At 40.4% G+C, this 261,877-nt stretch overlaps 1 protein-coding gene and 2 long non-coding RNA genes across 8 annotated transcripts; all 3 read right to left on the reverse strand.

Annotated features, from left to right (window-relative positions):
* Positions 1–6,978: 6,978 nt before the first annotated feature.
* On the reverse strand, positions 6,979–132,620 carry ANKRD28 (ankyrin repeat domain 28). 3 transcript variants are annotated; one of them, XM_063325133.1, is made up of 28 exons: positions 132,469–132,620; positions 84,903–84,986; positions 63,779–63,857; positions 53,263–53,333; positions 50,217–50,417; positions 49,345–49,432; positions 45,946–46,088; positions 44,420–44,632; positions 36,488–36,566; positions 35,917–36,031; positions 35,406–35,488; positions 32,936–32,999; positions 31,565–31,633; positions 29,846–29,986; positions 25,312–25,423; positions 24,845–24,871; positions 23,853–23,927; positions 22,362–22,563; positions 20,823–20,910; positions 20,330–20,447; positions 19,521–19,740; positions 18,073–18,160; positions 17,893–17,976; positions 17,230–17,375; positions 16,969–17,051; positions 16,745–16,827; positions 14,382–14,473; positions 6,979–9,010 (listed from the first exon to the last, which is right to left on the reverse strand). In XM_063325133.1, exons 1-28 carry the CDS (start codon positions 132,493–132,495, stop codon positions 8,724–8,726), a joined length of 3,162 nt encoding a protein of 1,053 aa, XP_063181203.1. In that variant the 5' UTR covers positions 132,496–132,620; the 3' UTR covers positions 6,979–8,723. The 3 variants fall into 3 exon arrangements, with proteins under 3 accessions (XP_063181203.1, XP_063181202.1, XP_063181204.1); XM_063325132.1 differs by lacking the exon at positions 132,469–132,620 and adding an exon at positions 86,092–87,625; XM_063325134.1 differs by lacking the exons at positions 6,979–9,010; positions 14,382–14,473; positions 16,745–16,827; ... (14 more) ...; positions 35,406–35,488; positions 132,469–132,620 and adding an exon at positions 86,092–87,638 and having other exon boundaries at positions 35,913–36,031.
* A 12,554-nt stretch (positions 132,621–145,174) lies between these two features.
* Positions 145,175–146,402, reverse strand: LOC134511343 (uncharacterized). The gene is made up of 3 exons (XR_010069862.1): positions 146,359–146,402; positions 145,553–145,719; positions 145,175–145,435 (listed from the first exon to the last, which is right to left on the reverse strand). It is a non-coding gene; the product is annotated as an uncharacterized LOC134511343 (long non-coding RNA).
* Positions 146,403–147,770: 1,368 nt separating this feature from the next.
* Positions 147,771–231,220, reverse strand: LOC134511342 (uncharacterized). Of its 4 annotated transcripts, none has more exons than XR_010069861.1 (5): positions 207,495–207,710; positions 207,261–207,390; positions 179,166–179,248; positions 161,452–161,518; positions 147,771–147,808 (listed from the first exon to the last, which is right to left on the reverse strand). It is a non-coding gene; the product is annotated as an uncharacterized LOC134511342 (long non-coding RNA). The 4 variants fall into 4 exon arrangements; XR_010069859.1 differs by lacking the exons at positions 147,771–147,808; positions 207,495–207,710 and adding exons at positions 160,349–161,018; positions 231,097–231,220; XR_010069860.1 differs by lacking the exons at positions 147,771–147,808; positions 207,495–207,710 and adding exons at positions 160,349–161,018; positions 216,259–216,298.
* Positions 231,221–261,877: the final 30,657 nt, after the last annotated feature.

Below are 261,877 nucleotides of genomic sequence, written 5' to 3' on the forward strand. Positions count from 1 at the left end.
TCACTTTCTGCTTTTGGAAAGCAAAACAACTGAGAAATTGCTGAATTTCTACCTCAAGGTTTTATAAATATTTACACAAAATAAGTATGTAAATACTTGTGCTCTGTCAGACCTTCCTTCTCCAAGCTGTATTACTGTGAGCCAGGACCCAGTCACACTCAGCTTTGATACAGCAACACAACAGGTTTGTTTATCCTGCAGCATATATTGGGCAGAAATACGGAGAGGGGAATGTCTGTATCTCGTTAGACATAAACTTGTTGATGTAGAAGTAGGCCATCCCACCGCAGGGTTATTAAAAATCATTAATTCTTTGGCACCCATAGCTGTGTTCTTGCTGAACACTGCCCAAATTCCAGAACATACAGGGTAGAACAGAAAATGTGTGGTGCTTATTTATGCTTCTGGTTCTAGTGCCAAGCGGCCAAGTCTGAAAGAAAGGAACAATGAACAGCTGCAGAATATCAGCTCTCAGGACAAGCCTCCCCACCTCACTTCGTAGGCTGAAAAACATGCATCCTCTTTCATAGAAATGAAATCCTTCAGCTTTAGTTCCAAAGCAGACTGTTATTATCACAATATTTCATAATCACAAATTAGGCTAAACAAGTAAATAGACATATTTGCTATGCTTCAGAAAAAAAATGCATTTATCTGTGAGATACTTGCAAAGTGAGTTCCATGGAGCATCCTAACTTTGGGTACGTCAAAACTATTAAAAAAAACCAAGACCTTCTGGCCTTACAATTTGTGCAGGACATGTTGCTGTGTCTCCTCCCTGAGAAGAGCAGGCAGAAGTATTAGAACGTGTTCTCATACCTTCTTTCTTTCACCCAAAAATGCAGCCTTTAGCAAAGAGACACTGAAAAAAGTAGGACAGTACTAGGCACGATGGAGAATTACCAGTAAGTAACTTCCCCTGACCACCATCCTGATTTTTGAGGGACAGCAGATGTATCTGTTCTGAAACAGGGTGACCAGGCAATAACCTATGACACTCACCACCACCAGTCGTTGGGTTTTGGGCATCTGCATGGAACAGCAATCCCGGCATTGCCCTGTGGAACGCAGCACGGCTCCTGAACGACCCGTGTTCACGTGAGCGCAGCTACCTGCCGTTTACTGATAAGCCTTCAGCAAGGCTGATGTTCACACAGGCAGACTCGTAACATACTGGAACGCAGCCCATCATCTTGTATCTCTTCAGCAGATACAAACAGTTTTACTAAAGCTTCCTGAACTGTTTCCGTCTGCGAGTACAACAAAACCAAACCAGAACACAAGGATCTTTTGACATCCAGGAAGTACAGTTTTAAATCACTCGGTCTGTTGACTTACATGAAATCAGGATTTGGAAATTTGTAGCGAGACCCAACGTCCCTGTCTGAGGCAGACAGCAGGGGATGATGTCTTTGAAGGGCCTTGACGCTGCCCCTGGGAATGGGACGCCAACCACAGAAACTGTCTGTCTGGGTAGGGGTAACAGCACGCGAGCCAGCGCTGTTGGGGGTTTCTTCGTTAAGGTATCTGCTGCTTTGGGATTCAAGTGACCAGGGAGTTTTCCAGGTGGATGTGGGGATAATTCTGATTACAGCAAGAGAAGCCACCAGAAAGCACACCAAAGGAACATCTGGCAAACAGGACATTGGAGTTCAGTTATCGAGAGGCACATGAACAGGCTGAGGAGCCGGTAACAGCCTGCAACAATCTGCACAGAACAAAGACCTCCACAGTGCACAAGTGGGCATAAGCTCATTTAGGCAGATCTTTACAGGTGAAATGAACCCCCCAACTGAAGTGACCGAGCTTCAAGAGCCTCCTGCAGACAACACAGAGGTAAGGAAGCCACCAGGGTGAGGCACAGCAGGTCTTACCCGGGCTGTGACCTGTCTTGCAGCATCAGGTATTTAACGAACTCCCTCAGCGTTCACAGAAAAACCAAGAGGACCAACACAAAAAACTGACGACCCTCTTTGGCTGCTTCAGACAGCATCTAAAGCATCTAAAAGAGCCAACTGAAGAAAATTACATTTTCAGAACTGTTACAGAAAGAGGCCTGAACAATACCTAACCACCACTATGGCGCGCACCCAGATTCAGTGGCTAGAAGGAACTACCCCCTCCTTCATTTATGCGGGGTAAAAAAACCCCAAAGTGGTGATGAATGCCATTCCTGAAAACCCCAGATATTCCCAAATTGAAGTGGGAGTTATCACTCAATCAAGTTTTTAATTGTGAAGGGGAACGGCGGTACTTCAGAGATTCACTGTGCTCTGTGCTCACTGCTTCCTCCCTCCGCTGGGAGAGCAGGCGTAGGCAGCGCAGGTCAGAGGTCGGCGACAGGAGTTAGTGGTACCCACAGCAGAGCAGACAGACTCTCGGTAGAAGACATGAGAAAGGCTAGACTCTAAGAAAGATTTTTAAGAAAACTACGCAGACAGCTTGAGTAACAAAGTTTGGCAAGGGATAGGAAATATATGACAGGATAGGACACGAATCTTCAGATTTTGCTTTAAAGCTGTTTAAGGTATCTAATATATTCTTTTAATGTAAAAGAAAATTCGAGACCTCAGTGTCTTAAGCTTTGTGAACTAAGTCGAAGCCCCAGGTACAATGAGGAGAGAACCCGCACGTCTGTCATTTGACAAGGCTTGGAAGCGGGGGTTTGTTTTACTCTGTTGGGAATCGGAATAGCGTTGCTTCTATTGCAATTTTAATGAAAAAAAAAAAAGATAATGTAAGGTGTTTTTCTCCTCTTTAAATATTAGTGACACGAACAATATTAAGCCAGCTCGAAAGGCTCTTTGGGTTCCATATTATTCAGCTGTGTTTACAGTTACATGCTGAAATACTGCAAGATTCCCTTCCCAACCTCAAATTGAAAATTGCTAAAACATAGCAAGGAAGGGAGGGAGCTCAGTTTATCCTAAGGTAAGATAACACACAGCAGCAGGGAAGCATGGATAATTTAGAGAGAATTTAGATACTGCTTTATTTGAAGACAAATAACAGTGCTAAAGAGACTGGGGTGCCGGGTTGGAAAGAGTTCCGAGAAATCTGCAAGGCCTGCGAGTAGGGACACTCATCTTCCCCCGTCGGGAACACTCAGTTGCGAGATGAGTTGTAGAGAGAGGAAAAAGTCCACAGCTTGAAAATTTTAGTCACACCTGTAACTATTTTTCCCCCAAGCAAAGGAAAACCAAAACACTCTTGCAATTTTCTTGGGCTCCACATGACTGAACAACTGAAAGAAACACTTTTCCCAAGGCTGCCATTTCAGACAGTTTTGGTAGGTATGTGAGGACACAGTGATCAGTGGCTCCTGGGTGACATTTACAATGTCCAGCCAGGCGTTTGCTTCTCCTGTTAAGCAGTAAAATTAAGGGATTTTTTTGATAAGGCTTATAGATCATTATAAATCTAATAATAGGATATTTTCATAAGAATAACCAGTTGTTTTGCCGTTTCAAATTAATGTGCGGTGGTTCCTTTGCCCTTAAACATTCTTCAAAACATACGGCTATTATTCTGGAGAAAAGGACTCCCGAAAAAGGAAAAAGCCAATGCTATCAGCTACGAGGCCTGTATTGTGTCTCTTCACATTTAACATCTCAGGTTTCAGTCTGTAAAGGAGACTTCTGTTTTATAAATTCTTATCTTGTCCAATTTAGAGTCATAGCTACACGTTTATTATAAAAGGGTTGTAATCCTAACCTGAAAGAATTCTTCTCCAGCTGTCCCATCAGCTTCTGCAGCATAGAAAAGGATTACAAGGAAGTCATCACAAATCATTGAGAGATGACTCCAAGAGGCAATAACTACCAATCTTGGATTTAAGGATTTATATTAATTTGATGGATCAACTTCAAGAACTTAAATACTTACTTTTTCCTGATATTAGAATGGATTTTGCCGAGTTTAAATCTAGACCTATGGAAGTGGGTGGTAAAAGTTTAAACTGCTTAGTAAGAGATTATAAAGGCCCTTCTCTCCAAGGTTATTAGTCTGATCCAACCAGGACTGGATTATCAGGAAGTATTGTTAGCAGGAATCAATGCTTTTTAACCAAAAGCACAATGGCATTTCTTCTGGGACATGGGTAGGTACCACCAGCAAAGTGGTCGGAGGTGAGGAGGGTATTCCTGCCAGCTCCCCCCGTTGCTCCCGCAGCTGCAGCCGGGGAAGCCCCCGGAGCTCCCTCACCCGCCCCGTGGTACACTGAGCCAAAGAGCTCCAGTTCTGCAGAACTGCTGTTTCCATAAACACTTATCCTTTTCAGTTAGGTTTCTGTTTTGAAGATGTGAACCTCACTGATCCAAACATGGAATTAAGTAGGATGGGCTCCCTGTTAGAAATGTTCCATGATTATGCACATGAAAAAGCTTCTCACAAGTATATGCTAGACAACGGTCCTTTGTACAGTATTCACACTTGCTTACAACCTTTCTACAGGCTTATCCTCTCACCCAGTTATTGCGTGATTAACAGAAAGGTCACCACAACCTTTTTTTCTTTTTTTCCCCCCAGTAAAGAATCTGAACTACCAGAACAACACTGCCATTATCTCAAACTAACTGGATTTAATGAACATTCTGGGTTTTTTTGTAAACTGGAATATGTTATTCTGCATTACTACAGTAGTTCATAGAATCACAGAATGGTTTGGGTTGGAAGGGGCCTTAAAGATCATCTAGTTCCATCTTCATCTAGTTGTTGCCTTTAAAATAGACGTAATCTCTGGGCAAGACAGGAAGGCTACTTCCTCTCAAAACCAGAATTACTGGGTGGAAGAATCTGTAAATATTGTCTCATGCTCCCTTTTAGTCATCTTCCATATAGCTTAGGTAACAGCTTTAGTGCCCTTTGTGTAGATGTTAAAAGGAGAAAAACTTTTAAGTAATTAATTTTTAAATACTAACTTTTTTTAACCAAACATTTATTAATTCTTTAGCCTGCTAGACAAGTCAGTTTTAAACAACACACAACCAGAAAAAAACCAACCCACAACAACCAACCGCAACCAAGGTCCAAGTTTAAAACGTGCGTATTTCTACATCTGAATGTTCCAAATATATATTTATATGATTACTTTGGAGATAATCTAAGCGTGGGGAAGCAACAGAGAGTAACAGGAGGAAATACAAAGCAGGAGACACAGAGAGGTCAAGATTTTGTAAGAAATTATGAGAAAAATCTTTTTGATCACAGTAGGGTCACTCTTGAGGGGTGGAGACAGACCGATTCTTCATTTTAACAGCATCCAGCATTTATGGTACCACACTACACTCGAAAAGTAACAGCTCCACCTAGAAGGTTAACACTAACTTGGCATTTTCTTCTGTAGAATATTTATCCTGAGGACTTAAAAACCCGTAAGACATCCCAGAAGTCAGAGTACACAGAAAGCTAAGCAGAGCTGGTTATCCTCGTTCCTGAAGTCCATTCGATTTTTTTTTTTTCAGGATAAAAAGGGTTTCTTTTATTCTAACATACTGCTTCAGTGGTCCAGCTGAGGCTCACTGCTCTCAGTGAAAATCCAGGAGATGAAGGTTGTAACAGTAACCTTGCTCTATTCATCTGTACAGAGAGAGGAGGATTTCGTTTAGAAAGATGGAGGTTCCAATATCGTTTTCTGGAAACAAACAGGCCTCCACTGAGGTATGACCGCATTTTGGTTTTGTTTTTTAAATTAAAAAAAGAAAACCACCAGCCACGGACAGCATTATTTGTTTTACAGAAACAAGGAACCTTCTGTTTCTTGACCTCTCATTAAGAAAGTGGTCTCTGACCACAGCAGCATGTTCTTTAAACAAATCATGTTCCGTTTCTGGAGGAAGACCATATTCTAATAATAGTCCCAATTATCACTTAACAGGGCACAATTACTGTCCTACCCATACTGCCAGGTAGTAATGGAGTTTTTTGGTTGTTTTTGTAATAAAAAAAAAAAGACAGATATTTAGCTCCAAAAGGTTTGCAAAACTTAAAAATAATGAATCCAATTTAATGCAGCAAAAAAGCTTTCTTCCTCAAGAGGCGAGCAGTAATGAAATGGAAGAGAGGCACAATTTCTGACTGACAGAAGGAAACAAAGGTGTTCAACAGCTCTGCTTTCTGCATTTGCCTGTATTCCATACCCAAATCTTTAACTTTTAAACCACCACCTTCTGAGCTTCTTCTCCTCCATCATCCAGGCACACAGTGGACACGAGCAGTTCCCGGTCTCTGCTGCCCTGCTGCTTTGTCAAAGACGACAGGAGCGTCCCCTCCTATGAACTGCCCTGTGGCTACAGACACCACACTCTGATCTAACAGGTCACCCTGAAGTCAAATGTAAGTTAGCACAGATAATAAAGGCCTATTAATACCATCTTCTCACAGTTCATCTGAAGCAACAAAAAAAAAAAAAAAAAAAAAAAAAAAAAAAATCAGTTTTATCAACGGAAATATGCAATTGTTACCTTTTAAATAACGGGCATGCTACTTGGTGTTCTGATTCACGTTTTCCACGGGCGTATGATTTAAAATAGGTCTGTGCTGGTTCAACCTTTGTATTTAAATAGCTGCAGTGAATCTCGAGACAGGCCAATATGGATCTTTTGAGCGCCGCCTGCGTGCTCAGCCGAGGCCCGTACATCACTCCCACACAGCCCCGCACTTGAAAGACTCAGATGGAAGAAAATACAGAAATCACGATCTCCCTGAAGTCATCTAACTCCGCTCACAGACAAACACGTTGCATATATAAACAACGAACGCAGGCACAAATGGTTAAGAAAGTAATACTTAAAAGGAAACCTAAAGAAATAACGTAGTAGTTTAACATTTAAAATTAATCTAAATAGCTCCCTTTCACTCTTTACTTTAGAATTAAAATGGTGGCAAAGCCTTTGTGGAGTAGATTTTACAAATTCTAACAGTTCAACAAAAGAGACTTCGTCATTAATGCTTAGTAGATACAAATAAATTATTCATTAGTAGAACTCACATTTGGGTTTTATTATACTCTGTAAAATATACAGGAATCTTGAAGTACTGAAAGAGTGCAGGTAAATACAGTATTCAAGCAGTCACTATTTCTATGTACATGCTCATTAATTCTTCAAAAAACCCACAAAATTATCAAATAGATCAAAATATTGTCCCGTGTTTCCACACTATGTTCAGAAAACCAGCTGATAATTTACAATATCATAAAGATTTCCAGTTTCACAATACAAAAAGGATAAAAAGGAAATTGGAATCAGTTTGTAGTAATTTATTTGTACTTTACCAGGACATGCAAGGATTCCTTGCATGTACATAAACAAATTCACTTGAAAAGTAACAGTTATAGTTAGAGCAGAGCCAAATGAAGTAAATATTCATATTTAACAGACAAAACTTCAGCTTACTTATGTCAGTTTTTCATTCTTCAGGCAATTAGAAAACCACAGTAGTCTGTTATAAATTAAAAAAAAATAATAATAATTCGGGCAAGTTTGCACTACGTTACAGGGACCTGTTTCTGCCGTTTATTTTCTAAATGGAGCACAACAAAGATACACAGCTCTTCCCACAGACCAGACACTGTACTGTTTTCTCTAAGAGGGAAATAGACTTTTAAATTGACCTCCCCCCCGCTTTTAACTCCAGGATTTTTTTAAAAAAAAAAAAAAGTGATGGGGATATACAATTTTAAACTTACATACAAATTTATGATGTGAGGAAGTGGACAAATTATTGAAAAGAACTCTCAGTCACAACAGGGTTATCATGACTCTTCATTTCAATTTTTTATGCAGTTTCATAGTTTCTCCTGCATTTTTAAATTAAAAAAAATCTCAATCCCAAACCCAAAAGTTAAAAAAAAATAATCTAAACCTGTGCAACAATTACTGCTTCCCTCCCACATCTCCCACCCCTTCCCTTGTTTATTACACTGTACATTTTTCACCCTGACTTCACCTTGTTAGCTGGTTTAATCTTAGTATTATAAAAGTATGACAAGTTCATTTGCATTTCACCTAAAAGAAAAAGAAAACAAAACTTAAAAGTACGTCTGCTTTCTTTCACGGTACATTTAATAGTGTCGGAAGGCTTTCAGATGATTAAAAAAAATAAAAATCAACATTTAAAACCAAATCTAAGCTTCTTTTCCAGAAGTAATTAAGGTTTGGTTGAAACAACTTCTCAAATAACCTATTCCAGTTTTCACAAAAACGTATTTAATTAAAAAAAAAAAAAATCTTTAAGTTATTTGGTCCTTTGGCAATTTGCAGCACAAACAATGCCTACTGTACCAAACTCATTTATTGCCTTCAAAATGGTTTTAGTTTTATTGATAATATTTAAACCTAGCATCCTTTGTGTTGTACAATAGTGTTGTTCATTTACATCAAGTAGGGTGCTCAGTCTGCAGAAATTACTCCCGGCACCAGAAACAGAATGGTAGAATAATACAGTTAAATAAAACAGTTTTGACATTCTTTTTTTTATTTCTTTTTTTGCCATGGATTCCAAGTACTTATTCAAGAATTTATGCTTCTTCTGCAAAATATGCTCTTAAAAATCCTCCTAGAGTCTCACAGATTTTTTTTTTTTTTATATGCAACCACAATAAAAAACATCTTCTCAAAGGTCTGTCCTCTTTTTGTATTCAAACACTGATAGCTTTTTTTCAAAAGCACGAGTCTGACCTTCCAGTGCGAGGGTTCTCTCTTCAGACCTACAAAATGTAGCTTCTAATACGTCTCAGAATCTGAGTCGTTGAGTTCGTCTTCTTCTGTGTACGGGTAGCCACCTTCCCTGCCAATGTTGTTGAAAGTACAATAAGAGCTATGGTCACTCCTCATGATTGGCAAGGAATCGAAGGTGACAGTTTTTGAGGTGTTGGTGTAATGATTAATGGCATTGAACGTAAGGGAAGGTAACGTGCTGCTCGATGAAACAGGCATCATCGTGGCCAGAATGAGAGCTAGGCAGTCAGCCACATCCTTATTGGGCGCACAGGCCAAAGCTGGCGTGTAACCTAGAAAGTCAGGAAAACACAAAACTTTAATTTAAAATTAAAGACAATGTAAAAGTTTATCCAAGACCGCGTCATCTTTCAGCTCCAAAAGTATTTTATATTGCTTAGTTTGCACTGTTACAAAAACCCAAACAAACAACATAACATGAAATGCATTACCAATTAGAGTTTTTTTTAACTTTCAGTTACAAAATCAACCCAGAAGTTTTTGGGCTTTGGAATAGAGATGTAATTGTTTTGTTAGGCACAGTCAGACTCTCTGGACCAGTGAGAAAAACTTGGATTTGAAAATGGTGAGGAAGTCACCTGGCCGAGGAGAGACAACTAATGGCAGCCAACAGTGAAGGGTGAAGGCATTCACTAGAGAGCCACTGCAGAACTGCATCCAGAAGCTTCCATAGCGCTGTTCATCACAGACAGTTATTTTAATAAGACTGTCCTATCTCAGTGACAGCCTGGCTAAAACATCAGAGGCAGTTAATTGGAAAGGCAGAGTATACAATTTCAACCAACCTATACTTTATTACAATACACAGTAATATAAACTATCAAGCCAACGTCTAACTTCTATTTGAGGGATATCAATTAAGAAATCCACAGAAGCTTGAGGAAATGCCAGCTGGATTAGTAGGGTAGGACTTGGAGAGAGAAACTACACCTCTTGGTTGCCCAACTGGCCTGGCTAAACTCCTCTTGCCAGGCAATGCTACCCTGACAACCTCCAAAATGCAGGAGGTCTCGGGCTGTGGCATGATTTGCAGTCAGGTCGCGTAGCTGTGAAATCTCTGGGTAACCGTGCCTCTAGTAATCCTCCAACATTTCTCCTTTGGCAGCTTCCCCCTTCCCTACGTACTTGCCTCTACTCATTAAATGTCAAGAAAAACACTTCAAATTCTCCTGAGTGGAGATCCGCATATTGCTCCTGTCTCAGGCTTTCGGCTTAATCATTCAGCGAGGCACCTGAGGACGAGTTTTGGCACAGGTCTCTACATCACCAAGGCACTGCAATCGGTGGTGACAATAGCAGCTCTCCAAGCATGGCAGTCGTATAAGTACAACCACAGAAAACAGCTAATTCTGCTGTCGAGACCAAAGTAAGTTCCCTCGTACTCAGGTCCACAGAGAAGCGGGTGGCCACGTCACCTTGTCCCACCCTTGCGGTATCTCACCGCATGCGACAGATATGCCCACAGTGAGCTGAAGGGGAAGACTCATGTTCAGGTATGTTTGGGAGTCCGAAGTCCTGCACTACCCCCAGTCCACAACTTAAAGGTGTACAACATCCAGGTAAGAAGCACGCAAATGATTTTAAATGACAGATGGCTTTAAAGCAAACCACACGGTGGATTTCTATCCAGACCTTAGGAAGGCATGGAAAATGAGGCAAAGCCAGCAACTGTTTCAACTGCTAAGGAATCACCTTTACTGTAGAAGTAGATCCAGGTCAAATCTTAGGGTAGAGCTCAGGATTAGTTTCTGCGTTGTACAATTGCACAGAGGTTTTAAACAAGTAGGCACGTTATGGAAAATAAGTGTAGCTAGAAATTAAGAAAACAGCAAGCAGGGGACAATCTTGCAGTTGAACTACTATTTGCTCAGGACAGACCTTGTGCTTGATGCTTGGAAGAGAGTAAGACAACAGGCCCTGCCCAAAGGAGCACACAATCCAAGGAAACACACAGAGAATTCAAGCACAAAACGCAGCAGCTGACCATGCGATAGGGCCGGACAGAAGTGCAGCGCAGCAGATGTTTTCACTGTTAGTAAGGAATCACAGCACGTAAAAGAGCTCAGAGTTAACAGTGACAGTCTGCGGAAGAGATGCGTTTTGAGAGGATTCAGAAGCAAAGGCCAGAGCTTGCGGCGCTGGGATGAAGACGGCATTTCAGGCACGTAAGGCAGAACAGAAGGCTCCACATCAATACTCAAATGCACATAACTTAATATCTACAGTTGCTGGGGACTGTACAACGGTAAGATGACACACGAAATAAGTTTATGCAAGCTGGCCACGTTCAACAACATTTCTTTCGTTAACATGACTTGATAAAAGTTCAAAGGAAAACGAGCAGTCACTCGCTATCCTTTTTAGTTTTTTTGGGTTTTGTCCCCCTCCGCCCTCCTTTTTTAAAAGGCTGCTTCTTGCTAAAAATCTTGAATACTCATACTTATGCTCTTTCTGGAACAGAGTATCCCAGTGCATCATAAAAAAATTAAAGGCCAAGGTAAAGATTAAACAGATTACTTTCTTCTGTTAAAAGTTCTCTAAAAATAGTTTTTATATTAACTAATATTCGATTATAGGTCTTAAGCTCCTGGCTTTCACAAGTAGGAATGGAATACCACGGTTTTATTCTTGCCTTAGACACAGCAAGATAAACTAACTGCTTGCACCATGAAAGACTGGCAACTGCATTTGTCTATATTATTTTTGTCCATGTTATTTTAAAACTATAAGAACAAATTATATTTTTATGTCCCTTAACTGCAAAGTGATCATTCATAGACATAAATACTTCAAATTTTCTTTTAAGATGTTGGTAAATGTACTGACTCTACTGAAATACTCTTACTCAGTTCTTTTATAATGTTCCCCATCATCTGTACTCGTATCTGCATATGCCTTAACACAACAACAAAAAAAATTACTATCTTCATTTGTAGATGGGGAAATAGGAGCAACTTCCTCGAACAACAGAAAACAGAGGCTGCATAATGGACACTGACTTAAGACCAGGGCTCCCCCCACCAAAATGCAGAGCTGCTCCCTCCTCTGGGGCTTTAAAGTTTCCATGAAGGCGCCTACAGGAAAATCAGAGGCTTATTAATGTGGTCAGCGCAAAGATGGTTCTCAAGATAAACTGAATGAAGTCTTACACTTGGGAAAGAGAAGAAAGTCATCTGAGGCATGAGTCATCTTGTAAGCATTTACAAGAAAAATTCCATCCAGAATCTCCAATATAAACTAGAATACGAGTAAAGGAAGGCTTGGAAAAGAACTAGACAAAATAAATAAATAAATTTAAAAAAAAACTTGGAAGGTCAACGATCACTGTAACGATGAATCTAGAAAATAACAGAAATCTCCATGCTATGTCAGTCTCCAGAGCTAGAAAATGCCTCCTCTGACTACTGTGGTGCACATTAGTACGACAAATAGAAGACAGACTGTACCAGGAAATTTGTCTTACCCTAGTAAGTTAAATAGTGAGGGGAAAAAAACCCAAAACAAAAAAAAAGTTTGAAAATCTGGTTGAGTGACCAAAAATAAAGCTTCAGATGGTGTCAAATCAAAGAAAAAGCTAGTAATTTCTTTTAAGACAGGTAAACTTGCATAATTAACGTCAAATTCAACATAGTTCTTGTAGATGTGGGTGATGGCAAAGTTTCATCATGACAAGTGTGGAAACATGGGTAAAAAACTGAAAGATCTGAGTGAGAACTGATACAGAACTAAGAAAGAACCCTCAACAAGACTCCTTTTGGAAAGTATACCAGACAGTTAATTTGCTGTTTCAGTTACATTTAATCTTCTAAGAACCAAGTGAATTACATTTTTTCCAAAGACTATCTGAAATGCCAAGCTTGCGTGGCAGATCATATCTGAACGATGATAAAGTAAGAGACTGTCAGTGTTGCGATGCAAAATATTCCACTGTCTGTTTCTTCAGCCTGCTTTGCTAAACAGATAGCTTTCACCCCCTGAAAAGAATCATACTTTTAAGCCTTTCTAATAAAAAAATAAATTAAATTAGTTGAAGTTTCTCCTATATTTTTACTTTATTAGAATTAAATAAATATATGTAATTTTTTTTCCTTTAGAAACACTTCACTCTAGCAGTCGATGCTAAAATCAAAGACAAGCAGACCTAAAGCAGAACCTGGCTATCACTACTGTTAGCTTTTCCATTTAATACAAAAGGTACACTGTGGAAATCAAGATGACTTTTGAACAGGTTTAGCAAGCCTGCTGACATACTAATACTTCCAAGAATTAAGAAAAAATTACAGTGGCAGGTGAAACAAATTGATAAATCCCATGAAAGTCTCCCTTGCTCTCTTCACAGCTCGAGGTATTCATTGCTTTGCACACGCTGTACCTTAAGCCGGCACATTTCATCCAACAGAAAAAGAACTCAAGTATTCTCAAGGCTGCTCAAAATTTTATAAACAAAGCAATTGCTATTAGAAAGAAAAGATCCACAGTGAGGAACAAGGCTAGGTGGCAATTCAGAGTGACTTTAAAATTTAAAATACGCGCAGAATTAAAAAGAAGTTTTAACATGTTGCAGCTGGATCCCCAGGCTGCCAGAGAACTGCGACTTCTATGCAAACAATGTTTTCCTCTGTTAAGCCAAAGATCCACCCTAACAAGGGACTGGCTGGCTGCACATGGAAAGCCCACAAAAATACAAACATCTCCAGTTAGCATACTTGTGATGAGAAACAGAAATCAAAAAGATACGTTTTCCAGTCTTTTCGTTTTAGGGAGTTTCATTTAGTAGTTACCCCTGTCCCCTATTTTAGGCAAGGAATGATCTTCAAATCACCCATGTCACTCTATCCAATGTAATTTGAGAAACACCCAGAGGAAGTCACACAAACATTGAGAGAGGAAGAACTTTCCAAACTGGAAATATAATTAGAACTATTAATTAGGCACATCCCTTCGGGTGGGGCGGAGATGGAACAACACACATCCCCACACCCCCGGGGCTACTGCTTTCATTTAAGACACAGTGGGATACGGCATAAGAGCGGGAGCTCTTACGCTTTTAAAAGCACAGCTTCAGAGGACCACAGATGTCTCACATGAAAATATGCATGTAAGAAGTCAGTAGATCTAATTTTCTTTTGTTCTTACAAGCTATAGGATTTATTCTCTATGATACAGCAGTTACGTTTTCTTATTTCTATGTGCAAAATACTCTGAAGAGCCAAAAGCTTGAGACCAGTAACTGAGATCTGTAATTTATACTTGCTTTTAAAAGCTAACACCAATATACCTACGGTGACAAAATGAACAGCAATTCAATCCAGCTTCTTAACAGCTGAAAGTCATATTTTACTTTCAGCATTATGTTTTTCTGACCCTTTTCAGTACGCCAAAGCTAGTATATTTATAGGGTATACGTTATAAACCTACAAATGCAAACCAAACACTTCTATGGCGTGACCTGCACTGTTCTGAAAGTTTTCACTCTCCTTACACTTCTGCTTTGCTAAAATGACCCATCACCAACACTTTTTTTTTTCCTAGGGGGAACCTACTGCAAGGCTCATATGAAATTTCCGAAGGTTTATTACTTTTCAGTGAGCAGAGTTTAAAACCACAGTTCCTTATGGGGAAACAAAGTTAAATTTTTCTTACCATTTTCATCTACAGCAAGTACACTTGCTCCTTTCCCTAAAAGCTCTTGAACTACAACCGTTAGTCCATTCCGAGCAGCAACATGCAGAGGTCTGTGAAGAGACGCAAACTCATTTATAAACCTTACAACAAGATACTAAGTAAGACAGGTAGCCTGCATCTAGTTAAACGATTATTGAAGTACTTGTATGTTATTTACACACTGTATAAATATTGTAGATATAATAACTAAGATGAGAAAAACAGCGGATTTCTTTTCTTATTGCAAAGAAACTGTACAATAACAATTGTGCACCTTCTTCTTTTACAGCACCACACAGTGAGGCAGTAGCTACCAGAAAAGACCTGCTGCTTATGAACTTTATCATGTTAAAAAGTTAGAAACACCTGGTATCCTACTGTTGGTAACTCCTTCACTGAACTGTTGTAACAGATATCATCGCATCTGAGTTACTATATATCACTGGCAATAATCATTAGGATACTAACAGCAGAATGGTAGTCACATTTTATTGCTTGTAAAGGCTTCTAAGAGATGCAGAAGCATTTAATCAATCTGCCTTTTAGAAATCACTATATTCCATAGTGACTAGAGATTAAAAAAAATTATTTTACACTATAAGGCATGCAGCAAGAAAAGCAGGTTACTTTTCAAAACCTCAAACTATTAACTATCTCCGTTTTGTGATGACTTGATCTATGAAGGAAAGTGTAGCTTTACATCAAATATTCTAATTACATCTCTTTCAAATGCAACAGTTTTTCAAAATTGGTTCCCACTGAGTTAAATAAAACCCTAGCATCACTCAGCGGGAAACAGAATAATCAGCTTACTTCCCTTGTGCTTTATATTGCTCTTCAGTTATTTTGAGATTCTTGAAATTGTTTGAATTAACTGTGAACTGTATTTTGATTTGGGAACAAGTGCCTGCCTTAGAGACCAGAAGTGCAAAACATAACAAACAGAAGCAGCTGTATATATGGTCCTTATATTAAAGTATTAAAGAACTACTGCACACCACAGATACACTGAAAAGTGTACTGTAATTAAAATAATTTTAATACAGAGGCCAACGATTTTATCCAAAGGAGAACATTGTTTAAGCCGTTTAGAAAGTCAGTTTAGTTATTGAAAAACATTTGCTAAACCAGTAATATTTTAAACAACTTTTAAAATCTCGCCATTTATATAAACATTTCATGGAGGTGCGAATATGTACCTATTTTCCCCCATGACATAACTTGATCAGACTATATGAGCCAAGGCATGTGGGTGGAATTACATGAGCCTGTGGTAGCATCCTTTCCTACTTCTGTTCCCATCTCATTTTTGCTTTTCCTTCTCTCAAGACATCCCTACTTCAAGCCAGAAACGAGGCCATCAGTCCCTCTCCTGCTTTCTGGTTACTTCGTGCTGCCCAAGGTGCACCATGGTGAGCAGCAAGAGCAGAGCAAGAAGTTTTATTATCGTAACTCCTGGGTTCAAGCAGATCTCCGGAATGGCTGGAAGAACTGGAGGAGTCTGAACGTGACAGATTCCAGAAGGGATGTAAGGCCAGAGAAATAGGCGAGTTAGTTACAAGTTCCGGTGTTTTTTGCTAAATGGTCTGTTATTAAAGCAGCCTAACAAATCACGTACATAACTCAGCTACATATCAGGTGTCAAATATTGCCCATAACACAAATATATTCTTTAAGAAGCAAAAAAATGCACAAGTCATTTTAGTAGCCCATGCTGATATATGTATGACATACCACTACATTTTTAAGTTTTCCTTAGAACTGGGCCAACAAAATAGGCTTAATTCTACTTGAGAGAAGATCTTCAGGAAGCATTAAGAATACTGTATGCCCCATAATATTTAATAGAAGACAGTCTTTCATCCTGGTAGTAATAGGTATCTTTCACTAACAGAAAGCATGCTGAAGAATGCAAGCATACTTCAGCAAGGGTTGCGGTGGTGGGTTTTTTTTTTTTTTTATTAGCTAGCTTTGAAGAGCAAGTCTTAGTTTGCCTTGAATGAGTTGTTAACTGAAGTGAATTATAATTGAAAAATTAGATAATTTACAAAACAGAAGAATATTGGTTTACAGGTAATCTCAGTGGATTGCAGTAATTCCACACAGGATTCCCTGAACCACAATACCGGAAGATTTATTTATCATGCCTTTCACCCATCTAAAACCAGAACTTTAAGTATGAGCAAAACACCATTTCACTTCAAGTCGGTTCAAGTCTCGGTTCCTATCAAGCAATTAAAATTCAACCAATTTGGTAAAAAAATTCAGAAAAATATTCCTCTTTATGAGCAAGATACACACCAAAAACTCACTCATAAAGCACACTCACTGCTGATACGTACGTTTGCAAGGCTGCATTGGTGGCATTGATGAGGTTTCTATCCGTAATCTTCTCCAGTATTAACAAGGCACTAGTTTCATGACCCTTAATACAGAACAAACATCTGTCATATAACAAACTCTTCAAAAATTGCTTTCAATGCCATTTCAAAATAACAAGTTAATATCTGCAAACAGTGCGTGGTAACACAAAGCTCCACACTGGTAAATCCGACTACGCACACACCTTGCTGCAAGCCAAATGGAGTGCTGTGTTCTTAGAACTGTCTTGCAAAGTCAGATCAGCTTTAGCACTGCTAACCAGCACCTCTGGGGAAATAAAGATTTGTATTAACTAAAAGCATATTCCTTAAAGACTTAATGGCTTACGTTTGTGCAAAATGAAAACATAATTTTGACAAAATATATCCACAGGAATATTAACTACAAGACAACTTTACCCATAATGAGCTCCTAAGAGCAGAAATATATAAAGCTTTCTCTTTACCAACTGTATTTGTCTGTCCATTCTCTGCAGCCATCATTAAAGGTGTTTTCCCAGAAGAATCTACAGCATTTACTTGAGCATTGTGACTGAGCAGAAGCTGTAGACACTCAATGTGATCTGTAAAAGCTGCTGCATGAAGAGGAGTTCTGCAACAGATCAAAAGACAATATGGCCACATTGAGCCATGCTTTCTACTTTATTCAAGAAGGGCATCCCGACCGTCAGCCTGCAGATACAAAAGACTGGGCAATCCCTCCCACTGAATCCTTTGAAATCAGTATGCCTGGAGTTGTGCCACTGCCTTTAGAAAGTCACCTTCAAGTTTCAAAGAATTCCCTCTATGTAGTGTATAATAGAGACACAATTTGATTCAGAAAGAATAAAATATGCATAAAATACTACCCACAAGGTGATACAAATTAAAACATGCTCAAACTTTCCTACAGAATAAAAAGCCAATTCAAGTTTAATGAATCAGACCAGGATTTTTTGAAATCTAAAATTTATTTCTAGAACAGAATAAATTTTTTTTTTCAAAGAATAAAAGCAGGGGAAGGGGGAATTAACATAAGTAGCAAATACAAAAACCCCAAATGATCATAGAATTTAGCAGAGCCACTCTATTACATTAGCAACATTCTTCCACTGTGCATTTACACTTACCTTCCTTTTGAATCTGTTGAATTTACAATACCAGCACCTAGTGTGTCAATTAACATTTCTGCAGCACCTTCATTGTCATTTATCCTATAATGAATTAAACAGGCTGTTATTTACAGAATGATAAATCTTTTGTTAAATACAGCAATGAAATGTATGAAGAATAATTTTGCACTTCCTTACACTGCACAATGCAACGGACTGAAAGAATTTCCTTCCATTTTCTGGAAAACTTCCTGTTCCAGGAGGAGCTCTACACAACTGTCATGACCTAAGGCAAATGTAAGAGTTGGGTATTAAAAAAATGGGAAAAGTCTATTTATGGATTATAACAAAAATATGTATCTAAACTAGATTAAGCAATATTTTATTTGAACGTTTCAAAGACACGCTGGTTATATTTAATAGGGCTCCATTTAGGAACTAAGACAATTTTAGAATCCTGGAAATCAAACTAACATTTCACACTGTAAACTTTGTGAAATCTCGAAGGGATCTCATGCTGTCTGCAGAATATCCAGAACACTTAATTTAGTTCTTTACACCTCCACGTTTCAAACTCTTCTGTACATTCACCATTTAGTCTACACGAAAACGTCTCCACCATTTGAGGGTTATTTTTATTCCACCGTCTTGCTAAACCCAAAGAAAAAACCAAGTTGACTGTCAGAACAAAAGCTTAAAAAGAACAGGCTCAACCTATGGTATCATTCTTTTCAAAGTTCTATAGGCTGCTGCTGTACAGGTAGCTAACGACTGCATCTGTTTCATCTTCGATGCATATATGTAGAGAACCTTAGTTCAACATTTACCAGTCTCTGAAGATTTGTATTTCCACAAGTCCTGTCAAATTTTCATTCTACAAATCAAACATATTTCAGTTCTGTTTTATTCGAACTCTGTGGTCACTCTGAAAATGGACCAAGCTGGAAGAGTTTAATTTTATGAATGTGATAAAGAGATGTTATTCCAGTTCAAATTATCAGTGTATTACTCAGTTGCTTCAGCTTTTTACTTAAAAAAAAATGGGAAAATGAAGCTCTAAACCCTTACTTTTTGATCTCTGTCATGTGACTCAAAGGTGAAATTGAGAACCTCCGCTGTCGGAAATGAACACACAGAACAAAATCTTGAGCAAAGGAGCTGAATGAATTTCCTACCTTTTAAGGTCTCTCTCACCCCCAAACCCAAGAGAAGTATCAGTGAAGAAAAAAAAAAATTCTTATTGAATCACTTTTATATACTTTAGCTTCTTATGCCTATCAAGGTTGATTTGAATCAAGTTTAAAAAAAGATTTAATCTGAAACTATTCCTCCCAAAACTCCCTGTGAGTTTTGTGTGTGGCACATTTCTATTCACAGGTACTATGCTGAATTTCTTGAAAGGCTCCTTGAGGCATAAAACTAAGAAGGCACTTTATAACAAAAATGTAATACCAAAAAATAAACACCTCATATTATGTATTAGATGTTAACACATTTCCCCTCAAGATATCAGCCGTATTGTCACATTGACTAATACGAACTGAAACTGGACAGACTTTATACGTTGCTTTTATAAGTAGTAATAACTTCTACCTCGATATCAACAAATACATTTAGACCTGTATTTTAACTTTAATGTATTTTACCATTATAGCAGGCCCAATGCAGTGATGTATAGCCGTGATTGTCTGCTATTGCAGGTACTGCATCCACAGATGTAGCTGACTGCAGGAGAGCTCCTAGAACACCTATATGTCCACATGCAGCTGACAAGTGTATAGGGGTTCGTCCCCTACAGTCTCGTAACAAGGACTTAGCACCATGTTGAAGCAATGCTTCCACACATTCCTCGTGCCCTGTAACTGCCTGGGAGAGAAAGACAGGAAAGAGTACGTTTGCAAATATTCATGTATGTAAGCCAAGGTGTATAACTAAAGCAAGCAAACTTCAAGCAATTTCGTACATTTTTAAGCGATAACAAAATAAGCACAGTTATTTTTATTCCTGGAAACAACCATTCTGTTGGAAAAATAGCAATATGTTATAATATTGATGACAGAATAATTTCTTGGAACAACACTGAATGAACTGCTGATCTCTAGGGCTCGTTCAATTTCTTTGCTGGCAGAGACTATAAGAAAATATTTGGTATATGGCACGCATCATGCTTTTCTTCCTCCCATTAACACTACCCCCACCCCATAACAAAAAGTTGTACTCTGGGATGTCTCCAGTCAACACTTCACAGCAAGATTAAGCGACTCTGGAAGTCCAAAAGAATTCTGAGAGCATATAGCAAACAGGCAAAAGCTGGCTTATTGAAAGAACTAAAACGACAAAAACTAAGAATGGCAAGATGAGAATACTGAGAAATTCAGTAACGCTACATATTAAGTCTGTATTGGAAATTAATATGTATAAAACTGGAAAGAACAGAAGAGGAATATTCTCTTACCCCTCTATGTAATGCTGTCCTTCCCCACTTATCTTTGGCATCTACATTTGCTCCTTTGTTAAGGAGGGAATAAACGCAGTCGGTGTGCCCATTGAGAACTGACAACATCAAAGGAGTCCTAAGCAGAGAGTGAAATAAAGTGTAATCTACATGGAAATTTAACAGACTGGCACTCAGCTGAAATATAACTTGTATTTGCTTTTTAGATCAATAAAATAAAATAATATCCCCCAATTCATAAGTCCTGATTAAGTTACTAGAATCCATTTTTTTCAGCACCTGGGCAATAAGACACATTTTAGTTTCCTCCCAACTGAACATTTTTCACTGCCAACATTACGTTTATTGCAAAATATACAGTCCTATTTGTCCTAGTTCAAATATCATCTCCCTTTAAAGTAATAAATTAAAAATCACCCATGTAAAAACTTATTTTTCTTTTTATAAAATGCAATAACTTGTGAAGAACAGAATATGTATCGTTTAAACTCACTGTCCATTTCCATCTTGAATGTCCACTGCATTCTGTGGTTCTGCATTTCCTATCAATAGCCGCAAACATTCTGAGTGACCATTCGTAGCTGTAAAACATCATATAAAAATATGAGTTTTACATGAATTGCCTTTGAGTATACATCTCAAACAGAACAGTGACCTGCTCAGACTAAAGCCCGTTAGCTTAAGAACCCACAGTACAGCTTTACCAGTGTTATAACTTAAATGAAAACCCAAAAATATAAACACTAGAAAGTATTTCAGAAATCAGGCATTCTCAACTGTATAGTATTAGAAGTAATTGATTCCAACTGTCAATTGCCAACAGGTATCAATTTTTTACATATAAATGAGGTTGCACACATTAACCATAATTAGAATATATGCTTATACAACATCCACAAGAAGGAATAACTAAATATAGTAATTAGCATAACTTTTGCTTGTTTAAGGCACAGGTAAACTCACACCCAGCCAATCACATACAGATTTTGTTAGCAAGTGTAGCATGTGCATAGCTGTGAAATAATAACCAAAATCACATTTAGAAAGAGAGAAAGGAAATGTAATGCACCAAAGTAATTAACCAAGCAGTTGAAAAAAAAAGGAAAAAGAAAAGAAACGAAAAAAAATTTGAGAAATCGCATTTAAATGCAACTCATGAAAGATAAATGATTGCTTGTTGGAGGGGAAGTTATTTCTGACATACAGCTGCTGCATTGAGTCCACATAAGAACAGTGAAGATTCATGCTTCTCCAGCCGACAGAAGCGCTAACAGAAGTTAGGAGAAGCTAAATCAAACAGAAGAATACAGCTTGTGCTCATGGACAACAAATTAAGTGGTTAGAATGACGATGTTTTGTACATAATGCTCTTTTTACTGCAACATTTCTGTAACACCATTAACTATAAATGTCAATTTAAATAAGCCTATTTTCAAAGAGAGAAAAAAAAGAATATAGTATGAATGCTAGACTTTGAGAAAGGTAGGTTGATAGAAGTTTTCTAGGAAATGCAGTGAAGTTGCTGTTATTTTGAAAACACTTGGGAGTCGTTTAAATCCTTGGAAAAAAACCTAAAGTACAGTTTTTATGTCTCTTCTCCAACTGACAAAATTCTCCAAGACTCCAGCCATTTTTAGAAGTATTTTACTGCCAAGACAGGCAACACAATTCACATATCTAAATTTGGGCCTATAGTTTGGGCTGTGTGAAAGATGAGGAGAGGAAGAGGAACATGTCACTGACAGCTGTCGGCACAGGGAGCCTCACCAGCTGAATGGACAAGGACAACACACCCATCTACAGAGCACCGTGGAACAACACCCCTCCAGCCACAATAATTTAGTATTTGGTTAATATCGATTTCTACCCAGAACCACTTTGTTACACCTTTCTCAGCACAGCACATACCTTAAGAGTCATCGTCTATTCCTAAACACCATTTCATAGAACATTAATGATAGAGGCTTCTAAACACAAAGATGATCCAGGTCAAAAGCCAAAGTTTTAGAGGAGGTTAGTGCTCAACACATACCTGCAGCATGGATTGGGGTCCTCTTTACAACATAATCTTTCACCAAGATTGATGCTCCCTGATTAATGAGCACATCTACACATTCCACATGTCCCTTAAAGGCAGCAAGATCCAGTGGTGTCCTTCCGTTATTATTCCTCACATCAAGGTCCAGCAGCGACTGTACCAGCACTTCCAGAGCTTGATGGTGGCCATGATAGGCCTACAAGAATAAAAAAATTCTTCAGTTTTCCCATCCTTCACATTTCCTTTCTTACCAGGATTACACAAATGAAACTGTGAAGGTAGTATTTTTGTTTTAACGTGTGGAAGACCTACTGATGCAACATGTAAGTAGCTACAATATTTATGACTAATTTAAAACCCCCCTAATTTAAAAAACTAATTTCAGCAAGAAGGCTGGTGGGTTTTTTCCATTTTATCCTTTCAGTCAGCAGTTGAAACTACTTTCGGAAAATCCTCCCTCTCCAGTTTGTATAACTATCAGTATTTTGAATACTGCATGTTTCATTGCTTTATGTTATAGTTACATCACCCTCTGATTATTTCAAGTGAGGAATATACGCAAACTTAACTAATTCCTATTAGTTTTCTTAAATAAAATATTTTAAAAAGAAAAAGCCAGTAAAATTTATAAGTAAAAAGAATACACTGTGAATAGCTACAGTTAACATAACTGGTAAAACAGAAGGGACTTAGGGGATGAAACAGTTAAGAGATCAGAATGGATATAAAAGGACAAAAAAACAGCATGGAGAATACTCTGTAGGTATGTGTCAAGTCAAAGTGTCAAAGTTGGTAAAGAAAAGAAACATCTGTAACTATGGTTTTATAATTTCAATAATAAATTTTAAGTGTATAGTCATGAATACATAACCTCTGCCCCCAGAAAAAACTCATTTACAGGAACAGTCTCTTCTAACTGCTTTTATTTACCAGTATTAAAGATTACTTTTTACTTTGGCCATACATATATACACACACACTGCATGAGACTTAGGCTATTTTCAGAAAGTACATTGTGGTTTTTCAATTGCTCGAAGTCCAGTGAAAAGATGAAGGCTACATATTGAGCTGGTTACTCTGTATTTTGAGTCTATTTGTACAGACAGTTTCATCAGATCCTCTCCTGTGCTACTCTTTGCTACTCTCTTTTGAAGTATTAAGGACAAGCATTTCTCATACTAAACAATGATGATGATAAAAAAAAAAAAAGGTTATCGTTCCTTATAAAACAAGTCTTCTAAAAGCTTCATTAGTATATATCATAACATCAGTCTTAATTAGAAGATTCCAAATGGAAGCTGTTCCATGAAGCAAGTTTCAAGTGAAAAAGTCACCCTGTATACCTCATTCAGAAATATTAGTATGTATTTTTGCGTTTCATTTATTGTTATTGATCTATTTTAAAAAAATCAGGAATGAATAAACCTATGTCAACAACTGTTTGCAATTAGATGAGCTATCATCACTAAAGAATGAAATACTCACAGCTAAATGCAGTGGACTTATAGGTGCTCTGTTGTCTGAATCATTCAGCATGTCAGTACCTGATGTTTCCATTAGCTTAGCAGAGAAAGAAAGTCAGCATGAGTGCAAAACCCCCTCATCACCTTCAAAAAACATTCATCAGTAATTGCTACAGTTTTCGGTATACAGAGTTCAAAAAATAAAGGAAGAAAAACCGGAATAATAATATAGGATTACAGTTTCCTTAGGGATTCTAGATCTCCTTGCAATGACTGCAGCCCCTCCCCCATAATCATCTCCCAGGCAGAGTTGTCTAATTCCGCATGACAATGCAATATTTAAATCAGCAGCTAATTATTATTTTTCCTGAAGCAGCCATATAAAATAATATAGATGAAATGCATACAAAGGGAAGACAAGGGCAGGTGAGAACAGCTGTAGTAGGGAAGAGCCCCCGCCAAACCAGAGAAGCAAGCATAAAATGAGGTGAAAAGTCAGCAAAAAAACAATATGAAAAGCCAGAATACAGGATTGATTTTTCAGAACAGAAAAGCATTTCCCAAAGAGAATAAACAGACCCAAAGAGGCACAAATGTTTTAAAACAGCATTAAAATATCTATGTGTATGCATTTCTATTTGTTACTTTCAGATGTGTTCTAAAGTTTTAATTCTGGGTCTTTTTCAAGACCATATTTAATTAAGTACACTAGTAGAATTAAAACATTCAAGTGTTTGAAGAACACCAAATACATTCAGATCACTAAGTTTTCATAATCACACTTTTTTGACCTGGTCATACCAATGTTTAAGTAAAACAAAAGGCTTAAAAAATTATCTTCTATTTTAAAATTCTGAATTGCAATTAAATCTAAATTGTAATTGAAATTAAATAATACATCTATGCATTGAAGAAATGCTTGAATAAGTCTAAAAATAAGCAGTATATTTTAAATTACATGTTCCCTTTTGCTGTACAGTAGTACTTTAACAGTGAGAAATAATACACACTTACAACATCTAAAGGCGTTTCGCTTGCAATCTGCAATTAAAAACATTCAGAATTCATGTTTGAATACACTTGAATATAAAAGCATAATTTGTATAAAAATACTAAGTTGTATAACACAGAGAAGATAAAATTAGCATATCAAGTAACATACACATTGCTGCAAAGGGATTAATAAAAAACTACCTGAGGCTTTATTGTCTACAATTCTGTTATGTGGCTATTAGTTACTGCAACTACAGAAATTACTTTAAAAGGCACCCTTACTTTACATGTTTTCCCTACATTTTAATTTGCTCCTTCAAATGACATTTGTGAAATTTTTTAAACAGTGGGATAACCTGTGGTTATTTCATTTCAGCCATCAGGAAAAAATTGAGCAGTGTATTCCAAGGTGGAGGATTCCCCTGGCCTCTGCATCATACCCCGTAAGAGCAGCTGTTACAGCTTTCATCTGCGTTATGTTTTCTTACCAATTCAAGACACAAGCGATGACCGTAAGCAGCTGAATAATGAACTGCATTGTATCCTTGTTTGTCTCGGATCCCCGGATTGGCATCGTTTCTTAGCAAGTATTCCAGGCACCTATTCAAATTGACATATGCAACCATGTATCTAAATGTTGAATTTCAACTTTACGCTAAATGATAAATTGTTCCAATTCAATTGGAAAATAGAATACAGCACACATACAATATTGGCTAGGACTAGAGAACACCTAACTCATAATATCAAGTGTTAAGGTCAATCACAAAGCTTCTAAAATTTGAAAGAATCCTTCTCTGCAGACATCCCACATCCTCTGAATTATCTGACTTGGTTTAAACTAGTATTTCACAGCTATTTTCCTCCTCTCTAATACAATTGCAGTTACCTTTGTTAATATAAATGATTACTACTTTTGTATGTTTTTCTATATCAGTACACTCTTCTGTACTTAATCATAGAATGGTTCGGGTTGGAAGGGACCTTAAAGATCATCTAGTTCCAACCCGCCTGCCATGGGCAGGGACATCTCCCACTAGACCAGGCTGCTCAAAGCCCCATCCAGCCTGGCCTTGAACACTTCCAGGGATGGGGCATCCACAGCTTCCCTGGGCAACCTGTTCCAGTGCCTCACCACCCTCACAGGAAAGAATTTCTTCTTAATATCCAATCTAAATCTACCCTACCTAAATCTAAATACAAAAGGAAGAGAACCAACAGCTGAGTTCTTCATGGTATGTATCCAAGAGTCACACACACATACACTTCCACTACCAGACACTAATTTATTGATTTATTTATATAGTAAACACACTTAGTTGTTGGCATACTTATATCCCACCATTCCTAACTTTCATTACGCGAAGTTATAAGGCCTGACATGATCAGCATAGTTTCAACCACAGACATTGAGCCAAGAGGATGAAAAACAGGGTATTAAAGTCAGCTCCCTCTCCTTATTTTTCTGTTTCCAAGATACTCCATGCATGCACACAGAACCATTCCAATAACCCTACTTATTCATAATTTTCTGTTGTCTATCATTTCAGCAACATTTTGCAAAGTCACTAGCATGACCTTGAACTTGCTGGTGAAGCCATTTGGTTTTCTGAAGTGTGCAACAGTTCACCATCCCTTCCTCTCTCTGGGATTACAAAATACTTCTCCTTTACCCGTTAAATAAAACGCACGTGAAGCTGAAAAGTATATTGTTAAATCCAGCCTGGAATCTTTCTTCCTTAGAACACTTTATCTGAAGGTCTCACAGATAATGTAATCTCACAGATACACTGATAATGTGAGGGTTTTAGTTCCCATTTATCTCATGGAAAATTGTTAAAGGAAATTTCAGTGTTTGTAGTTGCATGATATGACTATGCTGTGATAAACTTGCAGCAGGATGTGGCAGGTTTAGATTTGAGAGGCAGGAATGCTAACACGACCTCTGATGAATGCCATTAAGAGTAGAAACTTTACCATTCAAAACCCCGGAGAACATTCAAACCTTGGAGAAATGTGGGCAGAAATCCTACAAAAGCAGCCATCTCCTGAGGGAAGACGGCATGACCCTGCAACATCAGAACTCTTCCTAAGTTGTTTCAAGAAACATGGAACAAGCCAGCAGATGGAACAGAGCAAGTTCATCATCTAAATGATGATCCACTACCAGCTGTGATGGAAACAGGAGCACATCTCAACAGGAGTGAGACAGCTCTACTGGGTCAAGGGCCCAATAACCTCCTGTGCAACAACAGCCCTTTGCTGAAGAGAAGGCCTGACACTTGCTTTTCCAGACAAAGGTTGAAAGTAACAAAACCAGATGAGTGAAGATGAATGGGTCAAAAAGCTGCAGGAAAAACTATTATAAACAAGGAACTGTCTAATTACAAAGTACTTTGTCTCATTACAAAGTCAAGAAGCAGAGTAGCGATACCAAGGTGCACTCTCACTTTCATCTTTTTGTGCCCAGCATAAAGGAGAAAAGAACTCAGGTAAGCAGTGAAAAAGGTAAAATTTCTCCAGTTTTAAAGAATAATTTATGTTACAAGTTCAATATATCTAATAAAAAGCTATCTGTAAAGCATATCTATGTTTCCTAACCCACTAATTTGAATTTTATTTGTCCAGTAAACAAATGCCTGGATTTCATTAGTGGCAACCATGCTTGTATATTTTTATTTGAATTGAAACAGGATGAGATTTCTGAGAATCAAAAGACAAGTCAATTTGTCCCATTGAGTGAGAATTACTGTCCCTACATTTTATTTGTCCAATCATCTAACTTTCTTTGTTCATTTTTATCAATGATGTTGTACTGACATTCATGGCTCATTAATAAATGTTAAACATCACTGGCCTTGGCTATCTTAATTTCTGTACTTGTGTACTTTCTATATTTATGTGCTCGCAAAAACCACAACACACTAAATACTCTGCAGGAAGCAAAGTCTGCTAAAAATCCTTGCATACCCATCCTTTCCAATGCAAACCAGATAATTATTTTTGCTTTTTCTTCTCATCCAGGAAAGAGATTAACTTTGCATCTTTTGCACACTTAACTGTCCTCAGCAGGCCTCTTTAAAAGGAGATTAATCAGACTTTCTGAAAGGCCAGCTAAGTTAAATTTATTTCCAATTTATTTATTGGGGTACTGCCTATTAAATAATTACAACATTGAAAGAGCGTGGTTTATTTCTCCTCTAAGACGCTGCTTAATTTATCTCATTCTGTGATCATGCTTCTTTCTCTAGTGTTGTCCCAATGAAGCTTACTGGTGTTTGTTCCAGATCACAAGCATTTATTAAAGATGCAAAAGAAACGCTTCCAAACATGAACAAACCAGAAAATAATTTTCAACAAAAACATCCTTGTCCCTAAAACCTGTCTTTAAAGATGTCTGAACAAAGACTATAAAAATGCATAAAAATATCTTTGGAATTTCTATATAGATAGTTTCCTGACTTTTTTTCCCCAGGCTTTATATTCCAACTCAGTAATCATTTTTAGCTTCATTCCTATTTTGAATATGAGCTGAGCAGTACTGGGTTTCCAGCTGTTAACCCGAGATGTTAATCATCTTGCTGCATCAATATAAGAAGCTTCTCCTCGGGCCATTCGGCTTTGCAGCCTGTCTGCCCGAGAGCCAACTGTAATCGGAAGGGCAATATCGCGTGGGTTCCAGAGACGATTCTTTGAGTTACCTCCCAAAGCTCTGCAGCATTGCCATCATCATTCTTGCTCGTGCCTTTTATAAGACAGATGGCAAAACGTTGTCATCTGAAGAACCATTATAATTCGGAGGTTTTCAGAGCCACTGTGAAGCTAAAATTAACCCCAGCTCAACTTGTAAGAGGGCAATTAAAGGAAAATTCTCTCAGCAAACTCCAGCAGGAATTGAAAGCGTATCTAAAAAGCAGCAGACAATTTTGGTTCACGATTTGGCTGTACATAAGAAAGGCGTGTACTTTACTAGTTAAATGGCTGTGAAAGTATTCTTTATTTATCCTTCAAAACCCAACCTGTAAGTTCTGTGCCACCTCGTTCCTATTGCTACCTGACCCTTTAAAAGGTGCTATATTAAAACAAGATGATGTGGCACTGAGCAGCACTCTTCTCCAGTGAAAGTGTTACTGTACACATTCGAAACGCGATGCTGCACACCAGCTTCTTTCGACCTGTGTCTGTGAGCGTGCGCACATGCAAGCGGCATGCGTCTCGAGTCTCCTCAATACAGACAATGCCTGGAGCTTAAGTAGCCTCATCAGGTTTGTGCTATCGACATAAGCTTTGCATTTAAGTCATTAATAACTACGTTAAATATAACCATTAGTTACAAAACAAACATGCTCAAGAGACATTGATGGATGTATGAAAGTTTCTGGATGTGTTTCATTAATAAAAGTGGAACTACTTCACAAAAAATTACACTAACGAGATACAGTTCTAATGCCAAACAAAAATAGATTAATCAAACACCAAATGGATAAAGCATCTTATATTGAAATGTCAAGTTAATTTCTAGGCAGTTAATTTCCAGGCCTACTGTACATAACCTGCAGTCTAGTTTTACCGTGTATTTCTGACTAATTACACAGATTTTAGGGCAACGTTAAGAATCCTCCCTAAAACACACCATGCTTCATCAGAATTTGATTTTAAAGCAAAATGACACCACTGCTCACAACTGTCATTATAACCCCCAGAAACGATATTTATGCAACCCCTACACTGCAGGTGGGATTAAAAACTCTATTCCCAATGAATTCCTGAATTAGGACATCTGCACTATAGGACATAACCAAAAAATGACAATATGTTATACTATTGTTCATTCTTCTCAGAAATATTTGTTACATAAAATATTTTATATACCATGAACGATCCACTGTCAGGTTTAATCATTAAAAAACTATATATGTAAAAAAAAAAGCATTTGGCAAGTCTGAAGGCAGAACAGACACACAAATTCACAGTTCAAGTGTTTCTAAGGAGAAAGGCTTTAGTAGAAAGCACGGCACTTACTTTCCGTCTGTGTCTGATGCAGCTGCATAGTGCAGAGGTGTACAACCCCTCTCATCAAGGTCATTCACACTAGCTCCAGATCCCACAAGGGCAAACAGGCACTGATAATTACAATTGGCAGCAGCATAATGGAGTGGAGTTCTTTAGTACACATTTAAATAAAAAGTACAATGGTAAATAACAGCAAAATAATATTCTAGAGACAGAAAAAGCAAAATAAAATGAAACTTAAATCCTCCTTACAATTTTAACAAGTATTTGTGGTGAAGAATACATCATTACAATATTTAAAAATGGGGCCATTTTCTAGGGGCTATTTAATAACGCAGAACAATACCTAGGGGATCTATTTGCCAGCCAGAATATGCACAGACTTTGTATTAAGCAAAGCTTTATACGAATTTTCTTGTGTAAACACATAGAGAAAAATCAAGTTTACCTTAGAAATATTATTTTTAGTTAAGTAATTTCAAGACACATGGAAAAATATGGACAAATCTAAGAACCCCAGAGCAACTAAACAAGGTCAAAATAAAATACAACAATTAACAAGTAGATGTTTTCAACAAACAGATCAGAATTTCCAAGACAGTCAAGCTTTAATTATTTATTTTTAACTACACTAACATAGCAGAGGTATTATTAAAGAAAACTTTAAAAAATATATCTTGTCTTCTTACAACAAAACAGTGAAATATTAGTACTAACATGTAATCTCCAAGGCAACTTATTCCAACTTCAAATACATCAACAATTCTCTAAATAAACCAGTTTGGATAAAATTTCAAAAGCATAGAGATGACTCAGAATTCCATGTTCTATTTTTAAAAAGAGATGGCTACTATAAATATCTCAATTTTGAGGAGACAGTCAGGCACTTTAAAGTCTCCTATCTTTTCTCTCTCCCTTAAAATTTCTTTTTTCCCCATTTCTCCCTATTTTTAACTATTACCTCTCCTGAAATAATCACTCTACATAACATGCATGTTAAACCAAAAACCAAACCAACCCAACAAAAAACCAACTTTCAATAACAAAAGTTGTGACAATTAGTTATGCCTTTCTCAGGAAAGAGTGGAAGTGGAATTTAAAGTAAAATACAACTTTGGATCCGTAACATTGTCCTCAAGCCCTGCTCCTGCCATTCACATCCTGGAAAGCCATATTTTCCATGATGCAATGTGAGATTTTACACAAGTACTGACCAAGCCATCTAAATTTAAATAATTCTATACTAAAAATAGAAATTAATGTCATTCCAAAATAGTTCACAGCACGAACAAGGAAACAGAAGAGGATGGATATAATGAAAGGAAAGAGGTGAAGCAGTTATAAATAAAATAACATTTTTTTTAATAAAAAAGCTTAAAAATAGCAACAGATTGATAGGTTTGACTAATACATTATTTGAAGAGCATCACTAATGTCCTTGGATGAGAGCAATTTAAGCTCATTAGATCCATGTTATAAGCAAAAGAGGCTCATAAAAATTACAGTTGAATATGGAAATCAGTCTTTAAAAACAAGACTCAACACCTACTTAACAAAACACAATAAACAAAATATGTTTGTAACTTTTGATAACATATGCTGAAGCATAGTTTATTAGAGACATTGTAACATTTAAGCTGGAATACACAGATTTGCCCACAGAGCAATATGCTACTTCTGCAATACTTTTAACAGCCCTTTACAATATAAAAATCTAGAATGTCTTACCTCCCAAATCTGTCCTTTTTGTTGAAGTCTGCACCGGTATTTAGCAGAAGATTTAGGCACTCCAAATTCCTATTAAATTAATGCAATATTATTTGTGATTGCAAAATTTACTTCCTTAATATCGGCCTCTGCAAATATCATAACTGCTACACATATACATCTCATACATTATTTTTAATTGAACTGAACTATCATATGAAAATTTTGATAAATATATTTTTATATGTAAAACAGATTTCATAATTGCAGGACCAAGACCAGGAAAGAATACAAATTATTTCAAGTCCATATATAGAAATTTTATTGACATCAAATGGCATGCATAAAAGCACAAAAACTTTAACCTAATTTAATAGAAATTTAAATTTTTTAAAACAAACAAACAATAACACCTGCATGTCACATGCTTTTTGCTACCAGGATTCCAGCACAGAGGCAAGTTTTAATGTATATTTTTAAGGCCAAATACAAGTTGCAACATAAATATTTTACTTTTTAGTGTAATTAATTTTCGAAACGATATGATCATTATAATAGATGTACACTGCCGCTTATAGTTTAAACACTGTCTTAGTAACTTTCCTAAACTGGAGATGAATGAGGGAATGTGTCACAAATTATGTGGTTTTATATGAAAAGATAGCATTTTAAGCATAATCATTTGCAACAAGGATGTATCTATCAAGTATCTTTTGACTTAGAATGATTACTTAACAGTATTACTTAAACAACATTGAAACAGAAAAATGAAAATATCAATATCATGGAGTTCTTGTGTCCCACAAAGTGTATCATGAAATTTATTACCCAATTCTTCCAGGCAATTTTGAGTAGCTGCTATAGAAAACCTACAATACAATAACAATAATCAATACGGATCATGAGCAAGTAGTTCTGACTACTTCATCCACCTAAACTCTGGAATTTAATTATGGCTTATAGTAAATAATTTAGTTAGATTGCTCTTTTGTTTATGGATATGGTAAAAATGTATTTCCCAAAGTTGCTGTTCTCCACCTCATGTCCTACAGTGATCTTAGCTGGGCATGCCATCTTTGAATGCTGTAAATTCTAAAAATTATATCATCATCCATGGGAATTAAAAATAAAATTCAGTTCATCCCCAAGCATATACCTAAAGTAAGGCTGATAATACCTGGACACTGTACTCCAATAATTACTTATTAGGCTGAATATTTTATTTTTATTGTTTGTAGATAGAATCCATCTTGAAATTATTTTTGTGTTTACATAAATTCCAAGGGGAGAGGGCAGGAAAAGCACAGAGAGGAAATAATAAAAAAGAAGAGGAATGATCAGCACTTGAGAAGAGAAGAGTAAATTTGAAAGCATGAATGCTTTTTTACATACCCTCCAGCTGCAGCTGCATGAAGACAAGTCCTGCCAAAGTCATCTGGTGTGTCAATATCAAAACCTACAAATCAAGTATTTTGTAAAGTCATTATGTAACATCATCTCTCACAAAACTGCTCTCATCTACTCTTAAGAGAAATGCTTGCTAAGCAAACTTAACAGCTATTTGCAAAATAGCACTTAAGCACTGAAAATTTACTTCATTTGAAACACGTCCTTGCTATTTGTAACATTTTGAAAAACAGGCGTTCAAGTAAAACTGAACGGGATAAGGTAAAAGACAATTAGCTGCACTGAGGCAAGAGGCTATATTCTTTCCCACCCTATTTGCCTGCTAATATATCTGTGTAGTTTAGTATCAAATATAAAATATAGGAAGGTAACAGGAAAATTTAAGAATATGCTAGAATTTAACAGTGTTATGCAAATATACATATATATATATGGGGTTTTTAACAAAAAGGGGGATGTCAGCATTGCTAAATCCAGAAGCTACTTAAATTTCATCCTTGAGTTTAGCTCCTTAGTCCCAGAAAAAGAACTTTTTTAAGCTGGAGTGAAGGCTTTAAATAGCAGTCACTTAGAGAGGAGCCCTTTAGACAACACTGTAGTTCTCCCAAAATGTGTTAACTATGGAACTTCAAATTTGAGATGACAAACTTGAACTGTGCAATTCCATACCTAACCATATCCTTCGACATGAAAACTACTATTTAAATCAGGTTTCAAAGCTACATGTTTTGGTTTGAGAAAACTATATTCTCTAAAGAGCCATGCTCTCCTGTAATAAAACTTATTCATTAAATTTCCAGTTTTTGGTACTTTTGCCTGGGAATGCAATCCCCTCCTCCCTTTTTAATGAATTGTTCAGGAACGATAAATAGTGAACAACACAGGATGTGTTTGTTATTCAGGAGTACTGCTATTCAGGAGTGCTTTCCTACTCCATATCCCCCAAAAGATAGGTTTTGTAAGCACCACTATGTTCTCCTGTTTCAACAGGCAGTGAAATACAGCAAACAATTTAAGATAGTTTACCAATCTGATTTGAAACGTAGTCGTTAATCCCTTTCCACATCCCTGGGTTGCTTGTCTAGTACCACTGACAACTTATACGTCATTCAGTACTGGGATGAGGCAGATTGATGATTTTTTAAATTTTTTTGAGGTCTACACACGAATATTAATGAATTTAAAAATCAGAGATTCTTAATCTACATAAATTAGACTCTTCCCAAAACCAAAAGGGCACATAGTCTGCAGATAAATCCCCACACCAAGAGCATGTACTAATAAGCTGTTAGCTTATTAGCATCTATAGCCTTTCCAGTCTGAAGGCTGAACGCTCTTCAAGTCCTTATGTGCTCCAGGCTAGATTTACATCCAAGTTTGCTCAACTCATGTACAAGTCTTGCAAGACTTGCAAGTCTTCCACAGGGATTCCTTTGCCATACTAAATCTCCAGTAAGAGCACAGCCAGCACAGCACCATGCGCAGAAAGGAGAAAGAGCCAGAGTATTCCTCATTTCGAACACATCCAATTGAAATATAGTCAACTACAGGGCAGTTCTTTCCTGGAGCGAACCCTTGCAAGCTTGTCCATGACAGGACAGTGAAATAAAAAGCCTTACTAGTGGTAGTTTTAGTTATAATCCTTTAATTGTTCTCCCAGACAGACAATATAAAGCTGGGGAAGCAACTTCTTACCCTCCCTTTCCCCAGCCCTCTGCCCCCTAATTTTCTTTTTTCAAAAAACATGAAGTGCCTTCAGATTAATGTAGAACCATTTAGTTTCTTCTTCTTCTTCTGTTCCTGAAGCTTCCACAATCCTTCAGACAAATCTACTTTCTCAGAATTGCAATGGTTCAAAGAGCTCAGAATTCACACCAGAACAGACTCTGGACAACACGGGAAGTAATAACCTTGTGACCCTCCCCAACTTCAGGAAGGAATCAAACAGTCAAAGCAAAGCATGGTTCGGGTTGCATTTAATTAACACTAAACCACCAACAGTTTCTTAATGTAGCAGTCCACAGAATCTTCAGAGCTATTAGGTGCGCACTACAGGAATAGACTGATCTCTATTAAGCTAAAGACACGGAAGAGAAATGGAGGATGCTTGATGAAATGATTTAAGACAACATTAGTCTTTGTCCTTGAAGTTGCATTATGGTCTGAACCAGTCACTCCACCTCTATGGCCAACTTCAAATGCATAAACACAACATTTAAGAAGTTATAGACCCATTATTTGGATAATTTTTTTTTCTGGAAAAAATTACTTCTGTAAAGGTTTGCATTCACTTTAACTATGGACTGTCCATTAAAAAAAACAAGCACTACCTCCAAGCTACCAGTAAACTATAAAGATTTTTATGTATTGCTAAATTAAGACTTAATTAAAAACTATTCTATGGAATAAAAAACTAAATACAAAGCAGACATAAAATTTTTAAAGAGTATCCTACCTGACGAGAGGAGCTTTCTGCAGCAGTCTGAAAATCCACTTAATGCTGCCAAATGGAGAGGAAACATCCCATGTATACCCCGCCTAAGATACATCATAATCAGGTATCACAGTTTCATTACAATTACAATAAAACAAACATGATTGTGTGCCAAAGCGCACACTCATGGTGGGTTCAGCAAACCACCTAATTAGAATACTGAGCCTTAGAAAACTTCACACATTAAACACTTTCTTACAAGCTAGCAGGATGCATTAAGTCAGCGCAACAGCCTATTAGAACTTTCAGAGCTTTTATTCCAAATACAATAGAGGAAAATCTATTTCTCTTTCTTTTTGTACAAATTGCGATGTACTGAGTAGCTAATAAACAGTACAGGATAATACACAAAGTATTTCCTATTTCAAGTTGAAGATGATATTTAAAAAAAGAAATCATACTAGTCTTGTTAATCTAATAAATACATTTCTAAATTTTCTCAGCTTGCATTCATGTCAGTAAAGTTACCTACTTTGCAGTGTCAGCACCACTCGTAATCAGAGTGTTGATTAAGAGCTCATGGCCGTATCTAGCTGCTATGTGCAAAGGAGTATTTCCATTCTTGTCTTCACAGTCTATTTCAGCTCCTATAATAAAAGGTAATTACACTAAGTAAGACTATATGTAGGCATACAAATACTTCTGTTAGAAAAACAGCACTGATGATAATTTAAGCGACATTAATAATTGCCCATGAATGACTCCCTTTGGATTTAAAATCTATACCGCTCTCAGTGGTATTTAGTATTAATAATAAGCAAAATAGAGAGAAGCATTTTGTTATGTAACCATATGGGACAAACTTTCTGCAACCTGGGTTATGGAAGAAAAATTAATGTATTTTCCTGCATTGTGAAAAAGAAACCGTTTTTCAACATAACTTATCTAACAGTATAAACATATGCCAGACTCCACCATTAAATGAACTATTACTGGACATGGGATATGAAAAAAAGTTCAGTACACTGTTATCAATACAAGAGGAGGAAAATGTTCGTAATACTGGAAATCTGATGACAAAACTACTCCCTCCTGCTTTTTACCATTTTGAATGATGGTTTGAGATCTTGAAAATCTACCATGGATCGCTGTCATGTGCAAAGGTGTTTTCCCATCTTTACTCTGGAAAAGAAAAAAAGAAAACCAGTGTTTATGTATGGACAGTAATAGCAATGCACCAGAACTGACAAAAAAAAAGAAAAAGAAAAAGGACATTCTTTTACTGTCTTCTCTCCTCTCTACTGCCTCCTTTGAATTGTTTCTATGCATCTCTGCAAGATGGATGCTGGCAGTGACAAGTCAGCATGACATGGCAAGCTTTTCAAAAGAACTGCTCTTAATCACTCTTCCAGCTGTGAGTGACAACTCAATGACGCCCACTCACTCACAATTATGCCTTTAGGATAATCACTCAAGAGGATGATGACAGCACACAACTTTAGCAACAACTCTCCCCCTGCCCAAGTCTAAAACAGAACAATGCTTCTTTAAAGTAAGTTGCTTCTTGAAAGAAAATAGCCATATTTACTATAGAGGTTTACACATTATATTAGAAGACAACACATTAAAAAGCTCGTGCGTTTCATGGAAATTTCCATAAAGAAATATTTTAAGCAATTTATCATAAACCACAAGTAATCCTAGGGTAGAACTAATCAACCATAATAGGTACTATATATTTGACACACATATCAAATGTGCACTTAGTCATTCACCCTGCGAAGATGTCCTTCATGTAGGCCAATGGTAATGCATAAGGGAACTTCAGTGTTTAACAGAACAATCTCAATGCACTTACAAAACCAGTTTTTTTCTGTTATTGTTATTTTAGGATGGTCTTTTTCCCCCTGTACTTTTTTATAGGGAATGGCAAAGCACTACTGCAGAAAAACAATCCTACAAAAGCACACAAAAAATTGCAAACATGACACTCAGAAAATAAAAGCACTCTTGGATGCACGTGCCACATCTGTAAATTTTAAACATTGGCTTTGAAGAGTATGAAATGTTTACAAAATATGAAGTTAAAAAAGACAAAGATGGTAGGGGGAATATATGATATGAACATATGTATTGAAATATGAATTGCTGTCACGCGCAAAAGTGTCTTCCCATCTTTACTCTTCCTTTGGAAACAAATGGCAAAGCGAGGATCCAGGAAACTATAGGCCTGTCAGTCTGACCTCGGTAGCAGGGAAGGTCATGGAGCAGATCATCTTGAGTGCCACTACAAGTCATATAATGGACAAGCAGGGGATCAGGCCTAGTCAGCATGGGTTTATGAAAGGCAGGTCCTGCCTGACGAACCTGATCTCCTTCTCTGACAAGATGACCCGATTATTGGATGAGGGAAAGGCTGTGGACATTGTCTACCTAGACTTTTGAAAAGCATTTGACACTGTCTCCCATAGAATTCTCATGGAAAAAGTGGCGGCTCATGGCCTGGATGAGCATACGATCTGCTGATCAAGCACTGGCTGGATGGGCGCTCACAAAGAGTGATGGTCAATGGAGTTAAATCCAGCTGGCGGCTGGTCACAACTGGTGTCCCTCAGGGCTGTGTTGGGACCATTTCTGTTTAACATCTTTATTGATGACCTTGATAAGGACAGAGAGTGTATCATCAGTAAGTTTGCAGATGACACGAAGCTAAGTGGGACTGTTGATCTACATGAGGATAGGGAGGCTCTACAGAGAGACTTGGATAGATTGCACTGATGGGCCAATGCCAATGGAATGAGGTTCAACAAGGCCAAGTGCCGGGTCCTGCACTTGGGCCACAACAACCCCATGCATCGCTACAGGCTTGGGGAAGTGTGGCTGGAGAGCTGCCTGGCAACTGTTCTAATTGACAAGCGGCTGAACATGAGCCAGCAGTGTGCCCAGGTGGCCAAGAAAGCCAATGGCATCCTGGCTTGTATTAGAAATAGTGTGACCAGCAGAAGGAGGGAGGTCATTGTCCCCCTGTACTCAGCACTGGTGAGGCCACACCTTGAGTATTGTGTCCAGTTCTGGGCACCTCAATATGAGAGAGATATCGAGGTGCTGGAGCGAGGGCAGAGGAGGGCAACGAAGCTGGTGAAGGGCCTGGAGAATAAATCTTATGAGAAGCGATTGAAGGAGCTGGGACTGTTTAGTTTGAGGAAGAGGAGGCTGAGGGGAGACCTCAACACTCTCTCCAACTACTTGAAAGGACACTGTAGAGAGGTTGGTGCTGGTCTCTTCTCACAGGTAATTAGTGATAGAACAAGAGGGAATGGCTTCAAGCTGCAACAGGGTAGGTTTACGCTGGACATTAGGAAAAAATTCTTCACAGAAGGAGTGGTTAGACATTGGAATAGGCTGCCCAGGGAGGTGGTGGAGTCACCATCCCTGAATGTGTTTAAGACTCATTTAGATGTGGTGTTAAGTGATATGGTGTAGGGGAGAACTTTGTAGAGTGGAGTTGATGGTTGGACTCAATGATCCCAAGGGTCTTTTCCAACCTAAATGATTCTATGATGCGCTACTGAAAGTCTGCTGGAGAGCCTTGTAGACAGAGTTGGATGTGGAATTTTACATTGTGTCACTGCACAGAACAGCATGCACCACCTAGAACAATGCAACTGTGGGAAACGTTGTCTTCTCAGACCTAGATTGAAAGAGATAAACCACTTGATAATGACAGCCAAGTTATCTCCAGATGTTTCAGCTAGCAGATTTCTTTGATTGTAAATAATCCAAAAGACACATCCACATACCCATAGCAGATGCAAAGAAACACAGAAAATTAGGTTGAAATCCACTTTGGAATTGGACAATCGATTTTACTTCTGTCACTGGAGGCCTTAAGAAAATGCCACACGAACACATCATAAGTGACAACTTCCCCAAGCAATCTCTATGCTCTGATTTTCTTAGAGAATCTTCTCCTAATGTCTACCTTTCACCTTTCTCCACGCAGTTTAAGTCTACTCTCTTTATCCAGCCATTAATATTCTCTGTGTCCAGTTATTTTCCTCCTTTAAAACAATCGGTACACACCTGCTGTCTCTTTCCCTCACTCTTCTCCTTATTTAAGCTAAAGAATCAATTAATTTAAAGAAAAATGATCATATAAAACAAGCTTAGATGGAGTGAGTGACCAAAAACTGCTTTGGTAACTAACATTCTAAACTTTAGAAGGGAAAACTTTGAGAAAATAAGGAAAGAAATTTATGAAGTCAACAGACAGAAGAATTTAAGGGTTCAAATAAAGAAGCCTCCAATATCAGTGGGTCAGGTATGCTGTATCTGTATCTCAAAGGAAGGTTAATGAAGAGTAAGAAGATGGAGCAGGGAAAAAAAAGTAGTTCAAGTCTCACTCAGCACATTAATAAAGTACTTTACCAGGACATAAGAATAACCTAAGGTGACAGTATTAGAAACTAAGGGGCACAATGGTCAAGCAAGAAGCCTCACAAGACAGCTTGAGTAAAATCTTGCAAAGGACAGCAAAATAAGCTACAAAACCATTTTCCAGTTGCAAATGAAAAATGACAATACAATCAATAACGGATTTTTAAATTTACCCTGCTAAAATTTACCTAAAAAGATACATAATGTAGATTTCTAAGACAATGGATTTGATTATCCACAATGCCTCTCTCCAGTCTGAAAGTCTCTCTGGGTTCCTTTGAAACCCAGAAATAACATAACACACAACTATCTATCAACATACAAACACAGAACAGGTATAAAATTAAACAAAGGTGATAATTGCTGTGTTGAAGCTGAACTGCTGGGTATAGGACTGCATTCAGAATTCCTTTCTTAGACATTGCCACGAGGGAAGGATATACACAATCAGAACTAGTAGCCAAAGAGTTCCTTAAGCAATGACACAGTGAGGCTCGATTTATTGAGCAAAGTCTTTGTAACACTGTTCCCTGAGATCCCAGGAGGTTGGACTGCATAAGCAAGGAGGTATCTTCAAAACTTTTGCTTCATTTTCCCTTTTTTTTAAATGCCTTTAAGGTCTTTTATCTAAATATTAACTACAGCTGTCTGATTTTTTGAGATCAGACAGGATCAGAGCACATGATGGCATAGCTACGGGCTAATGATAAATTCTGCTGTCTGCACTGAAATTCAATTAAGTGTGGTAATAGGAAAGGAATCACCCAAACCTCCTCTATCACTAGAGAAAACATACCCACAAAATACTTAAGATCATATGAAATTTGCTACAAGCACTAATTGCTGTTAGGCAGAAAGAATTAACAGACAGCACAAGGTGTTCTATCAAGTGATTACTCAGACATTAACCGTTCTCAGACCACTGAGCTTTACTGAGGGTCAGGGGAAATGTGGGGCTACCATGCCGCCAAGCACTCCTCCAAGTGAAATTTCCCCCTAGCAACAGTTCCTATGTTCTAGTATCACCAACGGAAATAAAATACTTCTATTTAGGTCATTGAATTTTCAAGCAGCAAGGGGGCCCATAAAACAATTAATACTGTTCCATTACATACTCATTTCAACGTGCTCTTTCATGCATGGAAATCCTGAATAGCGAGAGAGTGCTGCAGTAATGAGCAACACTTACCAGGATTCAGTGTCCTACAGTACTATATGGACACTGACAAGACTACAAAAATAGCATGAAATTATGTCCTCCACCTACAGAGGTGATAAAAAGCATATTAGAGGTTTAAAATTTTTACTGTTCCATTATCCTCTGCTACATCTTCCCTTCTTGAGATGAGGCCAGCATCCAGAGATACGCACAAGCACTTACCCACCACCTGCCATCAAGAATAAGAGCGTTTCCCTTTAGCTTTCCCCACTAGGTCACGCACAGCAGAAAGTGCTCTAATACTACTGTCTACTCTGCACCTGGATTACCAACCAGACCGGCTCTGTTCCCTCCACAAACACAGCAGCAGTTGCACATGGGAGGGAACAATCGGATCAGATTACACATGCAATACAATTATGATGAAAAAGAAATCTTATGACAATTTTAACAACTATTTTGAACTTCAGCCTCACTATTTGGAAACTGAACAGGCTTGGTTTCAATAAATACTTAGTAAGAATGCTCTAAAAGCATCCCATTTTAACTCTACAAATTATTCTTAGCTACACAACATACTCTAATTCAATTTACATTTGCTGTATTTTCAGGATTGTTCTTCTGATTAAATTGAAGATTTAACCTTATAGCCTTTCAGGGAAGCAGAAGCTGACCTGGAAACAATTTTCTCTTCTCTCAGTTCTTGCACTTTTCAGCAGTGCAAGTGGTAAGTTTTCAAATACAAAGTCAGCCTGTTCACAGCTTCAGGTGGAAATTCACAGGCCAAATTCAGTTATGCTGGTACAAATCCACAGAAATGCTATTAACAGAATTACAACGGAGACATGTTGGTGCAGAAACAGGGGATAAATGCTGTTCTCAAGCTATAATTGCTTAAAATCCTTACACAACCCTACTTGCTTAATTTTGCACTTAACAGTTTTGGTATGTCCTACATCAACACATTTTAATTACAGCCAACCTATAGCTAAAGCCACTAACCCTTTCCACTGTAAAGGCATTTTCTTCTGAAGCTGGCCAACTTCAGTAGCCAAATCTCTACTAAGCTCTTAGACTTCAGCTGAAATTCTCAGCTCTCTGATATGCTTCAGGCCGCATTTCCCAGCCCCAACACAATCATGGTTCAGAAAAAATGATTCTGTCATCTCAGAGTAAGCTTAAGAGAAAACTTGGGTTTACCCATACTAAATCTTCTGAGGATTTTTTTTTAAAGTTATAGAAACCAACAAATCCATACTTTGGATGCTGTACCTTAAAATTGAATGTGAAAGAAGGCAACAATACATCTCTCATGTTAAAACATCTTCTGTCACCTCCAAACAAAAGTTGACCCACATTATAAACTTCAAAGAACTCAGGAACTTTGCCAGTCACTTTAAGATATTAGCTGTTCTTTGCACAATTTCTAAGATTACTTAGTGTTATAACTGACTAAATGTACTCAGCACCTACAAGTGTATACCATATGTAAAACAAAGATTCTTATTTTAAGTTCAAACATAAAGATTACTATAATCTTTAACAGTGTTTAATTATCACCATAGAATGTTGAAAGTTTTTCATTTTCATTTCCAACTTAAAATTAGGTGGAATAGCCAAACGAATAGCCAAAAAACCCCAACCCCTGTTACTTGCTGCACATCTTTCTGAAATTAAGCCCTTCCCACTTCTTTCTTCTACATCAAAAAGATGTACACAGTCATGAACCCTTGCAAGCCAGCATATCAGCATATAGGGAAACAGTAATTCTTTGCTTGGTAATAATATTTATGTTTCTCTTTTGCTCTTTTGCTCTTATTTGTGTAAGTAACATATTTACGTAATCAGTATATTTAACATTGGGGGATTATTTTCATGACAGAACATGTTACTGAGAAAGGCTGTTTCAAGAATGTGGGACAGAAGTCAGCCCTGTAAGGCTAAACCCTCAGTCCTATCCAGCCCAGGACATTACGCGGAGCAGAAAGCTGGCAACAATATTAAATGGACTGTGACCTGGGTATTTTAGGACAATTTGTCAATAAACCCTGTAGCACAGCTCCTTACTTCTCCAGGGCAGTTTGGTGACGAATTTTTCCAGAACTGAGTTTAAATACATTTCCATTAAAAGAGCTGCATGTTTACATATATGTAAAAGTGAGCAGTAACATACATCTAAGATTCTTCCACATCAAATAGCTTATTTTTAAACTACTCCCAAATTTTCAATGGGCTACGGATTTTGTACCAGCAGTAGATATAAAATTTATTTTAGAATTAGTCATCTGAAAATCAATGTGAATATCTTATATGAAGCAAGCCACAAATCCCATGATTTTTAACAGAAATGTTAGCTATTCTAATATTTACCTTTTACCCAGATTGTGCTGAAATTAAGGCATAACTCGATTAAACAGATTTTTTAATTTTTTTTTTTTTTTTTTTTTTTTAAAGAAACAGAAGGATAATTCTCTTCCCGCCGCATGTGTGTAACCATACAGGCAATTAGATGTTTTGTAAGAGGAATGTTTGGACTCTTCATGCCACATACCAGTTTCCCACTTCCCCCAGCCTGAAACCTGTCAAGGCACCAGACGCTGCCACTGAATATTTCTGAAAACAATTAAGTTTTCATTACTAGAGTAAAAATCAACTTAATACAAAACAGAGGGTTCCACATCTCTCTTTCACAGGTCAAGACCTTACCCTACGCACACGATAAATTAATAAAAGATACAGGTTACAGTTTGCTTTTATGCTTGCGTGGATTAGAAATTCTACATAAGACTGGATTCTAAGGAATATTCTGCAGCCAAAGACTTATGACCAAGTAGAGATGTAAAAAGCATACTGACTCTGCTCGTGAAGTTTTGCTGGAGTAATTAAAAACCCAGCTATTTAAGACTTTCCATTGGCCTAATCTGCTTACTTTTGTATTTTTAATACACCCTTTGCAACTCTCCCTTGTTAATTAGATTTTAGGATCTTAACACTATCAGCTCTTCAACTGCTCCAGCATTAGCCTGTTCATGCACGTTTCTCTGAAATATATTTGATTTTGTTAATGCTGCTTATTTGTAAAAAAAAACCCACCACGTTCTTTTGCATTTTTCCATTATTTGCTCTTACTCATACGGATAGACAAATTACCTGCAATTCTGACATTTAAACATAATTAAGATTGACCAGACAGTGTTGTCATCTTTCTTCTTTGTCCTTTTCAGCTATTTACTACATCCCATTGAGGTCTTCAGATTCAGCTCAAATTCCTTGCAGCAACGCACTGTTTCATTTTTTCTGTGGTACTATTCACAGAAGTACTTCACCAATCAGTGGGAACTTCAGAACATTACTGTAACAATCATTTTGAAAAATTACCTCTGATAAAGATGTACTGCATCTTTAAGAGTGCACAGATGGCATGGTAGGATTCACCTACCTTCATATTTACATCTGCTCCATTACAGACCAAAAGCTCTAAACACAACGCTCCATGTGTTGACGCAGCAGCGAAGTGCAAAGGTGTAAAACCCTTCTCATTCATTTGATTTACATTAGCACCGCAGTCTATGAGTTCGTTCACTACAACATCTTGCCCATTGTAGCAAGCGACATGGAGAGGAGTATTTCCATAGGCATTTGGTTCGTTCATCTGTCAGAGAAAAAAAAAAAAACAAAACCAACAAAATTAGTTAATTGGCAAAAAGCTGTATTACCGCAGCACTTAATTATCACAAAGAAAAGAAATCAAAAAGAAAAATCTCCTGTCATGAGACAACTTCTTCATTATGTTTTGGAACTCTTCAAAAGCAGAAATTAAAAGCAAGTTCTGGATGTAGTACTTTGATCAAGAAGCATGTACCGAGGAAGAGTACGATTGCTTTGCAAGTGAGCCAACCTCCTCCAATTGTCTCCACACCAGTTTCCTGTGTGCGGTACGCGACTTGACAGAACACACATACGGAAAAAATGTCAACAGTGGCAATTTGCACAGGCACTACAGACCAAGAACAGCAACAGACCTCTATCATTTCTCAACAGCATTTGTGGGTTTCTGTTAAAAACGGAGGTCAAAGGGACTGAGCTTCCCCAAAATATGTTTTGGGCTTTTAAATTTAGAACTCCTAGATGTAGTGCGTGTATACACACACAGGCAGATTTTTCAGTGATATTGAGGATCTGTAGGTTCGGAGTGCAACAAGAATTTTAGTTATGAACTACTTCTAAAATACAATCACTTACACTTTGCTAATGAATTGTAAGAGTGCCACTGTTTAGATATTCAAGTTAGAAAACGTCAGATGATCTCTAAACCAAACAAGACTCTAAAGTACATATAAGTGACGGGGAGGCGGGCAAGGAGTAGAACTTTGGCAGCATTCCCCAGCCTTGTAAGACTAAAATGTGATGCAAACCACAGATTTCTTACAGTTTCACAGTTTGTTGTTAACAAACTTTCTACATGCAGGTACTGTACAGCCTTTTAATTTATTTTGCATTTTAATATTAACATAGCCTTCCTTACTGTAGTATTGAAGTTTCTCACAATTTTTAATATTTTCCAGAACTTACGTGCTGTAAGTCAGTAACATCTATATTTTACAAAGAACTGAAGTATAAGAGTTGAATTTCCTGCAGTTCAAAGAGGGTTGTCTAGCAAAGCTAGGAACGGAATTCCTATTTCCTGAGTTCCAGCCCAATGAATTAAGACTAAGAAATACCAAAAGAACAAAAAAACCCTACTAAATACAAATTTATTTCCAAATAATTCTGCAAAATCTGCAAGGCTTTTAAATTACTTGGGGGAACAAGGCTTCATGACACAAAAGGCGTGTGAATGAAGATCTTTGGAAATACTATTTTCACTATATCATAACCCACCTAAATGAACAGTGTGCTACAATACTAACAAGAGCATTTCAAACAACAACAAAAAATGTATCGCTTTGTTTTATTCTTCCTTACATCAACTCCAAGATCTAGAAGATATTTGACTACGCTGATCATCCCACTAGATGCTGCAGCATGTAAGGGTGTATACGATTTCTTATCTTTGCATGTCACTTCAGCTCCATGGGCCACGAGTAATTTCACAACTTCAATATGACCTAAAAGAATAAAGACAAAAAGAATGAAGGTGCATTTTATATTAACCACCCCAAGTTTACAAGCTTAATAACTTTCTAATTGTTATAACATGAACAAGACATTATTCATTTGGACCTCATCTGGAAAATAAAAAATTGTTCTTGTATTCTAATTGTATCATGAACTATAAAAGCAACATTAAATGTTCATATCCAGAAAACAGTATTTCCACATACCCCCTCCAATAATCACAATATTTATACTGCAAAAATAATCTTGTACGTTAAAAAAAAAATTCTTGTCTTCTGCTTATATTGAAGGATTTCTTGGGAAGATTTGAGAACTAGAGAGGTGACATAACTTTGTAATTATTAAACATTTACAGCAAATTTCTGTGAACAACTTGAAAGAGAATGTGACTGTCAGTCTTCCACCTTCATCTCAACTGCCAACGTGCCCGTTAAGGTTTTTTAAGGCCTTCAGCATAAACTTAGGAAAAAATTACACAAACATGAAAAAACAAAAATACTGTATTTTTAAATAAAAATATATCCTTCCCCCAAATTTAACTCCCTTTACTTGCAAAGCCTTTAAAACATTGACCTAAATCATCCAGGATTTAGGAAAGTTCTGTTTTCAAAACTGACTCAGGCCTTTGGGGAAAGGTAGCCTTTTGAAAGCATTAACTATTCTCCTGAGACACGGGGAGGAGAGTCCAAGTCTGAGCGGGATCGTGGGGAAGGGATGAGCTGGGGAAAGCTCCAGGTAAGGGGGAGGGTGGGGAGCCCACCCTGAAGCAGGGGGCAGCCGCTTGCACCACCAGCTTTGTGGCTGGGACAGGGGCCCCAACACCACACCACTGCTCTGAAGGGCAACCAGCTTTCCCTTCTCCGTGCCCTCATGCTCCCCTACGAACTTAACACGCAGTCATGACACTGCCCATTAAGAGAAAAGCGATGAAAATGGGGTAACAAAAAAATTTGTTCTTCTTGCTGCGCTGTTAATTTAATTGCAAAACAAGTCAATCGCTGAAAACACACGGATAATCATGACAAAGTCTGCACAATTAAAGGAGCACATTTGAGTTAAACAGACCACAATGTATGTAGGGCTTTACTTTTGTAACTGACCCGTATACACAGATGTGGGATTCTTCATTTTACCTTTCAAGTGACACCCTTACCTTAGTTTAAAAAGTGGTGAGGGGCACACTGAATACTTACGCTTATCCCAGCAGACGTGTAAGAAAAAGTATCAAAAGTGCTTCATAAAAAGTGAGGGTCTTTGCTTTTTCAATGACTAAAAGATTTGCAGAACTTTGAATAGGAAGCGTCTCACAAAGGAATACAGACAAAGCTATTTCGATAAACATTCAGTCACCATGATATGTATTTTATGCTGCATGCCCAACAACATACAAAATGATCCTTCACCTACCTACACCAACCAGAAACATACAATTTAGCAGTGCAATTTCACTTCTGAATTACTTCAGTATTGTAGGAAAGAAGAGAAAGAGAAATGTAAACATTATATTCATCTTCTGACCCAAATATAATGGGGAAAAGAATGAAAACAGGCCCTATACAAGAGAAAGAAGTACAGAAGATACTGAAAGCAGTGAAAGGAAGACACTGCACAGAACAGTGGCAGAAAAACTTTAAAGAGACAGAAAAAAACAAACAAAAAATCCCTGACCTGCATTGAAAACGCAAGCAGCAATCAGTGGAAGACACTCAAACAGAAGAGCAAGGTACTTGAAGTGGGAAGCGCTGAGGAGACATCCCGATACACTAACAAGGGCGATGCAGACATGCACGAATCAAAGTCCATTTTAGTCGCAGCATTGCAGCTGGACAGCAATGGAGCCGAGTGAAAAGCAGGAAGGAAGGGAAACAATGGATATAACCCTAGAAATTATTTATAGTAGAGTGACGAAACGCATAACTTCTATTCTGTGGCCAGTTTTATACAGTGGAAAAGCTTTAAGGCTTTCTTCAAACAATTGGAGCAACATAAAATGGCTCTAAAATGTGAGAGAGAACATCACAGGTTTTTTCCTTGTTTGAAGACTTTCAAAAGCTTTTTCTATACTCGATTGTCTGCAAGGATATTTAAGTTGATCAGCATCGGATAAATTACATTTTTCCCACCCAAACACTGTTCATTAACAGAGTCTCCTGTTAATAGCCTATGAAATAGCACTGACTACAATTGGAGTACATGTAGCTTATCTGAACAATAGAAGGCTTTTCTCCCATCTAGGTGAGAACAGGCCAGAAAACATCTCTGTCCTCTCACTGATGCTCCTTAGAAGTGCAGTATCATACAGATTCAAATTATAAGTTAGAGCATTAATGCTCTGATGATCATTTCATAATTCACCGGCACATTCAAGCCTTTTCCTCTGAAGAGAAGCTCAACAGGGTCCCATTGCTCTTTTTAGCATTTCACACGTGGATTTCACAGCCTTATTTTACATTGCTATCAGATTATTTCAGACCTCTATTGTCAGGGACAGGAAACTAACGTGAAATTGGCCTGAAACACAGAGTTGTGCAAAGACAACAGTTAATAATTCCACTTTTGTGTGAATCCAGGTGTCTGTGAGAAGATCACTTTTAAAACCTGTTGAGAACTTATAAACAAGCCCAATTTTGTAAATATGTGGGCTTGCCTTTGTAAAGACCAGAATTCTCAGTCCTTGGACCAAAGCACATTCCATACAATAAACAACTCATTATCAACCCGCAAAACTCAGGGTAAAGTGATAGAAGGCAATGAAGTACATGACTCTTGACAGTACTGCCAGTGTGTTGATCAATACTGTAAGAATAATAATTATCCATTCCTGGAATGAGAATGGCAAGGCAAGAATTTGGAGTTTTAGAGATGAAATAGTCATCTTTTAAAATACAATCCCCAAGGTTGGTGTAATGTTTCAGGTGCCCCTTGTATTAATTGCTTGCTTACTATTTAGCATTATTGCAAAAGTTTTCACTTGTAATTAGACTCCTGCCGATTGAGGAACATCGTTTCTTTTTAAAGAACAGAAGTACTTACCTTATTTTTCTTTTTCCAACAAATTGATTTTTCTCAACACAAAAACATAGTTACAAGGCAAATCGAACAACGTTATTAATGGTTTTCTGGCAGACACATAACCTCAATGCTTACAATGTAAATTTTTTCCTAGAAATATATAAAACCACTAAACATAAGGTGATTTTTTTTTTTTTACTACCACAACAGTAATCAACTGAAATATGTACATACCCATATATGCTGCCCAATGTATAGCTCGTCTGTCTTTCTTGTCAAATGCATTAATATTGGCCCCTCTAGACAACAGTAAGCTGACCATCTGAGATAAACAGAAAGAAAAGAAATCCTCTGTTCGTAATGGAAAACTCTGCTTAAAGTTAGGCAAAGAAAATCATAGGGGAAAACAAAAATATATGTGTTTTCAAAGGATGTAAATGTGTTGTTTTTTAAATAGTCCATAAGCTTGAAAAATCTGGCTGCCTGCCTTGGCAGCAATAATGAAGTGACTGTAAGGGACACAAAACTCAATGCCAACAAAAAGATTTCCCAGTTAAATATGGCTGGAATGTGGAAATATGGAAATATGTGGAATCTTTGAAATCCACAGGTTATTACTACAGGATTCACTAAAGGTAATCATTACAAGCAAGCCTATGGCCATTTTGTCTTCAATTACCTATGCAAAATTACAATGCGAATTGCTCAGTGGTCATTTTTCTGGGCTCGAAAACTAGCAAGTTAGAGCTGATTACATGTATTTCCTCCACATTTCAGTGACAACACATTCCATATGTTCACTATCTACTAAACAGAAAAATATCTTCTTTTTTCCATTTTAAATTTGTTACTTAACTCAGGCAAATTTGCTTCTATCTTAAGAAAGGTGAATACTGTAATAACCTTCCAACTAAATGATGTAACGTGTATTTTCCACAACTGTTCTGTACACAGACGCATACAAACGACAAATTCAAATACAAAATAGGGGTTGGTTTTTTTCTGAGGGGACGGGGGAAACAAGATTTTAAACTGAGAAACTAAACATCAGAAACGTGAGGGACAGAAGGACAAGCGGGAAACAAGCTAAGCATAATAACTCTTACCTCAACGTGTCCACTGAAGGCTGCATGATGCAATGCGGTTCTGCCTGCTCGGTCAGACACATTTACGTTGCTTAGGAGAGGCACCAAAGCTTCAGCACATTTCACAGCTTTGTTTGCAGCTGCTATATGTAGGGGTGTCTGCCAGTTTTTATCACGAGCATTGACATCCGCTGAGTGCTTTAACAACACCTGAACAGCATCCTGAAAGCATTTACAAAAAAACCCAAGACACTTAGTAAAGATTTGAAATGCCAGCCCTATATCCAAGGTCAGTAAAATGGAATAGAACTATATACAATTTTTTCTTTTATAAAAAATCATCTTATGCTTTGGTATTTGTACTTTATCATAAATGCAGATCTGGGGATGTTCTCATGAACATGAGCAATATACTCCCTAGAGGATTCAACTGAATCAACCATTTCCAGGTCTTTTATCCAGTTCCTTAAGCTGGCTGGCAAACTGCCAACACAACTAATTTCCACAGCCCAGTAAACCTCCTTAGGAATTCTTCCATTGCTAAGGATTAGTGTGATTACTGTGAACTTATAATGCATTTTCATGCATTTGCCAAGCAAAAGTTTTCAACTGTTAAAGTCAAGAAACGGCAAAGAGAAGAGCAGCTTATCAAAGGTACGTTTAGCGCAGATAAAACAGAGCACGATCACAAAAAGTTTCAACATACACTGTTGCAAAACTCCTGAAAACCGTTTCAAAATGTTGCACTGAATTCCATCTCACAAAAAGATTATTCATTTCCTTTTGTTAAACACACAAGCTGTGCAAATTTGACAAATAAGACTGTAATTCTTACAGCAAGATAAACAAATCCCATTAAAATATGTGCACACAATTGGAATGCATTAAAAAAAATCTCTTGGTGTATGAACATGACAATGAATACCGCATTTTATGTCAACTCCATGACCTTCCCACAATTCACTAATTGCTTTCGGTGACTGCCGACGCAAACACTGAGCACACAAATAAATCGCTGGTACTTTGAACTTAAAGCATGTTACAACTAGTTACTGGAAATTTCAAATTACATCGTGGTACAACAGCTAGGTATTATTCTCGGGCACAAGCAGAATGCTAAGTAACGATTCTATTTATTACAATAAATTATATTTACAATGCTCTAATTTCTTCTACTGTCAATACAAAATAACATAGGAACAAACATAAAAGCGAAAACACTGCATCACAGGCTTCTAATTTTAATGAGAAACGGAACAGCTTCTCTTCTCTAAGAAACAATTAGTGATTTAAAAATCTAATCAATATTTTGAACTTTCGTCTTATTTGAACAAAGTATTAAGAAAAACCATAATCAGAACAAGGAAATTTTAGAACAGTTGTTACTCCTTTTGCAGAATGAAGCACTGTAATTCTAGCATAAAGATAATTTCCTATATATAATTTCTGCACATATGTACACCAGGCACACCAATATAAAGGTCTGGAGCCTGACAGTCTTGACATGAAGTTGCTTGAACTTGTGCAATTAACAGCCGGATCTGTAATTCCAGCTATTTTGCATGTTTCAGTGTCCTTATTTAATTGCAGCTGTCCTTGCTTCAAGAGTAAGTCCAGATGTTCTACTGAAATTATTAGCAAGAGTTTTGTTATTTTTTTTTCATTACAGCTTTTTTTGACCTAAGAAACCATGTAAGTCTGTCAGCTAGAAAACAGTGCCTACACGTACCAACCACCTCTCCACCTAACGTACGTGGGCTCATATGACTTACCGTGTTTATAAATAGAAAATTCGGACAGGCACCTATCATTGCTTTTAGGGTAGACTGATTGGTTTACGTGTTTCATTTGCCTTTGGTTAGCATTTTGTTTAAAATATTTCACATTTGAAAAAAAAAAATTACCATGAATGCATTTCTTGACGTTATCGTTTAGGTCCAGTTTGAGTGCAGCAATTCTCTCTAAAAGTGTTACTGATTAAGGAGCTTTTATTGTCCCTCAGCTCCGAAGAATGCAGTGTTTGGTGCTTCGGTCAGCTCTCAAAGGAGCAGACTAAAAATACCTCAAGAAGAACAAATAGCATTTGGGAAAAAGACGCCCTTGGAGATTAATTTTCAAACGCTGTTTTGAATACCACAACCTCCACATAACTTCAGTATTAATGCTAGTGACAAAATAATGCAACTTATCCAGGGAATACAGAAGCAAAAACTGAAACAAGGCTTGTTTAGATAGTTTGTGGATCAAATACTTGAAGCTCAATGCTTGAATTTAATATTTTGGTTTTGGCAATCTTCTCAAACAAAAATTTACACAGAATCTTTAAAAACCCTTTCTTTTAGAGACATGAAATGAACGTTGATTTGACTCAGTATCCCAAAGGAGATATATGGACGAATTTATGCAAAACTAACAAGCTCGGCATTTCTCTGTTTGTTTTGATCTTCTACAGGCATTTAAAATTTTTATTAGGACATCAACAATAGAGGAACAATAACAAATTCATTTCTTCCATTACTATATTCTCACAATTGTGTCACTGGTAGACTTCAAAAAACTTTCTACATATTTCATTTATGCCTTTTAAAGTGATTTTCAATACTATCATTACTCATTAATTGCTTTTTTAAAAAAATATGTTTGCAGGCCTATAGAACCATTTATTGCTTCAATGCCTGAACGGATGAATGTGTAAGAAATGAAGAAACGCAAAGATTATGCTGTAAATGCTGTACTGAATCTTATTTCATCTCTGCTTCCCTCATGTTGAACCACTCTGGTCACCTTAAGAGAAGCAACCTGGACTTGAAACACTGCATGCAGAATCCTCTCTGCCAAGGTAACGGCATCTGAGCAGAGAGCAAACCTGAGAACTGGAAGTTTATCGTTTTCCCCTTTCTTCCTACTCAGGCATATGATATATATACTCTCCACACGTTGTTGCAAGTGTTCTGCAATTCCAAACATTTGGAGTCGTTTCATTTTATAAAACAGAACCAAGAACAGAAGGTAATTTGAGATGCCTTATTTTAACACAAAGCAATTTAAAAAAAAAAAGAAAGCATACCTCACTACAAGATGCCACAGCTCTGTGTAAAGGAGTCAACCATTTGCTGTCTTTGGCATTAACTCTAGCTCCTGTAACAAAAAATAAGAAAAACAGAAATTTACAATGCATTTACAGGAAGACTTAAATATTTTCCAGTACAGAGACAGAACTATTGGAAGATACTTATTCTAGGCTCACTAACACAGCAAGATGCCAAAAATGGGAGTCTTTTCTCCAGCCGAAGCCTACCCTTGGAGAAAATTCTTTTAACATTGCACGCAAATACTCTTCCGTCAAAGCGTACTGATCTTTTTACACTAGATAGTCCTCTATAACCTTTTGCATTTCCAGAGGTACACAAAAGACGGCTGGATACAAAAGACTGACTCCTTGCCTTCACTCAGCAACAAAAATCTCATACTTCCCCGCTACAGTTGAAATTCTCCATTGAAGTAGAGAAAGAGGCTACCTTTATTCCCCACGCCTCCAGTTTCCTTGTAGTTGGTGAGTCTGATGCCTAGATGTATGGAATAATGCTTCTTCTACTGGGAATTTGGGAATGAGTCTTCTCTACTCCACCAGGTCACCCAGCCCACTTCAGGACCTCCTGGACCTCCCCTTCATGATCTAGACTGTAACAACCACACCTCTCTGCTTCCAAAAGCACACCTGAGAAACAGCTGTCCTCACCCCCAGGAAAAAAGGTGACACAAACATCTGTAAGGGACACAGCCTGGGACTGGAACTTAATTTTTTTCTTAATAATAAAAGGAAAGAAGAATTTGGGGAATTTTTCCTGAAGGAAGCAACTGAACTACTTTGTAACTTCTAGTGAACTTCAACAAACGAGAAAACTTAATGATTAAACTTTATGATTTCATTTCTTACTTATACAGACACGTATACATGTATGCATATATACACACACATATAACCTTATAGGTTCTTTTATACTTTGAGTGGAAATTTAGCCATCTCTATTTGAAAATAAACTGCTGAGCTTTTACAAAGATGTGATAGCTTAGACGAGATGTTATGTTTTTCAAAAAAATAGTTTGGAAACACCTTTGGAAAGAGTTCATAGAACAATATATGATATCACACGGTAACATTAATGCTACACAGTCAGAGCTTATTAACTTCTCAGGTTAGAAATAATATTGTTACCTCAGAACCAACTTCAATTTTTCCCATGCAAAGAACAGAAAAGGATGGAAGGCCAGCAAGACATAAAATGTGAAACAGGCTGCTGGTCAGGATACTCATCTGAGAGACAGGGTATTGTGATTCAAGTCTCCCAGACCTGCACCAGCAAAGCCTCTCCCAGTCCAGCTGAACAATTTGGCCAAGAAGCTTAGCAGTCTGTACAAAAACATGGTTGTCTATACTAAGCAAACCAAAGATCAAAGATTTGAAGCCAGTTCTCGGAAATTAATCAGTTGCTAATTAATCCATCCCTTGCAGGCTTAAGAACACAACATGGAAGCTGATGCTGTATCCAAACTCCCACTTTGACCCTAGGTCTTCCAAGTGCCAGAGAGAGAGCCTGAGGTCTAATTGCTGGCTACAATTTCAGGGATTTCACTCTTTCCTTATCTAAATTTCAGAAGCTGTTTCATCCCATTTTCCAAGTTCAAAAGTTTTTGAAAAATAAGTTTGAAGGAATGGGAAGAAAGTCCAAATCCACTTGAAGAAAACCCCCACAATCCAACAAAAGTTTAAGAGACTTAATCTTATCAAAAATTATCTGCCTTTGTGAACCATCATAAGGACGTAAGTGTATTGCACCATATCATGTACCATAACGATGTATTCTATCAAATTCTGTACAGAAGTTGAGTAAAAAAAGAATTTGAGGATTCTAAACACCACCAGAAGTGTCTTGTATTTCAAATGTATCTGTAAAGCTTGATTATCTTCCAGGTTATTGCTAACCACACCTTGTTTTTAGCAGATGAGACTAAAATAATAGCCAAAACGGTACTTCAAGCTCCACCCGACTTCACATCTACAGCCAACAACTGTGGAATGAGGACTTTCAAAGCCTCACTGATTTCTATTTCTAATTTTAGGATATAAGTACCTTTGAAGTGTTTTAAAGGACTAAAGGGGGTGCCTAGGTCACTAAGCACCATCCTGATTTTCCTCAGGTCATGAAGCCTGAGGTAGGAGAAGCCCCATGCCCAGCAGAAGGGGAGAAATGCACGTTTCCACTCCAAGGAGGCATCAGTTACCTGAGCGCTAGTGAAAACGTGCTTAGAGTCCAAGCCTTGTTTATGGGTTCAGTTGAATCATTCACTGACATTTCTCGTACTTTAACATACAGCCTAAAAATCACACCAGAAGAGTGCAGGAATAAATACAAAAAGATACTGTACAAAAGATTTTCCCAGTGGTTAAGTTCATCAAAACTGCTAGGACTAAAGGAGAAGAATATCTGAAAGTGCTTGTTGGTTCTGGTAAGGCAAAAAATCAGCACTAACCAAAGAAAAGCCTAAGGATATCTGAAGTGATACCTAAAAGCAACATGGTCCTCTCAAAAGAACAAGACCAACACTACAATATCTGCCCCCTGCCCCCATAAGTGATCCTCACCCAAAGAAGCAAGAAAGCCTAGGTCTAGGACATCCCATAGTTAGTGTAATATGTAGGCATTAAAATAAATTAACTTTTCAAATGCACAAAAACTTTGTAGATTCTCTGACAAAGGAAAAAACAAAGCTGACTTTTGTCAAAAGATCTAAATCTCTGATGGACTTACTTAAAAAAAGGACGACCAAGCTTTTATTCCCCACCACAACAAACAACTCTTAAAGGAGTTCCAAAATTGTTAGATTGAAAGACAAAGTTTTTAAAGTGATAATCAGAATAAGCGTACTATCAAAAAACGCATATGCACTATTAATGTGGAAATCGGGAGATTTATCGCTCTAGATACGTTAAACCAAAATAATATTTTAAATTAACCTAGAAATACTTCCCCCTTAAATTGCTCCAAGAAGACACGCTGCCAAGAATAAATTTCATAAAACAGCTTCTCCAAACAGCCTTGTATCTGAGGACATCACCCCCCTCTAGGCTGTTCTTTACTCCCTAGCACATGACTTGGGGAAAATGTTACCGTTTCTCCCACCCCCTTCAGGTGCTCTCCATGAGACATAAAGCTCCCTCAAACCCACCATACCCCTACCATGCAACGGTGAGGAAGGTTACCATCTTCACCCTCTGGGGTAAAGCTCTACTCCAGATCATTGCAAACGAATGTTAGAAAATATATTACACCTTTACTGAACATCTTTTGCTTAAAGATTATTTGCTTCACCGTTTGCTTATTATTGCACATTTTGAACGCGTATAGGTATACAATTTACTGTACAACAGCACTGATGCAACCTTATCTCTGTGAAGCTCAACCTGCTGACGTGTTAACCAGGGCATTTCTCACATTTCAGATGGCAGCTATGCAGCAGTTTGCTCTTTCAAAACACAGTGCGGCGTACCTCAATCCTCAGTTTGTAAAAATAATAATAATTAAAGAAAAAAAAACAACCAAAAAACCCAAACCAAAACCACCCCTACCACACTGGATCTTCCAGACTTCAGGGGCCTGGTCTTAACATGTTTATTAAAACTGCTCAAATACTTCAATTGGTTAATGCAAAATTTCTTTTATTTCAATTCTTTTAATGCCACAGAGCTTGCAGGAAAAGGATTTGGTGGCTCACCAGAGATGTTAAATACAATACTGCACCCAAATACCCACCATCTTTGCTTGAACTTAAGAACTGATTATAGAAATGACACTCCACTAAAACTGCACCTTCCAAACAAACCAACTTATTCTGCCACGTTGGTGCTCAAAACTGAAATATTAAACAAGATCTTCCCTTTCATCATCAACTTTGCTAGTACAGCCTAGTAAGTTTGCACACGTAAGCAAATATGAAAGCAGGACTTTTGCTCTGATAAGGCTGGGGGGGGTGGGGAGAGGCGGGGAGAGAAAAGTATTACAAGTTTTTCTTCCCTCCTCCTTGAATCTTACATTTCATTTTGTGAAGTTGCATTCACATGGCTGACAATTAGAAAGACATGCTTTATTTAATAAATCTATTACAGAAGGTACTGAAAAAACTCAATTATGTTTACTTTTAGCAAATTTATGTTCTAGGAAATATGTTTTCCAATTCCATACATGCACTGATTTACAGAGGGATCCTGGAAGCTTTAATATCAATCCATATCCGGCAACTGCACATTTAAATGTGCTGTTAGCCACCAATACCTGGACATATGCTTCTTCAATCCAGTTGATACTTCATTGGTGTCAATAACCTTACATTGGAATAAGAGTTAACATCTCAACCATCTCTCAGAGACACAGGCAACAAATGACTGGGCAAGAAATGCTGCAAGGAACAGCCACACACCACCTCCTTTACCCGTAAAATGCCATATAACTACATACAGCTGTGCCTCAGCACATGACCTCTGTGTTCCTCTCATAAGAGCTTTTGCCATGACTCTCCTCCCGAGCTACTCCGCACCAGAAATCTTCCCCTTTCTAAGTGTCCTCAGAAGACTAATGAATGCAGTGGCTGCATTACTTATGTGTCACTAGTTGGAAATAAATTCAGAAAAGAAATACAACAGAACTGACACGACGTCTTCATCTCCGCTCACAGTACTAACTTTAGTCCTGAATTGCCCTCCACTGTTCTGTTTGTAGTCTGTATTTTTGGACTGTCAAGGATGGTATTTTCCTTTGTTATTGTACAAGATGTGCTAGTGATTGAACAATATCATAATATAAGCAAATAAAGCAAAAGTGTTTTCACTCACAAATGCAATACAGAGACCTGATGTTCAGTATTTGAAGCTCTAAAATGTTTATTTAAAAGATGTAAATAAGGTCTTTAGATTGCATTTTTAAAGAAGCTAACAAACTCTGTCTTACCAATGAGCATACTGAAATAATTTTAGGAATGATCTTTGCAGAAATTAGGAAGATCCCAGGTATAAATCACTGAGAATAACCAGCAGTCCTACTCTCATTAGATTCTATTTAATTGTTTTCCTAAGGGCTAGTATTAGCTTCAGACGTATTTCCTTTTTAGATGAGCCACTTTTATTTAGAGAAGACAACCGTGGAAGTACTTAAAGTAGCAAGCAGAAATTCTGAGACTATACTGGGGAACGAACAGATGGAGAAGAAAACTTCTCCTAGATAGAAAAATATGAGACCATTTAGGAGGAGATGCAGAAAAAGTCTGTAAAGTAAAAGAAGAATCTGAGATATGAATTGGAGCAATCAGTAATAAAAATCTAGGGTAATTTCCTATAGAAAAATGGGATAGTTGGAAAATTATTGCTACAAAAATAGTACCTTATTAAGAGAAAGCTTCTTCCTATTTATGATCTAAATGCATAGTAGAGGTTCTACAGACTAGTGAAGAAAATCTGAGACGTACAGGACTGGAATATCTTTTCAACCAGCCACAATGATGATTTAATAACAGTTTTTATTTTTATTGTTTAAAAAACAAAACCAAAAGAAAACAACATTAGAAGTCCCACATGGAGATACACCGGCCACAAAAGGGAAGAAAACCACAATCAAGTCAAAGTTATCTTCCAGACCTTCACTGCCTTGTCACATAAGAGGTCCATTTCCGTTCAGAACTTTATAGGTTTTGCCGCACCTCAGCCACCACCTCCTTGAGCTTCGGAGAGCAACATGAGGTTCTCAGACTCTTCGAGCTACTGAACGTTTCTATCTTTTCAGAACTCAGCTTCATTTTCTGTCTCAGAGAGCGTTAGAGCTACTTTCTTCACAGCAACTGACTGTTAACCGCTGCCAGAGGGAAGTTCAGACAGCTCTAAAAAGAAAATGGTGTCCAACATCACTGCCAAAAGAAGAGGAAGGAGCCAAAAGACAGAGCCAGTGTAAAAGGAGCCCCTGTGAAAGGCCTTCGGAGTGAGGGTACATCTGCAACCCAAGCAGAGAGCATCATACGTCTGATATTTTTTGCAGTGATAGCCTTTCAACAGCTGAGCTGTGCGACTGTCATTGCACGGACTTCCAATACTTGCATGACTTCAGAATTAGATGAAAGTAACGCAGCTCGAGTGGAGTAACAGTGGAGGGTCTTTTCTATCCTCCAAAATCTATGTTGTTACTGTAATGATAGTTTTCCAGTGTCAACGCGATTCTTACATTTTCCAGCTGACCCAGAGGAAAGCACAATAAAAACTCACAGGCTGCCAAAACTTAATGAGATTGCGTTTGACCACACACTCATGTACGCTGAGGTCCATGCAGTGAAAATTTTGGGTTAAACAAACAGAAATGTGTTGTGATAGTATTTAAGTATCAATGCAATATAATAACTAAATCTATTCAAAAGAAAACAACAGATAATTCATAAGTTTATTTTCATGAATTACACTGATTTCAGTGAAAAGCATGGTATTTTAAAGAAAACACATGAAAAAAGTTACTAATCAAAAGAACACATTCTGGGATCACACTAATCTGTCCTGCTCCTCCCATGTCACTTGCCTGCAGAATCGACTCTGATGGCATTAAAGAAAGTGTCAGATAAACGGAAAGAATGATTTTTATAAAGCAAGAAGCCTCCCCAGAACAGTTCACATGCAGGACTTAACTGAAAGGGTTTAATTTTTTTAGCCAGGACTTCTTGGAAAGAACACAAAAAGCTGGACATTCCATTAATTAAGACTTAATTATTTTACTTTTCTCAGTAGTTTGACATCAAGTATTTACACAATTAAAGTCAATGCAATTATGCAAAGTAGGCAGATGTATTTGTGTACCAGAAGGAAGAGTTATACATACATAATAAAAATACAACTGTAATGGCTGTTACGACTCTTCACAGAGTAATATAAAAAAGAAAATGCTTCTAAAATTATCAAGTGACAAGTGCCTAAAATATAATCTTTTCTTCCATAATTTTTTTTATACTATAGACAACCATCTTTATGACTCTCTCATTTATCGTTCACCTCCTTACCTAACAAATTTAGCAACGCTATTTGCTTATCAAGCTACCATCTAACAGGGAGAGATGATTTGAATATTTAGACTTCCATAGAACATAGTGGTATGAGAATTTGCTGGCAAGATGTTCACAACCTCAAGGGACAAGTTTATTAGTAAGCTCAGTGAAGCACTGTCTCAAGATAAAAAAAACAAGAGGCAATCTAAATGTCCAGCCCCAAACTGGAGTCACTGAAGCAACTTTCTTTGCTGTTCAGAGTCTGTATCCAAACTATCACCTTCAGGGCCCTTGCGCAAGTGAAAGACTACAACAGGAGAGGTCACAGAGCAACCTTGAGGTTTGGCGGGAAAATATCTCAAGAATTCAAAAACTAAATAAGTATGCTTGTAAGACTGAAAACTTCTTCCACAAAAGTCTGCAAAGAGGCTGAATTGGTTCTATCTTCAGAATGTGCAATACGGGTTGCTTAGGCCTACAGCAAATTAATATAAAGATACTGCAACAGCAACATATGATCCAAAAGACACACCTGAAAGCAACGCATGGATCCCCTGGAGGGGGTTGCAAAAGATGTTCCAATCAAATTAAAAAAAAAAAAACAAACAAAACCATGTCTAGATAACAAATGATACACCCTTTAACTCAGAATAGAGAATAATGAGAAAGAGTTGGGTAAGAATCACTGAGTAGTGGAAAGACTCATACTAACTTCAGTAATTTTGAGGTCCAGTTTGAAGAAAGAATAAAAAAGTCAAAGCAAACAGTCTTTGTAGGATAGTTTGCACAGTGGGAAAACTGTAAAGTGGTTCCTAGTAACATTACAGCAAAACTACATTAGAGGACATTACACGCATGTTGCGAAGTCAAGCTCTTACAAGGTGAGAAATGCTAGGATGAAAGTAGTCTACTTAATTCAATCCCTTGTGCAAATACATTACAACAGGCCAATTAAAGCCACATGCAAAATTTTTTACACGCAAATTTACTGCACAGAGGATATTGCTGAATAAGTACCACTTCTGAACAACGAACTATTTTCTCATTGTTCAAAAAGGGGTCTTGCAACACAGCAAGCGTTCTTCAAACCTTGCTGTGGTAACAGATGTTCTTTATTTGCTCCCTAACGCTCATCTATTATGACAAAAATGTAACATTATACATCTGTCTCAAAGGAGAGATTTAATCTCCAGCTGAAACACAATAGATGAGTTTTCCCTATCTTTATGAAACGGAGAGGATAAATACACTTAACCTCTGCTCCCCATCTTCCAATTCAGAGAGTTAAGAGAAAAATCTTGGCTTTTGCATTTTGAGACACCTAGACCTAATTTCTCGGAGAATTAGCTGGTGCAGCAGTTCAGATAGAACTGTGAGCGCTCACGCTTTCCAAACCATAAAGATTTCAAATCCAGTATTCAGAAATGAGGAAGACTAAACGGGCGACTACTTTTTAAAAAGTCTGGTTTAAGCTGCTTGCCTAAAACCGCAGCTTGCAAGCAGGTAATCCACAGATCAGTGCCCAAGTACAGAACAGCATTAACACGCAGACAGCAGTTTCTCATCCTGCAATTAATGCCCCTCTTCATTCACTTACAAATGCATTAACAACTGTCATCTGTGCCTCCTACACTGTACCAGTCTGATTCATTCCCAGCGCAGCCCTTCCCTGTGAATTGATGAGGCTGAGCTTCCACAGCCAGGCACAAACATGGGATTGAAGTCCAGAGCACATCAGCACAGCCAGGTTAGGCTGACAGCGCCTACACCTTCCACAGCTTACAAAGCTTTTGATTTCACAACTATTTAATAAGTTGTTTCATATAAAGTAAACCCTGATTTTCATTAAATAAATTTCATCTGAGACATATCAATGCCTCCCAGTCTTCCTGAACCATCTGCAGACACAGCAGCATCCCACAACCTCTCTTCCACCCAACAGCTGACGCTTTGGGACTACTCGTACAGCCCTAATTCTTAGTTCTTCACTTCCCTCCTCCGTTCTCCAATTTTTTTTTAATTTTTTATTTTTCTAATTTTTTTTTTTTTTTTTACACTTATCCCCAGGCTATGTGCCCAAACAGCATGGCTAACCTTTCTTCCCCTACTGCCATCCCCCAATCAGGATCTTGTTTCACTAATATCTGAACTAGAATCTCACTCTTTCCCTAAACCCTTAACCGGAGAGAGCGATTTTCTTCAATCACAGTTCTGGTAACCAGAACAGTCAGAAGCTTCACTCCCACAAGCAGCTGACTACAACTTTGCAAAGTTTATTGCATGTTTAATTGCTTTGGGGTTTTTGATTGGTTTTGTTTTAATCACTGTCAAAACCCAAACAGAAAGAAATATCCTTGCCAAACCCAAGACTGCTTTTCAGAAGAAAGGGATGATTCCATTTTTCAAGTCACCACAACTTGTTATTTTTCTTGATAGGGAAAAATAGCACCTTATCAGGTGAACTTCTCTGGACAAATTATCACTATAAAGTATTTCCATGAGGAAAAAAAAAACAACAAACAATGTGAAATTAATTAATTGTAAATGTATATAATTATATAGACAGAGTACATATAATATATATAAAACAAGAAGATTCTATCTTGCTAAATTATAAACAAATTAAGTCATGCCTGGCAATTTCAACTGAAAGTCTGGTAGTGACTCCTACAATCTTAAAAGTGACATTTCCTTAGAGCCAAATTTGTTAATGAGGGTTGGATGGGGGGTGGGAAGGTGGAAATAGCCAGCTTTGCATAGGTAAGGTGTGCCATTAAGCAGACTGAAAATTAAAGTGGTTCTATGGGACTGTTACAAGTTTTACTCTTTCTACTTAACCTTAGCAGTTCCATATCATCAATTCAGCCTCAAGCTGATGGGTAGATTTATCCAAGATCAAAGACAATCAGTTTGGTATCTCAGTCATGAAGTTTTGCTTTTGGGTTTTTGGTTTAGTTTCTTGGCTTTCTACGTAATTTTTTTTTTCTTTTTAAAGACTGAAGTGCACTGTTATATAGAACTTGCACTTTGTCTTAGTACAAATAAATAGAAAAAAAAAGATAAGATTTTAAAATTTTCAGCTGATCCTAATTATATTCTGTACACTTAAGCCAGCAGGAAAGGATATTTAAAAATAATATAACCAACTCTGGATGCTGTCTTCTATGTCAACTATAATTGTTTTTCTGAAGGCCATTTCAGAACCAAAGCAATGCTGCTAACATCTACCTATAACATATACACTATTACTTCTTTACACTAAACTACCCAAAGCTGATCAAGCTACAAGTAAAAATAGCTATAACTGAGCAAGCTTTCTACAAAAAATATTTTGGAGCAGAACTACACAGTATTGTAACACTGATAAGTCTGGAAACCAAAACTTCAGTACAAACATCTTTAATTCCTAGTACATAAAATATCTCAATAAAATTTACACAAACTAAGATGTACATGAATAGTTCTTTGGATGTGCATAGAGTTATTTTTTTTCCATTAACAGGAACAGAACATACCAGATAAAATAAGTAGTTCAATAATTTCTGCATCTCCCAGATAGGCAGCAGCATGTAAAGGGGTCCTTTTCTCATTATCCTGTGGTAAGAGGGGGGAAAAAAGGTTTTATTTAAAATAAAAAAGTATGGTTTAGCATTTTGTATGAGTTATGAAAAAAAAACACTGCATAAAGTGCATCTTCTAAATACTGTACATTTTATATTTAAAAAAAAATATAATTACTCTAAAGACGTTAGCCACATTTACTAAGACAAACATGCTTCTCCCTAAGGAGCTCTTAATACCTCCATAGCCAACTAGTGTATCCCTGACATACACAGACTGACTGATGCTCATCATCTCTGAAGATTAACCCATCAGTTGGAAATCAGCATTCACTTGTCTCCAGCGACAGGAACTCGAGGCTGTCCTACATAGCTAAAAATGGTGTGTCACCTTCACATGCAACCATTAGTGAGAAACATTTTCTTTAGAAAGTTTATTTTCAGCAGTTATTTTTTAAGTAGAAAATAAGCTGGAGTGAGTAGGGGCAAAAAAACTGAAATCCAAATTTCCACTGTTTTGTTTACTGTAGATAAGCAAAGAGAAGGTAGAGCTGCAATTTATTTCGCAGAGAATGTTCTGGAGGATGCAAGTAAGACTCAGCACTTCCAATTAGTTCAGGCCGATCCAGTGTCCTTTTGAAGGTAGAAGAGAACTTAACCATACACAACATATACAGGTGAAGACTCAGTTTTGTAAGACTAGCACAACTTTAGCACTTTCAGGATCAGTACCTACTTCCCAATTTTTAATGGGGAAAAATAAGATGACTTTCACATCATAGTGAGTGACAGAAATGAAAAAGAATCAAACAGTTTGCTCTCTGAGGGAAGGCTGCTGAGAAATAAGAAGAGACAGATCATCAGCCGGCATCATGGTTCTGGCCTGAGCTCTGCTTCGATGTCTAGATCTTTTTAGCAGTTTTAAATACACCAGGGGTGGGGGATCAAGATAATAATCAGCAAGGAATTTTAAGTGGTAAGACATTTCTATTAATTCAACCGTTGTGTCACAACTGCAGTAAAATTAATGCACATTTTAATTGATAATTTATTGTGAAAAGTATTCCTCTCCCTTGCCAAAATGACCTTAGTGAATCCCTACTTGAGCGCTCACAGCACACAAGAAGAAAATTAAAGTTCATGTCAGGAGAGATCTGATAGCAAGACCAGAACCGAGATCCAAGAAGTCCCTTCTAAAATATAAAAGACAATTTCAGAATGTAGGACATTCAACGCCCTCCCCGCAGACACCACCACACACACACAACCTCTGGCCCCAAGCAACCTACTCCCTTGTTTAGTCCCTGCTCAAAAGAAATCAAAATTACACGTGGGCCATCTTGTCAGTGTTTCCTAACATCACTTTTTGAATTACAAACAAGTAATTCAAAATTGAGCAGTGCAAACCTGACATCGACGCACCTTGAACAAGGAATCAATACTACTAACTAATACTATCACTAACACCACAGTACCAATTACTTGCCAATATGTACCAATTGCGGATTACGCATTGATGACAAAAAAGACAGCCCCTGCCACTGAGGGCTTGCCATCTAGGGGGGAAAAAAAAAAATATATATATATAAAAAAAGATAGACAGGAAGCACAGGAGGAAAAGTAACACACATTTTAAACTTGCTTCCCCAGCCCAAATGCAGTGCAGACCAGCCAGCAATGAAAATCAGTTTTCATTCCTCCAGTCCGGAGAGCAGAGGTACTACACCTAGCTAACATTTTGCAACCCCATTTAAGCCTTTTGATAATGCTTAAATAGGTTATAGGCCCTTTAGCAACACAGAAAAATGAGTACGATATTGTACTGTCTGCAATTTCATTGTAGAATTAGAGAAAATAAGATGGGTCATGAGTATGTCCTTCTGTAGAGACAGTATTCACTCAGGAACACGAGTAAAAACTGCATTCACCATTTAAAGGGCAACACATCATTATCAAAAGTTTCATCACATATGGTTTTGGTCGGGGTGGGTTTTTTTGTTTCATTTTTTTCTTTTTAACATCTCAACAACAAAAATCATGCAAGTAACCAATCTGATACAGCCAATCAGAAATCTTCCAATAAAATGGTGGAGAGAAAGAAGCTGTTTGTGTAAAAAAATGCTCATCACTGAACCCCAAACATATTTTCCTGAAAAATCCATGGTAAAAATTTCCAATAAATTCAAGCCATGCTTCTCCAAAAAGGCAACCTCTGCTAATAGAAACTGTTGAGCATCCTGAAACCACCAAGACAGACACATGAAAGCATCTCGACCACAAGCAGCGTTTCCACTCCAGCACTCCTCTGTTTCCAAGCTGTGTGTTTCCAGTCATGCAAATATTTCAGTTTTGCTGCTCTTAAGCTGGCAGCTTGAAAATACTCAAAGCCCAACGCCCAGTTCTGCAGCAGGGAGTACAAACTGGGAGGGTACATGTGCAGGAGGCTGGTGGAGACTTCCCTGCTCTACAGCACCAGGGCACAGCCCCGCTGGGACGCTCATGGCTTCTCATCTGCTGGGTCAACTCCAGAGTTTGGTATTTCAACAATCCCAAGCCCCAGGGTCTCTATCGACCACAAATATTCTGCACGCTGAGGGTGCTTTGGCAGAAGCCCTGCCTTCACCCCTACCCCCCCCCCACCCCCCAGTTTCACAGCTAGCACTTTTTGATGCTTCCAAACATTTTTTTTTTTTATTTAACTTCTCTGTGAGAAAGTTTTTGGCTTCGTATTAAAAAAACCTGTTTTTCAGAACTTCTTACAAAAGCATAAATGCTGCATTCAGTAAGCTCTCATCAGTATGCAGAAGTCTTTGCTTCCATTAAAAGAAAATTCTAATTTTGTTCCATCTGATGTCATACATTTTATTAGTGAATTTTAACAAATGAAATCTGAGTAAGATTAAAGAAAATTCTGTATTTTAAATTCTACTAAAGTATTGCTATACAGATCAATTACTTTTTATTAAAAACAGTAATCATTTGATGAACAAATTTTATCTGCAAATACAAACTACTGCATATAAAGCATTACTGTAAATAACACTAACCAAGCTTTCAGTTTTAACAAGCAACTTTCGAAGCAGACATCTTGCAGCACAGATATATCATACTAATATAAATCCTGGCCCTAGTGTTGCTCCTTTAATTTCATAAACTTAAATGACACTAAAAGAAACATTTCAAGAGAGGAGGGGCTTTGTACATAAAAATCACTGTTACACAGAATGGAAAACCTAACACTGTGGGTACTACTTAATTTCAAACATCAGAGTATTACTGCAGTATTTGACACACAGAAAAGCAAGGTCTTGTGCCATCTTCATTTTCCAATTCAAAAATCTGCCAGGCAAATGGGACTATTACAACTCTAAATCAGCTGTAATGTTAGTAAAGAAACACATCACACTAATTGCATTAGGCAGGTTTTACATAGTTGAAAGAGAATGTTGGTATTCTAGTAGGAACAACAAATTTATATTCCTAATAAGAAACTCCAAAGTTTAATTCCAGATATTGGTCAATGTTGTCCACAAACTAAAAAGCAGTAGAAGGGCTCAGTCCTTAGAGAATAAGTTTTCAGAATGACGGGTCTGTGTCACGAAACCCCAAACATCATATTTATACATGCCTTTGGATTGCATTGCATGAAAAACATACAATCCTTCCATTCACAGTACTTTCATTTCTCAAGTTTCCCAAACATTTTGTCTACACAGGAGTTTCTATAAGGATTATGGCATGAGAAATGCATAGGAGAAAGCCTTATGACCCCATTAAAACCAAATTTGGAATAAAGTGACAGGGACAGTGGTGTTACGGGCTCCTTCATAACCCCTCTAACCTAGAGCAAGGGTAATGCCAACTTTTTTCATTTTACCTGAAATATGGGCTTTAACTGTTTGGCTGGTTATTTCATGGATCAAAACTTCTACAAGGGACAAATCTATGGCCAATTTAAACACGCAGCATTCAAATCTACCTCTTTTTAAAGCAGTAAGTATCCTTGAGATATAACAATTTATTCCTGGATTGGGTTTTATCTCAGCAATTGATTTAGAATAACTACGTACAACTAGAGAGAGTTTCAAGAAGGTAGATGCCTTAAAGGCAGATCTCTGTTATCCCGTACATATCCAGTAAGACTGCCGTAACCTGACTATGGCTTCCCCAAGAGTATATTACAATATAACTTCAATTTGCCCTTCCAATAGTTCAACATCTACTGACCTGAAATCTTTGAATTAAAGTATTTTTTGGAAAAGCATGAATGCAATTTCCCCCTTCATATAAACTCCTCTTTGTCCTATCTGCTCTTCAAAACCAAATTTTGCAATAACACTTTAAAATACTCTCATTATTTTGTGATCACACTTATAAAATCATTTAATAGGTGTTTTCTGCTGTATCACTCGACAGCTGTCTGCTTCAATACCATCTGTTCCTGGCAGAAATCAACCCTAAACACACAATCATAAATCTTGAAAGTGTTTCAATTCCAATGTACCCTGTAATACCTTTAATAAACAGTTCTCGTAAGTGAAACTATTTTTAAATATAACACTTCACTTCTTGTATTTTCCAGTTAGGTTAGAGAGAGTGGACCATTCAACCAGTGTGATTTCTAACTCCTGGGTTCATGGATAATGTATAAGAGCACAGCAACAAAATACTTCGAATTCTTTTATAGTGTCCAATACCACAGAGGTCTCTCCCCAGTACGAAGTCCCAGTGCTACACTTGAGAGTCACTAAAACACTGAGTTTTATTTGCAGACTTTGCTACAGTTTTTAGAATTATCATTTTGTAAGGCAGAATGACTGTCTACTCTAAACAATTTTTTTTTGTTGTTCCTCCACACAAAAAAGAACACATTTAAATACGTGGCATTTACTTTCCAGCTTCAAACTTCACAAAACTTTAGTTTGGGTACATAATTCTTCTTAAAAACATATAACTTAACCAGAACTTTAAAATTAGTTGTATTATTGTCAACTGAAAGTAGAAGAAAAAAAACAACTATTAGGCTTTCAAAACCTCTAAATCTGTGACAAATTATTTTCATATCCCTATCTTAAGTGCAATTATCTGCTATTTCTTTTGATTTTTTCCCCAGTATTCCTCAACTTAATTCTCAGAACTTCATTGTCAAAAAATTAAGATATTCCTAACTAATTTTGGCTAACGTAATTTTTAGAAGCGGGCCTCTATTCTCTCACCATATTTCAAATTTAAAATGCAGCTCCAATATAGTGAGCAAGCCCAACAAGCTACAATAATGGTCTTCTGCATGCTTAAGAACAGGAGGAAAGCATGCCATTAACCACAAAAATAATACATACCTCATAGCTAAACACAAAGTACCCTTTGAAGCCAGATGATAGGTACATCATAGTTGAAATGACTAGATTTGTCATGCTGACTCATTAATTTCTTGAACAAATGCTCATGCTACTATTTGCATAAACACTTGTACTGCATTTGAAAGAAACATTTTTTGAAAGCCCAGTACTAACCCTTCACTAATAAGACTTTATCACTACACACTACATTTCAGGACATATCCTCTTCATGCCATCTATTAGGACTGAGCAAATCTAGACTTCCAAGCAATCACAAAAGGCCGAAGAAGAATGTTTGCCCTCTTGCTCATTATGACAGCAGTAACCAATGACTCCGGAGACCTTGCCTTGGAGGAGACAAGAAGTGGGTTTAGCAACGAGGGTCATTTTAGACGTAATCTGCCAACCCCCCCTGTTGTTTCTAGTTAAGATCTTCAGTACCAATTTAATAGTGCATGCTCTTTGACTTGATTCTAGATAACAATAATAAAAACTGTCACATTGTGAATTAAACCACTAAATCATTTACTTGTGAGTGACACTGTACCTTGCAGAGACCCTAAAAAAATTAGATGGCAGTAGTAGATATGTATACAGAAGAAAATAAAAGGTAAGTCAGAAGAGAACTACAAAGTAACCTGGAAAAAGGTCGCAAGAACACCATTTTAGGAAAGACCAAGAGTTTATATAAACATATAAATGTCACTCTAAGCATGCATGTTCCTCAAAAGTAAAAGCTCACAATTTTCTGAATTACCACCAAAAAAATAAGAAATTAATAAATCCCATAACCAGGCAATTTTTAGTGGATCTACACTGACACACAAAGCAACTGGCAAGCACAGTTACTTTTAGAATATTAGAAGACTATTAGCTATACAATTGCAAAAGAGACATTAACTCTCCTCTCCAAAATTTGATTTTCCAAATCAAACGCTCAGCAACTGCAAACGGACAATGCACAGAGCTGTTCGGGTTTTGCGCATTTCAGAAACTGGACAGAAGTTTACCTTGGGTCTGGGTGAATGGGCAAAAGAGGGAGGAACCCACGGTAACTGAGTGGCATTAAAAACTACAAAAACGGGCAATGCGATCTATTCTGATTTCATCATTAACAGCAGTGATAAAAGGCTAAGAAATCTGGCCACAAAAACTTCTGAGCTATATCCACTTTTCCACCATGAGAAATGAATGAATAGGAAAAACTGAATGAACATTGGTCAGGAAACCTCCTTCCCTGGGACAATAAGGTGTCTGCCATGATGAGAGTTTTGGGGTTGGTTTTTTTTTTTTTTTGGGGGGGGGTGGGGGGCGTGGAGGCATAGGGAAGTATCGCAGACACATTCTAAATTGCAGTTTTAGAGTCTGTAACAACGGTGACCAACTGTAATGCACTTCATAATCGAGCAGCTGTCCCTTCCTTTTCTGGCTGTTGGAACATCCCAGGCAATCGTATTTCTTCCCTAACATGAAACCTGGAATGTAATTTAGGTCTTACAGAAAAATAGCAGGTCAGTCATTTGAGTTTTATCTTTACCTAGAGGAGAGCAGAATGACGCTGCCCGTAGCATACACATTATAGGGACACAAAGATAAACAGGAATCCCCACGAAGGAGGAGGCAGGGAAGAGTTGACATTGCCTGGCTTTGCTGTCCGGACATACTTTGCTATCCCCAAAGCATCCTCATTTGACCTGATGCCTCCAGGCATTTTTAAAATGGAATTTCTGCAATTGAATTTGAAGTTCAAGTTCACAGAACAGTACTAAAATCCATGGAAAATCATTTACTTCCCATTCAGCTAATGATTATTTGATTCTACTCAAATAACAAAACTAAAACTGATAAAAAAATCTATCCTTACTGAACCATCATGCACAATTCATACACAAAATGAAATCGTATAAATAAAAAGCACATTGAAAGTTTGGTTCCTTTCTAAAATGCCTGAAGAGTAGGAGCAATCTGGTGGGAATCATTAAGTTGGCACAGAAAAAACATCAAGCATTCATATATGTTATAGCAACATATTATATTGTAATATTCACTTATATTCAATCACCGCTTACTAAAACCTCATTTTAAAAAACAAATAACATAGCTCAGTTGTATCTTTCCAGTATTTCTCTTTTTAAGTAACAGCTGGAAATATCTTTAACAAAAATTGCACAAGTAACATCAAGAATTCAAGTTACATGAGCAAACATCAGATGCCAAAGTGCCCTTGTCCAAAAGGCTGCCTGGTCTTTGATACTGGCACTCAGTAGAACAACTTGACAGGAAGGGGATGGGAGAAAATCTGCTGGTTTAACTTTTATTGAATCCCAAACTTCAATGTCCATAGGAATTTAGGGCAGTGTAATTTTGAATGCAAGTTAGTACTACGCTACAAAAAAGACTAGCAAAAGAGGAAACTGAAGTTCAGAACAATTCATACTGTTAAATAACACTATTCTGGACATTTTTTCATAAATTTAACTCTTCAAATGCTGGCTGTCTTAGGTCACAAGCACTAGGTACAAAACACTACTCAAGTGTAATGGTGTGAAACCCTGTCCCCTTAAAACAGTGACACCAAAAGACAGACATGCAAAAATAAAAGTGAGTGAGTCACATTTAGTGCAAGGACAGCTATTGAGGTTCGGCCCCATCTATGATTATGATGGCCGGACCCCACAGTCAGCTAAACTCTGAATCAGAGAACAAGAGTAAAAATTTCTTATTTAAAGATGTACACTCAAAAAAACACCCACAACAAAGTAATTTGATGTAGTTACGATGTTTAAACTGAGATTCTGTTCATGAGCATGGCTTGATTTCAAGAAGGCCTTTTTGAAGGACAAAATCTTCAAAAATATGCTGTTTTACTAAGAAAACAGACAAAACTTTGTAGAATACAGAGTATTTCTTTTTTCATTGGTTTCATTTTGTCTGTCAATGACAACAGAGAATGAAGTTAAATTTCCTACTCTTGTTAGAAGTTATGTTACTCCTAAAGGCCAAAAATTATCAGTAACAACAAAAAGACGAAGGCTTGAGGTATTCTGGTAGACGTTGCATCCTTATTTCTCACAACTAAAGAGGCACATAGCAAGAAGACTTTTTGACTTGTAGTCAAGTATTTCAAGAGACTTATTTTGAAACAACCAGACATTTGTGTATTTTTCTACTTCAAAGTAATTAATCTCAAAAACATCTCTCTTCAATTATTGTTTTTTGAAAGTACTAAGCCAGGGTGCTTTTTGGAAATACACAGCTCATACCCTTTAACCTTTATGTTCCATGCAAGTTTTGTAATGTTGCTGTCACTGTAATAATTCTTGCTAGTTGGTTTATCAAACTCATGTACAGAACAAGTACAGCTTGTAAGAAAAGCTGAATCTAGGTCTCTATTCTATAAAAATGTCTACATAACTTCTTTTGCCCAAATTATAAAGGCTAGAATTCCTTGAGTGAACTCAAGCATCCATCTGGGTATCGGATACAGACCTGAATGACTGAGCAGGTTTTCTGAGCTGCTCCCTTTCCCATTCTTGGTGTTCCAACACCAAGAATTTGGTCCCATTTACCACTAATAAAGGCTACTGAATTCTTGCCTAATCCATGAAACAAATAAAGAGCTATTCTTTCCCCTTTGATAAGAGCAACTTGATCTCACAGTACAGCTGAGACATTTTGGATGTATTTTCCTTCCTTTAACTCAGGAATTAAAACTTTTAGGGCCAAGACTATTTGTTAATATACTAGATCATTGAGGGGAGGGGGAAAGACACTAAAAAATCCCATTACTAAAATTAAAAAATACTCCCCCCCGCAAACCTCTGTAGCATTCAAAACTATGCTATATTTAAAAAAACCCATACAATAATATAGCATTAAAAAATACTTTGCATTGGTTTTACCCTTCCCAAATGCCAAGTATATGGTTTGTAAACATTTACCTGGCACGTATGGCAGGAAAACACCCCAGCTTTTAATTGCAATGCAGTTGCTGATATGAAAAGTGATAAATAATTCTAAAACTTTTAAAAAAAATACATCAGGATGCAAAAACGATGGATTTTCCATGATGGGAGTACAGGGATGTGGAGCACATTACATAACCTGGCCTGCGCCTGCAGAGCAGGACGAAGGAGGGACAGTGACTGCCTCATCCTATGCCGTCATCTATCTCTAGTATTTGAGGACACAAATAAGAAAACATGCCAAGAGAGAAAACAGTACAATACAGGCTCTGTTTATGCTCCAGTGAAAGATCACACCACACTAGGTAAGGTATGCACATCTCCATCCCAGTTTAAATCCACCACATTACTTTCGGGCCAATGACACTTTTGTTGAGAAAAGCTGGGGTTTCTGCCTTTTTCATTGCAAAGACTCATGCTAGAATGACAACCCTATACATGTCTGCTGTAGATCAGGTATTTGTCTCACTAACTGCATTGTCTTGGTGACAGGAAAAGATGTGGTTTTCAGGTTGTGTGCTTAATGTTAGCACCTTTTCTTGGAGCAAGTGAAAACATTTTGCTTGTGCGTGTTAAGTTAAATAGTTTCATAAAGTGAGTTCATCTAGCTGCAATACACAAAGTCCGTCTGTTAAGAGACCCTTGTACTATTCTGAACACCTGACTCAAAGCAGCATACAACACAATTCACGTTAATACAGACAAACTGTTAGGCAAGAAAAATCCCGCAGAATATATCTATTCTGAAGAAGGAAGATGAGAGTCAAAAACCCTTCCACCCAACAATATGTGTCTGCAACAGGAAAAAAACCTCCCCAAATCTATCATAAAATAAACCCAACAGAAAGACTCTGCTAGCAGGAATCAAAACTCCTCCTTAGGATCAAAGTATTTTATCTGCACTATTCCTTAGGCTAAGTGGATAGGGGCTAAGCTTAGAAGATAACTGTCATTATAGAAAGAGCTAGCAGTGACTAAAGCAAGACATTTGCACTCCTTTGAGACAGTAAGTCAGCATCATGTAATTTATTTATAAGTTACCATAATTACATATACCCATATGCATATAACCACTATTTCATGCAAATAAAAACGGAAATGAAATTAATGATCAGGAAGGATGATAATAAAGTAGGGCTTTAATAAAGACTGAAGAGAGAACAGAATTCCACTGGTTTTGGAGACAGAAAGGTACAGGTTGATATAACAGGCCTGAGAAAATTCATGTCAAACTTAATATTCCAGACAGACACTGTACCTGAACTGCTGGGACCTACTCTTGAGAAAGGACACAGAGATCACTCACTGCAAAAGGAACTTCCAGTTCATTTGTCCTCAGACGGGACATCAACATGTGCCTTTCCAGACCCCACAGCTACCTACCAAAAGTCCACAAGAGCCCTTCTCCTTGGCTTCTTGGGCATTTATGGGATAGCCTTCCCTACAATATGTAGCAAACAAATGAAAAACACTTTCCCAGTTTTGAATATACATCCATCCTACATTAGAGTAGATTAAAGGAACTTAAAGGTCTATCTACCTTGACTAGAGCCTGTGTACAAGGACCAAATGATATGAAGGAAATGATGGTGTTTACTGATATTGCATTAGATATTCCACAGTAGATATGTAAGACAGCTTTAACCACTTGGAAAGTGGAGAAAATTGTCTTGTTCAAAGGTATGTTGCATATGCACAAAGAGTTTTCACCCAAGAAGTTATTGCAAACACTCAGTAAATTCAAACCCTATCTTGCTATTACCAGCTATGCATTCTTTAAGGACTGTGTCAATGTTGGAGCTTAATGCACATTAAGTCTCCAGAGCTTTTATCTTCTCTCTGCTCTTTCAGAGGGGATCTTCTGTTCTCAAATACCAACCCTTTGCGTGACAGGCACAGCAACTGCCAGGAGTAACCCCAGTAAGCTCTAAGTATTCAAGGCCTTGCCTCTAGCTTGTCCTGTAAAAGCAGCAGGAAATGTAGAACTTCAATTATGCTTTGAAGGTTATAAATCTTAAGTAATAATCACTAAAAGTAAGGTGGCAAAGCAGACATGATCTACAAAATCATTATCACTAAGAATCGCGCTGGAGACTCAAACGCAAAGTTCTTGAAACACATTTCAATTTGATCTAATTATTCACGGTTCTCTACATCAATGCCAATTTTTCAATGTTAAAGAAATAACAATGACTGAAACAAAACCTGTCTGTCAAAACCCCAATTACTGTAAAACAAATTCAGTGTACAGCCCATATGGTAAAAACACAGCCATGCAGACATCCAAGCTTGTTTGCCCAGTTTAGCAAATAGTATAACCGTATTAGCATAGTACTAGGCAAGCTTACTAGACATGATGAGAAGGAGCATATGTTAGCCTGAGTAACACACCACACTAATATTATGTCTCTAAAGAATATTTCTCATTACCTGTACAAGGCAGCACCATGCCATGTAAGCCTATTCTTCTTTTCAGAGAGTCCTACCCTTTGCAATGGTAAGTTTTTGAGAGCTACCATCCACAGAATCCACTGTGCCAAGTAGCAATTTGCTGATGTTTGTCAGATTATCCCGTAACTCTGATGAAGGTTTGCTTGTATCACTCTAATAAGAGCCATAACTCAACACATCTGAAAAATCTCACTTGCACAGGCCAAATACAGTCTTATCAACATGAAGCAAGGAATTATTCCTCTTTGGACTGGCAAGTTTCTCTCATTAAGAGTTTAAATTCTGAAGAGAAATGCCTAATTATACAGATTTGTACTTAAAACATTCTGAATCTGTTTCTACACCAGAAGAGGAACTCAACACCATTTGGATGCACTTTATATTGAGACTGAAAAATATGATTCACTTTCTTAACCACTAAAAAGGAAATAAGATATCTGATTATTCATTACAGATGACATGCTTGGAAAATATTCCACAGTAACGAACAGGAAATCAACAACTTTGTTAAAGTTAAGTAACAGTAAATAACTGCTATATTATGAATTAAAGTCTTTAGTAGCTGGCAGAGACTTTACAGTATACAATTTGCTGCAAGTTTCCACAACACTCTGAAGAATTAGGTCTCCAAAGTTCCCAGTTTCTGGAATCAATCACACTTCAGATCCACGGAGCAAACTATCTCATATCAGATCCTTTAGAAGTGGAAGAAGCTTTCCTATAGGAAAAGCTTCCCTACATTCCCTGCAGCAAAATTTCTTCTTATCCCTTCAGAAACGTAACATTAATATTAATGTTTTTAAGAACTGACTTAATTCTTTACCAAAATAACCTCTGGACATTCCCATATGGTAATGATGAACTGTATCTACTTGCTTAAAAAACCCTCACTAAACTCAAGCATGTTTAGTGAGATGTTTTATAAGCTAACTTTTCATCTTGTTAATAAAAAAAACCCCAAAAACTTAGATGTGCTATTCACACAATGCCCTTCTAAAACCCAGCTCCTGTTATCTTCTCACACATGAGCTACTTTAGGACCACGTTAAGCCCGTTGCATGGCTGTAAATTCTGAGCAGGCAGAACCTGCTCCTGTCTGCACAGGACCACAAACACTCTCCCAATAAATAGGGGTCTTCACAGAATTTCCCTGCTGTTCTTCAGATGTAAGGAAATTTCAATGAAGTGAACATTTTATAAAGCAGGATAGTCTCACGACTCATCATTTCATCAGGCTGGTCACACAGGAAACGGGGGTTCCTGTTTGCAGTGGAAACATTAAGAAAGTTTAGTATCGAGACTATCTAGAAGCAGAAAGCAATCCAGTACATTGACACGCACGTTGGACAAAAGTCCAAGCAAATGCTTAAGTTGAAGCAAACATCTTGCTCTCGTTCTACGGCCGTATTTTATTAGAAGTCCAAGGGCAAACAGCATGGAGAACATGAATTCTACCATTAGTCTCTGAGATAACACATATTATATATAAAATATATGTTTTCTTGTCTCCCATATGTACAAAAAATATATTTACATACTTCATGCAAAATGAAAACTTACCAAATTAAATAACGCCATTAAGTATTTAAAATGCCTCCATCTAATGACAAAAGCTCTCTCAGTTCTTATTAGATGGCAACCTAAATTCCTCAATAAACAGTTAGCAGTGGGAGCATCTGAAGGTGTACTCAACTTGTTTTATGATTTATGCCCATCCTGACCTCACCTGCTCTCTGTGAGGTCCAACTGTCTCCCTTTTGCCCAATACAGGATTTCTCAGACTCTGCTGCAGCACCCAAAAGTTCCAGGCAGAGGCTGCCCAGCAGGTCCTGCTGCGCTGAGTCAAGGTCTGCGTTTCTCAGCATTGGTTATTAACTGGAGGGATCCTCATTGTTAGTATTTGTTTATACAGGAACTTTTTATTTCCTCTCCGACCTCCTACAGTGATTTCAAAGGACTGTTCTTACTGTCTATTCATTATATGCTTACTGTCATTAGCATTAGATAAGCTAACATTTTTAAATATATATATATATATATATATACACACACACACAGACACTCACAGTCGACATATAACTTGCATGTGTATATATATAGGCACACACACGTACATATATGTCTTTTCAATATACAGTTCTTATTTGCAGGAAAATTCACAGCAAGTCACTGTGCTTAATAATCCAAACGATGAAACTGAATTAAAGTAACTAGTACGAAACTCGAAGTTGTAACTCATTCTATGTTCTCATCATACTGAAAAGTCTTTCATACTTTCAAATACTTGTAATTTTATCCCCCCAATTTGCTACACTCTAAATTGGAAATAAAAGCAGTTTACAAATAATGTTCAACCAAGCAGAAACCTGCCTAGTGGGAAAAAAAAAAAACAACAAACCAAGGATTTGAAATAGGTAAATCATATGGAAAATTAGCAAGAAGTTTTAAAACATTTTTTCCTATAGATCTGATGAATAAAACCTGAAGCTATAAAGCTTGAGAATCACACTAGCTATAACTAGCACATTATAAAAGATGGAAAACTACAGTTTGTCCTCATTCTAAATCACGCTGAGAATAAAAGTGTTCTTCATAAAAGATAACATGCAAATATTTCTATGTATTTTACTAATACACCAGAAGTCACACTTTTTCACTAAATACTTCTTTGCTATGATTAGCAATTCAAGATAGTACATTTTTTGAGAGAAAATCTTAAATTTAAGATTGTTTTTAATACATCTAAATTGTGTGCGCTTCCAAGAGATTATCACAGCTACTCATTCACATTGTCAGTCTAGATAGTGCAAGTTACAATAATTACAGCGTCTCTTTATTAAATGCTAGTCTGCAATTGGAAATTAGCAAAAGACCCTATTTAAAAAAAAAAAAAGTGACTGACACTTTTTAAAAAAAAAAAAAAAAAAAGGAAAACATATGCCAGATGACCGCAACTAAGAAAGGAAAAGTTCATACCCTGACCTATTAAGATAGGAACTAAAACACAAATAAATTTTGCTCTTCAGAATATTTTACCATTTTCTGGATTTTTTTTTTTTTTAAATTCCTCCCTCGCGTTCAAATCAGCAAACCAAAAGTTAAGAGCCCTGCACAGTCTGTCCTGCCAGGGAATACAATAAGATGTTGCTCCACAGCACCAAATAAGTTAGTGCAAGTTTTTGTTGCCAACTCCAGCTGCCAACAAAACAAGTCCTTCATGCAAATAGTCTACGTTGCCTGCACGAACCTGACAAAACAGTTACCGACCCTGGTTCTGATGCATGCCTGGGACACACAGAAAACAGAAACACAGCTTGAAGACTTAAAAACTGTGCACAACTCCTGCCTAAGCCTTTGCTGCATGATGCTAGCTTTTAAACACTATTTATTCTCACCAGTTTAGATGCAAAAGCCACACGGTAGCTTTGCTCTCATTGCCTGCAGCTTCATCTAGTAACAGCAACTTCATCTAGTAACAAGAGGGGCTGTAAATGAATTGGCCTGAAAAATTATTCCCCTGCAAGAATGCTTCGGGTGGAGCAAATCACAAACCATTATAAAACATCGCAAACCTTTTCTCTGACCAATGGTCCCAGTACTCCTGAAGTGGAAAGGAGCATAGTTTGGACACGCCTGCCTTCCCATTGCTTTTATCAGGCCCATGCAAATTTCCGCGTAAAGCTGTCAAAGTTTTCCCCACTGTTTTCAAAACCATTTCCTGGGACAGGGAAGGAGCCTCCCCAAACCCCAACAAAAGCATAAAAACATGGTATTGCAGATCAGCTACCTCTATTTGAAAAGCACCATGGATTAACCTGCTCTGGGCAACTTCTTCCAGCTGTCCCAACCAGCAAATTCTTACACTAATGTGACTCAAGTTAGAAAAGGTACTCATAACCAAAGCTATAACTCAAACACTTGATGAGTGGCAATTAATGTAGAAAGAGGCTTTTAGAGGCATAGATACGTCAAGCTAAAGTGAATTTACTGTAGTCGCATGCATGCACACTTTTTAATCAAAAACAAACAAAAAGTTTATCCACATTAGTCACTGGTAAAATATCCAGAAAGATAATGAACGTAAAGGTAAAAAAAATTCCTAAAGACTATTTTTACCTCATTACACATTATGGCTTTTTGTTTATTTGTTTTTAAGCAAGGCCACGATATTCACTTATGTAAATTTCTTTACACTGAGAGATATTTCAATGTAACAGCTGAATTAGAGCAATTACAGTTTTCCACATAACAACATATATAAAAATTCTTGTATGAAATAGGCACAGAATTTATTTGTAGTATCAGAACACTGAACTCTACTAAATTTTGTAGAGTGTTCCATATTTCAGGCAAGTAATTCAGGCTTTTCTGTTCTACGCTGCACTCTCAAGTCTGCAGGAAAAAAGTTACCCCACAGTTCAACCCACAGGGTTAAGTATAAAGATGAAAGGCAGGAAACCATACAACCATTATCTATTTCTTCTATTTAACCTCTTTAAGGACACTGCTGACCAAGACCAGCATTACAAAGAATCTTTCCTGGTTTTTGAACTGTGTTTTAATTTCCATTATTAATTCCTAAATTACTAGGGTATTTGAGACCCTTGATAATCTAATTCTCCTGGTACACAGATGCCATGATCTATGAGAAGTCCTAGACTTGTCACTAGACTAACAAACCAATTTTGCTTCTCTTTCAATATATGCAATGACCTGCAAAGTAAGATAAATAAAAAGATTAGCAGGAAATCAAATAAGATGTCATATATTACCCTATAACGACATCCAGCAACATTCTCCTAATATGCAAATAACACAAAAAAGAAGTTATGCAAACCCACACTTGGCAGGACTGGGAAGGAAGCCCACATCTTTACTGCAGTAGTCATCCACGCAGCAACCCAACTGCTCGAAATAACGAAGTTCAATACATACACTCAGCTCTCCTATTTGTATCTAGAACTTTGGTGCTACCAGATCATACCCCTCGTCAGTCCCAGGAAAAAAACTTGGGATTTATGGGCAACACTTCATTGCTATCTAATACAGGTGGGGACTAGAGAGGGCAGACAAGATTGTTTGGTCCTATGGTTTTGTTTTGGTTTGTTTTCCCTTTTGCCCAAAACAGTAGCACAGGTGAGCTTTTATTTTATTTTGGTTACTTACTACAGAAAAGTTCACTTAATTAAGAGCTGTGCTGGATGGCCAACAGTCCAGAATAGAAATCATACAGACAACCGTAACTGCTCCAGTCCTCAGTACAGTATGTGCAATTTTCCCATCTTACGTTTTTATATATTGGAAAAAACCCCACCAACTCACACAGAACAGAGCTTTAAAATATGCTTCATAGTTTAAACCTATTTTAATCTCACAAAGCACAATGAGCAGCAAGATACAGGCGTTTCATGTATAAGTCACTTATCACATATGTGAATACCACTATTTTAAATAGGAGCAGTAAGCATTTTGTAACATTGGGAAAGATCTGTATGATTTTGGGATTCCTCCAAAAAGAGCGCTTGTTTGGCTTTAGGGTGAGAAGAGCAAGGGGCACACTGACACCAGTTCCAGAGAGGATCAGATGTTTATCCCCTTGGCTAAGATCAAGTGCAATCGGGTTATAAAAACTGCATATTGGGTTACCTGAAGTATCACTTTTCATGCAAGAAATGTTATCTCAATAAGTCTAGGAGGAGGAAAAATTGTTCTGATTTTGAACAATTGTTTCAATAGTCAGATCTGCAACTTTTCAATCATTTTTGACAGTGAGCTGGTATTCCCTTCACAAAATTATATTCTTAACAAATAGCTAAAATTAAATATTCCACTTTCATGATCTTTTAAACTGAACGTACATCATACAAGTTTTGGTTACAAACAACAGCATAGTTTGCAACAGTAACAGGCCTCCAAATCTTAAAAAAACCAAACAAATCCTGATTTAGAAAAGGCAACGCTGAATGTTGGCTAAAACTAAGGGCTGAAAAGTATATAAAATTCAATCCAGCCATACCAATCTAATCGGCAAGAGCAAGAAATGTTGAGGATCCCCATTAACTAATAAAGAGATATTAAATGTGTCACTTATAACAGAAGATTTTCCTTGCTGCCAAGTCTCAAACGCTCAAGATGGTACCAAGAAAGAATATTTTTTTTAAACATATATATACACACACACAGAGAACACAGCAAGAGCAATCATATAATAGAAACTACATCAGGCTTGATGTATGTGACATGTGTGATTTAAGCCTGATTGATGAAACAAGCTGCTACAGCTTCTCCAGGAAAGCTTGAGAAGGGGAGGGAGATGCAACCCCTTCCCCTTCATTTTTTCCATTAGTCAGAGCCTCAAGAGAGTGCACCTTCCACAGTTTAAGCAGCTAGGGACACACTCAATTTGCTCTTTCTTCACAAAAGATTACAACTGCAGAATAGAATACAATACATACTTTCTAAATCTAGACTGAGCCTGTGACTCAAGGAGGCTGGCATGGCATGAACAGAGAACAATCTTCTTCTTGAAAAAGCCCTTTTGCTATTAGTACATCATCTTACAGTCACACACAGCAACTCACGTTATGAAAGGCCAGCCATCTCAGAATCTTTCTTAATATAACACTATGGTAGAAGACATCATCTGTTTTAGCAATAATGCTCTAATACAGCCCAAACTGGGTGCAATCTTTAGATGTTACCATAACATCAAACAGTTATCACAGCCTAGCTTTGGGAAGCCAAATACGCAGACTCAACTCGTTCAGCTTTAAAAGAGTATTAAGCCAATTGTGATTAATGTTAAAGATAACATACCCTGAAAGTAAAAAGGTAAATAAAGCTGGATGATAACAGAAGGAAAAAAAAAAAACACAACCCACAAACCACATTTCATCAAGACGCTAACAGCTTTCCTAGATGAATGTCACTGTCACAACAAAGACTTACAATAGCTCTATCTTCAGTTCACTTCTGGGCAAAACTAATTGCAGAACCCTGCGAGGTCTCCAATTACAGAGTCCAACCCATGCTCTGGGGAAGGGAGGAAGGAAGGAATCTCAACTATTAGAACACAAACTGCAAAATAATTAGTTGCTCTTGAGAGGGGAAAGGACTCTGCAGAGGCATTGGAGGGAATGACTCCGGAATTCAAACAACTGTACTGAAGCACTTGGATAGCGAAGTGGAAAAAAAATCCAACGCATACACTGGTCTAAAACAATCCACAACGGTCAAAACAGTTTATCACAAGCCTTCTCTTTATTAGGAAATATACATAACCATTTCATTTTCTTTACTTTTTCCCCTCCTGTCCACACCAATTTATAACACATAACTAAGAGGACAACTTTGGATCTAGACTATGTAGGAATATATTATCTCCAGCCAAGTACATAGAGCAAATGAAAAACCCAAAAACAACACACACACACACAAAGAAAAATCAACTAGGCAGTTTAATTCATTTCTGCCAAAAAATGGGAGAATTTACATCCTTGCTTAGTCTCAACAAACAGTGTTTTAAGGGATATATGCCAATGTAATAATAAATGCTGTAGTAAGACTAGGACTGCCATGGGAGGAAGGAGTGGCCATGTGGGATAAGCATCTGCCTATGCTGAAGAAGGTGGCTGTGAAAAAACATTATATTTGTTCTGGATGGATTCTAAATACACCTTGGGTGTTACCAGCCTATAATGCACAAACGTTCAGTTAAAGGGAAATGTCTACAGAATGGAGTAAAAATTTAAGATGTAAAATGTAAAAAACCCCGGATTTTGAATATTCTGCCTACAATGTTTTTCTTCACTGTAACTACCGGCCAGTTTGAAGTAACCCTCTTCGAAGACATCAAACAGTTAGATGTTTTCCTCTTTAAGCACATCTGATGACTTCATATTTACGGGCAACTCTTTGACAAATTTGAGATAGAACAAAAAACAAAACCAAACCACTACCACATACTGAAACCTATCAGAGGCTTTTGTAATAGATAACCAAAAAAGCAGGAAGATACTAACCTAACTTCGTTTACAGGCACCATAGCTAGGAATGCTAAACCTGACTTACACATGGAGGAATATAAATGAAACAAAACAGACTAATCAGCTTTTAAAAATAAAAATGGCAACGCGACCAGAGCGTACACATGCAAAGACTGGAAGGATACACAGCTAATGGTCTCGTAACTAAACAGAAGATTAAGCCTTTTGATACTATATAATCCATCATACCATCTTGTTTAAGAACATGTAAAACTACTGAAAAAGAAGAGGAAAAGAAGTCCAACCTTACCAAACAAAACTTTAGATTTGACAGCAAGTTTACTTATACAAGGTCCTACTCAAGCTCTTCAAGACAACAGGAGGGCTCCCTTATACTTCAGCTGTTATTGGTCAGATATAAATTCTGCAGAATTCTTTTAAATGTCAAATTACACATACCAAACTAAATACTTGCTTTTGGTTTACATCTTTCGAGAAGAAAGTGTAAACAATTATCATGGTCATACACTAGGCACTATGCAGCATCCAGACATTAGCCTTTGCTTTTTAGCATCACTCTTGTTCTGGTGCATTTGTAGGAGAAACAGCTACATACATTCCCACAGCCTTAAGCCTAAATAGTTTGTCTGTCTGCTTTAATAATCAAAACAATTTCTAATCAATGTAAAGAGTGTATGATATATTACCTTGATTAGTGCCAAACGTGCGTATTAGAATTTTAACAGAAAGTAAATACAGTAACTGCTTGCTGTCCACAACCTGAATTTCACCCAATAGAACAAACTCAGTTTAATTTCAGTACATTTTTTAAGTCTGCAGTGTCTGGGTTCACAGCACCGCAAACAGGACATATAAACATAATTTCTCATTTTTACTTATTAATATAATCATTAGGTTTCCCTTTTAAAAATCCACTATTTTACCTACCTTCTGAAACCTCAGACTATTTTCTTATAATTGTCCTATGTATACTATATGCTGTATTTAAAGAGAATGAAAGTCTACGTAGCACCACACTTAACCAGTCTAACTTCCTAAAAACTCTGATGCAATTGTACAAACAAACTTTTGTTACCCAAGCACTGCAGAACGTTAAAAAGGAATACTGAAGTAGGTCTTTACTATCAACACAAATCTACAAATCTACCCTCCTTCTTCCCAGTATTAAGTGTATGTATAGGCTTTACTTTTCCTGTTACATAAAAGCAGTAAGATGTATAGCTCACGAATCAGTTACGTTTTATAGTGATTAGTACAGCAGAAAGCTATATCAAAACAAAATTAAGATGTAGTCAAAGCTAATAATGTTTGTTTTTACCTGAAAATTAACATCTTCTTTCTTAAATATCAGTGCTCGAACTTCATCAGGATCTCCATTAAATATAGCTTGAACCAATGGTGGCTGAAATGAAGAAAAGACACATCTTAGCATATAACCCCACTTTAGCTTTTAGTGATTCACATACGTTTTTTTGATAAATAACACAAAACAAGATGATGACACACAATAAACCACCCCAGGCAGTGAAATAAAGAAATCCGCAACGGTATTTAGAATTGCAGAAACTCCAAGACTTTTAGACCTCAAACACAGGAACATACTCTAAGTCAATGATATATTGAAAAAAAAAAAAAAAAAAAGGCCCAGAAGACTAGCTTATAACAGCTGAAAAGAGAACTCCTCATAATAAAATTAGGGCTGTTGTTACATACTGCAAATTCTACACAGTGTAAGCAAATAAATCCCTTTTACATTAGCAAGTGACTGAAGTTACTAGACGCTTTTTCACCTGTTTAGACAGAGTGGGAAGGCAAAGTGCATTAGATAAGTATGGTAACAAATCCACACTCACACACATCTATTACTAAATATAGCAGGATTTCTTAGTAAGTAAGAAAAGCTGCTGAGGTATGCTAGCAAGATTTTAGTTAGTCACTTGACAAAATAAAATACTTTAAACCAGTAAAAGCACAGTCCCCAGTGTTGATCATTTCCAGAAAGTGGTAACTTGAATCTAACAGTTACATCAAGATTATGAATTATGCTATTTTTTTATTTTAGCTTAGAACTGCTCTTGCTTGATGTACACTATATACTCTGTCTGTTCTCAAAATAAACACAGCATATTATTGCAATAGGACGATTACATCAGTCTCTAAAGTGGTACTGCATAAATGTACCATTGAGGAATGAGAAGCAGAGCAGGGAAAACCCATTTACTTCAAATAGAGTTTACTGAGCCCTCTAAAGATCCTCTGCTATCATGCAAGAGTTGAGATCTGTTATTGCTGCACTATAAATAAAGTTACATGAAAAAGAATGAGCCCTTGCAAATACTAATAGTACAACAAAGTTTCAGCTTTTTCCCCTTCTCAAGTATAAGCACCGTTTGCCACCTTGTCTTGTTTCAACACCACGCATATTCATGTTAATCTCAGGAAAATTACTATTGGTATTTGTGAAAGTATTATAAGCAGGAAATACGCCAACAATCAACATGCCTTACCAGCACAGTTCCAGAGGGCGACGGACATAAAGATACATTTTCCTGAGGTAATTTGGAAATAAATGTGGGAGAATCATCTTCCACCTCCTCCAAAACAACAATACAGACTCGACTCATTCGATCCGTTTGCGAAAGCAAAAGCAAACAAAAAAATGCCAGCAACGGTATTTTTGGAACTAGACCACAGGTATTGCAACGGGAACCGTAGAGGAAGTACTTTCACCTGTTTCACACACCCTCACAAACTTGTGAGTACTGCCGCTGGTGTATTAGCATTTGAAAAAGGACTTTTTAGTCCCCCCTTACACTTCATTTTTCAGATTTAAATACCCTGAGATGTTCAGGACAATGCTGAAGAACAAAAAAAAAAAAAAAGTTGTTCTTTTTTAAAATAAAATCCCCCTATAGGCATCGAAACAACAATAGTGAAACTGTGGAACAGCTGATAAAAATATCCCAAGATCCAATTCCATCCGAAGAGCACTCACTGTCCCACACAGCTGTCCTTTCAGAAGCAAATTTGTCTTTGTTAATGTCACAACTTCCACCAGTGTCCTCCTACCCCCACAGCGAAATCATTGTTGCAGAAGACACGGCACCGTCCTGCCGAGGACGGAACAAGGAACAATCGCCCCGAGAGCGACGGCCGCAGCTATACCCAAACTCCTGCAAGGTCAGTTTTAAATCAGCCGGCGCAGCCTTTCTGCTGCCTGAAAATAAACGCGCCTTCCGATCATCCCGTCATCCTACAGCTTCCTTTCCCAATGTCAAAAAACAGTCCGGCCTGAAAAAAGCATCTCGTTTCCAGCAGTTATTCAGGACCTGCTTAGAGGAGAATAATTCTTTCCCATGCAAGGAAAATATCTGCAACGTACAGCGCGGCTGCAGTACATTTACATGCGATGAGTCAGACCACAGGGACAATGAACTCCTTGAATAATATTGCCGGTTGAATCCAGCCTCCCCCCCAAAACGGCAGCAAGGCAGACGGCGTTACTCCGTCAGGGACACAAGCAATGCGGAGCCATTCATTTTTCCTTCGCCGGGCAGTAGCTCCGGCTTCTTCATCAGGGAACGCGTCAGGCAGAAATACGGTTGAAAAAAGAATGCTTCAGCAAAACAAGCTAGCTACTGCACACAAAAGCTCAAATTACTGCCCTAGACTTCTTCTGCAAAAGCAGTTCATCACTCAAGTGTTTCTTTTGATCACCGTGTGAATGCAGTTCCCATGATAGTCTTCATTCAGATTGAGGGGGAGGGAAAAAAAAAAAAAAAAAAAAAATCAGACTCCGTACATCTTCTCTGAGCCAACTTCTTTATCCGAACATCTGTCACTGTGCCAACCTGATTCTCCTCTTCAGTTAGAGCTTCTGCTTATCGGGTTTGTCTTTTTTTTTTTCCCCTTTGGCGAGTTAAATTATACAATCAGCAGCTAGCCTTGCGAAGCATGAAAAAGCCTAGCTGTCCGAGCGGGTCATTAGAAGCCGGTAGGAGCCGAGCAGAAGCCTCCAGCGCCACGGCAGCGTTCCCACTGAGCAGCAGCCTGGCGAGCAGCAACTGCAGCCTGGCAGGATGAAATGCCTAGTAATGCTCACATGTCACACTTACCAGAGAACCCAGCCGCTGCTCCCAATGCAACTTCCTCTGGCACCAAAAAAAAAAAAAAAAAAAGCGCCTTTTTCTTTTTTTTTCCCCCTTCCTTTTTTTTGGGGCAGTCTTTGCAGTTACCTCTGTGCCAGTTCTGTGACTAACGTGGCTGAAAAAACGTAAAAATCCTATAACTGAAGAAAAGAGCGACTGTTTTAATATTTTCCACTAAAAGCCGCAAAGAAATCTGGTGTACTGGCTCTGCTGACTAACAACAATTTAGGCAGTAAACAATTCCAGCATTTTAACTGCTTTCATATGGCACCAGTCGGAGCAGCAAAACAGTCCTTCCTTAACTCGTCGAAGACAAGAAAGTCCCCACATGAATGCTCTGAAAATTAAATGGAAATAAAGTCTCTCTTGAAGTCATCAGTTGACTGTGAAAAAGCCAGCTATTAATGGCCAAACGTATGGGGTTTTTTGCAGCTAGTATAGACAGAGATATCCTCAGCTTGAAAAAAAATTGCACTATCATTTAAATATAATATTAATATTATAACAACATTCATGTAATAATAAAAATATAATATAAAGCCCTACAACTTGCTGAATAAATATTTCAGCTTGAATCTGCCTAAATGGTGCTGGTTTGTGGGTGTATTATGTAAATGGCTTCTGTCAAAGTTGCTGGATAAGCTTCAGTGTTACAGGAACAGAGGGAGGGTTTTTGCTCCTGCTGTGCAGTATGAAGGCACTTCTAACGTCCTCCCGTGGCTGGTTAAGATCACAATTTGTCAATGGCAAACGAGTTTCTAGCTCTTTGATAAAACATTTGCACTCAGGTTTCACACATGAATCCAGGCAGAAAGACAGGCAGGTTTAAGTGGTATAATTAAATGGTCTGGATATTAATAGACATATTGAATTCCCACCTTTGGGGGCTACAGGCAGGAAAAGCTCACATCAGCGCTCTTGAAATAATGTCTATGATAGCTTCACTGCAACGTAATAAACTGCTTACCACACATCCAATGACACTTCCTGCAAGTGAAGGTTTTTATAAGCGCGACAGAATACCTTATGGTAGGGCTCCCTGAGCGCGGGACTGCTGGCTTGGCAGAATATTGCACCACTTTCTGATTCACCGTGAAATTTCAGCTACGATTCAGATTTCCCAAGTGTTCTCATTTACAGCATGTGACTAACAAACATCTTTATAAAAATATTCTGTTCATTATATGGAGTCCAGTTGTATTGGAATGTCATGCTTTTGGTCTTAATTATGAAAAAGCAATGGTTTGTACACTACACTGCTTTGTTCTAGCATTTCAACCATTTATTAAAAAGAAATAACACAGATTCATATGAATATATATGAAAACTCATGTTCTTCTTGGCCACAGCAAAACCAGATTAAATAAAATCAAGGATGTCCTCAAGCCTCATCTACTGCAACACCCTACTGTCTGCCAAGAAACACAGCAACCACAACCTAGAAAATACTTTGGGTGTTATTTGTGAAAAATACCCTAAGGTATAGGCACCGTAGTTCACTTGCATAACTAAACATTCATTTGGAAAAAAAATCATTAAAAATCACATTTTCAGTCTACAAGCAAAGTACACTGAAAAAACGTATACTTGGGTTTCATACTACACACACACCTGATATTCTAGCTAATACCGTATGTTCAGTGTAAATGAACATTTTTTGAGAGCCACTAAGTTTATATAGGAAGCAAATGCTAACAGTTCCATACATTTTCTTTGGAATTGCTAGATACAGATAATGTCCAGCTTAATTCAAATTATCTGGAAGTGGTCCGTTTTTTGATCTTTGCAGTTAATGCTCCAAAGTACACTTAAAAAATTCAGCTAGAAATTCAACAGTTACAATAAAAATATAGGACTTCACACTTTGTGGTTAAAATTCAGAAAATTAAAAATATTTGAATCTACTCTGATAGATTCTAGAAATCTTCGCTATAATTAAAATAAAATTAATAAAAACTATTTCCAAAAGTGAGTTAACATATTACATCTTGCATAACATTACATATATTTGAAGGGTGACATTACTATGGTCAAAGAGTTAAAAGGTAATACATCACAGTCTGCATTAGAAAGAGAACCAACACAACTGAGTCAATATTATATTGATCTTGTTAGCAATCTAAACCGTGTAAGTAAGCAGATAAAAAAACCCAACCCTACTACTTACTCATGCTAGGAATGTGTGTGTGCAAAATTACTTCCATAACCAAAGAACAACCCAATTCTAGCAACATTTAACTTTTGGTCACAGTGAACTAGGGCTCGGAAGTTACCGAACAGAAAAATCTTCCCCCCTGCCTTCTCTCTTCCCCTTCAACTGAAAGTACTGCCTTCAGCTCTATGCAACCACCTCTAACCATCTCTTTTTTCAACTTAAAAAAAAATAAATAATCATTCAAGGCATCCTCAGGTTTGCAAAATACAAGTTTCCAATGCTGCCTAACAGCTATTCTGAAAGCTAAAAGCTGAAGTTCACAATTCTACTGAAAGAAACCAAACTGAGGTTTGTTTTTCAGCAGATTATCTAGACTAATAAATTTCAGTGAGGGAGAAGAGATAATAGTAACAGAGAATGAAGTCAGAGTAAATTCAAGGAGATTAATTTAAGCCTCCTCTCCCCAAACTAATTTAGGAATTATAATGGATCTTTGCAAAGGTATGAAGAAAGACTACTGCGTCTCTCAAAAAAAATCCTTTTCAATTTATCTTAATAAAACACAAAATAACTGAAGACAGCAGGTCATCAGCATCCATCTTCTCCACATGTCACATATTTCCTATAAGAAACCTAATAAAACACAAAATAACTGAAGACAGCAGGTCATCAGCATCCATCTTCTCCACATGTCACACATTTCCTATAAGAAACCTTATTAAACGAGTAGTAGCAAAGAAGAGTCAAAAATGGCCTAACTTTAAAAAAGAATGCTGCGTCTACTAGGGCTTGAGGGGTGATCTATCCAATAGCCTCCACGATATCTAATTGTTAGCAAAGTAAGATCTCCATACTGTTGACACAATGCTTTTTACAAATTAAAAAAAAAACAAACCAAAAACCAACAAAATGTTGTCATTTTCAAACTACACTTGCCCTTAAGTAAATCAAATTCCAAGAGCCTTTCATGGGTGCATATAAAGAGAATATATTACAAGAATGCAACCTGCAAGGCTAAAACATGGATGACAGCAGCCATGTCCACACCAGACAGAAAAAACCTGAACTCTGAATCAACTAAAAATAGCAGCCTTTTCTACAGATCTACCCTTTTCTCTGGGAATGGATGAGCAGCACTGCTGACGACACCAGAAACCTCACTGAAGCACATTCAGTATCAATTCAATTAATCAATATCAATGAAATATCAGTTCTCTCTTACCAAGAGAGAAATAAAGATTTCTCTCTTGCCAATCAGCATCTACCAAGTCTTTTTTTTTGGGCTGAGATTAATTCAACTAGTTTCATTTAATATTATGTATAATTAAGAATCTAGGAAAGGAAGGAAATTTTTCTGTCAGGTTCCAGAAAAAATGTAAAAAATTAAAATCAAGTAAGGCTTATGAATTATTTTTTAAACAATCTGTCTCAGTTCTGCAAAACAAAGACCTAAACTATGCATTTCTGCAGAAGACAAAGATTGCTCATAATAGCTACAGCTGTTAAGTACACAGGCATGTCCCAGTATAAGCAGATCTTTATATAATTTAGCTAGAATATTTACTAAAGTTTTGCCCACATACAGACAGAGATGAGTGTTCAGCATCACCATGAATATAAGCTGCAATACTTCTAGAAGCCTTGTGAGTCACTCAGCTGAACTCCTCTGCTGTTTCCTCCCCACTCCTGAGGGAATGAGGTGGAGTCAGGAAAAAGAACAGTCTAAGGCAATAAGAAATTAATACCTTTCTTCCCAGTTTTGCTCTGTTTATTCCAGAGTATATGCACAGCTGGGATGCAGAAAAAGGAGACTAGGTTAAACCTCAGGACTCCACATTTCTGCTTCCAAGGACAAGCAAAATAGCTTCACTTGCACCTGACAGATATCACAGGCAGTTCTTAAATTCTTTCTCTCAAGCAAGTATATAGCCTCTATTAATCTACAGAACTATTTTATGTAGTCATGCATTTTCTTTGAATTAAGACTTTGCAATTAATAAAAACCAGTAACAGAAAAGTCATCTCAATAAAAATTGACACACAAATATGACAAAGAAGGAAAACAATCCAGCATTCACTCTAACTGTTCTCTATTGGACCAGCATAAGAAAACTTAATGATGCAAAATGCCTGTTTGAGATTGAGATGTAAACTTAAATTATATACTTAATCAAACTGTAACCTTTTAAAAATACTTCAGAAATATTATCTGATCAAAGAACAACAAAATATCTTAAAAGTGTTAAAAGTCTTATTAGGCAATTTTCTTTTTAAGACTTCTTGCGTATTTTGTACAACTGAACAACACACTGGTAGAGAAACTCTCAGCTGAAGCATCTTACAATCACCATACTACAGATAAATCAAACCTTAAAGGTTATCTCTGACATCCAAAATATGGAGTCTAGCAATCAGAAAAAAACAAAAAAAAAACAAAACAAAAAAAAAAAAAAAGAGAAGCGAGCACAGACATTCCTAAAAACCAGAAAAGCAAATACAAGTCCTACTTCTCTTTAAAGAAAGTGGAAATCTGAGGAAACAGCATCTTCCCTCATGATTTGCTAGCTAGGATATCACCCACAACACTTCCCTTTTTATTTAGGCCAGATTTAACTTCACTGGCAGGAGCTCTCTTTTTGTGCTCTTTTAGTGTAAAACGCTGTAATCGAAATCAATACTCCATTCTTACATTAACAAACAGTACGTAAAAGAAGTCCTCCTGTCTGTCTGACTTCAGATTCTCAAGGTACTTTATAAAAGACTGCATGTGCTCTGGCTGGGGGCTCCTATTGATTCATCAGCTGTATTTAACAGCACCCACCTCTCCATCTTTTGACAGAAATGGGAGGCAGCTATTACACCCAACAGCTTTCCAAAATAACAACCATACAAGTCAGACAAGTCAGAGTTGTCAGCCTTATGAAATTAACTAGAAGTTAAAACAACTCCTGTTTCAGGGAAAAGAGTCCACAAAAAGGTGCATCTATCCACACATGTTCTTATGGATAGTTAAGATAAGTCTGCATCCATGAAGACAGAAAAACAGATGTAGACAAACTACTTCAGATCGTGTGGTGTGGGTTTTTGACAGGAGACGAGTTGGTTTTAAAGCAACTTTTCTTTTGTGGAGAAGATAAGTGACAGAAGACAACTTCTATTGGAAAATGGAGAAGATATTATCTCAAAATATCAGTTCAGTCAAAGAGAGAAGCAGGCAAAACACTTCAGCATTTGTTAAACCCACACAAACCCACAACTATTAGCTGTACACTTACATTCGTATTGCAAGTACGACAGTTTTAAAAAAACATTTTCATAACGTGAAAAGCGAGGCCCACAGATCAGTTACAGCTATTTACACCTGTTGCCAGAGCAAAGGCAGAAGAGCCACTGATAGCAAGAATACTTCTGGCCTCCTTAGTTCCTTCCAGCTCAGACCATGCCCACAGCCAAATCTGTTTTCTGGCACTGAAAAAGGCATCAATTACAATAATAACCACAGTATCCTTCCAGGAATAATTACCAAAGGCAGCAATTTCAGCTGTGCACACCAGTTCAAAAAGGAGAGTTGAAGGAGACAAACAAAACAAAACCCAAAAGCTCAGTCTCAGCAGCCCCTGTTTGCTCTTTCACACATCAACTGCCCTCTCCCACCACTACCCAGCCAGTTGCTGGGAGGTGAGACTGGACAGGAACGCAACAACAGCCGAGCAAAAAAAAAACCCAAAAAAAAACCCCAAACAACCCAGAGACATTAGAAGACATCAACCCAGTGTCACAGCTGGCATTGACAGCCTGATGCTTCAGAGCAATGCTCTTACATCTTCCCAAGGAGAAGGAATAGATAAAGATAGCTTGGCTGGAGCAAATGAATGACTGACTGCAGAATTCCTAATCTTAAGTTTCGTATCATCTATCACATTGCCTTGAAAGTGTTTATACCAATACTGCACACAATCTTATAAATTAACTAAAACATGATCCTACTAAATTGTATTCGGGCACCTGGTAAAACAAAGAGAATTCCCTTTGGGCACACAGGCGCACGCATACACCAAGAAGAATTAGTACATCTCCTTTGATCTACTTTCCTACTGATCTATAGTCATGCTCTAAAGATGAGCACAGGAAGTGCTGATTTTATCTATTTCCCCTTAAAAAATTTCTTCCTGCAATACTGCTTTTGCAGAGAAATCAGAATCAAGCTCATCATTTATTACAAAAAAAGACTAACCCACATCACAAAAGGTCAACATAACATTGTCTCATTTTCACCATACAACAGGCTTGCTTTCCCCTCTTCAGTAGGTGTTCTGGGGCTTGCAAATACAGTGCATGGTCTGGGCTTCAGAGACAGATACTATAATGCACAATCACCACAGGCCTCTCAGAGGCTGCATCCTTGAATACCAGTAGATCTCCTTGGGGTTTTCTAAAGCATGGCACAGTGGGCTTGACAGCCTCTTCTGACCAATTCCTTATGCCTGTATCACAAGGAAAAAAAAAAAAAAAAAAAAAAAGGCAGCACAATTCTCACCTACCAGCTGCTTAATCAAAAAAAACCCTGAGTGTGATCTTTCATTGTTACATGGGAAAAGAACAAGTTCCACCTTCCCTGGATTTGGATGCTTTTTTGGTTTGTTTTTTAATCCTGCACGTTTCTCTCCAGCAGATGATTAGGAATGCATTACATTTGGTCTGTAGGGCCAGTCAGCTTTCCCACTGAGGCCCAGTTAGATGCATGCGCTACAAGACAATAACCTGTATCTTCACTTTGCTTTTTTCTTAACTTTGGTTATTTTGCTGAAGGCTGGAAACCCCCCTAAAGGAAAAGCAGCACAAGGCAACGTGCCCAGATTCAGCACTGGACAGTGCTGGTGTTGAGATTGAAAATTAGGACATTCTAGCTGGAGCCAAGAAACCTGGAATAAAATTTATCATTTCCTCATTAAAACTCTGCTGAATTACCATAACGCTGAGCTTCTGAAGAAGCAAATGCTAGTCAGGCAAATTTCTAGAAATGAGAGTTGCTCTGCCGCCTATGACAAGTGACCAATCTGATTCTATCACTAACTCCGCCCTAAGTGGTAACGTATAAAAGCTGTCATTACAGCATGTTGGATGATCTTGGGATGACAGACAAATCAGCTGCTCCTTTCCAAGTCACATCAAGGTTATTCCTCCCAATATCACTCTTGAATACAGATGTGCCATTCTCCTCCTTTTCCCCTTCTCTTCTCCCTATAAAATTCATTAACTGATTTTTTTCAGCACCGCTTCGATTACACTGGAGTTTGTATTGGTCTTGAGTTGTGCTCCAAGTTATGTAGAAAGAACAGAGAGACACGGATTTGACTAAGAGCATATGAAACTATGGAAGACATTAGAGTTCATAAAAGACGCTTTCATTTCAGCAGATAAGAACAGTGGCATATAGAGATATAACACAAATCCTAGTGTTCTACAAGACCTTCTACAAACTTGAAAAGTGATTCTCATGACTGAATTTTTATCCCGTACTATTTACAGAATCTAGGCAGAAAAGTCAAGTCAGTTACGCTGGTCAGTAGAGGGATTTCACAGTTTTATGTCACCAACCACATGAATCCTTGTGGGTATGTTGCCATAGTGACAAAATGTTTGTTTTCATACGTTTGTCTGAAATTCCTATGGAATTCCCACACAGCCAAAACCAGCAGTGGCAGGGAGTCCTCCACCAACATTTAAGAACTTGAGTCAGAAATGCACACTGTTTCCACTCAGACTATTATCTGGGAAACACTAAAAAAGTGATTCATACCATTTTGAGCCATGGAAGGGAGGAAACAAACATCACATTCAACTATTTAAAACCTTCAGTGATGACTCACATCAGCTTTGGACATTTCCAGAATCGGCTGCTTTTCTGAAGTAAAAAATTGCTTTTGATTATTGAAGAAAATAAGCTGTTGACTATTCAAGAAATTAAAAATGAGATCGACCCACTTTTAACAGAACTATTCAACTATCAAAGAAAACAAAAAATAAAAGGGGAAGGGTGGGGGTTTCTTGCCCTCCCCAAACAGGACACAAAACCCAAGAAGCTCAGTGGATCATATCTCTGTAGGCCAAGGTCACAAAGCCCACCGACTCCCAACTGATGATTATGCCTATCTAAGTTTCATTTTAGCTGTATTTGCAAAAATCAGTTTGGAAATTTTGCTACAGCAAGTCTGTTATCTGTCTTGTTTCAGCCACATTAGTGGGGTTTTAGCTTAGCTTATGTTTTGCTTGGACTCACACAGTTGTGTGATTTCAGCAGCCAGTACTAACAAAACATTAATCCAGTCCCAGGGGCAACAAGACATAACCAATTAAGAGTGAGGAATAACGAATAGCCTGTGAAAAGCTAAGAACAGAGCACAGCAATGCATCCAAAGAAGTGTTATATGGCCCTCAGCAGCCTCCGTTAATTCAATGGCCATGAGGGGAACTAACAAGGGTTGGACTGAGGAAGGGGAAAAAAAAAAAAAAACAAAACTGAGTAGGAGCAACTTCGTAAGACAGGCTGCTTTTCCTCTACCAGAAGGGCAGTGGGAAGAGGACATTTTGCATGGAAGTAATTCCTGTCTAACACTTCTCAAGTCTGGCCATCTTGGGGAAGGAAAGAGAAATTAGCTTTGAATGTCTGTCTGCTATTCACGCATAAGCATGACATTCTGATAAATAAAAGCAGCGAGAAGCATTATCAAGAGGAAATGCTATATTTAGAATGACAGAGCGATAGCAGCAAACATTTTCTCAGAAGACCACTCAATTTCTACCATTCAAAGCATAGCGCTCTGATTTTCTTCATCAACAACAAAAAGACAACAACATCTACTCCTTCAAAAGACCTGTTCTCCATTTTTGTCATTACTGAAATTCTCCTAGTAGAAAGTTTTGGAAGTCAGTAATACCGGGGGTAGAAAGAAGAGGATGAAATACTAAATGACTCAAAATTTCTCAACCTTAAGAAAGAAAAAATAAAAATTATTGCCTTTAAAAGTTTCTGTTCCGATTTTCCTACTCATTAGCCTTGTGACAGTCAATCTGCCAACAGTCCAGGCTCCCCCTCCCTGTCCCACCCAGGGAAGAGTGCTGTTGGGCGGGAAGGGCTTTTTTTTTCCCCAGGATGGGGCTTGGGAGGGAAGGGTACTGCTTACATTGATTGGTTTTATTTAAAAGAATTCCTCTAATTCAGTTGAAATCAGATTCTCTTGCAGAAGAGTTATAAAGTTGAAACAAATTGATATTTAACTAGTGTAATACTAAAATACATATAACATTCCTACCAGCGCAATACTTATAATACAGTTTTGGGTAGATATGAATAGACTGCGACCACAGAAGCCACAGTTCAGCTGACTTGCTCACATGTGGTTGTTTTTTTTTTTTTCCATACATACCAGGGTCTCAAAATACTATATATACGCAAGCAAGCAAAACAAATTCTAGTTGCTATGGATACCACTGCTTTTATGTCTTTTATCTCTTTTCAGTATGTAAACACTCAGCATCACTGTACATTAATTCTTCAGATTCCCTTTAAATAGTGCAGGTCAATAGTGGCCTCATGTACCAGCATTTGCTGTTTGTGGGAGGTTAAGTTTCCTGGAAGTATTTAGGAATCCCTTACACCTCCTTCATGTCCAAGAAAGAGCTCCTTTCTGGCAACTGGAAACACTCTGGAAAACATAGCTGGATAAAATCCACATATTCACACACACATACGCACACTACTACAAGATGAGAGCGCTCATCTGAGTCTTCGGCAGCTGCCAACATGGGTGGCTTTTCCCAAAACTGAGCAGGCAGAAATACAGCAACAGCCAAGAATCTTACCCAGCTGCTTCAAACCTTGCCAAGGGTCCTCCCCCCAGTGCCCAGCAGGAAAATTGCTCCCAGGAGGGCTTTTCCCCATCACTTTAGGATAGGAGCATGTAAACAACTTTTATTCTTAGAAGTTACTTTTGCTATCAATTTTTCAATTCTGTCATTTAGAAGATTAATAAGCGCTTTCCTTAAAAAGCTGAACAGTCCATTACTGAATTAAATTTCACAAAACATAACAAAGTATTAATTTAGAACATTAATTAAGGTTTTACCAGCCTAGAAATTTGTTTGTTTGGGCTTTGTTTGTTTGGGGTTTTGGGTGGTTGGTTGTTTTTTTTTGTAAAGTGACATCAGAGGAAGCAGATGAGTCCGATTTTAACTGCTGGCCATGGGAGAGACTCTTCACTCCTCCCTTCCCCACACGATCCTTGCACATTCACATCCCCTTCCTGTGCCAGCCCAGTGATCCAACTGCCCCTGTTTTTTTGCTGCTGAATTATTTGAGCCAACTCATCAGGGGCTGACAGCTGACACAGAAGCAGTGAGACCATTCAAACTGCTCACTGTGACAGAAAGCAATTCAATTGCTTTGCAAAATCGCACCCATAAGCTGAGCTCCCTTCATCAGCAATATCTCAGAACTACTTCATTCCTTATATTTTCCTTAAAATATCCCAAAAGAGCCTTCTTGACGCCTGAACTTTTCCAAACTTGGACACTACTACAATCAAGTGTATTACTCATGAAATTCTTTCCAACTACACAAAAACTTACTTATGCAAAGAACTCAAGTTTTTCCCCCATGATTCAGTACATGAATCGCTCCTAGTAAATTTCTTTAAAAAAAAGGAAAATATTTCACAACACAGAAATTTCACAGATTATGTTACTCAAACTGTCTCTACAGTACTAACAGTATTTATAAAGCATATGGCAATAAGAACAGGCTAGAGAATTTTAGGGCCCAGTTTTCAAAAATGTACACAAAACTAATTATGAATGCAGAATCCACATGTGAGCAACTTATGTATTATCAGAAAAGCACAACAACATAGTTAAAACTTTATACAGTCATCCATACACGATTTAAAAGTTAGTTAAACTCATCACATATTTGTTTTCCAACCATCAGGATTATTTTGGGATTCATTTCTTCCAAAATCTTCCTAACACATGCTTTAATCAGTGATTTATTTAATTAAGATGACACCTTGAGGAAAACTTGCAAAGTAAATTTTGGCATTCCCAAAAGCTAACAAAATGCTTTATAAAAGAGTATGTATGATACAGAATCAGCAAGATTATATAAAAACAGAATACACAATACATGTGAGCAGTACATCATTTATTTAAAACATTAAGAAAATTAACTTCTGTATACCTTGCCTCTAAAAATCCATAGGCTTAGGTATCTTAGAATCTATAAACAACCAAATTCCATTCCGCAAACATGCAGGTATGAAAAGGGGAAGTATCTGCTCAAGCTTTTGCAGAAATGAGGCCACAAAATATCTAGTATGCAGATTTTCTACCTCTTTTTGGCAGGGTAACTTTTCTCTTATGAAATCATTATGAAAAACAGAAAGCAGGTTTCTATAAAATATAAACATACTGACATATAAATACATTAGGAATACTTTATCATTTAGTAATAAAAAGCCAAGAATATTGTTTAGAATATTCCTATTTGTTTATATCTTACATACCAAGCTGTGCAAAGTCTTCCCCAGAAAACTCTACTAATGCAATCAGCCCACTCAAAATGTGTGACAAGCAAGACAGAACACCACTGAACGCATAAATTGTTTTGTAAACTAAACCAAAATCAAGGAACCCATCAATAAACTTACACATCTTGTTTAAAAAACGCCACACGCATTATTATGAAAATGCAACCTTTAAGTCATGCAGATATAAATTTTTGGAGTCTTGACTCAGCTGTTGTCTTTCTCTCCTGCAAATGCTTTCAGGTCCTAGGAAATAAAGGCAACTGACTATTTTTTCCAGAAGGAAGTGTTCGTCTCCCTGGTTTCTTCTTGGATGTACACTGACACCTCATGGACATTTCAGAAATTTTTAAGGTCTATTCTTTCTCAGTTCTGTTTTTCTCTTTGTTTTTAAAACTCCAATCACTTTTTTTTTTTTCTTTTTTTTGGTAAATGTCACGTTGTCCTCTTTAGAAACGTACAGGACATTACTTGGTCTATTGCTCATTTTCTTTTAATAAAAAATTACTTATCACTCGTTTTGAATGAGCAGTGGGGGGTCCCCCCTCAAACACTGAACCATGGAACAGAGAAAGGCAAGGTACCTCTCTCCAGCTTCAGCCCCTCCAAACTGCAGAGAAGCAACCACAGAGCCTGTAACTCCTTGCAGAACAGAGAGACCAGGAAGAAAAATATAACAATAATTTGTTATATTGGAGGAGAATGAGACTGGAAGTGTTCTTCCCCATACAACAAACTGAACAATTTTCTGGGACTACGTAGAAGCCCTTCACTCTTTGAAGCCTATGAAAGCCTTCATAGTTACACACATGATTACTTAAGAGTATTACCAAAATTCACAATTTCCACTTCAATTTATGGCAAAGTAGCAATAAGCTTTATTTAGCACTGTTGTACCACAGAAAACAAAGGTAAAAGACAAGGTTCCTTCCAGATTCCCATTCTGGAGTAGAAGTGTGTTACCTTTCACTTTTTCCAGCGGACTGTCTAACATGTATGAAAAAAACCCTCTGACATTTCTTCTTTCTTGACTAAGGCAGGAGAACAAAAAATCACCCCAAAAAACCAAAACCCATACACCAAGGAAAGTCTGTAGCACTCTGTAAATAGCCAAGTCACACATCATACATCTGAAGACTGATAAACTGACAAATTAATCCCTGCAAAATAAAATTATAAAGTCCTCAACAGTGAAAAATATGGGAGTAATATAAATGTAATAGGCCTATAATGCTTATTTGCTAGAGGTATTAGCAGAGTCTTCTAAAATACTGCAGATCTAATTTAATTAACAATATAAATACTAATATGCGGGGGGGGAGGGAAGACTAATTCTTTTGAAATACTTATCTTTACCTAAATATGGAAGACAAAGCCACTTAAAGGATATTGTTAGCTCTTACAAATGAAAAGAAGCTCCATTATGTCATTTCTTTAGAGGTGCTACTGCAAATTTCTTAATCTTATAAAAAATAACACTTGAATTTTGTTTTTGAAAGTATTTATAGCATTCCTGAACACAATATTTAAATATTTGGGCAAAATCTGTGAGGCTTTGTGGGTTTTTTAAATAAAAATATTAAAACCAAATCCCTTTCCCATGCCTAAGGGAAGAGGAAAACATAATCAAGTATCTACACCTTACTTAATATAAGCTTTGTTTTACATTTCTTTTGAAGGGGAATTCCTGTAGCATTTAAAGCAAACCAAGAAGGACAAAAAGATTCACTTTCCATCCCAGAGAAACATCCCATCAAATCCTTGTCCCACAAGGCTCCTGGCTTTAACAGAGATGGAACAAGTAAACTGCCAGTCAGCATATTTTCCCAACACATTCCTTCCCACCCGGGCCAAAAAGCAGCAGCTGGTAAATTCCATTCATCCTTGAAGAGAGTATAGTTTTCAGTCATTACTATCACCATCTGGTCAACAAGAAAGGAAATGTCACACCTATTCTCGTTTATAAAAGATTAAAGTTAGGTCACCTTCAAGTACGCACTTGAGAAAGAATCCCATTTAATGCACTTAAATAAGTTTACTTTGCTCCACACATAAATATTAAAAGAGGGGCTAGCAACATCTGCAGAAATGGTAGACCATACTAACTGCCACAAGCATCTGGCTTTGTAACTCAGCCAACTGCAGACTCAGGTTTTCTGCATCAGGTGCCAGAATCAGTTAAAGACCACAGACACATTCTTAGCTTAAAAAAATTTAAAAATTTAAAAATAAATAAATAAAAAAAAAGCTATTACCAGGACTGGGAGAAAAATAAGTTTTATCTTCATCAGTTCAATCCATGCTTGCTTATAGCAATTCAAGTTACAGCACCACACTGTTTTTTATCCAGTACATGAAATTTTGGAAGGTCAAAGAAACATGCATCATTCTATTACCCATTACATACAAATAATGGATTTATGGATTTTTTTTTTTATCATTATTGGGCTGTCAAAATCAGCCCGAATTTCTTGAGCTAAAGTCTCTTATCAGTATCCTACAAATGTTTTCTGCTAGCTTGTAGCTGTCTGGCCACCCAGTTTTCAGAATAATTCACCCAAAAAGAACAATTTCCAATCATAAACCATTCCCATAATCTGTAAAAAGCAGACTAGCAAACTGTGTCCAGAAACTAATTACTTATCCTTCAGCAAGTGCAGTTTCTGGACATATTTTAGCTGGCATTGTATCTTTAAATAAGGATGTCCATCACATTTGTATTTGCACAAAAGCAAGACAAGGTATTTCAACAACCATGACTTTCGGTTTCCTAACTAAACCAGTATTAAACCATTACGTTTACAGCCACTCCCATTCCATCACCAAGAAAGACACAAGGAATAGTTCAGGGAAACCAACACTGTTTAAATATCAACAAAATGGTTCCAATTCAAGAAAAAAACAAACCCAAATCACTCAGGCTAGCTTTCACCTGGAAACTGACTCAACTGCATTTTAGGAATCCCACCTATATTCAAGTATATATCAATACAGATCTTATCCATACTTGGTAAGCAGTTCACCTTGAGCTTCAGCAGTAAAAAGCAGTTGCACAGCTTCTCAGTGAAAATTAAGGTTTGCTGAGGAGGGGAGAAACAACACCACAAAAAAAACCCCACCAACAAACCCTGACACTTAATCCTTAGGTTACTAGGCCTAACTGTGTCTAAAATTAGCACGTTTTTGGGGCAAGTAAATGCAAGAAGTTTTAACAGCAAGGTACATCTCCTCATTCGTAGCAGACAAAGATATAACAAAGAATACCTTGTAGAGGAGGTTTTTGAATATATCAGCCACAGCCAATAATAAATACATACACAAACTGAACAGTTTGGGGAGGTTGTTCTAATAGAGATCTGAAAGAGTCCTGTGTGCCATTTCTCTCCTGACGCTGAGCATGAGTTCAGCTATCTATTTAGTTGAAATCCTGAATATAATTTACCTTGAAACCCTGAAAAAGATATAATCATACTAACCATATGACAATTACTATAAACCAAACACCTCTGTGCAAATCATAGCAGCTACAGAAACATTTGGAAAAAACAAAAGGATTGTAGTGGAACCATTTTACGCCCCTACTAGTCTTGACGGGAATGCCTGTCTTGCAAAAGAGGTCTTCAGTCAAATAGTACCATTTTTTACAATTTTGCTGCAAATGCTGCAAGTATATAGTCAGGAACGCCCACAGGCAACACTTAGCAACCAAAGACACTGTCAGGCTCTGCGATCAAAGGGTCTCTGGAGATCCCAGCTGGAGACGCCCCCAGCAGCCTGACCCAGGCCCTGTCCATGGTACTTCACCAGGAGCATCCCAGCTGCGGGGGGCACGGGCTGCGGGGCTGCACGAAGCCCAAACAGGGCTAGATCAGCTCTGGGTGGGCTATGAAAAACAAATTACTTCCATTTTATTAACAGACCTGCCCATATGGAGCTCTGAGGTCGCTTTTTTAATTGTTTATTTTGAAAGCCACATGGTTAGGAGGTGGAAATGCATAGAGAAAGGAGGATTAGATTACAAGCAAGAAATGTCTTGGTGAACCAAAGTTCATACTCCACACCTTTAAAGCAAAAACTTCCAGCAGCTGTAACTATTGTTCATGACAATCTTTCCCCCCTTCCTCATCCAGTAAGAGAAAACTGTTGACTGGGCAGAAAGTACTAAAACTACAGCAACAGTTCCTCTGCTTAGAAAAAAACCAAACAAACAAACAAACAAAAAAAAACTATCAGACTACCATGAACTTCTAGAATGAAAGTTCTACCCAAATTGTCCTATACCATTGTTACTGCTCCCCAAACCAAGTGCTTTCAACCAGAAGTAGTATAAGCAATGCATCTTTTTGTTATTGGTAATACATATTACTGCTGTTTGTTTATTTGTAATAGTCTGCACTATGGAGGTATGAGGAACAGGGTAAGACTATGCTGAGCGAGAACAGACTCCAATTTTCTAACCTGGTGGTAGCAACACAGAAATAACCATGCAGGTGCTGCTTCTTTCAGGGTAGAGGTCTCCTTCAGTACAGAAGCAGTACAATTTAAAAAAAAATAAAATGAGAACTGATGAACATGCAGCTTGGTCTTTAAAACTGGCTTCTTCAGCTTTCATTCAGTGAAAATTAAGAGTCTGAAGTGATGTACACTAGCTTCTCAGGTCAATCTACTAGTGAAGTCAAGTATCAAAACAATTATCACTTTTCCGAAAATCAAGAATAGTCTACATCTAACCTGTTCTTCCTCAATAAATAGATATGAAAAAAGATGACATTTACATCTCCTTTAAGCTCTTATGATTTTTTTTTCCCCACTATGCCAGTTCTATATATCCTTCCCTCCATAAGGGCTTCAGCCTACTAAGAGGAATCAACAAAACCCAGTGTAACACCTTAGAAGTGTTCTGCACTCCTCAACAGCAAGAAGCTGGTTCTTCAGCCAAGATCTATACTAAAAAGCTTTCTAGCAGACCTATGCAAGTTGGACTGTGAATTTATACGACTGAAATAGTTATGCAGGCAAACTCTAATGTAGACTTTTGTCAACACGGTCTACTTTGTTCAGAGGATCACTAGATACCATAGTAGCAATGGATAATCTCCCCTAGGGGAGGGCTTGCCACTAATGCTCTGTTCGTAATTTCAGAACTACTTTTAAGTGCAAACAAATAAACAGTCTTGATCTATTTTCCCATGATAGAATGAAAAAGGAACTAGCTGAACCAGAGCCTAAACTGGAAGGCAACGGCCCACTCAGGAGTCACTGCCACGATTAAACAAGAAAACAAATCCCAAATAAAGAAAAAAAAATTTAAAAAAAAAAACAAACAAACCCTGTCATTTCAATGAAACAACGATGTTCAGTCTTGAAACTAGAACATATAAAACAGAGTTAGGAATTTGAAGGAAAAAAAAAAAGAAATCACAGTATATGCAACTTTAGGTAGAAAGCTAAACCACACACAGGGTACTAAAGCAGTAATGAAAGTCTACCTATGTACTCTAAGGACTTCCAACACTAATCACATGCTATATCAACTTAGGGCCTAAACCAATTTTTCTCATGGCCTTATACAATTCAGAAACTATCAAAATAAATACAGCTGACAAAAAAGCGCCACCACAAACTAGATGATCTCATATAGTTTGCTTGTTTTCATGCTATAAAACTTAAATTACAGACATGGCTTCCTGGTAAGTTTTCTGTGTTTTGTTTATCCATTTTATTTACATGCCAAAATACTTAGTTATTGTAGTTATCTTTTTTCAAACACGCACAAGGCAGAAATACTGCATACAGAACACTAGTTCAAGTTACTGAGTGTACTGGTTTTGGCCAGGATAAAGTTAATTTTCTTCACAGTAGCTTGGATAGGGCTATGTTTTGGATTTGTGATGAAAACAGTGTTGATAACACAGAGATATTTTAGTTATTGCTGAACAGCACTTGCACGGCATCAAGGCCTTTTCTGCTTCTCACACTGCCCCACCAGCAAGTAGGCTGGTGGTACAAAAGAAGTTGGAGCAGACAGAGCTGGGACAGCTGAACCCACTGGGCAAAGGGATACCCCAGAGCACATGACATCACACTTAGCGATAAAAGCTAAGGGGGAAGAAGGAGGAAGGGGGAATATTCGGAGTGATGGCATTTATCTTCCCAAGGAATCGTTACGCATGATGACGCCCTGCTGTCCTGGAGATGGCTGAACACCTGCCAGCCAACGGGAAGTGGTGAATGAATTCCTTATTTTGCTTTGCTTGTGCGCACAGCCTTTGGTTTACCTATTAAACTGTCTTTATCTCAACCCACAAGTTTTCTCATTTTTACCCATGCAATTCTCTCCCCCATCCCGCTGTGGGGGGCTGAGCGAGCGGTTGCGTGAGCTTGAGCTGCGTGCCTGGGTTAAAGCTAGAAAATGGCAGAATTTAGGTAACGTGCAACCTTGATGCATTTACATTAATCACAATAAAGACGCTGCTAAATTATATGTCCCTACTACTTTGTGAGTCAGGGACATAAAATAAGTATTTTTCAATTAAGAAGTCTATCTATGATTCCAGTTCCCAAAGATCTCTCAACAATTCGGATATTTCCTTTATAGATCAGTTCTGTAAGGGGGACCAGCGAAACTTATGTCATACAACCCACACTGGATTTCATTAAATTTAGTTATCGTATTATTTCAATAAATAACACAAGCGCTTGAAGAACATCAGGAGAACAAGGAAAAACAAAACAGAAATGCCACGCAGCACTTAGTGAAATTATACACAAAGTTCTTACCATGAAAAATGCTGTGTGACTATGTGCATTAGCATTTATGCGGCGTGAGAGAGAAAGATTAACAACAGAGCTGAAACGGCTATAGACAAAATTAACTCCCAGTTTACATGAAAAAAATTCAGAACTTAAATTCTCTTTCACTAGGATTAAATATATCCCAATAGATCACAAACTGGATATATTTTACAGGAACGACTACTGTGACCTCAGAAGTAAAGATTTTAAGTATGTTAAAACTGTTGCTATTGATTACCGAGGCAAACAAAACCATACCTTGGGTTATTATTAATTTTTTTCTTTGCAAAATAAGCAGCACAACTGGCATATTGATATGCCAGTACTTCTTGAGACAGAACTGGCAGTGTGGTCAACAACATGGGAGATTCCCTGTGACAGAGAGGAGCTCTCTGCAAATTTTGATGTATTCATATAAACAGTTGTAATCTTCACTGCTAGTGGGTTTTACTGATGGATTTCTTTTTTGTGGACCAGAACAGAGGAATCGGTAATTTTCCCTCTTCCTCTTACCTGCTATGTTTACAAAGAAAGCCTAGCCTTCATGGATACCTCATTTCCACCAGGAGCGCGGGTGGGGGACAGGGACAAACCTCAAAAATTCAGCTTTCATAGTTAAGAGGGCAAACAGAATTAAGGCAAATGGAAAGGTAACGGTTGTGGTAAGTAAATACAGAATCTTTCATAATAACTGTATCATCACAACATTGTTTAGACAAATCTTAATGATAAATTAATTACTCAGGTCAAAAACAATCCTGGGGCACCCTTCCAAACTGGGCAGAGTAGCATACGATCATAGAACACCAGGTTGGAAGGGACCTCAAGGATCCAACCTTTCTTGCCAAAAGCACAGTCTAGACAAAGTGGCCCAGCACCCTGTCCAGCTGAATCTTAGAAGTGTCCAATGTTGGTGAAGCCGCCGCTTCCCTGGGGAGATTATTCCAATGGCTGATTGTTCTCATTGTGAAAGTTTTTCCTCTTGTGTCCAATTGGAATCTCTACTGGAGTAACTTGTACCCATTACTCTTTGTCTTTTCCATGTGACTCCTTGTAAAATGGATTCTCCATCTTCTTTGTAGTCAACCTTTAAATACCGATGTATTCAGCGATGTATTCAGTCTCAAAATAGCCAAGGACAAAGAGGGACCACCACTGTAGTTACATATCCCCAGAGTTTTCTTTATGCTGACACCGCAGTTATCTTGCTGTCCCATAAGCTGACCTAGAGAGACCAAGTGGCAGAAAGCTAAAACTTTTTTTTGCTAATTCCGCCTCCAAACTGGCCTACTGTAAGATCAGCAGTGCAAGAATACAGCTAGGAAACTCCCAAGGGAGGGATATGAGTGGGAGATTACCTTTTCTAACAGGGACTTGAAGTTACTATGTTTTTAAACAGCATTTAAAGTAACTTTGCTAATCCGTACAGATGCATCTTGGCTGCTAATCTCGTCTACAATTCAGAACTTTAGTTACAGCATTATTTGTGAATATGATTAAAGTCTTACTTTATGTTCTTAGAAATAAAGTATCATTTCACTGCTCAGCAACTTTTATAGAGCTCAAGTCTGTAAGGACCAGACGATAAATGCTGTACCGTAATCAATGGTACTTAACCAGGGGAAATGCATCATCTTTTCTGCAATTTCTGCACATACACACCCCCATCACTACTGTCCACACACAGTGCTCAGCAGAAGGTGCAGTAGATGGCACATGTTGGATATGGAGCTGCACAGACGTGACGTCACCCTCAGCATCCCATGACCACCCCCACTCCACCTGCAACACTCTCCCTTTACCCACATCGATATCCTTCATCTTACCAAGCAATTTTTGCCTAGATTCACACAAAGTATTTCGAGCACTTTGAGTACTGGTCAGAGTATTAAATATACTGATTATTTTTATAAGATTGTTCATCACAAGATACCCTGAAATATCTAACAGGATTCAAACTTGGTTTCTATAATACATTGCACATCTTCTGATCTGACAAATACTGTTTTCTAACCCAGCATTTTTATACTTGATCTTTATGTTCGGATTTGTTTATACTATATTGTTTTGAAATTCTCCACTTCACCCTACAACTTTCTCAAACGATTATTTCCAGTAACTGACAGAAATCTAGAATCTCTAAACTGAACAGCAGAATGATGAAAAAAAGCTTTGTTTTGATGATTCTTCTATCCTAGAAATTGCAGATTGTCAAAGCAGCCATGTTACTCCGAATAATAATTTGGAATACTATATGCAAATGTACAAAGAGTGGAAAGTAACATTCTAGCTTTTTCAGTTTGAAAGAATGAAAAGAAAGAGCATGATTGGTGGAAATCACTCTGAAGAGCAGCGGCAATATCAAGTTTGGACACTCGGTGGCAGCACACCAAAGAAAACCAAAATGCTTGAGCAAGACCACAAAAATTCTTAGCGCATATTCCTTTATATCTCTCATACAAGTGCCAGAATTCCTGGAAGGCTCTAGTAACTTCACAAATTTAAGACAGGCACCTAAATTTTTAAGGCTACTGACTTCACATTCAAGTAGACATTAAAAGCTCAAAACTAGAAGTGCTCTACACTTCATCCTCTCTGACTGATGTTTACAGGTTCACCTACCTCCACTAAAATTGCCAAATGCGTGCTAAATAGGATTCCCAAGCAGTTGCAAGCATGGGCAAGCAAACAGAATCAACACTTGAGAGTCTGACATCCCAACGGTGCTAACTTTTCATTCAAAGAGAACTAAATAGGGGACTCTGATTCGGATTCATCAATTCGGATTTTACCTTCTCCCCATGCTCTCAGAAAAGGCCTATTGACACACCAGAAAACTCATTACAGTAATTTAAACTTCTCCTACCAGCATCTTTTCCACCACCCGAAACTGATGCCAGTGTTACACGTGAAAGGCAGCACGACATGCAGCAAATACCTACCAGTGCTACTATAATCAGTGACAAAGAACCAGAACCGAGTCTTCACTCATTTAAATAACTGACATTAAGCAAAGGTTAGGTATCAGATTAAATAATTTAACAAACACATCCAAGAAATGTTTGAAACTACTGAAACGAGACGGAGATGTAACAAGAACACAAAGATCTGCTGGTTTCCTTCTCCTCTTATTAATGTTGTAGCAAAGGCTCATTTGCTCATGGGTAACACAGAATAGCTATCTTTTCTCTCAAACGGATCTTGTACGCAGGCGTGTACAAAGACATACAAACTATCATGCTTTATTTCTCTAACCCCATGATAAACAGCTCTATTTTGCACTACCTGTACTCTACATGCCAAACTTACCTACGGGTAATAAAAAGTTACCATATGCTATCACATCAGTAACACACAAGTTGCAATGAGAGTTCTTCTAGATTTATTTTCTACATATTAAATCTTGATTAGTATAATTTCAAGATTTTAATCAGTCATTTCTTAATGATCCCATGCAAAAGCAACTAAAAGTCTTTACAGTGCTTTTTTTTGTACCGTACATAAGTTGATATTATTCAAATGCTTGACCTCTGGAACAAAGAATTTAAGAGAACAAACTATTCTTATTCAAGCTTTATGGAGACTGAGTCATTGCTTTAAGCCAAACATTAGGAAATACACTCCACATGAATCACAGAAGAGCGACTGTGGGACTTAAAAATACAAAATAAATTCAAGCAGAGAAAATAAGCTTTCCCTCCTTTCCCACTACCTGACCAAATAGCTTATTGTTGTCTAGTATATAAGCAGTATGGTATGGCCCTTCAGTTTGATCAGCTTTTTAAAAATACGTTTTCATTGGGACACACACACACACAAAAAACGACTTAGCCTAATCCAGCATAACAGCAAAAAGATAAAATGGAGACCAAGAGGGAGAGATGAAAGCAAACACAGAAAGCAAGTGAAATGCAGCAGTTCGCCATCAGAGGGAGTACAAGCCTTAAGCAAAAGTGTTCAGCTTCCAGGTGAGAGCAGACCTGCAGCTCTGGGGCGATTATAAACACCTACACAGGTTTAAGGGAGGGCTGGTCCCCCAAATTTTTGTTGATAAACACCGTATAAGGGAGAGAGCTGAAAGAAAACAAAGAAAGTTGTTGAAAAAACACAGCTACTATACATTTTTTATTTATAGACAGACATGGCCATGGGACAATGAACAAAAACTTCCAAGTTTTGCCCACAGAAATTAGAAATAAAGGTTAGAAAAAAGGTGCTCCTTATCCTTTTTTTCAGTAAACTTACTGCTTTTAAAAGGAAAAAAAGGGTACTGTATCACAACATGGAGCTTGATTTTGGGCCTGACTGAAGTGAAAAGGGAGAAGCTGAACAAATAAGGCACTTGACGATACACCAACCTGTACTTTATCCCATGCTCTCACTTCCCCCCTTTACTGCTGTTCAGTGCCAAGTGTGACTTCAACCTACTGGACGCTCCTCAGCATTACCTGTAACAGCAGATCCTCAGCTGAGGCGTGGATAAAAGAGGGCAGAATGATCCTGTTGAAAAGAAAATAACACCTACCCACCCCAAACCAAACACACAAGTTCTTAAGTCTCCTTTTCTATTCCTGCTAATAAAGAGGGAAGAGAAGCCATTTTTCAGCATATTTAAGACCTACTGGATAAGGTCTAGTCAACACTGATGCTCTATTAGGCTCAGCCTGTTTGAGAAGGGAAAATGCTGATTTACTTGTGTCCCAAGTTGCAGAATACAATAGCTTCCTAATACACTAGGAAAAAAATAGTTACCTATATTTCAGAGGCACTGAAGAAGTAGCAGAGTAGGGTTACAGTACCTCAGGGTATTTTCTAGATCCAACTGGTACAGCAATTTTCTTAGGTCATCTTCATTTTTCGTATTTAAAAGTGGCCTCAGCAAAATCAGCAGAAGTCTGGCATCTTTCAAAAATTAAGTCAATCGCATTTTAGTCAGGGAGAAAAAAAAACCAAAAAAACCCAACAAACAAAAAACCCCAACAAACCGAACAAAAAACCCCAACCCAAACAACTGCATGCCCAATTTTAAAAGGAAGGTCAACTAAAATCTGTTTGAATTGTAGCAAAATAATTCTTTTTTTTTTTTTGGGGGGGGTGGGGGGTGGGGGCAGGGGAGACGACTATCTTTTTCACAGGAATCAAAAGCTGGAGGCACATACTTGGTGTTAAGTACTTCGCCTGCTTAGGACAAGTGTAAATGAGTCATACCATCTGTACTGGCATTCAAAGGATAGTCTGGCAAGATAGCAGGGAGAACACAAAGCAATATGACGCTCTGCTCTTAATGTTATGGAAGCAGTTAAGTTGGGGAGTAGAGGAAGACTCATCAGTTAAATGAAAAACTACCTACAGTAACAGACACTGAATGACTTACTTTCTGAATTTATAATTATCTGTAGGATTCTACCCAGTAATCTATAGTACTACAGAGATACCTATAGACTCACGTACAAAGCCATTGCAGAGGCTGATTAATGCTGTATTTCATATGAATATATTTATCTCACAGAATAATGCAAGAGATGATCAAAGTAGAAAGTAAATACATCGGAGCGAGAAGTCATTCCAGAACATCAATAATTCAGAGAGAAGCTATTTAAGATAAGCATTTGTTACAAAGACAAGACAAAATGCATTGACAAAGGAAAAAAAACCCAAGCAACAGAACGCACGCTGGCGAGCAGCCTTCCAAACCAAGTTGTGCTGAGCAGAGCAAATGCAATAACCACATCTGAAGAAACAATAAGGACCTCGCAAAGATGCAGTGAGAGAGACTAATCCCAGCAAAGGGGGTGGAAGTCTCATCCAAAACAATGACTCGTGGCAGCGTCTGGAGCAACGTACCACAGAAGGCTGCTATTCCCAACACAGCTGTGTGGGTAGGGGGACACAAATTCAGGGAAGTCATAACTAAGGGGTAAACGCTTCCCATGAAACAAATTACAAATACTGGAAAAACATGCAAAGTTCAGGGTTCTTTGTTTTTCTTTTAAAAAAGTCCTGGAAACTTAAAGTACATGGAAGGCTGAAGTTACCATCCTTATTTTTGTTGTAATAAAACAAATGTATTTTAAAATAAAAAAAACTAAGCTTTACTTTGGATCTCAGGATGTGCAAGTCAACATATTTGGCACCTAATGCTCCATCTTTTACATCAGATGAGAGTTTGTAGTACTAAGTGATGCTAAAGATTATTTTAACGTAGCACAAGACATAGCTTATTTACGATGGTTACATTTTGAGTACTCACAGGAAGGACACCAAGTTCTCCCAAAGATATTCCTGGATATCTCGGGGGCTGGTAGGGGGAGAAGAGATATCCATCTGCTGTTCCAAAATCTTTGTGATAAATTGTTTATATTTATACCAAGCTTTGAGGAACGTTAAACGTACAATTCATTTAAAATCATATCTCACTTTCTCCTTCTAGTTTTCATGCCTTCATATAACTAAGAGATGAGAAAATCATTCACTATCTTAAAAAAAAAAAAAAGTATCTGATCCACTTATGCTGGTTTATTTACTTGATCCTCTGACTCCTTCGTTGGTTAAAATCAGGCATGTTATTTCAGAGCATTCTGTAGGTTACATTAATAGCATTGACAATTCCCAGCAGGTTTAACAGCAGCAGATATTCACAAGGATGTCTGCCCCCACTAATCACAGTTCACAAGTAGGTACATTAACATAAAACTAATATAATTAATATATACGTCCAGCTGTGAGCCGAGCTGATCTGGGGGGAGGAGAGGACATGAGAGGGTAGGAGGATGCTATGCCATACCATTTCCTCAGCGACTACCTATTTACCAAGGAGCACAGCTCGGAGGAGCTTCACAGGCAAATGAAGCAGTAACTCAAGCTGTTTCATTACAAACCAGCAGAACCGTCAGAGATCACGGCAAAAGTATTACACCATTTTAAAATAAAAGTAGATTCAAGAAATAGATTTAAGAGCATTCCTGCTGCTGAATCCTACTTAATGATTTCCTATTCAGAAAAAAAAGCTTTGAGCTTGAACAGCCTGGAGAATCGTGAATCTATGAAGCTGAAACCTGTACCTACATGTTATTTAAGTGTGTGTCCATGTATCTCTTCAAACAATAACTGCATATACAAAAAACCGTATCAACGATAAAATATCTTATAATATACCTGGGATTAACACAGCTTTTTTTTTTTTTTTTTAAAAAAACCAACAAACTACTGCAGCTCAGATACCATTTTTCTGGTCCTCAATTTCACTTTTACAATTCTTTTTGTTAAGTACTTCAGAATGAATTTCAATTCAAAAAATTTGGAAAGAAAACAAAACAAGCAGAAGATAAATTCTGATCCTACATTAACATTAAGAGGACAGATAAGAAGGAATACAATAGCATTGCTCCTTAAATTGAGGGAACAAATCTTTGAATACTATTTCGCACATCTTTTAGCAAGGTAATTATCTGGATAAAAATAAGGTAGAGTGCTATGAGTCACAGCAGTTCCTACATAAATCAACCCATCAAGAAAGTTCACAACCAGGACATATTTTTTAGAACCTACAGCTACTTTTCAAAACCACTCTACTTTAATAAGACTAGAAGAGAGTAATGCTTTCCAATTTGAACAGATGCTTGTCACATTCAAAGAAGAGATTACAGTTCAAGAAGTGATGTTCATACATATTAAAATCAAAGAATACAAGTTCAGAGCTATTTAAGTCCACTTTTGTCCACAGAATCATAGAATGGTTAAAGTTGGAAGGGACCTTAAAGATCACCTAGTTCCAACCCCCCTGTCCAGCAACCCACTAGACCAGGCTGCTCAAAGCCCCATCCAGCCTGGCCTTGAACACTTCCAGGGATGGGGCATCCACAGCTTCCCTCGGCAGCCTGTTCCAGTGCCTCACCACCCTCAGAGTGAAGAATTTCTTCCTGGTATCTAATCTAAATCTCCCCTCTTTCAGTTTAAATGCCCAGGCAACGAAAGCAGAGACAGGTATCCTGGGAAGAGTACAGGGACACTGCTTGGTTGTGTAGGGACGGGGCCAGGAAGGCCAAGGTGCAGCTAGAACTGAACTTTGCAAGGATACAAAGAATAATAAGAAGGGCTTCTATAGCTATGTCGACCAGAAAAGAACGGACAAAGGAAGTGTATCCTCCTCTGATGAACAAGACCGGCAAACTGTTAACAATGGATGAGAAGGCTGAGGTACTCAACAAGTTTTTTGCTTCAGTCTTCACTGGCAACCTCTCTTCCCACACCTCTTGAGTGGATGGATTGCGAGAACGGGACTGAGGGAGCAAAGTCCCTCCCACTGAGAGTATCAGGTTTGTAACCACCTGAGGAACCTGAATACCCATAAGTCTATGGGACCTCATGAGATTCATACGAGAGTCCTGAGGGAATTGGCTGATGTAGTTGCCAAGCCACTCTCCATGATATTTGAAAAATCATGGCAGTCAGCTGAAGTCCCTGGTGACTGGAAAATAGGAAACATTGCACCCATTTTTTAAAAAGGGTAGAAAGGAGGACCACGGCAACTACCAACCTGTCAGCCTCACCTCTGTGCCTGGTAAGATCGTGGAACAGATCCTCCTCGAAGCAATGCTAAGGCACATGGAGGACAGAGATGTAATTCAAGACAGCCAGCATGGCTTCACCCAAGGCAACTCCTGCCTGAGCAAACTAGTGGCCTTCTATGACAGAGTGACTACAACAGTGAACAAGGGAAGAGCAGTGAACAAGAGAAAGGATGTCATCTATCTGGACTTCTGTAAGGCCTTTGACACAGTTACCCACAACATCCTTCACTCTAAATTGGAAATATGGATTTGATGGGTAGACTATTCGGTGGATGAGGAATTGACTGGATGATCATATCCAGAGGGTAGTGGTCAATGGCTCAATGTCCAGATAGAGATCAGTGACAAGTGGTGTCCCTCGGGTGTCTGTACTGGGACCACTACTGTTCAATATCTTCCTCAATGACATAGACAGGGGGATCAATCATAGAATGGTTCGTGTTGGAAGGAACTTTAAAGACCATCTAATTACAACACCCCTGCCACGGGCTGGGACACCCACTAGACCAGGCTGCTCAAAGCCTCATCCAGCCTAGTCCTGAACACTTCCAGGGATGGGGCATCCACAACTTCCCTAGGCAACCTGTTCCAGTGCCTCACCACCCTCACAGTAAAGAATTTCTTCTTAATATCCAACCTAAATCTACCCTCTTTCAGTTTGAAACCATTACCCCTTGTCCTATCACTACACTCCCTGATAAAGAGTCCCTCCCCATCCTTCCTCTAGGCCCCCTTTAGGTACTGGAAAGCTGCTGTAAGGTCTCCTCAGAGTCTTCTCTTCTCCAGGCTGAACAACCCCAACTCTCTCAGCATGTCCTCATAGCAGAGGTGCTCCAGCCCTCTGATCATCTTCATGGCCCTCTGCTGGACCCATTCCAACTGGTCCATGTCCTTCTTGTGGTAAGGACTCCAGAGCTGGACGTAGTGCACCCTCAGCAAGTTTGCAGATGACACCAAGCTGAGTGGTGTGGTTGACACACCTGAGGGATGGGATGCCATCCAGAGGGACCTGGCCAGGCTCGAGAAGTGGGTCCATGTGAACCTCATGAGGTTCAACAAGGCCAAGGGCAGGGTCCTGCACTTGGGTCAGGGCAACCCTCAGTATCAATACAGGCTGGGGGATGAAGGGAGTGAGAGCAGCTCCGCGGAGAAGGACTTGGGGGTACTGATGGATGAAAAGCTGGACATGAGCCAACAATGTGTGCTTGCAGCCCAGAAAGCCAACTGTATCCTGGGTTGCACCAAAAGAAGCGTGACCGGCAGGTCAAGGAAGGTGATTCTGCCCTTCTACTCCACTCTGGTGAGACTTCACCTGGAGTACTGTATCCAGTTCTGGAGTCCTCAGCACAGGAAAGACGTGGATGGACTTGCTGGAGCAGGTCCAGAGGAGGGCCACAAAAACAATCAGAGGGATCAAACACCTCTCCTATGAGGAAAGGCTGAGAGAGTTGGTGTTGTTCATCCTGAAGAAGAGAAGGCTCCGGGGTGTCCTTCTTGAAGCCTCTCAAAACTTAAAGGGAGCTTATAAGAGAGATGGGGACAAACTCTTTAGTAGGGCCCACTGCAATAGGTAAGAGGTAATGGTTTTAAACTAAAAAAGGGTAGATGTAGACTAGATACAAGGAAGAATTTTTTTTTTTTTTTTTTTTTTTACAATGAGGGTGGTGAGACACTGGAACGGGTTGCCCAGAGAGGTGGTAGATGCCCCATCCCTGGAAACATTCAAGGTCAGGTTGGACAGGGCTCTGAGAAATCTGATCTAGTTGAAAACATCCCTGATTATTGCACAGGGGTTGGACTAGATAACCTTTGAAGGTCCCTTCCAACCTAAACTATTCTATGATTCTATTCTATGTTTCTTAATCATATTGACTATGTCTTCAAAAGGCCATTTTAAAAAAGAGGCAGAAAAACAGAGCAAAATACATGGAATATGCCGCTCTTTGAGTAGACTTAAGAGTCTGCAATTTCATATTCCAGCACTACTAATGCACATGCGTTTTTGTGTCTTAAGAGCCTTGAGACTATTGTTAAGGTGGGGCACCAGAAGAGTCAGAATCAACTATTTCACTTGGAACAGAGGTGTTAACTGTATCCACACTAGCTTTTGACACAGCTCAATTATCTATAGCTTTTATTTTCCCAAAATGCACGCTGTAGAAGAGGAATAGCCAGCAGACTCAGAGGCACATTTTCAGCATATGGATGTAGCAGGACCTCACCTTAGAGGAGGCCCACATCAGTCAATGACAGGTCAGGTATCTGAGTAAAAAGCAACATTTGCATTTTCCATTTCAGTGTGGTTCCATGGGAAATGCAGAGGATACTTCCACACACTTCAGGACTTTCTTCCTCCAGGGTAGAACCCACTTGCTTGGACAGGATGCACAGTCCGACTGCTTTACCTGCACCCTGCCAATTGCTTGAAGATTAGGTCATGACTGTCACTTCCATGTGAACACAAGAGGAAAACTGGTGTTGTTACCGGCCACACACAAGTGCCCGAGCTGATTCCACTACGTCAATACAGCCTGCAAAGGGAGTAAAGTCAGATTCCTCTGACTGCCAGAAGCTGCTCATCTTCTCTATCTGGTCAGAGGACTGCTGTGCATAAGACAATTTTTTAAGTTCAGCATGATGTGGTCATTACGGGGCCGGGGGGAAGGATTTTTGCAAGGCAAATTAAGGAGTAAAAAACTATTTAAAAAAATATTATTACATTTCACAGACAATGGAATACTGAAAGGGATGTGAAAAAGATGGGCTAACTGTTACAACTAAACCCGCCTGCATAGTTGACACAAGACATTCACAGGAAAACTAATCCAAACTAAGTAATGCCATCATTCTAAAGCAGATCACTCGAAACAAACGAAGACCTTACTCATTTATAATTAAAGCAGCCTTACACTGACTAAACAGAATTCACATCCAAATTACATTGTTACCTCCAAATACCTAGCTGCAGTGCTCTAAAAGAGAAAAAACAAAAAAAAAAAAAAAAAGAAAGAGTCAGACCTTCCCTTGACAAAGAGGAACCCAAGGAGAATTGTGCCACATGAAAATTTAATGTTTTTCATTTCTTCAGGGGCGAGAAGGACAGGGGTCAGATGGGAAAAGGTTGGGAGAAGATGAAGCTCTGAACATGGAACCTAGAAGTGATGTGCACTAAACAAGGTGTGATTCCAAACCAAAATCAGAGGAGGCAGAAGAACCACCCTATAAAATGAATACTCCAGCAAACACACCACCTCTCTCTACAGCACCAAATCAGTGCTGCAGCAATTTCTCTGACCTCAGTCCTAAACTGCTTAAAACCCCCCACAGAGCGAAGACAAGCAAGCTACCACCAAATCCCCATGAAGAATACACCGCCTCACCAGGCCTACTGCTCTTCAGAATAGACATTCAGTTGCTTTACTGACACTTTTTCAACTAATTTCTACCGGTGTTTAGATGAAGGGCAGATGCAGACAAATCAATTATCTTGGTTTGTATTTTTGCTTTTTAGATGCATTTAAATAGCATGCGATAACCTTTACGATGCGCTGATTACTTCACTTTTATTACTTTTGCTATACTTTGTAATCTATGATTTTATCAGGACATTTAATAAAAACAGAAAATAAAAAAAATATTTTAAGTTGTTTTAATTGCATGTGTCACTAATTAAAAAGCTTCCAAAAATGTCTCAAGTTAAGCAGGCGTTGTATGAAGGAAATACTGTGGACAGTTATTGAGCTGAATCAACCACTTGGAGTTGGTCAAAGTCTGTCAAAATTTTAGGATTAGTACAAATCTGTCAGACTTCACTTCATAAGAGAAGCTTTCCTTTTCCTCAGCTTCTTCTGGTTTTCAACACTGAACAAACCAAGTTAAGAGGAGTAATTGTAAAGAAAATAGCATTTGTTCCAGAAGAGACTACTGTTGTCTAATGCCTCTTTCACACAGAGAACTTTCACAAACTCGTTCCAAGTGCTTAGCTCATGACTTCCGCCCGTGAAGCAGTTTGAATTCAATCCTTTGGCAACCAATATATACTACTTAAGCATTTATTTTATTTTAATTCTTTGAATGCAAGTAGATGTTATACTTAGATCTTAACAAGTTACATTCATATATTTTCCCTAATGTAATTTTTAAATTAAAAATTTCCCTGTCCTGTTCTCTGCATCCTCAAGCTGAACATTCCTTCAAAGTTCCCACACTCCACGCCAATAAACCACACTGAAAATAGATTAACCTTTTGTCTAGTCTTATCACAGAGAACCTTTGTACAACATAATACCAAAAAGCACAACAGAAAGTACTCCGTATCTCTTGTAAGATAGGGAACATTAAGTACAGAATAGCAAAAAAATTACCATAAGTGTCATTTAATTCACAACCTTGAACCTGATTTTTAAACACTAATAGCCACGTAATACAGGTGTTCTCAAAACTTGGCATACTTTTAATAACTTTCATTTATTTCAGCATAGCAAATAGGATTCTGCTGTCCTCTCACGTTCCCTCCTCTTCCAAAGAAAACACAGAATCAGATACTTAGGTAAGCTTTCTTAAATATCAAACTACTCTTCTTATTAACACTTTGTAGAGTAGTTATTTATTAAGTGTTTATCAGTCTGGGTTCCCCCCCCCTGCATCCCAGTGCTCATATGTTTATATTTTACACTTTTATATGTCACCCATGTGGGTTTTGACACCTAATAACTGCAGCGCTGATACTATTCCTCCAGTCTCCTCCAGTCACCTGCTCTAGAGCCCACAGCAGACAGCTGACCTACTCATGAAGCAGCCCCTGAATGACTGCGTAAGATTTTTAGGCAAATGTTAAAAAAAAAAACAAACAACCCAAAAAACCAAAAAAAATAATGGTACTGATGAGCAGTTTCAAGAACAAGCATGAAAAAAAAGCTGTAACCTGACCTTCGCTGAGTCTTCCCTATTGCTTCTAAAAAAAAAAAACAAAACAAAAGCAAAGATGAGGGACAAAATCTTCCATATTCTTTGCTTTTTAGCTCAAAATACTTATAACAAAGATATCGTGTAACACACATACAGGTGATATGTAAACAACTATTTGTTTGGAGACTGTTAAGTGCAATTTTATTATACTCTTATTTTCCCAGGCAATTATTCCTAGGGCATTCTTACAGTCCAAAGACATGCCCCCTTTTTTTTTTTTTTTTAAAAAAACCCAAGGTTTGTAGTTTTATCATTGTTTATTCCAGAAAATTAAACCAGAGTCAAACACATGAATAGCCTCATCCATAACCCACTGAATTAAACAGCTTTGCAGCAGGATCAAACTGGGAAACAGAATGAAGTGAGGAATAGTCCATCTTGATAAGGTTTTCTGTGCTGACAATTCAAAATGGTATCTTTTCTAGCGCCTGATAAAAACATTTGCACAACCGATGCGCTTATGTTGTGGTATCCATACAACTATACTAGGTGATATATGGAATATAAACCAACAAGTTTAACTATTATTTTGTATTGCAGTTTCCTACAGAGCTGAGATGAAAAATTTTCTTCCATTACTGAAGATTTAAGTTTTATATTTGTAGAGAAGTGACTGGTTACTATTTTAGTTTATTTTAACTTGGTCATTTTTCTATGAACGTATTTTCTTATTAGATATTTCCCTAGCCAAAGCGTATCTCTCTGCGCAGGGAGATAGAGGGATCAGTAGTCACAACAGGCACAACTCCAAGCAGTCACTGGATGGTGTCCAAGAATTAGAGCTGCACACACAGAAGCATACGAGGGAGTCGAGAAGTTGAAGGGCTTTCTGTCCATACACGTTTCCATCAGGTAAAAGGCTGCAGCAAGTTCAGACTGCTTTTGGCATCACAGTTCTCAGGTAACAGGACTACCTGAACATGATCTTACACTTTCACTGTAACCTCCTGGGAAGAGATGGAAGGCAAGAGAAAATCTTTTTGATGTCATTTTCAGAGCTCCAGTTGGAGAACCATGAGTAACAGTGCACGTGATTGGCACGAAAGGAGGCGGAACCCCGAGAAATGCTGCAAGAAAATTGGCACGCAGTTGTCATATGGTAGATGGGAAAAAGCTGAGGGTCCTGAAAGGCAGTGCATGCGGTAAACAAGTATGTTACAGAAGTACTTTTCTTGTTTCAGTGTTTTCATAGTCAGTGTAAGTCAACACAGCATGTTACAAATAGAAGCATACATCCTTAAGACCCTAGGTTCTCTCACAACTAAAGAGGAATTCACAACCACACTCAAACCCCAAAACAATCACGAACCAGACAAGAAAATTAAGCATGTTTCTGAGTTTCAAAACACACTCTAAGAAGTTTCAGGCCAACAACTTTAGTTTCCCAGAGAGAGAGAGGTCCAAGGCAGACCACACTCAAGTTCCTCCACTGATTCCCCAGCCCTCAAACCAAAGGACACCCACAGAGGACACCTCTTCTGTGAGTACAGGAGTTTTGTCACCAAGGAGGACATTAGAGTAAGTTTATCTGAGCCAAAAAACTCCTTTCTAGTTCCTATTTAGGAAAACTTTCAAGGAACAACTTCACAGTCATATGCTAACCAAAATAATTTGTCTCTCCCTACCCTTTTCACCACTTTGCAGAAAAAAAAGGAATAAGTGACTGCTTAAGCTCAGCTGCAACCAAATATCAAACCATGGCCTTAGGCAGGAGATTAGAAGCCAGTGAGCTTCAATCATTATTGTTAGAAACTTTGCAAATGAAAAAAACAACCCAAGGAGAAGCATGTCATTAAACTCCATCTTAAAATTATCAAACTCCTACCCTTTCATGAAAATGTACCTATCCACATGACTTTAAAGATGGGGTTCATTCAGGCAATGTACTCCCATCTCTCACATGGGGACACACACACACAGTCCAACCCCACACCAGAAATATATTATCGGTAGTTCTTGTATCTGTTTTTCCTTCTCGTATCTGCCAGATGAAAACATTGGCCTTCACTGTGGTAGATAACTTCCAAGTCACATAATTAGCACAGTTTGGGCTGTTAATTAACCTGTTAAAAGAAGAACAGAGTAACAAGAAAAGCATGTAATGTTTCTGCCTGTTCTGAACCTTGCTTGTTACGGGTCGTTTTCATTGTTTCTTATCTAGTGGAAAAAAACCCAACAAGACAGTGCAAATACACACCAACCAAAGTAGCTGCCACCTCACTTCTGCAGCCACACCACGCACTATACAAAGTAAAAACACAGTATTCCAAACAGAAATCCTGTGATGATGCCTTGCTTCACAGCCACACCACGTGTCACTGCACTCACTCCACGCAAGAGCAGGTCATGAAATCTTGAGGTCAAATTACATCATTCCAACAATTCCTCCTCTTTTCTTCCATTAACCATCTTACTTTCACAAGATACTTTTCCCAAAAATAAGTGGTGTCAGGCAACATAAGGGAAGCACTAGTAGGCACTGTAGTCATGATACATTTAAAAAAAAAAAAAGTGGGGGAGAGGCCTTTTGTGCACATCTAACACACATGTATTTCAGAAGAGGCAATAAAAGCTCCTACAGCACAGATGGCTGAACTCCAGCAGGTTATTTCTGAGATCTTTTCTGCAGACATATTCGTTCTGTCCTTGGGTTCAGTTACCTGCGGCTGACTGCTGCCACAAGACTGAGCTTCAGGCCTAGAAGATTCATTTCTGCCTGTGGTCATTCAGGAGGCAGAGACAATTTTCTGAAGAACTTACTCCGTAACGACAGTTCCAAACTGACTTTGCAACATCTCCAACCAGCATGCAGGAGAGCGCTGCTAATACTGGTATGGCAAGCTTCCAGGGAAGGGGAGCTGAACTTCTCCTCTGACAGCCTCCACAGACACCGCTGGCATTGCTATTCCTCCTGTCATTCAAACAGATACTATTTCTTTGGCTTATGTAAGTTCCAGTGAACAACTTTATAGAAGGAAACGTATCTCGCTGCTCCCCCACGTAAGGGGTTGGATGTCGAGACAGGAAACCAGTGCGACACCCTAAACGTTTACGGTATTTTTCTACAGCCATTGCAACAGCAAAAGAGAGCCCTCCAGATAAAGCTTAGGTTGAAAAGCAAAACCTTAATCAACAGCTTTTTAACAAATCACGCTAATTTTTCAGCAAAATTCTTCTACTACTTGTGGGCACAGAGTCACAAACCATGGTACTTCTGCTTGGATGCTAGTAGTTGTCCTTTAATTATGTATGCAATAAGCTTAATACTTTAATGATTACTAAAGCAGTTTTAACACATACGCAGCAGGAATTTTACCAACCTTCAGGTGAGGAAACCTCACAACTAATGTGTTCAAATGCTAACTATGAAAAATATCGCACTTTTTATTTAAGCACTTATGGCTTGTTAAATGTTTTGAGTCTTAAAAAAAAAACAATAAAGGAGCCAATTCACAACATGCAAAGTCAAAGCCCTTTCAAAAATAAAAGATGTGGCTGCATGCAGCTATATTTGCCCTTCCAAGATGACAAATTTGATATACTTGACCCAAAGTCATTTGGGTCGTAGACCTCTGGGTCTAGGAAAACAGTAGAAAGCTCTCTTCCCTATATTATTCACAGTGTTAGTTCAAGACTGTAGATGCTGGGAGAGTCTCCTTCCCGTGCTGTAGAAAGGTGCAGCAAGGTAGGAAAGTCATTGCAAACAGAGCTCCACAGAGTAGCTGGATACCTGTTGGGTTTTGGATGACCCTTAACTATGAAGCTCTGCAGTTCATCAGAAGAAGAGCTTTGCTGATCACTGATACTGACAATCTGTGGCATCCTAACCATTTTTGTCCTTCCTGTTCTCACTCCTTACAAATCCCTTCTTCACCTTTCTTTTACTCTCGTTATGAAGACCTTTTCCTCTCTTGAGCTCCATTTCTTTGGGAGTAGATTAAATTGACTATTTACATCCCTGACTGCAGTAATTATAACTTGTTAAACTTACAGTAAAAGAATAGATTAATTTCTACGGACAAGTCATAAAATCTTACTTATTTTTTACTTGAAAAGTTCTATTTTAATAGACTTCTCAGTCTGAGATCTAAGTGTTAGATAATAATCTTTAAATGGCTCTGTGCTTATGAATGGAAAGAAACAGAAAACGTAACTTCATGGGGCACGAGTGGAAGAAATCAATTATGAGCTGGGTTGTTACTATAGGATCAGGAATGATGCAGGACAGTAATGGCATTTGCGACCTTGCAGGTGGCAGAGAAGTAAGAAGAGAAAGTACTCTTCCACAAATCCTCCTTAATACTGAAAATTATCCCTCAGAATGAAAGAATGCTATTTAAAAAAGCAACAGATGCAGCTCCGCTGTAAAACAAAATACCGTTCCTGGAACTGAGGCAGAAGCAAAGGAAATGAAAGCTATCAGGCAGTACCAATACAGGGTTCTAATTTGGCAAAGAGACTGCACAACAACACAATATTAAGCATAAGATCTCTCTCTATTGATCCTCATGTTTTAGCAAACACAGCAAGAACTGAACAGAACTCTGCAGTTACAAAGGATCAGAGGCAAGAGGTAGGGAATTCCATTAACGCATTTTTTCTGAAGTGTCCTTGTACCACGACTTGGGACATTTCTGTAATTCAAAACAAGAAGTAATAATGTAACTAGAAAAAACAATGTTAGCATTCCGTTTTTCTTCATCTCTTATTTTATGTGTGCTTTTCCTTCATTTTAACCCATGAAAAATACTTTGTGGGGTGAAGCATGGTGAGAGAATGAAGTGTAGCAGAGGTAGAGAAAAAGCAGCAGACACCACACAAGAGATCTGAGGCAGGAAAGAGACGTCAAGTGCTCAGGATGAAAAGAAAGACTTTGCACAGACTGCGTGCCCACCACCATGAGCAACGGAGAGAAGAAACAGATGACCTAAAGATGGGACAAGGAAGGAGAGAATACCGATTATCCCATACATTATACAAAACTGAGTCTGCAGTGATGGATTTAAATGATTACATTATGCATTAGTTACGGATTATGTTAGTACATAAATAACTACAGAACTTCCTGAAAGCATTGCCCTGCTGCAGTTCAGCAGTCTTACAATTCAAGTAGGTCCCTCAGCTATGAGGTAGGTAGACCCTTGGTCTCCTGTGCTGCCTGCTGCGAGATGACCGGGTTCCTGAATGGAAGGCTCAACTTCCTCCCTGTTAGAGGTACCAGTATAGATGGAGCTATCAAAGCGTAGATGACAAACAGCAAAATCTTTAAACAAAACACAGAGTTCTTCACAGCTGCTAGAAATTCAGTAAGGTCTAAAAAGGCTCATTTTTAGCCTCAATGCTTTAACTACTGCAATTTCATTCTCATTCTGTCATGCTGACTAGAATCTTTGTGTCCCCTTCTCTTCCTTCATTAAGGTACTATTCTATCTTCACTTTGCCAAAAAAAAAATAATAAAAATTCAGATGTACCCATGCTTTCTTCTCAGCACCGGATGGGAGTGAAGCTGGGAGTGAAGTACAGGATTTCAGCACAAAGTGAGAGTAAACCTCAAGTATGACCGCATGATTGCGGAACCACCAAGAATAACTTACAAGCAACTGCTCATCAGCTGGAATTAGGAAGGCCATTAAGTGACAGTTCATTGGTTGAAAGTATGGAAACATTAAACATTTAGGATAGCTTTAGGACAGTTCAGGACACGGCCAGAAACAGACTAACCCACGCAAACAGGCAAAGTTATGTACAAAACCTGAACATTCACTAAGTTCTCCTATTATAAGTCAGTTTACTATTAAGAGCCATTCATTCCTACTCTGAGGCAGGAAAGTTTTCCCCACCTCACCCCTGTAAACATAGTTATGAAGTTTAACAACATAAGCTCAAGCAAAGTGGTTTGTTTTTTTGTTTTACCCAAAAACCCCCGTTTAGAATACGCAGATCTTTGCTTTACACATCTCAAATTCAAATATATTTTCAATAATTTAGTGAGGAAAAATAAATTTAAGTGTTCAGGCTGCCCTAAATAGGTAGGCTTTAATCATGTAAATAATCCACTTACATGGTATTCTTCAGTCAATTCACATACACACATTAGCGTAGAAACAGGCAATGAAAATCTAAGATTATATTCAATTCACAGCAAAGAGCATCTCATTATAACAGGAGAGAAGTCACTAGGTGCTTCAGCTAACTAGTAGTTCCTCAATCTACAAGGATGCTACAGACCAACTCTTTTGCCCCCTTTCATTTGCATATCACTGCTGGTTCTTCCTCTTTAACTCTTTGCACCCACCCAGCTGGCTACAAGTCTCATCTTCCTTCCAACTACTCAGTCCCACCATTCTTGCATTAGCTGTCGCTTTTGTGCTGAAATGGGTCAGTGCTGTATAATTCATCAACACCTGAGCAATCACAACTGAATTAACATGGTTAAACTGGTATATTTCCACCCCTTGGCAAGAGTGCTAGTGTAATTATGAAGGAGAGGAAGAATAACATTCCCTCATAGTTCAGAGCTTAAATATTACGATTCTATCCTCATTTGCACAAAAGATAACACCAAGACACCTTATTTCAGATTCATCTTCAAATGCCAGATTAGGAATTGTCCTCCACCCCCAACAATGAAGGAAAACAAACCCCCCAAGAATCAGCAATATAAGGATGCTCCCAGCACTTAGTGATGGACTGCTTTGTTTATTTTTTTTATTGATGTGAAATGTTTTATGATTCGTATTGTGATACAGGTTATTTAAACACAAACATTATAAATAACTTTGAAACGGTTAGTCACTGTAACTAAGGCAACGAGTCTCCCACTCAATTTCCAGAAATAGGAATAGAGGAATAGAGGTAAGAACAAAATAAAAAGTTGGCAGGAGCAAGAAAGCAAATGATCAAATATTAGTTTGACCTCAGGAAGGTCCAGCTGACTAGAGAAAAATAAAAGGTACAGCAACTGAGAAACAAACTAGCTGCTAAAAGATAAAGCGGAGGATATGAAGTGTATAATACCAGAGAGATTTAATTTCAGTGAATGGAAACAAGGACAGAAATTTGGGACTGTAACAACCCACATCAGACAGCAGATTGCTAATTCAGAGTCTCAACAGTTACTAACTAGCTTTCTACAGGAATCATTGACTTTTTTGTGGGTGCTATGGAAGTCCCTTCTTCAGAGGCAAGCACACATTTGCCTCAATTTTTTTCCGCCTGATATTTGCCTTCAAGTAATGGTCACAAACCTTCGATGCTATCTACATGAATAGACCTTTATACCCTCACAGAAGGCCACTGAGTTAACAGGATCTGCCATGAGTATCTGACTGCAGAATCAAGGCCTGCTTTGTTTCTCCCCCACCTTTTTTTTTTTTTTTTAAAAAAGAAGTTTATTTTCTTCACTGAGAAGAACTACTTGCTCACAAGTTAGAAGTTCCTGAGTTACCATCAGGGAATCTGATCCCCCAAACCGAACACGTGGTAGAACCAGGTTCTCTCAACATGTTCTAATGGAAGGGCTGGTAATTACTTCGTATAACAAGATAAATGGAGTTCAAGTTACTCAAAGTTTTCCATCAATTAAAGAAACTTATCTTTTCAGTACATGTGAGTTCTTAGCCTGGGAACACGAGAATTAACAGTAAGACTTAAGGTACAATAAATATTACAGCTTCCTAATTTAGTTATCTTTTATACAGTTAAAACAGATTAGATGCAAATTCTAGGAAGAATGTGCGATAGAGAATAGAGTGCAAAGAGTAGTTCTCAAGTTCAACAAGACTCCCCAAAGTTTTGGGTTTGTTTTGGTTTGTTGGTTTTTTGGGCGGTTTTCTGTGTGTGTGTCTTTTGCGTTGTTTTTAAGAGAACAGTAACTTTAAGGTAGCTTCTATACAACAAAAAAAATATTAAAACACATATCTCATTAGTCTATGTCTGAACAGAATTTGTAGAGCAATACCACGTAATTCCATTCCCACCATATCCCTCCCTCATCAAACAGCAGCAGCTCCTTTTCATCACCACAGGAGACCATTCCTCCTCTTAGTGTAACAAGGAACTAGTTGGGACGTTTATTCTTGGCATGAATTCTAAAAGAATGAAGCCTAACGCTGGCAGTAATGAAAATAGCAACCATAGAGGCATTCAGAGCGTTCACTATGACACTGCAAACATTTGTTTAACTGCCAGTTGAACAAGATCCATCTTAGCTAAGAGAAAGATATAAATGGGCAATAAAGAAGTCAGTGCTCTCGCTGTTCAAGGACTTTCAAGATAAGTGGTCACTCTAATATCCTCATGCAGTTCATACTCCGATCCTTTCCACTCACATCTGACTCCTGGGAATAAATGCATTGCCTCAAGCACAGTCTAGTAGTCATACAGAAAGATCCCATACAAATTCCCTTCAAATGCCCATTATTATGAGCCATTACATATTTAAGATTCAGGGAAAACAGGAAATGTGTCATTAAAACTATCACGTACTGAAAGGAAAAAAATAAAGCTTTACCAGCTACAACGATGCTGCATCCAATGAGCTTTGCCACAAATAGTTATATAGCTGCAAAATTAAAGAAAAAACTCAGCCAGTTTTGATCAGAGCTTCATGTATTTCAACAGAACTCTACTTAAAAGCAGGCTTATGCTAGCCTAAAAGACAACCTGTAGGCGCATACACAGGTAAGGCTTGTAACAGAAAAGCAACTCAGTTGTTAGGCAATCCAAATTTCAGCTACCCACTAAGAAAAACTGGGCTGTCAATCACTCCATATGTGCAAGAGAGGCTAACTCGCAACCCCTTAAAGCAAGAATTTACCTGTTCTGGGCAACAGTTAATATACCTAGAAACTATCACTGAATAGCAAAAAACCAGAAGACGCTTCGCCTTTCACAGTTAGCTATGCAGAGCTGAGAGGGCTTTTATACAGGAGACCAAGGCATACCATTATGGAGACTCACAAGAACATTACTCCCCCCCAAAAAAGGTCTGATAAAACACCAGCGAACATTGACCTGAACTTTGCTTTCAATGCGGTTTCTTACAGGAGAGTACCACAGTGTTTCAGGAAGAAACAAACTTCTACAGCCTCCCTTTCACTTGGCATTTTAGTAGTTAAAGCAGCTTCTCACCCAGAAGAGCCTGGTATACGAAGACAGCGTGAAGGCAAACAATATGAAGAGCAAATACCTTAATCATAAGGTACACTTACTATATTTTTCATCTCTACCTTGAATGGCTTAACTTTCAGTGACAGAATTTGCAGATTCACTTCCTCTGTTTTTAAACACGTGTGTCTAATGCTGCACAACAAACCAAGAGCAACGAGAACAACCTGCAGCTTCTAACTTGACACTTGACTGATTGCTCTTTCTGTCCCGGAGTTAAAGTTTGCTGTTGAGCATTACAGGTATCAACTTTGCTCAATACAGTTCAATGCAGCTTCAAACGCAATTTTTACAAACATGGCTCATTGGGTTTTTCTGATACCTAATATACTTTGAAAGCAAAAGTGAATCACTTCTGAAAGTGGAACATACACCCTGAATTATATCAAAACTTTGAAAGATATTCCTACCTCTTAGGATTGCAAAGCAATACAGCTCAAGCAGCGTTAACACAAATTTGTAGAGTATGTACCTGCTGGCTGCTCTCTGAACCCAAGGAAAGGCCCGCTCTTCTCAGTGCATGGAAAACCTTTATTCTGAAAGTTAAATGTATCAAACTAGCCTCCAAAGACAACCAAATATTTGAGCTTCACAAACACATTAAGCATCTGTAGGATCAAAGTTTTGTTTATCAGCGTACTAAGTAAATTAAATCATCTGCAAGCACAACTGGGATTTCACCCTCTGAGCTCAACTCAGAGCCTCAGAGCAGAATTCCTCACCTCACCGTAAGTTCTCGAGCGCTGCTTTTATGCTAGCGTGCAGTAACTTCAAGAACTAAACTAAACCAAGTGTAAGAAAATAGCAAGCTGCCTTTATGCCCCAATTCTGCCTCTCCCCAGCCTAATTCTGACACTGAAATTAGTAACACAGAGCCCTTCTACGTTATCAAAGAACAAAATCAACAGGTTTCTGTTGATTTGGGAGGGAAAATAATCTTAAGAAATACACGAAAGTAATACTTTATTTAGTAGAATTGTTGTTCCAGAAAGTTATTAATCTGTCTGACTGTTGTAGGAGGACGTTAGCAAATCACTTCCCTCCTTCATACAGTACAAACAACAGAGCAGCCTTTGCGCTCCCCCATGAAACGCAGCCACCACTGAAGACAGACAGACTCACCACAGACACACATGACAATTTACTTTATCCTAAATGAACGCATCACTATGAAGGAGAGTATATGGTTTAAGCAAACTAGAAGCATGTTTCATGAAATACTGCAGATAAACACCTCTAATTTCCTACAGTACCACAGGCTGTTTTTTATAACGAGCAGGTGGTGTGATAATCTTAGCATAGCGTCAAGTCCTAAAGTCAAGACCTCTTGCAGCACACTGCACGAGAACGCTGACCTGGAGGAATTCTCTGTCAGTAGCAAAACCAAGATATTTCATGTTAATATGATTCCTCATGATTCTTGGCATTCCTCAAGAAAGCAATTTTAACAGAATTTAGTTTGGAATAACGGATTTATCAAGCAACTGACACTTATCCAGCAGAAATACAGCTGCTGCAAAAATCACTCGCCCTATAAAAGCCTCTTCAAAACCAGCGCTCCCCTCCCTCCCTCCTTTCCCTGCCCCTACCACCCCTCTTTCAAGTGAAAGAATACGGCAATTCCCAGTGCATCAGGGCACCTTTACAGATCCACGAAGCCTCTAAAAAAATCCACCTCATGCTTCCGGATTAAAACCTCCACCACAATAGAAGCCAAAAGCCTCACATGCCTTACTCTGTCAGACCAGTGGTCCCACACAGTCCAGTATTTCACCTCAGCACCAGTCAATAGCAGGATCCTTCCCAGAAGGAAAAGTTCTGAAATACAGTACTTTCATGTTAACATATTGATGATGGGGTTTTGCTAGTTATTTCACAATGACTGTGAAACAGAAGAAGAGTTGTATTTCTTGGTTTTAACAGAAGGGCCTATTCCCTTCTGTTCCCAACAGAAGAGATGAACAAGTGTTCATTTCTGTGGAGAGCCTCCCATAGAAGAACTGTAATGAAGCCTAAAAAGAAACCAAACTCAAAGATGCTACGTGAATTTCCGGTCCACAATCATTCCTCACTCACAGACGGGACTATGGAAAAAAAATAAATACAACACTAAGTTTACATAAAATACAGCAAGACATAAAGATCCCAGCCCCATATTGCTAAACGGTTTTTTAACTACAAAATCCCAAGGGACTTTCCAACCTAAGCGTAAAGAGACAGAGGTACAGGCAGACTGCTGAAATGTCGAGCAGGTAAAGACGAGCTGATACCGATCAGCATAATAAAGAGACACAGGATACCAGTTGCCCAGTCACTGCGAAGTTTCTAAGTGTTTGGGGTTTTTTTTCCTTTGTTGGTTTTTTTTTTTTTTGGGGGGGGGGGGGGGGGGGGGCGTAGGGGGGGGTGTGTCTCCATGCATTACAGTCAGTTATCTTAAGGAAGAGCGTCAAGGAGACCAACAGCAGGCTGTATGGGAATTACAGGGAATTTGGTCTAACACACATGAAAAAGCACATTTTCTAGGAGGCATCTTTTTTCACACGCGGCAAACTGGCAGCGCAGACCCTCCCACCTTTGTATCTTGCCACCGCACGGGAGACAATAGGTAGGACAGGGGAAGACACCAGGAAAAAAAGGGACAGAGCAGGGAAGACAAGTATTTTTTCAGGAGCCGGGCTGGCAGCCGGAGAGCCGGGCGAACAAAGAAGGGTGTGATGTGCTGAAAAGCAACAAGCCACCGAAGGCACGAAAAAAAACCAAACCCAGCTCCTGCTTCCCAGCAGGGGAGCGGGGACCGGGGGAAGGTACGCCAGGACCACGGAGGAGAAAGATGCAGCAGCCGAACAAAAGGGTGATGGTTTGTCTTTTTTTAAAGGCCCGAAAGGGCGAGCGGGCAGCGCCAGGGCACGTGAAACGGCGACCGGCGGCGGCACTGCCCGGGTCGGGCTCCGGGAGGGGAGGGGAGGGAGGAGCGGGGCCACCTCCAGCTCCCGCTGCCGGACACGCCGCCTGCCGCCGCGCCTCCCCAGCACGACCGGTCCCATCCCCTCACAGCGGGCGGGCGGACCCCCGGCGCCCACAGACCTCTCCCTTCCACAGACGCGGGCCCGGGGGAGCCCGCAGACCCCCTCGTCGCCCCGCTCCGCCGCTGCCGGGGCGGGGGGCACGGCCGGGGCAGCCCCGCGTTGGCCGGGCGCGCTCCGTCCGTCCCTCCCACCGCCACCTGTTAGGCCCGATACCTGCGCGGGGCGGCGGCCCCCGCCCCAGCGGGGCCACCGGCGCGCCCGCACCGGGAGCACATGGCGCCTCCCGCCGCCGGGCGGGCGCCACCCAGCCCCGGCCCCGGCAGCGGCCATGCTGCCTCCCCCTGCCCGCCGCCTGTCACACACCACAGCGGGGAGGGGGCAGGGAAGGGCGCGCAGCCGCCGCGCCCAGCGGCACCGGGAGGGGAAAGGAAGGGGGGGGAGAAGCAGGCGACGGCCGCCGCCGCGCACCCACCTGCTCGCGGAGTTTGAGGAACACCATGGCGAGGCCGCCGCACCGACCCACCGACCGGCCGCCGCCTCCGGCCACCAGCGACTCGGCTCGGCTCGGCTCCGCTCCGCTCCCCGCCCCGCTCGCGCGCCGGCCACGCCCCCACTCCTCGCCCGCCGGCGCCACCCCGCGCCGGGGCCTCGCGCCGAATTCGCGTGCGGCGGCGCGCGGCGGGCCCGCCAGGGGCGGGGCTTCCTCCCGGTCCCGCCCCCCACCAGCCCCGGCCCCGCCCCGCCGCTCTCCTCGCGCTCCCGAGGAGCTTCCTGAATTAACCGCCCGCCAGCATCAAAGACGCCCGCCCGCGCCGCCGGCCGCGGCCCCGGCCCGCACCACCAAGGGCGGCGCTGATTGGCCGGCGGGAGGCGGGGCGGAGTAAGGGCGGCGCTGATTGGCAGGGCGGGCGAGGCGGGCTGGCAGGGGGAGATAACGTGAGGTGGGTCCGGCTCGGGGGGGTGTAGCGGATCTGTGAGGAGCGGGTGTGGTTTACTCAGGCCTGGTCTCGGCGACCCGGCGAGACAAGCCCCGGGACGAGGTTTACGGCATAGCCGGGGTCGGGGCTCGGCCTGAGGCGAGTTACTCCGGCAGCCCTCGGCCCCAGGCAGCACTCGGTCCCGGTTCCGCCGGGGGAAGGGTCTGGCACCTGCCCGCGGCCCTGCGGGGTGCAGTCACCCGCCACCCCAGAGCTGCTTTGAGCACCTTCGCCGCCGAGGGGAGAAGATGTTTCCCCTCTCCTGCCTTTCTACGTCAGAAATGTGTCACAGAATTGCAGCCTCCTCTGCTAACGGGGAGGGGGACGCTTTACACCCTGGGGGTCGTCCAGGCCCAAGGCGGGTACGGCTGTGGGGCCACACTGTGCTCCCCTGGTGGCTCCTGGCAGGGGTGTCTGTGGCCAGAGCCTGGCTTCCAGTGCTCATGGGGGCATGAGGAAGGAGGAGCCGTGGTGGAACTGGCATCGTAGTGGGTGGTGTGAACAGGCCGAAGACAGGCACAAAGACACACTTTGATGCATTATCAAATGGTGTGAGGGAGCAGCCATATACAAATAGAGTACAGAAGAATTCTGAAAAGAGAAGGACTATTTAACTATGTATTAAATGTTCGGGTTTTTTTTGGCAGAAGATTGGTAGAGATGTCATCTGAGTTATTCTTATATATTTACAGGCTTGGTGGTGGGTCTCTCCATCAAACACAAAGAACATCTTCATAGATAGGACTTTAAAAACCTCTTGTGAAAGGAACAAAAAGCAGCGTACGGAACAGTGAAATTGGATGAAGTGTTGCTCTCCCATAAAATAATACTGCAGCCAGACAGCCCAGCATGATAACTATGATTTGGAAGGGTTATTTTCTCCTGAAATCTGATTCCCCCCACCCCCAAAAAAATAACAGACTGAAGAGAATGCATTTTTTGGAATTGCGTACTGCTACAGACAACGCTGATAGGAATGTTTCAAGTTTCTTGACTTTCCTGTAGCTTGAAAAATTGGCTGTGACTTCTCCTTAACACTCCACATATAGCTAAATCTACTTAGACTTTAGTAAGAAGAAAGAAAGTTTAATAAAGCAACTAAGTGTATTCTGTATGAACACAGTTGTGTGGTTTTGCCCCGCACATGTGCTTGTTGATTCCAGTAGGAGCCTGGCACATGATGACTAGCAACATGAGAAGAACAGAAGGATTTTCTATAGGTGCTAGCTGAGGCAGATCTTTTGTTGACTTTGAATACTAGTGGCCTGATGGGGTGCACTTGTTTATGTTATTTTATTTTAACCAGTTAAGATTGCAATCTTATTTTACCAGGCAAAGGAAGAAAACATTGTCACAATTTTAAAATCAATTTTCGTAGAATCATAGAATTGTTAGGGTTGGAAGGGACCTTAAAGATAATTTAGTTCCAACCTCCCTGCCATGGGCAGGGACACCTCCCACTAGATCAGGTAGCTCAGGGCCCCGTCCAGCCTGGCCTTGAACACTTCCAGGGATGGGGCTTCCACCACCTCTCTGGGCAACCTGTTCCAGTGTCTCACCACCCTCATGGTGAAGAACTTCTTCCTAACGTCCAGTCTGAATCGTCCCATGTCTAGTTTTAATCCATTCCCTCTAGTCCTACCATTACCCGACACCCTAAAAAGTCCCTCACCAACTTTCTTGTAGGCCCCCTTAAGATACTGGTAGGCCACTGTAAGGTCTCCTTGGAGCCTGCTTTTCTCCAGACTGAACAACCCCAACTCTCTCAGTCTGTCCTCATAGGAGAAGTGCTCCAGCCCTCTGATCATCCTCATGGCCCTTCTCTGGACACCTTCCAGCACATCCATATCTCTCTTGTAGTAGGGGCTCCAGAATTGGACACAGTACTCCAGATGGGGTCTCACGAGAGTGGAGTAGAGGGGGAGAATCACCTCCCTCGACCTGCTGTCCATGCTTCTCCTGATGCAGCCCAGGATATGATTGGCTTTCTGGGCTGCTAGTGCACACCAGCGGCTCATGTTGAGCCTCTCGTCTACCAGTACCCCCAAGTCCTTTTCTTCAGGGCTGCTCTCAAGCCAGCCACTGCCCAGCCTATATCGGTGCTTGGGATTGCCCCGACCCAGATGGAGGACCTTGCACTTGGTCTCGTTGAACTTAATGAGGTTGGCATGGGCCCACCTCTCCAGCCTGTCCAGGTCTCTGTGGATGGCATCCCTTCCCTCCAGCGTGTCAGCCGCCCCACACAGCTTGGTGTCGTCGGCAAACTTGCTGAGGGTGCACTCAATGCCACTGTCCATGTCACTGACAAAGATGTTACGCAAGACCAGTCCCAGTACTGATCCTCGAGGGACTCCACTCGTCACTGGCCTCCACTTGGACATGGACCCATTGACAGCTACTCTTTGGGTGCAGCTGTCAAGCCAGTTCTTTATCCACTGAATTGTCAGTCCATCAAACCCATATTTTATCAGCTTGGAGACCAGGATGCCATGCGGGACAGCGTCAAAGGCTTTGCTCAGGTCCAGGTAAATGACGTCAGTTGCTCTCCCCTTGTCTATTGATGTTGTGACCTTCTCATAGAAGGCCACCAGGTTTGTCAGGCACGATTTGCCCTTGGTGAAGCCGTGTTGATTGTACCAAATCACCTCTTTGTTATTCTTCTGCCTCAGCAGTGCCTCCAGGAGGATCTGCTCCATAATCTTACCAGGCACAGAGGTGAGACTGACTGGCCTATAGTTCCCAGGTTCATCCTTCTTTCCCTTTTTGAAAATGGGGATTATGTTTCCCCTTTTCCAGTCAGCGGAGACTTCACCAGACTGCCATGACTTTTGGAATATAATAGAGCGCGGTTTAGCAACCTCATCCACCAGTTCTCTCAGTACCCGTGGGTATATCCCATCGGGTCCCATGGACTTGTTCACTTTCAGGTTCATCAGATGGTCACGAACCTGGTCTTCACTTACGAGGGGCAGTTCTGTCCAACCGCTGCCATTGTCTTCTGTGACTCCAGGAGTGTGGCTGGAGCCCTTGCCAGTGAAGACTGAGGAAAAGGCGTCATTGAGAACCTCAGCCTTCTCCATATCACTTGTCACCAGCTCCCCTGTTTCCTTTCTGAGGGGGCCCACACCCTCCCTAGTCTTGTTCTTACCATTAATGACCTATAGAAATTTTTGCTGTTTCCCTTAATCTCCTTGGCTAGATGTAATTCTAACTGAGCTTTAGCATTTCTCACCAGGTCTCTTGCTGTTCAGACAGCTTCCTTATATGCCCTCCATCCTAGCTGTCCTTTCTTCCACTCCTTGTAAAGTTTCTGTTTGTGTGACAGTGTGTCCAGGAGCTCGCTGTTCATCCAGGCAGTTCTCCTAACATTCTTCCCTGCCTTCCTCTTTGTCCATATAGTTTGCTCCTGGACACAGAGAAGGTGATCCTTGAATACTGACCAGCTGTCCTGGGCCCTCCTTCCCTCTAGAGCTTTGTCCCACGGCACTTTGGCCAGCAGATCCCTGAAGCGATCAAAGTCTGTGTGCCTAAAGTCCAGGGACGTAAGCTTGGAATACATCCTCCTAGTTGCCCTGAGGATCTTAAATTCTATCGCTTCGTGGTCACTGCAGCCAAGGTTATCCCTGAGCCTCACGTTCGTCACCAGCCCTTCCCTGTTGGTGAGAACGAGGTCCACCATAGCACCTTTTCTTGTTGGTGCTGATTATAGTAAATGCTGATTATAGTAAGTGTTTTACTTAATTTCGTATAGCCCCATACTTCAGTACTTGTGTATTCTACCTACTTTTTTTGTTTGTGAATAAAAGCGCATTGTATGCAAATATGAAACAGGTAGATTTTGACACTATGCAAAATGGTTGAGGACTGGGATAACAACGTGGTAAAGAGACTGATGGTTGTGGAAATGAGAGATAATTTTATCAATGCAGTCAGTGAAGGAGAAAATGACATCAGGAAACGTTGCCTTTGTCTGTCCCCAAATTAGACTGCTCCTTTTCAAAGTGAAAAGAATGTCTGGGAGCTGATAAAGTTCTGCTTCCTCCTGTGAAGCTTATCAGTTTATGGAGTTATTCAGAAAAACATCAACTTTCAGCTCAGCCGCTATTTAGAGTAATTTCTGTATGTAGACAAGTCATCATACATAAAATTGCAGCACCTGGAATCACTAGCACCTCTTGCAGCTTGGAGCCAGGCACTATTTCAGCAGGGGCAGGTGCATCTTTATTTTATTGCTTCCCTGGCTCCTTTCTCAAATACTCAGGCTACAGCCAGGGACCAGGCCTGCTGGTTTTATCATATGTACTTAAGTATGTCATCAACTAACTGAAGTCTGACCCCAGATTATTGCTTTTTTTCCCCCTGTGAGTTATAAGATAATACAGTATGAAAAAGTTTAAGTGGTAAAACATGGAAGTTACAAAACTGATCCTGGAGATACCCGACTGTTTCAGTTTAAGCACAAGTGGTTGTTGAGATGACTTACATGAAGGTGGATAACGCAGAAGTGGGGGATTTTCAAAGTGTTATTTCCCTGATACCAATCAGCTGCATATGGATACTTTGTCTCAAGTCACAATATAAGCTAGTGTCCTATTCTTATTCTGTGTAAAACAGTCCAAATGGTTATTACAACTGGAACAAAAGTATGATAATATCACCAACAGTATTATCTGATCTGCCAGTGTCCCACAAAATACAGTATTTGACTGCAGAGCAATAGAAACAATTGAAATGAAGCCTCAAAAGTTAAATGTAACAGTGCAGTAAGGAAATGAGCACTTCTTGTTCATTTATTACCGTATATTTCAGGGTAGTTTCACCTATGTTATTTTTAAATGCCATGTTACAAAGTAGGTAACTGCACGGCCGTCCCTTAGGAACATTAACAGAATGTTTCACAGAAGTCTGTGAGTATTGACATACAAACATACTGGAAGCCACGACATTCTGATAATGTTTAGAATATACATCCGCAGAAGTTAGAAATTTCCACAACACCTTTTAAATCAGGTGGTTTGTCAATTATTAGCAGCATAGCTCTCCTGAGGGCACACTTTCGTCAGAGTGCAATAGGCTTTAACTGCACGGCTCCCATTAATGTTAATGTTAAATCTTCACGCTGTAACTTATCCCACAGTGTGTAACACTACCCAGTGTTTTAAAGATAGGACCATATGTGCTGCGCTGAAATACATAATGGGATCGAATTGAAGAGACCGTAGAAACCTCACACTGGAGATGTTTTGTGAACTCATCTGAAACACGCTTATGATTTATTTAGTTTGCTAGGAAGGCCTGTATATTTAGCTCTTTCTAACCGAGGATTTCAACCCCAGGGAAGTAGGTATTTATTCTTTTTTAATTCTTCTAATGTGGGTAAACAGGCACAGAGGTCGACAGACTTACACAAGGTCATGGCATGAGTCACTGCCGTGGCTAGGAATAGAATCCAGGAGACCTGATTGCCACTGCCCTCCTCCAAACACTGCCCCATACTCCTAAATGGAAGCAGGGCTAATTTTATTTTTACAGAATACAAGGTGTCTGAAATCAATATAATGTTGTAACTTCCTACGGAGGGATGCATTTATCTTTATGACGCTGAATCAGCATTACTCGGGAGCTAGTCTTCCGATGGAAACCACACTCATTTTATAATGGTATGCTGGGAACATCATCATAAAGGTTTTTACACATGCTGTGACACATTTTATCCATCAAATTCTAAAACAGTCAAGGTTTTGTAATTCTGTCCCAGAGATTACGTTTTGGATCATTGGCCGTTCATAGTTACTGATTGTAATGGAAACATATTGAATATCATAATGGCATCATCAATCAAATATCATCGATTGGCATTTCTAAAGCACCATTATGCTTGTGGATGCTCATTTGACCAATTTTGTCCTTGTTTGGTGCAGACAGGAGGAGAGAGAACTCGTGTGCCCTCCTTATTCAAAGAACACATTTAATATCCGGAGGAGGGTAGGGCAAATGTGAGCGTCCCTCGTACAAATCAGCAAGCGGCAGGGGCCTGCCAAACAGCTCTAAGTTCCTGTCAGCCGTGTGTTCTAAGGAAAATTCAAGTAGAAGGGAGAGAAAACATAAAATTAAGAATATATAGAGTGAGGCAACAATGGTAAGAAATTATATCAGTTGCGTTTTGATGGGAAAAATGTTGTGGGGTGTTTGCAAGATGTTTGGTGTGTCCTTGTGCTGCCTAATTGCCAGTATTACCGATAAAGAAAATATTCAACAAGGGGATACAGAGGTGGCTTTTACAAAGGTAGCAATTTTGGGTTTGAGCTTGCATATTAGAAATCTTGTTCACTTCACATTTCTTTTAGTTTCAATAATGTGCAACTTTTTTCCCCCCATAAGATTATCTCCTTCAGCAGGATAAAGCAGAGTCTAAAAGAGGCATAAGAAAGGTGTAAAGGACCCTAGGCTCTAGCTGACGTTTACACAGAGGAGAATTTTATCCCAAATCTTCTTATGATTTCTTTTTTTAATAAGTCTCAAAACTGTCCAAACGTTAGTGAAAATAAGTTGTACACCTTTGGGAATGAGATCATAAAAGACTGTTAATTCTGAGTAGCTGTAAAGCCAAAATGAATCTAATAAAAATTAAAGAAATAAATTGTACCTTTAAACTTAACTGAGACAAGGAAAGAGAAAGAAAAGACATAACATATTTTCTAGCATTTGCACATCCCACGATGACTCCTTCTTCAAACACTGTGAATATTATACATTATACATTCTCTTATACATTCTCACATCAACGTGAATTAGTGTTTATAGAATAGAATATTTTGTTATACCTTTCTTTATATAAACAAAATAGAATGTTTTATTAATATTTTATTTATTTAACCAAATATTCTGGTTTGTTTATATAAATAAACACATGCCTCAAAATGTCCTTTTGCCATGCTTATTATACCTCAGAATGGACAGTATTGACTAACTGGAAACTCCAGTGGGATGTGATCTTGCAAATTACTTTTTCAGGCTTGGCCAGTTCTTCAAAGAGTAACACCCAAACTGAAGCACAAAAGGGAATGAGTTTTGGTCAGTCATCTTGGCTAGCCGAACGCTTAATGCACCATAAAAGTCTTGGGAGGTTTTACGTGACCTGCTACACAGGGATATTTTGTTAAAGATACATTTCAGCAGTGCTCTAGCAAAGTATTAAATAGAATAAGTGGAAGTAGTGGAAGTATTAAAGTGGAAATGCTGATTTTCATGTGAGAAGCAAAATAAAGGTTCTGACTTCTGAACGAGAAGTTTCTGAGCATCTGAACCCCATACTTTCTGAGGACAGATGATGTAATTCTAATATCCCAGCCAGCTGCTCATTTAGACAAGAGGATTTCTGCATACATAAATCTCCTCTCCTGATGAGCTCCCGATGCCTTATTGACTGTACCCTGTGTTTTTGCTTTCAGAGCGGTTTGGTTTCAATTGTGGGCAAAGTGATTCCAGCGTATAGTTCACATATTTGGTTATAAAGACTTAAGTGGTCGCTGGGATAGGGGAGTGATGCACAAGGCATTTCTTCAAACAGCCAGATTCCAGCTGAAATGAGACCTCTGCAAATCAGCTACATGTAACACAAGGTGGGCTCAGAAAGAAGGACGGTTTGGGATTCTGCTTGCACATGTTCCCTTTCACACTCAATACTGTAGGAGTAGGTGCCATGAAAATGGGGACAGCGTGTCCTGTAAAGAAGGCTGAAGATGAAGAAAAGCTTGTTTTACCAATACCACAGTTGCTGCAGTAATGGTCAGCTTTCTCAGATCTTCTTCCCCTCAAGACTGAAATATAACCCAAAATGCAGCAACCAGACACATGTATTCTCACCTAGGAATAATTTATTGCCTGGTGCCATTTTATGTAAATGGTCATTACACATACAAATGTAGTAATGCAACTGCATTGCCACATGTCGAGAACCTCAGATAAAACTTTTAAGTTCATAAAATACACTTACAGGCTTCTTAATTGCTACAGCAGAGAGCATTTCATTGCCCAAACATTGTGGAAGGACGATCGCTGTACATCCATTGTAGAATAAAGATTCTGCCATAAAGAATATCCATCTTTAAAGCTGTTTTTTTCTTGAAGTATGATTTTTTTGAATACTTTGATGGTGTACGTGAGCCTACAGCCACACAGATATGTATGTAAACTCTTCTCAGATAAATACTTTTATCATCTAAAGGAATAAAGTGCTCGAGGCAGAAGACAGGAATCTCTGGGAAATACACTACTGTGATGAATATATTTGTCAACCGAGTGCCATAGTGATGAATTTCAGGGAAGATGAAAAGGTTTTTCATGACAGCAAGAAATTTGTAACTCAAAGAAGAGAAAATGAAGCAAACAGTTTGCATTTATCTTTGCATCTTAATAGACAACCTTATTTCTGTTTCCATGATGTTGTCTTCATTCTCATGCTAAAGGATTTCCATTTGTATAAAATATTAAAAAGCAATGGAGTCGTACAGGTAAGGATTAGTACTCTTGTCAGTCGCAGTAGTTAGAGAACCTAATATATGGTTATTTTAGTCTGGGGTTTTTCATTAGTCACAATTCTAGAGCTGCTTTGGACCTGACAGTTGACATGCACAGAGAGAATGCATTAAAACACCTACAACTTTATTATTAATTACGATTTGATAACTTGCTCCTCCCGCCCTCTCCTAGAACATATGCCATGACAAATGAAATCAGAAAGGCGTTTCAGCTCTTTGATAGCTGGGTCTGCTACTTCAGTGCTGAAATCGGTGTTTGTTTTCTTGTAGAAGGTGCAAAGATTGAGCCCTGAACGCGAGCAAGCTGCAGGCGGTGTGTTTTCTGTTCAGGATCTGTACTGATGAACACGCTCTCCCTCCGTCTCTGCCACAGCCTGTGTTTCTTAACTCATAGGGCATGCTGCATAGCCTGTATTTTCATTTTTTAAATAGCAAAGTATCATGCTTTCCTTGGAGAAGTGGAGAGAGTAACATCCAGATCAGCCAGCACTGGAATGAAGGTAATTAAAGCTCTTTTACTGAAGACGTTAACACCAAATATTCCCTAAAGTACTGACTGTAGAGTTCTACATTGCCATGAGGTGAATTTGCTAAATTTAAATTTATATACACAGAAATAGAATAATTAAATTGAAATACTGGAAAAGTTCCATGAAACATATTTGGCAATGGTTCTATACCGGCTACTGGTCTGTGCAATACAGTGTTGATTTAGGGAAAGTCTTTGCGTTTGCACATATGCCCATTAGTAAGTGAAGCAGAATGTGAACACGTATTGACAACGCTGCACGCAGAATGGCTTTTTGTTTCTAAACCACAGGTTTTCCAAGTATATAAAATATTCTAAAATGAATTTATTAGGTTTTTGAGAATTATGTCATGCGATCATACTGTGGAATTTAAAACACCCTGTGTTACCACAGTAGGTTTTAAGCTAAACATCCTCCAAAATATGAATCTTGGAAGAGACTTGCCATTAGACCTGCCATAGGTACAATATTAAGTAGCTTCCTCCTTGCATTTGAAATATGGCTCAGACACACCCACCCACACATAAATATATGTTGTACCCATATAAATATATATATTTCCTTATTGCTGTCGTTTAAGAGCAGGCATTTGACTATACGTGGAAGGTTTCATTCTATTGCTATTATTTGCATTAGTGCTATAGCTAAGGTTTCCCACCATGAGTTTCTTTTGCAACTTTCTATAAATACCAGAGCAACTAATTTCCAGCTGAAGAGAACCCGTTTCAGTGCCGGGCACTGTACGAGCACAGAACAAAAAGGCAGTTTCTCTCCCAGAGATCATGCCCTGCAAGCCTGAGGCAAGAGGCAGCGGTGCAGGACGTGGAGATGAGGTGGCAGTGGTGGCTGGTGTCAGCTAACGGGTAACCTGAGCGGTGTTGGTGTTCACGGGTGTGATGGTTGGTCGGGGTTGTGGCTGGATTAGCTTTCGGTGGGCTCCCCACCACGGGCACGGCTGCGAGCTGTTGATGCCTGCGGCGAAGGGGCAGGAGTGCCTGAATGGTGGCAGATGAGGCTTATAGGGGTCCCTTCTTCTGGAGGTTTGTACCAAGGAGGTGATGGCTACAGCACTGCCCAGCTGAAGGTCAGGGCTGCTGACCTGCTCGGGGTGATTTCAAAAGTCTGAAACGTTCATGACAGCTATAAACCAGTGAGGTCAGGCTGAATGAATCTGGCCATGCTTTCAACACCTCCAGAAAATAAATATGTCCATCAGAGCATCACAGGGCATAAAGAGCCCTGAATCCACAGTTCCCTGGCAGCTTTTTGGCAGAGGAAAGCAAGCTGTTTTGCTGCACGGTGCCTCAGCCTGTGGTGCACCTTCCCTGGCTGCCCAGAACAGCCAGACGTTCTCCTTGCACTGCGGCTGCTTGGAAAATGGACCAGCTGTACTGCAGGATCGCGTCTGGTGTTAGAGATTATTAACAACTTCACTTGCAGAGACCAGCTAGAAGTGAGCCTCTCCTTGTGCTGAACAAATCAAAATAAAACATAGCTGCCAAGTCCTTTTACTGGCTAATACCTTGGCTCCTCCCCCACAAAAAACCCCAACACAACCCTTCACCTGACGTCTGGTACTGACATTTACGTTTTCAGGGCTGAAGACACTGTACCACCGCCCTCTCAGCATGGGAGCCCAGCGATGCCCTCTGCACTGACGTGGCCAGACCCTGTGTAAAAGAGGCCGTAGCTGCTTAGTCTGTTATTAACTCACAAGGCAAAGCAGAAGTACTGTGCAAGGCAAAGTGATTTTGGCTGGGAATCAAGTATTCGTCCACCTGAAATCAGTGTTTGTTTTCTTTTAGTAGGCTTTTGGACCTGCTTACATGAGGCTGAGCCGTATGAGGACACACAGGAGAGGAGAGGAGGGAAGAAGAAAGTTGGCACTTCAGTTACAGTAGTAAAAAGCCGCATATCTCAATGCAGGATATAGATCTGCCTGTATATATTGGCAGGTCTGTGTGTGCTGAGCTGCAGATTTTCCCCTATGCAATTATTCTTGTGATTTCTCTTGGACCGTCAGCTATGTGGAGCTGGAACCGCCTCCCCATAGCCAATTTTCCAACTCTGTCAAGAGGCTTCAACGGCATAATAAATAATACATATTGGCGTACTCTGATCAACCATGAAGCCAAGAGGAGATATACATAATCAGAAACTTTCACTAGTTCATGGAAGGTTTTGATCTTCAGAGGGTTTGCGAAATTAAATCAGCAGGGTGGGGGGAAGCAGTATTTCCCGAGGATGACTGACTGTTGGCAGGCTCCAGAGCAGGACATGACCCAAACCAGTGTGTGCGTGTGTGTGTGGGGGGGGGGGGCACACCAGCGGACCCACCGGCATCGTGTGCCTGCAGGTGCCTCCAGCCTGGGGACCACGCCGCTCACCCAGGGCTGGCAGCGAGGAATCATGGCCAGCCTTGGGCAGCGGGCACCCACAACAGCAGCCTGGAAAGTGTTTATCTTCCAGCTTCGTTTTTCCGATACACAAGTATCAGATGTGCTAGGTAGATATGATAGGTAGATGAACGGTCAGCAAGATAAGGCTGGGTATGTTTTCTGAACAGCATGAAAATCTCAGTTTATGGATGTATCAAAGAAAGAGTGTAGTCCCTGTGTTTAAAAATTCTAAGAACGTGTACATTCAGTATTTCATGTATCCTAAAGTCTGAGACTGAAGCTAGGAGATAAAGAGAATACCACATTTCTTATTTGTAAGGACCTCATGACTTTGGCAGGCCTGACTCAGTATTTCTGAACGCTTGGTGTTGGCCCTACCCTCCTTTCCATTCACACACAGCCCCTTTATCCAGCTCCCCCGAGCCAGCGATGTGCTCTTCCTCGTCGAGAAATGCCAGGGTGGGAGAAGTGAGCTACCAGCTCTCCCCTCACTCTTTCCCATTCCTCAGCAGAGGATTCTTGTGCTGAGGCTGTGGTTTCACATCACCTGGCGTAAGCTGCCCCCCCCCACTGCTGGGGATGTGAGCATCCCCAGAGCCACCACCAAGGGCCCACTTCTGCTACCTTGTCAGCCAAGCTGAAAAATACCTTTTTTCCTTCTGCTTGGTTTCTTTCTTTTTTTTTTTTTTTTTTTTTTTCTTTTTCCTGAGTGATCTTTAACTCAGATCCGTCCGCTGAGCCAGCTTGGTGCGCAGCCACAGAAATAATCCTACTGGCAACGGTCAAGGAGAGGACGGGGCTGGGAGAGTGGGGTGGGAGCCATGGGGCTGCTTCTGCTGACTGCTGCCAAAATGCACGTGCGTGGAAGCACATCCCGTTAGCGAGGCTGGGGTGTCTCGTGTTGGTCACTGCTTGAACTGGAGCCCTTCGGTCCTTGTTAAATTTGCTTTTTTATGAGTACGGTAGGCAGAGACTTTGCGATTTTTCTTCCTACTGAAACAACATAAAGAAGCTGGGAGATAGCTGGTGATTGTTCGTGTCAAAACAAACACTTTTGTGCAGGACACAATACATTTCCTCTGAAACATACAGGAAAGTGATATTAATTACCTCACCAATTCCATGTGTCTCTGGTTCCTTATTTTTGATCTGGAGCTATCCCGCTTCTTTTCGACTCATTGATTCAAAACATCAGGCTTAAGAAAACTCTGGAGAGCAAACAAGGAAATCCTCACTATCCCTTTTGTAACATAAACTTAGATTTTCTTTCCTTTCTTCTAAAAAAAAAAAAAAGAGAAGTTTAAATCCCTATTCTTATATCAGTTTAATTTAGAAATAATAGAAGTATTCTATTTGCTTTCACACTGACATATTTAGTGCTGTTTTTAAATACACTTATTAGGTCTAATCATCCTCCCAAAAATATATTTGCATTTAACAGTGTTTTACAGTACCCCGTAGCTTACTCTCTGTGATATATCAAACGAAATACGGGACACTTTATTAGACGTGCAGTCTAATAAAGAAAACAAATAAACCAATTTTCTCCTCCAGTATGTGTCCCAAAGACAGTTTAAGGGACCCTGTGGTCTTTTCTGTGATTATATTTTATATTTACACTCAGTGTTCTAGTCCCCTTTGGGTTAAAAAACAAAAGCCCTTAATTTGAAAACACGGAATATATTCAAATCATTTAATTGCATGGTCAAGGTATGGGAAGGGATAAATTAACTTGGGGATGGCAAGGGAAAAAGGACTAGCTGAAAAACTACTAGCTCTCCATTACTATCATGTCTCTCATAATTTGTGGCATGTGAGAAATCTGGGTATAATGCTGTAGCTGCTAAGCCCCGTGACCTGAGGGTAGATCCCTACAATTCTGGGTAACTGAATGGCAGGGACCTAGTGTTGGTGACCTTTCTCCAGAAAGAAATCACAGCCGTCCTCCAGAATGTGCACCTGGGTTTCTACCTGTGAACGCAAAAGCCAGTGTTGGATTAGCGTTTGTCCTCATAAATTGTCAGTAGGTAGTCATTGTCCCCCCCCGGACAGGGGAACTTGGCAGCCGTCAGGTCTCACAGGTTGTACACAGCTGCAGGTACACATACTCTAATGCTAGCAAAAATGCCACTTTTCATCATTTCGCTGTTCCTCATTGCATAATATACAAATATACATATGATGGTAAATCTGCATAGCACATGTATAAATATATATAATGTGTATATGTGAGTGTGTACATATATATATATAAAAAGTTGTTATATTTATCTAACAACTATATATCTATATCTATATCTATATCTGTTAATCTATATCTATATATGTAAAGTTGTTATATTTATCTAACAACTGAAATAGCTCCTAAAAAGAAAAAAAGTACAAGTCAGGTTCTGACACCCTCTTCAGCATCCTTGCACTACCCTTCCAGTGCAAAATTATCCTAAAGCAGTACACCTACTCCTTGGTGTACCCAGGTCAAAAAAAAAAAAGTAAAAGAAAAAAGTGTGGAGTCCTGAGGGGTTTACATTGCAGAGCAGAGGCTGGCTGGAGTAAGGAGGCAGTTAGGACATCTTTGAAACTCCAGCAACCTCCAAGTACAGGTTGGGGCTCTCAGAAGCTGTTGCCATTGTCAGAAACTATTTGTCTGTTCTAGTCTATATTCCCAGACTTGGGGACAACCGAAACCTGGTACCCTGCTTGCTGGTTTTGCCCTGCTGGCTGCTCAGTGGCATTCGGGCATTTGCTTCAAAAAGGGAAATAAATAAACTAAGAAAGCTGCTACTAACAGATCCATGTAGTTCAATATTGTTAGGGTGTTACTACGCCTTATTTCCGAGATCACATAGTCAGTGACTGCATTTTGTGTGCAAGTAACAGAAAACGCTGAGGTTCGGTTTCTGGTGAAAGAACAAACCTATTAGATGATCAAGGAAAGCTATAACAGAGAACTGATCGGGATAAATCTAAAAGAGCAGTGTAAATCCATTAAGCTGGTAATTGTCTATGTGTGATAACCTTATTTTAGATACTACACTTCTCTTGTAGTAATACTAACACAGCACTATAAAATTTAGGGCTTCTTTTCATGTCTGCTCCATCCCAGTGGGATCCCCGCCTGAAATACTGCTCCAAGGGATGCAGCGCATAATCAGTCTCTTTGAAACAGCTTCAGTAATGCTGAATCCATATAAGTGTGGATGCCAATTATGCTAATGAAACTGCAATGGGACCGCGTTTCTAGCCATCCTCTAACGGAGCTGTAAAACTATTGTCACACTCAGCAACTAAATTTGTGTAGCATACGACCATATAGAGTACTGAAACTTACTGTATGGTGGGGGTGATGCCAGATGTTCCTGAAACCTAGGACCAAGAAAAAAGGATGAAGAAAGCAACAGGTAACTGTAGAAAATGTGGGTTTTTTTTTTCCTATATTCACCTTTCCACTTTTCCTACTTTCACATCTCCAGAAGATGCAAGGCTCATGCAAACAATATCTATATCACTCTCCTTTCTTGCTCCATGTTTCCCTCCAAGGCAATGCTCCATCCTGAGGAGAAGACACTGGCAAACGATAGTAGGCTAGCAAAAGATCAGGATGCCCCTGAGAAAAATAAAGGCACATCTTTAACATCTTCTCTCCATTTCCTCTTTTGGGCTGGTAAGATCTCTTTCAGAAATGCGGCATTCATGCCTTGGCCAGGCAGTGCTTTAGGCTCAGGCAGGACCAGTCACGTGCAGTTTCTCTTTTCTGCTCTTACATCCTCTCACACAGCAGTTCCTGTGGCAAGGATAACTCTTCTTCCCAGGTGAAAAGTGAGGGGTTCAAAGACTACATATTAAAATACTTGTGTTCCCCCCCTGCCCTTAAAATACCCTTTGAGTAGAAGCTACACTACTTTCTGCAGGCGTAGCTCCAAAACAAATGCCTCAATCAGGAGGCCAAGGAACTTAATCTAAAGGTTTAAATTTTGACAGAGTAGTAGTATATGATCTCAGTGCATCAACTCAGGCTGTAATTTCAATTCAGATTTGCATATTAGATGAACATTTTTGCATAAATGACACTCGCACCTATGCATACTTAGGATTTAGTTTCTCCGTCAACCCTATAGAAATGTCTTTACAGCCTGGAAATGCTATAATCATCCCTGCAGTACACCATGGGTCAAGGTACAAATCAGCTTATGTGAACAACACTATTAAAGCTACTATAAAATCCTACTGAGGACACTTTTAGGGTGTGGTGGGAGTAATTAATACAGATCATGAGAAGACACAGACAGGAATATGGACTCATCACGAATAAAAGCTTTCACACATGATTAGTCAGGAAAAGAGAAAATGGCAATGCAAGACTGACAGGTCTTTACATTATTTGGCTATTATTTCTTGCATGGGTGGAAAGTCCTTCCTCACTAGTTTTTTTTCCACATTAAATCCTATCAACATCATTATGGTTTCACCAGCCCTTCATCCATTCTTCATGCACACTTATTACCGATGCTACAGTCTCACAGAAATAGCTTTGAAATCACCATTGCTCTCAAAACAGTTTCCATGAGACTGTAGTATCAGTAATAAATGTGCATGACACTAAGCTGAGTGGTGCGGTCGACATGCCAGGGGGACGGGATGTCACCCAGAGGGACCTGGACGAGCTAGAAAGATGGGCCTGAGCAAACCTTATGAAGTTCAACAAGGCCAAGTGCAAGGTCCTACACTTGGGTTGGGACAATCCTCATTATCAATACAGGCCAGGAGATGATGTGATAGAGAGCAGCCCTGCGGAAAAGGACTTGGGGGTACTGGTGGATGAAAAGCTGGACATGAGCCAACAATGTGCACTTGCAGCCCAGAAGGCCAATTGCATCCTCGGCTGCATCAAAAGAACCGTGGCCAGCAGATCCAGAGAGGTGATTCTGCCCCTCTACTCTGCTCTCATGAGACCCCACCTGGAGTACTGTGTCCAGCTCTGGAACCCTCAGCAAGAAGGACCTGGACCTGTTGGAGCAGGTCCACAGGAGGGCCACAAAGATGATCAGAGGGCTGGAGCACCTCTGCTATGAAGACAGGCTGAGAGAGTTGGGGTTGTTCAGCCTGGAGAAGAGAAGGCTCCAGGGAGACCTTATAGCGGCCTTCCAGTACCTGAAGGGGGCCTATAAGAAAGCTGGGGAGGGGCTGTTTGCAAGGGCATGTAGCGATAGGACGAGGGGCAATGGTTTTAAACTAGAGCAGGGGAGGTTTAGATTAGACATTAGGAAGAAGTTCTTTACAATGAGGGTGGTGAGACACTGGAACAGGTTGCCCAGAGAGGTGGTGGAGGCCCCGTGTCTGGAGACATTCAAGGCCAGGCCTGATGAGGCTCTGAGCAATCTGACTTACTTAAAGATGTCCCTGCTTACTGCAGGGGGGTTGGACTAGATGACCTTTAAAGGTCCCTTCCAACCCAACACATTCTATGAATCTATGATTCTATAGATTGCTGCAAATGCATCTGCCTTCAATTCTGTCATCGCTTTGTAGACCATGAAAATTGCAGTCCACAATCTTTTTGTAAAAGTCAATGAAAACATACAGATGTGTTGTCACGTTTTCCCATTCTCTCAGCTTTGAAGGGACATCTCACTAATCATGCTGATTCCATGATGGGCAAGGGATGCTTGGAATTACCACTGCGGTTAAAGGCTGGCAGCCTTTTAGGGATAGGCTTCATTCTCTGTCATACCTGCAAAGGCATGCTGATGTTCCTCCCTTACTTCACAGGCTGTTGGTTGAAGACCAAAGGCAGCCTACGGTGCGTGTGGGGTCCTTGAGTCCCCAAGTCACCCGCTCTGTCCCCACTCCACAGACTGCAGAGCTGTTCATGAAGCAGTTCCTAAATCCTTGTTATTTACAGCCTGTCATTTGAAAAATGTATCTTCACAAGTTTCAAAATGAGGTAGAAATACTAATCTTGTCAGGTGTCACCCAGGTGTCAGGTGACATTTACTATGCCTTTTCTTGAGACAGAGCCCAGAGATGTGCTATGATATTTGATCATGAGGCTGCTCAAATGCCCCAAACACAAAGTAATTTTCAAAATTAAGTTTCCAGGCACTGACATTAACACATAGTGCTGACAAAATTCAGAAAACTAATATTTATTTATCTCCCCAAAAATCCATTTTGAAAATATTAAACATTATTTGTGTACCTGGTTCTATATTATTATTTCTGTCTTAGATACAGCTCTATTTTAACTTATTTATGTTTGCCATCTGCTCAGTGCTCTATAAAAGGATTTGCTTAGAAGAATAGAACTACCTCCTCTACCACAGGTAGCTTTGCCTTTGACTCCAGAGCAAAGGGGCGAACAGCTGTCAGTCTCCAAAGGAATCCTCAGAAGGAAACATCTTCGTTTGAAGAAGAGGAACAAGGAATGACATCCCATTTTAGCAAGGCAGACCCTTCCCTCTGCATTCCACTGGAGGCTTCAGCTTCCCACCCTCAGCCCTGACCTGGCACTAGATATTCGTGCAACCTGGGCTTGAGGAGTTTGCTGAACAGCAAGCAGCCAAGAAGCGTTACATTGCTCATGTGTTTCTGAGGGTCATGATGTTTCCGGGTATGGTCTGAACTGCTCATTAGAAATGTTGAGATACGCACACTGGATAAAATGCCTTCAGAAGAACCTCATACATCATACCCAGAGTTGCAAAGGTACGTACAAAGAATGCAGAAATATACAGATGGAAGGAGGGAATAAAGGTATGTGGAAAACTCAAACAATTTTATGGAATTTGCCCATACCTTAAGCTATTTGAAGCTTGAGTATCGATTTCATCATTCCTTGCTTCTTACTCGCTGCTGCCACCACGTGTTACCACGATTTTTTTTTCCTGAAATAATAATGCCCCTTGAAATAGAAACGTGTATACCGCTGTGGGCGAGAAGGACCTGAACATTGGTAAGACACTACTCAAGAGAAAAGATGTGAAATGGGCTAGCCATTCCTTGGAAGACTGGGCAGTGCTGGGAACCATATAACAAACTTCAGAAGGGTCCCATATAAGCAAAAGCATCGAATTCTGAATTGGGGGTTCATGCCATTTAATACCAGTGGAGTTTATGGATGTGTGTTAGGAAATGCCAGGCTACTGCAAGGACATACACTGACAGTCTCTCTCTCTCCCATGCCTTCCTCTTGCACTTGGATCTTTTGTCACGCATTTTGGGAATGACAAATGCGTTAGGCATGAACGAATGTGGACTGTGCTCAGGAAAGCAGTTTCTTCCTAATTCCCATGATCTGGTAGTGTGCCTGTTTCCTAAGGAATGAAAGCCAGTATTACAGTTTGGGCTTATTAAGAGTAATTGTGGATATTTTTGCTATCAGTACAAATGACTAATTAAAAGGTTTTTGACATTTGCTGTGTCTCCACGGTACAAAATGTGGGTAAGGTTTACCTATGTCATTACACACTGTATTAAAAACGAATGAGGCTCAGACCTGGTAGGACCGCAAATTCCTACAATCTAAATTTCCCCCAGTGCATCTTGATTCTCTGCTATATTTATTTCATTCTAAATGACTCTTAAAGGATGACATTTAAGCGACAATCTGTTGATAGCTAATCACAAGCTTACCGCATGTCATTTCAATGGAATATCTCAATATGAGAGTTAAGGTTTGTGTAACAATTTGCTGGTTGATGGTCCTGTTTTGGGAAACAGGGAGCATATGCACAACTTAGCTCTTCCCTCTGTCTCGCAAGGTCTGAAAGCACATGCCTAGGTATAAATGCAGTGTTACCAGTTCTCACGTTGGTTAATGTGTTACCAGCACATACTCCTGGGCCAAGGAATGATTTCAGAATATCAGCTTTCCTTTAAAACACAAAAGCAAGTTTAGTTTCCAGCTTTCGTGACTGAGAGAGAATGGATGGGTAATTCCGGCTCCAAAGCAAGAGTGATGCTGAAGATTTGTATTAAATCATGTGATGTTGAGAGACTGCTTATGCATATGACGCTGCTGAAAGTTTGTCTAAAGTCAGTGGTCCTCTACACATACGTGCTTCCAGCTGAACCTGTGCTTATAGACCTTGCTGGACCAGCAGGCTGGGAAACAATAGGGAGATAATGCTTGGTCAGGACTTGGTGAAGAGAAGAGGAAATGGGAAAGACACAGATACGAGAGTTTGATCTTGCTTTGCATAAAATGTAGCCTGTTTAGGAACTAATCCTGCTTTTGTCTGGACTTTTAATTCCAGTGCCTATAAAGCGTTTTTTGAGAAAACAGAAGCAGATTCTTCACAGTGATGCATTGTAAGGGCACATGAGAAAAAAAGCTGTATCTTGAAAGAGGAGGTGCTCTGACTGGATATAAGGAAACATCGTGAGAGCAGTTGAGCATGGGAAGACACTACCCAGAGAGGTTGTGCAGTCTGTGTCCTTGGAGGTTTTCAAGACCTGACTGGATAAAGCCCTGAGCACTCTGGTCTGCTCTCATAGTTGACCCTGCTTTGTGAGGAGGCTGGACAGGAGCCCTCCTGAGGTCCCTTCCCACTTGGGTTACTCCATGACACTGTTACACTATGGGCTTAAATGCCAGCAAGAGCAGTCTTCAGCAGTGTTGAAAAGTAACCAACATTAAAGCCTATATTTTAATAAACAGGACAGATTAAAGTAGTTAGTCTGTGTTTTCAAGGGTCAGTTTTCAAAGAAACATTAAAAAATGTAGGATCCACATTTCATTCTGTGGGGCAGGAGCACCTTTATTAATGGGAGAAGAGAATGGAAGGAAACTCTGACTTGATTTGGTGTCAGCTAGTGTAGGCATCACCTCTGTGATCACCCTGTGTCCTATCAAGGTGTTTTCAAAAATATAGAAAGTACAAGGTCACTCCTGTAATAGGACCTAGGTCCTTCAGGTGGAATGAATTACATTATTTTGAGCCCCAATACTTTCCACTGCCAACCCCCCTTGACATGGCATACTCTTCATACGTACCCCAGTTTGGGGCCTGATGGCAGACACCTAACAGCCTGTCTCAGACTGTCTCCAATATTACATAATCAATATTGCATTTTCCTCCATTCTTTCTTCCACTTCCAGCACATCATCATGAAGTGTTTCATTATAACATACTTTCCCATTGCTTACTGCCCAGCTACTGGCCGTTAGTGAAGCAAGAAGAGAAGTGAATGCAAACACCAGGAGTGTCCTGTCATTAAAAAAAATGAGATTGTATTTGATTTCACATTCTAGAACAGTGACGGTAAACCAGTACTTCCAACTTAGGGAGTCATGACATTTTCTACCTGAGGCACAAGACAGAGGAGAATTAGTTCCTCAGTTTTGTGCTGTTGTCTCTGACCCTTGGTTAAGGTTGTATGTATGTCATTACTATGAAGCTATGATGCCATATATTCTTCTGTGTTTGGCAGAGGAAAGTGCTTGTAGCTCCACTAATTTATTTCAAAGCTGATGTGGGTGTCCTGAGTGCTCTATAATCCTGAAACAACCAGTGTTGCCTTGTTGGAGCTGTCACTACAGCATTTGATGGAAAACAGAAAGGGAAAAAAAATTGTGTATTTTGGAGGATGTGAAGGGATTCAAATCAGTTTAAAAGGATAAATAAAGGCAATGTTTCTTTAACAGGGTAATCCATATGAGACTTTCCTACCAAGTACAAAAGGATCTACATCAGCTACCTCTAGGGCAAGTCTAAAAAATATTGCAAATGATTTAGGCAGTCATTAAATATGACCTTTGTTCTTGGCAGCAGCACAAGGAAAGCAAGAAATAATTAAGCAAGCGACTGTTGAAAGCACTACTGACCGATTTCAACACTGAGTTTGTTTTCTGCTGTGAGATGGTTTTGCCTCTCGTTGTTTCATTTTCCCATGTTGAAAGTAAGACGCAAATGTCATTTTAGCGTCTACAAATCTAGTTATGGTAATTAGCGTTATACATTTAGAATTGGCATCAATTATTTTCATACATACTGCAGCATCCAGCATTACTGTTTATGTTTTTATGTTTCTAGGTTATGAATTTTTTAGTAATTCTCTGGAATCTGCCAAGTACGGTACAGTGTATTGCTGAGTTCTGGAAAAAAGGCAGCACCGGGCCAAACACTCCTTCGAGGCATAAGAAATGAATAAGAAAAGTCTTTCAATGCTTTGCCCCTTCCTCTCACTGAGCAGAACCAAAACAGTCTAACTGCTCAAAGAATAGCCTTAGACATCTGCTCTGACTACTGACAGGTGCTAAAAAGGCTTTCCAAAATGCCTAAGTATTTAGCTACCAAACTCCTCTTGATTGTCATGAAATTAGGCAGCTCAGCATTTGGAAAATCCCAGTAGGGTCCAGAGTCTTTGAGATATTTAAGCAGTTGTACAAAGATTCAGATTCTTTTACCGGAAGAACCCAAATGCATTTTATTTTTAGACATCTACTGAAACAAATTGGCCCCTTTTCTCTTACCCTGAACACTTGCAGTGAGATGCAATACAGCAAAATACACATGGGGAACCTCTTTAAAGCAAGTATATTACAGGCTAGTTCACCTCAAATATCTGTTTTCTCATCTCACTTTTTATGAATGAGAGAGAATACTTCTTGATATTGTAAGAAATACAAATTTGAATAGGCTTTGAATCTTCAGATCTGTTACAGCAGACCCTCACTGGGATATTGCACTCAGAAGATGATGGCACTATCTACCCTGATAATAGAAGACAGAAAACAAAAATTTGCAGGCATTAGAAGCTGCAGGAATTCAAGTACTGAAGTAACAACAAATTCTTTCAGTGTAAATAGTAAAAACTGGACAGAGAATTCTACTAGAAAGTCAACCAAAAATAGACGTCTGTTGTGTACAATAACTTCTATTCCATAGTTTACCCGTCCCAATTTCATGCTACTAGTTGCAGTCAAACTCATTAACACGCACCATTTCCAATTAAAATATATCACAAGTTGGATAAATATCAACAATGTCAAAAGCTGTGAAAAGTCAAACATTACTTTTGAGTGCTGTGAGCACAGACTGAGAAGAGCGTGGATCTGGTGGAGAAAGCCAGGTCGAGAGCAACAATTAATGCCGTGTTACCAGACACTGTGTTTTATGAGCACAGGTTAAAAGAACTGGAGTTATCTTGTCAAGCAAGGAGAAGAACTATGGTGGGATGTGATACCTCTTGAAATATGTAAATGGTTAGAAAAGTGGAATGAACTACTATTTATTGGAATATCCCCTGTGGAGTGGATGCGAACTAAAGGGCTTCAAATGCAGCAAGGAAGATTTAGGTTAGATATTAGGAGACAAAATATTTAACCGTAAGGGCTAGTTGAAGACAGGGCTAGAAGGCCTGGAGGGGCTGTGCACTTGCCACCAGAGACCGGCCTTCATGATGTCTGCCAAATGTGGGAAAGGTCTGGCTGGCTCCTCCATAAGGCAAAAGGATGGACTAGATGAGCTCTTGGACTCCCTTCCAGCCCTCATTGCCGTGATTCTGAGATTCATCATGCTGGAAAGCCTTTCTGTAATTATGTCAACCAGCAACATTAGTTCCCATATCAAAGCCATTTTATTCATGGGATCCATGAGCACACGTGGATAGAAGTTCTCTGAGGAGTTGAGCATTGCATCCATCATTTAATTATCACTTGCTTCTGAGTTATAACACAGTGCTGTGGTCTAACTCAAGAAATTTGTGAGTTATCAAGAGTCTTGTTACTGGAAAACCCCTGTTTTATGTCAATGTTTTGAAGGTTAGAAGCTAGATGCTCAGCAGTAGCTTAATTTCTGTGGCCTAAAGAGTGACTGAGAGGGTACCTTATGCCAAAAAAAAATAATAGGGTTTATTATTTTTTCTTCAGATAACATGAAGAGAACAATTTTTATAAATCTTTAAATAATGAAGGAACTTTCCTCCATTATTTTGCAATGTGTACCTCATAAATAACATGCCATTACGCTAGTCACATCATAAAATTAAACTGATTAGAAACAACTTAAATAACTGATATATTTTAATAGTCCATGTAAGTAAAATACAAATGGCAAGCAAATAACTTTAATAGTAATAAATAGGTCTAACACTGACATTGCATCATAATGAAGATAATTTTTAGAAACACAGATGATGATTTACTTAAAAAAAGCAGTTTAACCTCGACAGTGAATACAACTTTCATGCCAGCCAGAGGAGATAAGAGCATGCAGTTATATTCCCAAACATCTATGTTACTTTGGAAAATGGTGTGCAAGGGAATGTTTCCCCAGCATCAAAGTGTGAACATAAACCAGTGGCATCTGAAAGGGAATACCTACATGTGCACATACTGATTTGGGGGTTTATTTTGTCTTTCAGCTATAGGAAGGCAAGGACCTGAGATAAAATCTAGTTCTCAGAAGAGCTGCCCTACATGTTGCTGATATTCCCCTGGACCCCAAGACTAAACTACTTCACCTGAACTCGTATCTTTGTGTATTCTCCTTGAAGAGAAGTCCTCTGCCATTCTTACAGGAGTTCAGTTTCCTATGCCTCCACCTTCCTGCATATATCCCATTTTAAATAAGAAAACAGCTGTGTGCATTTCCATATAATCGAAAATAAAGATTTCTCATCTTCCTTCCTACTGACCTAGTTTATCAGCCTCCCCCCTGCTCACAGGAGAGGCTGAGGATGCAATACAGCCACCTGGGCAGTCCCCTGCAATCCCGGTATGAAATCCCAGTAGAGGACAGTTTGGTGCTCAAACATCGGGGCACAAAGAGCCCTTCTCAATGTTCCCAAAAACTCCCCCCCCCATGCCCATAACCCCATGCCTGAGGGTACCTTCCTGGGTTGTCCTTCCCAAGAGGTTTGGCCCACCATTTCCATTCTGTCCCTTGGCGTGGACTGTGTTTGGATACTGTCTGCCGCTCCCTGCTCCTACCTACCCAGGGGGCTGGAGCCATTACATCCCGTCTTTCTACATTTTTTGATTCTGCGCCTCATCAGCACTATTTTCTGCAAATGGTTGGTATTTGCAGATTGTTTTTCCCTCAGCTTGTTGAAAGAGCTGCTAGCCTTGTTGAAGACATCAGCTGGGAACATAAGAACATCTGATAAAATGCACTATGAAGTCTATTAAACTCCCATCGTGGTTTGTCCTCTGTCATTAATAAGGTTGTTTCTGCATCTCGTGTTTATCATCACACCCTCTTCTTGAAAGACCTGTCTGGAAGCATTTAGCGTTTTTACAGCTCATCTCTGAGAATTTTTTTTAGCTTATTCACCAGCTATCCAATTCTGTTATGCATTGTAGCACAAGAAAAATGTCCCCATCACAATTTCCCAAAGAAGGAGCGTAAGAATCAGTTAGATGTCAAAGTGCATTCACTTACAGCTGTTTAAGAGAGCAAGCAGGGTTTATTCTGTTACTAATCAGCGTTTTCTGATTCTTGGGTAAATGACAAGTCCATCAGATCCTATTGCTCACCAGAAGCTATAATCACAAACAAAATCTAGATTAGGCCATTTCTATTATTCTATAGTGTGTAAGGTTAATGTTCTGTACTTTGAAATAACTCTCATTTCAGTTGTATAGGGCTTTAATATCTTTGCCTAGATGTAAAACATATTATATTCACTGGATGCATTAGTAATTATACTCTTGTAGCTTAAAGCAGAATCATCCACTTTTCAGAAAAAAAAACACCAAATCAAAGCTACAATAATGAATAAGGAAAGATAATTCAAGCTACGCTTTTTCTTTCCTACTAACCTGGCATCCTTCCTTCTACTCTTTTCTGTTCAGCTTAAGTGATTTGACTTCCTAAGCCAATTCTTTAGCTAAACTAGTGCTCTAATTTTAGGTTTATCATATGGCCTACAAGACATTTTCTTTCTGTGATTCTTCAGTGTGGTTTCCATAATGCCATTACTGTGTTGGGGGTCAGAAGAAGAAAGAACGTTTAGACTCTCTTCTAATTCAATCCTGTGCATATTTGCAAGGAATTTAGTTACAAGAAAGCTCTAAATAATAAAATGCATGGCCTCACAACATGTTGCAAAGTGCTCATTATTTGGTATCCTAATACACTCTGACTGCTTTTGCAAACAGATGCTCCAAATACCGTTCTTAATTAAATATCAAGGGTTGGATTCAAATGTTGGTCCATGCCAGCAGAAGATAGCACAAATCTTGGCACCAGGCCCTGATCCAACAAGAGGATGGTTGTGAATGTTTGAAACACTCGCAGGCTCCCCTGTCTTGCGGGCAGACTTGCCAGACATCAGGATATGATGCAAATAGTCTGGATTTTGGGGTGTTTCTCAGGTGTCAGGGTGGTAGCGCAGTCCAGATGGCTGCTTGACAGCAGGACTTTTGTACGCTTTGGACATGTTGCTCTCCAGGCAGGCTGGAGAGACCTGCTTAGTCATATCGTCAACAACCACTACTACAAATCCTTTGAAACTTTTAGTGAAGATATAGGGAAAAAAAAAAAAAAGGTGTTAAAGTCTCTGAAGGAAGAACTATGAACTGAGCTTTCACTTAAACAACACCTCTCTTTTCCTTATCACCTTATGGGATTTTTTTCCGTTCAATAATGGATGTGCAATAGTTTTTAGATAGTAATGGAGATGGTAAAAGAATTATTTTGCAGGTGGGAAGTGGCTCTTAATACTCAGATTTTTGATGTTCAGTCTTGACAAGGAAAGGAGATAAAATACTTGGAAGAAAGGCAAAGAAAAGGAAAGTGCAGGTAGCAAAAGGATCTTTTCTTTGAGCTGACAACTTCTGAACCACGTTGACATTGCACAGTGTAACCTTTCTCAAGAAGACCAAGCAGCTTTGGAGAGCACCATGACTGTACATACAGCCTTACTGATCTGGTACCAGAGATTTTAAAGATTTCCAAAGATTCAGCATTTCAGATTTTCAAAGATTTAGCATTTACCTTCAGTGTCAGGGCTGAAGAAAGGCCAGGATATAACATAGTTAGATCAGCCATTGCATAACATATACTAATCCAGCTGAAGCAATGATTATTTTTTCTTGTTTATCATTTCTTCTCATGGGTTCCCATCTCTGTTGGAAAAAGATTTAATCTTGGACAGCAAGGCTAAACTCTTCAAGCAAGAGGCACGTACCAAATGAGGAGGGGAAAAAAAAGGAGCAGGAAACAAAAATTAAAATGGAGGAAGAGGCAGAAATATGCTTTTGCCATCTCAGCTGCTTCTTGGTTCCTTTCTCTGGCTCACTGGTCAAGTTATTTCTTTGGCTTAACTGGATACCCTGGGCTCAAAGTCATGGGTAGCCTGGGGCTGAGGACCTAATAGAGCTAGAAAGTTTTCCAGGCTGCCTGTTGTCCCAGCCTGTGTCAGACTGTTAACCTCCCCAGGGGTCTATTACCTACTTTCCAACACACAAATTTTGGTGAATTGATTAATATTCAATGCTTTTTTTTTTTTTTAATTTAAAAGTCTGTCCTTTATGTAGTGTGAAGTAGGGTTTTATTTATTTTTAAATTTGCTGTCTTTTAAGCACAACTCCGTAGAGGAAACTGATTCAAAGTTTTGTTTGCTTTATACATCTATATACCCTGGTCCAAAACTGAGGCACCTCAGTCTACCCTCTGCCTTTCCTCAGCATGTATGGACACAATTTCTAGGGCAGAGAGACTTGGGTGTGCCTCTTCTCCCTGCACCATTGAGTCTTAGAGGAAAACTGCCAGGAGAAGCCAGCCTGAGACTCCAGCCAGTGAGAGCAGCCAAAGCAATGCTTTCTGCGTGCTCAGAAGACATTTTACTTTTGTATCACTCTTTCTCTGCTGTGTGCTGGCTCCTTCTGTTGCTGCCTCTCTCGTGATTGCTTCGTCTCTATATCACTCGTTCATCGATCTGTTCTTTTCCCTTCTTTCACCCTTTCTGTTTAGACTCATCCTCATTTCACAATTTTCTTGCTGTTTATCTGATTTTCTCCTAATTCAACCCATCACAAAAGAGAGGGGAAGAACACGGGTGGAGCAAACATCCTCATTTTTTGCCATCACTCCAGTGAACCTCTTTGCTTATGTATTATACCACTTTCCCTACCCCATTTATGTCTGATCTACCTCTATTTCAAGCTGGGCAGTTCAGAGACTGCCTATGACTTCTTGTTTGTACAAGGATGCCTCATTCATATTTGGTCCATAGCAGTATTAGAATAACTTGTTAGTGCTTAAGACTGACACGTAGAGTCAAACTAAGCAGGACCAGCACCGTAGGGTTTGATGATACAGTTTTAGGGACTGGGAAAAGTCTTCAGTAGCTTAATTTTACCAATCTACTGTTTGCTTCCATACTGAAGTGTAGTTTAAAGCTTATTCCTCTCATGAGAAAAGACGCGCCTTTTTGGTGGAGAATTGGATGTTTAGCACAGCAGAAGCAATAAAATCCAGCAACTGGGGATGCACACTCGGGTATTTTCTTCCTGAAAAAATCACATTGATCCTGTCTCCTTGAACCAGAATGGGCAGAAAAGGCTCACAGGCAGTTCCTGCTTGGAGAAGGTGTCTCCTTTCCTCGGCAGATCTAGTGTGTAGAAATCCTAAAGAAAATTAGAGGCACAGCACTAAGGTGGTAACCCCTTTTCTCCCGCACCTTGACTGGCATTTTTAAGCATTGTCCCAGGCCATTTACCAACCTCATCTATTCTTCTTTATGCCACTTCTCTGCAATGTAAGAGGACTAGAGGGCTTCAACTGGGAGACAAAGCAGAGTACAATTATCCTCTTACAGTATCCTCACAATATCCTTCTCTGAATGTTGTGGCATCCTAGTGGAGTTTCACTGTCCATCCATAGCTCCTGAACTGCAAACCATAACCGTGATTAAGGAATGGGGGTGATCCACGCTTGAAAGGTTTTTGGCAGCAAAGATGCCAACGCATGTGTAGAACTGACAGATGCTATGGAGGAATCAGCTATACAACAGTGCTGTTGATGTGTGGGGCTGCTGCACATCGGCTTGGACCTACTTACCATGTTCCGAAAGGGCCTCTGGAGTCCAGCAGCCAGTGTCATGTATTTCCTCACCAGGGCTCGAATGCTGAGGAAAGCAATATGAAGAGGGAAAAAAAAGCATGAGCACACAAATTTATAAAAACGCCAACATGTGATTATGCAAAATGCAAGGTGTGGCTGGATGTGTGTGTTTTCTCATTAAGATGACTTTCACATGATTACAAGCAACCCACCAGAGATAAATCTGTCATCGTGCAATCAATTTGTCATACTTTCTTCCTATTTTGGTTTTGTGCGTGTGTGTTTACCTGCAAAATGGGAAAAACAGGTGAGGAGAAGGGAGCACGTAAAAATGAAATCTATCAAAAATGACTGTATTCCCTCTAACAAAATTTCCTTTTAACAAAAAGAGATAATTTAGCGTTGCTATGAAGTGTGAAGCTTATTACTACCATAGCCAGGTAAGAAATTACATTTCTGCCAAGTATTACGAGACCGTCCTAGTCAACAAACTCTTTTATATGTCCAGCTTCGTGGTGTCTTATCAGCAATAAACTGCATTTCTATTGGGTCAATAAAGAGTTTTCACCATGCCAGAATCAGGACCGGTTTTCACAAGTCCGCTCAGTAGACGAGCAAAACCAAAATATTCTGTGCAAGCTGCTTTGAACAGTCAACTATGTAAAAGTGAGCTTTAAAATTGTGAGGGGTGGTTGTATGCGCCTCCACAAAGACAAAGCTGTTGCTTCATATGTCAGTTATTTCTGACTGTATTTTTCTCTTTCCAGTCAATGGGTTTACACGTCTGGCAGAGTGCGACTAATTACCATTCTTGGGTATAAACAAGGTCTTATACATTTTTTTTCTTTCTATGCAGAAATGAAGAAAAATATTTATTATATCAACTTGGAGTTAGAAGAACAAACAACATGACTGGCAGAAAGTTTTGGAAGAATTGTGAAATTTTTTGGCATCAAAGAGCTAAAGCAATCATAGAAGCAGAGCATAGTGGAAATGACCTAGGAACTTTGGAAGGACTCAGCCCTTTTGATTTGTCCTTGTAGCGCACATCCAGAAATGTTGAAACCCTGCTAAACAGACTCCTTTTATCTGCAAAAATACATTACTCAAGTGGCAGCGACAGTATTGACACAGTATTGCAGTCTTATGTAGTATTGTCTGCAATTCTTTTTGGAGGAGAAAAGTAAAATGTGACTCATTTAGCGTGCCCCCTTCCCCAAACATATACAGTGCCATTCAGTTGATTTTTACAGTGCAACATACAGAAGAGCAAATCCCAGGGAGGTAGTTTCAGGAATTTATCACTTATGGCAACAGCTATGGTATATTGTGGCAATTAGCAGTTTGCAAGAATAGAATCTCTCTCCTTCAGAGCCCCATGGTCATGACAATGCGTCAACTATATGAGGACATTACACACTTTTATAGGCACAATTAAAAGGATTGAATGAGTTTGCTGGATATATTCTCTGTATGGGGTAATGCTTAACTGTAATCATTGTATATTGAATGAAGCATGCAAGTTATCTCGTGTGACCTGATTAGTCAGAAATAGTGTTTCCACTCTTTGGAATGAGATTGTTATCAGTTGCAATAAAACAAGCAAGACTGTACTTGATGTGAACTGTGTGCTGCTAGCATCGTCTAGTCTTTGAACTTGTATATAAAACATTTGAGAGACTAATTCTAAGAAATTGAAATGGAGGTAAAGCAAACAGCTTCACAACCTGATTACGACACCAACGAAGGTACGAGATAATGAACTCGTTTTGGGAGAGCCACTAGCAAAACTGCTTCTCAAAGAAACAAGAACTGTCGATTTTATCTGTACCCTAAAGCAGGCTGGTTTAGATCTGATTATTTTGTCCCCCGTCTAAACCGATTTCTGTAAGGTATAGGGCAAGTTTTTCTATCAGGAATTTGCTCGACTCAAACGTGCTGTGATTCTGTGTGATTCTGTGCTGCATCATATGACTGTTTACCACACGGAGGTACTCCCCTGCCAACCTCTGATCTGGGCTTATGCTTTACTTTGATTCTTCTATACAGGGCAGTTGCCAGAGGCTGGAGCCTACCTCCTGCTTGGGCTGGGGTGGGCTCTCTCCCCCTGCTCTCCCTGCACCTGGAGGCCCCACGCTTCTCCTCCCACCTGGGCTGTGGTCCTTCCAGTTTCCCCATTCTCTAATTCCTGAGAAATGGTTATTTCTGGGAAAGGGCATGTCCTTCTAGGGTTGTTCCTTCCTCTTGTGGAGGGAGCTGGGCAACAGCAAGCACAGCAGTGCACTTAATCTGACTCCTCATGCCTGCTCCTTTGCTTCTGCCTTTATCCTCATTTGAGGATCTATTGCTGAGCCTCCAAGGAGGCACCTCATAGTGAACTCTGTCCCCTCAGTTTATATACCTCTTTCCCAAAGTTGGTGTCCATTATTTTGACACAGCATCTCTGATTCTCAAGCGTGAATGCTTTCATATCACAGAGGTCTCTGGGTCCAGGATTTGGCTGCCCTGTCCCTTTCCTTCTCTCTCAGTCACTCATGATCCATGGGGTTCAAGTACCTCCTCATCCCAAAGGCTTTATCTAACATTAGCCATTTCTCAGTTTCACAACTTCTCGGACAGTACTGCTGGTTTTCCACCCAGCCTGTCCTCCTGCTCCCTCCAAATATCTTTGATATTGTCTCTTCCAACCAGAGTAGTCCAAACACATACAGCTATCTAGGATACTGGGTGCCACCTGCGTCACTTTAACCAAGACCTTTCTTGTCCTTGATGCAAGGCAGTCCTTTCAAACACATCAGTGAGTGCTTCTAGGCCACTTCACTCTGCTGCCATTTTATTCCTTGGTATCTCCTCCCCCTGGAAATCCCTACCGTGGTCACTGTTACTCTATGTGCAGGCCAAACATTTGCCACCACAGCTTCTCTGCTGTATTTTCTCCTGCCTTTTCTGTAACACCACTTATTTCTCCCTGTACTTTTCTTTGGAAGGAAGTGCAGTTGGGAAGGCCAACTGTAATATCACTGTCTGGAGGTCTTCCTTGCAAGCAGCAGTGTATTATTCAACTATGGTGGCCTCTGATAGTTCAATGTTTCAGTATATCAACAGTTCAACAGTTTCAATAAAGCAAAGTCGGTTCATATTATGCAGGATCCATTTTCTGCAGATTGACAAATCTCTCACCCTGTCAGGCTAGTGAGTCCCAAGATTTCGCCTTGTGCCCATCTGCTTTTCCCACCCTTGTGTTCCAAAGACCCAATCTTCATTAAAAGTCAACTCAAATGTCTCCTGAGTTCTCCTTCTTGACTGGCTTTCAACAATTTCCTTACAACTTTTGACATCTGGTTGCTGGCAGCTGTTCATGCACTACTGCCTTCCTGAACCCAAAGTCCCATATTCATGTACTTTTTACCCGACTCCTGGTCACACGCTGCCTGGGGATGGCAAGGGAATCAGGTGGCTACCTTTCAAGGATTCGGGTCTCTAATGCAGTACCTTCTAGTCTGGGTACCAATGTTAATAAACTGTTAAAGGAGTCCTCTTTAAAAATAAAAATTGTATTAGAATTACTTTCACAGATGTGTGCCACAAACCAGAAAAAATTCTCTGTCACAGGACAATAGGACACTAACGTTTGTTCACTGAGTTCCCAAGTAATTTAATAAATGCAGAAGAATAGCCATAAAGAGCTAGTCTTTGCAAAGGCGCTGTGTGTGGGTCAAGAAGTCCCTGCACAGCGCATCGCTGGCGCCTATGTGAGTGTTTTGGGGAAGCACTGCTATATGGTTGCCCTATTATGCTCCTCCCTTGGCTTGCATTATTGCCAACAGTCAGAAATGAGACACTGAGCCAGCTGGATCTCTGCCTGATCACCTTATAGCATTTTAATTTTCTGTTATAAGAGGGTACTTACAAGCGTTAAATACTTTCAGGTAGTTCTTGGATGTACCGAGAAAGCAAAAATGAAGATTCAAAGGTGTCTCTAAGTGAAAAGCTTGAGTGACAGAGCTGTTGATTACACATCAATAGCGACAAAACAGAAAGGACTGGAGAAGATTTTGAAAGAAAAAACTGTTCATTTCTGGTCACCATAAGACGGAAGGTCACTTAAGGTCATTTGCTAGAGGTAGTTTCTCTGGTTTTCCGTTTCTTGTTTCTGATATTGAGATCTGACAATTTTGAGAATTGCCACTAGTTAAAAACCTGAGCTAATACACAGATAAACCCCAGAAATTGCAAGGGAATTTACGGACTTTGCAACTGCCCCTCGCTTGTTTGTAATCCTGAGACAAATTCAGTTGGAAATGTTAGAAACCTGTCTGCAGAACCAGCAAAGCTGTGGAGTCGAGCGCCTTCTGAATGCGAAGGAGCACTTTGTTCATCATGAACCGACTGAAGCCCGACGGTGCTGAGACGATCCCTTTGTTGAGAGGATCAGACGAGGCAGTTTATAAGAGTCTGACAGCTCGGCTTGCACAGCTTTGCTGGCTTAATTAACACACGTCTGCTCCTGGGCAGGAGGCAGCCTCTGCAGTGATGGGAAGAGCCCTACAACTGTTTCTAAAGCCACCGAAGTGCCACCAGCTCAGAGGCTTTACCAGAGGGCTAGCTAGCATCACGGGCTGCAGCTTTCCCTTTTTACTACGGTGAGTACCTTGGAAGGGAAAGCAAATCTGCTTCCTGATAAAGAATGACTCACGCAGGCTGTTTGGGTTCCCCTTGCCCTGTCGGTGATAGGCCATTTGGCTGCATCTTCCAGTGTACCTCTTGTATGCAAAATACCTGGTGTACATATGTGATTTGGCTTTGCTCTGGCACAGACGTGTGCGAGAGCAAACACAGCTAGCGCAGGTGACTCATGGGGCGTTGCTACAGCTAACTAGAAGAAGTAAAGCTCAACGAGGATGTGTTCAGGTCCCAAGTTCACGTCGAAGTTTGTCTGAGGCATAGCAGCTCAGGAGGAAAACTGTAAATCAGCATTGCCGGAGCCGAGATCAGAGCAGTGGCACGTGCCTGAGCTGGGGCAGGCCTCCTGGCAGAGGGCAGAGCAGCAGTGCCTGCTGGCCAGAGAGCCTGGCCGGCTCCTGCTGCCCCACCGCTGCACATCAGCTCTCCTGCCAAGAGCCCCATGGCGCTGGGAAGGGAGCGAGCGACAGGTCGGGGGCTGCCCCATAAGCTGGGGAAGAAGGGACTGCTGATGCCGCTGCCTTCAGTGGTGGCACATGGCTCTGCTGTCAGCTGGGGCCACTTGAAGGAAAGGAATTTTATAGAATTTGGGTCAGTTTGTTTTTCTGCACAGAGGATGCAAGCGCTCGGTGCTTTACCTGGGGGTAATGCAAACAATCCCTATATCCCTCTGTGAGACAACTTGTTCTGAACAAACTTGCTTTATCGCTTCGGTGTGCTCGAGGCTGTTGTTTTGTTTTTAATTATTTTTATTTCAGCAGCACCTCAAAGACCCTACCGCAACCAGGGCACCATCTTCCTAGCAATAGAGAACGTAAAGCAGCGCCTTCCCTGAGGAGGGGATGATCTCAGTGTGTCTTGGAGGCTTAGGGAGGATGCGAGGAAGCAAAGGTGCGACGCAGCGAGGCTCTTGCTCACAGGCATCCATCAGTGTAATGGCTGAGCGGACACTGGAAGCCGGGTTTTCCTGGCTCTGTGGCACGCACCCACTTTTCCAGTCACCCCAATTATTACATCTGCACTTTTGGTGATTAACGTGGAATTTGTCCTCTCACCCACGGCGTGTAGGAAGGGCAGACCTTTGAGGCTGGGCAGGCTGCCCAAGTACTGCTTTTTTAAACACATCAGATCAGCCCTTCTCGCTATCAGGATATCACCTCACAAATACTCATGTAAGAGCTAGTCCAGAGCAACCGTCAAAGAGAAGGAGCAACTTTTAAAGCCAGGTCTGACTCCATAACCCTCCCCAGATAAACACGCCCTGATTTACAACCCCTCCAAATCCCGGGCTTGAGTGAATGCAACTAAAAAGATGACAGTTCTATCTTCAGAAGAATTTGGGGTAATTTCCTTCTACGAAAAATCCAGCGGGAGAGAAGAGGAAATGTGTGGTGCGGGCAACAACTATCACTAGCAACGTCTTTGCCACCCTCTTCCGCAAAGTTTCGACCTCAAAAACGGAGAAGTGCGAGACACTCAGAAAATGCTCCTTATATTGTGATTTTAAAGGAAGTGCTCAAAATACCGTAGTGACGGACAGCATTATAAGACACCCAAGGTTACATTAGGAAATGAACTACTTTAAAATGAGGAACTGCCATGTGAACTGGCAATCACATCTCATTCAGCATGCTGTTATTTATCTATCACCAGAAGCACACATGGTGTTTAGCAGACAAAGGAAAAAATAAAAACCCTGCAGCATGAGTTTGTTAATCATAATTAGGCATAATCAGATTGGAAGATACTTTGTCAATTATTTTTGTTGTAATGTGCTGTGTTATATTTGTTGGAAAATGCCAATTTATTAAAAGGGAAAGATATTGCAGAGAAAGATTTACATAAATTAATTTCCCATGCAACTATGTTGAAAGAAAACGTTCATACAAGGAAATGTTTTAGACATCTCTAAATGAAAACATTTGCATGTGAAATTAACCTTTTGCTCTTACATGTAAGTTGATGTATGTTAAAAACACGGCATCAGTTTTAACAGAGAGTCAATGAAAGGTTGCGGAGTGATCACAAGTAAGCTTTGTGATAACTTCTCTTACTGTAAACTGTAAGGATCTTTGTTTTTCACCCCACTTTGGTGTACAACATGTTCTGTAAAGTGCTTATTGCTAAATTTTTTTTAATAATGGGATGCAGTGAGGTATGAAACCATACGAAGAATGGGGGGGCAGGATAGTGCTGGGCGGCGGCAGCTGATGGAGAGAATCACACAGGCTTAGAAACACGGAGAGGTTACAGATCGCGCGGGCTGAGAGCAATCCAGGCAGAGCAGTAGCGTAAAAAATGTCATAGAGTTTCTCCTGGAAAGAGACGAAAGGAGCCTCAAGGCCGGGTGAATTGACAGGGCTTAGGGGAAGAGGGGCAGCGGGGGAGCACAGTACGATACAGAGTGTATTGCTAAGGAAAAGGCTGAGCCAGGAAAGGATGTGCTATAAGGAAATGTCAGCATGAATATTTCATATGTTGACCCTTTTTGTAGTCTCAACATCTTAAAAGACAGTGACTATAATTGACGTTAGACTTTGGGTAGAGATGTAATTCCTGTCCCAGAAGATTGACATATATTACCCCCCAAAATAAAGCTCTTGGCTATGTTCTGCAAGGTGACATGCATTGCTGCATGTATTCACTGAAGGAGCATCATCATTATCTGCCTGAACCTTAATTTCCCATGGAATATGACCCCTGCGATTTTTTCTTTCTTTCTAGCTAATGTTGCAGTTTCATATATAAGCGCACTTCTGGAACAGAAAGGTATAATAAGACTCCGTAGATGCAGGTTGAAACCAGACGAGTTCAGACTACAAATTGGCTAAGGCATTTTTGCTTATCAGTGAAGGTAAGTAAACATTAACGAGGGCTGTAGTGGATTTTCCACTATTGGAAAATTTAACATTATAACTGGTTTTTTTTCTAGCGCCAAACGCTGCTAATGAATTTTGCACAGGAATTAAGAGAGGGGCGTTCTATGGTTTGTGTTACGCATGAGACCAGACTAGTCCCTTCTGGCCTAAGCTGTTGATTACCCTACAGCAAACTCTCCTGCCCTCCATAAGAAGAAATTTGTGAACTGAAAGCTAACTGCATATGCCCCAGTTTCTAGCAAAACCCTTTTATAGTAAAAGCTATTTCCCTGGCTATAGTCTGTATAAAATAGCATCCTAGGTATTGGATATGCATTGGAGCCCTTTAAATAATATACCCTCCGGTAGCAGATGTAGCGTCTAATGGACTTATCTAGTGTAGGAGTGAAAACAATACGTGCTATGAAAAGGTTTATACACAGACCCTAATATAGGCTAGTATAGCTTCTTTTCCATATTTTGAGATCACAGTCTCTGCTGTCCATACTCATGAAATCCCTCAAGCAGAGCTCCCGTCTGCCTGCACCCCAGGCTCCATGGAGGTGCCAGGACCTCGCATTTTTGGAGTAGAGGACTGCAGCTCTTGCTGCGCTCTGGGCTGGCCCTGCCTGAGCTGTCTCACTGTTGGAGAAGCCTTTCAGTGAGGAACTGTTGCCAAGACTGGCCCCCTGCTCCATACCAACAGGGTTTTACTACCAGACGTATTCCTTGTGCCACTCCTAGGGCATGCAAGGAGTGCATAGAGGGACCAGCCAGCAGATTGACCTCATGGACAGCCATTCGCCACATGAGCCGAAGAGCCTGCATCAATCGCCTCGCTTGTCCAAGCAATCCAAGGCATGAAATTCATGTGCCAGAGGCTTGTAAACTGAGCCCTGCATGCACTGAGAGCACAGAGGCCTCTTGTGAAGAGGCTGGGCAGAGAGCATCTTCTAGGTGACCTAGGAGAGGGGGGTTTGCCAGGCAATCTCTGCCATGAAGACATACCTTGTTGACCATGAGCAAGGTTCTGTGCTCTTCTCATCCACCCAGCCACCCTGGGACCTTAAAGTGCAGAGCAGGCACAGAGCACTAAAGGACGTGCAGACTGCTTTTGTTGTTGAAAGTTAGTCACTTACTAAAGTGCTTTGCTGGATTAAAGCCCTTGGACTAGAGAGTTCTTCACCAAATCGTACAATGCCATTGTCTCATGTGGCACTTTACACCAACCTGTGCATAGCCAGGAGCTATAATGAGAAAGCCAATACGTATCAGGTAGAAGATGGAAGAATAAATCCCAAAGTTTGCCTTTACCTCACTTTAGATCCATAAAACTTCCCCGTTGTCATCAAAGGGAAGTTGGTTTTTCCAAGTCCATTTAAATATTAATATAGGCTAAAATGTAGGATAAACAAAAAACAAGGAAAACATTTTACTATATACTATATCTATAAACCAGACAGAGCAAACCGCCAACTGGGAATAATGCTAAATGGGCACTTTAAGCTGCTCTGTGGAATGTGAGTTTGATCAATTCAGTCCAAGCCACATTAGTCTCATAAAAGCTGAGAGCAGCATTTTCTCCCAAGGGTTTCCTTTGAGGGATATTCCTCTCAGAGTGCAGTATCACAGAGACAATTAAGGATGATAATATTTTTTGCATATACTAAGCAACTGATGAGTCAACATTGATCAAGGCATGCTTTCATCGTTATTTTTTTTAAACGCACTTCCAAGTTCACAGTGTAGTTGTTGTCGCCGAGCTGACAGAAGCAGTAATGACTGGTGAAAATTATTGTACCATGACCCTGTGAACTACTTTTGACAAGCACATACTTTCCAGGAAGCTAGTGGGGAAAAAAATAGTCTTCTCATTAATAGTCTGTGTTCTTATTCAGGTGGAAGACAAGGTGGGTACGCTGGGAGACTTTCTAGCATTATCACCACATTCTTACTCTTCCCTCCCAGATTAATTAGCATTAATGTTCCCAGGTCTCAGTGATGGTTGCAGGCTCATTACAGGTGCTGCTTTGCTTGTATATCATTGCTGTCCCACAAGCATATAATTTATTGCTTAGAAAGGATTTCTGGATATTTTCCCAGTTGTAAAATCACAGAGGCTTATATTTAGTGCTCCGGCTGACGACAACCCTACCTGCATACATTCTCTCTCTCTCTCACACACACACGCTTGGCTTTGAACTCTGACATTTACCTTATGTCATAAATTCCTTCAATTAACCAACACAGTGCATTAGGGTAATTGTTAGTTCTGGCCTGAATTCCATTTTGGAATAGCTGAGCAGAATTGTAGCAATGTTATTGTAGTTCATATCATATATACAGTCTGCTAATAGGCATTTAAGGAGCTATTGGTGAAGGTCTTGCTATGATAATGCTCTTGCTTCAAGGTTATTTATATAAAAAGGTATCTAGTCTCTGTAAAGAAAAAACTGCGCGTGCCTCTGTGCTTCCTGCACAATAACGTGATGCATTGCCTTTCCCTCTGAAGTTATCATCTTGGCTTCTCTATATAAATTTTCAGCCCATTAGGACAATTCAGGCCTTAAAACAAATGAAAAGATTGATTCAAAGGTGCCCTTGAAAGTGCAGGGCCATAAAATGGGAACAGTAAAACCAGCATGATCAGAAGCCGTCCAGTTCTGGACTCATTTACTTATGTCAGACTTTTTCATGCTTTGGACTCCAAACTGCAAGATGAGCCAGTATTAACTAAAGTTTGGGAAACCTATGGCACCACCCAGAAACAAGCAGTGAAACTCCCATCATGTTGCTAGCTATCAACTTCAGGGAGAGAATTTTTTTCCACGGGAAACATGAGGGGATACAGAAGGATCTGGGAAGGCTACCAAGCATTACTGGATCATCACAAGGTGGGACTTCCATCAGCAGCATTGCTATCGGTCGGTCCTAAATGGTTTGCATTAAGTTACTATGCTAACTCCTAGGGCCTGGGTGCCCACACAGATACTGGATGATGGTAGGGACGGAGTGCGTACTAATCTTGCAATTTGTTTTTGACCAGGAGCCAAGAAATCATTTTTCACAGTTGATGGAGCAAGGATTTTTAGAGCAGCAGAGTTCACATGTCTCCTGTCCTAACTCATTGCTAGGAGAGCCGAAGAGCTCTGCAGGACTCCCTGTCTTCATCATATTGATCCCTGCTGCAGCAAACACAACAGGGAAACACCTTTAATCAAATAAGCACTCGCCTTCAAGTCCATCAGTTGTTACCGAATCACTGCTGTTTGAGCACGAAAATGATGTTTTGTCGGATGTTTTCAACAGTCTTTTCTAGAAAATCCAGCATTATTTCGCATGGAAAGGACAACAGACTTGCTTGGTTAAAGTGACTTATTCCAGACGTGGAGTATTCACACCCAGAGCAATAATTAACATACTCTCAAGAAAGCACGGGGGGCTGGGAGACTTTCCATTGCTCTGGGATAATAGCCTTAGTCACACTTTACAGTACCATGCCGTTTCCACGAATTTACCCATAGCGAATCATTTGTTTCTGGGGTGATTCATAGCCACGGCTGCTTCCCGTCTTCCTGGGGGCTTTCTGCAGCATGAGGCTTCCCACAGCCTCAGCAAGACCCATGCCTGAAGAGGGCTGTCACCAGCATCCAGCCCAGGCTTCTTTTCTGGCGAGACCGGGCGATAAGGCCGGCAGGCTGAACAATGGATGCTCCTCCACAAGCAGATTAGCCTGGCCCCTGCAGAACATCATGTATGTTTTAAGGGATGCTGTCAAGAAGAAAACGGCGGGTCAAATCCTTGGTGAGAGCAAATTAGCAGGGCTGCGTCAGCTGCACTGCGGCTGGTGGAGCGGCGCCAGCTGATAGGAGCCGAGGATCTGACCCCGGCTATCTAGGAAAAACAGTGTGTATCTGGGGTTTGAACAATGCTGGAGAAGGGATTACTGGAATCAAAAGGAGCATAAGCTTTTTTGCCCACTTTTCACCACTTGCGCTGTTCCCCATCGTCTCTGCTGCAGCGCCGATACTGGGCAGGTCTGGCCTCTGTGAATGCATTTTTGGCTCTCGTGGGATTGCAAAATGACTGCTGTAATGAGGCTTTCTCACTGAGATTAGAAAATGCTGCAAAAGACTCGCAAGCGTGCTGAATTTCTATCCCACGGAAGGCTGTATCCCATTCCTCCTCTCTTCAGGTGGAGGGGACCTGACGCTGAGGAACAGCAGCAGCGGAATTGGCTATCCTGTGGCACCCCAGCCCGCTGGCACCCGCGGGTATCCCCGAAGGATGCGATGCTGCTGCAGCTCTGCTGCAAGGGTAGCACAGAGAGGAGGGGACAGACCCGCCTCTGCCCCCCCGCAAGCCACAAACACGATATTCTCCGTGGAAACGTCAAGTGCATTATGAGGACTGACAGAAATGTCATAGCACATCGCGAGTGCTTTCATCCCCTCACCAGAAATAAAACACATGTCAGGTCACAGAAGGCTGTTTTCGCTCTTACCAACAGTGCCGGCTGTTGTCTGGATGTGCAGGACCTCCCAGCCCCTCCAAAGGCATTTTTGATGCCAAGGAAACAGCATTTTATGAAAATACTTCCCTCTCTCTCCCTCTCAGAGTGGTTTGTTTTGGTCACGCAAGCCTGAAAAAAAAGGTCCAGCTAGCTGGACCCTGTTGCTTCAGGTACAGCTTCGTTTGCTGGGGTTTTGATATCACTCAAACCAGGATTTTTCTAGCTTTCATGGATTGTGGCTAAACCTTTTGCACAGTTTGTCCTTCAGAAGTTCCCAGATGTCTCAGCTGACACTTCCCTGGCATATATTTCAGGGGAAGAAAGATGTAAAAAAAGCTGTCACTCATCTGACTGTATTTTTTCTTGCTACCGTGCTATAATGGTGTTGATAAATACTGAGGAAAATTGGCGTCGGCTCCACTTTTCTCCCTGACTGCCAGGACATGTCCAGCTTCAGTACGCTGGGTGATCCGAAAACTTGGTTGGCAGGTGGCCTGTATGGTTTTGTCCGTAGTTTTGGCCTGCTCTTTTTCACACTCATTTTACCCCCCCAGGATTTAGAGGGTTCCCCAGAAGTTGTCTTTGCTTCTCTGACTTTGGTCAGACAGCGTTTTAACAATCATGTTTAATAGTAGGTGTCCAATTAATGCTTCTTATTCAGTGATCCGGTCACCAGAGGCTGTTTGTTTTATTAATTCTGTAGAAAATCTGCCCTGATCATTTGCCTGGATCTATTCAGTACTTAAACTGTGAAATCGATTTTAATAGGACTCAAGGGATATGCACGTAACCCTTCATATGTCCCCAAGTGTGTCTCATTCTCAAATGAGGTAAAAAAGGCCCATTAGTTTGTAGCTAATATTTTGCTTGATAAAGTAGGTATCATGCACTGATGAACCAGAAAGCAAAGTGTCTTAAGTCTCTATAGATTCGGCTAAGAAACTAACTGCTAAGATGAGCACTAAAGCAGGTCTGTGCTTTTGGCAAATCAGCCGGAGGCATCTGCTTCACACTGATGCAGGTTTGTATCAGCCTTCTGCCTCCAGATGGATTTGATCCTAGAGGTATCTGAGGTTTTCCACAAGACTGTTTCTGCCTTCCATCTTCCATCTGAGCTCACTAAAGACCCTACAGAATTGCTTACAGATGTAGAGGCTTGTCCCATTGCTTTTAGCCAAATGTTTTCTCCTCACTCTTATTAAGTATCCAAATATTTGGACCTTTAGCATCTGGGGTTAGTGACCACCCTCTGCTCCACTTGTGGCACTGCCCAGCATGACCAAGTCTTGATGTCTGGCTGGAAATCTTACACACTGCTACTTGGACACTTCCCTAGCTGCAGTGGTTTTCCCAGGAAAAGGGCTGCATTCCCATACTGCCTGGATGAGAAGCTGAAACTGCCCTTTAAGGTAATTTAGGTGGTAAGAGGTGGTGGCAACTTAAGACTGCACTTGTTATACGGCACAACTGAGAGGGCTTAGTCAGAGGAAGGCACCCAGCTGTAATGTTAACTATTTTCCCAGTATCTCCATAATCTTTGTGTCTGGAGGCTCCCCTGGGTTCCACACAGGTACTGCAGTTTCTATACACTTCCTTCTCACACACAATCAGCAGCAACACATCTTTTTTTGTAACCGATAATCTGGTTACTGTAAGAAGGCAGGCCGACGCGGGTGGGTTTTCTTTTATCGGTAGCTTTTGAAGTGATCAGTCACAGTTTTCTAAAGACTGCCTCGAATGAGCGTCAGTCCCACTATTAATAATTTGCTTTCAAGGTGAGCTCATGGGCATGGCAAGTCCCCAGCACAGTAATTACTTGGGGTGCTTAAGAGCAATGAGAGCTCCTGGAAAATTTGATAGAGTACTAATTATAACAGAAAGGTTTTTAATGATTACTTTCTGTTCAAAGACAGAGGAACAAAATAAGGCGTATATTCTGCATATATCCTGAGTGCTTGCAAATAAATTTTGCTTGCATGAGGGGCCTTATGGATGCTCTAATAAGAAATATCTCAGTCCACACAGGAGCTCTGGCCTAGTCAGGGTCAACAAGCGACTGCACCTCTGTTGTGGCACTACCCAAATTCTTTGTTTCTGCTTTCAGAGCCTCAGTTTCTTTCTCTTCACCTCTCAACACCAACGCTTTCTATACCGACTGTCAACCCTCTAATAAAAACCCTTCCTTTCTGTTTTTTTTAATCGCCTCCGTGCTCTTTCTGTGATATACACAGGTCCCTGATTCAGTCCTATTGTATAGTGCACCCTTGGTCATGCTGGTAAATTAAGCGGGAGCGTGGAAGTTTTCCAAGATCAAGGGCAAAATGATCTTCCTACTCCAGATGGGTGTTGTTTAGAACCATAGAATCATTTAGGCTGGAAAAGACCTTTAACATCATTGGGTCCAACCGTAAAGCTAACACTGCTGAGTCCACCACTAAACCATGTCCCTCAGTGACACATCTACACGTCTTTTAAATACCTCCAGGGACAGTGACTCCACCACTTCCCTGGGCAGCCTGTTCCAATGCTTGACAACTGAAGAATGCATTTCACTGAAGAAATTTTTCCTAATATCCAATCTAAACCTCCCCTGGCACAACTTGAGGCCATTTCCTCTTGTCCTACTGTTTGTTACTTGGAAGAAGAGACCGACACCCACCTCGCTACAACCTCCTTCCAGGTAGTTGTAGAGAGCGGTAAGGTCTCCCCTCAGCTTCCTTTTCTCCAGGCTAAACAATCCCAGTGCCCTCAGCCCCTCTTCATAGGACTTGTTCTCTAGACCCTTCACCAGCTTTGTTCCCCTTCTTTGGACACGCTCCAGCACCTCAATGTCTTTCTTGTAGTGAGGGGCCCACAACTGGACACAGTACTCAAGATACAGCCTCACCAGTGCTGAGGACAGGGGGACTATCTGTTCCCTAGTCCTGCCAGACACACAATTTCTGACACAAGCCAGGATACTATTGGCCTTCTTGGCCACCTGGGCACACAGCTGGCTCATATTCAGCTGTCTGTCGACCATCATCCCCAGGTCCTTTTCCTCCAGGCAGCTTTTCAGCCACTCTTCCCAAGCTTGTAACATTTCATGGGGTTGTTGTGACCTAACAACAATTTATTAAAGACTGTTTTAAGATAAACCAACCCTTGTTCCCCAAAGACGTATAACCCAGAATATTTCTGTGGCCCTTTTTACATTTTACAAGGTGATAAATTTTACATTTTTTCAACAATTGAGTTCCTAAATGCACAGGAACATAGCAAATAAATCCAAAGTCAGATTATTGTCATTTAAATGCATCAGGGGATATCATCACATAATATCAGGAAATGAGCCAGTCCTTCCATTTTAATTTTGCATTGAAATAAATGTATTCCAATAATATTATCAAAAGTAAACCACAGAGGTGCTGGGATGTGATGGATTTATTAAGATACAGCGTGTACCTTTTATATGAAAATATCCTCCAGAATCTGTGAAGTTTAACACATTCTTGTATTATAAACATAAATTATTCATAAATAATTTCACTTACAGGTTTGATACTTCATAAAGTCTAATTTCCAGTAAGATGAGCACTTTGAGAGGATCTTCTCTTTGAAGAGAAGTGTAAATAGTCGCATGTTGATATCATGAAACTGAGACTTTCATTATAGTAGAGTCATCTGAAATCCAAATGCAGTGGTCCTAAATTTGCCCTGTGCTTCAAAAGTATAAGGAATATATCGCTTGCATAGCAAATAATTTAAAGCCCAATTTATAAGCCCCTTTTTAAAGTTAATAGAGCTCTTCCTCTGCCTGCGGACATTCAGGGACGGGTAATAATCTAACTATTTCAAATCTTCACTCCCCAAAAAACCTCCTAACTTTGATGTGCTGGTTGCCATCTTGTTCGTGGCATTTGATAAATGGTAAGACCAGAGAGGTCCATGCTTGGTCTTCTGTAAGCAGGCACCTTGGTCAGAACGAAGGGCCCGAATGCACGGCCTTGTCTGCACAAGGGCTGAGCTCGTTCTGCAGCAGCCACAGAAAACTGCAGCAGCTCCCTTTACTTCAAGGGGAGTTGGAAATACTGAGCATCTTCTGAAAAATCAGTCTGCTCATATACGATGCGTATGTGTAGGCCTGAAAATTTTGGCCAGAGTGCTTTACTTCGTTTTATTCACCTGTACCTGATCTCATGCAACCAGCAAGACTGTGCCATAAGGGAGGAGTGCAACTGCACAAGCCGCACACGTTTGTGCAAGAACAACCACAGGAGGAAACACCTGGATACCACCACTCTCAGCAAGCCATTTTAATACCATCTGTGGGTTTTTTTAAACTACAGATGGACTGTGATTTTTTAAGAGAGTTCCTTCTTCCCAGGCAACAGTGTTTGAAACACAGCCTGTAACAGCACTTGATTGTCCACTGCTGTAAACTAGATTATTGATAAATCCACTAACATGTCCTTTGCTTCCTAGAGCAATTTCACATGTACGGACATTTCTGTCCTATCGTCCAGAGCAGACCCCAACGAGGAGCCCATTCAGGCGCTGGGAAGGGACAGCCACCCACAGGTAGGAAGTGGCCTCCTCAAGGCCAGTAGATTTGCAGCTCTTCAGTAAAATACATCACTCTTCCTTTCTTTAAGACAGTGAGGTGTTCTTTAGTGCTTAAGCACTACATCTTTTTTGCTCATCTTTAATTATCCTCTCTAAAAAACAGAGTGTTGAGGAATACTTACCCTCAGTCTCTTTTTTCCAATAAATAAAACTAATGACCGTTTTAATACTTAGAATCATTCTTATCTAAAAAAGTAACAAAAAAAGACTCAAATATCATCCAGGATGAAAACAACTTGTTTACCATGCTAGTCTGCATAATTAGCTTGAGTATTTTTTTAGAAGTGAAAAAATCAAATTCCCACAAAAATAAAAAACTGAGCGTCATTTCTTAGTGACTGTTTTTCCTGATTTAGGAACTAGATTATGTAGAAAAGATGGGCCCAAATTTTGCTCTCATTTGCATCAGCCTAACTCAATTTAATTCAATGACAGCAGTTCCTAGCAGAGTTATAATAGATGTTTCTTTCTGGAGCTCCTGGAACATCACAGCTCAATAGCAAAAAAGGCAAATGAATGCTTTCAAACCTCCTTGGTTAAACATCCAGTAAAATGAAACAATTCAGGCAGCATATGGTGGTGTCACTTTCACAACACATGTCCTCACGAGCACGCTATGAAGATGGTATAGATAATGTAAAAAAACAGGCAAATACAGTAAATAAGTCAGAGGGCAGCGCAAAGACGAGCCCTGTGAACAAGGAAAGAAGCCACAGAGACCAACCAAACTGAAGCAGAAATATCACAGAGCGACAGAGCTCACGCAGACAAGGAATACTTCTTGTTCAGCTGGAATGTACTCCCTTGTTTTAAATAGCAAGCAGTTTCTTATGCCTCTTTAATATGAACACAGAATTTCTACCAACATACATGTGTGTGTGTGTGTTTGTATGTATCTATATACATATACATACATATGTGAAATTAGCACCACATCTTAAAAATATAACTAGGGTTTTAACATAAATATTGCTTGATGGCTAAATGTCATGAAACAAATCCATTTATTATAGCAATGTTTATGTGGCTGATCTTCTGAATGCATGACTTACAGACAGCTGAATATACGTATTTTCTTGATGTTCTTCTTGGCTGTTGGATGTTTCAGGCTTATCCGTATCTAAGGACAGGATACCTGGGGAAAGCGAAGGCACAGGGTTAGAGGAAGAACACAAAGGATTTTAGAGGCTTGGCACAGGAAAGCCAGGGAAATCTGCTGGATTGAGGATATCTACTGTTCTGGCCTGAAAAAAACACATATTACCAAGCCCGCACGTACATGGCGAGGTGCAGTGCAGCACAGCTCTGCCTGACAGGACTCCCAGCATGTGTAACTCGGAGCCATACTGCCCAGCAGGGCTTTATCTGGGCACGTATGGCAGGTGGCTTCCCAGGGTGCAAAAGAAAACCACTAAAAATAAAGCAGCCAGTTGCAGTGAAAATACAGGAAAAGTCCCATGATCTCCATAGGAGCAGACTTTAATCTTACACTGTGGAAAGCTCTCACATTTTGCACGATGGCCGGCACCATCTCTCCCCTCCACTGATGAGCACTGCCCTGGGCCGCTCATACTGGGAGCAGCAGCGTGGATGTTCACAGGACCGTGTCAGGGCAGTGCCGGTGGGAACTGCGTCTCCCTGCAGCGCGGTGGGAAGAAGTAACCATCACGCACAGAAGAAGCCTTCTCTGTTTTCATCTGAGTGAATCTATTAGGACAAACTGTTTTTTTCTGGGGAGAATACACTCCTGCTCAGGCAATATGCAGCGTGCGCTGGATTGCACACACAATTTACCAGCTGCGCAGGTATCTTTATTCAATCCTTCCAGCGCTATCAGCATCTGCCTTGCCTCCAGCCAGAAAACCCTTTGTCCCTCCATTCGTCTCAAAGGAAAAAAAGGTGGTTCCCCTCGGGGGAAGTGCCGCTGGCAGGTCCCCCTCCACCAGAGCCGGGCTGGTGTTGAGATGACCCGGTCAGGGGTTGTGGGATGGGCTTCAGCGGAAACAAGCTTCCCCCATTACTCTCAGTTCCCCTTTGCCAGACACAGAGGTTTTTGAGTTATTCCTGCCTATTGCACCAAAGTGCAGATTATTAGCCCATGTGTCAGCCTGTAATTTGTTTCACGATGTGAGCCCGTATGCCTGAGTGGTTCTGTTCCCCTCTCTTTCAATAAAGCCAGTCCATCCTTTAATTCAATTACAGCCCTTTTAGCTGGCGTCCTCACAGATCCCAGCCAACCATTCTCTTTGTTTTGCGGATGATAAGGATACCAGCACCCCCGGATTCCTGAACTCAATTTTTATGCAAGCTACAAAGGCAAGGGCACCCTATTTTTTCAGTGAGCCCATCCTGATCCTCTGAGGTGCTGAGCTCTCGTTCTGCTCCAGAAACCCCCCTTTGCTTCAGAGGAACGAAATGCTCCTCAGCATGAGCTCAGCACCTCGCAGAACCCCACAATTAAGTCATTTCCTGAAGGCCATGGAGTGAATCAGACAGAGCGCCAAGAATTTAACACAGCTTCCTGAGTCCATCCCTTGCTAACCATGAGCACAAAACCATGCTCTGTTTACACAGAATTTAAGCACACACTGAAGTTGTACTATTGCATGATTATGTTCTGTTCGTAATTAATTTTTCTCTCTGCTCTCTTTTCCACACCCTCATCCGGAGCATTAATTTCCCTGTTGAAGCTGCATGCTTTCTAGAAGTCCCAATGGGAGAATCGCAGGCGCTGGCCAGATCTGGGCCCCGAAGGTCTCTCTGTGCCAGCATCCCCCTCTCCTGCAAAGGAGACGTCACCTCCTCCAGTCTCTTCTGTCTTTCTCCTGCACTGGATTTATCTGGGGTTCTAGTGCAGGAAAGAGGAGGCTGAAACGGAAAGAACACCCTTCACCTCATCTCTCTTTGCGATAAGGATCTCCTAAAAACAGGCTCCACAACCAAGACTGGGGACTGCTCTTAGGCAAAATCTTCTCTCCTCTGTTAAAACAAGGGAAAAGAAACATCCCCCAACCCAGCACCTTCCCTTTGCAGGATCTACTTCCTGGAGAAGGGTTAAGATTTGGGGTCGGGGAGAGATTCAATGTCCTGCAGTCCAGAAATTGGACTGGAGTGACCTCAGCTATAATGGTCTAGGCCCAAGCAACATAAGGGAGTACTGCTGAGCTGCTGTTTATGTCATTTCCACCCCCATCTCTCTAGCATATGGCCTTTCCCTCTCCTATCTGTCATCAGGACTGATACTGGCTATATCAGACTCTCAGAGGGGCTTTTCCTACCATTGTAAATGTTGGCTTTTCCATCCAATAGCTGCTCATCCCGTACTGTAAGATCCTTGCTTCTGAAACCATGCTAGCTTGCACGCTCCCACCAAACTGAAAATGAATCCACATCCCATCTGCTGGCATCTGCTCCACACGCTGCTCTGCTGGGTCCCCTTTGTCACCCATGGCACTGCTGTCACCCCCTCGGGCTTGCCGTCTCTTAAGCCACAAGAGAGCACAACCCATGGCAGTACCAGTCCCCGAATGCATGGTGTTGGCTGGGGGTGGAAGTTTGCACAGTCTGTGCAGCTCACATTTTTCATATACTGTCTGTTGGAGGTTCACACCACTTTCTGCCTCAGGTCTGCTACCGGGCATGAGGTCTCAGACAACTGCCCACTCTCTGAGAGCTTCACCACAGCTGGGGACTTTCCTCTCCGGCTACTTTTTAATTATCTTGTCAAGGGTTTAGCCTTTACTGTGTGTTTTGCTCTACTCTAGACTCAGCCTACTCTCCTACCAAGAGTTTAGCATTTTCCCAAAATTACAGCGTTGGCTCATCAGGCCAATCATGTACTTCTCTGTGCTTTTGCTGTGCTTTTGGTTTGCCACTTAAAAACATATTGCTCACATTTCATGAGCTGCCTGTACCACTCAAACTCCTGTGATACAGTTTCACACAAATTAAATGCGTTCTCACAAATTAAATGGAAACTTTCACAATCGACAAATGCTGTAGAAAAAGCAATAGTCAGAAATTAGACTAGTTCGGCTTAACTATCTTTCTTTTGGCACCCCTTGCTTCTAGTTACTGACTGAGTCCCTGTTTAAACTGCCTCTGGTAGGTCTTTATATTTCTGGAGAATTTCAGCCCTGGAAGGCGGAAAGCTTTCATGCTTCCTTTCAGGGAACAGTCTCACTTTCTTTCAATCACAGTTCCCTGTATTGCTCAGCAATTACTCCAAATCCTGGAGTCTGGGCTCCCAGACCGCTTCCTTCCCAAAGCCAGTAATAATCAGACGCAGCCTCAAGCCTGACCCCATGGGAACCTCTTCACCGCGTGGGTATCAGCTCTAAGTGGCTGTTGCGTGGGGCGCTTGGGAGTGCAGTCCCCTCACAAAGGCAAGCCCGTAAAGGGTAGCGAAACCCCCGGAAAAGCAGAGAGTCCAGCGGTTACCAGTCTCAAGGGAGGAACACAAGACTTTTCTCACAGATTAAATACAGAACAGCGAGTAGAAATTAGAAGATGCTGTACAAATAGTTGTTTCCTGCTCTCAAATGTGGAGGGAAAAAAGAAGTAATTTCCAAGGAGGATATGCCAGTATTCACAATATCGTTTCTATTTCAAAGAAACCTTCTTAGGTGTCAATAAATGCATTGATAAGACAAAATGCAAAGCCAAATCCCCCCAAATCCATAGATAGTTCTCCCCTCCTCCCTCAAGAAAATAAAAAATAGTACACACTGTACATCAATCTGTTTCTTGGAAAACTGGCATATTGCAACACCCAGGGTTGGCTCAGATGCTTCCATAGCAGCCAGACTCTTGCAAGCTCGAGCACTGATCGCTGAGCATGGCATCAGGCTTTTCTCCATGGCAATGCAGACCACTTCTGCTCAGCCATCTGTCTTATCCATCACCTTTTAAATTTCACTGCTGTCCTTGTCCATGCAATTCTGACATTTCATATGCAGGCGTGCTGCATACAAATCCCTAGTGCAGGATTTCTCTGTAAAATTCCAGGTGCTGTTCAGAGATTTTATTTAAATGAAGGAATACATCTATTATCATCACAGTGAAGATTATAAGTTGCCTTTTTTTTTTTTCACACTGACTAAGCCAGTGCAATTTAATTTAATATTACTTAAGAGATCAAAAATGACAGGCTTACTGAAATATATTCTGGTTTTCTTACAGGCACCACTCAAATTGTTAATTCTGCTCCTGGATGCTAAGGAGTTATATAATGATAATAATTACCTTGCATTTCTATGGTATTTTCATGTCATGAGTATGTTCTACAAGCTGTACATGGAAATAAATTGAAATGCCACTATTTCTAGGGGTTTTACAGCCATTTGTCCGGCCGTGTAGATAATATGGAATGATAACCTATCTAAATGAAATACTTTGGGCAGGCTTTTTTGGAATGCAGGCAGCTACAGAATTGCAATTTTCGCATGAAAATTTGAGGATTTCCTTAAAGCTTCTGCTCTTGACATCATGGGATTACAAAGTTTATACTGGAAATATCTCTCTTTTGATCTGCAATTTGGAAAAACTGGAACACAGGAAACTCAGAGGCTCGAAACAAAATGAAAACAACCCCTGCTATATTAAGGCAGTGTTATGATTTGAGAAGGAAGGGGACGCTGCGCCCTCCATTTTCAATACATGCAGTCAGCAGGCACGGGTTTTGTTATTATGCTAACTGCAACTTGTCACAAAGACATGATGCAGCCTACATTAATTAATAGAGGCCTGGCAATCTCTACTTACATGGCTTCCAGCAATCTGTATTTTCAAAGAACAAATCCGAATCTGATCTTTGCTCTGAGTCATGAATCACAGGATACCTGAAACCTGGGAATACGAAATACATGAGCCCATTTCTTACAGCTGTAAGGTCATATTGTTATTAATTTTTTGTTTTACTGATTGTTCACGTTAAACTTTTGGTCTACTAAATGTGTTGGAAAGGCCTTCTGGGCCCTCAAGAAGCAAAATTTTCCCTAGATCTGCCATAGTTAGTTGGGGTTTATGGATGTCAGGATATATATGGGAAAATCCATCCAAATTTATCAAAGATTTGAAGATGCAGAGAATCCGTTTAACATTAAGCTCCCGTAGGGATGCTCCTATCTGGAGTTAAACCGGTTCAATTTGACCTAGTTCACTTTGTCTCTGGAAGAGTTAAAGTAAGTCACGGTGCAGCCACTTTAGTTGAGAATAGGAATCTAACACAGGGATTAGAGCAGGCTCAAATCTGCTTCTTTCTCTCTATGAAGAATGGCCCTCAGTGTGACAATCCACATGGAAATCCGTGTTCTTCCACAGCTCCTCCTGCAATCTCAGGGCCCCTTTTTTCCCTCTGTCCTGGGAAAAATAGTAAGTGAACCAGGTAGCCACAAAAGACATGGCACTTGAACACATAAAATGAACATCTCGCTTGCCTGCACCTCACCAGCTGAGTCAGCAGCCGGAGAAGGAGACCTTTCAGTTCACTGTATTTATTTGCCCAAGACAGGGATGCACTGCTTGTCATGCAGGAACATCCGACTGCACAGACCTTTTACAACCCGCACGGTCTTGGACATTTACGGGTGGGCAGAGTCCAAATGCCATCACACCATTTCCAGCCCTTCTGAAGGGGTTTAATCCAGAGGATGTACCAACTTTTCACATTTGAGCCCCCTCTGAGCTTATTGGCATAATTCCTGACAAAGCAGGACAAAGGGAAAGGAGGAGCGGGGGAAGCCAGGAATTGCAGAAATACTGGCCCATTGTGCAGAACTTGCAAATGCTAGTCAGGCTTCAGAAAAATGCAGTAAGTTATGGCTGATCCAGCAAAAAGAGAGAAAAAGATGAAGATAGCAAGCAAAGTCTGTCTTCTCTCCAAGCTGTGTGTTTTGTCTATTCATATCAGGACCACTGACCAAAATGGGTGGAAATTTTGTTTGTTTTCTACACATAAAGAATGTCTTGGCAACAGGGTTTGAGTTGAAGAAAGAAATGCAATTCAATACAATCTAGCTGATTAATTCTATACAAGCAACCGTCGCTTAAACTGGCAGGTTTAAAAATTCTGAGGGTGTCACTTTATCATTTATAATTATCTAATGTTGCAATGCCTTTTCCTTTATTCTGCTTGCTGTTTGAATTAAACTGGAATCCAAAATTTCAAAGCTAAGCCATTTGAAAGGCATTTTTAGGAGGAGGGGGGAAAAGAGTTGCACCTGAATTTGTTTTATTTGCAGTCCAATCCAAACCCACAAAGGCCGTACTCTGAGATTCCCATTGAAAAGGAACTGACATCCTGAAAAAGCAAGATGTGTTAATATTTTAAAATCTGAACTTGAACCACAGCCTTCATTTGACCTTGACTCTAAACCTTCAAAGCTTCTTTGCCTCAGCCCATCTCCACGCGCTGCATATTTAGCCAGTATCTCTCCTGCCACAATTCTGGTTTTGTGTCCCATTTATTTTGCTCTTCCAGCAAATTACCTTTTTTTCTTCCCTATCTATGAAAAAAAGGTCAAAAAGGAGAACTACCGTGCATAGGAAATCAGCGTTATTTCCTTTTGCATTTGCAGCCGGGTGCCAAGCACAATAAACACATCCAGTGGCAGCTAGGCTCCCTTCCCCTCCCACCTCCCTCCCAGACCTGGACAAAGAAAGAAGAAAAACTGCTAAAGAGAAAATATTCTGGAAATTGGGAGAGGATGCCCGGCTCGGAGTGTGCTGTTTTCTGCGCTGAACAGCAGAGGGGGGCAGCAGAACGGAGTCTGTCCGGCTGCGCAAGGGCTGCGCAGTCCAGCCACCGAAGAAACCCCCAGCGCTGGCTCCCCAACACTGGGGAGGCCCTCAGTCCTCTCATGCGCTGAAATGTAGCATTAAATATATTTCCTCGACGGCTGTGAGGTGAATGAAACTCCTTGGCAACAGACCACGTGCCTTCAAAATGGTGCTACATGATTGCCTTCTATTAAGTCTGTATTACACCCTTTATGGTCCAGATCCGCAGAGACGTTGAGTCCCTAGCTCCCACTGGTCTGGAGTGGTCTCCACAGCCCTTTGAACGTGTAGCAGCTGGTATTTCCCTTGGACAAATCTGTATGACTGAACGGCACAGCCAATTATATTCAGTCAAATCCAAGCCAGAATGTAAGAGACCCTAGAAATAAGTTCAGACTGAGGAAATTACATAGTATCATTACTTGAACATTCACACTTTGCTGCGTCTGCAGCACCTATATATTTCACACAGCTGATGCCAGGAGAGATGTGGGCACTGACCCACTAAAAGAGAGCAGAGGCCATTGGAAATGCCTCTGATTGGAGTTGTGAGCCAGGCATGAGAGGTATTAGGAAGCACTCAGCCTGGAAAAAGCTCATGGGAAGTCTTAAATTCATGAAACAAAGGATGGGGAGACATTTTAAGAAGGCTGGAGACTGCAAATACCAGCTACCTCCCAGGTGATGTGCAAAGCCTGGAAAAGAGTTTTCCTTGAAAATCACCTGGTCTTCATATGGACCAGCACATAGATCTCTCAGCTGCCCGCTGAATAGCCTTGGCATGATACCAAGCTACGTATGATTTGTAAGCAGATAGTCTAGAAAGCGTAATAGCCTTGCAGGCTGTCCAAAAGTGAGGCTCCTTATAGCCAGTGCAGGGCTAGCCACGAGATCACATCCACTGCGCACCGTGGTGCATCCAGCTTTGCGATACAGCACGTGTCAAAAAGTTTGGGGAGTCATGACCAGAGAGGACATGGTGCCTGCACTATCCCAGAATGGCACTTCTTTGGGGTGGGCTCCTTCAGAAGCAAATACTGAGCAAGGGTAGAGGTGGCATGTGCCTAAGGAAAGGCATCCCTGCACTGAAGTTTTTTTGGGGAGCCAGGAAAGAGCCTGTAGATGTTAAGTGCTCTACGGAGCAGATATGCATTTGTAGAAGACTCTAAACCAAAAGTCTAATTTTAAACAGACAGAGCTGAATACAGAAAGAAAAGGGTCTACAGTGAATGGCATTCCCTGGAACAGCAAAGAAACTGAGGGTCTTAGAGCTGTTCTCCTGGAGTTAAGACATGTTACCGAAGATACAGCAAATTTGGAAGTCCTACTAGGGCACTTGTTGGACGACAGTAGTTGGAAAGGCTGTTCCGACTCTCCCAGCAGAGCACAATCCACTGGCGGAACAGGCACAAACTGCGGGCAGGGATAGGCAGTGAGATGTGAGGGGCAAAAGTCAGGCATTGGATCACATATTCTAGACTATGTGTGCACATGGGCATGTGTGTGCGCATCTGCACACATGTGTACGTGTTTGTGTATCTAGCTCAACTAGTAGCTGAGATGTCGACCATGTCTACTAGAGTAAACAAATTCACATTTTAGTAAAGAAAGGAAACACTGAGCCTAAGCAACAAAGACTAAAGCAAAAAAATTCCCATCCATTAGAAGGGTATAAAAATACTACAAACCTGTAAAAACAGAGAGCAACAACAGCACTTCAGCAACAACAGAGAAACAGCCTTAGCTGCAATAAATGTGCAATTAATACTTGGGGGAAATGTAGAATTAGAGGGCAGATTGGAGACTTCACCCAACAGCACGTGTTAAATTGAAGTTGAGGAACCCAGCCCCAAAGTTTGAGAAGTCTTTGGGGTAAGAAGCTGGAGAAGTTCTCATCTCTGCGGTGATTTTCTGAATTAAAATGCAGAAGTTACCTGACGGGTCATCCTACCTGAAATTACCCTTTAGTATTTCAACCCCTTCAAACATACTATTCTGGAAACAATAGCACAAAATTTTATTTAAAATAAAAAAGTAGTTTAAAAGAAAAGCAATCAGAGAAACTGCATTGGCCTTGCTATTGTGGGCAACGTTTTCTCACCAAATTGTGAGATAATCCCGTATTATTTCATGGTCTGATTTCATTCATTCAGACTTCCCGTATTTCCCCTGCAGTCTTGCTGGCCTGGCTTCCTGGGCAATGATAATATTAATGTCGTCTAAAAACTCTGCATACATGATTTCAAGATACACTTGTGAACTTTGGAAGAAACAAATGCTTCTTGCCACAGTGAAGTGTCATGTCAGTAAATATTAAAAGCACCAGACCTTCTGGCAGCAGTAGCTATGAAACAAGGGCAGTGCAAACTGCCTGAGCATTAAGGCTGTTGCTTTTGTTGTGGAAAGGGAGTGCCAAAGTAGATTCCATCAACTAGACAAATTCAATAGAACAAAGAAATGACCCACTAAATTAATAGCTCACTGTCTATTTTCCCCATAGTAATTATCTATATTAATTTACCTCAGAAGGATAAATGTATAGAGGCTGCCAAGGGACATGGTCAGAACTAAGAAGAAGGAAGAAGGAAGAGGATATGCTCATGGCCGAAGTGTGGTGGGCATGCACGCTGGGCAGAAAGATGTTATTTCAAAGGCTCTTACAACAACTGTGACACAGGGAGGGATTCGGGTGTGGAAACGGTCCTGAGACATCTGTCTCTGCTGCCTGAGAAAGTTGAGAAAATACTGAATCCATGTGCCCTGTCCAGGACTCTGATGGGTGTCCCTCAGCCCAGGGAAAGTCAGGCACAAACCTGCAAGACGTTTTTCAGCCTCTTGGACCTGCAGAGGGTGAGGGAAGATGGGCCAGGCCTGCAACCCAATGCCTGCATGGAGGTCTTTCAGGGGAGTGAGGAGATGTTGCCCAGCTCCTGAGGACAAAAACCAGTTTGTTACAGCTGGATAAATCCAGCTTGTGGTCACAGTGAAGTTACAGGCTTGTAGGGCAGGGCCCAGGTCCTCAGGTGCCAGCCAAGATGGATGAATAAAAAGAGAATCTGGAAGTAGACCAAACACTGAAAGGAAGGTAGCTGGAGAAGGCAGTGAATGACATCAAAACTCCTTTATGAAGCTGAGTTGAAGGGGAAATGCAAATTGGAGAAAAAGGCCTTGACTTCATGAGTGCCTGTTGCTAGCCACAGGAGTACCTTTGCTGGAGGGCTGCTAATGCAGACAAGGATGGCATAGCACTATTTTCTTAACAGAACAATTTTACGCACTGGGCATTTTGTCACCTGCCACTGCAATGTTGGCATTCCTGAAGTCAAATGTACCTTGTAACACTCTCATATGAGCTGTATGCAATGATTTACAACAAGATCCCGGAAAATAAGCATTGACATTTGATCAGGATACTGGGTCACGGTGAAGGATTTTTAACGATCGTAAGTAGACACAACCTCTGTTTTATAGCTTACCTAAAAGATCCTTATGAAGCCAAAGAGCCTATAATTAACTTTATAACAATACCTAGCAATGCAAGCACGTTGCTCAGGCTGCTCCCCAGTCACTCCCAGCAGAGCACCAGCTCTTTCAGTGCACAAAGCAAAATAGCTTACTTTCTCCCCAGACAGAAAATAAAATTAACGTGAAAGAGACAGAAAGCTAAAAGGGAAAGGAAAATTGAAGATTTAAGGTGAGAGGACAGACGGACGGGGAGAGAGGAAAATGACTGCTGAGGAATATTTGTCTCACTTCCTACTATTTTGGTGTGTTATGGCCCTATTTTGGGCTTCACTGTTACACAAGTTCCCCAGCCTGCACTCTTACACAAGTTCCCCAGCCTTTTCCTACCCACTACAACACTGAGAGCCTGATGGATTTTGCCAAAAGAGGCTCCCACCTCTGTTTTGACTTTTGCATTCAGCGTTGGTACACAGTTGTTTTTTCCCTTAGCAGAGCGGGTGCATGTTGGCTTCTCTGCTTCCAGCAAAAAGAACATCCAAAATCCATAACCACACAATAACATCAGGGTGAGGTTTAGCCAGCCACAGATTTGGGAACTGATTTCAAACACAGGCAGTAGGTTTTCCCTCACATATAACTTTTCTATTTGATTTCACGCTTAAAATTCGCAGAAATACCTCAGCAGAGAGTCATACAGATAAAGCGCAGTAAGCCTGCATGGAGCCCAGGGCGTACAGCAGAGGGGGTGAGATTTATTAGCATTTTTAATGTAAGAAAAACATTTTCATTACTCATATGTAGGAAGTGGCTGCTTCCCTCAGCTGGGGCGGACAGGGGAGCTTAGTTGGGCCCTGCGTTGGGTGAGACGGATGGAGCATTTCCAGCAGCATCCCCACGGTGGGCATGAGTTTCTCAGGAGAGGGAAGCAGCGTGTAGGACATCAGCATAAGATGAAGAGCATGACTCAATGCCTATCCTCTGTAGGCTAGCTTCATGCAAAGGTGCTGCATACAACAGCAATGGTTGCTTGCAGTTACACAGCTCACAGCCCTTCAACGCCTGAAACATCTCACCCAGCAGTGGGAATTTTGAAACAGGAGCAGCTGTTACGGCTGGTAGCTTTTCCTCTAGGCCATCGCTATAAAATGCTGCCTGTATAGGTGAAAACAGAGCACAAACCAATAATTTCTCTATTTCCACGGTATAGTCAAGGCTGACTAGCTCAAAAAATTTAGTTATGATAGAAAGAGTCTACCATATAACCAGTCTTCCAGCTTCAGCCTACGTAAGCAAGTATCTCCAGTACATTAAGTGCCATCCCACCGGGAAGTCACCAGCACCCTCCTGACTGCTTCGATGGACTAAACATCTGGAAATGAGCTACAATCACTAGAAATGCCAAGCTCAGGTATGCTATATGCGGGCAGAAATAGAGTTTCAGAGGGTGGTATTCACTTACACCAAGGCTGGTTTTGCCCTGTGGCCTGAAAGCATTAACTGAAGCAATGTGTGATAGTGGATTGAGCAAATACTATGCGTGTATCAGGGCTAAATGGAGGGAATCGGCTTCTAGACCTGTCTAGTTTTTCATTGGGAGCTGAACTAATGTAAAGTTGAAAATTCAAACCAATTTAAAAAAAATCAGATCCTGTGATTAGAGGATTGCTGGAATGTCATTTCAGTCAATATTGCTCTCCACAAAATAAGTCTTGCTAGTAGAACGGATGCCACCAGAGAACTGCCAAAAAAATAAGAAATGCCTGTCTTTTCTGGTCCCCTCCTACAGGGGTGTGATACTGCACGGAGACTGCAATAGCAATGTGGCACAAGAGCATGAAGTGCTCTTGGGAGCACTCTTGCTTCCCCTTGGGAGACAACAAATTTGACTGCCACGGAGGACAAGCAGAGTTTGGGTAACTGCAACCAAGAAATTTCCTCGTGGTGGAAAAATATTTGACAGAAGGACCTTTTTTGTTGAATCTATCTCCTGTTCCAGTATTGGTTCGGGATTTCTAGTACCAAGCAATACAATGTAGACCTCTATCAGGCTTAAGGAGAAATGCAGCCATCTACTGCTCTAATGAAAGTCCTTTGAGTAGTTAGTTTACTGTGTTTTACCATGGGTACAAAAACAACTCAGGAATGGCTGTGTCTTGTGAATGCACAGGCAGCCACAGACAAATTCAGCACAGAACCATGATTAGACATATATCGAGACAGATGTATTTGTCTGTTGAGGCCTGGGAATTTTTCAAGACACATTCCAGCAAGTCCTTTTGAAAACCAACTCCGAATTTGAAAATATTTTTCTTCTTTTCATTGGCTTCCAAGCAAAAACCATCATGTCTTCCCCATGCTGCAAGTGTTTAGGAAATTCACCCCACATATGGACAATTAAACTGCCTGGAGATGCTCCAGCTCGGGGCTTTGAAGAAAACACTTTAAATGTTGAAAGAAAACACTGATAAGCCAAAAATAGGGAGATGGGTGGATTCTATCAACTTTCATAAATCCAAGATCATGTACATATGTATTTAATTGCAGAAGCAGTTTCTGTTCTGCTTTGAATTGCATTAATCTGAAACATTTTTATTGCTCCTCGCATTTACACTTTGAGATTCTGCCCTGATGTGCTTTTTTTTTTAATTAATAGGATTTCAAACAGCTGAGATAACTTTCAAGCAAAATAATTGTTGGCCTGTGCCACTACATACCATATTCATCAGTTTATCTACGAAAGGCTTTAATAAATAGCACGACATTTCAGAGCTTTCCTTCCTGTGGGAGATGACTATGCCCTATAGTCCCTTCCTGTCCCCTTTTTAAATTGCTTTTTTGGCTTCTCGGTTTTGCTGGAGGGTTTGTAGCCCTGTTGTGAGTGCTTGCTGCGGTGAGAATGTTTTTCCACTCTCCTTAGTGTGAAATTCCAGGTACAGTATTATGTCACATCAGATCTCTGTGAAAAAATGTATCTTGGCTCCAAAAGAAAAGATTAATGGAAAAATCATTCTCAACCTGCCAGGAAAATATTTTTTCCCCTTCAGCATGAAAACAAAGTGTAGAGTCAGCTGAGGGATCTAAGGATTAAAGGGAAAGTAATGTTCCAAGCTTTTCTTAACCTCTGTCCCCAAATCATCTAAAGGCTCTTGGAGGAAGTGGAACAAAATAAAGAAAATCAACTTTGTTTATTCCTGTATAACAAAGTCCCTTATTGGCGGTGTTTTACATTGGTATAAACGTTAAGGTTGCTTTTACCAGTAGTGCTATTTTTGGCAATTATATCTAGCAAAAAAGTTTAAAAAATAACTGGATAATACAGAATGACACCTTTGGCTCCGGAGCCACTCTATCCTTTATCTGTCTAGCAGCCACAGGAAGTTTCTAGTGCTAAGTAAAAGCAATGAATTATAACATAGGCAAGCCTAGATCTTTACTGTCATATTTTATTAAACTGGCTGCAGTGCATTAAACCTCAGAAAAGACAAATAAATATGGAGGGGCAAGAGGGGAAAAAAAGGACTGACACAGCAAATTTTATGTTCTTGCACACAAATAGCAAGTACTTGGCTGGAAGGGTGTATTCAGCTGAGGGACGCACGCAGCAAATGTGAGTAACCTGCCAACATAAAACAAAGGGGGTAGTATAGCACAAAGATCTGCTCCAGCACTTACTGAAAACAACACGAACCTTAACACCACTTCGAAGGAGAATTTGATGAATGCCCAAGGTGGAGCTGACCAAGGAGAAATGAAGTGTGGCAGCCAGTTTTTTTCAGAGAAAATGAATGCTACAAAGCGTGACGCAGAAACAGAAGACAATAAGGACCCATAAGGCCGAATACACCAACAAGTTGCAAAAGCAACCCCGCACCCTACCCTTCTCTGTTGAAAATGTCCTTATGCTGAGTGGCAGCTAAGTAGGGGAGCAAGTAGGGGTCAGAAAAGAGAAACATTATCCCAAACCTAGGAGAGATTCCCATCTTAGCATGGCTTATACTCTTGATCAATCCAGCACACACACACACACACGAAATCTTGGCAAAAGACTGAGCATTTCAATTGGATAAATTACTTCCACATTTAATCAGCCAAGACTGAGCTGTATTTATTAGTGAGTGCAAAACTTCTGGCAATTTAAGGAGGCTGCTTATGTCATTGTCTTCTCTAATGCTATTAAAACACTGCTACGTTATCACTATGGAGTCTGACAAAACATTTATTGTGTGGAACAGGACTCAAAAGTCATTAATTTTAACCAAATTTGGACGTAAGGAGAACGTTTTTTTAATGATTGAATTAGAATGTTCTCTGTGATCTGTCGGGCCAGTTCCATAGCTCAGCTCTTACCAAGGTCTGTTCTCGCTGTTTGACTTGTCAGACTCCCAGAGAAGAGCTGCACAAATAAGAGGCATCTGGGGCTGATGGGTGAACCCTCAAATCAAAGATGTTGTTCTAGAGTAACCTGAAATGAAACATGTTAAGCTTTGACACAGAAACTAATAGCCATACTGCTTAGCCTTTGGTCAAACAGATTGTTTTGATCGACCTGACCTGAGATGTTTCGTTTTGGAAGGGCAGGAGGTGTTAGACTCTTCAAAATGTTCTTCAGGTACAAAAACTAAATTTTGTTTCAAAATAACAAATGGATATTAGGAGAAAATACTGACACTAAACATCTAGATTTCTTTCTCAACCAGCTTAAAAAGCTGGTTGTATAAATTGACAAATTCAAAGATAAATTTTCTTTGCCTTGAATCTGCATTTTTGGTCACATTTGACCAAAAAATACAAAAACATCACCACGACCCACCCTTGAGAAAGCTCCCGAAACAGAATTTAAGTCGAAGGGATCCGTCCTCAATGATGGGAGAAAAGACCTAGACTTCACCTTTCTCAATTCAGTCATTTGCTTCCATTTTATTTGAACTAGTAACAGAGTACTTTAACAAATTTTCAAGCTAAATTAAGCCTCAGTAATTCAGAAGTTCTACTGTGTAGAACTGTAATTGACAGATCAGTCTGCATTTAAATTAGCTCCTGGGAGGATTAGCTATGTGGGGATTAAATCCTTTCATATCTGACCCAAATTCCCCCAAAATTAATATTAGTTCCCTAAGTCAGCTGGTTTCAAATGTACTTTGATCACCTGGGAAACTTGTCTCTACTTCTGACTGATAGGATTGCTGTGTTAAAAACAAACTCATTGCTCTTCTCTTTGACCTGACCCTGAAAACATGACATGAGCCTTGTAACTCCACACAAATGAATAGACTCGTGTTGTAAATCCATGCAGGTACATATTCCATATCATCTGCAAATGAATTCTTATCATCTTCCTTTTTTCTTGATTTATTTGGAAGTCAAAACACAGGATTCTTGTTTAAAAAAAAAAGAAAAGAAAAGAGTAAAGGCAGAATATTCAAGGGTGGTCCTAATCTTCTCATCTTGAATTTATATTTTTATATGTCAGTGATGGAACATATGGGCAGAGTGGAATGTCAGACAGGCGGAGTATTAGGAACAGACAGAGTAGCATAAAGCAAGCAACCTTTATGTAACTAATTTACTATGTGTTAAACTGGATCAAATTCCTACAAATGTGATGTTAAACACTTACGTATGGCAGTATATTTTTATGGAACAGGATTACGAAATGATGTAAATTTCCAAGCATAAAATTTTGGCTAATCAAAATCTTTTGGCAAGTTAGACGTTTTCATTTTGAATGAATGCTCCGTATTACCACTTTGTCTCCAGGAAAGACCATATCTTCATATAGATCCCTTGAAAATTGAATGGATGATTTATTTTCCTGACTCAAAGAATTTCCCTGCACCACCACCATCACCATTTATTTCCATATATTTTATTATGTACAAATCATGTATTTTTTTTAGTAGGAACAGGCCTTATATGTGAAATACAAGCATTTAACTAAGTTTTCTTAACTTCTGACCCATTAGCAGCAAAAACTGGTCAAAAGATCCTGCAGCAGAGGAACATTTCTGTTTAAAGATGAATGGCTGCACCTGACAAGGTGTGCAGATTTTGGGGGAGAAGAGGTTATAGCAGTATATAGCAGATGATAGCAGTTTCTGAAGTTATAGATGGAGACCACATCATCATCCAAGTCTCTAATAATGTGTTTCAAGATGAAGAAAAGAACGTGGCATGGCACAGCTCTTGCTCTGATGTTTCCTCCTGTCTTCACATGACTCAGTCCTCAGCTGCAATGCTCTGACTGGAGTTATCCCTTTTGATCTGACCAACTGAAATTCAGGATCTTGTCTATTCCAGCCAGAAGGAGAACTGGAGGTGGAATGAGACATCATCAGAGTAACTCACTCTATATAAAACATATTCAAAGTCTAATTTCTTACTCACAGGAAGCTTTGAACCACCCACTCACAGATCTAAACATCTTTCAGCCTGCTTTTGGACCATATGCCTCCAGATCCAAGTGCTCCAAGTCAGGAGTGACACCTCTGGCCAGACAGAGGCCCATAACTCATCATTTGGCAAGAGGTTCCTCCTACCAGGTTGCGCAGAGCAGCATCCTTGCAGAGGTGCAAGGACGGCACTGCCTTCCTGCCCCGCTCCCAGCTGCGCCAAAGGCCACGTATCCATCTGTGTGAGGCTGAGCCCAAGCACATCTATCCCACCTCTCAAGGTTTTCTCGGAGGAAGTAAAATTTTTCTCTTTTCACAAGAGGCATTTCTTTTCCGTTTATCTACCTGTCCCTTTTCTTACATTTACATGCACAGTTCCACTCCCATTTTTTAATTCGGGCTCTGCTTTCTCATTGATTACAGGAGCGGACTTCCCCAAGGGCTTTAGTTGCCAGATGGTAACTGATCTTACACCATTCATTTTTAAACAAATCTAACTGAGAAAAACCATCAACTGGGGAACCAACTCTGAACCACTGGGCCCACCTAAGGTAACCAAGAAACATTTTATTTCTGAGCTAGGATCTTCAGCTGTACTTTTGCCCTAAGAAAAGCAAATTATGGAAACTCTTTGTGTAGTTGACAGAAAAATCCATGATAACATCTCCATGAAGCACAGCTGAGATGGCAGGGTGGGCATAGGAAGCGACCCAGAATTGGTACCGTCACATTTGTAGCAAGATGCAAACGAAACCACAAGCTCTTTGAGGTGCCCTGGCCTGCCATCGCACCTCCTGGAGACCCTGCAAAGCCCACTGGCAGCAGAAAGTATGAGGAACAATGCAAATCCTGCTCTTTGTCCTGGAAAAAAAAATCTGTTTGAAAGGTCTCACACAGCTAGTCCATCTCTCGAGTCTGAAATATGGGAATAGAGGGGCAGTGCTGCTTTCGGGAAGCAGGCAGCACTCCTGGAAATGGCGTCATGAGCAAAACAAGGAATATTTCTTTGTTTTGGAGGAAGAGGAGGAGGAGGGGGAATGGTGGGAAGAAGGTGGCTCTAAAGAGAACCATATGAGTGGGAAGGAAGGAATCATTTAGTTTTCTTTACTGTCTAATTAAAAAAGCATGTTACAGAACATTTAGATTATGAAAAGGGACATGTCTCTGGGACTGCCTATTTTGACTTGCAGAATGCTTTTGAGTGTGAAGGATGTACTATGGGCAAAAGACTCGGTGACTTAGAATCATACCTGCCACGTGACATTCACCCAAATGTCTGGGCATGTAGGACATGCAGATGCTTTGTCAATAAAGTATTGATGGGCAGAGACTGCCTGAAAAGGAGCTGCACTGACAGCTTGTTCATATAAGCCCAGCAATCGGGAAAACGGAGGTGGGTGGATGTGCAGGGAAAAGCTTCTATTGTGCAGCAGATGTTTTCAGCCTGCTCGGATGGAGCCTTCTTCCAGCTTACAATCAGGGAGGCCAAGCTGAGGGGACACAAAGAAGTTCAGGAATTCATAGTCCTGTTGACTAATTTTTCTACTGGGGAAATACCAGCGTGTGTTTTCTTGCACTTTGGGATGTCTTAACTCCCTCCTCCTCTCATGATTCCTGTCCTGTAAATGTTTTTACTGTTGCTGGTTAATGAATTCACTTTAGCCTGGCAACTTATCTGCTAATGCAGTTTGAGCCGCAGATAGTTGATATTTACCAGGCTGAAGTTAAAAATAATTCACGTTACATTTGAATGTTGAATCCGAGGTAACCAGTCAACACAAGAGCGTAGTCCATAAGTAAGAACAGATGCAAAATTAAGTTGATACATTTTTTTCAGTTTCATTCCCTATGACTTTTCTATTCTTTCTGCTAACTCTGACTCTTCCCATCTTTTCCCTGCAGCAGAGAATGGCACCCGCATGCCAAGCTCACAGGCAAAACTGCCTCCAGTGGTCTTTCTACTGATAAACACAGCAAAGCATTCATCCGTACTTGCAGTCCCAGGAGCTGCAGTAATGACAACGTTATGGACAACCAAAGCAGTGCCAGGAGGTGCAGGCTGCAGTCTGACTGGAACAGGACGTCCCTACGCAGCTTGGTGGCCAGAAAGATGGAGTGCGTACCATGAGGAACACCGCTGTATGCCTCTCAGTATCTTTGCTTTGCTTGCAACAGAAGGACTTTTGTTTGACCTACCGTGGCAGTTCCTATGGCTTGCTTTATGTATTTATGTTTTCTTAACTGCCTATTCACACAGCAATACAAACTGCCAAGGGGGAAAGCCCCAGAGATTTATCTTAGCTGGACTAGATTAAAAATTCCTTCAAGCACAATGCTGCCTGAGTGCTCATGGCTATGCTACAAGGGGAATGTAGCATAACAAAGCAGCTAAAAATGGTTCCAGACATCCACCACCCAAGTTTCCCAAACTAGGAGCCTTGGTCATCTGGTGCGGCTGCCACGCAAGCAGCTCCAAGGATTGACTGGTGAGTCCTTATGGGCAGCAGGGGTGAAAAGGGTCCACCCTGCTCTCAGGAGGCATCTCTCCTCAAAAGGCCACCAGGCTGACTAGTGCACTCTAACTTCTGCTGGTGATACCAGAGAGGCTGGACTCTGCAACTGAGAGTCTGACAGCCACTGATGGGGTTCCTACAGCCATTGCTTTCCTTGCCACACTGCCTCTGTTAGGAAGGACTCAGTGTTGGGACCATTTCTGTTTAACATCTTTATTGATGACCTTGATAAGGACAGAGAGTGTATCATCAGTAAATTCGCAGATGACACCAAGTTAAGCAGGAGTGTTGATCTGCATGAGGATAGGGAGGCTCTACAGAGGGACTTGGATAGATTGGATTGATGGGCCAACGTTAACAGTATGAGCTTCAACAAGGCCAAGTGCCGGGTCCTGCACTTGGGCCACAACAACCCCATGCATCACTACAGGCTTGGGGAAGTGTGGCTGGAGAGCTGCCTGGCAGAAAAGGACCTGGGGGTTCTAATGGACAAGCGGCTGAACATGAGCCAGCAGTGTGCCCAGGTGGCCAAGAAAGCCAATGGCATCCTGGCTTGTATTAGAAATAGTGTGACCAGCAGAAGGAGGGAGGTGATTGTCCCCCTGTACTCAGCACTGGTGAGGCCACACCTTGAGTATTGTGTCCAGTTCTGAGCACCTCAATATGAGAGAGAGATGGAGGTGCTGGAGCGAGGGCAGAGGAGGGCAACGAAGCTGGTGAAGGGCCTAGAGAATAAATCTTATGAGGAGCGATTGAAGGAGCTGGGACTGTTTAGTTTGAGGAAGAGGAGGCTGAGGGGAGACCTCAACACTCTCTCCAACTACTTGAAAGTACACTGTAGAGATGCTGGTGCTGGTCTCTTCTCACAGGTAATTAGTGATAGAACAAGAGGGAATGGCTTCAAGCTGCAACAGGGTAGGTTTAGGCTGGACATTAGGAAAAAATTCTTCACAGAAAGAGTGGTTAGACAGTGGAATAGCCTGCCCAGGGAGGTGGTGGAGTCACCATTCCTGAATGTGTTTAAGACTCATTTAGATGTGGTGTTAGGGGATATGGTGTAGGGGAGAACTTTGTAGAGTGGAGTTGATGGTTGGACTCGATGATCCCAAGGGTCTTTTCCAACTTAAATGATTCTATGAAAAGGTTTGAGGGGCAGGCTATGAATAGGTTTTGTTCTTTGCCCTGTAGGGACGTTGTAAAGGTGAGTGAGAGACATGCATTGTGGCAAGCTGGCTGTCCTCGTGTCTGGTCCTAATAGCATCCTGGGAGCCGGCCTGTCATTTTGACACCACAAGACTAGGATTTCACAGTGGAAGGACATAAATTAGCATTAGTTACCTCAGAGATTGTAAATGAACTGTAAAATACACGATGTTCTTGGCTACCAAAGTAAGAGCACCAACATGCCACCATCCACGCCACATAAATTTCAGGCAATTCAATATAGATGGGCTGTTACTAGTGGCTGTGGAGGCAGAGAGCTTTGTAGGCCAGCCTTAATTCTGACTATCAAGAACTGAGCTAGTGCCTGGGGTAGCAAACAGAAGTAGCTGTGACGAGTCTCCATAATGTCCATGTGAAGTGGTGTACTGGTCACCCTTGCATAGGTACCAGGCACAGATTTCCTGGGAGGGGTCAGGGACCCACCCAGCAAGTTCCCCCAGTGACACCCCTCATCTCACAGAGCTGTGACACCCCACCACCTCCTGTCTGGGACACACAGAGGTGCCCTCCATGCTCATGGCTATGCTGCAGTCGCTGCCAGTCTTCTTGTGGAGCAACCCCTTCCCCTCACTCAAGTTCCTGGGAGTAGCTGAATATTTACGACATGCTTGTTGGTTTGCAGCTCAGTTCCTGCTCTGACACACTAATTAGTTCTGTATTGAGTATCAGGTTTAATTCTTAAAAATTACGTCAATACAAAAGAGGGATGGAAGCACCGAAATTTATATGCTGTAATCCAGCTTTTTAGAGGTTTCCCCCATAATTACAAACACCATATTTCAATCCCACTTGACTTCACACTCCTGTCTCACTGCTTTTCTTTCTCTCGTCCCAGGAACCAAGAGCAGGGCAGCCCCAGGAAAAACTAGGGCAGGCCTGAGAAATGGCTCTCTGAAAAGGACGCTATGGGGCAGGAGGCTGAGTCTCCTTGAGGACTTGTACAGGCTGAGTCTGAGGTTTCCTTTCCCGACATGAGGCACAACCTCTGATGGCAACCTGCAAACTTGGCCAGGACGGCAAGGGCTGAGCCAAGCACCTCCTGCCACGTGAATCACTGCTGCAGGGGGCCTCAGGGAAAGTTTTGCCCCCACTTACAGTCCAGAAACTCCACGATCACTCCCTTCTCTCAGTAATATGCAGGGGCAAAATAGGACTTACTTCTTATTGGGAGCATCAACTAGTTAATACACCTTCCTAGCTCAAAATGGCACAAAAGCACGGAGGGTAGCTACAGGAAGACTCCTTAGGCCTATTGCTAGTTGCTCATTCTGCAGGTGACAATGACTGCCACATCCCCAGCCCTACCCAAAATGCAGACTAAGAGAAAAGGGGGAGCTAGCAGGGACCCAGGGGTGATAAAAAAGGACACAGCTGGGAAGGTGGTGGAGCTGTTAGCATCAGAGCTGCCTTGCCCCTGGGTAGGACTAAAACTGTGTCTTTCACAGCAAGGACGGGGTAACTTTTCCCCTGGAGGGAAGCTTGTCTCTCCCTCGCTGTACTGTCACTGCACCTGCACTGGCCAGGACTGTTCAGTCTGGTCCAAAGACGTCCCTCCACCCGCTAGTCTTGTACCCAACTCTTTGTCCTCGGCAAGGTTTCTGCAGTCCAGAAGAGTAGCTTGACCTGCTCTTTATTTCTGTCCTGAAACCTGAAGAGCCAAGAGAGGCACTTCTAAATATCTCAGCTGGCTGGCTTAAAGGGTGCCTGCTGTCATTAAGGAGAGGATAGAGGTGGCTCCATAATGTCCAGAGGGAGTTTCAGCAAGTGCTTGAAGGAATGTTTCCCTCATTTTCTAGGTCATGTATCTGAAAAACACTCACTGGATATTAAAAATATAAACATTTGTTAGATAATAAATCCCAGACTCTGCTTTCTTGATAAACTAGATGATTTTGTGAGGACTCTTCAGTGACTGAAGGCAGATTATTTCATGCTGTCGTCATTTGTTTTGAGCTTTGCTCTTTGTTACCTGGTTTTGCCTAGACCCTGCTCTATGAATGAGAAAAAAACCCTGTAGTTGCCCCTTGTGTAATCTTAAGGAAGAAATTCAAGTAACTGGTAAAGTAATAAATCCTTACTACAGATCATCGCTCATTTTTCTTATTAATATATTTAAGACTTTTACCACTGGTTGGAGCGGGAGAAAGCAAAGGTTAGTGCAATTTCTCTGCTTTGTTACCAAAACAGACTGCAAAAAAAAATAATATCTCTCCCTCTATCCAGCTATTGCACTAGTCCAAGCCTATGCAGTGGGACCGTGAGTCATGTCACCAACAGCTCTGCAAGTACAGAGCTATTTCTACATCCTAACAAAAGCAATTCTGTTGCTCAGGATGACAAATTCATGAAACATCTGTGAAAGGTCATGAAACAACATGCCACTTTGGGACAAACAGACTTTCTCCTGAAGTCCCACATTTCAGTGAAAATCTCTGCTTCTCAGCACGTGCTGCCAAAAGTTGTATTAAAAATATCATACCATAAAAAAGAAAAAAATGTTAATATAGCATAGTGCTGGTTTATTTAGGTTTTTTTTAGCAACCTCAGAAGGGCAGTTGCAATATTTTCAGAAAACAGCAAGCCAGCAGCCAGGTTTTAGCATTCTTCACACTGTGCAGATGCTTCCTTGCATCCAAGCCAGATCCACTTTTTACCCATCTCTGCTGTCCCTTTCCCTCTCAGTATAACCTGTGCAGCCCAGGGGCCGGAGGCTGCATAGTTTCCATATCTCTCCCTTTTCCATTCTGGAGACTGTTCCCAACAAACCAAGACAACTACGAGGGTGTCTCCAAAGAAAACAGGCTGACTGGGGGTAGGGGTGAGGTGAGAGGTGAGAAAGACACTTAGGGCAGGACCTGAAACAAGTTAACTCAGGCATCTGTGTGCCCACTCAGAAGGGAAAATCTGCACCCTTTGGAGAGCAGAAAGAGAGATCCTGCCTCTGGGATGAGTCGGTTTGGGAGAGGCCTGCAGATCACCACGGAGCAGTTTCCAAGCAGAAATTCCCTCCTGTGGGGTTTAACACGGGAGGGGACAATCTGGCCCAGCTTTAAAAAATCCTTTTAAATCCCTTGGAACGTAGTTTTCCTTTCTGTTTTGTCACTTACAATTTTAATTATAGGTGTTGCTACTGCTCCATCCATTGTTACACCAGGCTAATACTTTCCATCATACCCACCATTTCCAGTTGCTTGTAACTTTGTCAGACCTTTAACTTTTAAGGGCTGAAATCTTCCATGCTCTTTGTCTGCCTGAGGTTGATCAGGAAATATCCCCGAAAGATCTGATGCTTTCCAGAACAAAAACTAGCGATAAAGGCAGGTTTCCCTAGCCACTCATGAACATCAGTGGGAAGGTTCAGAGCAGGAAGTTGAAATCTGGCAGAAAGACCACAGTCAAGGTAGAAAGGTGTGTCACATCTTCTCATTGGTGGTTCTTTTTCATTCAGTTTACGTGGACTTGATGAACAAGGTACCAATGCCTGCCCCTCCTGCAGTTTGATCAGTTCTCTGTTGCTCTGTTCCTGAAGCAGAGCGGAGCTGGTGGAGTCTCATGCTCTTGGCACACACATCCCAGGCACTGGCGAGCCTGGTGCTGTCCAGAAGGGACTGCGTGGGGTTCTTGTGCCATATGGGAGAGAGACAATGTGGCAGGCGCTGTGCCAAAATCTCTTTTAGGCTGATGCTGTGGTCAGGGCTGCGGTGGTGCAGCAGCTCTGCATTCCCAAGCCATCAGGCAGACACGTGTCTGAACCATCTCCTCCTTGTTATTGCCACAATCCTGTGTGTAAAAGTAGGGAGGATGGACATCACAATAATTTTATCAATTGTTGCTGTGGGCACAGCCTACTGGTATTTTAAATTGCAATGATACCAACCCTGCCCTGGTCTTCCCTGGTGCACAGTGGGATCACAAAGCCTTTTGCGCAGTGGGAATATTTGTGACTAGCCCTTCAGAGGACTGGCCTTACGCATGACTTTCCAAGGCGGGGTGCCCTCCCACAGAAAGCGTATTGGCACTGACTGGGTGCACTTTGCGGAGCAATCCATGCAGCAGTAGGTATTTCTGAGCAGGGTTTCCATGCTCTCATTTTTCCCAAATGAACCTGGTGATTAGGGGATAATCTGTTAAGGGCCTTAGCACCCGTATTTTCTAAACCTTATTGCTAACATTTCTCATAGAAGTCAAGAATGGGATATGCCCTTCATACTTATTCAGAGGAAGTAAAAGGAAACTATAAGCAGGGCATAGTTTGGAAAAGAAACCACCAGGCAGCCCCGCTCCATGGGCTTGTTCTTCAAGGAGCTCTCAGTGAAGCCACCAGAGCAGAAACAGACAAACAAACTCTGGCTCACAGTCCCTCCATAATATTTCCTGAATGACTTTGTCCTGACAAAGGACAAAGCATACCAGCAAAGGTGTCACCATCACGCAGCTGCAGCATTTCCACCGGGTTCCAGGAGATTTGTGGCTCCCGACATCTAATTTGCCTCCCAGCCTAAGGGATGGACCCAAGAGATGAAGCCCCCTAGTCTTTGCTGTGTTAAGGTTGCTTTGTGCCACTGATACATGGAGGCAGCAAGGCTGGAAATTATGCTCAGTTAAAAGACGATCTTAATGTTGCTTCATGCATGTACATTTTGATGCACCAATCATTTTTAAATAGCATTTAAACAAGTAGGAATAAAAAATTCCCTTTGCAAACGCGAATGCTCCAAACATCTAGGACTGTATGCTCCATTAACTTTCAAGGAAATAAAGGCTCATGAGTGCGAATATTATTGTTGAAAATGAGATCTAAGTCACTTAGATCTTAGAAAGTCTTATGGCATGGCTTTCAATTACATGCTTGAATCATTAACACATGTAAAAAAATAACATTATAAATGTGTATAAATATCTACTTAATGGACACACATGTTCACATGTATTTAATTTAATTTTAAGATGGCTTTTGCATACTATCTGTTTCCTCTATTTATGGCTAGGACTGAGCTAAGACATTCATTTGGAATTTCCTTGTCTTCAGCTTCTTGTAACTTTCTTCTTAGGACAGGTGTTTGCTTACACCTCAAAATTACAATAACACCTATTACAGATAGGAAAAAACATGCACTTTCAGCTACTTTCTAACATTATCCAAACACTTTTAAAAAAATTACTCTGAAAAAACGCTATTCAAAAAAATGAGCTTCAAAATAAGGGTATTTTTTGGAAAGAAGAGATCTGCTGAGAAAACTGTGCTGTTTAACACCTAGATATGTAGATCTATACTCATGAACTGCATTGATTTTAAAGGATCTGCTTGGAGTGGTAGGCTTATACACATACAGGCTGGGACATCCTGCTGTATACAATTTTCTTGCCTCTCAAGCACTCACTACAGATGCATTTCTGTTGTTTCTTAACCACTTACACTGTACTTTATTGGAAAAAAACACCAGTAACTCATTATATAACTTTTGAAAAGAATAGATTTTAAAGTTTTTGAAGCAAGAAGATTTTTTGTTCTGTATTTGACCAGCACCAACAGCACTACAATCGGCCTTTATGTTGCAGTTACGTTACAAGCTATAGAATAGACCAAGATAGACTTGACAGTTGAGATGCAGGTAAATGCAGGTAACTGAATACCAAAGAAAAATGTGATTTTTCCAAGAAAGATTTATGTCTTTATATATTTTGAAGCCTTCTCTTGAATCAATATATAATAGACCACACCACTGACTTATACTCCAAATATTACACCTGCTTGTATATTAGACAATTACCATGCCAAGGGAAGCTTTTCGTTTCATTTTTACTCCTGGCCCTGGTGCTTGTTTCTGCAGATTGGACCGATTCAAAAGCCAGTGACCTTGGCTAATTTGTGAAGGACAATTAACACTCAAGCAGAAGTGTTCCAAAATCCACCTACCGCTAACTTGCCAAAAGAAAGGACAAAGTCATAAAATGCACATTAGGGTTGAAAAAGAGAGAACCAAAAAAAAAGACAGAGATTACTTCAATCCTGAGGAGGGAAAGACGACCAAGAGAAACTGAAGCAGGAATAAAGTACCCTAAGCAGTGAATTGTTTTCTTGAACGCTTGGCAAACTTGTGAGGGAGCCTGGGAAATAAAGAATATAGGGAAAAATACAAGCTCCCTATTCATGGTTGCTTAAAGAATAAAAAAAAGGCCATGGATGCAACAGAAGAGACCAGATGAAATATGAAAAATACATTATGATTCAGCACTAGAGCCAATATATTCAGAGTATTGGTGGCGTAAGTATTTTCTCACTGTTTAAGCTGCAGCAAAACACAAATGGATCTTCAAATAGAAAAAGAGATTCCCCAAATCCACCTCTATTTCTTCTAGGACTTCAGTAAGAGGAAGAATTTGTCAATAGACCCCCAACCTCAGCCCACCTTCCCACCACTAAATGCCTTTTGGAAGCTTAACTTTGAACTTTACTATCTTCATGTTTGCTAAAATTATTCTACACACTGATTTTGCCTCAGGTACTCTATTAGATGCTTTACAAAATACTTAACACACTTGTATATCCTACCCTTGAGAGGGTCTTAGACATCATCTCGTTGATCATCCTGTTGAACAGGTGAAACTCAAAAGTTTCAGCGGGGGGCAGGCCAGGGAGGAGAGGGACAGCACAAATTCTTTGTGGCAGAAGGCCCATAATTTGAATCATGACATGGAACGCATTCATTTCAAGCACCACGTCTACAAACAAATCTCCCTGGATGACAAATCCTTCCCCTAAGTACACTATAGCTAGTCAGAAGCACACGCACCTTGGGAGCATGTAAATACTCTGAGACTGGTTAGAGCTACCTACATCTTAACATCATATATTACAGCTGTTTCAAAACAACTGAGAATTTCAAATTACATTGGCCGGATCTTCTTTATAGGTAGTTGCATTGTGCTGGAGGCAGATCTTGGAGAGCAGACGTTTCAGTAGAGAAGACTGCTGTGAAGCATGACCTACCTTTACCTTCCTTCCTTCCTTCTTTTCATTTCTGTCTTAATAAGCAGAATTATTAAGACCATCGCATTACACAATGCAAAGCAGAAAATCTGTTCATCCAGGGCTCTCATACAGAAACTAATGTCTGTGGTTTTCAATGCACTCCACAATGGAAAGCGGAAGCCAGCATTCCCACTTTGTAAGCAATAACAGGGCAGCACAGAGAGTGGAGTGACTTCCCCAAAACCATGCAACACTTTGGCGACAGAGATAGAAGAAGAATCCACGTCTCTTCGCCATACTTTAACATCTTTATCCTTACCCGAACAAGGGAGCAAACTGAAATGCAATGGAGAGGAACTTGTGGCAACCGCTACCCCTCGTTGAACTGTCCCCTTATAATTGCCCATTGAATTTTGTGCCCAACAACTGCAGCAATGGGAAGGGTAAGAGATGAACTGCAGTTTAGGGACTCGGTGTTGACAGAAAGGAAGTAGCAAAGATGTGGTGACTAATCTCAAAGCCTCCCTGGGCTGAACTGCAATACAGTCTGGGACTTCAGCAAAAACCTCAGTCTCCAATGAATTGTCATGTACTATAGCTTTATAACCTTGAAAAAAAAAGCCACCAAAAGCTTTTGGACAAACCTCAAAACCACTGTCTGATCGTGACGTTCATAACCCTGCTGAGTACAAAACCTGGTCTGCAGTAGGGTTTAAATTGTGCAGATCTGAACAAGAAGAATGGAGAAATAACAGAATAAAATATTTCCTGAAAAAAAAGGTGAGAGAGTATGAGAAACCTTACTGTTTTGTTCATGGTGCACATCTGTCTCCTCTCTTTAGCTTCTTTGGCAGTCAAGTTGAAATGCTTGAAGTTCTTCTTTTAGCCCTGTAGAACTGCTACCTGGTTTTCTTCACCATGAACCTGTGAATACCTGGATTTTGCAAGAGAAAAATTAATCAACAAACTGAGATTTTTCCACGTAGCCCCAACAGGGAAAAACTACTTGTAGGCGTAACATCTTTTTCATTTAAACACCTGGGCAAAGCACTTCTCAAGTTGTAATTCAGTCTTATGGTAACAATTGCAGAAATTGAAATTATCCTTATTTTGAATCCTTTCCTATTATTCAAAACTAATTTTGTCTTGCCAGGCAGACATATGAGCCTATATCTTTCATAAGATAACTAGACACAAGGCAGTTGCCTCCTCTTCCAGTGAGTTGGTGGTATCCCTCATCTATTCAATAACGAATACTGGCCTAAACTTCTTATTTTTAAGCTCTAAGCTTTATCCATGGTTTTCTTTGGAAAACTTCTCCATTTCAGTCTCAGGTTTTTGTGCTCCAAAGGACTGAGCAAGCTGCTGAAGTTTTTCCTCAAGCTAATAAACCAGTTGGCTGGAACGATTTAAGAACAAAGTCCTGCGTTTGTATGCAGCATCTTTAAAACTGTAACTCACTTGCAAGGACAAGAGCAGTCACGAAACAGTAACTTAGCTCAAAATAGGTATGCAAATGTTGGCTGTACTGGATCACTAAGCCACCTGCTAGAGAGTCATTTGCATCTATTTAAGCAGAACGGGGTTTACTGGAATACACACTGCTCTCTTAAATATCTATTAGGATCTAGGCAGGATGAAATTAATTTCTTAATGAAAAAGGTCAAATTCTGCAATCCACAAAGTAACAAGAATTTTGAAGAGCTAAGAATGACAGGATTAAGAATGCCTGTGTTCACATAATCAAATGAGTCTCCAAGATAAATGCCAAAATCACTTTAAAGGCAGATGAGTTATCTAATAGGCTTATATGAGGGAATGCAGCTCTCCCTGCAGTGGCAAGTTTAACACCAGGGCATGCAGCAGCCATTCCAGGTGAACAAGCTTTCTACAGAATTTGAATCAGAACGCTTTATCAAAGCAAAGATTTTTTTCTTCCTGTAAAGACGACACCACGCTGAAGTGCCAAGCGTGGCAGTTTCTATAATGTAATACATCTGCCTGCCTGTGATCACCTCTCCAAGATTTGAAGTCTCTGTGTTGCCAACAAACAGCCATACCACAGAAAATGTTTGATCGAACTGAAGTATTTTCACCCCACGGGATCATGTCTGGCCCTGGATCTTTTCCAATGCTGGTTTGTGCCAGCGTTGCAATAAATCCATCAAAAACAGCAGAGTTGCAGCAGCATGAGTCTACAGTCTCCCTACTTTCATCTGTTAAAACAGAGGTGACCCTTTGCTGATCACTACTGAGACCAATGGAAATCTGTACCTGCTACTGAGATGGAGCCAATGCCTTTATGGGCTGAATCTTTAATCAGAAAATTACAGGTGTGGCTAGACAGCTACAACAGAGACAGAGCAGGCATCAACAGCTTTGAAGCAAGTACCCCTTTATAGAAAAGTTTTCCATAAAATTGTCTTTCCTAAACTTTCCTTGTGGGTCTCATGATGTGCCATCCTGTATAAGTACCTCAGCAGGGCCTAATTTTAGGATGCTGCTGTCTGATGAGGCGGAAGGGGTTTACGAGAGATCCTGGACACAACCAAAGCAATCTGAGACTTTGCTCTTCGTTGTTGACTGGAGACTCACGGTGAGAACACTGCTACAGATTTTAGCAGCAGTGCAGTAGAAGTATACCTAAATAGCTAAAGTACTACCAAAGTAAAAAGTAAATGCCAGTGAACAAATGGAGACAATTTCAAGAACGCTCATTAGATGATGTAAGCATTCACATAGCCTGTTTACATATCGGTATGTTTTTGTTTCTCTACCAGTATTTTTTCTGCAGCATAGATCTATCTGTATGAAATCTATTCAGCACATAAAACCTAAAGGTGGAACATATGTGTCTGATAAACAGCCTGTTACAAGCTTATTGTATTTCAGGATTGTTCCACTTCAGTTTACAATTTGTTTTATGTTCTTTTGAAACTGTTTCGGTAAAACTGGGATTAATTTAATACACATTTTATTAAAATTGTTTGCAGTAGAGTAAGACAAAATTATGAAGTACAGCAGATATTGAAGCACTGAGCTGCCTATAGTGTTTAGGGCAACTAAAAATAAAGCATGTCAAACTACGAATTCCACAAATTTCCTTATTTCCTGGCCCCACTCACCCTGTCTCAGATCCATGTTAGAGTGAAAGGTCTTTTATACAATTCAGCCTTTCCTTAGACAATATGATAGGTATATCATTAAATTATTTCCATGCAGCCACTGTGTTCAAACAATAAAATTCCCAGTCCAGCTCATTTTGTAAATACGCTATAGCTGTTCAAGGGCTCTCTGAGCTCATGCGATTGGATTGATGGCCCTCAATGGTCAAAGGAAGGGAAAATTATCTGCTGGGATTTTTCCATCTGGTTTACATTGCAGTTCAAACTCTACAGATCAAAGAAAAAGCATTTTCTCTTTCACTGCGTTATCTAACATGAGCCAAAGCATTTTTGGGCCTGTTCAGTGGAAAAGCAAGAGAGCACCACTTTATAGAAACTACCTCTATTTTTATTAGTTTCAAGTCACTTTTAAAAGTCATAATATATAGTAATAGGCATGGGCACCAGCCATGTGAGTGCTGGTAGAGGGAGCTGAACAATGAAATCTTTTCTCAGTTTTTATTTCGTCCTTAAGAAAAGCTGTGACACCCATTCCTAGAAAGCTAATCAGATGCCTGCAAGTTTAGAGGCAAACATAAGCAAATTTTTGGCTTTTCACCTCCACAAATCAATAGCAGAGCTACCAAACTCTTTTAGAAGTTGTAACCCTATCCAGCCTTTAGGGCTTGGGCTGAAATGCAGCAGTCTAGAAGACTCAGTTTAGTTACTCATAGAGCTTTGAAGCCTTCGAAGGCAGATATGCTCTACTTTCCCTTTCACCCACCTTATTTTAATCTTTCTTAGTTACATCAACAGTCCCTCTAAGTCATAAGTTCTGGTGCTCACTTCTTGTTAGCTGGCACCTAACCATGTTGCCTAGTAGCTAGAGATAGAAAAAAGCCTTTTAAAAGAGAGAAACCAAAGGAAAAAAACCCACAATGTGCAAGGAACATGGACTCTTTTGCATCCTGAAATTTCCAGGAACATAACAAATAAAGAAGCTTTGAACAGGGACACATTCTTTTCATGACAGGGTAGTGACTTCCAAAGAAAACCCCAAACACCCCACAACCAAACAAAACAGCATGAAGTAGCCATAGTTTTGTAGGTTTTGTGTCTCTTAGGCATTAGAGAGACTTTTAGTAGCTACAACTTCACAGAGAAATGAAGGATGTCGGTTGTGCAGTCACTTTGTTATGGACTGCTTATGAAGTCTTTTAGTCATGTCACTGTTCCAATGGGGATCAGAATTCCAGAACTTTTTGAAACTTGCTGGATTTAAACCTAGAAGAAACATCAAGATGAACTGGATGTACAGAATGTACCCATTGGATCCCATCAGATCTTGGTGAGAAGACCCTCAGTCAGATAGTAGCACAGGCAACTCAGCGTGCTTATTCTACAAAGTCTGTGAAGAGCCCAACCTTGCAGGAGGTAAGAAGCACACATGGGAGCAAGCACAGACATGCAGAGTGTCCCACTCTTGGAAAAAACTTCTCTGTCTGCAGGAAAACCAGACATTTTTACACCAGTCTGTGAAAAGGAAAAGACTATACCTAAGACCAGTGCAAAGCACACATATTCCAAATAAAAGAAATTTCGGCTTCGGAAAGGAAAAAGTATCAGAATTCAAGAGCTAGATACAACCACTGACTGGAATATTACGTTGGATTTAGATGAGATGATTATTACGAACAGGACATGACTACACTGATTAATGTGACATCTGAATCTAAAATAAAGATTTTGCAGAGAAAGTTGACTCATGTGGAATACAGATGGGTAAAACTTAAGGCATGCACAGGGCAGATTATTCCCAGTAAGGAAAAATAAAGCCTTGATAAATAAAAAAGTTTGCAATTGCCTATGGAAATGGAATACCTGTTCTTGGGTTGAAAACGCAGCAGACCATATATATCATTTAAAGACTTTATAGTGCAGAGGATGAGAAAACCTTGAAAAGGGGAAATGTTTCCATAAAGAGGAAGAAAATAGAGTACAGCTCTGCGTGAAAGCTGACGTGCTGTAATTGTGGGCAGCCACCAAGAGGGGAAGGTCAGCCCCCTTTGGGAACTGCAGCATCTGCCGTCCTCCCATGCATTGGTCCAGCTCCACCAGTCCAGCTTGCTCATCTCCCCCAGAGCCACTTGCTGGTGGTGCAGGGGATCTGTCTGGAGTTGAATCCCTTCACTGAACCAGTTCCTGCCTTGACCAGACATTTAACAGCCTTTTACCATAACCAGGCTGTGCACAACAGGGGATGGAGGGGCGGTGGGACTGCCTCTTCTGGCAGCAGCCTGCAGTCAGACCAAGCTCCACATGGATATAAAACTCAGTGTGCGCAAGAGTACACCAAAGGAAGAGACAAACTGCCAGCATGTAAAGAAATACCATAGGCACTCCATTACTGTCTGTTTTTAATATTAGAAAACCTCTTAAAAAAAATAAACATCGTTTAAAACTTATGACAGAAAAGGCAGAATGAAAACAGTCTGAAATTGCATACGCAAATACGTGCAAGCAAACGTTAAATCCACGGTACAAGCTTGGCCTGGGAGTATTTGTTGTTGTTGACTCTGGGTAGTAGTTCTGCATTACTCCTAGAGTCATATAATCATAGAACATGTTGGGTTGGAAGGGACTTTTAAAGATCTAGTCCAACCCCCCTGCAGTAAGCAGAGACATCTTCAACTAGATCAGATTGCTCAGAGCCTCATCAAGCCTGGCCTTGAATGTCTCCAGGCACGGGGCCTCCACCACCTCTCTGGGCAACTTGTTCCAGTGTCTCACCACCCTCATTGTAAAGAACTTCTTCCTAATGTCTAATCTAAACCTCCCCTGCTCTAGTTTAAAGCCATTGCCCCTCGTCCTATCGCTACATGCCCTTGCAAACAGCCCCTCCCCAGCTTTCTTATAGGCCCCCTTCAGATCTGGGAGGCAGCTATAAGGTCTCCCTGGAGCCTTCTCTTCTCCAGGCTGAACAACCCCAACTCTCTCAGCCTGTCTTCATAGGAGACAGGCTGAGAGTCTTCCTGTCACTATCCAGATCTCCTCAAAGAATATAATATATGATCTCATTAATAACCTCTATATTTAATACCTATGGCAAACTCGCTGAGGGTAATGACACATTGGATCACAATTTGATTATTATGTTTTGTGACAGCTGTGATTTGAATGACATTACTTCATAACCAGGGAACTACAATTAAGCTGTCTTATGGAAAACGGTGTCAATATTGTTAAAATGACATTTTAAAAACCTAATAAGTTAAGTTTGCATAGGTAGGGGGTATTAACCTGCAGGGCAACACACCTGGGACTATCACCTGTTGAAATCCTATATAATAAAAGTATTAGAAATAGGCCACTGACGTTAAAAATAAGAGTATTGTAAGTTCTTGCAAATACAAGGAGAAGGTGAGATAAAATAAAAGTGTTACAGGCATAAGCCTATGCACATATATAGTATGAAAAACACAGTCCTCATCCCAGAGGCACCCATCTCTAATGAAGCTGCTTCTGTGGGTTGATTGCTATGGTCCTGAGTACAGCACAGAGCTCTGTATTTTAACTCCTGCACGGCCTTGGGTTTTAGCTTCCAAAAGGCACTGTGGGAATTGGGGCAGCTTTTCAGAGGAAACTAAACAAGCACTTGAGGCACAGAGAAGTTGCAGAAAAAAAACCCAAACCACTTAAACCAGATGAGATTGAGGTGAAAGTCAGTGTGGCACTGAAGGTTTCACAGAGTAAAAACCATATAGCCAGCATTTAAATTCTGTGCCTCGGTGACAGGAGCAGAGGAACATACAATGAGATGCCCTGGGTTTTTGTGAGTCCCCAGGCATGCACACATTTTTCCATGCTAAAAAAAATGAGCAAACCATGAATTTAGGGAGAGAAAGCATTTCTGTGACAACTGTAGCACAGGCTAATTTCTAAAGGAGCTCCATAAACCCCAGCAGAAAGGCAGTGTGAGCCAAAGGAGGAGAAAAAAAATGTATATCTGGGAATGGTAGTTAAATGTAGGTGGAATGAAGAAAATCTAGCACGCTTTTTTAGTATTGCTTCCTAACTGAGTGCAATCACAATCACCTTGGTGTATGATGTTTTATTCAGGTCTAGAAAGAGAAGGATCTGGGAAGTAAAGGAAAATGGAGTTCTTCACAAACTTCAGGATTGTAGGATTTAAAACAATTCATTATGTATTTACTGTTAGCTCCTCTGCTGCTTATGAAACCGCTAGAAATAGATTAAAGTTTAATGTAATCATTTGTCATGCATACAATTAAAACAAATCTTTCAGCTGATTGTGAATTGTTTACAGAGCCTAATAATTACCTGATATATCCATTTGAGACAGGCCAGCAACTATATAGTCTGTCTTCCTGGCTAGATACGCAAGAATAATTTCCAGTCGGAAAGGATGGCTTAGAAAGCTTGATTCTCTTGGAGAAAGTTGGCAGTACATGGAGAGGCAGAAGATTAAAAAGCATTAGGCATTTTAGACGTGTAAACTTTCCTTGTGAGGGCAGTTTACATTGCCTGATACGTCCTTTTCCAAAATATTATCTTTATTGGTCAGAAGCCCAATTCTCTGGTCACATTCATGGGCAGCTCTCATGAGAGCCCAGACTCAGACACTGAGGATGAGAAGCAGTTCTTGAACTCTGTATCGTGGATGATATGAAGAGGAATTAAAAAAAATACATCTCGTTCTATGAAATAAATATCACTGCCAGCTTATTGCAAATACTTGTGGACAAGATGCTCAGCAGATGTGCAAGTGTATAGTGTTACTGACTTCAGCAGCACAAAGACAACTTATTCTGGGTAGAACAAAGCCTTGAGCCTTCATAGTTATCAAGTTTTACTTCTGTGGAGGTTTGCATGGATAATGCTTAGATTGCTGAGCCATTTCCAGTACGCAAAACATGGGGCTGAGCAAAATTATTTTTTTTTAAATAAAATGAATGATTGCCCTCCAAAAATAGAAGCCTTGCACAGAACACAAGTTTGCCTCTTGTTTCAGCTAACAGGAATACCTCTCAGCTCTAAAACTTCACTCTGTCAGCCTCATGTAGTGCTTGTAAAGTACATATTCCTGTATATCTGGATATATGGCCTGCTGTGGTAACTTTCTGTTTGCTGCTGCTGAGGAATTTTGTTTGGCATGTGAAGTGGTTGCCAGCAACCACATATGGCATCCCAGCCCCATAGGAAGGACTTTATGCAGAGTTACACCGTCCATCCTCAAATGGCCCCAAGCCTGCAGTAACGTGGGCAAACGGCCCTGGCAGCGGCTGCCACCTTATGAGGCAGACGGGCTCTGGGCAACCATGTGGGCTCACCACACGTGAGCAAACCAAGGAGCAGCTCCGCCTGCGAGGCTGTACTGAGGGGACCCCCAGAGGGCTGTCAAACGGGTCCCATCCTCTACCAGCCATGGGACCTGGCAGCGTCACCCAGCATCAGCTGCCAGGCATTTTATGCTTTGTAAGAGTTAAAGTCCACTGAGGCAATTTCAACCAGTCTGGTTCAACCACTCAGCCATTTTTGTGAATTGTTAAAAGCCTTATATGGGTTGAAGTTTGTAATTTTTTGACTGTACCTGGCTGCCCAGCACAATGAGGTAATACATCTCCTCGCTAGGTCAGGCCCGGTCCCACAAGCCATGGAGAGGTCCTGGCACCAGCGCTGTTCCATGTCTGCCTACACAGGCCAGATGTTTGTGCTTTACAGCCTACAATAACAAAGACATGAGGCCCGCTGCCTGCAGGCAACAATACTCCAGCATCTCAGACCAGATTCAGGTTTTGTCTTCACTAGACATTCAAGGTGCTTGTGGCAGTTTTCTGTTGGCTCCTGAAGACAAAAGCTTTTTCCCAAAGGATCAGTAGATCAAGCTGAAATACCTGCTGTGGACTTCATCCTTAAGACGACCTTCATAGTTTGCTGGAGCAAAAGGGATTTTTTTTCCTTTGGAAAAATTCAACAGCGGCAGTTAACCTCAGCCACATGTATCTACATTGCTAATATATTTTTACTACGTTATTGAAGCCTGGTGGATTAGAAAGCCTGCTGCATAAATTACACTTTGCAATCCTTTGCCAGAAGCTCAGAGGGAGACTAATTTTAACCAATCATCATCCCATCTCCTCCTTATGGGCTGTACTAATTTTCAACGGATAAATTCACCACAGCATTCAGGGTTCTAGTTTCTAGGCTTCTTTTTTTTTTTAAGAAAACAGAATTATATGATTACATAATGCAGAAACACTTTCAACACATTACTATTATGAAAAAGTAAATAAAAATCTCAAGCTTTATGTGCCTAGAGTTCCTGCTTTGGGAAAAGGCTTGGTACAGGGGAAAATGATGCAAGAAAAGCACCTTTGGGCTTTAGCGCATGACTCAGAAGCCATGAGATATTGCTCCCAAGGCAAACTGACACCTGCTGCACCTTCTCTTTACACCGTGGATGAGGGTGAGAGTGGCAGCAGGTTCAGGATCATTCCAGTGAGCAGAGCTAGCCAGAGAAACCACAGCAAGGAAAGAGCCTGTCAGAAACCCTGGGGTTAATGAACCATGCAGCAGCACCTCAAGACTCTCATTTCATTCCAATGAATGGTTGTAAATGGAAATTAAAACCACCAGCAAAGCTAAAACCATGAAAGGAGGAAGAGATTTACACTCACCTGCATGGGGAGTTTTGAATCCCTCATTCCCTCAAGACAGACTCTTAACTCACCCAGCAGGAACTGTGGTTTGTCGGGATGCTTTGGCCGTACAGATTTTCCACATGAACACCCAGTACATATCATTTGTAGTCCATGAGCTGCATGTGTTACCAGGGGTGGGATCCACAGTCAAAAATAAAGTGAAGGTGAATCTACATGTTAACCAGTTTTTACTCACTTTTTTTCTTTTAACGTGACCTGTGAGAGCATACTTAGTTCTTTTTCCATATTATAAATACTCACGCACACCTGTGGGGCACCTTTTTTTTTTTTTTTACTTAAGAGCTGTTTTGTTATTTTTTGTTTTAAGGTCTATGAGAAAGATTTCAGGAAGCTGTTACTTTTTGAAGGTCTTCCCCAACTCACAAAAACAACAACAAAAAAAGTCAGCTGTGGTGATCTCTCGTGATCTCTTTTGGCAGCGTGTTCTGCCGTAAACAGCCATTTTTGGATCCTCCATAACAAGGAGGTTAGCAAGGCTGTAGGCTACCAAAAAAAATAAATTAAAAAAGTAGTGATGAATACTTATGAGCTGAAAGCAAGTCTGAATTCCAAACTGAAGGCATTTTAGACACAAGATGCTTGATGAGTGGTTGCACAGCTGAAGAGAGATTATTTCATCAACAGTTTTTCATCTAAAATAATTCCCACCATATGAAAGACACCTTCCTCTTTCTTTTTTTTCCCTTTTATCTGTGGGAAAACTAAAAGAAAAATCTTAAGGGGTAAGCTGACTTAAATCATACATCTCTGAGTTTTTGAATTAAACTGTTTGGTGTTTCTGTTTTTTTAAGGCTCGGGGAGCTGCAGTTTGAGGCATTAGTTCCCATTTTACTCCAATATATTTTACCAACAAACTGTGGTCAGATCAATGCTGCATTTCATGGGAATTTTGATGGTGGGTTAGCAGAAGAAATGCAGGTCAGTCGATGAGCAATGCTTACGTGGAATTGAAGCACGAGACCATCAAACTGTAAATTTCAAGAGGCACTGCAACAGCAGAGGGGGCACGGGCTCATTTTGACCTGAGCTAGAACAAAGTATTCCTACCCTGTACAACATACTATTCCAAAATATTTTGATCAGCACCATAAAAACAAATCTAAATTAATGCTTTTCTCCACTTGCCATTCCATGAAATAGAATTGCAGGCTTTTCACCCTAACTGTACGTTTTTGCTTTTGAAACAATCTGGCTTCTCCAAAAGAGAGAGAGTTCACTTCTCCATGAGCTCTAATGACGGCTCATCTCTCTCTCCTTGGAAGAGGTGGTAGGATGATGGACTCAGCGTGCAGCTGGAAAGCTGCTCTCCAGAGCAGCTAGAGACCCCAGGGTGTGTAATTCAAATAGGCAAATAACAAGTCCTTCTTGGTATGTGTCTTTCAGGAAAACACATCTCTAACACCTATGGTCACATCACACACTGAACACTAGCAACATGTCATTTAAAAGCAGGAATAGATCAAACTTTAAGGAATAGTGAAAAAAAACATAGCCAAGAGGTATAGAAAGCCATAACTGTAAGCCAGCTACACCAGTAAAAAGTTGAATTCACACGGTTGGGAGAAGAGGAGCTTTCTACCAAGGTTAAAAACAGGTTCCTCGTGGCAGCAGCGTGGAAAGAGATGTCACTGCAAGGAGTCACGGTTCCCACATTCTCAGCATGGCTGAGCAGCCATCCAAGCAATAGGGTGTCACACACCTAATTCCACGAGGAAAAATCCTGCAGAGAGAAGTTGTACAATAACCACTAAAGGACAGGGTGGGAAAGGACTCGGTTAAGTCTCAGGCAGGATGAATTTGGCAGTTGTTAAATCCTGTTATTTAGGTCTTTATGAATCAGGAAACTGAGTTTGATCTCAGACCCCCTGTGGTAGCAGAAGAGGGACCAGGGCACTAACATGGCTGACCATCTCGATACGACTGGCCTGCAGAGGCAGTTTCCCTGTCTCAAGTTTCAGATCTGCTGAATTTCCAGGATTGTTCAGATCAGCCTTAGGAAGACGTTTCTTACCCTCTTTTACTTCAATTTCAGTATAAAGTAGGCACAGAAGCTTCCAGCCTGGAAGCACTTTAATAAGCGTACAACATGCAACCGTGTGTCTGGGACAACAAAATAACTGATCGCTGAGATAGGAAAGCAGAGATGGGCAACTTGACCAGCCACAGATGGCATAAAGGGGAGAAGGCTTTCTGACCTCTTTCTTTTTGGGAGATCATGAGCAGGGACAACCCATAAAGGTGTCTAGTCTGCTTTCTGGAGAGCAGTAATAAAACTCCACAAACGAGTGTGATACAGGATTTCCTTATTAACAGAGAAATTGAGGCAGAGGTGGATATTCATATGACCTAACTGCTGATACCTACCACAAGTCTTTTAGATTCTCTGTAGGTAATAGTGAGAGAGAGAGACAGATGCACCTCCCTAGGGTCAGCCAGTTTATCTCAATTACACTTCTGCTATAAATCCCCTTCTCAATAGAGGAAGCATCTCTGTCTCTCTCCATTAATAATGTTAAGAAGTCTAGTTCCTGACTCAGGAGCATAATCAGTGCCAGAAGTTTGGTGCTGTTAGTACTACCAGGTTGTCTTTTCTCTTTGTAGTGTCAGAGCTGTAGAGCAGGCTGTTCTCTGATCTTTCCTAATGAGTCTTGTCTGCTTCCAAACAAAAGAAAAGCACGGTTTGCATCTAGTTTGTGATTAGATACCAACACACTGGTACCAGATATGCACACAGCAAACAATAGTTTTACAATGAAAGACAAGCTAAATATTAATAAACATCCCAAAGTCTTCTTCATGGGGACCTACTCACAGAAAACAGCTTACAGGACTGTGCAAGCACAGGGGATCGCTGTAAGTCATCACTGATACTATCCCCTAGCTGCAATAACATGCAGCCACAAGGACACTAAAGAACTCAAAATAAAGATAACAGGCAAGCTATATATATACACACAAATAAAGCAAACAAAACCGTCCCACCTTCTGCTGAAAGATTATCACCAGATGGTTGGCTGGCTGACAAGAGGTAGCCCATCTCAAGCAAGATATAAGAAGAATAGGCCAGGCTGTAACAGGTTTTATTAGGCCAGCACGTACATTTGATGCAGTGCTTGAGCTTTTGGGGGTACGTATGCCCTTCTCTGGGTCTGAAATAGAAACAGCAACTACCCAGTAAACTTCCCAAGTATACATGGGAACAGCCAGTCTGAGTTGTGAGTGTAAAACCTACACCTAGACTGTCTTACTGTTTGCATGATGCTCCGCTGAGAAAACGTTCCGCTGAGAACAAATAATGATTTCAGGCCAGGTGGTTTCCGCACCGCCATTTGCAGAGGTGTTGCCTGGCCCTGTATGGGCAGCTGTTTTTAGAGAGGGATGGTGTCTTTATCAGCAAAGATGGTAGAAAGCAGCAAAGCAGCAAGTAATTTTCAAGCTTAAAATAAAGATAAAAGCCAAGTGGAAACCTGCTCCACAAAACTTTTCTCCTTTGAGCTGCCTTCCTCCTAAGGAGGAATGAATGTTTTGTCCTGAAAAATGCTATAAAGGAAAAGCTCCCAAGTATTTTTATTGTTAAGGTTTCCTATGTTAGAAAAACAGTTAATTTTTTTCTCCTAGTTTTAGCCTCCCTAACCCAGAAATATTTAAGCATAGGAGAAGAAACAGGGAAAAGAAAACAAAAGAGTAAGAAGGGGCTTTAAACTCTAGGAACATTTTTTCTGCAGTGAACTCAGAGAGACTGAAGTTCGTAACAAAAGTTGAGCGTGTAATATTTTCCACTGCTTACGGTTCCCTTCTGAACTTCCATTTTGTGGGAATACACTTGGATCACTGCTGACCTGTCTCTGGAAAAGGCTTGCTGTGTATTTTGGCTTGGCTTCCTTCCATTTCTACTCCTCTAAGTCTGTTCCCCATTTCAACATCTCTTATTGCCACATTCCCAAACATGTTACACAACCCTAAAGAAGCAATTTATAGGAATATTAGTAATTCAGCTGTGAACAAACAAGCACTTTTCCCTTTTAACAGATCGTTCTCTCCTGGGAACCATAGTTATGTGGCTGTTTGCTCACTTGTTTACAGCATTGCACTGGATGCGATATTTAAACAGGCAAATGACTCAAAGCTGTATAAATCTGTGAAAGCCAGTGCTCTCCAGCAGCTTTCAAAGCAAAACCTGGCTGGAAATATCCCGTGAAGACTTTTCCAAAAGTGCCTGGAAGAGTCATACGTGAGCGTGTAACCTTCCTATAGCCAACCAAATAGTGCCAAATGAGTGTACAGAGGATACTGCTTTGATGTCTACAGCCTGAGGCAGCACCATCCTGGTGAGAGTCCTGAGCACTCTGGGAATGTAACCCATCACCAAGTACAGGGCACTTTTGTAATGCCAGCAGATGCAAGGATATGAGGCTGCATAACTTACCCCAAGACTGGAGTTACTCATAAACGATAAGTAGCTTAAAGGCAGTCTCACCAAGTGTGCTGAAATTCCCAACTATTGCCTGATCTCGCAACCCCTATTTGCTTCAACACTGGCTCCCATGGGATACGCCTACAGGCTGTGCGTTTGCCAGGTCAAAGACCTTAGTTTTCAGTATTTTATCAGAAGATTACATCAAGTTCAATGTCAACTTGTCTGGAAAAAGAAGACCCCCACCATGCGAGCTTAAAACCCAAGCCACAATCAAGAACTTTTCATCTGCCTCTCTGCAGAATAAAAGCTTCTGATTGATAACATGAAGTGTATTTTGCTGATCTTCAGTTGTCCTTTTTACCCTGCTCCAAACGTTGCCACCCCTGCAGAAGAGCTTGCCAGGTGGAGTATCTACTTGCCACAGTTTACAGCCTGACACATTAGCATGCAATAAAACTACTGACTTCAAATTTATGCACTCGTTACAAGCTGCAGTTCATGGTCACATTTATTTCTGCTTGGCTCTGCCTCCAGCACTGATAAAGACCTTCGGAAAAAGGTTTGTGGCAGGCACTAAGGGCAGTAATTCCTCAAGCCATCTCCATGAATTCCACCTCCAAGTCAACCCAAAGAAAGTCCTGTAGCTGTACCGTGCTCTACCATCATCATATTCATCCTCTGCCATGCAGTCGGTGTAACCTAGCACCAGAGCTAAGTGGAGAACCGTGACCCAGAGCTACTCAACCTCTCGCAGAAATGAGAAAGAAGTCTAGAGACACCCTCTGGATCCGAGCCAGGGAGCACAGCCACAGGCAAAGCAGTGCGCTGCGGAGGCAGCAGTCACAGCCGGTGGCTGCCTGACACCAACCTGAAGGTAAAGCAAGTCTACTAAACGCAACACACCCAGCCTCATTTGTGAGCACACAAGATGGCCTCACAGACAGAAAATGACATTTTTCCATGTAAGACTACTCCAGCAATCCAACACAGCCTGCACTAGCTCCACTTACAAGCAGATTTTATGTTTTCCTGCCCCAAAGTGGTGAGCTCTGCAAAGAGCCAAACAATGGCACAATGTGTCACACAAAGAGGTTTTCATGAGAAAGACTCTACTCAGATGTAGGCAAAAATAAGTATCTTTATCACTGGTGCCATACAATTACCATTAATATCCTCAGTCTGAGAATGTGGGTACAGAATTACACCCACATACCTGCTCCTGAAGCGACAGATGTCATTCCCACCATACGTTGTTTCCTTTTGACATCCTAGCAATATCACTGATGTTTTTTCTGCCTTCAACTAGTGCCTACCTATAGGACAACACCGTCAACATCATTGCAGGGGCAGTGGGACATCTAGCTACTGGGTGACATGCAGTCAGCACGCAGCAACTGTCCAACCAGTCTAACTGGGCATTTCACCTACCACCTTCTCATCTGATAGCAGGATGTCTCTGGTTATGTACACTTAATGAATGTGTTTTGGTCAGGGGTCACCAGGGATGTGTGTGTATCGATAGGGCTTGGCATGATGGGCCCTCAATGGCTCTAGAGAGCTAATCTAGCCCAGAGGACCATTGGATCCATACACTTGAGCTTATTTGGCCTGGCAGATACAAGTTGCTGTCTATCTGCCACCTCTCTCACAAGTAAAGCATCAAGAAAAAGCTATTTTTTTAAAAATAATCTTACCAGTAAAGCTGAGGAGCAATGATGAAGCACAGGGCAGGGGTAGAGGCTGCAGGTAGAAATGTCATAAATTGCTGCCCACAAAGCCGCCGAATTGTGTAATACACCCCCAGCTTCTAAATGTCAGCACTAACGAGTAGGTTTTCTCCTGTTTCTGTGAGTTTTCCATTTCTTCCCAGGGCAGAACTGAAGGCTACGTAGGCAGTAACAAGGGAATGAGTAGGCAAACCAAGTGACAGATATTTGTCAAAAAAATTGGACAGAAAATTCCCACATTCTCGACAAGGATTTTAGTTGCTATAGAATCACAAAAATAGCATTGGGCTATAAAGGCACTGTAAACCAATACTTTTCTCTCACTGTCCAAACTGGTAGAGGGGTAAACAGGAAAAAAAATACAAAATGAAGGCCAGAGCCATAAGCTATTGGGAGCCTTTGGGACAGAAGAAAAATAGGTTTGAGCCCTCCTGTGTGAACTTTCTGGGAAATAATAAAGTTATTGAAAAATTGCCATATCCAGACTCAATATAGAGATTTACAGATGGCTGTGGCAGCACAATATGATCTGTCAATTTGCTGGCTCCTCTCATCAACAAATACTTGAACTTCCTCTTGAGAACATTTTATCCACTTTCAGACTGAAATACAGTACATCCCAACATACCAGGACCTTATTAGATGTGCCATGGAGATACTAGGGATGAATCTGGGGGACTTGTTACCCAAGTTTCATCCTGGGGGAATTTTAACTTGTCAGTACTAAAGCAAAGCTCAGAGAAGATGCATCACCCATTTTTTATAAAACATTTTGAAGAGAGAATAACCTGAAACACAGTCTTACTAAGACTACCTGGACTGACTTTTAACTGCCTAAGGAGAGGCCAGAGTATCCCAGGGCTAAATGTCCTAAGCCAGAGGGAAGAACAGGCTTGGGCTGGAAGAAATTCAGAGGAAGAGGCCCAGGGAGTCCTGTGTGCTGTTTCTGCCACAACTGCAAGGGATGGAGGGTATAGATACCTCTTTCTGTGGGCAAGCACAGGACAAAGGTAAGGGGGGAAGACAATGCAATGCTTTTGTTAGAAGCAGATGTAGCCACAATGGGACACAGCTATGACAGAATGGTTCAGACTCCACGTTTGCTTTCAGCCCCCTCTGGCCTTGGTGTCCACCCAGATCTTCTTGCCACTGCAACACTCAGTCTGCTAGCCCAAGTCCCTCGGTGCATGGTCCAGTGGGACCTGGGGCCTCCCAACCCCACCTGGCCCATAGCTGCCATCACTGTGTTAAAACATCCTTCAGGGTGGCAGCGATGTGGTGGAGGTGGCACAGGACCAGCTCAGGGCTGCTCCTCAGTTCTTTAACCACCAGGACCCTTCTCCCAGCATGCAAGGCAAAACCCTTCCTCTCTTCCAAAGTACCATTCCTCTCTCAAACAAAGGTTAATGAATCAGAATAAAATCAGGCAGGGCATGGGGAGGCTGGTCATGACCAGTGATGCCCTGCTAGTGCCACCAGGGCCATGACAGTCCCAGCCCTTGCCTCGAACATGAGACCATAATGGCAAGCGGTGCCTGTGGGTGTTATTTCATTACGCTGATTGCTGCTTTGGTTTTCACCCTACATTTGGAAATGAAAGCAACTTTTAATCAAGAAGAGGACAAAACACTGAGAAATGGGCAGGATTTTTGTTTTTGTCATTGGTGAGGGTGATGGCACAGCAAGGGTCTTTGCAGCATTTTGTTCTGCTCCAAGATACTTCCCACATAATTAGCCCTCTTGCCACTGTGAAACTATTCAATATATACCTTCCCTAGTGAGCAGTCCCATCTAACCACAGCAGTCAAGTAGCAAATAACACTTTGATTGTCTGTGCTTACATTTTCCATCTTCAGCAGAGCAGATATTTTTTTTCCATTAGATTTTCCAACCACTCTTCTCCCATCCATGACAGACATAAAAGAGGATAGTTAACTCATACCTTTCCTGAGGCCACCTCATTTCAAAGTCTAATACCTAGATCCTCAAGAAAACTTGTTCTGTTCCTCTGGAAAGTGAGGGGGAGAAAGCATGAAATGAACAATACTATTGTGCCATTTATGAGTTTGTGATACCAATAATGCAATTCTGTTCCCAAATCCTCAGTTGTTCTTCTCAAGACGATTGACTTAAATGTGAGTACTCCTACTCAATGGTTTCTTTTCTTCCAACTAAATTCATACTTTTTAGGTAGGTTTGTTTGTTTTTCCCCAAAATACTCAATATCCTTAAGCAGTGACTAAAGACAAGAAGATTGCTACTTTTCAAAGAAGCCAATCCTGTGAGAATTCCTGTCTCCACTCCTTTAAATGCATTAATAGGAACAGGAGAAAGGCAGAAGGTTCCCCCAAAACACACGGCTAATACAAACCCACAATAACAGGCTCTGGCCCTCATATGGTCCCAGGGAATGAATGCATCTCTTTACTTCTGCAGAGCCCTGAACTCAGATAAATGAGGATCACTGACTTCACTCTACCATTAAATCTCTGCCACATCAGCCTTCCACCATCACTGTCCAGGATCAAGAAAAATATTGTAGAACTGTGAAGAAAACCCAAGGTATTTTAATTTGGCTTTGCACTTATTTGTGGCCTATGTGACACCTGCTTTAATCTGGATTTTAACTTCCTCTCAGAAAACATTTCTAACTCATTAAAATTACTCACAGTCAAAAAAACCCCAAACAACCAAAGACCAACAAACAACCACAAAGCCCCCACAACAAAAAAATCCCAAACAACCAGGGAGGACAGGGCAGGCTTGTAGTCGTTTATGGTGATGGAAATTTGGTGAACACAGGGACACTTCCTAACTGATTGTTTTGCACGTTGTCTGCTTGTGGCAGAGAAAGGCAACCAGATAACAACAGTGAGCATTTTGTTAATTATTTTCCCCAATAACTTCCCCAGTTAGCTATTCCAAGCAAACCCTCTAAGAAAAAATTGTTAGTTTCTCAATAACATCTAACCTACATCTTAGTAGCCGCATCTTCCTTCAGCATTTAGACTCTACAATATGTTTGCTGTTTAAAAAAAAGATTATGGTAATTATCGAAATCTATACGAGCTAGAATTTTATTCTGAAGTGGATTAATAATTGCCAGCTTGTTTTTCAGCAAGTGAGAAGTTGGAGAGCTTTGTGTCATACCACAAGGGCAGCAGAAACTGAAGAATTGGAGGGTCAGGAAACACAAATGGTGAAAAATTATTTTGAAGTATAATGTCTGAAGTTAATAGCTGATAGCAAGGTTAACACTACTGGGATTATGAAGCTCACACAGCGGAAAAGCAAGAAAATAAAAAAGGCATTGTTTTTATCCAATTTACCCCCCTCCCTCCTTTTTTTTAATAATAAGGGATTATTCCTCTCAGTCGGGCTAACATAGCTTCAAGTAAAGTCTACTTCCTTTTCCTCTAAAAGATATTGTTCATTTTCCTTCAGGTTGCTGAGCTCACTTTCACACTAAGCACAAGTAGCTCAAGAGTTGTCTCAGGATCACTAGGGGATGGGAAGACCAAAGCTTTTTAGAGAAATGCAGCATTCAAAAAAAGGTATCAGTAGGTAAGAATTAGCATCAATATCCTGTGCTGCTTGTGTCACTTGCTTGCAGTCTCACAGCACTGTATATTATTGACCAGGTTTGCATAATGAGAAACTGGGACACTGCTGATTTAAGCTTAATTCACATCCAGATGCAGCAAGTTATTGTTTTTATCACCTGCGTCTCAGGGGAGCTGTTGAACCAAATAGGCACTTTCCTTACAGGGAAAAAAACATGGGTTAAAAAGGTAAGAGTAGCTATACTAGGCCAGAGTGCTGTATCCTCCATCTCAGTATCCTTTCTTAGACAGGGACCAGTAAGAGATGCTGAAGTCAGACTACAAGAACAGGCTAAGCACACAGTGATGCTTTGCCAGAATGCACTCCCAGCAATTAACAGCTTTAGGACTTCTCAAACCAGAAGCACACACTCATGTATCCTCGCTCCTAATGAAGTTTTCTTATATGAGCTTGTCTAGTTGCTTTTTGAACGTGGGTAGAGTGTTGGTCCCCACAGCGCTCTGTAGCAAAGGCTGCCAGAACTTAACTATGGATCATGGAAGAAAATTCCTCTTCCTATTCTAAACTTTGGAATCTGTTATTTCACTTGGCATCATGTAACAGAAGTAGAGAAAACAGTGAATGACTGTTCCCTGTCTACCTTCTCTGCTACTCTTCATCTGATAGCTCTCTATCATCTTCCTCCCTCCTGGCCATTTCTTTTTCACATGAAGAGCTGTAATCTATTTAGACATGCCTTGAAAGGAAGACATTGTGTACCTCTGATCATTGCTGCATTCCTTCTTTGTATGCTTTCTCTTTACTCACCCGTTTTGAGAATGGAGAATTCATGAGGTGGGCACACCATGGGCTCTTACAGCAGCACAACTGTTTCTCCTGGTTTTCTACTCTATTCCTTTCCTAACACCACCTAATACTCTTTTTGCCTCTTTGACCCTCACCGAGCACTCAACTGACAATTTCAGAGAACTGTCCAAAATGATTCAAAGATCTTTTGTGATCACTAGTAGCTATTTCACAGCCTATCACTGTATATGTGAAATTAAGGCTGTTCTCCAACACATACTAATTTGCTTTTATCAACAAAAAGCCTCAGGTGGCATTTTGTCACCCAGTTATGAAATACAATCTTTCTACACCATTTTGAAGTAAGTTCTGTTTCTCCTCTGAAACTTCATTCTCTATCCCCCTTTGGCAGATCACCCACGAACAATTTGGGCAGCGCTGGCTCTAGTATTGATCTCCAGGAGACTCCAGTGATCTCCTTCCCTGTAAAAATACGTTATCTATTCCTCCAGTTTGAGTGAGATTCAGCGTATTAAGAAAAACATCTCATGTAATTTTGTGCACGGCATAGCCTGTATGGTGCCAAGTACGTTTCCCTTAAATCCTACGTCACATCTGTCAGCTTCGTGCAGACGTCTTGGGTATCACAGAGCATCTCAGCTGGCACAAAGTGCCTATTTTTAGGGCCACTGAATCCGACTCTTTGTTTCCTGCGTCTTAACAAGTTACCGACTCATATAAGGACAATCACATCGCATAGTAGTTTTGTTCCTTTCCAAGTGTTTGGCAAAAGCTGTTTTGGAAATCCAGACCTAGCACGTCAATTTTGCACACAATGCTAGTAACTACCCTGGAAAAGTCTCTAATAAATTTGTGAAGGATGAGGTCTTTCTAGAAAAGCAATGATTACTCTTTCCTACAATACCTTATTTATGTATCTCCTTATGTGTCTACTTTATACTACACTTCCTACAGTTTTTCTGGTACAGACATCAGAGTTAGTGGCCACTAATTCCCAGATCCTCATGAAAAATCTGTTTTATAGACTGAAGTCACATTTGCCACTTTTTCATTGATCTGGTACCAAGGCAGGTGCTATATTACAGACTGAAACAGTTCTATTTCTCCACACTAAACGTTGATCTGAAGACCCTGAACTAATCCAAACGTTGGCTCAGCATAAATTAATCCATGAATTAGTCTGTAATCCACATGCCATGATCACCCCTCCGTAAAAATGAGAGAGGATGTGAATCTAATTCTTGGTCTAGGGCCTTTTTGCGTTTAAAAGCTATAGCCATACCAGCAATTCCTCCTAGGGTAAGCACAATTAAGAGCTGGCCAAAAGAGTTCTTCTGCCCGTGTGGTTTGTATCTAGTCCTTAAGCAAAACATGCTACAGTAGCAAATGGGTTTTTTGGCCAGCATTTGCACCGGGACAATACTGCTATTGCCACATCAGCAAAAGGCTCTCACTCCTCACTGGTATTTCTATGCCAGCAAAACTTTTAAAGTGTGGGCTGGGCCTATATTTTAGTGCTTTCCCATGGCTGCCCCAAGGGCCACAGCAAAACATCATCTCTCCACAGCTCTGTGGCCCCGGCCCCAGGTTCGGTCTTCTTCCTCCATCTTTCCCTCTACCTGTGCTTTCAAAGGAAACTACCCTCAGCTGCTTAAACCCCTGTCTCCCACTGTGCCCACGCTGGACACATGCCACCAGCAAATAGGGGAAAGACAGCAGGGCATGGATCATATATCTGAATTTTCCCTGGTGAGACAGAGGTGAAATCTTTTCGGGGATGTTTAATCCATGAGTCATCACCATCATTAAGAACTGAAATCTTCCTGTGAATTCAAAATGTGAATAACTGTTTGAATTGATTAAACAATACCTCCTTTGGCGTAATGAGTAGTAAAAAATAAATAAATTGTATCTAAGTGAGTATACTGTTGTGTAAAGCTGTTTTAGAGGAATCATTGCTCTTGTCCACAAGGCAATCTATCTGCAGATGGAATTTACTCCTTTATAGGGATCTTATTTCTCTGTAACATCAGATGCAAAATTTCTCTATTCTGTGCCTCTGAAGAGATTTATTCACAGCCACTCTTCTGGTAAGATACTTGAAACTTGTGGTAATATTTAGACGAGGTCAGTTTCTGGCTAAAACTAATGTGTTGCTGTAGATTATTCTTATCCTTAGCCAGTATCATATCACATAAATGCATTAGGACATTTTCCTGGACTACGATGCCTTTATACGTACTGGAACAACTACAGAATAAACAAACAGAAAGGCGTTCCCTGTGGCTGACTTGTGATTTGGAGTTCTTTCTCAATTCCTTGAGCTTCATTTTCTGTGTATAAAAATAAGCCCAAGCATCAAAACTCTACAACTGTTGCTTCCTCTAATGTTCATCCATAGCTACTTTTCTGAAAGGAATACAGTGAAAAGAAAGGTGCACCCAGAGAGCAAGGCATAGAGCAGGTGGCCAACATCAGGTGAGCAGACAGCAGCTCCATAGAGGGCTGCACAGCTGCTTCCCCGGAGCACAGCAGCACAGGATGCTCACGGGGCTGCTGCGGTGACTCCAGATGCCCAACAGTGAACCAGCTCACTTGACAAACATTGCAATTTGGACAGGAGCATATGGTGCTTCAGGTATTACCCACACAGGTGGTACAACTCTCATTCCCCCTCAGGATTTCAAAAGTCTAATTTTTACCTTGGGAACACCATAGAAATATTGGGCTATAGCAGCTGGAACAAAGCATTAGTTTAAGAGCATGAAATTAGAGATATTTTTGGGAGTGGATACGGTTGACAGTAGGCTATGATAGGTTAAAAAACCCAAACAGCCGTGATAAGTAAATATCTCTGGGGGAAGGGTTGAGGATGTGGTGGGAGATTCCAGCTAGGTGGATGCTTTATCCCAAACATCAAGAGGAAACTTGCAGATGTTTCAGGGCCTATTTCAATATGCAGAGCTTGAGTTAAGAGTCTATATAACAGATGGCAGTTTCTGAGTCACTAAACGTTATTATTTGGCAACAAACTTATGCTCTCCCAACCGTTTCTCAAGGGATCCTTGCCACAAACTGCTGTGAGCGTGATGTGTATTCTGTAACATTCAATTGCAGAGTTTCTAAACCAACAAGCAGAGCTCCATATAACTGTAGACACAGATATATATTTACATAAAAAATCTAAATTAAACTTGGCATATATCAGCCTGAGTCAGAGAAACCAACACTGGAGTCCAGAGGCCCACCATTTTCTGTATATTTCTGGATTATTTATGCTTGCACCTCACTATCTCCTAAAAGATCAAATCTTTTCTTCTTTTTTTTTTTTTTTTTTTAAGGTAGATTTTTATGAAATTTCAGTAAATATGACAGGGGAATTAAATCTTAAACACCAATATCTGGCACAAAAGCAACTTTCTCTTTAAGATGTCTTTAAAAAACAACCAAACCATATTCATAGGTTGATACCAACAATGCCACTATAAGTATTACGCTTCCCACTCAATAAGTAGATACAGGCTTAGAATACACCAAAGGATTCCAGTACCCAAATGCTTCCTGATTTCATTTAGTCCAAGTTTGTTGGGATTTAGGTACCAAAACACTTTACAGGGTCTGGTCCTGTGTATCTTTGCAAGACTATTAGAGGCACTACTCTCAGGGACAAGATTAAGAAGTCTCAGCTCCAGTCTCATCCTCAGTTTATTAGGCTATAACCTTTTCTCAATTGCATCAACAGAGTTAAAAGCAATAACACATGACCTTCCTATGATAAGGCTCTTTATCACAGCAGCTTCCTAGAGAGTCACAGTGTCTACTCTGCAGAGCTAATAATAGACAACATTCCTACAGGAACATAATTCATGGGACTGCACACACAAGGCATGCACCAAAACCTCATAAAGCACCAAATGAATCATGCTCTGAATAAAAACAAACAAGCTGCACACACTGTATAGTGAAATGTTCAATACAAGCTATCTACAGAACAGCTACATATCTTAAACCCAAAAAGAGAGAGAAATGGTAGAGGGTAGGCAATAGCCAAATGATTGCGTATCACATCGTGGGCAACGAGGTTGCTATTTTTGCCTCTGTGGTAACTCCTTCTGCCTGTTATACGTTTTATTCCTATCCTGTAAGGACCCTTGATTAGGAAAACTACGAACAACAAGAGCAGAAACTACTCACAAGAGATCAGTACGGTCTACTTAAACCTGGGAAAAGGAAATACAGAAAAGGGGAAAGGACGGCTTTTCTTAAAGCAAAACAAACCTCCAGTGTTAAAGCATCCCTCTTTCAGAAGGAACATCCTCTTTCCGCCCTCCCCTGTACCATGCCATGCAGTTTATCAAGTGAAAGTCCGCCAGATGAAATGCTTCTTTCAGCAATATGCCAGCGATATCTAGAACTGCTCATAATAGAAAGCAAAGTCTGCGACCATCTTTTGTAAACAACATTGTTGCTTGTAGGCACATATGTATCTAGAAAGTGATGACTCCTTTCACAGTTGCCCTTTAAATTGTTGGTTTTGGCACAAACCTGCATTTTTGAAAAAAAGAACCAAGGCATCATGTTACAGAGAAGAAAGACATCGTGTTCCAAGCTGGAAAAACACCCTCCTTTTCCCGTGGGTTTTGTCTATCAACACAGAGCAACAGAGCTTCGTAACCTTAATATTGAACGCTGATGTCAAGGTGACTGCTGTTATATCCTGTTCACTGGGCTGGGTACAAAAATTAACTCCAACAGTGCAAATGGTAGTAGCAGTTTGGGAAAGGAAGCAGTTAAAAAACACTGACTAAACTAGTCATAAATAAAGAGGAGATGACCCTTGTGGTTAATTAGCATATAGAACCTCTTGGATTTTGCTTTTAAAGTTCATGTTTTTCCCTACTATTTGCTTTATGCATACTGCATTTTTATTTTGATCTGGTGATGATTCATAGACCCAAAAAAACGTCTGACTCAAGGAACAACAAATCTATCATACGGGTAGCATCACAGCCTAATCTCCATTGCAAAAGTGTATGGAGTGAAATCCTGTGCCTTCTGAAACGCGCAGGAGTCTATCATTGAGTTACTGAGTTCAACAGGGACAGGATTTCAGCCATCCACTGAAGGTATTTCTAAGTGGTAAGGCAAGGCAGCCAGCGTAAAAACATACTGGTTAACATCAAACAGTTCTTAGACAGAAGAATTTTATGTTCATATAGTTTTGCTGTTCGAGAGGCTTGCAGGCACACTAAATGCATTTCCAAAGTCAGGGTTTACAAGCTCTCCTTCTGCAACTACGTAGATATGCAGAATTAGATGTCATTACAGCCAGCCCTTTGTGATTTCTTCTTCTCCTGTAATGTTTATAAGGTGTCCCTGGTTAGCAGCGTCCAACAACTCTAGAGAATTCAAACATTTTCTGACTTGACTTTGCAGAGAAGCAGACAGTAACAGACATGAGATATTCCCTAAGGATTTAATCTTGCCAAGCTTTCTCCTCCTCTATATTTTGCACTCAAGTAGTGACGTCCATGCGCCTCTACTGCTATCTCACCTTGCTCCTGAGCTTTGACTAGAAGGAATAGCAGCAACAGTTCTGCTTGTAGTGACTTCACTTCTTACGACTTTAAAAAATAAAAAAGTCAAAACAAAAAAACTGCTTTTCTTCCACCACATAGGAAGCAAAGCAAAACAAAATATTGACTCACAGGCTAAAATAGTTCCCTAAATCCAAAGAAACCTTTGAAAGTGATGGGTTTTTTCCTCCCGTAAGACAGACTCTGTAATCTTTAGCACATTCTTTTGTTAAGTAACACGTTCCATCTCACTTTAAGAGAGAAGCCGTGTAAAACCACCTCACCTTTTTTCATCACTACACATTTTTACAGTTGTTCTGTTGCTGCTTCAGGTATTGTAAAATGCACCAGTTCAGTCAAGTGCTGTTTCAGTCAGCGTGAAAACAGGCATAAGAAATTCAATGCCTTTCTAGTTTCTTTCCCTTCCAAACTCCCATCAGCCATCATTCCATCTCTTCACAAACAGCATCCAGATGTTAATAAACATCTCAATCTTACTGTTTTTCAATGGCACAACCTTTTCGCATTGAGCTTTTTTTATCATTTATTTCGTCCACCCTGCAGCTTTTGTTGTTCGCTCGTATTTCCAGCTCACCACGAAATATGTTGTATGAGTGTCAACAGAAGAATTCCTTTAACATGAACCAAAATAACATTATTTGCTTCAAATCCAGGCAAATAGAACCTGCATTTAAATTTATACTCATTGGATCTTCCACTAATATTTTTCTGGATGAGAATTTAATGTGGAGCATCACTACGTGTTCCAGTTGGAGTTCAAAAGTGAACATTTATTTTCAGAGTTCACAATAACAAAGAGACTGAGGATCTTTTATATATTTTTTAAATGTGCTTCCTTCAGTAGAAAATAGGTCCCCAGGTCATGAACTATGGAGTGTAAATCAATACAGGTCTGACAAGGCTGACAAGTGACAGAAGTAAAATATACAGCACCTTGCACAGGCTTTGCAGCATCACTGAACACATTAGTACCTTTACATTTAAAAAAACCTTCTCACCTAAATTTATGGGCATGCTGATCTTGACTAGAGAAAGGGATTTTAATAGCTATGGGAAATACAAAAATATACTACAATGTTTTTGCCACAGTTCGCATAATTGTGTGTATAGTGATAAACAGTTGTTTTCAACCTGAGTTCAGTGGACTCTGGAGCCTCCAGACTACTTCTGAGAGGTCTGTTTAAAGTAATGAATAAAAAAAAATAAAGCAATGGCATCTTTTCCGGGTTTAATTCTGCTAGGGAGTCATCCTCATCTCTACTGATCAAAAGTGCTTGAAATGATTGGTACAACCTAAAGGAGAATGAATTATGTTGCCTACTCCATGAGCCTGACAACAACAAAAATTGGCAAAAAGTGTTGCTAAAAAGTAGTGGCCTGTTTCCAGAGTCTTGGAACTGAGGCTGAAACAAGGGGAAACTCCCCAACAATGTATTACCTTCTCAGGAAGGCTCCTGAAGGGAACCTGAAAGACTCCAGGTTCTTAAAAAATGTTGACAGCAAGTCTGAGGAATGGCAGAGTTTCTCAGGGAATCTGAAAATTGCAGACACCAGAGACATTACACCTTCGAAAACCAGCTCAGGAACTGAGATGCGGTGCAAGTCTGAGCCAGACTTTTGCTAACTGAATCATGACTCTCCTGCTGCATACCCTGCCCTGCAGAGAGGAGGATAATCTTGTTTACTGTTGAAAAGCTCACTTGTCTGGCTGCGCTTTCTGCCACAGGACTGAAACTTGCTATAAGGGGTTAAGCCCTTGTCTTCAAGTAATATTGTTTAATGAAGCTAATGGGTATGCTGGGCTTGCCAGCCCAAACTGAAGAGCTAAGAAAAGCCAAGGACTTTCAAAGCTGTGACAAGGGCTGGCAACATCAAGGTGATCAGGCAAACATGGAGCAAACAGCCTATGGACAGCTAGAGCTCTCCTGGCATGTGGAGCCATGACAACGTACAAACACTGTCCTTGGGCCTCACGTTCAGATCTTCCATCAGGGGAATTTGCTGCCAGAGCACATGCTATTTGCTAACACCTAGGGTCAGAAACTGGTGGGACTGCCAAAGCGGGATTGAATCAGACCAAAACCTAACCAAAATCCATTCAAAGCAACGTTTTTAAGTTCTTGTCAAATTCACACCAGCCTTCCCAAAATGTTTCTGCTAATCAGAATAACAGCTCAGCTAAGATCAATGCCCCCAGGTCGGCGCCAGACAAGCACCAGGACTGTTTGCACCAGTGCAGGTCTGCAATGCTGTGTTATATCCTATACCATCATAGCCTACGTCCTCAGCATCCATAGGGCTCCCTGCAGGGATGCTTGGTGCTGCTCAGGGTCGTGCCTGACCTCTGCTCCCCATTAGGACTCCCACACTGTGTGCTATCACTGGCTGCTTTCCCTTCCAAGATGGTCATTTTTCCAAATCAAATGGGTTTAAACTCTCTTGGGGTTACCAAAGTGGTTAAGAGCCCACCAGTAGCCTGCATGGGAGCAGAGCCAGAGCCAGAACAAATTCAGCCAGAGCAAAGTCCAAAAAGAAGAGAGTCATGGTTCAGCTTTCTGGTTTTAATTCTCCAAGGACTTTGCAAATGAAAGAAAAATTTAAAGGAAATTGAATTATGTAGAAAATAACATTTACTATTACAGCTCACCTCTAGAGTCTCCTGTAAAGTCTGAGACCCATGGGCTAGATTTTGCATCAATGGAGTCCCTTGGCTCAAAGGAGCTCCAACCCAAACATATAAGAGTGGAAAGGAAGAAAGAAAAACAGGGCAAAGCAAGCTAAAGCAGGGTAGGGACTGTGCTGTCTTTGAGCACAAGCCCTGTGCTCTGCTCCAGAGCAGCAAGGTAGGAGAAGAAAAATCCACGGAAAATGTCTTGGTTACAATCCCCCGCTCATGCCACAGTTTCAGGGTTGCTATTTGCTTCCCTGTGAGAGCATCTCACTTTCCTTGAAAGCTTAGATTATTTTTTCCCCCTGCTATCTAGACAAAAAACTTATCAGGAACATGAAATGAGATCGCAACTCATACGCAGCAGATGATCTGTTATGACAAGCTAAACAAAAATCAGTTGTGATGCGAGCGTGATTACGGGAAAGGCCTCCATTATTTTGGTTTGGTTTTAAATAATCTGTGGTCTGCAGCTGAATATTTGTTCAAGGAAATAATGGGTATGAAGTGATCACTGACTGTACGCAGCAGAGGATCAGATGCTATCGGGTTACACTTCCCCAGAGAGGCAGCACTAAAAGTTAGAACACTACTGCCTCAATAAAAATACAACAAGTTAAAAACAACTCCAGACTGTGACAGTGCAGTCACTACTTATATTCTTACCCCCATTTGTGTAACAGTGTTTACTGATTTTCTTCCCCAGGAGTAGGATTTCAAATAATTGACTACTCTTCTCGCTTGCAGTCTCAAAACTCTGCTCTTTTAGAGTCTTTGTAGAAAAAGAAACAGACTTCATAGAGTCTGAATTTGTTCACTTCCTTTCCAACTACAAGGTCCTCTGCAAACTTGATCATTTATACCCAAGAAATAGCTCCAAAGGAATCACTACAAGGAAAAGTGTTAAGAGATGATTATCAATGCCTGCGAAAATATTCAGGCGCGAGCTCCAGATTTCACTTCGGCCAAGAGGAAACATTGAGCTTTTGTTGTCAAATTAGCATCAGAAACCTGGAGAACCCAGAGACACAGCAAGGTTCATAAGATGCTCTCTAGCTCCATAGAATCATGGCTATAAACAGGACTTTTCAGCAAAGTAGGCAAAATTGGATTTTGGCTCTTCGAATAAGGAGCTTGAAACAGAGGTTGAGCTCTTCCGATCACAGGAAGGACAAAAGAAAAAAAGGGGGCACAGGTAGGTTGCAGAGCCAGAGAAAAAGACCTGTGAACCTTTGAAACTGGGCTATCTGCTGTCCTAAGGAGAGAAGGGGAAAGCTGGTGGTCCATAACTCTGAGTCACGCCTCAGATACCCTATTGCCCTTCCCTCAGCACAAGCACCCTGGACTTTGAGGACTCCCAGGCAAACAAACTAGGATTGTGACTTTTTCTTTCTGCCTAGGGCAGCTTTGATATTCCAAGGGAAGGTCCTGGCTACCTATATTATTGCATCTCTGTGAGATGACTTCTGCAATGAGAAGCGAGGAGCTCCATTAGAGGATTCCTAAAATATTTTGAGGTATCAATCCAGTTTCTAACCATTACAGGAAGAATCATTCTTTTGATGACACAGATACATTTCACTGCATTACAACAGTAATATTACACCACAGTTTGTGAACTTTCATATACTGCACTTGGGACCAATGAAATGTATCCTCAGGGACGGATTGGGATCCATCCAATCGGATGGATCGACCATTGGGATGGATCAACCTGTTTCGTTGCACCACCAGTTATGTCTACTTTGGTGCAAGGCATAATTGAAATATCAAGTTACAAACTCAGTAGCAAAATATTAAGATAATTAGTTGCTGTCATGACTCAACACATAACATTTCCCAATACTACACGTCACACACGTTCATGTCTAGGATCTTCTTGTATGGGGTGGAAGGAGAGCAGATGCTTTCCATATCATACAGAGGTCTCATCAGTTAATGCTCCACAACAGCCCATCCGCTCAATTATTAGAAAGGTTTTAAAGATATAGGAAATCTGGCATAGTGCCAGATTAAAATTGAGGATCACATTCACATCAGGACTAAACAATGCCAAAAGCCACTTAAGGATTTGGTACAAAAAGCCAGAAATTCAATACTCATTTCATGAAATTCCACCACCCAGAATGAACACAAATCAAAAATCAAGTCACTTGGATTGAAGACTTCATATATTTTAAAAAAAAAAAAAAAAAAAAAAAAAAGAACCACACAAAACCAAAAGCGCACACACACACCATGATTTGATCAGTTTGCTGTTGGCCTATTTACCAGAACATGTTTGCCAGGAAGTTTCAAGCCAACGCAGTCAGAAGATGACTATTTACTCAGCTTCTTCACAGAGTTACTCTCTTACACACAACTGTAGTGGGCATTAGGCCCACTACATTTCTCTAGATCTTTAGAGGTGACACTTGGTATAGCCCCTTTGTCTGTACTTTGACTCCCATTTCAACCCTTCCTGGTGTTTGCTGAGCACTGGTTGAAGCTTGTTTACGGGAGAAGTATTCTAGACCAGCAGGAAAAGTCACTTTTCAATAAATCAGTAGCTGGCCTGTGGAGTTATGCATGTGAAATTGTTGAGCCAGTTCCTTCCCCATTCTGTATCATCTATTTTATATAAATCATTCATGAGGGTTGACTGCAGGTTTGTGGGGGTTTTTTTCATTTTGGTCTGGTTGTTGGTTTTTTTGTTTGTTTGTTTTTTAAAGAGTATGCAGTAATTCTATAAAGGATCATGTAAAATATTTGTGAGGTTTAGATAAAATCCACCTGCTGCATGGATGCATTACCTACCAAGTCTTACCTCAGTTGGTCTGGATTTTATTTCTTTTGGCTCCGTTTTCATAAAGTTTCCCAACCTTTCCTACTCTTTCAAGCCACATAGTCTTCTAACCAAGGAACTTAAGAAACTAATGTCAATGAAGTCTCTTCGAAGCTTTCACTTTTACTGATTTTACCCCTCCGTAGATCACAAACCCTGATCTGACCAGAGCCAGATGGCATGAGTATGCCTAACCCATTGTACTAATGTTTTTGGAGGGGATTACTCAGACAGTAAAGAGCACATACCAAAGAAGTAAAGAAGAAATACTTTCTTCTTGCTTGCACTGAAAGAAACAAAACAGCACTTAAAATGGACCCCAAGTTATTTAATTTGATGACTTCTCTCTGTAAAAAGGCCAATATTAAATAAATAAACAAACTATATGTGTAAGGATACCATGAGACAATGACATAAATGAGTGAGTTTTGCCAGACTCAAGTTTCATCTCTGCGTATCACTGCTCCCAAAGGGGAACAACTGTGCGGTTATCATTCCATTACACTGATGCATTGCTTTATCTCCTTCCAGAAAGTGAAAAACTAGAATATTCACCAACTGAAAACAGTTTTGCTCTTAAAAAATGATCATTTGGTTTGTCCACTTCATATTAGAATGAAGAATTTCCATTAGCCAAGGGCTTATCAGCACTTCTTGACAAACTGATCTGTTAGGACCGATGTCTTTGGTATCCTTTTGTTTTCATCTGAATCAGTGAAGTGAATATCCTTTAACCTCTGATATTTCACATTTATTTCCAATAAAGAAAAACCCAATATGCATCACTGCATTAGAACAACAAGTGCCCTAAAAGCACGGTGTTAAGAGTGCGATCATTATCTTTTTCACTGTAGCACTTGGTGATTTAGTTATTCAAAACAAACAGCATTCCATGACTAACATAATAATTGCATAATGATACTAAATAATACTAAGAACAATAAATTAAGTACATTAAAGCTTTCTAACAATGTTTTTGGAGTGGACCATGAAAAGACTGTTAATGAGTGACCTGCAATTTATGAGGAGCTGGGGGAGTAGACTCACACTAGGTGTTTGTCTTAGGAAATGGAAGGGTAGGAGAGACAGTAAGGCAGCTTTGAACAATCAATACATCCCCTACCGATGGCCGCACAGAGCTACAAATACACTGATTTCACGGACAACAGCAGGAAGATGACAGAAACACTGCTGAGCAAGTTGCAGCCCAGCAAAGCCCAACCCTCTCTAGCCTGGCAGGCTACCTGGTTTATCCTGGTGGTGGGCAGGGTCGTATGGCACGATCAGCCCACAAATACGCTGCACAGCCGTTACTTTCCACACACACCCGTGAATCCAAAGCCATATAGGAAAGAGAGAATCACTTCAGTCAGTTCACAGGCCAGAAAACTTCAGGGACCATTTATAGACTATTTGATCTGAGTGATCATCCTTTTTATGGATAACACATTGAGTAGGATGAAAGAATGAAACTCTGTGTACCAGCTGCCCGGTCTTGAGTTTTAAACTTATAAACAGACTTTAGCTTATAAACACTCTCTACATACTAATTCTGGGAAAGATTTTTGGAACGCCGCTCTGCAGTTGGGTGGAAGAAGTACAGATGAGTCATGCTTTTTATTGGTTGCATAAACTTTCATTTCTATTAAACTATTTTCTGAACATGCATTTCATTTTTTTTTCCTACTTGCTGATGTTGATTTGGCATTGTTTTTGTCTGCACCAGAATAACAGTGGTTGCTGTTTTCATGGCATTCACATTTTTGGTAACAACAACAAAAAAATAATACTGTTTTCCCAGCATTCATCAACCCAATTTATCACAATTCCAGAGCTGACAAGTTGTGGCTTCTCTATGGGTACAGTTAAGCGTATGCTAAGCATAATATTCATCCTGCCTCTCAGCTGGATTTCACTTACAATATACACCACCTAAATCCAGAACAGCTCCTTGTAACCACGATCATAACCCAGTTCAGACAGTTAATTCAGGAGAGGAACATAAAAATACCACAATAATATTCAATGTGCTTAGGACAGCATCGTTATAACCTACTAACATGCTAATTATGGCAGGAAAGAACCTGCAAGTAGGTAAAGACTTTCTGCTTCATGCTGCTTTGATGGAGCTTGGCATATACAAGTAAAGAGATATGGCACACAAAGTGTATGGTTGGAAGGTCAGCCTCCATATACGGCTAGGCTCGTCCAACAAGACTGAATGCCCTCACTGGGATACAGCCTGGGACATCCAATACAGGGACAAGGACCAACAGCTCAGTGGTCCTAGAAGTCGCCTCTACAGACACTCCAGGCAGGAGCATATTGCTCACAGCAGGTGAGGTGGGACAGAGACCCCCAGCTGACCTGATCCAGCCCTCCACCTTGCTCTGCTTGAGCATCAACACACAGATGAGGGAGATGCCCGGACTGGGAAAGCTCAAGGCTGGTTTTTGCCCCCCTGTGACAAATCCTGCTGCTCACTTATGGACAAGTGTGAAAAGTGGCAGCAATAAAGATACCAAAGGATGGTGTCCTTACAGGAAATGGTCAAACATACACTCATGTTGTGAAGGATCTGTTAGTCTGCACGCAACAATGAGAACAGGAGACATTTCACTGATTTTTGCGTCCTTTAAGCTCCGCATTACCCAAAAGCTCTATTCCACTTTCTGAGGTCACCTGGCACTAGCTTTATGTGACCAATGCACCAACACTTGCATTCCCAGCTCTAGCACAAAGCATTGAAAAGCTGCAGGTATCATCTGCTCCTCACTGTGCCATGAAGACATACTATAGGTATCCATGTCTTCCCTTGTCCCGCTGCATAGTTTGAGGTTGTTTTTGAAACACAGTTCACTGCCTGCCTTTGGCTTTGCTCATACTTGTGGGAGGCCAGCTTGTCACCTGGTATGGAACTAACACTTTCTCTCTTCCAGGAATGCAGCTTCTCCACTGCAGCACCACCATATGCCTCAGCTCCGCATGCTGAGGCAGATAATGGGAGAGAAGAACTCTGCCTTTCAGTGGGTACACTTTATTCTGCAGGGGTTTTTTTAGCCTAATATTCTCTTTAAATACTTGTAGCATTATTATAGAGCACAGAGAAAGAGCGGGACAATTGCTGTCCTTTCACCTTAGCCAGGAGGCCAATTTATCTCAGTATCTTGTATCAGAAATGGGGGCTAGATACTACTGTGAGCTTGTAAGCCCATTTTAAATGTTCGAGGCAAATAACTTAGAAATATATTAAATCTGGGTAGTTTAATTCCTTGCCTGCCTAACATTTGGATAGCTCCTATAATTTTTTTAATACTAAGCCCTTAGGCCTCCGCTAACTAAGCTGGAAATTGTATGTGGTACTTTATTTTATCTGTTTAAGTGTATTTAGGTTTTCCAAAATAGCTGTAAAGAAGAATTAAATTAATCTTAGATGCAAGATAATGAAAAAATATCCAGACTCATGAACTACAAGATTTGGTAACAATTCTAGAGGGAATCACAACAGTTTGAAGTGAAACAAAGCTTATTAGTCCTCTCTACGCTTGATGAGCTGGGGCCACTCTGATTGCATTGGGGAATGGGTGGGGAAGGAAAACCTTTACTCCTCATTCCCCCTTTCATTCTCTCTAACTGGTAATCAGCCACGTCTCAGCACCCGAGAATGTAACTGCCCCACAAATATGTTACACACAAATAAAGGATTTCATATTTTTCCATCATCTCTAGCATCCTATTTTAGGAGGCTGGGTTTGGCTTTTCCCTCCTGCACCCCCTTTCCAGCAATGTTTGTCCCTACTTTTCCCTTCCCAGTTCCTTGAGCCTATTTCAATGGAGGTTCTTGCCGGCCTTCTCCCCCTTGCCTCTTGCACATTCACCTCTTTGCACTTGTTCCTCTAATTATAGTACCTCCACTTTTCCATAAAACAGGCTGGCATGAAACAACTAACAAGCAGCATTGCCTTAAATGCAAAGACAACGTTTAACAGAGTGAGTGGACAGGAGGCAAACTCCAAGGAGACAAAATTGCAGTTACACAGCCCACACTGAGGAATGTCTCCAAATACCCGTGAATAAACAAGATGTAAGAGAAGCAAGGGCATTCAGTCACAAAGATGGATGAAGTAACAGTTTCTTCTTCTCAACCGCTTGGCATTTAAATATATCAGTGAGATGGCAGCAAGCCTTGGCTTTAGCACAACTTGAGCCTACAAGGATAACAGTTCGTATCTCTGCCCTTGTGGGTGCCACATTTATGCCTTGTCAAATAGTAGTGTGAGAACATTTGCAGAGTTTTGCATGTGATTGTCAGAGACCTCCCAAGGTTACACTAGTAAACTCATGTAATAATAGTATTTATTGTTCTTCTTTCTCTAAATGGACACCAATTAGCCTTGCACTTCACTGACAAAACCTTCCCGTTCCGCTCAAAATAGAATCTTGTGTTCAGTAATACAACTCCTCAACATATTGTAGTGTGCTTCATCTGAGTCACGGCAGCTAAGTAAAAGGTAAAGACCCAACACTGACATTTTGACTTCTGTTACAGTTAAGCAGTTACGAACATGGACAAAGCAAAAGTTATGAAGTTATGGCAGTGAACTTGCCGCCTTGCCAGAATCCAAATGGATGAAGCTTTCTTCTCGGAATACCAGTTAACAGATATATGGATTCAATTAGCCCCAGTCCAATATGAATGGTGCATAATTTACCTTTATGTCAAGCTGCCTTATAAATCAGATAGCTTTACAGTCATCTGCCTACGAGTACCTTAGCTGCCGTTCTGACTGGCTGACACCATGTTTTGTCTATTTATGCACTGAGAAACAAAGGGGTTGTTTTTTTTCAGTTCCTATGTCCTTTAATTTTTGCTTTGGAAAGAAATACAGTGAATTTTCCCATCCTTCTTCCCCTGCAGCTCCTATTAGAGGGAATAAGAGGGAGGGGAGGAAGGAGAATATGAGAAGAACAGCAGAAGGAGGAAAAAAAATATGTGAATGGCTCAAGCATGTCCTCATGCCTTCAAAATGCCAAGAAAGGATAACTATTTCCATTTCACTTTTTTCCTCCAGTCTCAAGCGCTCCATGGGAGAGGAGATGATGACTGGCTAAAGGCAGTAGGAGGTACACCACAAGCAGCAGGAAACCTAACAGTGTCTGAAAGGTCAGAAAGGCTTCCTCTCTCCATGAATTTGAAGTTGTGATGTAGAGCCCAGCCGTTTCCTTCTCCCACTTCACTGCTTACAGGGAGTGTTATCCCCAGTTCACTCTACATCAGGCTTTGGGGGAAGTGTTTTTCTCCATTGATTCTCCAGAGGTGTCCACTCATGGCCATATCCAAATACCACTTGCACAATTCATGTGCCACTAGCATTAGTCACTTCCCCTTCTTTTGTTCCCTAATTGATCCAAGGAAAGCAAATGAGATAAGGCACACCACAAGCAACAGTTGTTCACTGAGTGACAAGAGCTTTGGCAAAATCAAGCTGAACATGAGTCTGGTAGGGCAAGAATCTCATATGAAGATTCTCTACCAGAACATTCACAAGAATGACATTAAAATAGATTTTGAAACATCTAGAAGCCTTTACAGTAACTTAATCTGTATTAATAAACAAGACATGGGCAGGACATAAGCCTTAACCACTGGGTCAAGATAATCCCCTAGCATTTAACTGGCTAGCATACTGCCTGGCATGGTTCTGGCATATCTGAACCTTAATTCAAACTATGCTCAGACAACATAGGCCAGAAACCAGTCCTTTTAGAGAAGGTGGCCAGAGGTGCACTACACCTGGCATCCATGCAGCTGGAAGCTGGACCATACCTCTCTTTCTCCCACAGAGGCCGGCTTGTGAGATATACTAATATAGACATATCCATAAACTTCTGGTGGTGGAATACCACCAAATATACAACTGAGAACTGCTCCCAGAGAACAAGGCCTGTTAGTGGGTGATGCAGCATAATGAATCCTCAATGGAGCCACGAAAAACGCACCCCATGGCATTCTTGGCATGATAACACTGGCAGTTGAAAAGCTTGTTGTAGGGGAAGATTGGGGTTTTTTTACCCCTTTTCCCCTAGACTCCTGAAAAAATCCAGGGGAGATACAGACCCTTTGTAGTAAACTTAAACCAACAGACAATGCTTTCATTTTGGGGGGGGTTGGGTTTTTTTTGTTTGGTTGGTTTTTTGGTTTTTTTTTTCATTTGCCTTCCATGGTCCACAGATTTCAGAAACAAACTTACCTGGGAAAGTCACAGCTGTAATGCAGTAGATCTACTTCTTATCACAAACCACCACTTCTGATATGAATTAGAGGTCAGATCTTGCAAATGGTCAGTCCTCTGAGAAGCAGCCATGAATCTGTCTGCTCCAGAAAGATACTTTGGGGTGAGGTTTTTTTCAGGGCAGTACCTTGTCTGGAGATCCGGAGGACACAAGTACACGCAAGGCAATGCGCCTGGCACGACTCCCGGTACCACCACACCGAGTAGTGTGCTGTGTCCCATAGCACACCTGGGACAGCAGCAGAACCTCCCACAGTTGCTGTTTTCACTTTTGTTCACTTGCACAGATACCAGAGAGTTTGCACTCTCTGCCTGCGGTGACTGCTATGTGTCCCTTGTCAGATACTCTTCTCAGCCCTGGGCTCAGAAGCATAAATCACCCTGTTACCTGGAGGCAGCAAGCCTCGTCCTTTTCATAAAGCAAGCACCTGAGCACTGCTGTCAGCAGGGAGGCCACTACAGTGGCAATCAAATAGCGTCAGATCATCTAACCAAGAGCTTGGCCAACCCAGATCTCTGCCCCTTGTGCGCCACAGGGTCTCTTCTGGTGTTCAAGCTGCCTGCAAGGAGGCTTCATCCCACAGTCTAGTTAAGCTGGCTGTCAAAGAAGATTATCTGGGCATTCAGCCTACATATTTCATTCATATTTTTTGTGTTGATACTAATTTATGCATATAAATAAGCTATATGTATACATTAGCTTTTCTACATTTTAACAGCCAAGTATTTCTGAGATGATAATAACATGGCAAAGCTAATTAAACATTGAACATGTTGCTATGTAGCTAGCATTTTAAGGAGAGCTACAGCTGCTGGGATGGGATTTCATTTATGTACAAGAAAACATCCTCTTAAAATAATCAGAGATATATTATTCAGAAAAATACAATCTCAAACTATTTCAGCTGTCAAAATAATCAAAAATCTGATGAGAGCAAATCAAGCCATTTAACAATTGTATAAGAAAGCTCCAATTTACAGGAGGAGGTGAGGCTTGCTTCTCTTATACCCTAGATGATTGTGGCTACAATAACACTATCTATTTATGATGGATTTGGATGAAGTAATCCAGTCTTAAATGGAACAAAAGGAGATAAATACATATTAATAAAAGCAGAGATAAAAAGTGTCAGCAGATATGCTAAGTATCTCCCAGTTGTCAAATACAGAGATGGCAAATATCTTTTAAGAGTTCAGTAAATATCTACTCTGAATGTTAACAAGCGCAGGCACACAATTTAAACAAAGACTAAAGCAGCAGGCAAGCCATACTGCACTGCCCCAGCTGGCTCTCCTAGTAAGCATCCTGTATCATCATGCAAAATTGTTATTTTCCTATTCTTGATTTATATGGTAGATCAAAGTCTGAAATAGAGTTTTCCATATGAAATGCCATTGCCAACTCTACTTCAACTCTGTTAATGTAGCACTACAAAGTTCCATTTCTTTTTGTCATTTCCATGTCAATCATTATCTCTTTAAGCCTTTTTTTTTTTTTAAAATATTACAGTCCCTATAAGCACCCTTTGAAATGTGAAAATAAACCTAACTTATCATAGCTTGTCATTCTTCTCAAGCATCACAACAGCTATACTGCAGCTGTACAGACCCTGGCATCTCATATTGTGCCTTCTGATAGCTGTGCAAACTGCAGTGGGTTTACACAACAAACGTCTGCAACTTAAGCAACTCCGTAGACAAGACAAATATCCAGTTGAATGCCTCTAAGTAGCATCAACTCATCTAGGAAGAAACAGTTAGCAAAATTAAGTATCAAAACCAGATATGGTTGTATCTGCAGAGGAGTCAGAGATGATAAATGGCATAGTGGCTACATTAAAATGGAAAAAAGTCATCATTTAAAGCCATATTTGTTCTGCAGGGGAAGCCCAAACTTACCTCTTTGGCTACAGCAACTGCATATAAAAGGATAGAAGCAGGCCCCATGACCTCAGTGTTACTGAGGCATTCTGAACTCTTGAATGATTTTAAAGAATTGGAATATATCCAAGCAGGCTGAGATACAGCGCTCCCAACTCATGCAAAATTGCCCTTGAAATAAGGAAGATGTTGGCACACCATGTTGGAGCAAAAGCAGACTTTTGTAGTGGGATGAAGCATTGAGCTATTTAGACTAGTAGCAATAATGATTAGACGCAGCTAATGACGATGTTTTATATAAACAGAATCAAGCAGGTTATATCCCAGCACTTCAACAGCCTTCCCTCTTCCAGACAATCCGTCACCCCTATGATGTAATAGGGAAGCCTCCAGACAGGAGAAACATTTTCCTATGCTGCTTTTTACTAAGGTCTAAAGATTCACTGCAGAGTTGTTTTCACCAATTGGCTCCCACAGGTCAAACCCACATGTTTAAGACATGCATCTAAAAAAACTATCACTGTCATGTTCCCCAAGGCAGCGAGACATAGGGAAAATTTTGCCAAGATTTAAAACAAACAAAAAATCCTACTAAGACTGAATGCCAATATGCAAAACTGGTTAAGTAATAGCCCTGCATAAAAACAGTGACACGAACCTTGCATCCCAAGATTGTCCATGCTCCTAAATTTGGGGCTTTGATTGCTAAGTGAAAGATTGTCTTCATGAATGTCTTTAAGGAACAGGCAATATACTGGCCAGAGATAATTGCTTGCATTCAAAGCATAGCACATTCTGCTAAAGTTCTGCTAAAGCTCCCATCTTCCAGGAGGAATAGCAATCTGAAAAGAGAGAGCAGCTGCTGGGACGACCCCTTGAGCGGACTGCAAGGACAGCTTCTTCCACAGGAAAATGGGAGACAACAAATGAGGTCCCATGGATGTGATCTGAAATCTCATGGGATGGTAGAAGATGGGTGCTCTAATGATAATTTGTGCAGAATATTTGCCTTGAACATACAGAGAATATGACATAAAGACTTTAACCTGAACTATAGCCACTCTTTTTAAAATCCTCCCTTCACTCCATACTTGTCTGTGGGTCTTCAGATCACCCCAGCTTGAACTAGTAAATTTCAAGAAGCTAGAAAGCTCCCTGGCATGACCCGTGAGGGTGCAGAGGAGACAGATTTGATTTTTCTCAGTTTCACTCCTGAAGCTCGCAGGCTAAGAACTCCATCCCCAAAGAGGCAAGCATATCTCTTAAGTGTGGTTAGGAATGAGGCAAATTGGTTGATCCAAAAGACTAGAAGTGGTATGGCTGTTCATAAGCCTAGGTGAGCCACTAGCAAAGTAAACATAGAAGATAATACTGTTAAGAACCACTTGATGTACTGTGCCCACTATCTCATTACAGAGAGAGTTAATCAGCCAGGGCTCAGACCACAAATGAAGACTTTTTTGCATTTAGAGACACTGAGGAAACCTGGCAAGACTTCTTCCAAAGAACAGAGGCTGGCTCAGGTAAATGAGCCCATCTTTGCTTCAAGAGCAACATGATCAAGCATTTTTTTTATATTAGCAGAGAAAAAAAAATTATGTAGTCGTCTTACATCTTCGTGCAAAACATTAACAAAATGACCACACTACAGCAGAGAGTATAAAAGCCGTTTTCATTAGAAATGGCACAACTGAGACTATCCAACAGTAGGCTACAGCTTAGCAAGTGTGAGTTTAAATCATTGTAATAAAGTGCGAATTTAGAAATGTAACAAGCAATTCCCATTAGCGTCAATTAAGGGCTTAGTAGAAAACACTGTCAAAACAAAATGCACACTGTAAAAGATATAGAATGAGATTGCGCCGTATTTAATACTCTAAATTAAAAGACCCCCATGGAGAAGGCATGGCTGCCTGATGACATCTTGTTTGCTAGAAGGCTGAAAAGAAGAGTACCCGCACTGTTACAAATTCGTGTTGGAGTTGCTGAGGATTTAGAGAGATACAAACAGGCAAAATGAATCCCTGAATCTGATTAGGATTCTTTACATATCATCCATGATAAGACTCAAACGTCTGTTTTGTCACAAGGTATAACACAGTGGTTATACAAAAATCACCACTGCAAGTGAACCTGCTGTTTAGAAATTTTAAGAGGGTTTTTTTTTTGCCTTATTCCAGAAAAGGTGAGAAATAATCAGGCACAAAGCCATTCGTTCTGCAAGACAGACAATAAAGCAGCAAGCTGCAGCAGCCAGCCACTCTGGCATGGCAGGGCACAAATGGACTTACTTTATCCAGCAGCAACACAGTTAACGTTCCTGAGGAGACCAGAAGATCATATAATAAAAAGCAAAGCACACCCCAGAGACTAATTGAGCATAACAGGCCCTTAGGTTGTTCTAACACATCTGAAGTTTTGCATCACATCAACATGGATTGTAAATTTCTGCCGTTTCAGTGTTTGTCTCAAGAAGCACCACACATGTAAGTACATTTTCAGTCTGTAGAGAAAGACCTGGCAAGAACAGTTCTCTCGTTAAGCAGCGTTCATTAGCTGGGACTGTGACACAGGGCACAGCCCCACTGCGGGAGCCACCTTCAACCTGCTCAAGAGCCTCAGGTCTCCCCTGAGGGAGAGCCCTGCTGGGCAGCAGGTGATGGGAGACAAATATCCCTGTCCGCTGCCACAGGGCACAGTACACAGGGATATTCTCCTGTATTAATTTCTGACAAATAGCGCACAACGGCAATTAGAGCAGAACATGCAGGGTCAGTTGCTTTGTTTTTAAGATAAATTCATTCTCAGAGCAGTCAAAAGGCATCTCAGAGATGTGATGATAGTCTTCCGCTCCAGTAAAAGCATCAGGACAACATAGACCTATATTAAAAAAAAAAAAAAAACAGCAGAAAAAAACCACACACACCGTAAGACTAAGATAAGCTTGGCATAAATGGAAGGAATGTAGGTGCATTTTGCCTGGCACAAAAGCAGACAAACCCACAGTGATGGACAGAACATGATTTGGCAGGAACCTTGGAGGTCCCAGTTCGAAACCTGATCTCACATCCACTGAAATCAATGCAAAGACTTCCAGAGACTAATCTAGGCAAGATGCAGACTGAATCCTTAACCAACACAAGTGGGGAATAAAGTGGGTGATTGTTTTCAGGGAGTTTAGTATTTGTTTGAAACAAGCTTTTCCAGGAAGAGTTCCCTAAAAGAAGGAATTCCTGTCACAGTAAAACATTTTTCTTCACCATTATAATTTTATTTTTACTTAATTTGCCTTTAGATTAACTTTAAAAGCACTTTAGTGGCAGCACTTCAATACATCTCTGAGTGAACAGAACATACACCGTGAAACATACGTTCCTCTAGCTAGTTACTCGTTGCTAGATGTAAGCTTCAAAATCATCCCTCTCACCACCTTCTTCTCTTTTTAAAATTGGTGACTTTACACAGTTGCACTCTTTGTAGTAAGTACCATTTCAAACAGCATTTGCCTGAACAAATCTGGACTCCTAATTGGGTTTGTAGGTTGGATACAGTTTAGGTGTGTTTGTCTGAGTCTTTGCTGTTGTCTCCAAACAGACAGTGGCAGGTCCTAGAAGAGCTGCTTTACAGTTAAAAACAGTAAATTTGATCCATTAGTAAGTTACCATTTAATTATAACAGGTCTCAGAAAGAGTTTGAAAAGAGGCTGAATGGTTTTCAGCTGTCAGTACTGTCCAGATAAAGTAGGGTCAGAGAGCTACCAGGTTTAGTGCAACAAAATTGTACCTGTGTAAAAATTACCTTCTGGGAAGAAGAGGTTAGAAGTCAAGCTAAAGAAGGATGCAGGATGGTGTGCAAGACCTCTTTGTGAAAGAGGAAAATTTCAAAATACGTTTTCCTAAAGTGACCACATAAAATTAATACATGTTCAACCTGCAAGAGATTACGTCCTACTCATACATAATTATGATATTGTTGCAATATGGCCTGCTTGGGCAGAGAGATATGAAAGGCTGTTAGACTCATGTTAAAAGAAGCACTCAGCCCAAGGCTCTCCATCAACACTGGAGTACTAAACAGCTGCCTGGAGACATGTGGACACAAGTTAAGTGTCCATAATCTATGCACTGTACCCACAACAGAAACCAGTCAGCACAACATAAGGGACAGACAGAAGCACCCTCCAAACTGCCAGTTTATCATCTCTGACCTATACATTAGCATCTGGGGAGGTGACACAGCTCCATCAAGGTTTTGAAGCCACCCCTTAGAGGCCACCCTTCTTCCCCACTGCTGCAACCACTAATGCATGCACTTGCATTAGAGACAAGAAAGAATGGAGCAAGTGCAGGCTGGCATGGGATGATAAGGGCATATAGGAACAGAAGGCAGTAAGGATATAGGGCATCTCAATGGGACGAGGTCTTGATAGGGCACACCAAGAATGATGGTTCTCATCAGGATTCAGCCAGTTTGCCCCTCACTTTGCATATTGCCCCCAACTAATAGTAATCAAGAATCTCTCTCTGTGAGCCTGGAGCTACCTCCACAAAAAGACTCGGTGTTTCCTATTTACCACATCACCACAGCTGTAGGCCTCATCCACTTGGCATCCTGTCACTAGACACACTCCTCCCATCAACTGAGGCAACAAGTCCAGCCAAATTAGTTTACTGCTGTTTGTTTCTTTGGTTTCCAACTCGTTCTTCTGCCTCAGTCCTCCCTTGGCACTAAGCAATAATTGAGCAATAGTGCATGCATCTCATATTTCCACTAACACAGGTTCAACACAGAGACAGATGTAGGGTGGGTGTGAACCTCTGCAAGCTGGGGCTGCGATGCCTCAGTCTATGAATAGATGTCCTGCTGACTAGTGGGCAGCCCATACATCCAGCACTACAAAATATCCAGCATTAGCACTCATCAAGGTTCTCCCGGTTTGAAGGCTGGCCTCATAGTCGTGTCAGACATTTTTTCCACACCAAACACTTAGTATTGGGAGACAATGGCAAGATCCTCACATACCACAGGTCCCTCATCTCTCCATACCATGCCAGAAGCGTGGAGCAGCTGAGTTTAGGTAGCCTGGGAATCTGTGGATTTGCTTTAAGCTCAGTGGAAGCAAAACATAGCATAGGATGGTCTGTTTTATCACACTAACACAAAAAAATCCATCAGGAGACATGGGAGATGACAGAGTCCTGTGGTAGCAATTGCTATCTGCAGCTGAGAGAAGCAAACTGCATAGTCCTCTGATCATTTGCAGGAATAATAGCTGTGATGTTATAGACCTAGGAATTTTTATTACAAGCTCTGTATGAATTATATGATGTCACCTTACATTATGTAGTACTGTACTGTTTGAAGGATACTCTTTAAGCAACTGTCCTGTTGTAAGAGATGAACAAGTCTGTTAGCAAGTCTGAAGGATACAGGCTGCTTGTGAATGCCCCTTTCATCGCAAAAGCTTAAAAAAAATACAGTGAACGGCAAGTAAATAATTAAATATTGCAGGAAAACAAGTAATTTTTGGTAGATGTTAACAGCCACACTGAGCTGAGGATAACAGCATGTCACAAGCTCTTTCTGCAGCACTCAGAGCTCCAGTTAGTGAACCCACATTTGGAAGAACCAATGGAGGATTAGTAGAGACAAATCTCTTATCCTAGTATGTAGAAATGTCCTAGACATTTTGATCCTCTTTGTAAAAAGGATGTTCTGGCTGCAATCCCGTTCCACCAGTAAATTTTCTTTTATGAGGGATCTGTCATTCAGAGCTAGAGGTGTCTGCACCAGTCAGTTCCACCTACATCTAGCTGTAAGGTTACTTTCTTTTACAGCTTTGTAAAAGAGCCTCATTATGGCTATTAATATGTCTGATGCTACACTATAGTACCTGGGAACTCAAGGTATGACACCCTGATCCAAGCTAAGAGCAGCTTCCCTGAACTTAAGCGTTCCCTCAATTTGCTGTCCGCAGTAACTCCAGGCTTTACACAACTACCATTAAGGTTAGGCTGACATTGCAGAGATGCTGTATGAACAGCTGACATAACACAGGTCCCATCGAGAGATGGTGGAAATCTAAACAGACAGAAATGTAGGACATAAACAGAGGTAAGCGATCCACCAGCAACAGCAAAACACAAGGAGAATCCACATCTCCTCATATCTCTCCTTTGTGTAGTTTCCAGGGCACTATCACCATTAGCTACACCTTTCTGAAGCAACTTTCAAGGAGTTTGCTAATTCTCTCTACCTTCCTCCACACATAGATAGCACCACAGGGCATATGCTTTAGTGTCGTTGACAGAGCAACAAGTAACAGAGTAGTCTGTACAGCTTTCAACGGAATTGCTGGTTGCTTACACTGCGGTTATCATAATACCAATATGCGTTTCCTGGTTACTTCTCTTTGCAATGTTTATATGAGAACAGATGATCGCTTCATTGAAACCAAAGGGCCTAACCTAGTGCAGAGACTAATTACAGTATAGCAAAAAAAGACATATATCCAAGCTGATATCTATTTGTAGGAATATCATTTTTTTCCATGTTGGAAAATGTACACTTATTCTTTTTTAAATTAAACTCTAAGAAGGTAATTTGAAAGATAAGTCTGGAATCTATCCTTACTGCATGATTCTGTAATTAAGATAGAACTCTGCAAAGTATTTCCAAAAAGTCCCAAGCTAACCAGGTACTTTTACATGGACAATAGTTGTTCCACCAAGAATTCATACAATACTTTTCTTAAAGAACACCATCCACAAAGTATTGAATTACTGGTAGCAATGAGACAGTTTCACATCTAACTTGAATGGTTTTGATTCTGTATATTGCATCCAAGCAGGCAAAGCAAATTTATTCCTTTGCTTTGCTAGTGTTGCTTCCCCCTGGCTTCTAAATAAAATATCAGAGGTGTAACACAGATTAGTCACATCTGAGAATTTCCAGCCCATTAGTTTGCCAGTCATTAGCAATCTGAATGGAGTTCTGTGTAAAACTCCCACTAAGAAAGCAAAACGCAGACAGATTTTACCAAGGGTTGCTCAGATAAAGAAGGAGATCCTTGAACTCCTTTGCAGGAGCCAAGCAAAATGCACTAGCTTGCACTCCCAGAATGTAGGGCCAAGGGGAAAACAAACAGAGCACTAGCCTCACTTATTGGCCCTGTGCCCTTTCCACACCATAAAATGGCTGAGGCAACATGGAATGTTCTCCCTACCCTGCTGAAACGGGCCAGCTTGCTTGTATCCTCATTTCCAAAGGCCCTTCCTTTACTATCAGCAAATGCATTGCTTCTTTTTGGGTGCTTGTATGATGTTCAGTGTTTCACTTTCCATAGCTGGAGGTTTGTCAGCTTCCATACTGTCAAGGAACACACAGAAAATGCTGCCGTGCAAGAGGGCGAGAGAGAGAATGAGGTGCAGTTTTGTATGTAATATGATCTACAGACTTTCATACTGCATGCAGTAGGAATAAAAGGAGTCATTAGTGAGATGAAGTATAAATTTTACACTCCTGTAGTCAGTTACTTAACTGATCTTTCCAGAAACTTGGCAAAAGAAGTGTACTGCAGCTATGCATATATATTATACTTAATGATGGCCATTAAGCCTGCAGTCACAAGATTCAGTTTGCCTTTTGCTGCTAAATTTGTAGTGCAGCCTCCCAGATTTTGTAATAGTTACTGACAAGGTACAAAATAATAGTCCTGTGAAATCATGACCCTGATTAGTAAAGGGGTAACCGCACCCCCCTCTTCAACTTCATTGGTCCCAGTGCGTTTATACCAACAATAAATTTGGTTCATTCTTTGAAGATGAAAGGTGCTATAACATGCACTTTATTAAAACCACTATAAAGACTTGTTATTTTTGCTCATATACCTGCTGAGTGATGGTTTCCAGAAGTCTAACAGCACCCCCTGAACATGTACACTCACTGTACTTTCTGGCTTGGAGAATTTCTCTTAAAATTGCAGGCCACTTCTCCAGCTTTTGGTGTACAGCTTCTTGTATGCTCCAGGACTAAAGATCACCCTTTCTATAAGCCAGATAGCTATGTGGGAACACAGCTATACTGTAACGTAGAAGTGACACAGCATCTTAATAGATGGAGATGATCCAGCAGACCAGGTTCAGACTCAGATGCTGATCTTGACTCTTGACCAGGCCACGGACTGGTGGGTTTGGGTTCAGGTGTGGCAGTGCCAAATTCTCATCGTCTTTGACCCCAACCAGAAATCTCCCACAATCTTTCTAGCAATGATTTCTTCCCCTGCATGACAACTTTCCTTATATAGGAAAAATCCCAACAAGCCTGCAGGGCCATATTTTAACTTCTACTGAAAAATTTCCTCCCTCTCTTTCCCTTTTGATGCAGAAGGTCTGAATCACCGTTCCCCAAAACTCACACTTCTGAGGCTGTAAACAGAAATGTTAATGCTAGCAAAAGAGTAGCCCAGGTTCCTAGTACCCACACCATGATATAAATCTAGTCACCAGGCTCTTCCAAAAAGGATGCCATCTCCAGGTATGCACCTTTAAAAGTAGTACTCTTCCTACCAAAGATCATCTGCTTAGCATTTTCAGTTTCTGTTGTATGGATGCCAAGAGTATGATTTCTGAGAAGCACTCAAAGACCTTGAACAAAAGCTTTGTTCAAATTACTAACTTCAAGCCTGCCTCCTGAACTTTCCTTTTCTCCCCATTTAACAGCTCTATCATTCATTTCAATTTCTGTGAGCATTAACCAGCCAACTGGCTTCTTAGACTCCATCTGCTAACCACCTTCACAAACCAAACATCCCACCTATGCCTAGAGAGCCTTTTTCCTAAACAGAAAAATAAAATTAATTTAAAAAAAAAAATCAAGACTTAACACAAAGAGGAAAGGAGTTGGTGAAAAAAAATCTTGATTGTCTTGTGCCATATGAAGCAATTAAGTAAGAGAAGAGAAACAAACTTTTACTTCAGTCAAGAAAATGAACTGGAATAATCAGTCACATATCTCAGTTTGTGTTCTTGTGCAGTTCAAAGCACATCCAGACTCTGGTGAATGACACTAGTTTTCCCTGGCATTTGACAGTCAGAAATCCCTGCCTCAGTGACCTTTACAACCTGGATGATATTTTTGCAGGCATATCTTTTAAGAGATTAATCGATGTCTATTAATGATCTGTCTTGCTTATGATCGAAGCACTAAAACCTTTCATGTCTATTCCTATTGACTCTTGTTTGGCAGTCAGAAGTGACCACAGCCTGTACCTTCCACCACCTCTGCCCCTTTCTTAACTTGCCAACAAGTGAGAATTTTTAGATATTTAACCTATTGTTATGGCAATCCTATTCCTTGTAGCTTAGTTTCCAAAATCCCCCTTGCTATTTAAGTTTTATGTGCAGAACAGAAAAAGCTCAGAAAAATCACACAGATGACTCTTGCAAACTACAGACACAAGGAGGCTTTTCTTGTAGCAAGTGTCCCTTGTAGCTGCATGCCTCATCTCCTTCAAAGGCTATGTTTGGAAAGGACACCCTTTTCCTTTCTAGCAGAGCAGTTCCTTTGGAAACACAGGCTTATATAAGGAATGTAATAAATTAACACATATCTCACCTGTCTTGCCTCTTCCTTCCACCCTGTTATTCTTTTTAATGTCTTGCCAACATGAAGATATTTTCATTAGACTGTGAACAAAGGGGTCTCATGCCCCTTAGCAGATTTCCTTAATCAAGGTTGTTGAGTCTCGTATTTTAAGACAGAAGAAAATAGTTGATCCAAAACAAACCAGGATTCACAGTGATTGTCACAACATGGAAGCAAGTCTGCTTCTGCCGGAGGATTTGCTTTAAATCATTCTCTAAGTTCCAGCCGTTACTGAGCAACTTCCCAGAGCATCACTGTTAACCAAAAATGTATATACATAGCAAGTTTTAAGAGTATATTAACAAATTAAAACCATATACTTAATTCAGCTGTACAGAATTAAGCACTATACTGCTAGAGGGATGAGAATAAGAGTTTTCATCTATTCCAGTTAAAAAAAAGGCAAGAAAGGAAGTATCTTCAGCAGTTGGTTTACTCCTTTCTTTAGTCACCCTACCGCAAACCAAACAGAGCACATAGGAGAGGATGGTAGGATAATCAGGTGGAATGGACACGTGAGTCATGAGAGTACACCAGGTTGCTTTTATTTTATATATTTATACTGCCATACACACACACAGATATAGTATATACACAGACTAACGTTCTATGTGCACACACACACATTTCCTTTCTGTCTTTCTCCTTAAATTCAATCCTGCTCTTAAACATGCAGACCACACACACAGCTCCCACAGATATCAGTGGCAGCGCATATGTGTATTTTGGGGCTAAACCTAATTTATCTAGCCCATCTTAGGCATGAAGCCCAGCTTCTTTTTTTTTTTTTTAAACACTGCTTTACATGTAACTTTTATTCACTCTACACAACCATCAACAATCCCAAGCAAATGTAAAGAAAAGCACAGGGTTTGTTTTGGATTCCTGAACAAACGTTTCCAACATCTACATCAGCATACAGTGTTTCATATTTTATAGAATATCCGTCCCATCATGAGCTGCACATGAACAGGGCAGCGTGGCTAGGGGAGGAATCTATGCCTTTATTTTTGAAAGTTAACTTTTACATACACACAGCTGAACTGCATCATAAGTTCAGTGTTAAGTCTTATGAACATAAATGATTTTAAAAATTGACATTAAAAAATAATAAGAAAGGCAACAGGCTTGCAAAAATTAGTATTTTACACATTCCTCTTACCAAATAATTAAAGAATATAAGTCTTGTTTGTGAGATACTGAAAGAAATCACATGTCCAGCTCACACACATGTAATACTAACATAGCTTAGTTCCATTTTCTCTGTATTTTCCTCAAATTAAAAGCTAAAACACTGTAGCCTTACCTCAAACATCCACCCCACGTTTACTGTAGCTCTTCATCACAACAGCACTCCAATATATGCCCCCGTGCTCTCATCTTACGCTCACCTGCTACCCAACTGCAGCTCATTAAGCTGCACACCTGCAGTGACTTAACTTGGGCTTTACTCAGCTCTTAACTCACCCCAGCAACAGCAAAATCATTTGTTCTTCATGCTACCATTAAATATTGTCTTCTCATCAGGGCTGTCACAACTATGATACTCTCTGGCAACTTTCCTGATAAATTAAACCCCTAATATTCAGCAAGTATCTGAAAAGCAGCTATTTACTATACCAGATACACACAAATATATAACTAGAAAAAAAAAGGTAATTTCCAGCTCAGGTGATGCTGATGACCATTGCATTGAAACAGGTGTCATCAGTTGTGTAACTGCATGTTACTCAATACTTTAGTGAGTCGAGAGATGCAAGAACCATTTAAAGTTTTTTCTTTTCACTTAGCCTAAACACCATTTTATCCAAAAATAGTTACTATGGGGACAGCCTCTCCATATGAATATTGTGACTTTTAAATGCTGTCTGCATTTAATGTTTCTGGGAAGCATACGCTGTTCATGCATCTATCTCCTGCATATGCAGAAAGAAATAGAGCAGATGTGGAGTTAGAGCTGCCCACCAGGGAAACTGTACTTGGTAAGGAAAAAAGATTTTGCTGTGGGTGTCTTTAGTATCACTGAGACTTCTAGAGGTGTTCTGTTTGCAAATGTTTTCATGGCCTGTTCTGTGGAAGTAAAGTAAATTTCCGACCACAGATGAAACTCTACGGGCAGAGTTCCCCAGGGGGAACTTGTGATGGAGATTTCCTTCTTGTGAGCCTCCACCCGTAGAGCTGAATTTATCCCTGAAGTAACTCTACTGATGATGTTAATACTACATGAAGGATCAGTTTCCCTTACCTTATTTATTTCATTTTCACAGCCAAAAAGGCCAAGCCAGTCACTTCAAAGGAGTAAACCACCTTATTTCCATTTCCACCTGTGCAGCTACAGCAATTTAGAGACAGCTAAGAACTTGTCCTGCTGTCTCTAATGGTGGGTTAGATTTTATGGTCAATGTGGGATGACTTTCTAGTGAAGGATTTTGACAATAATCAACAAATGGTCACAACCAGTTTAGTGCTGGATTCAGGTTACCCAGTTGGGTTACTGGGGGCTGAAGGTATACAGAACCCTCTACAGCTTAAGGATATTAATAGCGGCTGAGTACAAGAGGCAGGAGGTTGTGGTGGCATGCGGGTTGCCCACAGTGCTTGAGATGTATCATTTCTAGGTTGGCTAATACTGATCAAAGGTCTCACACCTCCCAGATAGCTGGTAACTGTCTAAGGCTGTGTTAGAAGCTAGGTTTCAGGCACAGAGTACGACTACTGCCCTTTAAGTCCTGAGAGCTACCATTTCTGAGTTAGCCAGAGCCTGTGGTGCAGGAAACCCAGAAGCTGTCACTCCTGTGATATGTTCCGTTTACTCCCCAGCAAGTGCTGCTGACCTTTGTGCCCACAGAACTGCTTTTGCAAAGCAGTGCAGAGGTCCATGGCTTCCGTGCCCTGTTTTACATTGGCCACGTGATTTATGAGCAGAAATCTTGTAAAAATGGAATTTCAGCTGTATTTCCTCCACTGACAGATTGGCAAACATCTTGTAAATCACAATGCTAGCACCAAAAGCCCTGCCAGTGATCAACAGATTTTATCAAGCTTTCTTAGCCTCCAAAACCAAGTTCCACAGAATCTTGTTCTAATTTATTATTAACCTGCTATTAGAAAATGTCATTGAATGAACAATATTTGGTGCAATGCCAAGTACACAAGCATCTGCAACACCTGCAAATAAATTATATCTTGTGATAATCTGAAAGTACATATTTCTTATTGTACCCTGGGAAGAATGGGGAAAGTAATTTGATTATAAAACCACCACAAATCCTGTACACCGTGTAATCAGTCTCATTTTATGCACTGACTTTCTTCACATCTGTGCAAATAAAGCCATTGTTAAAACGTACAAAGAGCTGTGGCATATAATACATGCAGCTATGAAACCAAGACTGCTGCTACGTGTTGAGTCTTTAAATGGAAGGTGGCACATCTGCTTTTGGCATAGGAGTGTAAATCAATCCAAGATGTTTATTAAAGAGTAAGTAACAACCTGTCCACATGCTCTTTCCTCCATCCAGCCTTTGTTTTGTTCTTTCTTCGTTATTTTCCTGGCAGTTAAATACAGGCTCTGCACATTGAAAGTATGTGTTGTTTCTTCATGTACGGATAATATAACATGTCACATAATATTTAACGAGTATGTGATGGGGAATGGTTTGGACAAAAACGCAAGCCAAAATGAGGTGGGGAGGAAAGGGTAAGTACAAACAGCTACACCACAGTTGACTGAAGGGTTTATTTCTCTGGATAAGGCAACTATGTTTCCTAATACTTTTCAAATTAATAGTAAGACCTAGATCTGATTTCATGTTCTAGCTCTTGGCAATTAGTGAGCAAAGTTTGCAACAGTGAAGGATGGTGAATATTTTCTTCCTCATCAACCAGAAGCATAAGCAAGCATTAAAAAAATTGAGGAGTCAACACAGCTGAATTTTTATTTACTGAAGATATGTATATTTTCCACAACCAGGTCTGCCTGAGCAGGACTGGTTAGGAGACTAAGTCTTTCAGCACTTGCATGGGTTGACCAGCAGGAAAGACAACACAATATTGGCACTGGTCAATACTGGCCCTGGAGGTTGGCCCTTTCTAGAGCAATTGCTGATGTATTTGGCACAGCGCTTGTAACATGTTCCTCTCCCACTGACTGAGGAGCTCTAGGATCTGCTGTATGAACAGCAGCCCGAGGACAACACCACCTTTTGTGGGCAGCCATTTTTGTGGGCTACCTGCATGAAGCAGCACTTAAGAGAATGGAAGTGTGGAAGAAAGCAGCGCCTCTAGGCCTGAGGGTAGAGCCTGGGGCATGCAGTGGTCCTTCCTCTCCTCATCCAGCACAGGAACATGTCCTAGGATGCCTGGGGAAAGGGACTCTCCCACAGCTATGCAGGAGGGAGCAACCCATTCTGTGTCAGAGTGAAGGGCCTACTTTGTGCTTTTTAGTAACCATCGAAAGAAATAAAATACCTTGAATGTCATCTTCTTGACTTCCAGGTGGGGAGGTGATAAGGAAGTGATGCTATTCTTCAAGTACATTTTGGAAACAAGACACGTCTTCTCAGACTGAAGGGCTCATCCATTGGAAAGACAATCCCTCTTTTGTTTGCTGGCAGTGGAAAACCACAGTGCTTTCCTGGGTCATTTTTAAGAGACAAGGTTGGAAGACAGACTGCTTGACACATGATGGTTCAAGAAGACTCTTTGTGCAGATGGTTGTGTGATGGGGATGGCTGTGGGAAAGCTTCAACATGGAGGTCCATGCTGGACAGGGAATAGAGGCTGCTGGAAGTGTGCCACCCCGTGTTTTATACTTGCACATTTAAGTGACCAGGCTGACCTCCAAACATCTTCTGTAATTGTTCATTTCTACTTTGTTAAAATAGTCAGGATATATTCAAAGGCCAGATTCTATATGCATATGTTCCAGTGATAATATTACCTATCAGCTCCGTCCCAAAGGTAGCAAAGATTGCTGTGAATTTATTAATTGGGTCTCTTTTCATCTGTAGCTGAAACATAGCTGCACAAGAGACCCAGGTGGATTTGGTCAGCAACACAGAACATACCAGGACAGAATCTATACAGCAGTTACCACTGCAGGCTAGAATTATCTTGATCAGAGTTGTTAACAGCACACTGTTACAATATTTTAGCCAGGGCAAAAATATTAATTAAATTAAATCAAAATACTTGGGTAGATGAGAAAAGTGAAAAAAAAGAAAAAAGGCCAGTCATACTTTCTCTCAATTATTCCACACATTCTTAAGTTCCCCCTTTTCTTTTACTTTCTTTTATTTTCTTCCGTATGCCTGATAATGGGACTCTGTGAAACTGAACCTTTTGCAAATCACTGGTGCCAGCTTTTTGCAGAGTGTTTCGGACAGGTCTCTTCATTTCCATTTAATTTTGTCTTTCTATGGCTGACACATATTGTTATTTAAATGAATGCTTTTGAACTCATATTTTTTTAATGCAAATGTGTGCTGCTTCCCTACTGAATTGAAAACATCAACAATTGTTTTTTTCCCTATGAAAAGTAGGATAAAGAGCAATATTCTCAGGGCTGAAGGTGGGTTGGGACGTTACTTTTCTGTGAATTTAAGCTAAAAAAGGGAGACACAAACAATGGTGAAGTATCAAAATATTGGATAAATCTTCCTTCTACCGAAGATATGATTAAAGCAGTATTATATCTTCTAATGAGCAGCTGAGGTAGAGAAGGTGCCAAGACACAGCAGACTGGTCACACTACCTCAATACCTTCTGTATAAGGCAGTTAATGGAGTACACAGAAGTGCCAGGCACTACATGCCTCCAGCAATTTTAAGGTGCTGTATCCAGTCCTTCCTTTTGAAGGCCACGATTCATTTTGCTTCAAAATTAGCTGTCCTCTCATTTTTATTTTAAATTTTTGAAAGTTGTTTACCAGGAACCATAGGCTGAGCTTACAGAAGTTCTTACAGGGAAGTAATGGGAAAGAAGGAAAAAAAAGACCAAATCCCTGGTTCCCTTTAGAGTAGACTGCATTCATATCTTCTGGGTGTTTTTTTTAACCTGTAATGTCTAGAAATGTATTTTTTTAACAAAAGGTGAACGTGGAAGTTCTTCGGTAATCACATGCCTCCTGGAGCTGGAGCTTTCTGCTCAT

This window comes from Chroicocephalus ridibundus, chromosome 2, assembly GCF_963924245.1.
Source record: "Chroicocephalus ridibundus chromosome 2, bChrRid1.1, whole genome shotgun sequence".
Classification (NCBI taxonomy): Eukaryota; Metazoa; Chordata; class Aves; order Charadriiformes; family Laridae; genus Chroicocephalus; species Chroicocephalus ridibundus.

Coding starts and splice junctions, on each gene's coding strand:
- ANKRD28 (XM_063325132.1), bottom strand. CDS start 86,208: ATGAGTCGAGTCTGTATTGTTGTTTTGGAGGAGGTGGAAGATGATTCT. Junction 53,334..63,778: donor TGAACTACTTATTTTATCTG/GTATGTTCTGTT, acceptor TTTTTGTTACAG/GAGCTAGAGTTAATGCCAAA. Junction 33,000..35,405: donor CAGAAAGCTCCTCTCGTCAG/GTAGGATACTCT, acceptor CTTGATTTGTAG/GTTTTGATATTGACACACCA.